The sequence below is a fragment of the Kogia breviceps genome, chromosome 13, assembly GCF_026419965.1.
Source record: "Kogia breviceps isolate mKogBre1 chromosome 13, mKogBre1 haplotype 1, whole genome shotgun sequence".
Lineage (NCBI taxonomy): Eukaryota > Metazoa > Chordata > Mammalia > Artiodactyla > Physeteridae > Kogia > Kogia breviceps.
The window spans coordinates 91,406,887-91,693,050 of record NC_081322.1 but is presented as its reverse complement, the minus strand read 5'-3'; the positions used below and the strand labels follow the sequence as shown (position 1 = coordinate 91,693,050).

Genomic DNA, 286,164 nt, shown 5'->3' with positions numbered 1-286,164 from the left:
GCGCTGATATTTGTTACAAAAATGAACATTAAAAACATTCTTAGTGAAAAAAGCCATACAGAAAAGGCCACCCAGATCCCATACTCATCTTGTCTGCTTCAAATCCATCAAGGTTGTCCAAATGAGGGGGAAACTCAGTAATGGTTCCAGAAAAAGAAAACTGGATCAGGATGGAAAAAGACATTTTCACACAGTTGGGACAGCAGGTGAAAGTTGACGTGGGGCTGAGTATTAAATTATACTGTGGACATCAGGATTTCTTCATTTAGGGGGTATATGCTGGTTCCTTGGGCGAAACACACTGAGCATTTTGTGTGAAGTGGCGGACGTGAGTACTTTTTGCCATCATTGCAACTTTTCTGTACATTTTAAATTACTGGAAAGTAAATTACTTTTCTAGACAACCATGTCAGTATCATGCCAGAAAATCAGAAAAGACAGACATCAATTTTGTTATAGAGGCCAACACTTACCCAGACCAAGTTCAACCACGGTTGTGATACTTATTTCCCTTGTAGGAGTCCGCATGGTATAAAGAGGCACCGTGGGAAGAGTATATTAGTAGCTACCATGTCTTGGGTCCTGCGGATTACCTGGGGTGCAGTAGAAACTGTGAGATTTTAGTATTGCAATTTTTCACATTACTTCAAACACTATGTTAAAAATAATTTCAGTAAAGTTGCAAACTATGCAATCAATATACACAAATCAGTTGTTTCTATACACTAATAATGAACCACCAGCAAGAAAAATTAAGAAAACAATCCCATTTACAATTCCATCAAAAAGTACGAACTATTTAGCAATAAATTTAACCACGGACATGAAAGACCTATACACAGAAAACTATAAAGCATTGATAAAGGAACCGAAGACACAATAGAAAACAATATTACATGCTCATGCATCAGAAAAATTACTATTATTAAAATGTTTATTCTACCTAAAGCCATCAACAAACAGTGCCAGGAAAACTAGACACCAGACTCCAAAGAACGACACTGGTCACCATCTACACTGCACGTAAAACTAACTAAAAGCGCACAGTATTCCACGAAAACCCTTTCTCTCCCGAGTCCCCTGAAGACGCACCCCACCCCCCCAGCAGTCAGCTGCACAGGAAGATTCTCCACACTTGCTCGTTTTTTCCTCTTGCGGAGTCTCCTCACCAGTGGTTCCCGAGAAAACCCAGCTCCTGTCAGTGTGGACAATGCCTCATGGTCCAGAAACCTAAGCCCTGACAGGAGACAAAGCTCCTGTCTGCTTGTCACGGAGCAAAGTCTGTGGGCAGGGTGCACCTGTGCCCCCAGGGGCAGACAGGTGGGTCCGGCGCCCCCTGTGGGACGTCAGAGAAGTGCCGGGAGCGCCGCACTCACAAACCCAGAGGCCTCATCCGGAAGGCTGTTCTGCTGTATATACTAAGTTTGGAAATCCAAACTGAAACGCAGCCAAGTATCTCACTGTATCTTCTCAAAAGATGGCTAAGGAGCAATTGATTACAAACCATATGTAATGAAATGAATGTAGACACAAACTTTACAACTTCAAACAAAATTCACTCAAAATTGCCCATAGACAAATTTAAATGACCAAACTATAAAAATCCTAGAAAAAAAGATAATCTACATGACTTTGAGTCTGGGGACCTTATTCAGAAAACTGGAAGACAAACCACAAACTGCAAGAAACTATTTCCCAAACACGTATCTGATAAAGGATCTGTACTCCAGTTATGCCAACAACGCCATTAAAACTTGGTAAAGATTGAAACACACACCTGGCTCAAGAAGATAAACAGGCAGTAAAGCATACAAGAATATACTCAGCATGCTGGTGGAATGCATGTACAACCAACTTCAGAAGACAGTTTGGCAGTTTTTTGCCAAATCTAAACAGTCTCACCTTAGGATCCAAGAAGTGTACCTCTTGTATTTAGACAACTGCTTTGAAAAACTGTGTTCAAACCAAAACTAGCATCAAGTAATGCACAGCAGCTCTATTCATAATGGGTAAAAACGTAAAGATGTCAGGATGGCCTTCCGTAGATGAATTCATAAGCAAATTAGGGCACATCCACGTCAAGGGGAGCAGAACACACCACCCCAAAATGGGCCCATTTGACAAAAGGACTATTGGGACTGATTAAGTTAAGAAACAGCAGACCCAGGAGAATCTTTCAAAACCAAGTAGAAAATGCCCCTTTAGGAGGTAAATTTACATTTATTAAGGATATCTCCATTTGTAAGCGTACGTCCCTCTCTGGACCAGGATTTGGTCTAACTATCAAGAAAAGCTTGTTGGTACTTCCCTGCTGGTCCAATGGTTAAGACTCCATGCTCCCAATGCAGGGGACCAGGGTTCAATCCCTGGCCAGGGAACTAGATCCCACATGCTGCAATTAAGAGCCCGCATGTCACAACTAAAGATTCACAGGCCACAACTAAGACCCGGTGCAGCCAAATAAATAAAAGTTTAAAAAAAATTTGTCAATGAAATAGGCCTGGATGTAAATCTGTGTAACAACCATACCCTTGTTTACTGGGCTTTGACCAATAACATCCCTTAAATGACTTCCTCCATTCCCTAACATCTTTCTTTCGTTCTCAGCAGAAGATAGCATTTAAGCTAATGGCTTGGGCCATTTCGGGGAATGACTCAGTTTTCCTGGGTGTCTTTCAAGTATACAGGAGGTATGCACGGTATATATTAAACTTCCGATTGTTTTCTCCAGTTCGTCTTTTTCATTACAAGAGAGATCTTAATAAAGAACATAGAAGTGTAGAGGGAAAATTATTTTTCCTCTCGTATACGTGCAATGCTATAGTATTCAGAGATATAAAGGAGTGGACCATCAACCTGTGCAAAAAAAAAAATAGATGCATCTAACACTTACATTGCTAAGTGAAAGAATCCAGTCTGAAGTGCTACACACTGTACGACCTCATCTATGTGACATTCTAGAAAAGGCAAAACTGACAACGGTAAACAGTTTACGGAATATGTGGTTGAAACGGTCCATATGATACTTTAGTGGTGAATAATTGTCACTATGCATTTGTCTACACCCACAGAGTTTTTACAACCCAACAAGTAATTTACAATCTATTCAAACTTAGCTACTTAGGATATGAGAGTGTCAAAGACTGGAATGCAGAATGTAACAAAGAATCTAACTGATTCAGAAATGTATGAAAAAACTCACTGTTGGTAGCGGGACAGATGGGCTGACCTGAGTTAACTTTGGAAATGTACACACTCTGTAGGCCAAAGACAAAGTGTGCCATACATACACAGGGGACTCCATGTTATTTCCCATGAGGGGTAGTAGCTAACGGTACTGAAACTATAATATCAGTAATCGAATGGAACAAGCGCTTAATTGAATAAATGACAAATGGTGGAAGCCAGGTTTCTTACCACTGCAGTGGGATGTTACAGTCAAACAAAGGGAGAAGGTTACAGTATCCATGTCATAACAGATCCGGTTGGAGATATCAGTATAAACTATCTTTAGCCTACACATAGTTCTACATGGAAATCTTTATAATTATGTGTATAGATATAGCCTGGGATACATGCATATATTTCTATGTACTGTCAGCTGAGCACATTTAGCTCCCACATGTAAGTTTTTAAAACCATTCTCTAATAAAAAGAACAAGGGCTCTTTGAAGAAAGGGCTGATGCTAGGACTGAGACGGTAAATATAAGAAACAGGATAACCTTAAAATATCAGAAAGTAAAGAGGTACCAAAAATTTTAAAAACCCACAAAAGAAAAATTATGTAAAATGAAAACAGGAGGAAATGGAAAAAGCTCTCAACAGCCAAAGCAAGAATTAACTAAGCAGTCTAAAAATGTAGTGCTGGATTATAACCCAAAGTTTACAATAATTATTCACGGGTCCAAACTGGTAAAAATAAATTACATCATTTTTGATGAATGGTGTTAAACAGAAATCTCCTATGCAGAAAGCTTCTCAACAATGTATATAGCCACTCAGCTGTCCATCAAGGATGTGAAGCTAACCCCTCTCTCCTCAAGCATGGGTTCTGCATTATGACTTCCTCCTAAATAAGGATGGACATGGGGAAAAAATTAACCGCACTGTGGGAAAACTTGACCAACACTACTTCAGCTGGGTGACCAAAGTTAAGAATATAAGTGAGACGTTTCCTGAAGAGCCTGTCCTCTTGATATACAGTGAAGAGGAGTCACTTCACCTCTGTGATCTGCTTTCTCAAAGCCAAGTCTAACCACGACAGAACCACCAAGCAAATCCCAGTGCAGGGCAGTCTACAAAATACCTGCCCAGTCCTCCTCCACACTGTCAAGGTCATGGAAACCAGGAGAGTCTGAGCAACTGTCAGAGCCCAGAAGAGACTAAACAGACATGATGACCCCATGGGTCATCATGAGATGAGACCCTCATGGGGTCTCATCCTATGAGACCCTGGAACAAGGAAAGGTATAACAAAGGCAACATGAATAGGAACTTCAGTTAATAGTAAAGTATCAATGTTTGTTCATTATTTGTCATGATTCTGTAGAAAATTAGACAGGAAAAATTAAACGTCAAATAAGAAAAACTTACTGTAACAAGCTGGAAATCTACAGGAAATGGGGTATTTCTTTGTAAAAAAAAAAAAAACAACCACATTACCAAAATGAACCCTAAATTAAGGAAAATACAAAAAGACCAATGAATCACCAAGGACCTCTCCCCCATACTGGTTATCCTATCACTGTTCCAGGGTTTCCCTCTCCCGGGACAGGGAAGGAGCAGGGACAGAGCTGTCTGGCAGCTCCCCTAGTATATGACCCCACCCGGGGTCTTCACCTCCCCCAGCCACACCTACCCAGTGAGGACACCTGAGGAAGGACCAGGGGTTATTGATTCAGATGTATCAACCAGGACTTTTTCTCTTCCCAGCCACTGGACACACTTACGGAAGTAAAATAAATGAGTATTTATCGTCAGGGTAGAAATGCATTAATACTTGCAAGTGGCAAGTTGAAGGATGGGACTGGACCTGGCAGGTCCCGTGGCTTACACTGTCTCAGTGTGACCTTGCTTCTCTCCACACCTTTGTCCTGCTCAGTGCCTTTGGGGGACCCCATTCACAGGCACAGGCTCTCTCACTGTCCTTGGACCAACAGCAGTTCTAGGCTGACAACCACTCACCATCCTTTTTCCGAGAAAGAGTTTCTCCTTTTCCTGGATTCCAAGAAAGTCATGGCTTTAAATGCCTTTGATCTGGCTTGGGTGGCATTCTCACCCTTGACCCATCATCAGAAGATGGAAAATGGGACTGGCTAGATGTGGGCTGTAAACCCATCTTCGAGCTGGTGCAACACGCGCTCATCCTTCTGGAACTGTCTGGACTGGAAGCAGGCGAGATGTAATTCCCAAAGGAAAACTGAGGCACTTGGGCGTGAGAACAGACGCTGGCTTGGAGAAAGCAGCAGATTCTAAGTCAATGACAGCTCACTGCACAGCACAGAATCTGACACAAAAGGAAGAAAGGGGTTCACTTAGGGTCAGCGCTGCAGCTACTCATCCAGTGCTCTTCCTGTCCTCCCAAGATGGCAAGAAGTTCTTTCACTTGCTGAAAAGTCAGGATCATTGGTGGTGGTAAACGCAAGTCTCTTTCCTTGGGCGTCAGATCCTCACATCTCAGCCCATGTGCCCTCAGAAGACACACAGACTTCATCCCTGCCCCTGAGAGGTGGGAGCCCTTGAGTTATGCCATCTCCCTGGCCATATTAACTACCCATCCCTGAAAAACAATACTGTTCCTTTTCCAGTTTCTTCTCTCTCCTTTACTAACAGGAAGAAACCAAATGCTAAGGTGGTAAGGAAACTCGCGTGCAATGAAGTAACGGGAGGCTCAAGAACTCTTCCATGCCATGGAACCCATAATTGGCAGGCTTTCCAGAGGCCACTTGGATGTATATGGCTCTCCAGGACAATGCAGTCTCAGTGTAAACCTCCCATTTGGAGGTCCAGTTGCTCCCATATCTTTGATTCCTAATGAATATGTATGTCAAAAGTTTCTAACGACTGAAAGGACAAAGGACTGCAGGGCCACGGTCTGCTGTATGGGTGTTGTGTCAGGGACACAATCCAATGTTTAGAGGATTATTACTTCTCTTGGCAGCCTATGAGGCTGTGAGCGGGAGGCCTTTTTCTCAACCACATGCACCTTGGTAGTTGCAACTTCTCATAGGAAGGTCTACACTGCCCAGGTAGCTCTTGAATCGCCTGGCATCATGGTCAGCTCCGTAACTGTCCATGAGGGCCTGACAATGCCCAGGCTGGACTGAACTAGAGGACCACAGATGCCCGCCTGGCGAGTCAGAGGTCAAGGGCTGTCCTGCCTGAGACTTGATCATCTCTCATGCCCACCCAGATGGGACAAAGGATGCCTCCAGTTCCAGGAGGGCCCCACCGGCCCTTAAGAAGGCAGCATCCGGGGGCTGGCAGGTCACTGCACCCGGTCCTGTATAAATCCACACATGTCCACTGAGCGCCCTCCTGTCTGGGCTGCGCTGGGCCCTGGGGCTGCCCAGGCAGAGTAGGGCCAGCATCACCCTCCCCAGGTAGGAGGGCCGAAGGAAACCATGCCTGACTTCTGACATGCTCCTCGATCCTTGACAGAGGTCGAGGTGGATAAGAAACAGTCCGAGACAAGAACAGACATTTCATTCTTCTCTCAGAGCGCAGGACTGGGGGGGAGGGAGGCCAGAAAAACAGTTATTGACCTCAGCTCCCTGACTCCTGTCTGACCCTGGGCAAGTCCTATCCATTCTGGAGGCTTCAGAGAGGAGGAGAGGGGCGGGCAATGAGGGCCGATTGTGCTGAAACCTAACTCTAACCTTTACCCTAAGAACCCTAACCTCTAACCGTAACCCCCTAACAACCCTAGCCCCAGACCCCTAGACCCTCACCCCTGACCCCTAAACTCTAATCCCTGACCCTTTAACCACAGCCCTCTACCATGACTCTCCAACAATGACCCATAACCCTAAACCGTGACCCCTGAACCCTCACACTGATTCAACCCCAGGCCTAAAGCCTGGCGTAGTGGGTACCGAGGGATGACTGTATGAACTCTCACAGAAACCAAGGAATTCAATCTTCCTGACCATGAATTTAGCAACGTTTTTTTAGATTTGACAGTAAAGCATAAGAAATGAAAGAAAAAATAGATAAATTGGGTTTCCTCAAACTTACAAACCTTTGTGCATCAAAAGAGGCTATCCAGAAAGTAAAAGACAGCCCACAGAATGGAAGACAATATTGACACATTATATATCTGATAAGACTCTCTACCTAGAATATACCCAGGACTTTTACAACTCATCAACAAAAAGACAAACAGTAACATTTTTGAAACAGACAAATGGCTTGCACGGACTGCTCTCCAGGCAAGACATACAAATGGTCAACAAGGACACGAGAAGCTGTCAAGCATCAGTAGTCATGATGGAAACGCAAATTAAAACCCCAGTGTGGTGCCCCTTCACACACGCTAGAGTAAAAATAAATTTTAATATAAATTTTAGAATATGTAAATAAAAACAACAAATGCTGGCAACAATGTAGAGAAATTGGAACCCTTAAAAGTTACTTGTGGAGACGTACAATGGTGCAGTCTATGTGTTCAAAACTTTAGCATTTACTCAAAAATATAAAATATAATTACCATGTGGTTCAACAACTCCACTCCTAGACATATACCCCCAAAATGGAAAACAGGCGTTCAAACAAAAACTTGTACACCAATTATTCATAGCAGCACTGTTCCCAATAGCCCAAGGTAGAAAGGATTTCAATGTCCATCAGCAGGTAAACGGATAAGCAAAATAAGGTGCATCCATAAGCTGCATTACTCTGTCATATAAAGGAATAAAGTAAAATTCTACAGCCGCTGTGGAAAACTGTATGATGGCTCCTCAGAAACATGGAAAACGTATGATCCCTTGATTCCGCTCCAGGGTGTACACCCAAAATATTAGAAAGCGAGGACTGGAACAGACATTTGTACCCCGTGTTCATAGCAACATTATTCACAACAGCCAAAAGGTGGAACACATCCTTCAGCAGATGAATGGACAAGTACAGTGTAGAATATACACAACGGAATATGATTCAACCTTGAAAACTAAGGTAATTCTCACACATGCTACAACGTGCATGAACCTTGAAGTCGTTATGCCAAGTGAAACCAGCCAGACACAGACAGGACACACGTTGTATGATTCCACTAGTATGAGGTATCCAGATAAGTCAACTTCAAAGACAAAGTAGAATAAGGTTGCCAGGGGTTGAGGTGAGTTAGGGTTTAATGGCTCCGGTTTCACATGGGGAAAATAAAGCTCTGGAGATGGAGGGTGAGGATATCTTTACAACAATGTGAATGTAATCAATGCCACAGAACTGGATACTTAAAAATGGTTTCAATGGGGCTTCCCTCGCGGCACAGCGGTTAAGAATCCGCCTGCCAATGCAGGGGACACGGGTTCAAGTACTGGTCCTGGAACATCCTGCATGCCGCAGAGCAACTAAGCCCGCGAGCCACAGCTACTGAGCCTTCGTGCCACAACTACTGAAACCCATGCACCTAGAGCCTGTGCTCCACAACAAGAGAAGCCACCGCAATGAGAAGCCTGCACACGGCAACAAAGAGTAGCCCCTGCTCGCCACAACTAGAGAAAGGCTGCATGCAGCAACAAAGACCCGACACAGCCAAAAAATAAAATAAAATAAGTTTTTAAAAGCTTTTAAAAATGGTTTAAATGGTAAACTGGAGTATTTTGTGAAAGTGGAAAACTTTATACTGCTATTTAAAGTTTTTTTATACACTTGAAATTTACTAGAAAATAAAGTACTTATCAAAACCACCATGTCATACCACGCCGGAAACACAGACATCAAACTCTGTTATAGAGGCCAAGCCCTACCCAGATCCAGTTCACCCGCAGTGGTGATGCTAATCAGCCCTGTAGCAGTCCACATACTACAAGAGGCACCGTGGGAAGGTTACATTGGGAGCCACTATGTCTCGGGTGCCGATTGCTGAATTCTAGTTTTCCACATTCAACCGCCAAAAAACTGTTACAACTAAAACATGAATTCAGTAAAGCTGCAGGACACAAAAAAAGAAAACTCAATGCACAAAGATCATTTGCGATTCTATACGCTGATAATGAACCATCAGAAAAAGAATTTTTAAAAAATCTCACTTACAACTGCATCCAAAAAGATAACGAGGAGTAGATTGAACCAAGGACGTGAAGGACCTGCACACTGAAAACTGGAAGACACTGATAAAGGAAACTGAACAGACAAAAATAAATGGAAAGGTACCCCGTGCTCATGAGTAAACAGAACACTGTGAAGATATGCATTCTAAGCTGGGACTTCCCTGGCCGCCCAGGGGTCGGGACCCTGCACTCCCGCTGCAGGGGCCGCGGGTTCCATCCCTGGTTGGGGAACTAAGATCCCGCATCCTTCATGCCACATGGTGTGGCCCCCAATCTTTTTTAATTAAAAAATATGCATCCTAGCCAAATTAATGTACACATTTAATGCAATCCCTACCAAAAGTCCAATGACATTTTCCATAGAAACAGAACAAACAATCTTAAGTTGTGTGTGGAGCCACGAAGGACCCAGAAGAGCCAGAGCGACCCCGAGGCAGGAGAACGAGCTGGAGGCATCTCGCTCCCAGACTTCACACTTCGTTACGAAGCTACAGTCCCAGCGAAGTGTGGCATTGGCACAGAAACAGGCACACGGGCCAGAGGAACAGAGCAGAGAGCCCAGGAGTCAACCTACAGGTATGCGATCAGTTAATTCACAAGAAAGGAGCCCAGAACATACGCCAGGGAAAGGACAGGCCCCTCAATAAACGGTGCTGGGAAAACCAGACGCCACTCGCCAAAGAACAACACTGAACTCTGTCTACACCCCACACAAAAGGGGCCAAACACCCAGTTTTCCACATCAAGCCCTTCCTCTCCCGGGTCCTCTGAAGACAGACACCCGCAGCGGTCAGCCACGCACAGGAACCTTCCCCCCACTTTTCCTCACCTTCTCCCTCAGCGGCATCACCTCCCGGCAGGTCCCGAGGAGACCAGGCTCCTCTCAGCATGAACTGGACCCCCCAGTGTCCCAGAGCTGAAGCCCCAGCGGGTCCTGAGGAGACCCGGCTTCCGTTAGTGTGGACTTGGCCCCGGGTTGTACCGAAGCCCGGCCATCAGCGTGGACTCAGCCCCGCGTGTTCCTGAAGCCAAAGCCCCAGCAGGTCCCGAGGAGACAGGGCTCCTCCCAGCATGAACATGAACAGCATGATCTGAACAGACATCCTGCCAAAAAAGATATAGATAGTAAAAGTCATACAGGAAAAAGCTCAACATCATATACCATTAGGGAACTACAAATTAAAATCATGAGACACCATAGCACACCAATTGGGACTGCTAAGCTCCAAAAATATGACAATACCAATTGCTAGAGGGTGAGGAACAGAAGGAACTCTCCCTATAGCTGGGAGGATGCCTGTGCAGCCACTTTGTAAGACAATTTGGCAGTTTTTCCCAAAGCTAAACAAGTCTCACGTTGGGACCCAACAATCATACTTCCAGTATTTAAGCAACTGCCTTGAAAATCTATGTCCAAATGCAAACAAGGATGCAGTTATGCACAGCAGCACGTCCATAATGGCTAAAAACTTGAAATCAGGATATCCTTCAAAAGATGAATGCATAAGCAAATTGGGGTCCATCCATGTCAAGGCGAGTAGAATATGCCACCCCAAAATATGTCTCTCTGGCATAAGGGTTATTGGTCTGCTTTAAAAAAATAGGGCTTCCCTTGTGGCTCAGTGGGTAAGAGTCCACCTGCCGATTCAGGGGACACAGGTTCAAACCCCGGTCCGGGAAGATCCCACATGCCGCAGAGCAACTAAGCCTGTGCGCCACAACTACTGAGCCTGTGCTCTAGAGCCCGCGAGCCACAATTACTGCGCCCGTGTGCCACAACTACTGAAGCCTGCATGCCTAGAGCCTGTGCTCCGTGACAAGAAAAGCCACCACAATGAGAAGCCCCTGCTCGCCAACACCCAGAGAAAAGACTGCACACAGCAACGAAGACCCAATGAAGCCAAAAATAAAATAATAAATTTATTTTTAAAAAAATCTCAGAAAACAGAGATTGCCGTTTTATGAAGGGCATTTACAATAGAGAAATCTCCATTTATAAGGGTATGTCCCTCTTTGCACCAAACATAGAAGGATAATTAAATCTTAAGTAACTCTTTTCAATGGGGAAGTCCTGACTTAAATGTGCACACAGCCATACCCTTGTTTACTGTGCTTTGCATGATAACCTTCCATAACTGGCCTTCCCCCCTTCCCCAGCATCTTTTCTGTTTTTAGCTGAAGACGGTATTGAAGGGGATGGTTTTGGTCACTTCAGGGAGTGACTCAGTTTTCCGTGGCATCCCCCCTCTATTCAGAAGGTATGCATGTTATTAAACTTCTGCTTTTCTCCTGGTAATCTGTCTTTTATTACAGGGGCGGGGGGGGCTCAACCAAGAACCTAGAAAAGTAGAGGGAAAGTTGTTTTTCCTCCCATACACATGCAGTGGAATACTACTCAGCAGAAAGGAATGCACCATCCACCTATGGAAAGACATGGATAAACCTTCAGCGTGTACTGCTAAGTGAAAAATCCAGCCTGAGCAGGCTGCACACAGTGTGACCCCATTGATGACATCCCGGGAAAGGCAAAGCTACATAGATGATAAGCAGATCATGGGGTGGGGGGTTTGAAGTAGTCCATGTGATACTCTAGGATGGATACCTGTCACTATGCATTTGTCTAAGCCCATAGATGTGTGTAGCCCAAGGGGCCAATCATAATCTACTCAAATTTAGTTATTTAGGGTGTAGGATGTTGCACGATGGAATACGTCATGTGACAGAATCTAACTGTATTAGAAATATATGGAAACAACTCACTGTAGGGGATGGGGTAAAAGCTGCTGACTTAAGTTACCTTTGGAAATGAATGGAATCTGTAGGCTAAAGGCAAAATGGCCTGTATATAAACAGTGGGCTTTATTTTACGAAGTTCTTTCCAGGGTATAACAGCTAACAATTCTGAAACCTCTGCACACGTAACCTGGAAAGGAGCAATGCACATATAAATGGCAGATGGTGGGAGCCAGGCTCCTTGCTGTGGGAGTGCGAAGTTACAGGTATGCTAGGGGAGAGCCTCTGCCCTTGTAATCCTGGATCTGGGCTTCCTGGGAGGATGCCGACTGGCCGGGAAGACCCTGCAGACATAGGAACTTCGCACCCCATCTTTCCACCCATACCTGCTGGAAACACTCAGCCCTCTGTAATCAGTCAATTGCACCGTTTAAGACATTCTCACCCCTAAGCAGATAAAAGAGAGTGAGGGTCTTGCTTACCCCTAAGCTGTCCCAGAATCTAGGCCCTGGGTGGAGCCAGTTTGGGGGTTCCTGGGCCTCTGAATCCAGGCCCTGGGGGTGGAGCCAGGTTGGGGGTTCCTGGGCCTCTGAATCCAGGCCCTGGGGGTAGAGCCAGGTTGGGGGTTCCTGGGCCTCTGAATCCAGGCCCTGGGGGTGGAACCAGGTTGGGGGTTCCTGAGCCTCTGAATCCAGGCCCTGGGGGTGGAACCAGGTTGGGGGTTCCTGGGCCTCTGAATCCAGGCCCTGGGGGTGGAGCCAGGTTGGGGGTTCCTGGGCCTCTGACCAGCAGGTGAGAGGAAGGAGGCAGACCAGTCCTGAGGACAGAGGTGCCCTGAAGTCTGTGAGCCCAGGAGCCCCGATGGGACTCATTCCCAGTGAGGACATGGGCGGGGCCTGCAGTGGTTCTCTGTTCCCCCTGGGCCCTTTGATGAAGCCATGGCAGCACTGGGCCCAGACGTCTCCTGGCGGCGTCTCAAACTCTGACACAGTGGTTTTACAAAGGAACAAGAGAATGGAGCTGAGCCCCTGACGGCCACTCCTTTCTGGCTCTGAGTTGCTTCCAACAAGACCGCAGTCACCTGCATTAGTCTGCTGTGACCCATCTGCCCCCACTTTGCCTTTCCTCTCCCTCCCTGCGATGATTCCAGGGACATTTCCAGCCCGGACCCCTCTCCCAGGCCAGACGCCTCCGTCCAGTCACTGCACACTCATCTCACCTTGGGGGCTAGCAGGCCCCTCAGAGGACTGGGATCCTGCAGCTCCCCACACCCAGGAGCAGCCCCACCTTCCCAGGTTGCTGAGCCCAGGCACCAGGTGTAACCGAGCAGGACCCTGTGGGGCCTTCCCAGGACAGACCCCTCCCCCACACCCTCTGCTGTAGCTCCTCTCTGAAATACCCGGATGACTGTCTGACGCATGCTTCCTCCACCACCAAGGGGAAGAAATTAACTACTTGATGATCAGGAACAGGTAGCCCCGGAGCTCCTGGTGCCTAAGAATTTATAACGTTAACCGCCCGTTACCTCACCATCAATCAGAGAATTGTGCACCAGCTGATCACATACCCTGCGACGCCACTCCTTCACTTGGCCTTGAAAATTGCTTTGCTGAAATCCTTCAGGGAGTTCGGCGTTTTAGAGCACAGGCCACCTGGCCTCCTTGTATTGGCACTTTGACAATTCAGGCTGCACCTTCCTGCACCACCCCAGGTGTCAGTAGACTGGCTCTGCTGCCCTCGGGCGAGCGGACCCACGCTCGGTTCGGTAACACTGGGGCCTCCCAGGCTCCCACTTGCCTTGGGCCCCAGTGACTGTCAGCTCCTCCTCCACCGTCTTGTTGCAGCAAAAACAGAAACGGGGCTTCCCTGGTGGCGCAGTGGTTGAGAATCCTCCTGCCAATGCAGGAAACACGGGTTCGTGCCCTGGTCCGGGAAGATCCCACATGCCGCGGAGCAACTAAGCACGTGAGCCATGGCCGCTGGGCCTGCGCGTCCGGAGCCTGTGCTCCGCAACGGGAGAGGCCACAACAGTGAGAGGCCCGCATACCGCAAAAAAAAAAAAAAAAAAAAAACAGAAACGAAGTTTCCCTGCCCCGAGAACAAGGGAAACAAGGGGACAGCGAACAGGCTAGAGAAGAAGCGTAACCTGGCCCGAAAGAGCTCATCACTCCTTGTTTCACTTTGTCACTCCTTTGTAGTAACTAGATTTGTACTTCACAAAGCTAACCTCACTCCCTGACACTATGGGATTTACACTCGGCACCCATCACCCCTCACCGTGTGTGTTACAGCCCCGGCCTCTCACTCCCTAACCTTATTATGTAACGCACTTACATTCTATACGCCCCTCACAACAAATCACCCCCTATAGTTTTTCATTTCAGAGACAAGGTCACCGGCCGATAAACCAGAGGCAAATGGACACAATTACCAGACTGCTGGACCCCAATTACCGGGCGGCCTGACGCCAACTATGACTGATTTGAAATAATGCAAAGGAAAAGAGGAATGCAAGACGTTCACTATTTTGATCCTATACTATATCCCGGACTGCGAGAGCCCCATATATAAAACCTTCCCTGATTCTCAAGGAGGGGTGCCCAGTTCTTGAGGTCTAGCCGGCTGTGTCTTCCCTGCTGCCTGGCAAAAAATAAAGCCATCTCTCTCTTCCTCCAAAACCCCTGTCTCCGTATTTCTGTTCGGCCTCGGTGCACTGGGAAGCCGATATTTCGACAACAGCCTGTGGCCAGTTCCCACACTAATTCCCCTCTACGCCCACAGCCCTGGCCCAAGCCCGATCTTGTGCCTGGTTCCTCCATCAGACCTGACAAACCTCCCTGCCCCACGGTGCGTCTCACACCCCACCCCAACATGTTCTTTCTGAAGCATAAACGAGACTGTGACTCTCTCCCACCTGTAATCCCCCAAAGTTTCCCCACTTTCGCTAGGGTATCTGCCGGGAGAGACATCTGCCAAGGCCCTGAGAGTCCCCGGCAGCCCCACTAGGCTGCTGGCTCCTGGGTTCCCAGACACTGAGCACCTCAGCAGGCCAGGAGACACGGCAGGAAACCCCAGAACTGCTCACCTCAGGAGGGGGCTGGCACTGCCACTGCCTGATCAAAGAGAGCAGAGAAGGGTTCCCCAGCTGGGACACAAACTGCACGAGTGGCCTCTCCTTGCGCCATTAGCTCACCTCGTCTGACTTGAGGGAAGGAAGGACCGAGGCACACTTGCTTCCTAAGGAGGATGCTATAGGCTCAGTCATGTCTCCCCAAATCCACGTGCTGAATCCCTAACCCCCAGGACGCCAGGACCTGGCTGTATTTGGAGATGGGATTTTTAAAGAGGTGATCAATGTTAAAATGACATTACTAGGGTGGATCCTAATCCAATAGGATTGATGTCCTACAAGAAGAGATTAGGACACAGATAGGCACAGGGGAAGACCATGTGAGGACCTGGGGAGAAGATGGCTGTCTAAGCACCAAGGAGAGAGACCTCAGAAGAAGCCATCCTGCAACACCTTGATGTCAGATGTCTGGTCTCCAGGACTGGGGGAGGATGAACTCCTGCTGTTTTAAACCACCCAGCTTGTGGTCGTTTGTTACAAAAGCCACAGAACAGTCACACAGACCCTGCTCTGTAGGGTCCTGGAAGTGTGGGACTCATTAAAGGCCAACAGAGTCTAAATTGCAGAACCCTTAGAGTCAGCACTGGGCCCCAGAAATTCTAAAGTAGTGGCTGGAAACCAGAACGTTGAGGGGTCAGTCAAAAGCCCATCCCTAAGGGTGCCGGCTGCACACGGCCTCCCCAGGGTTTTTTTTGTTTGTTTTTTGTTTTTTTTGTTGTTGTTGTTTTTTGCGGTACGCGGGCCTCTCACTGTTGTGGCCTCCCCCGTTGCGGAGCACAGGTTCCGGACGCGCAGGCCCAGCGGCCATGGCTCACGGGCCCAGCCGCTCCGCGGCACGTGGGATTCTCCCGGACCGGGGCACGAACCCATATCCCCTGCATCGGCAGGCGGACCCCCAACCACTGCGCCACCAGGAAAACCCCTCCTCAGGTGTTTATGCCTGTACAAGTTGGGGGTAAGTATTTCCATCCTGATTCAGGACCTCTGATATCACCATTCACGTTGCTAATTAAGAACGCACTAGTTACACAGAGGAAAACCCTATCGGGGCACTTGCTCCAGTGGGAAACAATCCTGACGTCGGTCAGAGGTGGGGAATCATCTCCCATGCAGCCAGCAGCCCCCCCGCAAGGCGCGTCATTGCAAAGCTGGGGGACCGGGCCGAGGCGTCCCTGAGTAAACGTGAGCTGACCCCCAGGCCAGCGGCTGCTGAACTGTTCCCACCCTTCCTGTAGAACACCTGAATGCGTGCAAGGACTTGAAAGCCTAAAGGAAGGGCCGTGGAGCCACACCAGCCACAGCACGCAGGCCGACTTGGGGCCTGCAAGCCAGCCAGGATGGTCCTGGCCCCGGGCGCTCTTCTGGAAGCTTTCCATCTCCCTGCCTGACATACCCCTCCTGTCCCGGCCTCCACTGCTTTTTTCCTTCCTCACCTCTGCCCGGGGAGAAATTCCAGCGGCAGGTATGGGTGACACATCCTCTTCTTTAGTAGGTGGCAGCCCGGCAACTCCTACAGAAAGTCCAGCAGAGCCCCACTCGCACCGGGCCACGCACAGAGCCGCGGGCCCTACTCCCTCCCAGCAGCCCAGCCCCGAGACTGCTGACAGGGCAGAGAATATGGCGTCAGGCACAGCTGCAGGGGCTCTTGCTGCCTGGAGCGGTGTTTATATTGACCTCCGCCCAGGCACACCTGGGGAGGACTGGCCGGCCGGGTCAGGCTGCGCAGGTCAGCCAATCCTCACCCCTCAAGGGCTCACAGTTGCAGAAAATGGGCCTTGCTGCACCGGCCAGGTCCAATAACAGGTATAGGTCCTGAGGGTCAGGATAGACAAGGGGCTGCAGCTCTGGCTTGTTTTCTAATCATTTTGTCTGGTCCATGGGTGGGAAACAACTTCAAGAAGACTCTCTCCTAATGAGAAGAACCCAGGAGTCAGGGAGAGGAGCGGTGATGGGTGAAAGCAGAGGCCTGGTGCCCCAGCTGCAGTGGAAGCCTCTGGAAGACCCAGTGGAAGGAGGCCGCACAGAGTGAAACCCAGGGTCACAGACCTGTCCTGGAGCTGCTGTTAGTTAGTTCAGGTCCTGCTCTGAGGTGTTCTGTGTCAGCTCTGACCAACGGGTGAGCTGGGGGTGGTCTGAAAGTAGGGCTATGTGCACAGTTCCTACGTGCCCAGCCTTGCTGGGGTACCTGCCCAGGTGACCTCCATAACCTGGGAGGGGCCTGACCACGAGAGCCCCGTGGGCTTCTGGGTACCTGTTCAGCTGAGCTCCATACCCTGGGAGGGGCCTGACCACGAGAGCCCCGTGGGCTTCTGGGTACCTGCTCAACTGAGCTCCATACCCTGGGAGGGGCCTGACCACGAGAGCCTCACATGCTGGGAGGGGTGTGTGTGTATGAGCGTCCTCTCTGTGCAGCCGGCACAGAGTTGCTTAGTAACTTCCCTGTGGGCAGTGCTGGGATGAAATGAGGACCAGGAGATGCCATGGACCCCCTGAATCCCTGTCCATCCCGAGTGATGAGGTGAGTAGGCGGGTGCTGGCCACTGGGCTGCGTGAGGGAGGCCCCACGGGTATCTCTTGTGTCTTCCACCTGACACCACGGAGGCCTCCCCAGGACAGAGCAGAGGGCCTGCCTGGGGCAGGTGGGAGCTCCTGGTGACCCTGCAGGGGACATGAGAGGGACGGACCAGGCAGGAGGGGGAGGGAGCCCAGGAAGGGCCATGGGACTCGGGGCCAAGGGGGCCTTTTTGGGTCTGAGCTGGGAGTGGACGTGCAGGTGGTGCGTGTGATCCAGGAAAGCTGCCCTGGTGACGTGAGGCTGAACCTGCTTCAGAGTGACAAGCCTGCCGGGTGATCCCAGAACAGGACAGTGAGACGGATCCTGTTAGAAGAAGGTGAGTGAGTCCCCCCAGGAGGATGCTCTGTGCGCTGGCCCCGGGAGGGGGTGAAGGGAACAGGCGTGGAACCTGCAGGGGGGTGGGCAGTCCCCCTGGGTGGGCGGCAGGTGCCGACCCCACTCCGTGGTCCCTCAGCTGTGCTTCCGGCTGGATTACTTGGCTTCTCGGAGCCTCAGCTTCCTGGTCTGCTCGTGGGGTGATGGTAGCACGGACTGACTAGTAATTGGCTCAGAACAGGATAGGAAGGGGTCTAGTGGAAATTCCACAGAACACCGTCAGCATGGGAATCGCAGGCCCTGCTTCCCGCAGGTCTGTCTTCAGGGCCAGGCGAGCAAATCCGAGCAGACTTGCAGCAGAGCCGGGGGAGGGGCTCCGTTTGGTGGGTCCCCCCGTTTCCTGAATCTCGGAAGGAGCAGCTCCAGCGGGCAGTGGCAGCTTCATCCCACACCTGGAAGCATCCAGACCTCAAGGCCCAGCAGCCCCCGAGCCCTGTGTCTGGGCCCCCGGGAGGCAGATGGGACAGGCCGGCGTCCTCCTTGCCCTCTTCCTGCCCAGAACATTCGAGGTCCAGGCCGTCACTGGGGAGAAGCAGGGATGGGGGTGTCCCATGTGGGAAGAGGACACGGAGCAGCGTGTGTGCGTGGACGTCCACACCGGGAATGTGGGTCGGTGGGGCGCGGGCTCTGGGAGGTGCAGACGGGGGGCCTGAGGGAGCAGGGCGGGGCCGGGGGTCCTGGTGGGGGCGAGCTGTGCCTGTGCCGGGCCTCAGACTCCGCGGGGCTTCCCTCCCCTGGTCACTGGGAGGAGGGGCCGAGCAGCGTGGATGGACGGACCCCTCGCGTCCCCAGGCCCTGGCAGCCTCGGCCCTTCAGGCTCGGGGTCGGGGAGCCCGAGGACTGCAGGTCCAGCTGTGCCCACAGGGAGGCCTGCAGGGGTCGAGCAGGAAGCACCGGGTGGTCTCGCCTGTGCGGAAGCTTCCGAGCTGGTGTCCGGGGGGAGCTCTCACCTCGCACGTGGGTTTTGAGTCCACAGCTCAGATCACCTTCTAGCCGCTTGCCTTATTTTCTAGACACAAAGTCCTAATATCTCCTGTGTCTCCTGCCCGTGAAAAGGCGCGTCTGATCTGGCACCAGGTGCTGCCTCTGGTCCCTCCTGACTGGACGCCTAGCAGCCAGTGTCATCGCGTCACGACTGTCAGGGGGTGTCAGGCGTGGGGGGACGAGAGCACAGGGTGCAGGCCCACGAGGGGCCGTGCCGTCCATGGAGCCGGTGCTGTGGCTGTACGTGTTCCCTCCCCGACCCCGCGGGCAGAGAGCACCGCCCCCTTCCAGACTGCTACCAAGTGAAGTCACGTGACCCCTGCTCGGCCACGGCCTGGCGAGGCGCTCTGCCTCAGCGGGGAAGTTTTCCTTTTTCCACGGGGGTGCAAGTAGGCAAATAACAAAACCAAAGCTGAGACCAGCACAGCACAGGCTCTGTTCAGTGGCCAAAGAATGCAGAAGCGGGAACTAAGTTCACAGATCACCTTCTCGCCCTCCTGGAGAGAGTGCTTTCATTTTAAAGAGTAAAGACAAAGGGAGGGGGAGTGAGGCTGATGACGGGGTGAAGAGGCCTTCCGGGGAAGGGGCGGGGCTTTTTTCAAGGGGGTGGGGCACCACCTCCTTTTACCCGTTTCTGGTCGTTCATGTCCAGTCATGGCCACCGGTGGCTGTGTCACTGAATATGCTGATATAGTAAATTCAACACGTGATGAGACTCAGGGTCTGTTGGAGGTCACATTCGTTGCCATCTTGGTCCAGCTGGTTCCATCTGTTTGTTTGTAGCTTCCTTTCTTATCTCTGGACCCCTTAACTTAAATACTTAGGTGAACTCCTGCTGAAGGTGGGGGGTGGAGGACAGCCCTGTGAAAGGTGGGAGCACGGGTTCTGAGCAGGGCCTGGAGCAGCTCTGACAAGAGGAGGAGCCTGAGACGGGCGGTCAGTCTGACATCTGCACTGGGGCCTGTGGTCGGCTTGCGGAGGTGGTCAGCCGGGGCACATGTCTGGGAAGGTTCTTGGTGTTAACGCAGAAGATGTGAACGTGGGCCCAGATGCAGAGCTGCCTGCGGACGCTGCTACAGAAACCCCTGATTCTTTCCTGAGAAAAGCGGTGGGGGGCATTCAGGCAACAGGGCAAACTGCTTGCTCTGGATGTTCCTGTGGGGAAGTGGGGAGATAGCAACAGGGGCTCAGGCTGCATAACCCCAGAAGCCCTCCCAGGACAGCTCCAGAACCGCTTCTGGAATGGCAAGGAGAAGTGGGTCTTCCACCCACTAGACATGGAGGAGAGGGCTGGGGTCTGCAGGGCCGCCCTCACCTTCAGGGACCAGCTGGGAGGCTCACAGGACTCGGCACATGCTCGTGGCTTGTGTGCTCACAGCTGAGATGGGTCACAGCACGCGGTAGCGATGCAGGGAGGGAGGGCCCCTGCTCCGGTCACCTCATGACCCTTCATGCCCCCTCCTTCCCTCGAGGGTCTCTAGGGTGTGTCTTCCGCCAGCCACAAAGGGCAGAACCATGACACTTACCCGCACCCCCGTGTCCCCAGGGAAGCTCATTAGAGGCTTGGCACCCGGCTGGGGGCTGGTCACGTGGTGTTCTCTGCCCTCACCCTCCAAAATGCCGGTGCCCAGGAGAGGAGCCGGGGTTCAGTATGAACCACATGGTTTGTGCACACAGCACAGGCGCAGGGGGCTGTCCCTAACGGGAGGCGGGAGGACTTAGATCAGGCCAGGGAGCTGCTCACCAGCTGCATTAGCTTCCCAGAGCAGCTGTGACAAACGACCACAAACGGAAGATCAGAGCAACAGAAACCTGTCCTCTCTCAGTCCTGGAGACCAGATGTCGGATGTCAAGGTATCCCAGGGCCGCGCTCCCTCCGGAGGCTCCAGGGGAGGGTCCTGCCTGCCTCTTCCAGCTCCTGGGGGCTCCAGGCGTCCCTGGGCTTGTGGCCGCCTCCCTCCCGTCTCTGCCTCCGTCTTCACATGCTGTCTCCTGTGTGTCTGTGTCTCTCCTCTGGTCTCTTAGAGGGACACTGTCACTGATTTAGGGCCACCCTGATCCAGGATGACCTCATCTTCAGATCTGTAACTAATTATACCTGCACAGACCCTACTTCCACATAAGGTTCCATTCTCAGATTCTGGGGGGCATGACATGGGCATAACTTTTGGGGGGACCCCCCCATTCAACCCACTGTAGCACCCAGTTCCCAGACGCCAGCCGACCTTCCTCAGGACAGCATCAGGCTGGTGCTGTTCTGTGTTTCCGCACGGAGTTGTCTCTTGTTTCTTGTGGTGACAGTGAGGTTGGGTGGGGGGCGCTTCTGGCCGACCTCCCGGTCACTCCAGGGACCACGCTGACGTGTCCTTCCCGGGAGGGTGCGAGCACGGCCACGGCTCCTTAGGAATGCTCCACACCGACCGCTCGGTGGTCAGACACCTGCATGGGCTGGACCGGGCCCCGGACCTCTGCACCTTCTACCACATCCACAGCCTGGTGGACTCTGTGCGGGCCTCGGACCAGGAGGTGTGGACCAGCAGGATCGGTGGGAGCCCTCCTGCCTGCCACCTGGCCTCCAGCTCACTACAGACCCTCCAGTCCTGCCATGGACACCCCCATCTCATTAGCCCCCAAGAGGGCTTCTGGGCGGGGTGAGAACTTGACCATGAAGAAGACAGGGCAGGCCCTAACTGCAGCAGGTGAAGGCGAGGGCTGGGGGTGCTTGGCTCTTTGTCCCCCAAAGACCCCGAATGTGGGCTCTGACTTGAGGGGTCCACCTCCACCTGGGCTCCCCTGGGGGGTCGCTGCAGGGAGAGCGCATCCTTGGGTGCGCTTTTCCAACTCTCCCCACATCAGCCTCACCCCCTGGGCCCCCCTGGCCCATTAATAGTCTTTAAAGAGTGTCTCTCACCCAACAGGCCTGCGTGGGAGATTTTAGTATTGTGTGGGAGTCGGCGACCAGCGCCCATGTGTCCTGGGTGTCTTGGGAGGGGCGGGAGCCTCGCTCTCACGTTCCTGCCCCAGGGCACCTGGGGTCAGGGCAGCAGACCCAGGCTCTGTTCTGGCAGAAGCTCCCTCTCTGTGAACAAGTCTTCCCCCGCCCCCGTTATCCTCACTGGAGGCTCGGGAGGCCACAGCATCGGGGCACCTCCAGCACCAGGACCCCACCCTAGGGAGCTTCTCAAGAGCAGGCACCAGGCCTGGGGGCGGAGGGGAGGAGGGGGCCGGCCTCTTCGGGATCCCTGGGGCTAGGATGCCTCCTACGCAGGAGGGCCTTGGACTCAGCTTAACTACCACCCGGGTCTCCTACCCCTCCCCTGGTAGGGGGGTCCTTCAGATTCCAGGGCCCCAAAATCCTCCCCACTGACCTCTGACCCCGACTGCAGAGTTGGGGACCCAGAGACCCCCTCCCCGTCTTTTTTCTTGGAGGCTCCCAGATTCCCTGAAGCTGTTATACCCAGGGTTTATTATGCTGAACATGCAAGTTAAAATCAGCGAGGACAGAGGGGATAAGCAGGGGTCAGCCTCCTCGGCTGTGGCAGCCCAGGGAAGCCCACCTGAGTCCTGAAGTGCAGGGTTTATTGGGGTCTGTCTCATCAATGTGGGGACTGCCATGTGCCTGACCTCGGCCTCCAGCCCCCGGGGGACTCAGGAAGCCCCACCGTGTATCACGCCGTCAGCACAGACAGGCCTGGAGCGAGGCCCACGGAGCACGGACACTCCCGTCAGACTCAAGGTGACCTCTGGAGCCAGGACAGAGCCCCGGCCTCTCTGTGGGCAGGTGAACCCACACCGCACGGGCCCTGGTGCGGTGCCCGTTCCGTGGGGTCAGCTGGGTGCACGCGGGTCAGCCAGTGTCTGTGTCTCAGCCTGTGACCGCTGACCACACTGTCCTGCTCTGCTCACAAGAGCGAGGCCAATGGAGGGACAGCGGGGGTGGGCACAAAGCCGGGTCGGGGTCAGGCTGGGTGAGAAAGGGTCCCAGGAGCGAGAACACGGCTGCCCCTGCCTGGTGAGCCGAGCGCCGACGTCCACCCTGTGGGCAGCCCCTCTCCCCAGGTCCCGAGGCAAGGCTGCCTTTCCTGCACCCTGGGGCAGGGTCATGCCTGTGTATACAACAGGACGCACAGCCGTGCACGCAGCAGGCCCGATGCCCGCCCTTGGCACGTACTTGGGGGCTTGGTGAGGGTGGAACATCCCGACAGGACCTGGGCCGAGCCCGGGGAGGATGGAGGGGAGAAGCGTTCGGGAGCCCCTACAGGGGCTCCTCACCTGTCTGCACAGGGGGCCTGAGGACACCGACCGGGGGTGGGCAGGCGGGGAGCCCAGTCCTGGGTCATCCCTGAGGCTGACGAGGGGTGTGGAGCTGGGCGTGATGGCGGTGGGGCAGAGGGGCTGATCGCAGGACCCTGTGGAGACAGGGCACCCGAGGCAGCGGGGAAGGTGGAGACCGTGCCCGACGCAGGACGGAGACAACAGCAAGCGGCGCTGCAGACGCGGGATCGGGGCTGCTCCCTGCAGGGCGGCCCCCGAGCCCCGCACCGCTGGAAGCCCCGCGGCGTCCGGACAGAACCCCAGAGGATGGGGGGCCGGAGGGGCGGGAAGTTTGGAAAAGTCACCCCATCTCCACATGTCCTGCGGGAGGGGTCCCCGCTCCAGCCTCGTTCCCCACCTGGGGAGTCCGCACACTCAACAGCCGGTCGTGCACGGCTTGGAATTTGTCCAGAGGATGAAGGGGAAGTGGGGAAAGGAATGAAAAACAAGCTCTACGTGCTTGGACAGCACATGCCACTCTAATTTCCAGTCAGGAAGAGGAATTTCCCAAAGGCTCAGGCCGCCCCTGTAACCAGAATGGGGCTTGAAGCAATCCTGCCACTTGGTGGCCGGTTCCAGAAACAAGTTGAAGACAGGTGCTCAGGGGCACCGCGATCCGCAACGCCTGCAGGGGTGTAAATGACAACTCTCGGGGAAAACGTCTCGGGGTCAGTAACTGAAAAGGACTTGAAAACAAGGCAGAATTGCAGGAACCGGATTGCAAGAGGTAGATTGGACTCGCCGTTAAAGCACATGAAAGCTGCTCAACATTGCCTACGATTCAGTTGGCCAAAAAGGGCATACAGGTTGAAACCCATACGCCCCTGTGCCAACCAAACATGCGGGAAATACAAATCAACACTACAAAGATGTATCGCTTTGCCCAGTCAGAATGGCCATCCTCACAAAGCGTAAAAACAAGAAATGGAGGAGAGGACGCGGAGAAAAGGGAACCCTGCTACGCTGAAGGTGGGAATGTCAATTGCTAACAGCCACGCTGGAGAAGGTATGATGTTTCCTAAAAATTCTAAAAAATAGAGCTATAGGGACTTCCCTGGTGGCGCATTGGTTAAGAATCCAACTGCCAATGCACAAGGCACGGGTTCGAGCCCTGGTCCGGAAAGATAACACATGCCACGGAGCAACTAAGCCCGTGTGCCACAACTACTGAGCCTGTGCCCTAGAGCCCGTGAGCCACAACTACTGAGCCCGTGTGCCACAACTACTGAAGCCCGACGCCTAGAGCCCGTGCTCCACAAGAAGAGAAGCCACTGCAATGAGAAGCCCATGCACTTCAAAGAAGAGTAGCCCCAACTTGCTGCAACTAGAGAAACCCCGCACACAATAACAAAGACACAACCCAGGCAAAAAAAAGTTAATTAATTAATTTTTAAAAAAATAGAGCTACAGAGCATACGGCACTTCCACTCCTGGGTGTATATCTCGGGATAACCATAAATCCATAGGACACAGGCACTTCAACTATTGGCGCAGCCCTTTGCAGGAGCCTCGACTTGGAAACAATGTCCCTGGAAGGAAAAACTGGATAAAGAAAATATGGTACTTGTGTACAATGGAATATTACTCAGCCATGAAACGAATGAAATAAGGCCAGTTGCAACAACTCAGGTGGACTTAGGTACGATCATTCTAAGTGACATAAGTCAGACGCAAAAAGACACTTAGCATAAGATATCTCTTTTAGGTGGAATCTAAAAATGGCTACACATGAACTAAATTACAAATCAGAAACAGAGTCACACATTTAGAAAACAAACTTATGTTTGCTAAAGGGGAAAGGTGGGGTGGGGTGAGGCATAAACCAGACGGTTGAAATTAGCACAGATACCTTCCAAAGACCAAAGAGGTAATCGACAAGACCTACTCTATAGCTCAAAGAACTGGACTCAGCACACTCTAGTCACCAGAAAAGAATATATACGACTGGTAAGAATCTGAAAAAGAATTTATGGATGTCTCTCTGTAAGTGAATCAAGTGGATGTGCAGCAGCAAGAAAGCATTGAAAATCAGCTACAGCCCATTATAAAAATAAATTACAAAAAAAGACACAGAGAGAAACTTACAAAATTCGTTCAGGGGCTGTGATGCAACCTGCATTGACCCCATCTAGATCCACAGCTAGAAGGGACATAAGGCTGGACACTCATGGGGCTGAGAGTTTTGGTGAGGATGGGACAGCAAATGCAGCCCTTTTCGAGTAATACTGCCTGGTCCCCAATCCATGGGTCTCAAATCTTCAGGTGCAGGGGACCCTTCGTACAGCTAAAACATGCATGGGACACACAGAGGATGGTACACCATCGGTTTGGGAAGAGTTTGGAAAAGGCACCTCATCTCCTCATCTCCTAGTGCTCAGGCTCTGCCCACCAGCCTCTTTCCTAACAATCTCCCCACTTGGGGAATCAGCACCTACAATATCCTGTTTCGAACAGTTTCAAATTTGTCCAGAGGATGAAGAGGAAGGGGGGTAACCAATGAGAGAGCAGCCCTAGGTGTTTGCACAGGCACATATCACTCTAATTTCCAAACAGGAGGATGAATTGACCAAAGGCTCAGCTTGCCTCCGGAACCAGAATAGGGCTTGAAGAAATCCTGCTGTTTTGTGTCCAGTTCCCCAAAAAGCAAGTTAAAAAATGGAGCTCAGGGGCACTGCAATTCACAAACCTGCGGGGCTGTAAATGATACCTATCGTCAAAAAATATCTTGAGGGAAGTCAACGAAAAGGATTTGAAAGCAAGGCAGAATTGCAGGAAAGGGATTTCAACAGGTAGATTGGCCTCGCCCTTAAAGCACATGAAAAGCGGCTGAACTTCGCCAAGGATGCACTTGGCCAAATAGGGCATATGCGTTTTTCCTGAATATATTCAGGAAAAACGCATATGCCCTTTTTTGCCAAACAAAAAAGCAGACAGGTCTTCCCTGGTGGCGCAGTGGTTGAGAATCTGCCTGCTAATGCAGGGGACGCGAGTGCGAGCCCTCGTCTGGGAGGATCCCACATGCTGTGGAGCAACTAGACCCGTGAGCCACAACTACTGAGCCTGCGCGTCTGGAGCTTGTGCTCCGCAACTAGAGAGGCCGCGATAGTGAGAGGCCCGCACACCGCGATGAAGAGTGGCCCCCACTCGCCGCAACTAGAGAAAGCCCTCGCACAGAAACGAAGACCCAACACAGCCAAAAATTAATTAATTAATTTTTAAAATATATATTAAAAAATTTTTTTTTAAAGTGGACAATGCAAATCAACACTACAGGGGTATCACATCGCAGCCATGAGAAGGACCATCCTCACAAAGGGTGAAAACCACAAATGCAAGACAGGGCGTGGAGAAAAGCGAGCCCTGTTACGCTGAGCAGGGGAATGTAAATTGCCAATGGCCACTCCGGAGAAGTGTATTGTGTTTCCTAAAACATCTAATAAACAGAGCTACAGAGCATAGGGCACTTCCACTCATGGGCGTGTGTTTTGGAAAAACCAAAAATCGACAGGACACAGGCACCCCAACGTGTACTGCTGCTCTGTTTACAAGAGCCTCGACCTGGGTACAACTTAAATGTCCTTGGAAGGAAAATATGGATAAAGAAGATTTAGTACTTATGTACAATGAAATATTGCTCAGCCCTAAAATCAATGAAATAAGGCCAGTTGCAGCAACTCGGGGGGACTTAACTATGGTCACTGAGAGTGAAATAAGTCAGACAAAATGAATATTATCATAAGATGTCACTTATAGGGGGAAGCTAAAAATCGCCACACATGAACTGAATTACAAAACAGAACACAGTCACACATTTACAAAACACACTTATGGTTGCTAAAGGGGAAAGGTGAAGTGGGGTGACGCATAAACCAGGAGGTTGAAATTGGCACAGATACCGTTCCATAAACCAATACTGGAATCAACAAGACCTACTCATTTCTCAAAGAACTGGACTCAGCACACTCTATTCACAGGAAAAGAATATATCTGACTAGGAGAAACTGAAAAAGAATTTATTGATATCTCTCTGTAAGTGCATCAAGTGGATGTATAGAAGCAAGAAACAGCAATGAAAATCAGCTACAACCCATTATAAAAATTCATTTTTAAAAAAAGGGGGACTCTGGGAAGATGGCGGAAGAGTCAGACGCGGAGATCACCTTTCTCCCCACAGATACACCAGAATACATCTACACGTGGAACTTCTCCTACAGAACACCCACTGAAAGCTGGCAGAAGACCTCAGACTTTCCATAAGGCAAGAAACTCCCCACGTACCTGGGTGGGGCAAAAGAAAAAAGAATAAACAGAGACAAAGAATAGGGACGGGACCTGCACCAGTGGGAGGGAGCCGGGAAGGAGGAAAGGTTCCCACACACTAGAAGCCTCATCGCGGGCGGAGACTGCGGGTGGCGGAGGGGGGAAGCTTCAGCGCCGCGGAGGAGGGCGCAGCAACAGGGTGCGGAGGGCAGAGCGGAGAGATTCCCGCACAGAGGGTTGGTGCCGACCTGCACGCACCAGCCGGAGAGGCTCGTCTGCTCACCCGCCGGGGCGGGCGGGGGTGGGGGGTGGGGCTGGGAGCTGAGGCTCGGGCTTTGGAGGTCAGATCCCTGGGAGAGGCCTGGGGTTGGAGGCCTGAACGCAGCCTGAAGGGGTTAGTGCACCACGGCTGGCCGGGAGGGAATCCGGGAAAGAGTCTGGAGCTGCCGAAGAGGCAAGAGACCTTTTCTTCCCTCTTTGCTTCCTGGGGCGCGAGGAGAGGGGATTAAGCGCGCCGATTAAAGGAGCTCCAGACACGGGCGCGGAGCTGCCGAAGAGACAGGAGGCTTTTTCTTGCCTCTTGTTTCCTGGTGTGCTAGGAGAAGGGATTAAACGTGCCGCTTAAATGAGCTCCAGAGACGGGCGCGAGCTGCGGCTGTCACCGTGGACACCAGAGATGGGCATGAGACGCTAAGGCCGCTGCTGCCGCCGCCACCAAGAAGCCTGTGTGCAAGCACAGGTCACTCTCCACACCGCCCCTCCCGGGAGCCTGTGCAGCTCGCCACTGCCAGGGTCCCATGATCCAGGGACAACTTCCCCGGGAGAACGCACGGCACGCCTCGGGCTGGTGCAACGTCACGCCGGCCTCTGCCGCCGCGGGCTCGCCCCACATCCGTACCCCTCCCCCCCCCGCCTGAGCCAGAGCCCCCAAATCAGCTGTTCCTTTAACCCCGTCCTGTATGAGCAAAGGGCAGACACCCTCCGGCGACCTACGCGCAGAGGCGGGGCCAAGTCCAAAACTGAACCCCAGCAGCTGTGCGAACAAAGAGGAGAGGGGGAGGTCTCTCCCAGCAGCCTCAGAAGCAGCGGATTAAATCTCCACCACCAACTTGAAGTGCCCTGCAGCTGTGGAAAACCTGAATAGACAGTGAATCATCCCAAGTTGAGGAGGTGGACTTTGGGAGAAAGATATATTATTATTTTCCCCTTTTTCTCTTTTTGTGAGTGTATATGTGTGTGCTGCTGTGTGAGATTTTGTCTGTATAGCTTTGCTTTCACCAATTGTCCTAGGGTTCTGACCGTCCCGAGTGTTTTTTACTTTAAAAATTTTTTCTTCTTAATATTTTTTTATTTTAATAACTTTATTTTATCCTACTTTACTTTATCTTCTTTCTTTCTACCTTTCTTCCTTCCTTTCCTCCTTCCTTCCTTTCTTCCTTCCTTCCTTGCTTCCTTCCTTCCTTTCTTCCTTCCTTCCTTCCTTTCCTCCTTCCTTCCTTCCTTTCCTCCTTCCTTCCTTCCTTCCTTTCTATTTTTTCTCTTTTTTATTCTAAACCGTGTGGATTAAAGGCTCTTGGTGCTCCAGCCAGGCATCAGGGCTGTGTCTCTGAGCTGGGAGAACCAACTTCAGGACACTGGTCCATAAGAGATCTCCCAGCTCCACGTAATATCAAATGGTGAAAATCTCCCAGAGATCTCCATCTCAACACCAAGACCAAGCTTCACTCAACGACCAGTAAGCTACAATGCTGGACAACCTATGCCCAACAACTAGCAAGACAGGACCACAGCACCATCCATTAGCAGAGAGGCTGCCTAAAACCATAATAAGGCTACAGACACCCCAAAACACACCACCAGACGTGGACCTGCCCACCAGTAAGACAAGATCCACCTTCATCCACCAGAACACAGGCACTAATCCCCTCAACCAGGAAACCTACTCAACCCACTGAACCAACCTTAGCCACTGGGGACAGACACCAAAAACAACGGGAACTACGAACCTGCAACCTGCAAAAAGGAGACCCCAAACACAGGAAGATAAGCAAAATGAAAAGACAGAAAAACACACAGCAGATGAAGGAGCAAGGTAAAAACCCACCAGACATAACAAATGAAGAGGAAATAGGCAGTCTACCTGAAAAAGTATTCAGAATAATGATAGTAAAGATGATCCCAAATCTTGGAAATACAATAGACAAAATGCAAGAAACATTTAACAAGGACCTAGAAGAACTAAAGATGAAGCAAGCAATGATGAACAACACAATAAATGAAATTAAAAATACTCTAGATGGGATCAATAGCAGAATAGCTGAGGCAGAAGGACGGATAAGTGACCTGGAAGATAAAATAATGGAAATAACTACTGAAGAGCAAAATATAGAAAAAATAATGAAAATAACTGAGGACAGTCTCAGAGACCTCTGGGACAATATTAAATGCACCAACATTCGAATTATAGGGGTCCCAGAAGAAGAAGAGAAAAAGAAAGGGACTGAGAAAATATTTGAAGAGATTATAGTTGAAAACTTCCCTAATATGGGAAAGGAAATAGTCATTCAAGTCCAGGAAGCACAGAGACTCCCATACAGGATAAATCCAAGGAGAAACACGCCAAGACACATATTAATCAAACTGTCAAAAATTAAATACAAAGAAAACATATTAAAAGCAGCAAGGGAAAAACAACAAATAACACACAAGGGAATCCACATAAGGTTAACAGCTGATCTTTCAGCAGAAACTCTGCAAGCCAGAAGGGAGTGGCAGGACATATTTAAAGTGATGAAGGAGAAAAACCTACAACCAAGATTACTCTACCCAGCAAGGATCTCATTCAGATTTGATGGAGAAATTAAAACCTCTACAGACAAGCAAAAGCTGAGAGAGTTCAGCACCACCAAACCAGCTTTACAACAAATGCTAAAGGAACTTCTCTAGGCAAGAAACACAAGAGAAGGAAAAGACCTACAAGAACAAACTTGAAACAATTAAGTAAATGGTAATAGGAACATACATATCGATAATTACCTTAAATGTAAATGGATTAAATGTTCCCACCAAAAGACACAGACTGGCTGAATGGATACAAAAACAAGACCCATATATATGCTGTCTACAAGAGACCCACTTCAGACCTAGGGACACATACAGACTGAAAGTGAGGGGATGGAAAAAGATATTCCATGCAAATGGAAATCAGAAGAAAGCTGGAGTAGCAATTCTCACATCAGACAAAATAGACTTTAAAATAAAGACCATAACAAGAGACAAAGAAGGACACTATATAATGATCAAGGGATCAATCCATGAAGAAGATATAACAATTGTAAATATTTATGCACCCAACATAGGAGCACCTCAATACATAAGGCAAATACTAACAGCCACAAAAGGGGAAATCGACAGTAACACAATCATAGTAGGGGATTTTAACACCCCACTTTCACCAATGGACAGATCATCCAAAATGAAAATAAATAAGGAAACACAAGTTTTAAAAGATACATTAAACAAGATGGACTTAATTGATATTTATAGGACATTCCATCCAAAATCAACAGGATACACATTTCCCTCAAGTGCTCATGGAACATTCTCCAGGATAGATCATATCTTGGGTCACAAATCTAGCCTTGGTAAATTTAAGAAAATTGAAATCATATCAAGTATCTTTTCTGACCACAACGCTATGAGATTAGGTATCAATTACAGGAAAAGATCTGTAAAAAATACAAACACATGGAGGCTAAACAATACACTACTTAATAACGAAGTGATCACTGAAGAAATCAAAGAGGAAATCAAAAAATACTTAGGAACAAATGACAATGGAGACATGACGACCCAAAACCTATGGGATGCAGCAAAAGCAGTCCTAAGAGGGAAGTTTATAGCAATACAATCCTACCTTAAGAAACAGGAAACATCTTGAATAAACAACCTAACCTTGCAACTAAAGCAATTAGAGAAAGAAGAACAAAAAACCCTCAAATTTAGCAGAAGGAAAGAAATCATAAAGATCAGATCAGAAATAAATGAAAAAGAAATGAAGGAAACGATAGCAAAGATCAATAAAACTAAAATCTGGTTCTTTGAGAAGATAAACAAAATTGATAAACCGTTAGCCAGACTCATCAAGAAAAAAGGGAGAAGACTCAAATCAATAGAATTAGAAATGAAAAAGGAAAAGTAACAACTGACACTGCAGAAATACAAAAGGTTATGAGAGATTACTACAAGCAACTCTATGCCAATAAAATGGACAATCTGGAAGAAATGGACAAATTCTTAGAAATGCACAACCTGCCGAGACTGAACCAGGAAGAAGTAGAAAATATGAACAGACCAATCACAAGCACTGAAATTGAAACTGTGATTAAAAATCTTCCAACAAACAAAAGCCCAGGACCAGATGGCTTCACAGGCGAATTCTATCAAACATTTAGAGAAGAGCTAACACCTATCCTTCTCAAACTCTTCCAAAAGATAGCAGAGGGAGGAACACTCCCAAACTCATTCTATGAGGCCACGATCACCCTGATACCAAAACCAGACAGAGACGTCACAAAGAAAGAAAACTACAGGCCAATATCACTGATGAACATAGATGCAAAAATCCTCAACAAAATACTAGCAAACAGAATCCAACAGCACATTAAAAGGATCATACACCATGATCAAGTGGGATTTATTCCAGGAATGCAAGGATTCATCAATATATGCAAATCAATCAATGTGATACACCATATCAACAAACTGAAGGAGAAAAACCATATGATCGTCTCAATAGATGCAGAGAAAGCTTTCTACAAAATTCAACACCCATTTATGATAAAAACCCTCCAGAAAGTAGGCATAGAGGAAACTTACCTCAACATAATGAACGCCATATATGACAAACCAACAGCCAACATCGTTCTCAATGGTGAAAAACTGAAACCATTTCCACTAAGATCAGGAACAAGACAAGGTTGCCCACTCTCACCACTCTTATTCAACATAGTTTTGGAAGTTCTAGCCACAGCAATCAGAGAATAAAAAGAAATAAAAGGAATCCAAATTGGAAAAGAAGAAGTAAAGCTGTCACTGTTTGCAGATGACATGATACTATACATAGAGAATCCTAAGGATGCTACCAGAAAACTACTAGAGCTAATCAATGAATTTGGTAAAGTAGCAGGATAGAAAATTAATGCACAGAAATCTCTGGCATTCTTACACACTAATGATGAAAAATCTGAGAGTGAAATTAAGAAAACACTCCCATTTACCACTGCAACAAAAAGAATAAAATATCTAGGAATAAACCTACCTAAGGAGACAAAAGACCTGTATGCAGAAAATTATAAGACACTGATGAAAGAAATTAAAGATGATACAAATAGATGGAGAGCTATACCATGTTCTTGGATTGGAAGAATCAACATTGTGAAAATGACTCTACTTCCCAAAGCAATCTACAGATTCAATGCAATCCCTATCAAACTACCATTGGCATTTTTTTACAGAACTAGAACAAAAAATTTCACAATTTGTATGGAAACACAAAAGGCCCCGAATAGCCAAAGCAATCTTGAGAATGAAAAATGGAGCTGGAGGAATCAGGCTCCCTGACTTCAGACTATACTACAAAGCTACAGTAATCAAGACAGTATGGTACTGGCACAGAAACAGAAATATAGATCAATGGAACAGGATAGAAAGCCCAGAGATAAACCCACACACATATGGTCACCTTATCTTTGATAAAGGAGGCAAGAATATACAGTGGAGAAAAGATAGCCTCTTCAATAAGTGGTTCTGGGAAAACTGGACAGGTACATGTAAAAGTATGACATTAGAACACTCCCTAACACCATACACAAAAATAAACTCAAAATGGGTTAAAGACCTAAATGTAAGGCCAGACACTATCAAACTCTTAGAGGAAAACATAGGCAGAACACTCTATGACATAAATCACAGCAAGATCCTTTTTGACCCACCTCCTAGAGAAATGGAAATAAAAACAAAAATAAACAAATGGGGCCTAATGAAACTTAAGAGCTTTTGCACAGCAAAGGATACCATAAACAAGACCAAAAGACAATCCTCAGAATGGGAGAAAATAGTTGCAAATGAAGCAACTGAAAAAGGATTAATCTCCAAAATTTATAAGCAACTCATGCAGCTCAATAACAAAAAAACAAACAACCCAATCCAAAAATGGCCAGAAGATCTAAATAGACATTTCTCCAAAGAAGATATACAGATTGCCAACAAACACATGAAAGAATGCTCAACATCATTAATCATTAGAGAAATGCAAATCAAAACTACAATGAGCTATCATCTCACACCGGTCAGAATGGCCATCATAAAAAAAATCTAGAAACAATAAATGCTGCACACTCTTCCACTGCTGGTGGGAATGTAAATTGATACAGCCACTATGAAGAACAGTATGGAGGTTCCTTAAAAAACTACAAATAGAACTACCATACGGCCCAGCAATCCCACTACTGGGCATGTACCCTGAGAAAACCATAATTCAAAAAGAGTCATGTACCAAAATGTTCACTGCAGCTCTATTTACAATAGACAGGACATGGAAGCAACCTAAATGTCCATCAACAGATGAATGGATAAAGAAGATGTGGCACATATATACAATGGAATATTACTCAGCCATAAAAAGAAATGAAACTGAGTTATTTGTAGTGAGGTGGATTGACATGGAGTCTGTCATACAGAGTGAAATAAGTCAGAAGGAGAAAAACAAATACCGTATGCTAACACATATATATGGAATCTAAGAAAAAGAAGAGACTAGGGGTAGGATGGGAATAAAACACAGACCTACTAGAGCATGGTCTTGAGGATATGGGGAGGGGAAAGGGGACGAAGTGAGAGAGTGGCATGGACATATATACACTACCAAACGTAGGGTGGATAGCTAGTGGGAAGCAGCCGCATAGCACAGGGAGATCAGCTGGGTGCTTTGTGACCACCTAGAGGGGTGCGATAGGGAGGGAGGGAGACGCAAGAGGGAAGAGATATGGGAACACATGTATATGTATAACTGATTCACTTTGTTGTAAAGCAGAAACTAACACACCATTGTAAAGCAATTATACTCCAATAAAGATGTTAAAAATAAATAAATAAATAAATAAATAAATAAATAAAATAAATATATATATATGTATATATATATATATATATATATACTGGAAAGAGCTGTTCTTTATATTGTGAGCATTTTTAAACCAATATAGACATCAAATAATTATTTGCATATGGAATTATAAAATTTTGACAATTGTAGATATGTAAATGTGCTGTGTTTCAGAAAGTATCTGAACAAATGCTAAACCCTTTAATATCTATTTGAAAAACACATGAGATTTGAAATAGTCCACCATTCATTCTTATGCTTAGGAAGGAGATGCCCTATTTTAAACTGATTTCAATGTATCTCTTAAACCAAGTGCTCCCGTAACCCAGATTCAAATACCGAGTGAGTTTGAAGGGAAGAGAACTCACAGGGCCCAGAAAGATCACAGGGAGGGTAACCTCACTCCATCCCCACTTATAAGAGCAGGGCTTCCCCACATGCACATTTTCCTGCAAGCTGTAGGGTAAAATCCACCCTTGGGCTGTGGGAGCTCACAGCTCTCTGCTCAGGCAGGGCTGAAGTCTCTGAGGAAGGCAGAGCTGTGGTCTAGAAGAAGATGCAGCTGTGGGGTCTTTTCCTCTGCCTGGTGACAGGTCCGCAAGGTGAGTGTCTCAGGTTCAGGGCACGGGTCTATGGGGATGTTTGTGGTTGCAGGTGACTAAGAGGGACTGATTCTCCTTTTTCCCAGGTGTAATGTCTGACCTGACACTGCAGGAGTCTGGCCCAGGACTGGTGAAACCCTCACAGACCCTGTCCCTCACCTGTGCTGTCTCCAGGGGCTCTGTAACCAGCAGTTACTACTGGAATTGGATCTGCCCGCGCCCTGGGAAAGGGTTGGAGTGGATGGGGTACTGGACAGGGAGTACAAGCTAAAACACTGCTTTCCAAGGCTGCATCTCCACCCCTGCTGACATGTCCAAGAGCCAGTTCTCCCTGCAGCTGAGCTCTGTGACCACCGAGGACACAGACGTGTATTACTGTGCAAGAGGCAGTGAGAGGAAGTCAGTGTGGGCCCGGACACAGACCTCCCTGCAGGGAGGCAGGAGGGGCTGGGCTGCATGGGGAGCTCAGAGACTAGGCCCAGGAGCCGGCGCACAGGGTGGCCGGGAAGGGGCTTTCGCTCGAGATCGAGAATTACCTCTCCACCGCGTTCAGTCGTCCCAAGGGACATTTCATGTTTTTCCTTTCTCTGAATTCTCATATTCTCAGTGCAGCCAACAAAGAAGAAAGTTACACTGTCTATTTGCAGATGGGATATCATCAGTCACTAGGGATCTGTCCATCAAGTTCCTATATCTTATTTATTTTTCTTGACAGAGAGAACATCTAGAGGACTCTCAGCTTCCCTGTGATTGGAAAACATTTCCACAAAGGGAGGTACCAGCACATTTCATCAACCCGGTGTCCAAACCCAACTTCGACCCCCTCACGCACAGGTGACCCACGTGTAGTCCCTCCTGTCAGACAGGCATATATGACCTCAGGGGGTTATGATCAGTGTACCCCCAAGACCTCTGTCCACAGGGTCTCTCTCCCCCCAGGATATGTTAACGTCCTGCTTCTGATTTACTGGGGTGGATGTTGAACCCACCCCAACATAACCCTCTGCCTCTACCTTTTAAATTCTCGCTCTTCCTGTCCTAGACCCTGAGCACCACGGGGTTAGGGTTAGGGTTTGGGTTAGGGTTACAGTTACGGTTACGGTTAGGGTTTAAAGAAAAGCACACAAGATCTCAGAAAACCAAGTAGCCTTTCCCTCTGTGAGGGGAATTTACGAGGTAAATCTCCATTTGAAAGGGTGTCTCCCTCTGTGTACCAAGAATAGGGTAACTGAAGCTCAAGAAACTTTTACCTATGGCGAAGGCCTGGACTTAAATCTACATAACAAACGTACCCTTGTTTACTATGCACTGCCCGATGACCTCCTTTAACTGGCTTCCCCCCTCTCCCAACACCTTTTATTTTTTAACTGAAGATGGTATATAAGGGGGATTAGGTCATTTCCTGAGTTAGTTTTCCTGGTGTTGACCTGAAACAAACAGACAGCCAGATATTTCTCCAGCAAATATGGGTTTATTCTCAGGATCAGGAGAAAATCACAACTTGGAGGTCTGCAACTACAGCAAGGCACATGAGCCTCCCCATGAGTCAAGGGAACGTAAACACCTCTGTAAAAAGGCACTGCAAAGGCTATAGCAAACAGAGTACACAACCTTTTATTGGCTAAGTCCTTGAGTCCTGGCTCAGTCCTTTCCTGAGGCCAGGAAATGAGTCTTTCTTCTTACTGTGGGGCTCCGCAATTGTGGTAACGCATGAGAGCTCTCCGTTCTGGTCTCCCAGTCCTATTTAATTGAGGTTTCTGCTTATTGATTTTTACAACACTAACCCCTAACTCTTAGCCCTTGGCCCAATCCCTAAACCCTAACCTAACTCCTAACCCTAACTCTAGGCCCTAACCCCTAAACTTATCCCTTCCCCACCATCCTAAACCCTCTCCCTAACTGCACCCTTCATGCCACCCTCCGTCCCTTTCCCGGACCAACTGGGCCAATGACATTTCTGAATGCTTCAGCATTTCCACCCTGCCTCTCCAGGCCACCCTACAGCCCCGCCTCCAAGGCTCAGGAGGCGACTGGGGTCGTTCGCCCCTAGGTGAACGGATGTGTGCTCCCAGACCTAGAGCGCTCAGCAGTGTCTGCAGGACGTGCCCAGGACGTCAGGAAGTCAGAGAGCCCGCGCTCCGCTGCACTTGGCTCACGTCAACGCCCTCCAAGACCTCCACGAGACCCCCGGCGATTCTAGCGGCTTCGCGCCCCTGCCCCAGCAACCAATCGGAAGTCAGGGACAACGAAGCGGGCCCACGCCGGGCCTCCCCATGGCCCCGCCCCCTCTCCACTGCCGTCCAATCGCTTCTGGCCCGCCCCTCCGCGCTTCCGCTCCGACTTCCGCTTTCGGCGCCGGGGCGGCAGTTTGAGGGACCTGCTACCTGCGCCCATGGCAGCCGCGAGCGTTGGGCTGGTTGAGCTGGGTTTCGTGGAGGCGGCGCCGGCGTGGCGGCTGCGCAGCGAGCAGTTCCCCAGCAAGGTGGGCGGCCGGCCGGCGTGGCTCGGCGCAGCCGGGCTGCCGGGGCCCGCAGGGCTGGCCTGCGCGCTGTGCGGCCGCCCACTGGCCTTCCTGCTGCAGCTGTACGCGCCGCTTCCGGGCCGCGCCGACGCCTTCCACCGCGGTCTCTTCCTTTTCTGCTGCCGAACGCCACCTTGCTGCGCCGGCCTACGCGGTGAGCGGCCCGGGCCCCGGGTAGCGCGTGCGCGGTAAGCAGCCTGCGGCCGCCATCACGCGTGCGCGGCCTTACTGGCGGTCAGGGCACAGAAACTGTGCAGCCTCCTCTGCGACCCCGCCGCGGGCCTCTCCCCTATACCCAGCGAGCGTTTCCCGGGGTCGGGGGGGCGTTCCAAGGGCTCGCGCCTTCTTCGCCCCCAGCTTTCTGTTAATCAGTAGGTAGGAGGTGTGGTACATTACGTTCAGATGATAGAACCTGTAATTTTTCGGAAACCTGGGTTCCAACACGTTTCTCATATGTATGTAGTCTGACTTAATGTTACTTTTGTTACTAACTTGAACAAACTCAAAGAGCCTACTTAGTTGTATGGACTTTTAAAAGTTTCTCGTTTTCACTCTTATTTTTTTCTTCCTTTCCAGAAAATAAGCTCTTTGAAAGCAAAATCTTTCTTCTATTTTTCTTTTTTTAAAAATGACTGTCTTTTCAGTCCTGTGTGGAGTGAAGGCTCAAATATTTGAATGGCTATGTTGTTTTACTTAAAACATGTATAACGTTTCTCCTTCTCTCTCCTTAGTTTTTAGAAATCAGTTGCCCAGGAGAAATGACTTCTACGCCTATGAGCCACCTTCTGAGGATCCTCCGCCAGAGACAGGAGAATCCGTGTGCCTGCAGCTCAAGTCTGGTGCTCATCTCTGCAGAGTTTGTGGCTGTTTAGGCCCCAAAACATGCTCCAGGTGTCACAAGGCACATTACTGCAGTAAGGAGCATCAGACTCTGGACTGGAGATTGGGACATAAGCAGGCTTGTACACAAGTAGGTCAGTCAATTCTGTTTTAATTTTTAAATCTCAGCTCAGTTTCATAGTGTCTGTCAGGCCAAATCTTTCATTTTGAGGATAAACGTTAACATTAGAAAAGGTGTAATACTTTTCAAAGTTTTGGTTAACTAGTGACCTAAACACCTTTATGAAGAAGGAGCTGTGAGGTCTTGCTCACTCACGTCCCAGCCTAGCTTTGGTGTAGTCATTTAATTTATGAGCCATAATCTAAAATGCTGGAGCTACACATGTTAATTACTAGGGAAAACTGTTATGACATGGAATACACTTCAGATATAGGAAATTATTTGACCTTCCAAACTAAATGATTACTAATGATGCTAGTTACCTTACTTTGTTTCAGGTGATTTGGACAGTACAGTTCCAGACCACAGCTTCCTTTTTCCAGAATTTGAAATTGTAATAGAAACGGAAGATGAGATTATGCCTGAAGTTGTGGAAAAAGATGATGAATCAGAGATTATAGGTAGCATGGGTAAGGAATCAGTTTCAAAACTCATTCATTAAATATACACTACTATGTATAAAATAGGTAACTAATGAGAACCTACTGTATAGCATAGGGAACTCTACTCAGTGCTCCGTGGTGATCTAAATAGGAAGGAAATCTTAAAAAGGGGATATATGTATAAGAAAAAAGGAAAAAGGTGGGGGGAAGAATAGTGAATCTACTTGAAGCAGAGAGAAAGTAGAGGGTCAAGTGTCCCAACATTCCAGCCTCAAGGGACATGTTCTCACCGATTTCAGGGGACACTGAGGACCTGCCATGGAAACCTAGGGGTTAGAGAACGAATTTGGAGACACCTGTCTTAGGTCATTGCTAAGACAAAAAACGTTTTTAACTAACATATGAGAAGATTCAGTGCCGGATGTTTAAAAGCACCTAGGGAGAGGGGTGCCCTGTTTGTTGGTGGGTAGTAGTGTTAGAGAGTGTGCTTTGGGGAAGAATTCACTGATGAAGGAGTCCGATAGAAAATCCAGTGCTTACTCTGCACCACGGGCTTCTGTGCACGATCTTACTAAAATCTTGACATCAGAACAGTATGTTAGAAACTCTGCCCCATTTTGCAGTGAGGTTCTGGGTATAACTTGTTTGGTTGTATAACTGACTAAAGTTGTTAAGTTCTAGAACTGAAGTTTGAGCTCACATCTTATTGACTCCAAAACTTCAGCTCTTCACCACCACAAAATGTAGATTTCAGAATGTAAATTAAATTTTAGATTAGAATGTCAGCTTACTGGCTTACAGTTCACATTCAGGGTATCAAGTATCTTCTGAGTTACAAAGACTCGATCCTGTTGGGGATGGCGGTGTCTCCGGTGGCTGAGATTCTAGAGATGAGTGTGAAGGAGTGAGCTGGCACGGTTAGGGCATGTGATAACTGAATGAGTGTAAGGGCAAGGAGAGATGAAACATGAAGAGATTTGAAATAAGAGTCCAGATGGGTGAAGGACACTAGTGATACGCCGGGCTCATGTTTTTGGGGTGCCCTTTCGTGTGCTGGGCACAGCAGTCCTCAGACTGGGACTTGGGGTCTGTTCTTCTAATGTGGAGTTTTAAAGAGAAGCTCTTACTAGGAGCCAGCATAGTAATAATTCTTCATGGATTACCTACAAAGTCAGATGGTCTTAAAGCACAAACATTAATGAATTAAAATAGGAAAGTCTGTGGAGACATCTGGCTTTCACTGTCTGATTTAACACGAAGTTGGTTGTTTAAAACTGGCCTCCCGCAGCATGTGTTTATTGTCAGAACATGGAGATTACTCCTGTTGCATAATAGTTATGTTGATAATTTTTTAGGTGAAGCACCTGAGGAAGAATTGGATTCCATGGCAAAACATGAATCTAGGGAAGATAGAATTTTCGAGGAGTTTAAAACCAAAATATCCCTTGAACCAGAACAGGTAAAATAGAATTCATATACATCTCCTTCTGTTCTTTTCAGGTGGTGTTGTAAGGGTATAAACCCTGAGTTAGGGAATTCCCTGGCAATCCAGTGGTTGGGACTCTGCACTTCCATTGCTGGGGGCCCAGGTTCCATCCCTGGTTGGGGAACTGAGAAACCAGCCTGCCACATTAGCACAAAGACCACTGTGGTTTTGTGAAAAGAATAATGGGTTTTGCTGTTATGAAGAATTCTGGCTTCTTGAATTACATATTGACCTTCTGATGTAATTGTATCTACAGTGTGGGGAAAAAAAGAGTGGTTTTGAGGATTAAGGTAGATCATAGACTCACAGTAAGTATTCAGCAAATGTTTCCCTTTGCCTCTTTTCTTCTATAAACTTTATTCCCCTTAACTTCCCTCACCATAAATATAAATCACTAAAGAAGACAGCTAAATTCCCATAAGCCAGTCGCTAGAGCAAATAAATATCCAGGGGCTTATAGGAAGAGTAAGTCAGTCTAGGTCCTAAATACTGAGAAGGTAGTTTTTAGCAATGTATATGCTTTTAACAAGAAATATTGAGGAAAGTCACTCATTTGTTATATAAGATGTTGTTATAACAAAATTTACTTGTTTTATTTATCTAAACACTGTGGCTCCTTTGGTATTTGTTCCTTTAAAGATTGTAAACTAAGGTTCCTTATATCTGTGAAGGTGAGAGCACAAACCCTGGGCTGCAGTTTAGATCGACAACCTGGTAACGGGGAAATAGGGTCACTGTTCGTCTCTTCACAAAATAGCCATAGGATTCAGATTCTGACCATACTGACACCTAAGAAAAATAATTTGGATATCCTGAATCAGATAAGCTGGAACAGTCCCTTTGATCGGGGTCCCCAGACCCTGGGCCGAGGCCGTACCGTGAAGCTTCATCTGCCACCCGCCATCGCTCGCAGTAACGCCAGAACCGCCCCCCTCCCCCCTCCCTGTCCGTGGAAAAATTGTCTTCTGTGAAACGAAGCCGGCCCCTGGTGCCAGAAGGTTGGGCACCGCTGCCTTCGATGACAACGAGAACGGTGTTGATGGTGCCCAGTGGAGGGGCGCAGGGGGACAGACAGTGCAGTGGTTTTCAGATGAGCGTTTCGAGCATGTGCAGAGCTTCTCCAGATGATCCCCAGGTCACAGGAGATGCTGGCGATTTAAGCTGATCCTGACTGATTTTAGATTCTCAGGTACGGCAGAGGAGTGGCCCCCATCTGGGTCTCTGGTGAAAAGGTCCCCCGAGAGACGGATATTCCAGATTGCCCCTGTGGAGCCAAGAGAGTATTTGAATTCCAGGTATGGCCTTTTACATAAGCACGACTTTAGTGTGTAATTACCCTGATTTATAATTTTAAGCGTTGAAAATCCTTGCCAAAGTGACATGGGTATGGGTCCCTGTGGTATTATGGAAGGTTCCCTATAATGAAGGTTATCAGTTTCCTGCCCCACCTTAGGGCTTGTTGCAAGGAGGGAATTATCTTTTACCGGTTATCTGGTAGTTACTTCTATCTTCAGATAGCATGCTTTTTCTGAGATTTCTCAGTCTACTCGTTTCTTAGACATTGTCTGTTGGCTGACTTCTGCAGTAGTGAGGATTTAAATGTAGTCACTCACACCATCTAGACCATCGCCCACTTAGCACTGTGGTTAGGGTCAGGGTCAATATTATTTTGGTGCCTCTACTGTTACCTTTATAATTTAAAATAATACACCTTTTTTATAATCTTTGACTCTGTCCTTTGTGAGAGTATTTCAGAACGCTTACTCTGTTGAGTCCTGGTTTGTAGATTTGTTAGAACAAATGAATGTAATCATTAAGGTAAAACTTTTTCCCCCCCCCGAAAGAAGTTAGCATCAAAATCCGTTTGGGTTGGGCGGAAATGCTCTTGAATTGTGGATTCACTAACCTTATAAAGTGATATTTGTTTCTTAGGATAAAAAAAGGATTTTTGAGGACTGATCCAAAACGGATTGGTTCTTACTGCCAGAGCTCTGACTGACGCCCAAGATGAGCTGACGGTGGTTGTATAAAGGAATTTGATAACAGTAGTGGCAGCGCTGGCTCATACTCTTTCCCATGAGACCATGGACTCCTAAGACCCATTTCTAGTCTATACAAATACATCAATAGATTTCCTTTTTGTATTCTACTAGGTGTTTCTTCAGAGTCATAGTAACAGCATCTGCTATTCAGGTTGTAAATAACCCAAAATAAAAGTTGCCCAAATAGAAGGCTTATCCCTACTTTGTGGCATATTATTAATGAAAAAAAAAATTAGGTTAACAACCAGGTCAAGTAGATCAGCTGATCTTATTATACATAGGAACTTCTTTCTCAGCTGAAAAAGACAGACACCAAATAGAGAGGGACTTTAAAGAAACACAGAGTTGCAAAGTAGTTTTCAGTTGTTAAGTATGTTGACGCCGTAGTGTCTGTGCTCTCGCTGTGGAATGTGGAGACGGAGAGCCCAGGGCCCCTGGTAGGTCGGGCCTGTCGGAATCAGACTGTGCCCCTCACCACCAAGGAGCGCTCTGACTGGGTCATCCTTCTCCCAGGTCATGCCTCATCTGCTCAACTACCTGAAGGCCGACAGACTGGGCAGGAGTGTCGACTGGGGTGTCCTGGCCATCTTCACCTGTGCTGAAAGCTGTGGCCTGGGCACTGGCTACACAGAGGAATTTGTCTGGAAGCAAGATATAACAGATGCCACCTAAAGACAATGGTGTAAAGCCTTAAAATATTCATCATCTCTTGGACCTTCCAATTCCATTTCTAGGACTTGATCCTAAGGAAATAATTATACCAGAGATACACAAAGATGTTGTTTTAGGTGTTGTTTACATTGTTGAAATATTAGACAGAAATGTCCAGTGGCAGGGAATTAAGTAAATTATGGTGTATCTGTCCAGCAGGAGGCTACACAGTCTTAATGATACAGACTTATATGCACATCAAGTAAGATAAAGATGCCAAGGTACCATTATAGATGGTATTCATAGTATACTATTTTTGTAAAAATACTTATACATGTGTAGTACACCAAAGATATCTGGAATGATATGCACTAGATGTGAACTGGTTAACTTAACAGTGACTAAGTGACGTGATCTTTTTACTTATATGTATATTTCTTTCTATAATAAAAATGGGTTATGTGCCTAATTAAGTCAAACCATCACTCAGAGCATTTCCCCCCTAAAATTTGCAAAGTTAAAACAAGGAGAAAAATATTTGGGTAAAACCCCAAGAGACTTCCTGAGTTCAAAGAGAAGCTCTACTTCAAAACTGACCTTGGATGTATAACTGATTTAGTTTGTTGTAGAGGGAAAACTAACACACTATTGTAAAACAATTATACTCCAATAAAGATGTTAAAAAAAACCCAAAAACAAACAAACAAAAAAAACTGACCTTGGGGGGCTTCCCTGGTGGTGCAGTGGTCAAGAATCCGCCTGCCAATGCAGGGGACACGGGTTCAATCCCTGGTCCGGGAAGATCCCATATGCCGCGGAGCAACTAAGCCCGTGCGCTGCAAGTACTGAGCCTGTGCTCTAGAACCCGCAAGCCGTAACCTGAGCCTGCGAGCTACAACTACTGAAGCCTGCGCGCCTAGACTCTGTTCCGCAATGAGAAGCCCGCACACTGCAACAAAGAGTAGCCCCCGGTCGCCACAACTAGAGAAAGCCCGCACACAGCAACGATGACCCAAGACAGTCAAAAATAAATAAATAAAATTCTAAAAAACAAAAATATTTTTAAAAAAAACAGAAACTGACCTGGGTCAGCCAGTGGCACTGCTTATAGACCAGAGACTGAAAGGTCTTCTCTCCATCTCCCCATCTCAGAGCACTGTCCACATGGCAAGTAAACCCAAATAAGGACTGGGAGTTAGCCACTGGAATTTCCCTGCGTCGGCCTGAGGGAAGGCCCTGAGGTAGCTTTCAAGTGAGGGATATTGTTTCCGATGCCCCTCTGTTTACACATACACAAGCCGTTCCTAAGTCAATGCCATCAACCGTGCTAAGGCTCCTTCCAGCCCCAGGTGATTTATACTTGTGATAATTCCCAATTCTCTTAGTGCTGGGCAGGCTTCACTGCTGCGAAGGCAAACCTAGAGACATTGCTGTTGATCACTGCTTGAATACCAACAGCTAGTTCTGGTAACATCGCTGCTAACCCTGAAATGCATTGCCACCATAAACACATCTTTTTGGAGGTAATATCACTTGCTGATACCACTGACTTGGCTATTTCACTATAGTTTTATATCTGGCCTTTTAGTCTATGTCACGTGTGTGAATATGTATGTAATTTATATAAAGATACATAAAATACGGGACTAGTGGGGCCTTCATAGCCCAAACTATAAATCAGAAGTTTGCCCAAGTAGGACAGCATCCTGACTGCTAAGGACTTTTTAAGCAAATTGATTAGGGTCTGTCTGTTTGGAGATATCCCCAGATTATGTAGACATTCTTGCAGGCATGTTGGTAACCCGCCAAGCTGTCCTTTAGGTGTGTATCCCTGCCAAGGTCTGGAGACGACAGCAAGTTCACAGGGCATTTCCATTTGGAGACAGACTTCCAGCACTGACTTGGCAACCATATCCAAAAAAAGCAACTGGTTGAAAATGAAACAAAAATAAAGAAAATTTAGATACTTAAAAAAGCAACTCAGTTGCCTCTAGATATGTCAAGACATTTAAAAACCTTCATGCCAACCACGAAATGATCGACACATTCTCACCCAGCCACTGCTCCTGCGGAGGACATCACTCATTACTGCCAACCCGTGCGTGCTGTCCCCCAAACCTCTGCTTGGCCCAGATGCTGCCTGACCAGGCAGCTCACCCTACTGTAGAGAGCAACGCGTTCACCTGTCTTTTATTTGATATATTGCATGCTGGTCTCATCATCCTTTGACAATTCAGAGATCATAGCAAAGAATGTTTCAGTGCTTTTGAGATTCATATTAGTGGTAGTGTTCCGTTATTCTAACTCACTCATCATCCCACGTGTCTTTAAAAATTAAGGGTTCTCAGCATTAAATATTTAATATAGAACTGATCACATAAAAGCCCTGTTGTCTGAATCTGGATTGGATATATTAGTATGAACTCATGAGGTATTTTATCTTGAAAACTTTTAAAGGGAAAGAAGCACGCACTTATCCTGCTATGTGAAAGAAGTATATCACTATATAAAAAAGTATTCTAACAAATCATGAAGAAAATAATTAGAATTTTATCTTTTGCAACCCACTAATGAATTAGTGGATCAATCAGAACACGACAATCAGACATTAAATTCCTAACAAACACTACTTACAGTCTTTACAAAGGGATCAAGCCTTTAGATGCAGTCACCCACCGGCAGGAAATGCAGAGAACAGAGGGATATGCTGGCTGCACCATTCTGAGTTTGCAAATAGCAAGACAGACTGTAAGAAATTACTAGACAAACAGCCTATAAATTTCCTTACACGAGATGGCAGGGGAACTTAAGGAATAAAACAGACATAAAAACATATCAGTTTATTAAAATGGAAATCTAACCTATATTACTGTTTAGGTAATTACTGTAAAAGGATAAAATGGTAATTTTATCCTTTGGGTGGTGTGGCTGGACTGGTGCATAAGGAGTAAGAATTCAGTGAAGTGACTGGAAATAAATCTGTCAACAGTAATTTTAAAGTCTTACGAAAAATGCCATTAATAACAAACTAAAATACTTTGGAATTAACTTTTATGTAATGTAAAGCCCTATATGAAAAAAATTACGAAATTACTGAAGAACCTAAGAGAAGACTCACACGGGGGGAAACAATTCTTTCTTGAATAGAAGGAGATCATATTGGACTGATGTCTTTCCAATTCATCCATACACTACTGACATCACTGATGATTGGAAAATGCAAGAAAAGGGCACTTCATACACCATGTTCTCTCTGGTCTGTAATCTGGTATGGATCTATCAAAACCTAGAATGTATAAATGCTCTTAATACAGTGACTCCTCGTCTAGACATGTTACTACAGAAATACCTGCACTTATCCACAAATACACAAAAGGATGTTCCCTGCAGCACCTGTGCATAACAGTAAAACACTACACATAGCGTAAATGACCGTAATTACAGAAATGGTTCAATACATAACTTGTGGCGCCACCAGATTCCATTTCATGGCAGTATGTTTGTCATGGAAAACTGTGTATATGATACAGTTACTAAAAACAGGAAGCTGTAAAATCAAACATATGCTTTACTATTTTCTCAATATGATAACAAAGGCACCCCCAAAAATAAAAATCTGAACAGAAGAGGACTGGGGAGGTACCCACCAATCTGATAGTTAACCTAGGGAAACAGAAGGGAAAGGAAGGAAGGAACTTTCTGGTTATATACCGCTGAGCCGTCTGAAAAAATATTTTTACAATTAAAAAGAAAAACACACACCCGAACAATGAACCCCAAGAACTTACACATGCTCACCTGATATTCATGAGAAAAACACACCTCACCAGTCGGTGGACAACCCCAGCTCTAACACTGAAGGCCTTTGGCTTAGAGCCCGTGTTCGCCACTGACGGGCTCTGTAACCTTGGGCGGACCCTCAGCTGGGGCCTACCTTGCCCTACTTGTGAAAGAGGAACAAAACCTAACTGCAGTTTTTGTGAGAAGGCAACGTATCTGGGAAACGGGCGGTGCTCAATGTATGGGACGTAAGAAACAGGTTTTGTGAGCAACTTAAAATTTTCAGACAATTCTTCCATTTTCACTGCAACATACAATGAAATGTTGATTGAAACAAACAACAAGCAAGCAAGCAAACACACTGAAATGGTTTCAGGCATTATATCTAAAATACCACTTTTTAAACAGTATGATCACATGAATCTTACAAAGTTTCATTTATAACAATCTAACACTTTTATAAACAGCATTTATTGTACAGAGTACTCTGAAGGAAGAAAAATATGTACAGCCATTTGTTTTCATTAATACATTTCTATTCTGTCCTGCAATACTGAAAAGGCGGAATGTGGCACAAAAATAACCCATAGGAGTTACAAATTAGAAAACAACACTTTTAAAAAAGATTTTTACTTTTCTGGTAGAAATATAAAAACTGTGGTTTATGGGGAAGAAATTAAACAAAATAAAGTCCAATCGATTGTTGAGGTGGCTTTAACACTTAAAGTTTTGTCCCTTAAACCAACTTGTCAACAGCAGTAGTAAGTGTTTAAAATCTAAATATAAATAAACGGGCAGTGCTGCCCAAATAGCAGCACAGTTCGAGCAACTTACAGTAACACTTCAGTGTTCTCTGTGCAGAATACCCCCTTCCTGGCATCCCTATGGGGTACACATGCAGGAGAACTTCACCTCGTGCTGCAACCTAAAACCGGACATCCATCCTCTCATCATATGGGGCCATCCACACCACCACTAAATGTACCAGAACTGATTTGTTTTAAAAAAACAAGTAGGTGGGGGAGGCAGGAGTACATGACAGCCATTACGTCGTCTTCCTGAAACCCTTTAGAATAGGGTAGATGTTCTCAAAGGCTTCATAAATTTCTGCTCTGACTTTAGCACCTATGAAGACAAGTTGGAGTAGAGAAGAGTCTGAAATGGCATTTCTTAACATAAAACCACAAGCACAATTCTCTCCACACCTGCTAAGACAGATGCATTAAAACATGAACGATGGACCCTTGTCATAATCCTATTTTTGTTTTCGAGGTGGCATTTTTTTAAGTTGGCTTTTCTAAACAATTACAAAAGCCGCGCCCCGGGTGACTGCAGCCTCCTCCCCCACAGTCCGCCCGCGTGACTGGTGTTGGTCTCCGGACGGTGTCAGAACCCAGCAGGGCAGCAGTGAAAGTGGCTGAATTTTACTCTCCCAATTGCTGCCTTCAAACAAGCTCTTTTGAATCTCCCTTTGTTGTCGCAAAATGATAATGGTGATGAACCCCAAAGTTTTAGACAACAGTACCCAACTTAAAGCGCCATCTGTTGTGCAATGTAATGCCCAGAAGCAGCAGGGCTGTGCTCTGACTTCCCTCGGCTCCCTCCCTCTGGTGGCTGTGTTTCCCATCAGAGTGTGAGGGTCAGGGGAAGAGAAAAAAGGGGCAAAGCTTCTTTACAAGTCACTAGTCAACTGTCCCGACACTGTGATATTACTTCCTAGCACTGAGAAAATGCCATTCTTCACACTTTCAAAACTTTGATCACTACTTCCTGTTGCAACTTACCTGTTAATACAACTTTTCCAGAAACAAAAATAAGGAGAACAATTCTCGGTTTGATCATTCTGTAGATTAAACCAGGAAATAACTCTGGCTCATAACTAGAAGGAAAATAGCAAAAACAGTTTAGAAATTAACAGCTGCTCATGCCTTTAGAAAAAATGGGGACCTGAACAAGGGAAAGTACTGGGTAAGCAGCAAACTAATGAGGAGGTGAAGCCCAATTCTTAAGTAGCATCACAGGAGAGAGTACTCAAGGCCAGTGAGGCCAACTTGTAACTGGCACTTGAAGACCAACTAACTCTATTTCTAATGAATCTGGATTTCCTGACATAAGAACAAAAGCTTCATAAATATGTTCTATAGTCTCTGACCTTTATCAAGTTTCATTCTGGACAAGTTTACACCGACTTACAAGAGCCCAATCATCATTTATTTATAAGATCTGACAGTCACACAGTTTACCTTCTAATCATTCACATCTCATCTCCTTAAACTGAAATATCTCTAGCTATTAACTTTGTTCAGGCAATTTAACCAAAGTGATAGAAAAGATACTAGTTGGAGACTGAATCTTTCCCTATGTTGTTTGACTAACTGCACTATTGGTATGTTTTATTCTAATCCTAGTAATCTCATTTTCTTAGTTAGAGAGATTGAAAACAGTTAGGATGTGTGACTGTGTTTAACCTAGTGGAAAATTCAAGATAAGCTTCTCTGAGGAAGAGATGCTGGGGTGGATATGTGAAATGCCAGTGGGACTTTCCTAGGTGAAAAGTGAAATAAGAGTGTGCCAGGTATAAAAGTGGGATGTGCAAGGGCCCTGGTGCAATAAGGGCATAATAAGCCTTGGTGGTGCTATGAGCAGAGAGGCTGGAGAGGTGGGCAGGGACCACCTGCCTTGTAAGTCTTCATCAGGAAGTAGCAGGGAAAATAAATGTTGACTAGCACAAAAGATTCAGACAACTGGGGAAAAAACTGATACAAGAGGTTGTGGACTTTGTTCATGCATTTAAAATGTATTTAGTGAGCAATAAAATGATAAAACATACAGAAAGGGAATCAATTTCATCCCAGTAAAGGGGAGTTTTGGGTGCTGTTAAGTGAAATGACAGGGAAGTAGGAGGCTGGTGAGATAATAGGTGTTAACAAAGACAACAGGAAGAAACTTCCACAATAAATATACCTGTAAGTATATCATTTGTTCTTACATACTAATTAGTTTGCACGTGTTTTACCATGAACAATGTTTAAATAGATTATAAATTAGTTGTTGCCAAAAGCAATCACAGTCCATTTCAGACTCACCTACTGAACTGTTGGTGGGTAAGCACGAGGCCTTCTAACCTTATAGGGAACTTCACGTCGCAGCTCCCCACCATGTTCTGAATCTTGAAGTCCAAGAACTTAGCTGGAAAACCCAACTTCTGTACAACCCTGGCATATTTTCTTGCTGCGAGTCTGGACTGTTCTTCACTAGGGAAAGAAAAAGTGAAATATTCATACTCAAAGTCAGCTAAAATAATTCTATAGATGAAAAACTTATAAAAAGTCCAAATTAGGAAAGATATAAAGTGTAAACTGGTCACCCCTTCCAATAAAGAAAAGCTCAACAGACGTTAACAGTTTTATGTACAAAGTATTCCCGTGTCCTTGACAGAAAACTTAGGCCTACCAAAATGAATCCCTTTCAATTCACCAAATTACTGATAGCCCTATATTTTTTTTAAAAAAATATTTATTTATTTGGCTGTGCTGGGTCTTAGTTGCAGCACACGGGATCTTCATTGTGGCATGCGGGATCTTTAGTTGCGGTATGTGGAATCTTTAGTTGTGGCATGCAAACTCTTAGCTGCTGCGTGTGGGATTTAATTCCCTGACCAGGGATCGAACCCGGGCCGCCTGCATTGGGAGCGCAGAGTCTTAAGCCACTGGACTACCGGAGAAGTCCCGACAGCCCTAGATTTTATACATATGAAACATAATATCATCATCACCGTTATCATTAATATTATTGTATTTTAGATCACAAATTTCTGCTGAGATGAAAACTAACAAGCTTCATTTGGATAGGAAAATGATGAGACTTATACTCAAACAAGGCATACACTAATTCCTCTTTTATGTCAAGTCTTTCTTTAGCCATTCCTAGAAGTCATCTCTTGGACAAAACTATGACTTGGCAGGGCTCACGTAACAAAATCATAATGAAAGCAGTATCATCGTCGACAAAAGGCTCTCAAGTGCAGGGTCATGAATGACAAAAATGAGGCATGCATACATGCTGAATTGTATGGGAATAAGGTGATAGCATACACCCTAAACTAATGCCTGATTTTAAGAAAATGAAGTTACTGCTGTCTAAAAGTGATGAGAATCAACTATTTTAATAAGAAAGCAACAATAACATTTTATTAAAGTAATAGCCTAACACCTAGAAACCATGATACAGCCACTTCTTTCGTAACATACAGACCAGGACAATGAACTCCTTTAAACCCACCTCTTGGCTCCTGTGCACACCATCTTCCCAGAACTGAATATCAGTGCGGTGGTCCGGGGCTCTCTTATTCTCATGATTACAGCAGCAAACCGCTAAAACAGCCAGAGACAACAGTTAATGATGTCATGCCAGACTGCTGACTTCTGTCAGGAGAACTAGACAATGAAAAAAAACACCCCAAATAGTAAGAAGGACCTGGTACTTAGACAGTTATCAAGGTCTCTGTCATGTGTTTCCATACAGGGCTCCCTTACATCACCATGTGCCACACGTCTTTTGCATACGGAGCAAACACACAAGCTGTGGACTGCTAAGGCGGTTGGACCGAGATTTCTGTGTTCTGTCATACACATCCCAACAACTGAAGACAAGGAATATTTGCAAAAATATTTTTCTTTAACTATAAATTTTGTTTTATTAATTTTTTTTAGGCAAATCTACTGATAAACCTTTTCCACCTCCAGAAGGAATTAATAAATCAGATTACAAGCATATCAACGCAAAGTGACGTTATGTCCTGTTTCCAATAGACTTTTAGAAACTGAATTGGTGGATTGGCATTTATATAAATGCAATGGCCTCAGTGACCAGGTTACATGATATAAAGCAAAAAATTAGTTTCAAAATAACTGAAATTTTAATACCTGCTATCTAATTACATGAAAAAAAATGAAAAATAATTCGTATTATTTCTAATCAAGATCACTCTGACAAATTAAATTGCTTTCACAATTTTAGCTTCAAAACTACTATATGTCTTCTCTCTGATTTTACCACCATGTAAAAATGCTAGCATTATCGTCTAGTTTATACAAGTCCCCGGAAATGCCTAATTATTTTGCATTTCCTAAATTCCCTCTATTGGTTTTACTGCTTAGATAACTAATATCATTTCATTAGAAAAAATTATGTAAAATCATGTATTCAACTTAACAAAATTATGACAAAAGATTCTTATAATGCTACACTCATATGGACTTGCCATATGCATTAGGCTGTATTTTTTTAAAATAAATTTATTTATTTTATTTATTTATTTTTGGCTGCGTTGGGTCTTTGCTGTGCACGGGCTTTCTCTAGTTGTGGCGAGCGGGGGCTACTCTTCGTTGTGGTGCGCGGGCTTCTCATTGTGGTGGCTTCTCTTGTTGTGGAGCATGGGCTCTAGGCATGTGGGCTTCAGTAGTTGTGGCCCACAACTACTAAGTTGTGGCTCACGGGCTCTAGAGCACAGGCTCAGTAGCTGTGGTGCATGGGCTTAGCTGCTCCACGGCATGTGGGATCTTCCCAGAGCATGGATCGAACCCGTGTCCCCTGCACTGGCAGGTGGATTCTCCACCACTGCGCCACCAGGGAATTCCTAGGCTGTTATCTTAAAATTGGAAAACTTGTAGGTATTTTTCCCTTAATCTTTTTATTATAAAACAATCAGCAGTTATACAAAGGTAGAAAATATAATTAACTTCTTGTACTTATTATCCGACTTTAACAATTACTAACTTTTGGCGAATCTTGTTTCATCCATTTGCCCCTTTCCCAATTCTCCAACGGGACTGTTCTGAAGTAAATTCCAGGTGGCAGGGCATTCTAGTCTATATAGTTTTCAAAACACAAATGGGATCATACTATATATTTTGTTCTGTAACTTCATATGATGCCCTCACAATGGATATGTCAAACTTTATCTTGTGGACTGCTGTATTCCTCGAGTCTCTTACTTGGCACCTATTCAATAAAAATGCTACATATTTTGCTTTAAATCCTTATATTGCTGGTGTCAACAAACTTAAACACAACATATTCTTTTTGATCTAGAGACCTTTGGAAGAAAATTCTGTATTATTATAGTCAGATATACATTAAAATTGTTCTGACCTTGGGATTATATTCAGCATTCCGGGCACGAAGTGCAATGGTCTTTAGGTCAAGTTTACAACCAAGATTCACTGTGGATACAATATTTCTGTAAGAAATTAGAAAAGCAAACATGATTATTTACTATTAGTGTTAGATGATTACTTAGAAATCGCATTCTTTCATTAAAACTAATTTAATGAAATTTAATTATTTAAACTATCTTAATTTTAATTAAAATTTTAAAAAATTGCTGACATTTATTGTTTAAACAAGTACCAAACACCATGCCAACGTTTTACAAAGATAATCTCACTTAATACTTACAATGCACTATGAAGTAATAACTATCAATACTGCCATTTTCAGATGAAGAAGCTGAGGCTTAAATGGGGGTTACTTGCTCTGTATACACATGGCTCCTAACTGAGGTATGACTTTCTCACTTCTCTCAAAATAAGTATCTTTTGGAAGAACAAAAGTTCAATTATCTTTGACACAGGAAGAAAACCATCTTTTTCCTCTGATTAACCCTCAGTAAGTCAAGAAAAACAAACATCGCCATTTATTATCTGGGTCCAATGAACACTTTTCATTTTTTAATATTCTTATATAATTCTATAAATAACTTATGAGTTGTAACATCACTCTCTAGTGAATACTGATCCCAGATTGCAAATACATCTCCAACTGTTCCAGCTCATGGCTGCTTCTGGGTCTTTTTTTCGCACTGTCAAAATGCAATACCTTTGAAAACTTGATGGCTCATAATCAGGTTGAAAAGAGGCTGGATGTCTTAATACACAACTGAAAGGCCAGTTAGGGCGATCAACTCAATGTTCTCATTTCTACATCACCTATCTCCTTCCAATCAATTTTACATACACAGGTTCACAGAACTTTCTTATAATCTATTTTTTTTTCTGTAGAATTGGTAGTAACATCCCCACTTCCTTTTCTGATTTTAGTAATTTGAGTCTTCCCTTTTTTTGTTAGTCTCACTAAATGTTTGTTGATTTTTTTCAAAGAACCAACCTTTTGTTTCGTTGATTTTCTCTACTGTTTTTCTTTTCTCTATTTCATTTATCTCTGCCCTAATCTTTACTATTTTCTTCCTTCTGCTAGCTTTGGGGTTAGTTTGTTCTTTTTTCATTTGTAATGTTAAGTTATTGATTTGAAATATTTGTTTTTTAATGTGATCATTTATAGGTATAAATTCACCCATAGCACCACATTTGCTGCATCCCATATGTTTTAATATGTTGTATTTTTGTTTTTATTTGTCTCTAAGTATTTTCTAACTGCCCCTGTGATCTTCAATCCATTGGCTGTTTAAAAGTGTGTTATTTGGACTTCCCTGGTGGCGCAGTGGTTAAGAATCCGCCTGCCAAGGCAGGGGACATGGGTTCGAGCCCTGGTTCAGGAAGATCCCACATGCCATGGAGCAACTAAGCCCATGAACCACAACTACTGAGCCTGCGCTCTAGAGCCCACAAGCCACAACTACTGAGCCCATGCACCACAACGAAGAGTAGCCCCTGCTCGCCGCAACTAGAGAAAGCGTGCGCGCGCAGCAACGAAGACCCCATGCGGCCAAAAATAAAAATAAATAAAAAATAAGTTCATAACAAAAATAAATTTTAAAAATAAAAGTATGTTATTTAATTTCTACAATCTTGTGACTTTTCTGGGACGCTTTGTGGAATACCAGAAATATTACGGTGTTGGCAAGAAACAAACACCCCATCTGAACTGGGTAGAATTTACGATTTAAACCAAAGGTGCAAACTTAAATGCACACAGGAGCCAGGTAAGTGTGCAAGACAATAGGGTATGGTCTTTATAGAGGTGAACTAACAAGTGCTTATCTTTCTAAAAATCATTAAGATTCAAATTATTTTGTTTTTTAAATTGTTTCAGATCAAACAAACACCCAAGGCAAGATTTAGGTCACTGGGTAACAGTCAGGATCCATGGTTAAACATTACTTAGTTCTAAAAATGATCAGGAATGACTTACAAGAAAACTGGGTAACATAGTTGTTACAAATAACCCCTGATGTGGCCTTAAACTTCCTAAAGGCAAAAGCTATATATACTTCTCAGTGACAGATATTTAAGAATATTTGTTTTTCAGGAAGGAGAAATTTTCCCTACCCGTCCCCTACCCCCCAGTTCTGTTACATACAGGACCTAATTCAATTAGATAGAAAAATACATTTAGGACAAGAACAGCCATCCTCAGCTTGTGGGAAGGGCACAGTTCTTCAAAAATTTACATGCAGCCCTTACAATAACCAATGAAGGAAAACAAGGACCACTATGAACTATAATGATTCTGTGACTAAGTGATTAATCTTTCCAAAGACTAAAATTATTACAAGGGAAGGAGACTACATAAAGCTTCATTTGGTAAATCAGCTACAGTGAAAGGTCTGCAACAACAGTAATGCAATCCAAATTGGACTTCACTGGCCCAAGCACATAAGCGCAGCTACTAGATTTCTGAAGATACTAGGAGAGCCTTTTACTGGGGGCATCGACTCACTAAGACAGCTTTCCTTTTCTTTTTAAAGCGAGTTTTGATGCATGATCACCATCAGCACCACATGAGTAAATCGATCCATCTGAGAGCACAGCTCCAGGGCAGGGAAAGGACATGCATGCAACAAGCACTCACTGCAGCTGCGGCACAATCCCGGAGCTCTCCGAGGCTGGCGTGGCAGGGGTAATGGGGGTCATGGGGGTCATGGGGGAGGGGTACAGGGGTGTGGCGCCCGGCAAGGGCGCGGTCGTAAGAGTCTGCGAGTGGAAAAGCTGTGGTGTCTGGCCGGGCGCCCCCTGGGCTGCTTGCTGGGGTGTCGGCTGCTGCACAGCCGCTGCTGCCGCCTGCTGCTGCTGCTGCTGCTGCTGCTGTTGCTGCTGCTGCTGCTGCTGTTGTTGTTGTTGCTGCTGCTGCTGCTGCTGCTGCTGCTGCCTTTGCTGCTCCTCCAAAACAGACAGGCTGTTGGTGCCCTGAACGGGCTGTGGGGTCAGTCCTGTGCCGTACGGCATCATCGGACTAAAGATAGGGATTCCAGGAGTCATGGCGCCCTGTGGGAAGTCAGGAGAACACTGGGTTAGGCTGGCTGGTGTGAGTGTCTGTAGGACTTGGCTTGTAGAACAGCAGGTGAGATTTGCAAAGACGGCCACCTTCCGGGTACAAACGGGTTATTTAGCAGTGATGGGGAGGAACGTGCTCTTACACGCATCACTTTCTTTTTCAGCGTAACACAGGAGGTAAGAGCTTAGGATGTGGAAGCAGACCTGGGTGTGAAATCCAACTCTGCTACTTACAACACGTGAGAATTTAAGGAAGCTCCTTAACCCTTCAGGCTCTAGAGGATAACAATGCTCTAAGACTTAGAAAAAATCGAGAACTTCTACTCTTTGAAAGATACCATTAAGAAAATTAAAACTTGGGACTTCCCTGGTGGTCCAGTGGTTAAGAACCTGTCTTAAAATACAGGGGACGCCAGTTCGATCCCTGGTCGGGGAACTAAGATCCCACAGGCTGCAGGACAACTAAGCCCATGTGCCACAACTAGAGAGCCCGAGTGCCGCAACTACAGAGCCCACGCCCTCTGGATCCTGTGCACCACAATTAGAGAGAAGTCCGTGCACCACAACTAGACAGAAGCCCACGTGCCGCAACAAAAGATCTCATGTGGCACAACTAAGACCCTACGCAGCCAAAATAATAAAATAAATACATTTTTTTAAAAAAGAAAATTAAAAATTAAGCCACAGACTATGAGAAACCATCTACCATACATATATCTGAGAAAGAACTTGTATCCAGACTACATAACAATCAAAATTCGATAAAAGATGGAAAAGTAGACCAATAAAGAATGGGCAAAAGATGTGAAGGACATTTTACAAATGAAGGTCTCTCAATAGCTAATAAACACTTGACAAGATGTTCAAGATCATAAGTTGACAGGAAAATGCTTGTACTTCTAGAATGGCTTAAGTAAAAACCCAAGGGCTGGTGAGGATGTGGAGCAACTAGACCTCTCACATGTCGCTGGCAGAACTCCAGAACATGCTTTCTTATACAGTTAAACATGCACTTACACAATGACCCAGCAATCCCACTCCTGAGTATTCACCCAAGAGAAACAAAAACATAGCAGACACGGGGAATGTACACAAACGTACAGCACCTTTATTCACAATGGCCGCAACTTGGAAACAACCCTAATGTCAGCAACTGGAAAATGGACAAACTGTGGTACACCCATACAACAGAGTGCTACTGGGTGATAAAAAGGAACCTGCTGATATACAAAGAAGACAGACACAAAAAAAGCATATACTGGTATGATGCCATTTGCATGATATTCTAGAGTAGGCAAAACTATCTCTAACTCTGGAAAGCACATCAGTAGTTGCCTGGAGCTAGGAGGGTGACTGCAAAGCGTCAGGAAAGGATTTTTAGGGTGACTGAAATGTTCTATAACTTCCACAGGTGCATACATTTACCAAAACACATACTTAAAATGGGTGTTTTTGGACTTCCCTGGTGGCACAGTTGGTAAGAATCCACCTGCCAATGCAGGGGAAACGGGTTCGATCCCTGGTCTGGGAAGATCCTCCATGCCACGGAGTAGTGAAGTCCGTGCGCCACAACTACTGAGCCTGTGCTCTAGGGCCCGCGTGCCACAACTACTGAAGCCCACACACTTAGAGCCCGTGCTCTGCAACAAGAGAAGCCACCACAAGAAGAAGCCCGCGCACTGCAACAAAGAGTAGCCCCCACTCGCCGCAACTAGAGAAAGCCCGCACACAGCAACGAAGACCCAACGCAGCCTGAAATAAATAAAACTAAATCTTAAAAACGAGTGTTTTTATTTAAGTATATAAACTACACTTCAACAGAAGTTATTTTAAAAATTTATAAATAGCTACATTATTTGCAACCTTAAACATAAAAATGAAAAGATAAAACTAGAAAATAATTTGGTTAGAGTTATCTCCAAAATCAAACACCCTATAATCACTCGGACCACTTTCATAAGTGCTTATCGAAAGATTAGGTTTTACAGACAAATACGCATATTAGCTCCCAAACAAACTCCCCAAATCAAACACTATCATGCCTAGTCAAAGCCTAATAGAACTTCTCAATGAAATAAAGGAGACTTAAAAAATATAAATCCATTTTCAACAACAGATGGTTAACTTCCCTTGCTTCCCTTTTACACTGTCTCTAACAATGCAGAGTCTGTCCTATGTGTACCCTCCCTCCAGCTGTATTACCTGAGGGGAGGCCAGGCCCTGGGCATAAGGTGGGAGGCTGTTGTTCTGATCCATGAGGTTCACTTTCTTCTTGGCAAATCAAAACCCTTTGGACTGGGAATCACCTCAGCACTCAGCCTCTTCCTAGAGCATCCCCAGCACACTCTCAGCGACGTCCTCAGCTCTCTGGGTTATCTTCAAGCACACCAAGAAACAGTGACGCTGCTTTGAAAAAAGTTTGAAGTTTAATGTAAAAATACAGGTAAGCTATACAGTCTTATAAACCAGTTTCACGGTTAAACAAACAAAGAATGGAAAAAACCAACTGAACTATTTTGGAATATATTTCTTTTTACCTTACAAAGCTGAAGTCTTATTCCTTCCACATTTCCTGTGACTGCATGCAAAATTGCCAACAGGACAAAAATTGGTTTTTTATGTGTTTAATTTATAGTCTTAGAATGTTAAAAATTAAGGTACATAATCAGCATTAAAAACTTTTGGGGAAAAACACCCAGGGAAAACAAATTCCTAAGGAACTTGTCATAGCTGAGTAGAAATATTTATTATGCACTGTATACACAGCGCTTTTAGGCTAAATTCAAGTTTTAAAATATTCCGTTCAGCATTCTATCCTCTACAATGTCTTGGGTATTAAGTTTAATAAATTTTGAATTGGATCCAATACACTTTAGTATGCTCATTTATTGAGCAACTACTTTAAATAAAACACTGTGATAGAAGCCATACAGACATAAAAATAAACATCATGTTTTAATATATGTAATAACTTTACTTCTTCAGAACACATGAATATAAACTATGCCTGTATCTGGCTTTCCTTAAATCATCTCTTTACTGGCTACACGTTTGAAATTTCTTTTAGTCAAAAGAACTGAGTGACTGATGAACTACCTTTTATTGTTTAGTTCAGATGGATTCCTACCGTGCTCAGCGTTGCTTTGAGAACTGACCGATTCAAACAGGACTGATTAACACCTCAAGAACAGCATCTAATTATCACACAGTAAGCACAGGATAAATGTTAGCTATTATTATTAGATTTCAGTTTAAACATTACCATCTAATAAGATATTCTCACACAGAACTTACAGATCTTAAAGTTACAAGTTATACGTCAAAGAGACACACGTAACTCAAGCATGTACTGGCACAAAATAAGCACTCAGAAATAATCTGATAATGACTTTGAAAGGACAAAGGACTCCAAAGACTATATATCCTACATATTCATCAATAGAAAACAGACCAAAAAAAAGAGAAAACTCTGCTTCAGAAAACATCAGACATATAAGAAAATTATGCTCTTTCAGACACTGTTATCCTCTTACAACAACAGAAGTGCTGCAAATATAAAAATGAAGAGGCATTTGATCCCTGGCATCAAAGAGTTCAATTTGAAGGGTTTGTAAATAATCACTGCAAAACTTAAGTGCTATAATAGCAGATATGCACTATGCTAAGCCCCGTGAGTGAAGAAATCACCAATATATGTCTTTGTAATCTCTGTATTTAGTACAGGGCCTGGCATATAGTATGTGATCATGAATGAATGCGTACATGCTATACAAAAGAAGACAATATGCCAAGTGTTCTGAAGAGTATGTTCATAAAGCAGGGACCATATGACTTGGGTCTAGCAAGGTGAGAAGGTATTTACATTCAGCATTTCAGGCAGAAGAAAGATCAATCAGAAAGAGACAAACATTGAAAGAGCATGCAGTACGCAAGCAACAAATTTAGCATGACTGCATGGAACGTTCCTGCAGGGGATGAGACAGCAAATATAAGTGGGGTCACATTATGAGGATTTTAAGTCATTATTACATAAGCAATACGAGCAGTGACAAGGTTTTGAAGTGCACCATGAGCAGATCTACTTTGGCAAGAGTGTGGATGAATTCCAAGAGATAAAACTGGAGGCTGGAAGTTCGGTTTAAGACTCACTGCTGTGGTTCAGGCAAGAGCTAATGAGGGCAGGATTTAAACAACTCATTAATATGACTAATATGAAGAAATCTGAGGAACTATGTTGAGGCCTCATGTTACCATTTTCAGAGCTCATCTCTCACTCCCAGTGATGGAACTGACCATGTTTCCTCCCCTGTGTCATTAAAACCGCACTATTATTACCGCACTACTTTATCCTCACAAAAGAGAGTTGTTTGCAGAATCTCCTCATTTTTTGATCAAATTCGGTTTTTGAAGATAATCACTGATAAGGGAAACGACTGAATTGATTCTGCATAGCCTTCTAGTGACTGCATATGTCAATCAAGCATAATCTTTTCAGAGACGCCTACCTGGAGTTTTAAACGAGAAAACCACACAGTCCAGGGCCTAGAGAGGGACACCTTGTAAGGAAAGTGGTGTGTATTTGTATTTTACGCTCTAGCGTGCCTGAACTCTCCGGCCTCTGACAAAACGTTAAAAAGTCTCAAGCGCAACTTTATTATAAAACCACCACTGCTGGTAGCAAAACAAGTGGGCACAGACCAGGCTGAATCTGCCTTTCAATATCGAGAAGAATTAACGGATGGCAGGACATAAAGACTCCGCGTCTTGGACGCGCGGGACTGTCCTGTCCCAGGCCCCTCCCAGAACCCTGCACCCCACGCTCGTACAATGGGAAGCCGCTTTCCAACCACGGCAGAGGAAGGCACCCGGTGGGATCGGCAGCCGGTACAGGCCGAAGCTGCGGCAGCACGAGCGGGAGTAACAGCCCCCGCGCGGTCTCCCCGTCCATTCTGCGCCTCCTCCCACCATCACCCCAGGGCCCCGCTGTAGCGGTCACCTCTACACGAAACCTCAGAGAAAAGCTAAAAGGGCTGTTACCTGGAGTCACTGCAGAGACAACTATCGGTCGGCGAAAGCGAAGTTCAGCCGCAAACGGCCAAGGCGCCCGCTACGGCGACCCTTCCCGACCCTACAGAACTCCCGGCGCGCGTTGTTAACGTCACTTCCGTCAGTTCCGCCCTCGGCTTCGGCCGGCTGCCCACCCTGGAGCGCGGGCCATGGGAAGTGTGGGCGTTGCGTCACTTCCTGTGATTTGCTGGGTATTCGGCTTAAGAGAAACAAGGGGCGGGGCGGGGCTCTTCTGACTTCCGGGCGAGGCCACCCTGCCTGAGTATTTTACGATTGGTTGTTGCTGGATGTAGTAGGGAAGACATTGATTTTTAAATATTGACCGTTTAAACCGACTAGTGGTGTGACATTTAGCAAGTTACCAGACCTCTCCGCCTCAGTTTCTTCGTCCGTAGGATGGAGTAATAATAGCACGTGTCCTCTAAGGATTGTGAGATGGATTAAGGAAATGCATGAACAGTGCCTAGCACATGGTAAGCATGTTAGCTATTCTCAAACATGCAGAATGATAAAAAAACAAACAAAAAAACACCTGGTTTACAAATTCGATTATATTTTAATTCTGCTGCTACCATCGTCTGCAATATTTTCACATTGGTTACAAAGAGACTATAGGTAGTTGGACCCCAGAGTACCTCTCCTATGGCTCATTTAGGCATAATTACATGTTATAATGCTTGTTAATTTGCTTCCTTTGTACTTCATATAATCAATGAGGTTGTGAGCTCCTTAAGGATAGGAAATGTTTTTACAGAATTTTTGTATCCAGGACAGTACCTGAATAAGTACAATACTTCTCTGTCCATAACCATCAAAGAAAATCCTTTGTTTACAGTAAAGTATGGGGAAAGTTTTAATTTAAAAAGTACTTTTCAAAAAGCTGTTTCCAGAATTGCATGTATATATCAGACAGTCCATTCTATATTAGCCAGCTGCTTGTTTGCTTTTTTACATAACATATTTTTAAATTGTAGAATATAATATTCATATAAAGAAGTACATACACCCATGTACAGATTAACAGACGGTATTAAATCAAGTAAAGACAACCATTACTTTCAGCACCACGACCCCTACCCGTCCCCAGCCACACAGGCCCTTCCTACTCACTGTGTACTCCTAACGTACATAGTATGTATTCTTTTGCTCAACGTGAGAAGACTCATCCATGTTGATGTGCCTTCGCTCTAGATGAAGTAGGTTAATTTTTTTGCTGTGACCCATCCCTCCGTTGCTTTATCCATTCTGCAGTTTATGGACATTTAGCTCATTTCCACTTTGGGGCCATTAAGAACAATGTTTTAAGAACATTCTTACACGTCTTTCTAGCTAGGGTACATACCTCGGCGTGAAACTGCTGGGTCATGACGCGTGTGTATTTTCAACTATGCCGAGTAATGCCAATCCCTGTTCGAAATATGGCTGTACCAATTTACGCTCCAATAGAGTCTTCGAGCTTCCGTTGCTCCATAGTTTTGCCAATTTCTTTGTAAGGTCAGACTTTAAAATTTTTATCCATCAAGAGTGATTTCGAATGTTTCCTTGGGAGACAAAACCTTTACCTCGCTGTCAGCTCTCTTGGAAGAGCGGGCGCCGGCTACTCACTGTAAGGCTACGGCGCTTACCTCTAAGACCAGTGACCGGCGTGAGACCGAGCGGCCGGAAGCAGCGCCGCGAAGCCGGAAATGGCGCCATTTCCGGTAGGGGCCGCCATCTTGTCGTGAGACAGCAGGAGCTGAGCCGCGAGGTGTTGGCCTCCTTAGCCGCGTACTCGGGTCCTATCAGAGACCCGACCATGGAGCCTCACAGCGCCGCGGGCCCTTTGCAGCTGCGCTTTTCGCCCTACGCTTTCAACGGAGGGTAAAGCCCGGATAGCCACCGCTTTCTCTTTCTCCCCCCATATCCCTGCCTAAGGCTGTCGGCATGGCTACCCGGCTTTGCCCAGCCAGCCGCAGGCCTCCCTCTCCGTGGTTGCTCGGTTCGGTCTTGTTCCTCAGGGCTTCACCTTATAGGCCGGTCACTGGGTCTCGATGTGGACGGGCAGGTTTGCGTGGACAGGAGGTAGAAATTGATATCTGGGCTTTGCTCTGGAAGAGCTTTAAAAATGGACCTATCCTTTCCTTACTATCTGAACGTGTTTCTCGCAGCAGGCATGGGGCAGGTTGAGCATCTGAGATGAAAGAGTTAGGATTGATTGGCCGTGTCGTTAGATGTAGTTGTGTCTGTAACTAAATCAAACTACTTCATCATTTTGTTATTTTAAATAGCGGGTAGGATTAGTTGGCCAGACTTAGTTTCATAGATAAGTGTTTATTTTTAAGGGTTAGCTTAAGTTCAGGAAAAAAAATTCTCAGAAGGGGGACCTTTGAATATTGTATTCTTGCGTGTTGCATTCAAGTTGTCTTTTTTTTTTAGTTATCTTAAATAATACTTTTCCTTGATAGTACACTAAAAGAATCAGAGTTTTGGAAAAACACTCTGTTTAGGACTCCTAACAATGAAGAGCTGTATATTTAAGCACTGATTATAGTTTACCAACCAAACTTTGTACTTTAAAATATCCCCGCCCAATTGGAACAGACAGATGGTCCTTTAAGGCAACCAGGTTAATTAATCAGGTCCTTATGGATTTGAAATTTTAAGGCAGATTTTTGTGGTATGTTGCAAACAGGGTGGGGTGGGAGGCTATGATTTTAGCCTTGTTTCTGCCAGTAAAGAGCGTTGTGGTCTTTGGGTACCCCTCAACTTCTTGAACCCAGATTTCCTTGTCTTTCTTAGCTACTCATATTTTGGCGGGGGGTGGGGGCGGAGAATCAAAAGAGAAGCATTTTGTAAATTGAAAGCAGTTATCTTTTTTAATCCTCATGATGACTGAGTGTTAGATGGTATATGTCTCAATTTTACAAATGAGCCTGGGCCCTTAGAAGTTAAATTTGTTTAGTCACAGAGCTAGTGTGAAGTTGAGCCACAGGATTTGAATCCATAGCTGTGTCGCCATGGAGTTTATGCTTTTATTATTGCACTTCTAAATATTTCCTGTGACAACTAATGAAGTAGTTATACCACAAAATGCGTTAATAAACCCATTTCATGAGGTAGTTGCAGATTCTGTATACGACTTATAAGGTATTCAGTGTTCATTACTCACTTTTTAACCTTTGTAGTCCAATTACTGCCCTAAAGTTAGTTGCTATGGCTTTCTCATTATTGAATTACCTTTTCTCAGTCTTCGTTCTTTTTCTTTAATATTTACTCCTGCTGGCTCTTGGGCAGCCTTTGCTTCTACAAAATAAAACTTAGTCCTATGTCTTTTTCTATTCTGACTAAATGTGGTTAAACTCCAATTGATCAGCCTTCACATTTGTCACTGAGTACTCTCATGTGTTTCATTTATGGGAAGATGTTCCCAAATCTGTTTCTCCAGTTTTACCTTTCATGAGCCTCTCGATTCTGGCTTCTTAAATACAACTTTCCACCCGAATTTTCTGCCCACACCATAACTTAAGATATTAAAACAAAAGCAAACTAATTATTCCTCTCAATCACTTCTCATTTATACTGCTTATAATTAGGCCATCATGCTGCTTGTCAGAGTTTAAAATCTTGGATGTCAAAATTGGCTCTTCCAGCTTCTAACACATTTTGGTAGTTACAAAAACCTGTGTAGTTGGTGTGTTTATGTTTTTGGATTTACCTGTTTCTTCCTGTTCACGTTGCTACCTTCCTACTGCATTAGTCTTATTGAAAGAGTTTCCATCCTATTTCACATATGGTGTTATTGTCACAGTAGTCTTCTTAAAACTCCACCTTGCAGAAGGAACTTTTCTCATTCTGCTCATATAACCTGTGGTTTCTCACAAAAATTCCGAGCTCTGTGCTTTTCTATGTGAGATTTTCTGCTGTTGGATCTGACCATCACATAAGCCTTACGCCACTCCACTTGTATACACAAAAAGGGACACCTGAATAAGTTGTTGGAATGTTTTATTTGAATTATACCAGTTTTCCTTTATTCACTGCTCATGTTATGTGCAATACCATCCTTTTCTACTTGAGAGTTTTAGTGCCATCCCACCTCAGTAAGAATAATGGCCTAAGTTTTCTGAGCGCTTATGTCCTGTGAGGCACAGTGCAGGTGTTCTATGTGGGTCATGCCGTCTAATTCTCACAGCCACCCTTTAACGCAGCAGCTGCTGATATCATCAGCTTGAACTTGGATGATTTGCCCAAGGTCTCAGAGCTGTTAAGTGGCAGGGACGGGGTTCGGGTAACTCCGGAGCCCAGGTTCTCAGTGATCATGCTCTGCTGCCTCATGCTGATGCCACAAGGATCATAGCCAACACTTACTGGAGGACCAGTTATGTGTCAGGCACTGGTATAAGGGGTTAACGATTATTAACTCATTTAATCCTCTAGCACCCAAATAAGGTAGCTACTGTTGTGATCTCTGAGACGCATATGAGGACATTGAGGCCTTGAGAAGTTAAGCAACTTACCCACCGTCTCATTACCTGCTAAGCGGGAGAGCCAGTTTTAGAACCCAGACAGTCTGCTTTTAGAGCTCATGCTCTAGGCCTCCACTAAACTGCTATCATGAGCCACACAGCCACAAAGGGAAAAGTTTGTTCTTTGTTGGTCCATTTTCCAACAGATATTTGGGTGTCTTCCTGAGTGCAAGACATTATATAAAGACTTGGATATAAAGAAATGAAAAACATTAAGCCTTTGGACTTCCCTGGAGGTCCAGTGGTTAAGACTGTGCACTTCCAACACAGGGGGCAGGGGTTCCATCCCGGGTGAGGGAACTATGATCCCACATGCTGCTTGGCGTAGCCAAAACATACAAAATACAAAAGTAATTTTACGGGGGTGGTGGTGGTGGTGTGATGAATTGGGAGATTGGGATTGACATGTATACACTGATGTGTATAGTTGACTAATAAGAACCTGCTGTATAAAAAAATAAATTAAAAAAATAAAAAGCGGGATAGGTTCTTAAAATGAGCAATATATATATATATTTATACATACGTGCTTATGACTTTCATGTGCAAGAGCATATAAATTTTTTAAAAACAGAAAAAAAATAAATTTAAAAAAAGAAAAGAAAAACACTAAGCCTCTCTTCCCTGAGCTCAGATAGCTTGTGTTGTAGCGCCACTATCTACACCTAACTGCCCTCCCACCCCCCGACGGGCAGGGCCATGGCCTTTGGCTGTTTTATAGTATCAGTAGATGTTAATTTTTTGATGATGGTGATAATCTAGTGATTTTTTTCTGTTACCTTCTCTAAGGAATCTTTGCTCTGATTTAGGCTTGTGTTTTTTATGGAGTAGTTACTGTTCTTTCCCCAGATGACTTGTAGGCAGGGATCCTTTCGCCTGATCTTTCCTCTTCTATCTGAATCCTGCACTTGCTGACGTCTAGTATATTTTATCCCAGTATATGCTGTGGAGCATTCTCATTTTGGGAAAGCTGTTATTACCATCCGGAATTCATTAATTTTCTTTTTTGTCTTTCTTTTCCCCTCAGTACTGTATTGGCTATTGCTGGAGAAGATTTTTCAATTGTTGCTTCTGACACCCGATTGAGTGAGGGGTTTTCAATTCACACACGGGACAGCCCCAAATGTTACAAATTGTAAGTAAATATTTGTAAGGACATGTTCTCAGCATCTTGTGATGATTTAATACTGCAGGAGATTTAACTTCTAAATGACTTGTTTCATGAATTTTTAAATTGTCTGTTTGGAGCTTAGCTTGCATTTTTGTTAGGAAATTGTTTTCTAATAATTCAGTATGTAGTCTTCATGATATTTGTCATATCTAGATACCAACAGTGTTTTTGGTAACTTAAATATTTTTTACCTCAACATCTTATGAAAAATTTCAAATATACAACAAAGGTAGGATAATTTTGTAGTGAACACTCATATACTATCACCTAGATCTTATCAGTATTTTATTATTATTTTATCATACATACTTTCATCCTTCTATGCATCTATTAATATGTTGAATTTTTTTTAAATCTGCACCTTAAAAAAGAAAATAACCTGAAACATTCAATTTAACCATATCGTAAGCAGTTATATCCATGGTTCACAGTTTTAATGGGGTGCTTATAATTTTTTCTAAAACATAAGAAAATAAAGTCGTGTACAGGGGAAGGAAGTTTGCATAAATTACCTAAATGCATCTTGCATGTTAGCAGTGGTTTGTATTTAACATTTTTAGGCACAGTTGAAAGTGGTGGTTACGCCTACGTTAGTCCACAAGATCATCTTAACCTTGAATTGTAGCAGGAATGGACTGATGAGGTTCGGGTCCTTTGGGTGGGCCTTGCGGTGCTGCAGGGCATGAGCTAGCCCACATCTTAACCTAAACAACAGTAAACTTGTCTTCATCTTCCCAGTTCCCTTTCTGTCCACTTCTGTTTTTTGATACCCCTTTCTCTTCTCCGATTTGCAGTGCACCCATGCTATAATTTTTTCTTCTAAGTTGTAACTTTTATAATTTGAAAGTAGTAATGTCATAAATAAAATTTAAATACGTAATCTTATATATGTTATCCTTGTGCAAGATTCTGCTCATCTTTGTAATGTTCTGTTTTAGTTTGTGTGCTGCCTAAGTGAATACCCTTTTTTTTTAAATGAAATTCTTCAGGTATATAGAGACAGAACATTAATGACTTCCTATGTTCCTGTCATGCATCTTTTGCACTAGACCATACATGCAGTTGAGTTGCCTGCGTGCCCCTGATCCCATACCCTTTGGGCTGACCTAGAGCCAAGTCTGCCTCTTCCCCACCTGTTTGAGACTTACATTTCCTCTTTATTCTTTGCATAAAAACGCCTCTTCATTTATGTACCTGGATATTTGGCAAAAGCATTTTGAAGCTCAGATTTTGTCCTACCCTCTTGGTACTTACTGTCAACTCTTCTTAGTCAGTGAAGCCTTATGATATACTGGGGGTCTTTGGCTCAGTGCAGTGAGGTTGGTTATAGGGGTAGATCAGGAAATGCTGGTGATGCCCCTGGAGGTGCCAGTGGTCTCCCCAGCTGGACAAGTATGTTTTGTATGAGTCATTCTTATATTTCTGAAAGGAAGGGTATCATGTGGCCTCTGCTGATTATTTCTTGATGAGATTGGTTTGTGTTTCCTTATACATGTCAAGACTTGGGAATTAATTTTTGAGACAGATGTACCAAAATTTTATCAATTTCCCTCTGGTGGGCATTTGGGTTGTTTGTTTTGTTTTGGAGAGCCATTAAAATAATATGTAGACTTACACACAAGCGAACCTAGAGTGTATCTTTGCAAACTTGCATAAGTATATTGACTGGATGAATTTCTAGCAGTGGAATTATTGAGTGAAAATGGTGTGCATTTAAATTTCTACTAGATACTGTCAAACGAGCCTTCTAAAAACTTGCATCAGTGTATACTCTTTGCCAGTATCTGAGAGTACACATTTCCCACAATGTCACCAGCATTAGGCATTATTAGTCTAATAGGTTGAAATCATCTCTTATTTAGATTTGAATTTCTGATTGGCATGGAGGTTCTTTTATATGTTTATGGTGACTTGTGTTTCTTTTTATGTGACTTTCATATAAGTTAGCCATCTTTCCATTGTGGTTTTTTTTAAAAATTGAGGTGTAATTGACGTAATAGTTTCAGGTATACAACATAATGATTCTGTATTGGTATATATTGCAAAATGATCACAATTCGTCTGGTTAATATCTGTTACCACACATAGTTATGACATTTGTTTCCTTGTGATGAGAACTTCTAACATCTACTCTCTTAGCAACTTTGCAACACAGGCTTATTAACTGTAGTCACCATGCTGTGTATTACATCTCCATGAGCCATGGAGCTGTTAATGCTTTTCATATTTTTAGGAGCCCTTTGTAGAATAAGGAAATTAAAATTAGACTTTAGTTGTATGTACTACAAATATATTTTCTTAGCTCTTTTTTTTTCTTTTTGGCTACGCTGAGTGGCTTATGGGGTCTCAGTTCCCCGACCAGGGATTGAACCTGGGCAACGGTGCTCTTGGTTCTTTTTTATTTATTTATTTTTTTTAACTTTGTTCACTGTATTTTTATAGAAGTTTAATTTTTTATGTAATCAAATTTATACAGGTTTTCTGTGTGGACATTGGGTTGTGTCATGTAAATTGGCTGCCCTCAACCTAAGGTTGTAAAAAAAATTCATATTTTCCTTAGTCCATTCATAGTTTCATTTATTCTTTTGAGTGAGATGTTGGGATACAGGACCTCCCCCTGCCCCGCCTCCCCCCAAAAGAGCTAGCTAAATAGTTGTCCCATTATCATTTGGTGAAAGATGGGAATAGGAGTTTTCAATTTAAAATTACCCAAGACATGTTTTCCTTTACTGTCAAACGAACTCAGTTTACTGAAATGTGGTTTTTTTTACAGAACAGACAAAACAGTCATCGGATGTAGCGGTTTTCATGGAGACTGTCTTACCCTGACAAAGATTATTGAAGCAAGACTAAAGGTAGATGCTTTTGTATATGTCTACACTATTGAAAGCTAATAACAGTTCTTTAGATTCTTTTAAGCATACATCATGACTTGCTCAGAATAGCTGGAGAAGAGCTAGTTTAGCAGATGAAACTATAACCTATCCTGGAAATGAAATGATACTGTTAATGCAGCATCATCGAAGTAGCATAATGTGAAACTACAGCAAGTTCCTTTTGTTAAAATATATGTATAGTATAAAGTAAAGGATTATCTACCTTTTTTGAGGCAGACTGGGAGGGGTTTCTTCTGAAGATACTCTTCCCTCAGAAATGAAACAAATCAATTTCTGCAGAGGAGGCAAGCTTTTAGACCGAGTCTTGGTCTGGAGTACCGTCAGCTGACATGCTCTCTTTGTAGCACTGCACTGTTAGCGGGAGAAGGAACAAACCAGCTGTTAGGACTAGAGACACAACCTACACCATTATCACCTACCCCTTAAGAGGCGTTAGCTGACAGCTAGCTGAGGAAGGAGATTGGACACAAGGTGGATGAGGGTGGAAGAGACACAAAGGGTGGTATTCGGAAGAAGTAAGAGAACGAGACAGACTAACCTGTTTTACAGTTTTTAAAGGCCTGCATGCCTTTTGTGGGAGCTGGGGAGGCATAAAGAACAAAGGAATGCCGACTTGATGAAAGCAGACGCCCGTCTGCATTTTGATTATCGCCTGTGTGTACTAGCAGTGTTTGCTACAAATAGTTTCAGGGAGAATAGGATAGGTGTAATTTGGACTGTATTAAATGGATTTTATCTGTAATAATAACCAGTAACTACTCTCTTAGTTGGTAACAGTATAGGGTTGGAGGAGGATTCTCAATCACCATATGTCAATATTCAGAAATGTAGCTCTGGGGCTTCCCTGGTGGCGCAGTGGTTGAGAGTCCGCCTGCCGATGCAGGAGATGCGGGTTTGTGCCCCGGTCCGGGAAGATCCCACGTGCCGCGGAGCGGCTGGGCCCGTGAGCCACGGCCACTGAGCCTGCGTGTCCTGAGCCTGTGCTCCGCAACGGGAGAGGCCACAGCAGTGAGAGGCCCGCGTACCGAAAAAAAAAAAAAGAAATGTAGCTCTGTTTCTTAATTAGTTATAGCCTGCTGACATTTTTTAAACTGCTGATATTTACAGTGTCAATATTATATGCTGTTAATTTTCTTACTTAATTTTGTAGGCTGTGTGTCGTAATTTTTAATTTAGTAGTTTAGTAAGTCCAGCTGGTACATGAAAAAGTGAGCAGCCGGCTTGGTCGTGTTCTGTTTTGCCTATTTGTGAATAACCCTTAAGATTATGAGTGATGTCACTGGAGTATGTAATGAATTTGTTTAACTGATACTTGCTTTTTGAATGTGTAGAAATTATTTCGTTCAGTATTTATCAGTTGTTAACATTTATTTAAAACCTAATTATATTGAAAGCTTTAGTGACTTGTATTTATTGATGTATTTGTATGATTCCTAATGCATATTTTATAAATGGCATTTAGAGGACAAAAATAAACATGACATGGAGAGCAGTGTTTTGTTAATAAAATAAAACAAGCAACAGTGAGTTCAACTCAATGTACAGTCCTTGAAATTTTTCTTTCATATATTATTGTGTAAATGGTGAGGTGAATAAATGTTGGTGCTTGGTTTTGAAATGAAATTAAGAATTTTCTTTATAACCGTGGAAAAAATGTTTCTGTACACCGATTTATCCAAGTAGCTCACGTCTCATCTTTCTTCAGTATTTGTCATTGTTTGATTTTATAGTACTTCTTAGGTTTCTCTTTAGAGATGTTCGCTATGTAGTTGACAAATTGGTGAACTTAAATTTATTTTATTGGATAATTTAGGATTCCTAAGGCTGTAGTAAATCTAAGATTGGAAATCACTGTGTAAGATGCTAGTTTGGATATTTCTGTTCTCCGTGGTAGATGCTCTAAGGATCAAGACCATTGTACTGTATTCACATACAGTAAGGGTGCTGCCCTCATATCTCACGGGTATCTAGTCTGCAAAGAGAGGGGCTTATATCTGAGTCTGATCAGGAGGTAGCATAGTAAATATCTTCAACTTTATGAGCCATTTGGTTTCTGTGGCAACTGTTCAACTCTGCCCTTGTGCAAAAGCAGACATAGACAATATGTAATGAATGAACGAGACTGTGTTCAAATAAAACTTTATAGAAACAAGCGGTGGGCTGAATTTGGCCCATGGACTTTCCTGACCACTGTCTATTTGCAGAGTAGAGAGCTGGATTTGGGACATCCTCTCCAGGTCGCCTCATATGCTCTGTTTGTGTATATTTGCTCTTGAGTTAGCAATGCCTGGGATAAGGATGGCATGGAAAGTAGTCTTTAAACCAAAGAGCTGAGGGCAAACTTAGCATTCTTTCCCAAAGAAGTGTTTGTAGCCCCCCAAAATGATAGGACATAATAAAGTATTATTTTGTTTTAGTAGTATTGCGTTGTTTGATCATGAAAGAAACAGGCATCCTTTCCCATTTTACCAAGATAGGCTTTCATTCTTTTCAATTTACTGTTCATTGTTCTACTCTTTAATATATTCTGCCTCTACATGCCAGTTATTTTTGTTAATAATTGCAGATGTATAAACATTCCAATAATAAGGCCATGACGACAGGGGCGATTGCTGCAATGCTGTCTACGATCCTGTATTCTAGGCGCTTTTTTCCCTACTATGTGTACAACATCATCGGGGGACTCGATGAAGAAGGTAGGATGTTTTCTTTCTGGATGATGAATGGGGTGGCATTTCTTAGATGTGTGTGTTTCCAACCAGAGTTGAAAAGAACCAGATACCCTCTTGCCCAGCAACTTCATTTCTCATAATTAAAGCAGTGAAGAACCTGAAGCTAAAAGGGAAATAAATGATTATCCAGAGACACACAGCAAGTGGTGTATTAAGTGAATGTCGGGCAGTCAGTTGTTTTACTGTTTTCTCAAGATCTTGCATGAATTTGATAGTATATTTAGCATTTTAATCTTACAGAAAGAAACCTGACTTGGAGAAACTTGACCTGAGTATGATTCTAAGTAAGACAAACATACTTGACTTCAAAAGGTTTTTTTGAAAGTAATGTGTTACTACCAAATGTAAATTAGATAGCTAGTGGGAAGCTGCCGCATAGCACAGGGAGTTCACCTCTGTGCTTTGTGACCACCTAGAGGGGTGGGAGGGAGGGTGACGCAAGAGGGAAGAGATATGGGAACATATGTATATGTATAACTGATTGACTTTGTTGTAAAGGAGAAACTAACACACTGTTGTAAAACAGTTATACTCAGATAAAGATGTTAAAAGAAAAAAAAAAGAAAGTAATGTGTTAAAGAAGTGCATTTCCACCAGTGTTTTTGGATCATTTTTAAAATCCCTCTTTGATTTTCTGTCAGAGTCGTACCAGGAGGGCCAGGGAAAATCAGCGTTGTTACTTGACCTGTCCATGCTGTTTTTGATCCAAAGCATGGATCAGAGGGCAGCAGTGTTTTTCACCAGGTCTGATTTGAATTGACTTTTAGTTGCTTCCAGAAATCAAGTACAATCTCCCAGGACAGATCTGTGCTGCCTTTTAGACTAGTCCATTGTAAAAAGAAGTTACAGAAATTGTCTTGGGTATCATTGAAACGAAGTCTGTCTTTCTGAGAGGGAAGGTTTCTGGGTAGGGTGGAGTCAGGCTCTTCTCACCTCCCCTCTAGTTTTTGCTCCTGCCCGTTTCTGTTCCGTGGGCTTTTTCCTTGTCCTCGCTCACTCGCTCGCTCACCTCTGCCCCTGCATGTGACCTCTGGGAGCGTTCTGATCATTTTACCTACCATGGTTTAAATGTAGACAAATCAGGTTGACACAGTGTTTTCAGGCTTTCACACTTGCTTGAAAACTAAGAGAAAATATAAAGCACAGAAATGGTACTTAGAAATTAATTACACTTAACTTGGGTAATTAAATTCTAGCCACAGGTTAGCTTGCCTAACCCAGCATGCTGGACACTTTTGGTGCCTTTTTTGACTTCAGTTATGTCTGACTTGAATGTCAGGTTAATAAATTCAGATTTTAGCGATATTAATGATAGCTACCATTGAATTTCAGCAGGCCAGATAATGTCCTTTGAGTTTTTCTGAGCATCAGACTGATTGGAGAAAACTCCTATGTACTGAATGGCAGAGCTGAGGTTTGGATCTGTTTGACTTCAGAGCCCTAGTCTTTGATTTCCTCGTGATTACACTCTTGCTTGTTTTGGTGGTGTTCTCAGGCATTTTCCCCTCTTTAATCTTGTCTGGTTTGATTTGATTTTTATTCCTTAGAGGAATTTATGTGTGTAGTAAAGCAGTCCTTTGCCTTCTTTCTCTGTGTCCCAGGACAGTGGACAGTCTCCAGCTCTTTCACCTGTGCTTTCCTCTTTCTTTCCCTGTTTGGTGGTGTGCATCTCTAGAGAAATTTCTGAAGAAAGGAATCAGGAGACCTTTTTGAGTCTTCGTTTTTTGAGTCTTTTCTTTATCCTAGTGTTCTGAAAGGTTACAGCGAGGCTCCTCGTCCAGAGTCTTTTCTCATTTATTTTGTCTCCTCTACCTTCTTCTTGCCTCTCCTCCTCCTCTCCTAACCCTGCCTTCTCCACAGCCACCTGGGTTATGAGCCCATAGTTTCTCATTTTTTCCGCTGCATGTTGTCCACCTGTTTATTTTTTTGTTCTGCTCTGAAGATTTCCTCAACTTCAGTGCCTCATTCTTTACTGAGCTTTCTAATTTTGACATCATTAATTTCCAAGAGCTTTTTCTTATTTGTTAGCTCCTTTTTTATTTTAAGTATCCTCTTACTGCTAGATTTTTTTTGTATTTCCTTTGAAGTTTTCCTGTGTTCTCTGCATTTTATCCAATTGCTTTTTTAATGCATAATTTGATAAGTTTGGAATATGTATACACCCACTGAGACAATTTATTCCTTTTTAAAATTTTTATTTATTTGTTTTTATTTTTGGCTGTGTTGGGTCTTCGTTGCTGTGCGCGGGCTTTCTCTAGTTGCAGCGAGCGGGGGCTACTCTTCATTGCAATGCGCGGGCTTCTCGTTGTCGTGGCTTCTCTTGTTGTGGATCACGGGCTCTAGGCGCGCAGGCTTCAGTAGCTCTAGCACTCGGGCTCAGTAGTTGTGGCTCGCGGGCTCTAGAGCGCAGGCTCAGTAGTTGCGACGCACGGGCTTAGTTGCCCCGCGGCATGTGGGATCTTCCCAGACCAGGGTTTGAACCCGTGTCCCCTGCATTGGCAGGCGGATTCTCAACCACTGAACCACCAGGGAAGTCCCTGTTTTGAGATTTTATTTTCTGTCTTTTGTGTTGGTGGAAGTGGGGCTCTGTTCCTATGGAGACCCTCAGGGCACTGGGTCAACAGCTGACTTTAGCACACAGTCGACAGCTATCTACTTTGACCACTGTGCCCTTACCTCTCCAGTTGCAATCATGCCCTCTTTTAAAAAGTTTTCCCCAAGTTAATGAGGGCTTTAGTTTTTCTGTAATGAAAACAATAATGCTTATAGAAGTCGAAGTCAAGTAGTACTGGAAGATACAAGGATAAAAGTAGTAATCCCCCAAAGCCTGTCCCTAGAGATAATTACTATTCAGCTTCTAGCGAACATGCTTTTAGATGTCTTGGTGTGCATATGTGCTTGTACACTACATAAGAAGGATGTAGTTTATACGTTTTTCTGGGACTATACAGTGGATGTATTATCACTGAGGTAGTTTTATACTGGTGGATAAAGACATGCAAAATGATTTCAGGCTGACATATGGGATGGAGCTGCACCATAGTTTCCCCACCAGTCCTCTGAAGGTCATTTAGGTTGTTTCCAGTTTTCTTAATGTAAACAATATGACAACTCCTGTACATACAATTTTGTGTATTTCTCCGACCCAGCTTATCTCCCTGGAAAAAATTCCTAGACGTCGAGCTTCTGGGTCAGAGAATATCTCTGTGTTTTTCATTCTACTGACACCATGGGCTTGCCCTTCAGAAAGAGTCCTCCTGCGGTCTACCAGCAGGGGTGTGAGTACCTTCTTTTGTTTGGGGTTTTTTTGGTTCTGTTTTTGCATCCTAACCAGTATCAGAATCTTAACACATTCTAGGTCTTCGCCTAGTAAATACTTGGTTGTTTTAATTTATATGTATTTTTTGTTTGTAGAGGTTGGGTGTCTTCGTGTTTATTGCCGTTTTCATTTCTTCTTTGGAGACTGACCCATGTGTTAATCTTTGCTCATTCCCTTATTCGCAGGTTAGTCTTTTCCTTACTGATTTGTAAGAACAACTGTGTTTAACCCTGTGTAATGTATGTGGTAGATGCCGTGCAAGAGTGTTCTTGGTCTCTGACCTTTGGGGATGTGTCTTTAGCTACACGGAAGTTCCTGAGTTTCATACCAATCTGTCAATCTTTTCTTTACGGTATTGAGTGTCTTACTTTGTTAGAAACACCTTCCCCATCAAAGGCTTACCTGTGTTTTTTTCTAGGACTTGTCTGGTTTTATTTTATATTTTACTTTGAAATCATCGCACTTTTTAAGAATTATTTTGATGAGGAAAATCACTTTATACCTACAGTCAAGATTCATGCCTTCTGCACTCATGTTACAGATGTCTCTTGCTTTTTCTAAGGGAGTCTCTGAAGCTGTGGTCTTGGGTATATTCCACTCTTTTGTTTTCCTCAAAGCTGTTGTGTGTGGTTTTCTGAGATTGGTTTACCCTTGGGTAAGTCTTTTGAGCCTCATTTTACTTGTGGCCTATTAGCCTCATGAGCAATACAGTTGTTCTTTTGGCTTTATACCTCATAGCGCTTCTTTATGTGTTGAAGTTGGTGGCCTTGCTCGCTGTGACCTTGTTCCTTGTTCTGAGCTTGCTCCCAGCAGAGCACTTCTCCAGGTCCTTTCAGGTGCTGCCTCCTCAGCCAGGTTAGGCTTACGGTTGTATCTCCATAATTCTGTGGTGGGAAAAATACACACAGCTAACGTTGCCAGTTGTCCATGGTAGTAAGAAGATTGTCCTTATCTTGCGTCTCCCGGGGTAACTACTGGAGTGTTTCAGTTATGGCATAATGTGTTTTAAAAATCAGCTGTGTCACTTTTAAGTCATACCTTATAAATGATCCGTGATTTCTCACACTCAGAACACAGTTGTTTTTAAAAGGCCTTTTTAAAAATTAGTGACATGTATTCTTTGTAATAAACTCACTACCAAAGCATATAAAGTGATTCCCTTCTTTTCTTGTCTGTAATCCTACAGAGATGAATAACTACAGTTTACTTATTAATCTTTCCATACGTTTTTGTGTGTGTATATAAGTGTGTGTACAGTTTACTTAATGCCTTTAAACAAAAATAGGACTGTACTCTACATACCACAGAGCTCTTTATTTTATATTGTCCTATGGATGTGTCCCACAGACCTGTCTTCCTCTTCCTAGTCTGCACATTGCTATGTTGACATACCATTTTCTGCTAATGGATTTGGTTGTTTGTAAGTTCTTGCTCTGTAAGAGATACAGAAATGATCTTGTACATATTGCTTTGTGTGTTTATGTTAGCATTACTTGTAGGTAAATCTTAATTCTGTAAGTGAAATTATTACGGGGTCATAGGGTACGTACTTTTTCTCTAGTTGTGGCGAGCGGGGGCTACTCTTCGTGGCGGTGCGCAGGCTTCTCATTGCGGTGGCTTTTGTTGCACAGCATGGGCTCTAGGCGCGTGGGCTTCGGTAGTTGCGGCTCGTGGGCTCAGTAGTTGTGGCTTGCGGGCTTAGAGTGCAGGCTCAGTAGTTGTGGCACTCAGGCTTAGTTGCTCCGTGGCATGTGGGATCTTCCCGGAGCAGGGATTGAACCCATGTCCCCTGAATTGGCAGGCGGATTCTTAACCGTTGCGCCAGGGAAGTCCCTGGAACTTCTTTTTAATTAAATTGATTTTTTTGTGGTGCTGATGCTAAAAGGGTGTGCTTACTATTAGTTTAAAAATACACAGTGAGTTTTTCATGCTTCTCACATTTAGCACCAGGTGAATTTTACACTTGTGTCTATACTGCAGCTACACCAGTTAGTTTTTTAGGAATGTTGTGAGGAGTTTGGTGCAGAACTTAGAGCAGGACCTGTGATTGTTAACTAGTGAACCTGTGAGACCACATACGTAGTGGGAGCCATGGCGTGGTGATCGGTGATGGTAGCTTGAAGAGAGCATGAAGCTCCTGGTGGCAAACGCCGCAGTGGACAGGAGTGGGCAGGTGGGCCTCCGATTGCATTCGGAGGGGAGGGGAGGGGAGGGGCAGACTGCACTTCTGAAATTTTAGCCAAGTTGATGGTCCATTTTGTATCACATTTTGATTAGATTTATTTTTACCACGATTTGGGAACGTGGTCAAGATGCATCCTTATGGAGACTGTTTTCTTCTTTAAGGGAAGGGAGCTGTGTACAGCTTTGATCCGGTGGGGTCCTACCAGAGAGACTCCTTCAAGGCTGGAGGCTCAGCCAGTGCCATGCTGCAGCCCCTGCTTGACAACCAGGTAATAAGACTGCGTCCAGGGGGTGGTGGCATTAACACGAAGTGCCTTCCTCTGCATTCTCTTCACTAGCTTATGGGAGCGCAGAAATCAACGCTTTCTTTTAATTCACCGCTGAGCTTGCTTGGCTGATTTGCCCCATCCAAGCTTCTTGTCTCTGTTCTACTGGGCCTCCCGCCGCCGCCGCTCACTTCCGCGGCTCCAGCTTCTTCCCTGTTCTCATGACTTTGAAGGCGCTTCGGTCTACAATGGTTTGTCCATGTGTTCGGTTCTCCTCTTGCCATTTTTACCTGAAGTCATGAAAACGCATTTCTCCCCCGATCTCACCATTTCTGTGTCACCTCATTTTGTATTCTAATTTCCAAGTATACTTTTAATTTGCCCCCTTTCCTGTTACTGCTGGCTACATTCAGGCTTGCATGGCATCTTGCCTGGATCATTGTGTTTATTTCCTAACATCCCTTTTGCCTCCAAGCTTACTTCCCTATTTCATCCTCCTTGCTCGTCTAAACTGTGTTATGTAGTATGTAGTTACTTCTGCTTATTGCTTATCTGCCTCACCTCCTGTCACTCTGTATTCCGCTCAGATCCTTGAAATGACGTGCCTTCCCATCTCCATCCCTTTGGAGATACCACAGCCTCCGTCTGGAATGTTACTCCATCCTTAACTCGTTTATCCTTTATCACTCCTCTTCTCAGATGTATTTTCTGCTGAAGCCTTTCTTTTCTTCTCCCAGGAGATTTAGTTATGACAGCTTGGGGCTCTCGTGGCTCTATTTTCTTCTTAGTTTCAGCAGATTCTGTAACGATAGTTTGCTTACATATGTTCACCCCTCTACTGTGTGCTTCTCAAGAGCAGGGGCTTTGTCTCAGTTGGTATTTGTCGGGTGTCAGGTATGTGTAATTCAGCCAGGTCTGGAAATACTTCAGTTGAGGGACATTTGAAGTTTGTGTGATGTATTCCTTTTGAACCCTGAGGCGTGTGAAAGCTTTGGGGGGGACTGGACTGCCTTTGTGTGGTCGCATGATACGCCTCATCCAAGTTTTCTGTCCCACCAGGTTGGTTTTAAGAACATGCAGAACGTGGAGCATGTCCCGCTGTCCTTGGACAGGGCTCTGCGGCTCGTGAAGGACGTCTTCATTTCTGCCGCCGAGCGGGATGTGTACACTGGCGACGCGCTCAGGGTCTGCGTCGTGACCAAGGAGGGCATCGGGGAGGAGACTGTGCCTCTGCGGAAGGACTGAGCTCCGTGCCGTTGTCCTCGATCAGTTCCACACTGCTTGAGTTCGTACCTTGGAACTGTTGGGCCGATCTGTTTTATTAAAGAATAAAACCCCAAGCACTTCCTTTGTTACGAATTGTTTTCTTCCAGGACAGAACTAGGAAGTAGACTTTCTTTTTCCTTTCGTTTTCTTCATTCTTCCTGTATTTTTCTGTCATCCAGAGCTACTGTTTTATTTTAAGGATACAAAACCTTTTAGCTTTCGTCTATCTGGAGAAGTTCACTGTTTTGATCAGCTTATCGTCTCATGGCAGTCAGCCCATCTTACGAAGAGAGTGTTTGGAATTTATTTAGTCCACCCAGCTTGCCTTGAAGGGCAGATTACGTGTAAACCATCTCAATTTTATTAAGACATTAATGGATATAAATAGAATATGTTAAGATTTATCATTCCTGGGATTGTTAAACAGTCTGGAATGGCTGTTTTGGAGGAAAATCTTTAAATCAACCAGAATAGAAGAAAATGGTAAAAGCAAATAGTCCTTTAAACGGGCTTTAGCCAGAAATCTGGAATAATTTTTATAAACACTTTGGGAATGTTAAAATTGATGCCTAGATTTCAATAGAGTTTTTGTTTTGGAGCTGTTAAGTGCGTTTCGACTCCATCAGAATGGGATGGAGTCGACGTTGGAAGCTGGAGTAACTTTCTTGATGTCGATCGAACAAGTCAAATTCTGTGCTACGTAGGGGTGTGGTTGTCCCGTGGCCAATTTTACTGTTGGCCTTGCATGAAGAATTTAAATGATCCAAACCCCGTAGAAGACACATATCTTAAGATTTGCTCGAGAAGTATTTGTTGAATACTGTGTCGCAGGCACCGAGGACGCGATGCGGCATCTCGTTCATTTCTCTTACGACATCACAGCTGGAAACCAGGCTGTCCCATTCAAAGTACACATTTGTCCTCTTTATTATACCAGTTATCCAGAGACACAGAATCGGTAGGGTACAGACGGAGATTTATTACTGGTAACGGGCTCACATGGTCATGGAGGCTGAGGAGTCCCGTTTCCTGTGGCCTGCAGCCTTGAGACCCAGGAGAGGGGGCCGTATGGGTTCCAGTTTGAGTCTGAAGGCCTGAGACCAGGAGAGCCGAAGGGGTGAGATCCTGTCCCCAAGGATGAGAGAAGATGGCGGTCCCAGCTCAACAGGGAGCTAGAACAATTGGGTGATGCCCACCCGAAGTGGGGAGGGCAACAAGCTCCTTACTCAGTCCAGTTCAAATGCTAATCTCACCTAGAAACCCTCACAGACGCCCAGAAATAATATTTAGCCGAATATCTCGGTACCCTGTCATCCAGCCAAGTTGACATTAAATCAACCGTTATATAAGCTACAGGTGTATTTTCGTGTCAAAGGATTTTCTGTTGATTTGGGATTCAGTTTTTCACTGCTTAAAATTATATCTATTGTGCCTAAAATGTTTCTATAAGGTGCTTTGCTTACCTCCCAAGGTTTCTAGGACCATTGTCCCCCCCACCCTCAGGCACAAATTATTCTAGCATGATATTCCTCTAGACCGAGAACGTGGTGTCATTTGAAGGTCTTGTGCAGAATGTGCTAGATATGGACCCTTCTGGAGCTCCCTGACTCTAGTTGTTTCGGTGGCTTTTCTAGGTCATTCAGTCACAAGTGCTCACCTTAAAAAGGCGGCAGCCTTTTAGCACTTTGATACGAGGTGCCAGCCTTTAAGGTCCTGATCAGAAAGCTGCCATTATGTTGTGACTTTGCTTTATAGATGAGTTACATTCCCGCCTGTAGCACAGAATTGAAAGAATCGGATAATGTTAGAAATTGTTGGGGGAAAGGAGCACTTACTCTTTGGAGGTATTAGCCATGGCTTTGATTTACACACACACTGAATTGGCATGCTGTGTAGATGTTTGTTTTTTCTTTAATTATCAGAGCAGAAATGCCTTTTTGCAGTCTGCTGGACAGGGCTGCCCAGTGGGGTAGCGCCAGCTCAGAGCTGAGCCTGTGACGGGCAGGGGCTACTCTTGCGCCTCTTGAGTTTCACACGCAGCCACGTTGCCTGATCTAACTGCAAAGACAAATCAGGCTGTGAGACGGTGACTTTGCAAGCCTACTTGAGAGGAACATGAACCACTTAGTAGGAAAATCATCTTTATTACTAAAATGTCTCAGCAATTACCCTGATGGGTTTTCCACTGCTTTTCTGTACCTGTTACCTAGGAGAGCCCTTCAGTAACGCTTTCTGACTCCAGGGTCTTCCATGCCCTCTGTGACTTCCACGGTGTGACTAGTGGGTCCCCTATATCAGAATTATGTAGAGCGCTTGTTAAAAATGAATTCCTGGGCCCACCCCAGATACTGTCCTGGTTTCTGGACTAGGCCGTGAAAATTTGCATTAGGAAACAAATACCCAATGTGAAACCTCCCTTAACTCTTCAGGCAGGCCCGATCAGAGGAGCAACCCTTAGGAGACATCTAACGAAAGGCTGATTACAGGTCTGCCCTTGTGCCACTAAGGGACCGGTTAGATGTGTGCGTGTGCTTGGTGCCGGAGCCTAGGCTGTTGGGAAGGGACAGTGGGTGTGAAGGGAACGCACGGCCAGTCAGGAAACTATGAACTGGGGCGTGAGGACATTCTCAGCAGCCACACTAGCCTGAGATGGCTACAAGGGGCTGAGCTAAACACTCACCCGGCACAGCAGTTGGGAGAAGCTCGAGGGAGGCTGGCACCACCACACCCACCAGATGGGCCCAAAAGGAAGACGGGTGCTGCCTCACCTCACCGGCCAGCTCTCTTCCTGAGTCGGCAGCAGCAGGCCACACCTGAACATGGGAAGGACATTGAGGTTCCCACCCCACAGAGGAGGCGGCAGCTATGTCCATGGGCAGTTTGGACTGCGGGCAGCCTGGGGGCGTGGAGAGCTGGGGTACAAGAACCTCCTCCTACCTTCTGCCGGTTAGGCCAGAGGGTATGAGAGAGCTGTGTGTTAACCTCCGGGGCTGGTTTACTCTCTTGGACGGGGAGGGGCTCACGGTGTGTCTGTAGTGACTCTGGGCACGTCCAGCCGAGGAAGCGGCCCTGACCACCACGGCCACCGTCACCCTCTCTGCAGGTGCCCAGCGCCTCTGTCCTGAAGGCGTCTGCTCTCCCCTCTCCTCTAGCATGAGATTAGCTGCCCATGTGGCTCTCCCTGGTCTGAGTGCCTCCTTGGAGTGTGTAATCATCTTTGAAAAATGTTTTTTCTGTAATAGGAAAATCTTTCCAAAAAAACAGCCTGGGAAAACAAAAAGCAACAAAAAACCAACATGGGGTATGAATTGATAGCCACAGGGCTGACTTAGAAAGTATAGGTGACCTGGAGTGTGGTCTCACACACTGTCCTCAAGCAGACCCACCACCTTTGCCTCTTCTGCAGTGAGATGCTGCTGGAGGGGCCCTGCTAGAAGCTGTGGGTTTGCAGGAGGAGTTGGCTGCGGTCCAGAGAGGCCATCGGACCCTCACTCTTAACGGACGTCCGATCTGTGGGCCACTCTCCCCGAGGCCGCTTGATGGCAGTGTTGTCTCATCCTGCTGGCCATCCTGCGGCGGGGGACCTGGTGTTCGGTAAGGAAGCACGTGGCTGGCCCAAGTCCTCCCAGTGCAGACTGCTGGGCTCCTGTGAGAGCCCTGAGCCTCGTGGTAAATCCTGTTTGGTAACCTGGAAGGAGGGTTGCCTTGCTATGCGCTGAACCCCCCTCATCTTCACATCAAAGTGGAAAGGACAGGAGATAAACGCAGAAAAATTGGTAGTAATCGATACTGGCAGAGATAAACCGAAAAGTTGGTAGGCAGTTATCTATACTGGAGGTCCTGGGTATGTGTATGGGTGGGAGGGGAGAGAGGGAGAAAGAGAAAGGAGAGGAGAAAAACATCACAACACAGAATTTCTTTGGAAATGGGGACATTTACAGGGTTTGCTCAGGTAGCTGACTGGTGGTAGCACTGAAATTAAGACTCGGTATTCGTTTTACGCTACTGGGCTCTCTCTCTGGGTTTTCTTCGTTTTCTGCTACCAGTAAATCCTTTGACTTCGTGTACTTCAGTGTGTTGCTTTCAGATGAACTGTGATGTTACGATGCTTTAAGGACCCAAGGCTACAGATGCCACTGAGATTCGTGGGTGCAGGTTTTGTGTAGGTGCTCGTGGTAGAAAATATCCACAAAGTCAGGAGCACAATCTCCATTTAATGAAGTTCTAAATCCCAGTGAGGGGGCTGCTTACTTCAAGTAGTAACTACACCCCCAAGAAAATGCAAGAAAAGACGTGCTTTTCTTGCATTTAACTTAATGCCTTTTGATTTAATAGGAGTTGGCCTCTACTGATTTCCTGTGCCACTGGCAAGGGGTACATGTGTTTTCCTTATATATATCACAGGTAATTTTGCCTTTCTTCTCTTTTACTCAGAAGAGAAATCTGGTAACTCCGAGGCTGACCTGCCCTAACTGCCCTAACTAAGCCAAAGGTTGCAACATGCTGTAATATACGGTCTGACTGAACATTCCAATTCGAGGCTGTCTTTCAAATATTAACACTTGTAATAGACTTGTTAAGAGCACCTATTTAGTTTTGGTTTTCTTTCCTAACATTTATTTTTAACTATTTCGAAACCTGCACCTGGATTCTGTTTTCTTCCCGTTCTGATAATCTCATTTACGTTTTGCATTGATTGTTGAGAACCATGAGGCTGGCCTAGAGGGTGAAGACACCGCTGGTCCGTTTGCGACCGACCGTGTTGCTGTTTTTCCTCTTCGTTTAGGACGCTAAGAACGTCCACCCACAGACCCTGAAATGCTGGCTAGCATCTCGGGAGGTCATCTCGGACTGTACGAACTCTGTTATCACTGCTTCCTGGGGGGGTGCTGTGTGCGCATCTCTGGCAGCTTGTCGGCTCGGGCAAGGCCTCCAGGAGAACTGCTGACCGTCCTGCTCCCAGACTCTGAGGCTCTGAGAGCCTTAAATGTCATAGAACGTTCCCCATTTGTAGGATCCTTGTGAAACTTCTCAGAGGGAAGGGGAAGGTGTGAACAGGGAGAGAGACACAGGGTCAGGGACAGGAGACCCTGGGTAATGTCAAAGAGCCAGGGTGGGGCTTCTCTGGTGGCGCAGCGGTTGCGAGTCCGCCTGCCGATGCAGGGGACGTGGGTTCATGCCCCGGTCCGGGAGGATCCCACGTGCTGCGGAGCGGCTGGGCCCGTGAGCCGTGGCCGCCGAGCCTGCGCGTCCAGAGCCTGTGCTCCGCAACGGGAGGGGCCACAACGGTGAGAGGCCCGCGTACCGCAAAAAAAAAAAAAAAGCCAGTGTTGTTGGTCATATTCCTTTCTGCAGGCTCTGAAAAGAGTATGAACCATGTGAGCTGGGACTTGAGAACAAAGAAAAGCCAGGGATTTGAGGATCTTGGGGATGAGTTTGCAAGGTTCATTTGTTCCCCCAAATACCAGCTGAGCAGCATCTCTGTGCCAGGCCTGGGGCGCAGCACTGAACAGACACCAGTCCTCTGGAGAAGCTCATCTTATGTTGGGGGAAGGGAGACAGTCAGCACAGAGGAATATAGGTTCCAGAGGGGGCAGAGAAGAAGGGAGACTGTGCTGGCGATTCTTCCTGAAAAAGAAGCCAAGCTCTACGTGACTCTCATGTTGTGGGAGGCTGGGATCCTAACACGAAGGTCATGTGTTGAAGCCTCAGCTTCTTCTTGTGCGCCGTTCCTTGTTCCCTTTGAGAAAAGCACTGAAACCCGGCCCGTGTGGGCTGTCGCTGGGGGGGGTCCGGGCCTGCAGCACATCTACATAAATAAACCTCATCCAGACGGTGTTTCTGTTTTAAGTTCCTTAAAAACCAACAACTGGGAATGATTGAGCAATTTATGAAATACTGACTACCTAGGAACTCTGCAGCCCTTAAAAGTAGTGCCCGTGAAGCCCTTGTGGTAACACTGCAGAATATTAGGGCAGAACGTTACATGAAATCCACAGAATGAAAATTGTCTGTGTGCCATGACCATAGGTACGTGAAAACAGGAATATAATGATGCAGAAGAAAAAAACATCCAAATTAATACAGTGGAGGGGCCAATATGGGTGGTTTTCCTTATTTTATAGACCTCCATAATGATATTTTGTCATTAAAAAAAAGTTCTAGGTAAAGTTTTGTAAATTTAGAATTCTACATTTAATAACTCCTCTTCCATTTTTGCCAACCTCCTCAAAATATTTTATTTTGAGTGTGGATGCAATCTAGTAATCAACTTAATGAGAAAAATCCAACGGGTAATTTGGTTTGAGTTGGTAAAAAATTAGGTTGTTTGACAGAGTATCTCACTTTTAACCAGCCATGTTGACATCAAGAGATATACCTGATCATTTCCTAATTATTAACTAATAAAAACTATTGTTTTCATGGTGCTATTTTCATAAGCCACAAATATTTGGGGGGTGGGTAGATGGGGCAAGGATGGGGCTAACTGCAGGGCGCGTGCCTGCTGTATCTCAGGACGGCTGGGCAGTTAGGCAGCGGCATGGCCAGAATACCAGTCTTGCTTATCTGTCCAATTATGAAACTGAAACCCTAGCCTTTTTAGAAAGAGGTGTACAGAGTCTCTGGGTTGTTTGGAGAAAATCACAGAGAATTCTATTTATTTTATTTTATTTTATTTTTTCGCGGTACGCGGGCCTCTCACTGTCGTGGCCTCTCCCGTTGAGGAGCACAGGCTCCGGACGCACAGGCTCAGCGGCCACGGCTCACGGGCCCGGCCGCTCCGTGGCACGTGGGATCCTCCCGGACCGGGGCACGAACCTGCGTCCCCTGCATCGGCAGGCGGACTCTCAACCACTGTGCCACCAGGGGAGCCCCTACAGAGAATTCTGACTTCCCTCAGGCTTCATGAAAGTGAAAGGCGTTTTAACCTTTAGCAAACATTACAAAATTCTAACAAAGAAAATAATATTGAAGGGTGTAGAGTTTCCCTCAAAAAGACATGCTAATAAATGCTTAGAGGCAATATGTCCCCCACGAAAAAATTAAAGAAAAACTCCAGGGAAAACCACCAATGCCTTTTTTATTCCATTGGAAGTTTGGAGTAATGTCAAATATCAACACTTCAAAAACAAGAACAAAAACATTCTTTCTTACAGTTTTCACAAACTGGAGGGAAACAATTACTGGTCAAAACTTATCAGGAAGTTTGGTGTAGTTTTGGGGAGCATTTTAACTTTCTCTTCTCCCCTTAATAAATTTGTATTGTCCCCTGTCCCTCGTAATTCTATGAGAAAAATACGTATGTGATTTTACACTGGAGAAAACTTTAATATGAGATCTTCATTTGCTCAAAATTTACAGCCAGTTTTGAGCCCTCCTGATACTTCAGTGCCTCCTGTTTTGTATCTTCTATTAAATAGAAGAAAGAAATCTTCCATTTGATTCTAAAGAATCTATTTGATGTGAAGAAATCAGATGAAATCCTATAACTTCATCTGTAAATATTCCAACCCTCTAAAAGATAATGATCCTATTTTAAAATATAATCACAATTTCATAATCATACTTTAAAAGATTAACTCTAGGGCTTACCTGGTGGCGCAGTGGTTGAGAGTCCGCCTGCCGATGCAGGGGACACGGGTTCGTGCCCCGGTCTGGGAGGATCCCACATGCCGCGAAGCGGCTGGGCCCGTGAGCCATGGCCGCTGAGCCTGCGCGTCCGGAGCCTGTGCTCCGCAACGGGAGAGGCCACAACAGTGAGAGGCCCGCGTATCAAAAAAAAAAAAAAAAAAAAAAAAAAAGATTAACTCTAATTTCTCAAAGAAATATACAGTCTGTGTTCAAATTTTCTCTATTGTCTCACAAATGTCTATTTACAGTTCATTCAAATCTGGAGCCAAATCAATCTCTCTCTTCAATCTCCCTCTCTCGCGCCAATCTCGCTCTCTCTGTATTAATCTCTTTCAATCTCTTGAAACTCAAAGATCAGAGAAGCCAGGTGCTTTGTACTGCAGTTTCCCACTTTCTGGATATTGCTGATTATATTCCTGTAGTTTCTGTACTTGTCTTTTCCTATAAATTGGTAGTTAGATTTAGAAGCTTGATCAGATTCAGTTCAAGTTTTCATCAACAGAGCAATCTAAGTTTACGTCTTACCATTGCTTAGATCGGCAAATTTGACCTGTTTCTATTAGTCAAACAATAATCCACTGTGATGTGACACATATCTAAGTACCATTGATTGTTCTAGTTTATGCCGTTGTAAGATAAACTTCAGTTTCTAAAAAAGCCACAGCGTTCTTTCAATCATAGGTTCCACACTCAGACAGGGCAGGGCTTCAAGCTTCCCGCTTGTGCACGTCCGATGTTCCTTTCCCCCTGCCCTGGGGTGGGGGCACCTGGCCTCTGCACGAGCATCTCCAGGGATGGGGGCTTGTCCACCCAGCCCATCCCCAGACCACGTAGGAAGCTCCCTGACAAGGTCACAGCTTCTCCTCCAGGGCAGTGCATTTCCTTCCAAGGTTTTTGGCTTTTAAACGGGGTTTCTATCGCGCTACCCTGCTCTGTGTGAATAATGTAAATATCACTTACTTTCTCAAATAACACACTTTCCAGACTCTGGCCCGCTGACTGAGGGAGCTCTGCTTGCTCTTGTGAACCCTCTTACAGTTCAGCCCCTGCATTCAACACTCTACCTCCTCCTAGGCCTGCTTGTGGCCAACACCTTTGTTCATAGTTTATTCTAGGGACAACAGTAAGGATGCCTTGCTATTAGTCTCGTCGTCACCTCTGCCTTTATTGCTCCTGCTGGGACTGGTTTTGGGAGAGGGACTCAGGGAACCTACCAGCCAAGTGTCTGTTCCAGCTCAGCTCAGCCCCAGCTGGCTCCTCTGGGCACCGGGGCAGAGGGTCTGTGTGACGGGCGCCTCTTCTGGGAGGCCCAGGTTGTCAGGTTCCCTTCTAGAAACTTCGCAGTCAAGCTATTCGCAGTGATGACCCCTCGTGCTCCAGCTGCCCTGCCTGCCGGGCTCAGATCCCTGATGGCCTTAAAAGGAGAGTCGGAGGGTGGGCTGCACAGGCGCAGCTTCTCTCTGAAAGCTCCGAGGGAACAGTCTGTGGGAGCGAGTGGCTGCCTCGCAGAGCTTGGCCTCAAGATAGCCTGGTCGTCCTGAGCTTCCCGTAACTGCCGGCCATGAATCAATCATCCACAATCTGTGTGAAGCCTCTGTAAACCTATTTGTATTTTATGTTTGTGCCAATCTGAAGAATTGAATCCAAACGATTATTCCTGAGCATATTCTCTCCTATTTTCCTTAAACTAAAGCTATCCTTAAGTTTCAAGGGTGTCGTCTTGCCTCTGTGACCTGGAAGCGGGTGACGTGTGACATGGCACATCCACCAGTGAATGTGCCGTGGGTCCAGCTGCGTCTATGATACCAATTCATTGGCACTGTCACCTTCAGATGGAATATACTGTTGCCCAAGTGACATCAGTTTCTGGGCGGAAACTAAGTGCCTTGCCTTTTGGAGTAGATTCCATCTCAAGGAATTGTTCAGAAAAGGAGACACTTATTTATCTCAGCTTCCCCCATGACTCCATTCCAAACTCAGCTTCTATAGGGACAGTATTCCTTGCAAATATGGCAGATGGTCAGGGCAAGATCACAGCTCTTCTCCTTCCTTTACAGCTGTGACAAATGTATGTGCCAGGAGGTTGAATTAAGGAAAGTTACACATAGGAAGCAAACTTAACGTGGATTTCCACCCGGAAGGAGTCGGGGCTGGGCTCACTCAGCAGCCGAGACAGACTTGGCTTCCAAGAGGAAGCCAGGCTGTGCCACGAGCCCCTGGGTGTTTACAGGATGCCAGCTTAGAGGGGGCGCCCAGGGACAGTATTTTGAAAAATCTAACATGAATTGGACATCAATGTGAAAGGAGGCCCAAGAAGAGGCCCCGCGTTTGCAGGGTGGCTGTGCAGCGGCGCAGTGGATGGCTCTGGGCTCGGGTCTGCACTGCACTCTGCCCCCTCCCCACCGGCACCGGAGCGGCCCTGCAGACCAATGTGGCGCAGCCGAGCCGCACCAGCGCCCTCAGGTCCTGGCCTGTCTTCCCTCGGCCCCTTTCCAGCGACGACAAGCTGCTCGCTGTGGCCAAAGACACTTGCAGAGTCGGTGGCTGTTGGCCCCGGGGCCCAATTCCCTTACTTCCCAGCCATGCGGCCTCAGACACCTTCACCTGTGAAACGTGTGCAGCGTTAGGAGGAGCGAATGACGTGACGCGTGTGAGTGCTCCGCCCTCACCCCGACACGCAGCAAGTCCTCAGTGAGTTGCAGTTATTTTCTTGAGGCCTCAGGCAGTTCCCGTTCCCTGCAGGGCCCACAACCGAACCCCCTTCTATCCGCCTGGAAAATTTTTTTTTTCTTTTTTTTCTTTTCGGCTGTGTCGGGTCTTCGTTGCTGCGCACAGGCTTTCTCTAGTTGTGGCGAGCGGGGTCTGCTCTCCGTTACAGTGTGCGGGCTTCTCGTTGTGGTGGCTTCTCTTGCTGTGGAGCATGGGCTGTAGTTGCACGGGCTTCAGTAGTTGTGGCTCGCGGGCTGTAGGAGTGTGGGCTCAGTAGTTGTAGCTCATGGGCTCAGTAATTGTGGCTCGTGGGTTCAGTAGTTGTGGCTCGCAGGCTCAGTAGTTGTGGCTCACGGGCTCAGTAATTGTGGCTCGTGGGTTCAGTAGTTGTGGCTCGCGGGCTCAGTAGTTGTGGCTCACGGGCTCTAGAGCGCAGGCTCAATAGTTGTGGCATGCGGGGTCAGTAGTTGTGGCTTGCGGGCTCTAGAGCGCAGGCTCAGGAGTTGTGGCGCACGGGCTTAGTTGGTCTGCGGCATGTGGGATCTTCCCAGACCAGGGCTCGAACCCGTGTCCCCTGCATTGGCAGGCGGATTCTTAAACCACTGAGCCACCAGGGAAGCCCTCCTTGGAAACTCTTATTTGTCCTTCTTATCCTCCAAGTCCCGGCTCAGGGGTGCCTCTGGGAAGCTGCCCCTGACCCACCTCTGCCTCCTCTTCCTTCCCTGCCTCGTCCCCGCTCCCCTCTCCTCCTGCACAGACGTCCTGCGGAGGGTCGCTCCTCACTGCATGGTGACTTCTGGCTGTTCCCCTAGAGGGCTCGACATCCATGTCTACCATTACTGATGAATAAATATTTGTTAAAATAATTAATTAAACAAACTCAGGGCTTTATTCAATAAAACTTTGGCTGGAAGCTATAAATATCTTTGATTCTTGAAGAATGCATTGTTACTAAATGCAATTTTGTAAGAAAAACCTTCCCGACACAGGGTGGGTCAACGGAGGCGGGGTGGAAAAGATAAAAAGAATTCTTGGTGGTAGGAAGTTTGAGGAACCGCTGTGCTAGCTTCTCCTCCCATCCCGGCGGGAGCTTGATCTCCAAATTAAGCATTTGTTTCTGAGCTTAGGAGGCAGCAGCTGCCACTGAAGGTAGGATACGGTGCTTTGCAGCTGTGACCAGTGCCTTTCCTGGGTCACTTCCCCTTCTGCCTGGCGTGCGCCCCTGTTGGCCTTCTGTGGGCTGGCCTCCAGTCCCTGGCCGCCCCCTAAGGTCCCCTGGGGTTAGTTTGATGCAAACAGTTGGATGGGACCAGCTCCTCTCACCTCCTGCCATTTTGCAGTTAAAACTCCATGCATGCAAAATTTTGTAAATGACCCAGCATGATATGGTGACTGTATTTTCAGACCCCAAAACTGAGTTTGTTAGCCAAAGGTTGATTTCAGACTTGTGACCTCTTTTATATGAGAAGTCTTATAAAGTTACAAATATTAAATCATATTTTATGATGTATTCTTTTTTAAAATAAAGTTATTTATTTATTTATTTTTGGCTGCATTGGGTCTTCGTTGCTGCGCGCAGGCTCTCTCTAGTTGCGGCGAGCAGGGGCTACTCTTTGTTGTGGTGCACGGGCTCCTCATTGTGGTGGCTTCTCTCGTTGCGGAGCACGGGCTCTAGGCACGCGGGCTTCAGTAGTTGTGGCACGCAGGCTCAGTAGTTGTGGCTTGCGGGCTCTAGAGCACCGGCTCAGGAGTTGTGGCGCACGGGCTTAGTTGCTCCGCAGCATGTGGGATCTTCCCGGACCAGGACTCGAACCTGTGTCCCCTGCATTGGCAAGCAGATTCCTAACCACTGCGCCACCAGGGAAGGGAAGCCCCTGATGTATTATACTCTCCTCCCAAATCTATACTCCTATCTGCACCTTTCTCTCTTTATTCCATCCAGATACAACTGGAGAAGGTCTTTCCTCCTAACACAGATCAGTTATTTCACAGGAATTTCTGATCCCATCCCCTCTCATTGTCTAGGTCTTCTTTCCTCCTCCTACGCCCTCCTGTGCTGTGAATTACTGATCTTTCTTTAGGACCTGTTCGTCCTCACAGGTAAACTGATGTGCTTAGGGTCTCCCACATAAAGAAACAAGAGAACCTCTCCGGCCTCCTAACCCCCCTCCAGCTACTGTTCCATTACTCTGACTCTCTTTAGAGTCAAATTCCTCAAAACACTTTCCGTGAACACTGCTTTGCGAGCCTTCCCTCCACGTGCCCTCCTGCACTCTGACACATCGAAGGGCTCTTGTCAAGACACCACGGATGTACTCAGGCCAAATCTAAGAAAGAATTCTCTTGCTTGGACTCCCTTCTGTCTGTCTCGGCTTTGTGACAGTGCATTCTCTGGAGCTTTCTCCTTTCTTATCCAAGTTCTGGCTGTGGGTGTTTCTTAGGGCTCTGGAGGCCACTCTTGAAGGAACATGGACACGCTTGGCTTTTGTTGTTTAAACTTTTGTTAGTATATTATGCTACATAACTATACCTTCTCATTAAAAACCCACAATTACATACAGAGTCAAAAACCCACTAACCACTCCCACCAGCCCTATTCTCTCGTCCACAGAACTAACCGCTCCCCGGGCCTGGGGCTCTGGAGCCTCGCCAGCCACTTCGGGCCTCCAGGCCACCGGCCACCTTGCCTTCTCCCCTCCCCAGACAGACGTCTTCACACCGTTAGGAAGGGCGTCCCTTGGCTCTTCAGGTGCCAGCCGTCCTCTCTCTCATCTACCCTGTCTGAGTACTTATTCTTTGGAAGAGCAAACTGATTATTTTGTTCCTAGTAATTAGCATAATCTGCAACTATTTGTTCACTTGTCCTGAGTTTACTCAGTCTCTCCCGTGAGAATAAAGCCTCTGGGAGCCGCAGCTCCGTGTCTCTCTGTGTTTCAGTCCCAGTGCTTGGAGCAAACAGGGCACACGAAGACGCACAGTACACGGATGGCAACTTCAGCGCAGCCTGTGTTTGGCGCCCACCTCACATGTACACACCCTGAGACTACACGTATGTGTACATACGTGTATACAGTCAATCCTCATTAGCCATGGATTTCATACTTGTGAATTTGGCTACTTGCTAAAAATTTCCAAGGCAGGAGAAGGTCGGAGATGCGCAGCCTCCCAGAAGGAAAGGCCAGTGAGCAACACGACACAGCACGACAAACACCACACAACAGTCGTCGGCACGCGAGACGTCGGAGCACGGGAGCCCTCCTCCCAGATGTTAGCTGTGCTCTACTTCCCAGCGTCGAGACGTCTCCCCGAAGCTGGTCCCAAATGAAGAAAGCTTCATTTCTTTTAGCCTCAGCAGGCCGTGTGTCCAGAGCTGTTTGTTGTCTTTCGTATTCTTTAATAGACTTACTTCGTTTAAAGGGGAAAAATTTGCCTGAGAACCTGGCTACTAGAGATCTGATCCAGTGCCCCGTTTCTCTGGAATCCAGATGTGCACAGATGTGGTAATGACAGCGAGGGAAGGCACAGAAAGGCTTGAGGATAAGAGGGGGTTACTGCTCTCTCCCCTTCTGGGGGTCCCCAGGGGCCGTGGGGAGTGGTGCTGAAACCCGGGAAGCTCTGTCCCCCAGACGCTTCTGGAAGCTGACACATTCCCACCCTGTGGTATGTAGGTCAAAGGGCTGTTTCCAGATATTCTCTTTTCTGCTGAGCTTTCTGCCCAGAGCATCTGCCGGTTGCCCAGCCCCTGCGCCCCACTCTGGGAGGAGCCTCACTCTTTCCCTGCTCTGTTGTAAACAGTAGGTGCTCAGAGATCCTGGGCCCGAAAGGCAGGGCAGAAGGCCACATGTAAGCTGGCGGGGAAGCAGGGCTCCTGAGAGCGGGCAGGAACCTGGCACTGCCCGCCCAGCCTGTGGGGCGCCCTGCGTGGGTGGCTCGCTCAGAAGATGGGGTTCCCTCGTCTCTTTCTGGAGCACCACGCCCTCCCCACCTCCGCCGTCGTTTCCTGCTGTGGCCCCTTGCGCAGTGTCTGTTGGTTATAATCTTGCCCCTATCGGCTGCGGCCAGGAGGGCAAAGCTTCACACGGCTTGCTCGCTTGGACGGGTGCCTGGCACTCGGGACACAGCACGTGGTTTGGTGAACGCGTGGATCCATCCCCTGCTTGACTGGTGAGCGTCTGTACTGCACAGCCTGCGACACGGGACAGACCACTTCAGCCCTCCGACCCTCCGCTCCTTCGAGAACACGGGTTTTGAGGGGACTCTGTGATTCTATGTCATGAACATGAAGCCACACTGGGAGCCAGCAGACACAAGCTGAGGAGTCACCCTGGACAGAAGAGCGTAGGCAGGAGGGCTGCCAGAACCGTCAGAAAGCGCCCCGTGGGGTAGAGGTAGGAGGGCGGCAACCGAGGGGACAAAGGAAAACTGCTGCCCAGGGAACAGTCCTCAGACTCCGCCCTCACCGGCCCCTCTCAGCCTGGAGGCTCGGCTCTGACCAGGGGGGCCGCGTCTTCTGTAACAGAACTCAGGCCATTTAATCCTGCAGGAGCCCTGCTTTGTCACACAGATGAGGAGCCTGGGACTCAGAGAGGTTCAATCCTTCCCCACCTTCACGGTAGCTGGAGAGGAGAAGAGATCGCATCTGACCCCAAAGCCCAAAGTGTTACAGATCTCTTAGCTTCCGACAGCTCCCTGAAAACCGCGAAGGACAGCGGTTGTTAGGAGTTCAGGCTCTGGAGTGAGAACGCAGGGTGAGACTCCTGGTGCTGCCCTGTCTGTGCCTCAGTTTCCACATCTGTAAAACGATGGGGATGATGGTAGTGTCTGAGCCACAGGGTTAAGTGACTTAAACTGAAAACACACCTGGCAAGTAATACGCGGCCAATAAGCATTAGCTATTACTATGGTTATTATTCGTAAAGAATTACTACAATGAGGAGAAAACCTGCTTTTCCAGGTTTATCTCCTGTTGCTTTTGAATCCCCTCCGACTCTGCTCTAGATGAGAAATCCGTGAGGAGAGAGTACTCAGATGGTCAATGCTGGTGGCCCAGACCTGTCTGAGGTCCCCACTTACCAGCCTTCTGGGCAGAGGAGAGGGAGAGCCATCATCTAGGTGACATCTGCCTGACTGCTTTCAATGGCGCCTCATTTCTTTCCGGTTTGGGGATTAGCTCGTCAAGCTAGTTCGTCGTGCGGCCACTTTGAAGGAGACGCGATCCTGGGAGAGCCAAGGACTGGGCAAGACGAGGAGGGTGGAGGCTCAGCGGGTCAGTGTGCGGCCGGGCCCCTCGAGGGCCTGGCTGAAGAGAAGACAAAGCCCCAGACGCGCAGGGGCCGTTGTGGCCGCGGCTCAGGCCGACCCTCCCCCTGGGCTGCAGGGGCTCACGTGGGTGCCAAGGGGGGATGCAGCCTTCGGACCAGGAGGGGTCAGGAGAGGGGAGGAAGACGGCCGGCCCGGGACACGCAGCCCCTCTTAGGGGGCCCCTTGCCGCCTGGCCCCTGCGCCGACTCCGCTTCTCGTGACCTGTCCTCTGTGTGTCTTCTGGCTCTGGCTTCAGCTGCCAGCTGCCTGTCTGTCTCAAGTTCCAACTCCTGCAGAGAAGCCGGCCGTCCCCTCCGTTTCCCGTCAGCCCCCTGGGCCTTCTGCCTCTCGGGCCAAGGGCAGGTTCAAACGCTACCCTGAACCAGGAGTGGCTCAAGAAGGGCACTGCAGGGGCTCCTATGTGCGTCTTCTGGACGTCCAGGGCTTAGCGTCGAGGCCAGGTAGCCGGGGCATGACTGCTGGGTGGGGGGGGAAGCAGAGACAGAGACAGACACAGACAGAGAGAGACAAGGAGACAGGGGCAGAGACGCACACAGAGAGGAAGCAGAGGCGTCCGGCACCTGCTGGAGGCGAGCACAGCCTCCTCTGGCTCCGCCACACCTCCTGGAAAGGACGCCCCCATTTTACGGACGAGGAAATTGAGGCTCAAGGAGATTCAGGGGCACCTGGGTTTTGCTCAGCTTGTCTGACCCCAACCCTCTGAGCCTCCTTACTCCCGGGGAAGCTACGGAGGAAACTTAAAAGGAAGAGATGGAGAAAGCAAAATTACTGTGTTAGCATTGGGCCTGAGGGCAGTTTGCCAAAGGTGGAGGGGGTCTCAGCCACCGGCAGAGACTGTCAGGCGACGGCGTCTCAACGGTCGTGCTCATGTGTGTTGCACACGAAGCCGTCTCACCTCTCGCTGTATTCGCAAAGCCACGCCGGGTGCCGCAACCAGCTATCGCTACGACAGCACCGTGCCCCAAGCTGTCACCCCAGCGCTCAGTGGCAGGGGGCGAGAAGCCCCCTTTCTCTCTCAGGGTGTGCGGGCCGCTGGGCTGTGGGCGGAAGGCCTGGCAGGTCCCCTCCTGGGAGAGGGGGAGCTCTCCGGGCCTGGCCCAGGGGTGGCACGCCCTCACTACCCTCTCGTGAAGGGAGCGGGGCTGGAGGTGAGGACTCACCGAGCAATAATAACTCAGTCGACCGGCTTGTTTTATAGCTAAGGAAGAACAAGGCCCAAGGGCTTGACTTGTTCATCAGTAGCATTCTTCACCTCCAGAAGGAGGGCAAGCGTAGGCCCCACTGGGGGCAAATACAGGATCTGGGGGTCGGAGAGTAGCTGCAGATACCCGCATCTATCTGAGCCGCTTCAAGCGGAGGAGGGCATAGCACTGGGGACAGGCACTTCCGGAATCTGGAGCCGAGGGGCGGGCTCTAGGTTGCACTTCCAGAAACAAGGCCTGCCCCACCCTCTCAGGACTAGCCCCGTGAGAGGGCTGGCGCTCCTGCTTCCAGGATTAGAATCCGGACGGTGAGATGCCCTGCAGGCACGCAGACCTCAGGAGAGGGTGCTGGTGGCTCTGTGGGCTCCCAGCCCCCACCTGCCTTGCTCTTTAAACAATAAAGAGCCATCCGTGGGGACTTAGGGCTTCTCTGCTAAGCGACACCAGCAGAGTCTGCACAAGGGGACTAGAACAGAGCTGCTCTTTTCCCAACCGCAAGCCTGACCCCGGACGCTCTGTGGCCGCTGTGCCTGCGTGAAGGTCCTTGGGCCTGGGCAGCCTCCTGTGCACGTGTGCGCCTGCGTGTGCGCGTGCCCGCCTACTTGAGTACACGCCTGGGTTTGGATTCGGGTTTGGAACCCCGGACCCACCACTTGTTAGCTGTATAATCTGGGGCAAAGGCACAGCTTCTCAGACCGCGGCTGCTCACCCGGGAAGAGGGCTACCAGCACCAGGCTGACTGCCCTGCCCGGGAGCCGGAGGGCGCTGCTGGGGTCTCCGAAAGGGCCCTGACAAGGTGCCCTCCTCCGCATCTGGGTCTCAAGCAAAATGACGCCCCCCGGCCCCGGGTCATGGTGCAGCTCCAGCCGGACCAGCGACTCCCTTCCGCGAGGAGACAGACCGCGTCCGCTGCAGACACCGCGACTGTGCTTTACAGTGGCGCTCGGGGCCTCACCCATAAACAGTCACTGCCCAGAGCCACCGCGGACAGCGAAGGACATCATAAAGTCAAATGCCAGATGAACGCGGCTGGTTTAGGGCTCACTGGCTTCCCTAGCGGGACTCGGGAGCATCTTTCCCGGGAAGAGAAGTGATGGCGGCGCCACGCCAGGCAGGAGTGCAGGCGGCCTGCCTGTCTCCAGACCACCTCCCTCCTCCACGCCCCACGGCTCGGCTCGCCGTGGCCCAGCGCCACCTTCACAACCGCAGCCCTGGGGACAAGCCCCGCCAGGTGGCCCCGGCAGCGGGGGGTCTCGCTCATCCTTGCTTCGGACGCGCCACTGACCTTGCTGCGGATCCCAGCTGAAGCCTGGGGCCGGGCGGTGGGCGGTGAGCCTGCGATTCCTGACCTTCCTTTCTGGCTGTCTGGAGTCTCCCGGAAGCCCCGCCTTGTCTGGTCACCACAGCAGCCTCCCCTGGACCTTTCTCGGTGCGACCAGGGACCAGGGGAAACAGTCCCCTTCCCTCTCCGCTGTCCCAGGCAACCGGTCACCGACCCGCAGCACGGCTGCAGCCTGGGCAGCGTCTGGCTGGTGGGGGAGGCTTGGGAGGGACTGACACACCTCGGAACTGCCCAGATCGTTCTGTCACCGGGGGTCACGGCGTGTATTTGGGCACGGTCACTTGAGCAAAGAAAAACAAAACAAGACAAAATCAATGAGCTAAAACAATGAAAAGGTAAAAGGAAAACCACCAAAGTTAATTATCTACTTTTCCTTCTCTTAGGTTGTCAAATAAAGCTCATTTCCCTACCATACAAAACCATGAAAAAGACTTCCCTGAATTAGGAGCATCGTGGCAAAACCCACTTTTAATATGTGAAGTGCCGCCCTGACTCAGTCGTCGCGGCGAGTGCGTCGTCACCATAACCAACGCGCGCGTCACGTTGAGGCTGTTCAGGGGCTTTTACGGAACTTTCCGTTGGCTTCCGTGGTAACGTCTGCAGTACCGGTTGTTGAAAGTATCGTTCAGCTTCTTAAAATGAGCAAGCTGAGAGGATTCATGACTTGTCAGGGCCTCTTTAAGGAGCTTCAGCACATCTGAGAGACCAGGAGTTCTTAGTGACAGGGCTGCGGCTGGGGGAGGGCACGGCTGGGCGCAGCGGAGGGAGGTGAGCTCCTGGCCGAGGGCCCGGTGGCAGCCGCTGCGCTCGCCGGGTCTCCGCCCCTGCCTGTCACCCTGCGGGAGGCACCCGTCCCCGCTCGGAAGAGGACCAGAGAGGCCAAGGAGTTCGTCCAAGGTCACACAGCCAGTACCTGCTCACGCCCAGCCCCTGTGCTTCCCCCCAGCTCCCCGGCCCCGCCCCCTGCCCGCCCTGCGCCGGGAAGGGCCCGAGTGTGAGTGGGGCCGTGAGCCCAGGAAGCTGGTAGAACTTGGGGCCGAGGGCCTTAGGGGTCATTCGGCCCCTCATCTTAGCCCTTTTCTCCTGGCTGCTGGGCTGGGAAGCGGGTCCCTGGACCCCTGTCCACATCTTGGCCTGGCCTGCCGGCCGGCACTAGCATCCAATCAGGCAGCTCCGGGCAGCGCCCCCCGGACAGCGGCGGACTCAGCGCCACGGGCTCTGCTTCTCCGCGTCTGCTCTGCGGTTCTCCTGCCCGGGAGGGAAGGCCAGAGGACGCGCCTGGAGACTCAAAGTCTCTATGCGTAACAAAGTTCTCCCCAGAAGAAGGAAGGGGGAATCGGATAGCTCTGGGAACCGGTAACAGGATAGGGAGTTTTTAACCTGTACACACCACCTGTTGGAATCTGGCCGGCCGGCCTGACAGCTGCCTGGTGAGGGGTGGTCTCATCTGGGTGGAGGGGCAGCTGTGCCCGGTCACCACCTACCCTTAGCCAGGACCTCTGCTGACAGAAGCAGTTGAGGACCGGGGTCTAGGGCGGCCACCCTTAACGCTCGTTCATCCTGTTCCTTCGTCACAGGAACAGTCAGCACCTAGGCGAGCAAAGCTCTGCTTCCTCGGGGCAGATGTGAGTGAGTACAGCCTGGGTTTGGGGCTCACCCGGGGCCCGTCCAGAGGGCGTCCCGTCCCCGGGGATGCAGGCAGGGGTGCCCCGAGTTTGGTGTGTGTTTAGGGAACGGCTCAGACAGACAGCTGTGCCATCACTGTTCCATCCACTGCTAAAGGGGGGCTTACTGAGAACTCTGTCGACTTGACTTTCAAACCACTAAGACCATCTCTGGTGAGCCAAGATCAGGGGTAAATTGTGTAGCCACGAGTCAGGCTTTAGAAAAACCGGCAGAAACCAACAGTCTTGTGTAGGTATTTGTTAGGTTGGCAAATTTTAAATAGAAAATTGTCTATTCTAGGAGGGATTTCTGTTGACAACTATCTCACTAGTTTATGGTGTACAGCAGCTTCGTGTAGACAAAAATTAAGTTCTTCCTGAAATAGTGTTTTCGTAGGATTTGGGCCACAGGGCTCAGGTACAGTCGCCTGCAGTTTGCTTGTTCTGGGAAAACTTCTTGGACAGCTGAAGTCTCCACGCACGTCCGAGCCACGGGGGCAAAACGCAGATGCTCAGACAATAGTGCTAAACAGTAACTGAAATGAACAGAAACAACGAACATACATCATTTGAAGAGTTTCGGGTAAATTATTGTTCCGTGACAGAGGCTAACCCTCAGGAAGCTTGTATCAAGCATCAAATCGTGTATCCAGCAAACATTCCTTGAGCATCGAGGGTGTGCCAGCTACCCTAAGAGAGCAGCCCCCCTGCGGGGACAAGCGCCCCAGCCCCGTGCTCCGGGCACCATTTTCGAGTCGTTTTTGAGTGAATGTGTCCATGCCACCAGGGCTACGGTGACACGCTCACGTGGCCAGTCCTTGGTTTCCCAGCTGAATGGGAGGAGTTCAGGGAAATCGGGTGTGTTAACGAGCTCAGGTGTATCCGCTCCAGCTACTAGGTTATGTTTTTATGCCTCCGTTTGGCCGAGGCGTCCACCGCCGTCCCTCCCAATGTGTCCTGACCTCGCTCTTTATCCTTCAAGTTCTGGCTCCTTCTGGCAAAGTCACATCGGGCAGCCCTCTGGACTCCAACACAGCTTGCGACTCTGTGCCTGGCTGGCGAGGGACACGGTTTGTGGAAAGCAGGATTAGAGGCCTCAAGCCAAGGCCCTGTGAAGAGGGTCCGCTGCAATGCAGACCCCACAAACCACCTTCTGTGGTGGAGCAAGGTCACCCTTTCATCTTGTTGTCCCTGAGGGGCTGCCGCAGGGCACCTTTTGAAAGTTCAAACTCATGCACCTTTGCAGGCGATGCCTCACTCGGGGCCAGCCCCAGGCAGGTGTGAATTGGCATCTGGGGGCCGCCGTGGGAGGGAGCCGGAGCCGGAGACACGCCTGGCTCCTTTGATCTCAGACACTCTTCAGGGTCATTTGTGCGCCGAGATGGAGCGGCCTCACTTCTCAGCCTGGTGTTGATGGCTTAGTTCCCAGAGGCGTGCCGGGCAGGCAGCGGCCCTGGAAGCTGAGAGCTGCGGGCCCTGGTGTCAGCTCTCACAGGGAGGGGAGGGGGAAAGCCAAAGCTTCCATTTGACTCTTTTATATTCACGGTTGCTTTATGCTTTTAACCTTTCACGGGCTCCAGTGAACAGACTTTAGGGGCTTGTGAGGGAAGGAACCTCAAAAGCTCATTTGATCCAGCCCTCTGCCTCAGGTGGGACCACACCCGGAAGCCCCAGGGTGGTGGGGGGGGACACAGATGGCAGCCGCCCACCCGCTGGAGGGGCAGCCCTGCTTGGCCTCCAGCCCCTGCCGGAGGGGGTGGGCTGGGTGGGGGCTCCAGGCTCCTGCTGGCCCCTCTGTGTGCAGACCTGGGCCGGTGACAAACAAGCCCAGACTAGCTGGGCCCTGGTGACAGCTTTGGGCCTGTAAGCAAAACCATCGGACAACATCTGCTTGCCTCTCACAGGTTTAAAAATAAATTATGCGCTGCGGGAAAGGTCCCCTTTCCCTCCTGCTCTGCACCCTTGTCCCCAGAGCCCGTGTCAAGTGCTCTCTGATACCACTGCCTGCCCTCGTCGCCCCTCTGTGACCACGTTTCCCGCAAGGGCAACCCCCCAGCAGATTCTTTCTTTTTTTAAAAAAGAAGTTTTAGCTGTAGAACAATATAATTTGACATCTGTACACACTACAGCGTGATCACCACAAGTGTGGTTTCCATCTCACACAATATAGCTGAGTATCTATGAGCTTGTTTTTGTTTTGTTTGTTTCTCAGATTCCACAGATGAGTAAAATTGCACTATCCGTCTTTCTCCATCTGACTTATTTCACTTGGCATAATACTTGCAAGGTCCATCCATGTCGCAAATGGCAGGATTTCATTCTTTTTTATGGCTGAGTAATATTCCATTGTATATACGTACCACACCTTCTTTATCCGTTCGTCTTGTCGATGGACACTTGGGTTGCTTCCACGTCTTGGCTGTAAAGACACTTATAAATAGTGCTGCGATGAACATTGGGGTGCATATAAATTTTTGAATTACTTTTTGTTTTCTTCAGATAAATGCCCAGAACCAGAATTGCTAGATTGTATGGTAGCTCTACTCTTAGTTTTTCGAGGAACTTTCATTCTGTTGTCCACAGTGGCTGCACTGATTTATTGTACATCTCTGCCAACAACACACGAGGGTTCCTCTTCCTCCAACATCTGTTATTTCTTGCCTTCTTGATGGCTCCCAGCCTGATTCTTAGCTTGCTTCCACTTCTGTAACAACGTGGGGTGCAGGGGAAGTATTGTTTGACTGACACCTGTCCCAGCCCCCTTTTCCCTGCACCTTTCTCCCAGTTCGGCTGGGAAGCGGGGGGGATGCCAATGTCTGCTCCCCTCCAGGCCACGCTGATTCACCAAGGCTGTCTCTCCCTGGGAGCCGAGTTTCTCCTCCAACCAGAGAGGACCCGTGTGCACCAGTGCTGAGGTGCCACCCCCATCAGCAGCCAGGGAAAGCCACTATGAGCCTAAGTAACATTTTGCGAAGCTGGTCACCTCTTCCCAGGCCGTTCCTTTTCAGCCCTCCTCTTACAATGCCCTGGCCGATAGCGTTGGGGGCCGCCTCTGCCCACGGGCCAGGTGCCCCGCTCCCTTCGCCAGGCCCTTGCGCGATCGACCCCAACACTGCCGCCGGTCCAGGCAGTGGGGGCCTCGGGTTAGCGGTACACAGAGAGAAGTTTCCGCTACCGGTGGTGACCCTCGCGCTCAGTGCCGCCTGCGGTGGTGGCGTGGGCCCTGAGCTTCATCCATTGCTGGCCTTGGAGGGCACCTGTCTCTTCACCTCCCCCCCCGCGCCCGGCCCAACTCTGCACAACACCAGAGCTTGACGCTTAGGAGGTGCTCAACGCTAATTCAAAAAGATACATGCACCCCAGTGTTCAGTGCAGCACTGTTTACAACAGCAAACACATGGAAGCAGCCTAAGTGTCCATCGACAGATGAATGGGTAAAGATGTGGTACATGTATGCAATGGAATACTACTCAGCCACTACAAAGGAACGAAATTTTGCCATTGGCAGCAACATGGATGGACTTCTTAGAGATTATTATGCTAAGTGAAAGAAGTCAGACAGAGTAAGGCAAAGACTATATTACTTATATGTGGAATATAAAAAATACAGCAAACTAGTGAATAAAACATGAAAGAAACAGACTCACAGATATAGAGAACAAACTAGCGGTTACCAGTGGGGAAAGGGAAGGGGGGAGGGGCAATCTAGGGGCAGGAGGTTAAGAGAAACTGTTATATATAAAATAAGCTACAGGGTTCATTGTACAGCACAGGGAATATAGCCAATATCTTATAATAACTATAATTGGAGTATAACCTTTAAAAATTGTGAATCACTATATTGTATACCTGAAACTTATAATATTGTACATCAGCTACACTTCAATTAAAAGAAAAGTCTGCTAGTATTGTTAAACCTGTGAGTATTTTCTGTTTATGTTACTTATTTGACACATAAAACACAGGTCAGGAATATCAGTACTTGTCTGCATTACACAAGCTGTGTGGTGGTGAAAGCTTGGGGACGCCTGACAGGGGCCAGACGTGGAGCTTGTGGAAAAAAGCAGCTGAGGGTCTGAAGAGGGCTCCACGGCATCGGATCTCTATTTTATTTGGATTTGTATTTTATTAGGAGCATCTCACAAGCAGAGAGGGGATGCTGAATTTCATCCAATGTTTGTCAGCATCTTTAAAGACAATATTTTTATCTTTTGCTCTACTAAATGGTGGTTTATATCAAAAGACCTAGTATCGACCCGTTCCTACTTCACTGGAAAACAAACACTTTGCCTGGAGAGGCCGCGCTGCCCACCCTCTGACACGAGGTGGGGGGCCCTGACTCTGCCCCCGCAGGGGATGCGCTGTGTGTGGGCACGCACGAGCGCGCGTCTCGGGCCGGGGTGCGGGGGTCCTGCAGGGCCGTGACAAGTGTAGGGGTGGTTGGTGTCTCCCCACGTCCCCACCCATGGTGGCACCGTTTGTGGCTTCTCGCAGATTTGCTAGTGACACTGGCACACAGGTCATTTAAAGTTCCTTATGTTTGTGGGAGGTAGTTTCTTTGCTCATTTATATTTTCCTATGTCTATCTTTCAGTAAAAAGTGTGGTTAGCCTTCTGGGGTGCTGAGGCGTACGGTAACAATAGGGAACAATTGGTCGCTTTGGGACCGACACGGGGCAGGCGCTGGACAGACGTGAAACCCAGGCTGAACACGGGATGGGGAAGAGGCCACAGGCTCTGTGGCTTGGCGGCACTGCTGTGAATTTTGGATTTCTTTGATTACGCAGTGATAAAAGTTACACCAAAATGCAAGTGTTCCATCGCTCATCAAATCCTTCAACAAATATTTATGTCGTCCCTACTGTGTGCTAGGCATTTTGTATGTTATATTATGCATTGTTTTTCTTGGAAAATAATTTAGCATTTCTTAGGCCACGCCCTGGGCCTGGCTGTTGAACCCGCAGGCAGGCCCGGATGTTTGCTTTAGGTCATTTGGCCAGATCCCCAGAGACCCTCATCTCAGGGGCCTCTGATGTGCAGCCTCCTCCCATTTTGTGGTTAAAGCAGCTGGGTGGCAGCCCCTCCGTCTGACGAAGTCATGCAAACTTCATGGATTGAATTGTGCGGCAACACTGCCAGCTTCTCATCATTGCCATTTGATGGGAGGGATTTGCAGTATTTAATAGTTTTATATATTTAATAGCTATTTGTCTAAGCAGCTTAACACAATACACACTGCCAGCCACATGGGCCCCGTGTGCTGGTGTGAGCAGAGGCTTCCGTTCCCCTTGGATTTGCAAGTCCAGGCACCACCCGTGATCGCAGTCGGCCTCTGGGAACCCTCAGGAGGGGGTCAGGAGCCCGGGTCAGGAGACGCGGGGATTCCTCAGTGCTTCTATGCTAACTTGCTCATTTTTGCGAAAGCAGGAAAAAAAGAAAAATGGAAACCAGCCTCAGCAGTAGACAGCACCGATTTGGACCCGGCAAAGTGAACGCTTCTCTGGGGCCCTAAATCCCATACACAGTAGGGACTGTAAAATGTGACTTTCCCAGGTTCCGGGCATGGCAAGTCCTTGCCACTCAGCTCAGGAAACAGGAGGGGTCTGTCAGAGAGCTTCTCGGCCTGTTTCAGCCTCCAGAGAAGCCCACGACTCAGGGCCGCTCCCCCTGTCTTCCCCCGTCCTGCCGAGGGCCAGCAGCCTGGAAAGCCCACCGCTGACACGGAGACGGCGCCCAGTGCTGAGGCACCCCTTCCCACTGCGGCCCCGAGGGCGGCAGAGGCTCAGCTCTGGTGGCCCCGTGGCTCCCGGCACACGGCAGTGATGAGAGGGACGGCCCTCCTCAGCACACTGGAAATGTGGCACCGTCACCAGTCCCCGAGCCTCTAGGAAGGCGGCCCGGCGGCGGGCTGTGTCCGTGCGGTGCCCCCGCGGCCCGGGCACCGAGCGGCATCCCGAGCAGCCTACACAGGACCCTCGTGTCTCACCTGGGTTTCCAGACGACTGTGGCGCTGTGTCTCCCTCATCTCTGGACCAGGGCTCCCGGCTGCCGCTGCGTCCTGCAGGGTCTGTCTGAGAAAGCACGAGGCCCGGGCGCTGGCCACACCGCGGCGGGAGGCTGCCTCTGTCTCGCACTGCTGCCCGGTGCATGGGCGTCACCAACGTGCAGCAGCTCCACTGAGCGAGCGCCGTGTGCGGGCGCCGTCCCGGGTGCACAGCCGAGATACCCCTCATTCAGAGGACCAGGGCGTGGTCCTGGCATTGGATGTGTTTCTGGGAGCCATTCCGGCCTCGCTGATCTTGGCTGGGCTGGTGATGCTCTACAGGAGGAGACAGGACGGGACGGGCTGGGCTCCGAGACAGCAGACGGCGTGGCCTACTGTCACTTAGGCGGTCTTCAGATTGGCCAGGAACAGGGAGTGGCGGGTCGCACAGGCCTCATGGAGTGACCCCCCTACTCCCCGCCTGCTTCTGAAGAGTTCAGCTACTCGTGTGATGGTTCAAGGTCCATGTTCCATTCTTCTTGCTTCAGGCAAATAGTGCAGAAGTTCACCTCTTTCCGTCTCCGCTTTGCTACCCATGAAACTGGTCTGGCACGTCCCATTGTTGCCTTCTCCTTGGATGGGTCGACGTGCTCCCACAGCTCTGCTGGCCAGATAGGGAGACTCTGGGCTCTCAGTGGCTGGGAAAAGCTGTCACTTTCCTGCCAAGATTCTTCTATGCTAACTCCCGCTAGCTGGATGTTTTCTTTTCTTTTTCTTTCTTTCTTTTCTTTCTTCTTCTTCTTCTTTTTTTTAATAAAAGCGATACTACCATTTTGCTGTCCCTGTTATGGGACACTTTGCACACATTATGTTATTTATTTATTAATTAGGTGGATGTTTTCTTACCCACTCCTTTCCCTGTGGCTTTGTGTAAGCACGTTGCACTTACAGCTGTGCAGCCATGTTGTGACCATGAGGATATGCTCACCCAGGGCCCTGGTATCAGCGAGCGCTGAAATAGCCCTGAGCTCCCCACCTCAAGACTCCTTGTTTTGTGAGAAACACAGCCTGTTTGCTGAAGCCACTGTTATTCCAGGAGTCCGCTACTTGCAGCTGAAAGCATTCCTTTTGACGCAGGGAGGATTTGGACAGACCACTGAGTAGAAAGAGGGCTCCAGGGATGTGCTGGGGATCGGCCAGTTGCCGGCCTGCTTCTGATGACACAGAGGGTGGGCTTTTCTAGAACACTGCTCAGCCAGCCCTCGCAGGGCCAGAGTCACCAGGCAGCATCAGGGCAGCGGGCATGGAAAATCAGTGAGGCCGGGAGCCCTGGCACTCACGGCTAGTGTGGCCGGGCCCATCAGAGGCGCCACGAGTGTGTCCCGGAGGGGTCGGCCCAGGCACCTCAGCCCAGCCTTTCTGACGGTGTGGCCTGGCCTGAGCCTGCGCCAACGCCTGCTCCCTGCGGCTTTACCCCAGGCTGCATGGAGGCTCGGACACGCGGCCCCGTATGCCTGTCCAGCCGAAGCCACCTCCCTCCCTCCTGTGCCCCTGCCACCTTCCCCAGGATTTACTGTGTGTCTGCTCCACACCTGTCCCACCCACCGGCTCTCCCCACCCTCACTGAGACAAGGTTTGCTGCCCTGATTGGGGGACCCCGTTTCCCAGAGTCTGACTGAAACCTTGGCGCAGGCCTGAGCGTGGCCCGAATCCCGCCCCTGCAGTGCTGGCTGCCCCGGCCCCTCGGGCCCCTGTGCGCCCTCACTTCCGCTTCCTTCGACACCCACGTCTGCTGCTCTCAGTACGTCACGGGGTGTGCAGGCGCCCAGGGGCTGTGGCCCCTCCTGTCTCCTGAGGAGTCGGAGCCCTGGGGGCCTGTGGCTAGGTGCTGGCAAGGGGCTTTCCTGGCTCGGATGTGGCCTCCGTCGCCCCCGACAGGGAGGGGCTGTGGCCGTGGGACGGGAGCAGAGTGCTGGGCCCCCTGGAAGCCAGCAGAGCCGGGTCGCGGTGACCTGGGTGGGTGCCTTGTCTCCCAGAGCCTCAATTCCCTGATCTGTCAAGTGGGTTAGAGGCACGCAGCTCCCCGGCCAGGGACCGGGGCCATGACGGGGAGCAGGAAGCCTGGGGGACGTCGGCCCCGCGCCAGCAGGTTCAGGCTGCACCCCGCCTCAGCCCTCACCCCATCAAGTCCCCGGGGCCACACGGCTCCATTGCCTTAACTGGCTCAGTAAAGCCCGTGTTCCGAGGGACAGCTCTGCGGGTCTGGCCTGTGATCCAAGGGCAAAGGCTGATGTAATCCTGGCTTTGGGGGTTCAGACCCCGGAACTTGCTCCCCACCCGCTTCCCAGCAGCGGAAGTGTCTCTGCAGCGATTCCCACGGGGAACAGCCCAAGCCCGCCCAGGTGGCACCTGGAACTCCACGCCATTGCTGGGGTTAGGTCTGCGGCCTGGGGGACCCACAGCTGACCTTTCTCATCTGCCAGCTGCCCTGCGCTGCCACCCCGCCCCTCCTCTGGGTTATGCAGATCTGTGACTCCCTCGGAGGAGGCCCCGGGCAACCCTGGAACCGGCAGGAAGGTGTGATACCCTCTGCTGGCCGAGGTGCAGGCGTGGCTACGTCAAAGCCCAGGCAGGGAGGCCGGCGTCCTGAGCGCCCCCTGCCGGCCCCTCGCAGGTGGGAAGTCCCAGCGTGAAGCGGTGCGCGGCGGCCCGTTCCTCTGCGGCGGCCCAGGCACGCTCCCCCTGCGCCCGTGCCGTCGGTTGGAGGGGCGGGCGTGGTCGTCCAGCTCGTCCGGGAGTCTCCCCAGCTCAGAAACACTGTGATCTGTGACACTGGTGTGGTGCCAGCACAAGGGCAGGAGGACACCGTCCGCCCGAGAGAGGGGCCTGGCGTGAACATGGCGGGTCGGTCGGTGGAAGGGTTGCCTGTCCCATGTCCCCAGATAAGAGCCAGAGGTGGGCGCACTTTTCTTTATCACGTGTCACGTCTGCATGGGGGGCTGGGAGGGAGAACTTCAGAGGAGGAAGCCTGGGCTGGGAGCGCAGCGCGGGGGCAGCAGGGGGAACTCTTCTGCCCAAGTCCCCACCCCCACCCCCGCACCGAGGGCGGAGTGTGAGGCGGGGGTGGGGGTCGGGGGAGGGACGTCGCCCTCGGGCGAGTCAGCGGCTGGTCCCCGGCCGGGTGGTGTGTGGTGGGTCCCGGTACCGGCACCGGGTGGGTAAGCCTGGAGCCTGGGTGGGGCACGACCCGCCGGCCCTCTAACCAGGTCCTCGTCAGCAGGTGAGAGCCGGCAGGACAGAGATTTTAAGCTGTCTGGAGTTCCGGCCGCCGGGTCGGGCAGGAGCTCTGAGCCCCCCGGAGCAGGCTCCCATGGCTCAGGCAGAGCGCTCCGGTCGAGAAGGGGGCATATGTGGAGCACAGCGCGGCCGCGGATGTCGGGGCCTGGTCCCCAGCACCGAGAAGAAGGTGGCCCCCGGGATGGTCTGGTCTCTGCTCACAAGGGGGACCAGGCCTCCTGAACCAGGATCCCCAGGAAATTTACACCCAAGTCCAGGTTTGAGCAGCAGGACGTACCTCTTAACCGGGGCCTTCCTGCCTCCTGGGGCCCTGTGCGCCTTCCGTTGAGCCCTGGAGTTGAAGCTGAATGTCAGCCTGGTTCCCCAAGTCTGGTTCCCGGGCCGGGGCACCAGCAGCTCCTCAGAAATGTCAGAAATGCAGGTTCCTGTGCCCGCCTGGTCCTGAACTCTGGGTGGTTCTGGCCACAAAGTCTGAGATCCATTCAGTCCGCTACAGGAGCCTGAGGAACTGTGGCCTAAGGGGCTGGTTCAGCGGTTAGCGAGCACCTGACCCAACGTCTGGGTCGTCTGGGTCGCACCTAACAGCCACTCCAAGCGCAGGTGCGTGCCCCCTCTTGTTTAAAGAAAGCAGATTCCTGCGTCTGGGGGTCAGAGCCAGAGCCCCGCCCCCTCGGGGCCGAGGCAAGTCTCTGTTCCGTTCCAAATTTACAAGAAAAGTGGAGGGCCCACCCTGGTCCCCCGAGGACCCACGGATGGCAGTGCCGACACGGCCCCAGGACTCCAGGGCTGGTGGGACGCCCCGCTCGCTCGGAGGTGAGGACCGTGCCTGGCCGCACCCTCGTCTGTCTCTGCCACGCGCTGAGGCGGGTGGCGATGAGCCTGCCCCACTGCCCTCTCTGCCTGCTCCCCAGCCCAGGGTCGTACGGCTCCCTCGCAGAAGAGGGCAGGGGCGCTGCCTCCCCCAAAGTCAAGGGGACTCCTTCGGCGGGGGTGGTCGCTGTGGCCCAGAGAGCTCCAGCTCTCTGTGCTGGGGAGAGGCGAGGTGGTGGCCGGCTGAGCAGTGACCCCAGCCCTGCCTGGGAAGCTGCTAGTGGACACTCCACAAACCCCTGCTGAGTCGGGTAAGGCCACTTCTCCTGGGGGGAAGAGGAGAAAGAAAAGCTGGCTGGTCTTGCACGGGCAGCAGCTGCCGAGAGATTTAATTCACACACACACACCCTCCTACCTGTAGGTGGGGCAACACACACACACACACACACACACACACACACACACACACACACACACACACACACTGCAGCTGCCGAGAGATTTAATTCACACACACACACCCTCCTACCTGTAGGTGGGGCAACACACACACACACACACACACACACACACACACACTGCAGCTGCCGAGAGATTTAATTCACACACACACACCCTCCTACCTGTAGGTGGGGCAACACACACACACACACACACACACACACACACACACACACACACACACACACACACACACACACACACACTGTAGGTGGGGCAACACAGCACCATTCTCACCAGGAGGGCGAGGCCACCGGGACAGAGGATTTAGAGGTGCCTGTTGTCAAAGCGACCACCCGAGTATCCCATCCACATACTGTCAGGTTCTGCGGTGAAACATGGGCTTTGGACACAAACACAGCAACGGCACTGCCGCCTGGGTCCCAGGCAGATGGGGCTGCACGTCTGTGGCCCCCAGGCCCCACCTCCTCCTGCCCTGCCCCCATCCCCACTGCTGAGGAACCCACGGGGCGGGCACGGCACATCCGCTGAGAAGCAAGAACCACGGCTCAAGGGTGACTCCCACCGACATGGAGCTTTGGGCCCACGTCCCCCCGGGGGCGGAGGGGGGAGGAAAGCGGCGACTGTTCAGACCTCGCGTGCGCTGGGCACTGCCTGCCGCTCCGTACAGGATACCCAGTGTTGTCGTGCTTTCCGAGCTGAGGGAACTGAGGCTCAGAGAGGGTAAGTAACTTGCTGAAAGTCACACAGCCAGTCTCCCAACCACCTTGGCCACATGGCCCCGGCCCCTCATGCTGGCCACAGTTTCTTATGGAAATCAGGGTCGGCTTGTGCCTTGCTGGGGCCCTGGGGGAAAACAGGACTGGCTCAGAGAACCACGTGTGGGGCTGGGGAGTGGGGTCCGGCCCCCGTGAGCTGGACGTGCCGCAGGGAGTGTTTGTGATGGGAAAACCAGCCCCTCCCATCTTCTCCACCTCCTCTGCAGTCCACCCTACGTGGGGCTGAGGGGGTCTCCTGGCCCCTGGAACAAAGAGCAGCCAACAGGACCGCTGGGCGAGTGGCTGAGGCCACTTACAGTCACAGTGCAGGGTCTCTGTGTGCTCAGCAAAGACGCTTACAGAGACGCATCAGTCTCATTTAGCCCAGACATTTAAAGTACCCATCAACACAGTCACACAGCCAACACAGAACAGCTACCTCTGTGGGCAAAACTAAAACGGAGCTGGGCAATCAGACCTGGCTTTGCGGCCCGACTACATGTAGAGGCCGCAGCTGCAGCTTCTATAAAGCAGATGCTGTTCTCCCCACGAGAAACAGGCACAGAGGGAAGAAGTCAACGAGGCTCGTTTGGGAGATTGTTTTCCCACCTGTTACAGATACTCCGGAATGAAAAAGGCTCTTCGGCTGCTGTGCAAACCCTACTTTCTTCTCAGATGCGTGGGAACAGCTGGAAACTGGAGCCGGGCTCCAGGGGGAGATGTTCAGCTCGGGGAGGAGGACAGCGTCTGGACAGTGGGCAGGTGCCGCAGAGCTACAGACCCCGGACAAGGGGACAGCCTCCCGCCAGCCCGGTCGAGCCCCCGAGCTGGGCCCACCTGGTGCCAGCTTGTATCTGGGATGGGACTCACGTCCCCGGGAGAGGGGCAGGATCACAGACTTGGAGACCTCAACCTTAAACCCGGGTCCCTAGTTCCAAGGCTTTTCAATTCTGTTCAGCTGGAGTTTATTCCACAACATATATATGTCCAGCTTCCTCGTCTTTTCCGGGTGACTTCATCCCATACGATCACTGCTTTGTTCGTGTGACATGGGTTGTGTTGGGAGAAGGGGTCCGTCTTCAGGGCAGAAAGGCAAGGCTCCGGCTCTCCGTGGGGTCAAAGTCCCTCGGCTCCACTGACCTCCAGGAGCAAGGGTCCTGCTCAGACAGCTATGAATTTGAATAAGTGATCAGAAAAGGCAGTTCCAGCGTTTCTGTGCCTTTTCAATTTGTACACGTTTCTGAATTGCAGTGTTTTCTCTGCAAATTAACCCACAGGGAGAAAAGCCTCGCCCAGACACACGCTAAAATGTAGATAAGGAAACTTGAACACACCTCGTGGTTTCAGTGAACACCCAGCTGGTAGCTCCTCGGCCCCGTGGATGCGCCGCCCCAAGCCCAGGCTGCTCCGGGCCCTGGTGAAGTCTCCCACGACAGTGAGGGTACGGGCGTGAGGGGCAGGGACTCTGGAGGGCCAAGGGCCCTCAGGATGGCCTGTGACCTGCAGGGACTTGGGCCCCATGACTCGGGGCTCACAAAGCCACCGAGGGCTCTGGGGGTCACACCTGTCCCAATCCGGCCCTTCATATCGGGGTCCTAATGGGAAACAACGGGGTCCATGGGTCCGATTCTCAGGTGAGGATTTTGGTGGCTGCAACGCCGGGCTCCGAGTTCCGCTCTGCAGGGCCAGCGCTCAGCAGGCAGGTGACGTGCAACAGCATCTGCGGATGAGGGTGGACCCACGGGCAACAGGGCCACGGGCAACAGGGCCACGAACAACCGCACACGTGTCACTGCACACACGTGTGACTGTGCCTGCGGAACACATTCACGGAAAGAGTTCTGGTGGACGTGCCAAACCTTCGTCCCTTGAGGAGGGAGGGGTTTCGTACTGCCTGCTCAGCCTGACTCAAGTGGATGGAACACAGCCGCTCGGGGAGTTTTATGAGAAAAGCTGGGCATCTTTTCGTTTAAGGGCGACTTCTACTTCCTTCTCGTGAGCTGTCTGTCACGTCATTTGCCTCCTTTTCCTCAGTGACCTATTGGTCTCTTTATTATTGACTTAAATAACAAAGAAACTCCTCTCTGTTTCTGATATGAGTTACAAATATTTTTTACAGCATATCTTTATCTTCTGACTGGCTTATGGTGATGGTTTAGTTCCACGCAGAGTGTTTTTATTCTTATGTCATCTTTTCATAGCGTTATGGCTTCTCAGTTTTGTGCTATATTTAGGCCTTCCATACAACATAAAAAACCCTCCTGTGGTTTCTTTCAGTTCAAATCTGTTTCTCTTCTTTAGCATTTAGATCATGGATCTGTCTGGAATTCACTTTGATGAAGTATAGGGCCAGCTTTATAGTTTTCCAAGATGTTTGTCTACATAACACCACTACAGGAAAATCATGTTCCCCCAATGATTTAAACACTTTTATCATAAATTACATGTATTTTGGGTCTGTTTCTGGACTTCCTAATTATCCATTTGCCAGTAACATAGAGTTTAAAATATAACTTCAAAATGTGTTTTAATATCTGATAGAGCTAATTCCTCTATTCTTTTTTTCTCTTAATTTGTCCTATTTTTATTTTTTCACACAAATTTAGATTTAACCTGTCTAGTTAAAAAGTTAACATTTTAGTTGGGGTTGCACTATGTGTACAGATTAACTTTGCAGAAACTGGCATCTTTATGATACGTCCTCTAACCCAAGTGCACGCATTCCTCAGAGGTGCTGTACGGTTTTCTTGCTGTAGAACTTTCATATTTCTTCCTAACCATATTGTTATATAGTTTTATCTTTTTTTTGATGCTGTGATAAATGAAGACTTTTCTTCTATCATATCTCCTAGTGGTTCTTGTTTCCAGACAGGAAGCCTGTTGATTACTTTGCCAAATTCTTTTTTTTTTTTTTTTTTTTTTGCGGGCCTCTCACTGTCGTGGCCTCTCCCGCTGCGGAGCACAGGCTCCGGACGCACAGGCCCAGCGGCCATGGCTCACGGGCCCAGCCGCTCCGCGGCATGTGGGATCTTCCCGGACCGGGGCACGAACCCGCGTCCCCTGCATCGGCAGGCGGACTCTCAACCACTGCGCCGCCAGGGAAGCCCGATAGTTTTCGTTTTTGCTGATCTCTTCGGTGTCAATGTTACGTTCGCTTTCTTTCTACATTTGTGATGGCTTAAATAATGTTGGAACACACAGGGTAAATGGCACAGAGGGAAATCAGCATTTTCCACCCTTTACCCAAGTAACCTGGAAATGGGTCTGTTATGTGCATCTGTTGGAAACTAAAGATACTTGAGATACTATGAAGAAATTCCTATTTTTAAAAAAGCCGTTGAGATAATAAAGTCTAATAGGAGTTTTGCTTTCGGTAAAATTCCAAGTTTGACTTGCTCTTAAGGCCATTTGGTGCCCAGCAACGTTTGTTGGTTAATTTGGAAGCTGAAGGCCAGATTTTATTTAAATAACACTATTTTATGCTCACCGGTGCAATGGTGAAAGGCCAGGAAAATGTAACTTAACAAGCAGCCAAGCACCTGCTTTCTTGTTTCCAGGAAGTGAGGAGGACCTGCCTGCGGTCGGGCACCGGGCGGGTGACTGCAGATGGAAGGGAGCCTGGCCGGATGTGGCTGCGGGGCCCGGCTAGGGTGCCGACGGTTAACTAACTCTGGTGGACAGTGCGATGCGGAAGGCGGAGGCCACTGCTGAGCTTGGGGGGCCGCGCTGATGCAGTGACCGCGGGGACCAAGACCCTCGTGGTGACACCCAGCCCCTGGGTCTGAGGGAAGTCACTTCCTCGAGCCACAAATGAACCTTTACAGATTTTGTGAAATTCTGGGGGCGCTGCCACCACGGCAGCCGGGGGCTCTGTGCGGGGCGGGCATCTCAGGAGAGGCTTGGGTGGGTGAGTCTGGCCACGAGAGGCTGACTCCGCCCCAGAGGTGGCTTCCTATACCGCATGGAATCCCTTGGGTCCCTGGCTTCCCAGTGACTCCCGGGAGACTACGAGATGCCTCAGGTCTCGCCTGGGCATCCACTCCTGCCCACGCCCAGGGTCTGGCTGACAAAGCACTGAGGGGGCCCCAGAAACCCTGGAGTAGGTCCCGTGCTGCCCTCCTGCCTGGTCCCAGCTCTGGGTGGTTCCACCAACTTGGAGAATACGGAGGGCAGCCTGGCGCCCTTGTTTCTGGGAGGAACTGCCATGCTCTGCCCTCTCCCGATAAACCTGGGGGTGGGCCCTGCAGGTGCAGCTCACCAGCCTGTGAGGCCTCCTCGTGCAGGTCTGTGTGGTGCCCGGTGGAAGCGCCTCGGACACACACGCCCGTCCTGACGGAGAGAAGCAGCCCAAGGTCACGGCCAGACAAGAACCAGTGGGAGAAACAGAATCTCTGTATCCCTCAGTTCTCAAAAAAGAAAGTAACTGTAAGCAGACAGGGTAGGGGGTCCCTGGAGAAAGAAGCAGGCACGGCTGTCTTGGCGTAAGAAGCCATTTTTGGCCTCAGCCGTTTGTGATCTGAACCTGGCACAGTGCTTTGCCTTTGAACAGGTCTCAGCAGTTAATGATCTTAACGGAGGTGCGGAGCGCAGGGACAGAGGAAAAGCAGTCAAGAAGCAACAGATCGGCGATAAAACAGAGCCCCAGTTCCTCCCCGAGGGACGTACACCACAGTCTGAGTTATTCTGCAGGAACGAAGCCCCCACCCGGGAGGACGAAGAGTGATGACGCTGAGCCTCCCAACTTCAATCAACTAAAGCTCGGGCTGCGTCCACCTTTGCCCAATTCTATGTTGAATTCTCTCTGCTCAAGCGCCCTCGTGAAGATGCAGGTACCCTTGGCTTAAAACATCCCCAGTTTTGCTGCTTTGGGAAATATCCCCGGTGCTCTCCTTACTTGCTGCAAGCAATCAATCCTTCCTTCTCTCGCACTGGGCTTGGCTGTGTCTTCTGGCTCAACGCTCACCAAGAGGGGGACCCAGTTTGGGGGTAACATAGCAAAGGTCTGGCTTTGCCCTAGACCCCTCCTAGCCTCCCGATGGGGGGCTCCAGTCTCACCACCTGACACCTCGGTGGAGAGGAGGCTGCGACCTGCCCGCTCCCTTCAGCAGCTCTCAACCCCAGTTGAAACCACGGACCCTCCAGGAGGCTCCGCAGCTGCGCCCCCTGCAAGGAGCCCCCTGGTGCTGCCCGCAGGGACGTGGATCCCACAACAGGGCCCACGAAGCGGTCCTGCTAACAGCTGACGAAAGCCCACCCATCTGTCCCATTAAGCCAGCTCCCCAAACTGCGTGGGTGGACAGACGTTCCCTGTGGCCGAGGGACAGTGTCCCAGCCAGCCGGAGCTCCCGTGCGGGCAGAGACTCAGCCCTCAGGCACCAGCCTGAAATCTCGGGAAGGGTCCGTTCCAGAGTCAGGCGCCAGGCAAACAGAAATACACGGCCACCCAGCTCTCAGACTGGCCAGCTCTACCTCCAACAGTACGTGCTCCGAACTGGGGGACAGGGCCAGGCCAGAGGTGGAGGGAGCGCGGAGGGAGGGGCAGGAGGGCCCGGAGGAAGGAAGACCCGACCCCTCCCCAGCCCCATTCCAGAACACAGATAAAAGTGAAACCTGACCAGGGAGTGTTTGTGTTGCCACGGTAACGGGGACACTTCAGCAACTCGGAGCAGATGGTCAGTGAGCGACAGGCAGCATATGCTCCCGTAAGCCCTGCCGTGGGCACAGATGGAGGGTGGGCAGGGCGCTCGCCCTGGTACCCTGACATTTCCTTCCCTGCCCTCCCCTTGGTGCTGCGTCACGGAGATTAGCGCCGTGTGTGCAGCTGGGCTTCAGTTAGCCGGGTGGGACGTGACGACCAGGGGCCCGGAGCCTAGTGGGCAGCCCTGCCAGCCCTGGGCTGTGCCTGTGGCTTTTACAGGAGCAGCACACCTCCCTGTGGGATGGAGGAGAATTAAACGTCCCCTTCAGTGTCTTCAGGGACGGGGTGGGGCAGAGACAGGTCCTCGTGGGGACTTCTGGGACTCAAGGGGGGGAAGCATGTGGTCACGCTGCCTGGCCACTGGCCAGCGTGTGACCCTGCGATTCTGCGTCTTGTGCTGTTTGTAAATATTCACCGCATTTGGTTTGACCCCCTTTGTGGGAGGTTTAAGTATCAGCCTCCAGCCCGGCCGACGGGAGAAGACCCCTGCACACACCACACTTTCCTCTGTTCCAGTTGCGTTTGAATGTGTCCTGTGGCCCCTGTAAGTCGGACACTCCCTTTTCCTCGGGCTGCCCGACTCAGAATGAGCTTTGTATGGACAGGACGAGAGTAAATTCCTATCTGGACCCTGGGGACAGAGTCTCCCACACAAATGTCACGCCAGTACATCTGCCCACGGAACAGCTGCGTCAGCCTATGTGGCTTCCCCGCTGTCCCCCGGCTCCCACGCCTCCATCCACGCCTCCTCCAGGCTGTCCTGCATTAGCTTTTGGCCATGTTGTTTCTGATGCCTTTTTTAATGCATTAAATTCTAACCCGTATCTCTTCCCATATTCCCTTTTCAGAGGTGCTGAGGTTGTCATTTCAGGGAAAACAACACAAAAACAGTTTTGTTGCCAATGATGAAATCTGAAATTTCAAGCAAAAATTAGAGTTGGGAGCCCTTGTGTGAGCCACAGCCGCTGGAGGGTGTCCACACGAAAGAGCTCTCAGATGGGGCTGCGGGCGATGGCAGCAAGGAAACATGCCAGCGTTTGGGAGACTGCAGAACTCAGAGAGCCAGTATTTTGCACATGACCGAGCAGGGTACACAACTGCGCGCCCGGAGTGCAGGGCAGACCAATGGCTGTCACACACGCTGGGCCGGAGTTACTGAAGCGGTTTCAGATTCCACTGCAGTTGCCTTCAGAGAACTCCTGCCTGTGGAGTTTGGGATGGTGTCCAGGAAGCCTGTCCATCTCTGAAGAGGCCACCAAAGGCCTCCTGCTCTTGAGCCCCAGGCCTGGGGCTGCTCCTCCCTCCCTCTCAGACAAAAGGCGCACTGCTGCAGACGGTCCGCTGTCTTTCCTAAAACCGGACACTAAATGGATTTGCAAACGTGCAAAAGAATGCTGCTCTTCCACTAATTTTTTGGGGGGAAATATGTTATTTTTAAATGAATTAATAAATACACATTTAAGGGTTTTTAAAATCATTTTTAACTTTCAATGCAGTAACCTAGAGTCCTCAATAGTTTCTAGGTATAAAAGGGGTCTAAGACCAGTAAGAATGAGAACTGTTCCTAAGAGGATGAAAAGCACATTTTCTACGATCTCTGTGTACTTGCTAGCGTCCACCAAAGCCTGGGAGTCTACTGTGATGATCTGGTGCTCCCTATGAAAGAGAACCCTTCAGTATCCAACATAACAAGGTGATTTTCCTGACATCTGTCCACACAAGCTCAGAAATATTCAGTTTGACAATCAGCTCATTATAATGTGCTGTGAACGTTTTTATGAGGGCCAGGGACTGAACCTCGCTACATACCATCCGGGATTAAAACGATTTTAATCCAGATTTAAGACTTGGAAAGGTCCAACTGTTAGAAGGAAATATGCTGAAACCCAGAATATCAGAAAAGAGCAAAGGAAGAGGAGGATTTCTAAGGGGGGGAAAAAAAAAGAGCATGACTCTTGGGGAAAACCTTTTCAGAAAAATAAAATTCTGTAACCTTAAATTGGTGACTCATGCTGAGTCACGATCCCTTCAGCCACTGCACTACTGTCTTCTCAGAAGTGGATTGCTCGAGACCAACGCCAAAGGTATTAGACGATTTCCTCCTTTCGAGTTGACTGCATCCCCCTCACCCGGGCACACGGTGACCTGTCACTGCCCTGCTGCCTGGGACAGGAAGGCTGGGGTGACACCAGATGCGTATCAGTGGCTCAGACTATTTCAATATCTCTTCACACGTGACAGGCTTTTATCTTGGTCTGGATCTGAAGTTAAGGGCTCTGGCTTGAACATTTGATTCAATAGACAGGCTGGTGGCTTAATTTAATCGAATTATCTGCTTTTCCTGAATTTTAACAGGTACATGGATCAAGAAAAGGGCAAGTGTATCTCACGCCATTTTACATAAACTTATGAGTTAGCTGCTAACGCAAAGGCCTGACAGGCTGGAGAGGCTGAATCAAACCACAAAACAGACCTTGGACAGTGTTTTACTACTCTTGGTGCCAGATTTGCCTCAAAGAAAATGGGTTTGGGAGACGACAAAACTGTAAAACAGCCAGTGAGAAAACCTACAGTCCATTGAACCTTCCTGGAAGAGGTTTCCCCCAGATGCTCAGCTTTACTAACATTCAGTGGCTCTAGTGGAGACCAGTGTCCAGGTGTGAAGCCGTGACCTGTGGGCCTCGCTCCCTCCTGCCCTCAAGTCACCGCCTGCCGGACCCCCTTGCCCTCCAGCTCTGACCTCCGGGCAGAGGTGGGCGCTGACCTGGGTGTCCGCGGGGGCCTGGTCGTCGGCACCAGCACACGTTTCCCCTGCAACTCCCTGCGTGTCCTGTGGGCGCTGACCTGGCTCCCCAGGAGAGAGGCTTTACGGAAAACCACACAGACGCGAAGACCGGTCTGGTTTGGAGAGGCTGCTGCTTCTCCTTCTTTTTAGTTCAGACAACTTGCCGAAAAGAGAAGGTTGAAGTCAACTTCAGTCTTTACCCGACCTCCAAGAAAGCCGGCTTTCGCCATCCACCTCCCCGTTCACAACTGTAACCACCCTACAGAGCCGCGCTGCTTCCGCAGAAGGCGGGCTCAGTTGGCCGGGGACAGTGAGGGGGAGACACGAGCCATGGCCTTGGGTGCCACCGGAGACCGCGAAGGAGTAGCTTTTCTAACCACACAGGACCTCGACGTGAGGGAACGTTTGCCAACTGTTGGCTGGTTCACCTCCATGGATGGGGTCTCACGGTCAGTCTGCAGAGCCAGCGCCAGCCCTTCTTAATGCTTCACAAGGAGCTCCCAGAACAACTGGGAGACGGGAGCCACGGAAGAAGCCACGAGTCAGCTTCTGCTACACTAACAGGGAGGCAGCCGGCTCGGCCGTGGGTCACGCTGGCATCAAACAGGAGGAAGTTACGAGCATCAGGCCCTGCGGAGCCCCCGAACACAGCACCTGCGAGCGGGCCAGGTCCCCTCTCTGTGCCGGAACTGCGGCTTCCCCAGAGCATGGCATTCAGGGTCCCGCTTTCCACCAAGGGACACAGTTCATGGTCTGACAACACCATGGTCTGCAAGCCCGCTCTGCCCCAAGCCGGCAGGACAGCGGGGTGAGGAATTCACTGGGCACTAAGCCAGGCCGATGCTGAAGACCGGCGAGGACGTCCAGTCACCTATGTGTCGCCAGCCGAAGCTTCAACACCACGTACAAAACACAGACCTGCCTCACACATGCGCTTCGTTTCCCTTTTGCAAAATTTTTTTTTTCTTTTTTGTGAGTCAGGAAATAGTGGTGCCTGCTTATTTATTTTTCTTCCTAAGTTGTGGCAGGTGCCTGAAAGAGCTTGAAATTTTAAACAAGAAGTTCAAAGGATGGAAAAAAATGAACATAACCAAATTCTGGGTGTTGAAACCTGAAAAAAAATCAGATGTATAAAATCCAACTAATTAGTACTTTAAAAAAGTGCGCTTTATGTCAGAGGGAAACGGCATCGCTGCCGTGCTGTGTTCCTCCACGGATCACACACACATTGCTGCTTCAGAAATGCCCACAGCACAGTTCAGGAAGGGGCCTTCCTGAAACCCAGTCCCCCAGAAGCTCTACCAGTTCAAGGGAGCAGCGAACGGGGTGACTCCCAGCCTGGTACCAAGCGGCGCGGGGCACGGGAAGGACCCACCGCACCGCAGCTGCAGGCGTGGCTGGGCACCGGGGCGGGGGCGCCCCAAGCCTAGCCCCCCTCAAGGCTCTGCTCACCCGCGTGCCGTCACTGTCCCGGCAAAGCCCTCCTCCAGCACACGCTACGGCAGCCCACGGAGAGCTACTGGGGTTGTGATGCTGACACTCTCTGCTTCATAATTTAGCTTCCTTTCACCTACATAATGTCTTAGATTGAAGGCTGTAGTAAGGAAGAGCTGTGAGCATATAAGGAAGGTCTAATGCGTGTCTGCACGAATTTAAATAACGTGAGAAGAACAACAAATCAGCACAGAAATCACCTTTTTCCTTTTAGGGAGTACGTGTGACTTACACTTGAAGATGAGGACAGCAGGGCCACAATGTAGGAGGAGGCCAGGCAGAGCCAGGGCCAGACCTGCTGTTGCCACGGTAACCTCGTGGGAGCCGTCTGCTCCCTGAGAGGCCTGGGTTAGAGCCCCAAGGCCTTTCCAACTCTAGAACTTTAACTACAGGTCCAATTGAAAAACAGAAGCAAAGAAGTCAGTCATGTTTTCTCATTAGTAACAGACTAATCATTTATATTTGGCATAAACCACAAACTCGTATCACGGATCACCGTTACGACACGACGAGAGATGGCAGACCCGACCAGACCACCTATACGGCTGCAGGTTTCCCTGTGGGCCTTGTGGACGGTGCCGAGGAACACAGCACAGGGAATGCGGCCCTGGTGCCCCCCTCCTGGGTGGGTCACAGCTTTTCCCTGCTTCTTGCATGGGTCTCCTTTAGTGATGAGGTCTGGCTAATCCCTAGGAGCAAAACGGTCACCACAAACCAGTTTTCCAGTGGAAAACTCTAACTCCTGACAAAACGGCCTTTCTGACACATTTAAACAAGGAATCAAAACCTAAAAGCTGTACCGTGGACACATCCATGCATTTTACAAGGATCCTTGTATGTCAGAGGCCTGGGCCCACCACTGTGAGAAAGTAACTTTCTGTGAAATCGTGTTTTTAACCCAAGGACAGCTGTATGAAAACGCGCGTGCACTGGGCCCTGTGGAAATGAAGCAGGAGCTATAACCACGCGCTCTGGACAGACATCAAGGCCTCTGTTGTGCGGCTGACCAGAGGACTCCTGCAGTGTGGCTGAGTTCCCCACTCCCTGTTCTCTCCCAAGAGTGTCTCTGCATTTACATTCACCGTTAGGACGATACTTGTATTCGGGGTGAAGCTGCAGGGATGCTTCTGGGCGACATGTCGCAGGTGGTTTTCCGTGAGTGTCTTCAGTTCTGCCTTGTCTTCCTGGCTCCTTTCTCTACCCGCTGCCTGTGAAATGCACAAGGGGAACGGAGTTTAAAACACACACCACATCCCATGTACGTCTTAGACCGGGTGCCAGTAACGTGTGAAACACAGTGTATTTTATGATGTGTCTTGACTGTAGATAAGCCAGAGGCGCTATGTTCAATGTCCAAGTTTTAAAACAATTCTCTCTCCGACGGTGATAGGGTTCTGTCCCACCCAGCAGGCAGGCGTTGGCCAGACTGCCTGGAACACGAGTGACTGCGTGAGTCTCCGTGGCAACCGCCTCTTCCGAGCCAGCCCGCTCTTCCTGCCAGGACAGGACAGCTTCCTAAGCTGGAGGGCCTGGATGCGCGGGGGGGTGAGCAGGAAAGGAGGGGTGTGTCGGCTGCAGTTCCCTCCACAGGGAGCCTCACACCTGAGGCCGTGTGTGTCTGCATGGGTGCTATGCTGTCTGGACGTGAAGGAGGGTCTAGGAGAAGCTGAAGGACCCCCCTGCCCCTGGGGTGCCCCCTCACTGAGTGTGGCCTTGGAGGCCCACGATGGGTCTCCTGATCTGACACCACCAACCATGTGCTTCTTCCGTGTGAGCCCTGCTGTCCTCAGGGCTCAACATCATCCTTATTTTGTGGGTCACTCCTGCCTCAGGGATGCTGGAAGGTGCCAGCCCCTCCCCTCTGCAACGATCCTCCCTGCGACCCAGGGCACTTGCACCCAACTCCTCCTGCCCCCTCAGGCAGCTCTCTCTCAACCTCCCCTTTCTCCATGGTCTGTGGGCGCTGTTCCTAGCTCTCTACCAACGTGCTCGCCGTGCGTGCCTGCATCTGTGTGCGTGTGCGGCACCGGCGTCTCAAGGGCAACACACCCACAGGTTACCGCTGTCCTCCCCACGCTTTCAAGTCAATGGTACTGAAATCTTAACCCAATACAAGTCAGAAAGCTGGGGGTTACTCCAAGGCCCCTCACCCTGTTTCCAAAGGTCATGCAGAGCTTCAGAGTTTCTCAACTACATCATCCCTTCTGTGTCTCCAGAAGAAACTAGAGGTCTCTGCTCTAAGGAAACTGACCGACGCGAGGGAAGAGCGCGAAGGGTTCCAGTGTCAGGGCTTTTTCACAAGCGTCCCGTGACGGAGGAGACGACGGGCGGAAGCCCCGCCAGGCACAGGCTTCCAATCCCCTTTCAAATGCCTGACTCTTCAACAAGAGCGGACACTCAAGAATCACCTGGCATCTGAGAAAAAAAAACTAAAGGAAAAACAAGAGACCAAAACAAACATACAGAAAAAGAAACTTGGAAGGACAGTCTATGAAGGAAGAGAAACAAAATAAAACAAACTTACAGGTGTAATTAATCTCATATGTGAGAGAAAATGTGCAGTCTTGACACAAAGAAGAAAATGTGATAAAAATTAAGTAAGTTGAGCTCTCAGAACTTAAAAACAGCAAAATTTAAAAATTAATAGAAAGGATGGAAAATAAAGTTTAGGAAATTTCCCACAAAGGAGAGTAAAAAGACAAAAAGATATTAGGAGGAAAATATAAGATAATTATAGGACTCAGAATACAGTGTCTAACCTCTGAGACAAATAATTGAGAGCAGAGAAAATGAAAGGAAAATCATCACGGAATCATCTGAGAAAAGTTTTCCGGATCTGAAAGATGCGAATCAGCTTCATGTCACCGTCCGCTCGGCAGGCGGGGCGCACTGGAGATGGACTGGCTCCCCCCACCGCTCTGAGCAGGGGCTCCTTGGAAGCTCTTGCTGGTGGTCAGGTGTGTGCCAAGAAGCCGGGCTGGGTGCTGGACCTCCCCGACCTGGGGCCCATCAGGAGGGCCAGGCCTACGGCCTTTCCTTAGAAGCTCACCCACGCCGACCTCCTTAGAGAGTAAAGGCCACAACCTCCCCACCACAGGCCAGACACAGACCCCGTGCGTAGAGGTGGTTAAAGTAAACAGAGGCCATCAGCCTGACTTGGCTCCAAGGCCTCAGCAGCCTTAAGTAAGCAAACCCAAACTGTAACCCTCAAATGCCTTGAAATTCAGGAATCGAAACCTAAGGGCAACCCATCACAAGCAGCCAGAGAGGCTATGAGCTTCAGCCAGTCAGGAACCTCCTGGCCTTGCTTCACCTCCTCTCTGGACAAGGTTCCCCTCGGCTCTTATTGGTGACGCCTCCAAACAGATTCTGCTTTGGTGCAGCCCGATTTGAATTGATTTTTTTCCTCAAATAAACTCTTAAAAATTTAATATGCTTTAGTTTGTCTTTCAGCAGAGTGAAAGAGAGTTAAGTTAGCAAAGAAAAGACATGGAAAGTTGAAGCAAATGCGGCAAAAGCTTGATAATGAAGAATTTGGAACATCCATTCTGAAGCTGAAGCTTCCATTACTGCAAAACAATGGAAAGAATGGCACCTGCTAATCAGACCATAAATGTGGATTAAAAGAGGGAGGTGAAGAGGTGAGGACAGGCTGGGGGCCATGGAAGGAAAGGAGGAGGACGTAACCAAGTCACTCACGAAGGAGGCAAACGCCTTCAGACCCAGCTTCTTTCCTCTGAAAGCCTCGGAGATAGAAAACAAACCCTCAGCAACGCGTGAGTGGCACTTTAGAAGCTTGAGAGCAGCCTCCACAATAAAGCTAAATGTCAGAGATGAACTGATGCCATCACACTGCTGTCTGTTGAGGCCAGTTTTAGCTGCCAGACACGTCTTCCTATTTCTTTGTATGCCTTGTGATTTTCTGCTGAAAACTGGACGTTTATACTGTGGTAGGTAGTTCTGGAAATCAGATCCTCCTCATCTCCTGGTGATGCTGTTTGTTGTTGCCGTCTCTGTGCTGGGGACCAGCCTGAGGGGGACACGTAAGGCCTGCTCACATCTTTTCTGAGCCTGCACCCTTCCCTGGCCATGTGTGGTGGCTTTCTAAATTCCCCCGTATATATGCTTGCTTTTGAATGTCCTAACCCTTAAATGTCTGGCTTCCAAAAGAGCACAGAGGGAAAGAAGAGGAAACAAAAGCTCCACAGGGGTTGCTCCTTTAAATACCGCGGGGTTGAGACAGTGGCGGCCAGCGTCTGTCCCTCAGCAATCAAGAAGCCTGATGCGTGGCCCAGGCCCTCACCGCCCATTCTGGCTCCAGCAAGCTGCACTGGGAACGTGGGCATGGCTGTCAGCCGAGGGCCTGGAGGACGAGGACGGGCAGCCAGAAAGGATGGATGGAAATTAATCACAAGTAACCAGCCAAGCCTTCCCCTGGAAGCAGCAAGCCTTCAGACTCCAGAGTTCCAGAACAGCTCCTTCAGACAGTTTCTGCCGGTACAACTGCTGTCCAGGTAGATGGATTCCTGGAGCCTCCTACTCCACCGTCTTCCCTGACATCACTCTCCTCCCATGAATTTTTGAATGTAGTACTTTTATTTTTTTTTTTTAAAGTGATTTTGATTTCCTCAGTCAAAATTCAGAATGGTGGATTAATTTCCAAGTGGGACGATTTCTGCTTTTTATCCTCCTGTTGTTGATTTCTTAAGTTATTTTCTTGTGGACAGAAAATATGTCTTATGTGATTTCTGCTTTTCACTAAATTGGTTGAGATTTACTTTGGAACCTGTAATATCCAGTTAGATCTTTTAACTGTCCATTTATTTTTGAAAATAATATAAAGAGAGCATATATTGTTCTGTATATTTCTATTACAGTAAACTTGTTAATGAAGTTATTCAAATGTATATCATACTTTTGTCTACCTGATCTGTTTACCTCTGAGAGAGAGATGTATTAAATATACTCTTATTGGGTCTATTTCTCCTTGTATGTTGCTTATAATTTTGACTTATATCAGGTGCATAAAGGGTATGACAGATTTTCCTCTATCATCTTCTTTCTTCCCCCCTTTCCTTCTTTCCTCTAGAGTGTACCCCTACATTTTACAAACAAACATAAACTTACATTTTTCTAAAACCAGCTAGATTTATTCAAAACCTATTCTCTAAGCAAGATAAAAAATTTAGGCTGCCTTTACTTTTCACCTTTTTAAAAAAAAATAAATTTATTTATTTGTTTATTTATTTACTTTTGGCTGTGTTGGGTCTTCGTTGCTGGGCGTGGGCTTTCTCTAGCTGTGGCGAGCGGGGGCTACTCTTCATTGCGGTGGCTTCTCTTGTTGCAGAGCACGGGCTCTAGGTGCATGGGCTTCAGTAGTTGTAGCACGCGGGCTCAGTCATTGTGGCTCGCGGGCTCTAGAGAGCAGGCTCAGTAGTTGTGGCGCATGGGCTCAGCTGCTCCGCGGCATGTGGGAATCTTCCCAGACCAGGGCTCGAACCCGTGTCCCCTGCATTGGCAGGCTGATTCTTAACCCCTGCGCCACCAGGGAAGTCCCTACTTTTCATCTTATGCCCCAGAAACACTCATAACTTTCCTTATAATACTCTGAGATTTTAGTCTCCAATTGTTTTTGCTTATTCATTTTTTACAGTTAGTAATTATATAGCAATAACTATACATTTTACTGATTTAGTTGTTCAACACTTTCCTATATCCCATACATTCCTGTTAGCTTAAGTGCTCATTTTGCTAGAGCATACCCACTTTCTTTTGGAAAAGATCTGTTGGTCAAAATTTTACAGTTCCTGAAAGTGTACTAATTTTTTGCTCTGATGTTACAATGCTAATTTGGCTGACTATACGAGTCTGGGCTCAAAATTATTTTTCTCCAAAGGAAAGCAAAGAAGTGACGTGACTGTTGGAGAGAAAGTAGGCTACAAAGGGTTTCTGCAAAATGGGAGGAATAACCAGGGCATGTAGCTGATGCTTCGGGAGCCAGGCGGTGGGGGGAGGCTGCGGTGGAGCAATGCCACTGACCAGGTGTTGGGGACTTGAGAGCACAGCTGAAGAGACTCGTGGGCATTTCATCCACAGGAGGAGATGAAAAAGTAGATATTCTCTCTGTTGTTCTGGATTTGTCTATTTCTCCTGGCATTTGCTTATACAATTTAGATTTGATAATGCGCTGATGCTTGAAAGAGGGCAAACGTGGCTGTATGAATGTACAGAAAGCAGAGCTGTCAGCTGTGACCGAGGTCGGGGAGAGTGCTGGAAAACTGAGCAGGGAGGAGAGGTGAAACGTGTGGATGGTGGGACAGAGTGGAGGCTGACTTCCCTGAGGTCGGCGAGTGTGAATGTAAGGTGGGGCTGGTAAGGGTGACCGTGGGTTTTTCTCTAGACACAATACAAATGCAAAGGATTGGATTTAACCGAAGTTTGCAGCTTTACCATATAAACCTAGTACAATGAGAGCGGCAAAGCAGTCAAGAATAGATACAAGAAAGTCACTTTGATTACTGACCATGGAAGGTAAACGGGGGGGGGGGGGGATACAGCAGAGAAGGAGCGTGAGGACCAATGAAGGGGGCTGGACCAGTGGACTGGGGTCCTGATCTGACCAAAGGATCACCCAGATCTAGAGGCAGGAAGCTGTGTGGCTGGACAGCAGGTGTTTAAAACTGAAGCTATTTTTTTAGTGACCACAAAGGGACCCAGAGCAAACTTCTCTCCTTCCCCTGAACTCTACGAGGCACTGGAACTTTGTACTACCGGAGGCCTCTTGTGCCTGTCTGCCTCCTCAGAGAGTCCAGATAAATCGGGGAGATTGGTTCAAGATGGCAGAATAGAAGGAGGAGCACTTACTCCCTCTTGCGAGACCACCAGAATCACAACTAACTGCTCAACAGTCATCGACAGGAAGACACTGGAACTCACCAAAAAAGATGCCCCACATCCAAAGACAAAGGAGAAGCCGCAGTGAGACGGTAGGAGGGGCACAATCACAATAAAATCAAATCCCATAATCGCTGGGTGGGTGACTCACAAACTGGAGAACACTTATACCACAGAAGTCCACACACTGGAGAGAAGGTTCTGAGCCCCACGTCAGGCTTCCCAACCTGGGGGTCCGGCAAGAGGAGGAGGAATTCCTAGAGAATCAGACTCTGAGGGCTAGTGGGATTTGATTGCAGGACTTCGACAGGACTGGGGGAAACAGAGACTCCACTCTTGGAGGGCACACACAAAGGAGCGTGCTCATCGGGACCCAGGGGAAGGAGCAGTGACCCCAGGGGAGACTGAACCAGACCTACCTGCTAGTGTTGGAGGGTCTCCTGCAGAGGTGGGGAGAGGCTGTGGCTCACCACGGGGACAAGGACCTTGGTATCAGAAGTTCTGGGAAGTACTCCTTGGCGAGAACCCTCCCAAAGTCTGCCATTAGCCCCACCAAAGAGCCTGGTAGGCTCCAGTGTTGGGTCGCCTCAGGCCAAACAACCAACAGGGAAGGAACCTGGCCCCACACATCAGCAGACAAGCGGATTAAAGTTTTACTGAGCTCTGCCCACCAGAGCAACACCCAGCTCTACCCACGACCAGTCCCTCCCATCAGGAAACTTGCACAAGCCTCTTAGATAGCCTCATCTACCAGAGGGCAGACAGCAGAAGCAAGAAGAACTACAATTCTGCAGCCTGTGGAACGAAAACCACATTCACAGAAAGACAGACAAAATGAAAAGGCAGAGGACTATGTACCAGATGAAGGAACAAGATAAAACCCCAGAAAAACAACTAAATGAAGTGGAGATAGGCAACCTTCCAGAAAAAGAATTCAGAATAATGATAGTGAAGATGATCCAGGACCTTAGAAAAAGAATGGAGGCAAAGATTGAGAAGATGCAAGAAATGTTCAACAAAGATCTAGAAGAATTAAAGAAAAACACCTAGAAGAATTAAAGAACAAACAAACAGAGGTGAACAATACAACAACTGAAATGAAAAATACACTAGAAGGAATCAACAGCAGAATAACTGAGGCAGAAGAACAGATAAGAGAACTGGAAGACAGAATGGTGGAATTAACTACCATGGAACAGAATAAAGAAAAAAGAATGAAAAGAAATGAGGACAGTTTAAGAGACTGTTGGGACAACATTAAATGCAGCAACATTCGCATTACAGGGGTCCCAGAAGGAGAAGAGAGAAAGGAAGGACCCGAGAAAATATTTGAAGAGATGATAATCAAAAACTTCCCTAACATGGCAAAGGAAACAGCCACCCAAGTCCAGGAAGCACAGAGTCGCAGGCAGGATAAACCCAAGGAGAAACACACCAAGACACATAGTAATCAAACTGACAAAAATTAAAGACAAAGAAAAACTATTAAAAGCAACAAGGGATAAAGGACAAATAACATACAAGGGACACCCATAAGGTTCACAGCTGATTCCTCAGCAGAAACTCTACAAGCCAGAAGGGAGTGACACAATATATTTAAATGATGAAAGGAAGAACATACAACCAAGGATTACTCTACCTGGCAAGGATCTCATTCAGATTCAACGGAGAAATCAAAAGCTTTACAGACAAGCAAAAGCTAAGAGAATTCAGCACCACCAAAGCAGCTCTACAACAAATGCTGAAGGAACTTCTCTAAGTGGGAAACACAAGAGAAGAAAAGGACCTACAAAAACAAAGCCAAAACAATTTAGAAAATGGAAATAGAAACCTACATATTGATAATTACCTTAAATGTGAAAGGATTAAATGCTCCAACCAAAAGACACAGGCTTGCTGAATGGATATAAAAACAAGACCCATATACATGCTGTCTACAAGAGACCCACTTCAGACCTAGGGACACATACAGACTGAAAGTGAGGGGAAGGAAAAAGATATTCCATGCAAATGGAAATCAAAAGAAAGCTGGAGCAGCAATACTCATATCAGATTAAATAGACTTTAAAATAAAGAATGTTACAAGAGACAAGGAAGGACACTACATAATGATCAAGGGTTCAATCCAAGAAGAAGATATAACAATTATAAATATATATGCACCCAACACAGGAGCACCTCAATACATAAGGCAAATGCTAACAGCTATAAAAGAGGAAATCGACTGTAACACAATAATAGTGGGGGACTTCAACACTTCACTTACACCAATGGACAGATCCTCCAGAGAGAAAATTAATAAGGAAACACAAGCTTTAAATGACACAACAGACCAGATAGATTTAATTGATATTTATAGGACATTCCATCCGAAAACAGATTACACTTTCTTCTCAAGTGCACATGGAACATTCTCCAGGATAGATCACATCTTGGGTCACAAATCAAGCCTGGTAAATTTAAGAAAATTGAAATCATACCAGGCATCTTTTCTAACCAACAATGCTGTGAGATTAGAAATCAATTACAGGGAAAAATATGTAAAAAACACAAACACATGGAGGCTAAACAATATGTTACTAAATAACCAAGAGATCACTGAAGAAATCGAGGAGGAAATCAAAAAATACCTAGAGACAAATGACAACGAAAACATGACAATCCAAAACCTATGGGATGCAGCAAAAGCAGTTCCAAGAGGGAAGTTTATAGCAATACAATCCTACCTCAAGAAACAAGAAAAATCTCAAATATACAACCTAACCTTACACATAAGGCAATTAGAGAAAGAAGAAGAACAACAACAAAAAACTCCTGCAAAGTTAGCAGAAGGAAAGAAATCATAAAGATCAGAGCAGAAATAAATGATATAGAAACAAAGAAAACAACAGCAAAGATCAATAAAACTAAAATCTGGTTCTTTGAGAAGATAAACAAAATTGATAAACCTTTAGCCAGACTCATCAAGAAAAAGAGGTAGAAGACTCAAATTAATAAAACTGGAAATGAAAAAGGAGAAGTTACAATGGACACCGGAGAAATAAAAAGCATCCTAAGAGACTACTACAAGCAACTCTATGCCAATAAAATGGACAACCTGGAAGAAATGGACAAATTCTTAGAAAGGTATAACCTTCCAAGACTGAACCAGGAAGAAATGGAAAATATGAACAGACCAATCACAAGTAATGAAATTGAAACTGTGATTTAAAATCTTCCAACAAACAGAAGTCCAGGACCACATGGCTTCACAGGTGAATTCCATCAAACATCTAGAGAAGAGGTAACACCCATCCTTCTCAAACTCTTCCAAAACATTGCAGAGGAAGGAACACTCCCAAACTCATTCTACAAAGCCACCATCACCTTGATACCAGAACCAGACAGAGATACTACAAAAAAAGAAAATTACAGACCAATATCACTGATGAATGTAGATGCAAAAATCCTTAACAAAATACTAGCAAACAGAATCCAATAACACAATAAAAGGATCATACACCATGATCAAGTGGGATTTATCCTAGGGATGCAAGGACTCTTCAATATATGCAAATCAATCAGTGTGATACACCATATTAACAAATTGAAGGATAAAAACCAAACAATCATCTCAATAGATGCAGAAAAAGCTTTTGACAAAATTCAACACCCATTTATGATAAAAACTCTCCAGAAAGTGGGCACAGAGGGAACCTACCTCAACATAATAAAGGCCATAAACGACAAACCCACAGCAAACATCACTCTCAATGGTGAAAAACTGAAAGCATTTCCTCTAAGATCAGGAACAAGACAAGCATGTCCACTCTCACCACTATTATTCAACATAGTTTTGGAAGTCCTAGCCACGGCAGTCAGAGAAGAAAAATAAATAAAAGAAATCCAAATTGGAAAAGAAGGAGTAAAAATGTCATTGTTTGCAGATGATATGATACTATACATAGAGAACCCTAAAGATGCTACCAGAAAACTACTAGAGCTAATCAATGAATTTGGTAAAGTTGCAGGATACAAAATTAATGCACAGAAATCTCTTGAATTCCTATACACTAACAATGAAAGATCAGAAAGAGAAATTAAGGAAACGATCCCATTCACCATGGCAACAAAAAGAATAAAATACCTAGGAATAAAACTACCTAAGGAGGTAAAAGACTTGTACTCAGAAAACTGTAAGACACTGATGAAAGAAATCAAAGATGACACAAACAGTTGGAGATATATACCATGTTCTTCAACTGGAGAATCAATATTGTGAAAATGACTATACTACCCAAAGCAATCTATAGATCCAATGCAATCCAGATCAAATTACCAATGGCATTTTTTATAGAACTAGAAGAAAAAAATCTTAAAATTTGTATGCAGACACAAAAGACCCCGAATAGCCAAAGCAATCTTGAGGGAAAAAAATGGAGCTGGAGGAATCAGACTCCCTGACTTCAGACTCTACTACAAAGATACAGTAATCAAGACAATATGGTACTGGCACAAAAACAGAAAAATAGATGAATAGAACAGGAGAGAAAGCCCAGAGATAAACCCATGCACCTATGGTCAACTAATCTATGACAAAGGAAGCAGGGATATACAATGGAGAAAAGACAGTCTCTTCAATAAGTGGTGCTGGGAAAACTGGACAACTACATGTAAAATAATGGAATCAGAACACTCCCTAACACCATACACAAAAATAAACTCAAAATGGATTAAAGACCTAAATGTAAGACCGGACACTATAAAACTCTTAGAGGAAAACATAGGAAGAACACTCTTTGACATAAATCACAGCAAGATCTTTTTTGACCCACCTCCTAGAGTAATGGAAATAAAAACAAAAATAAACAAATGGGACCTAATAAAACTTAAAAGCTTTCGCACAGCAAAGGAAACTATAAACAAGATGAAAAGACAACCCTCAGAATGGGAAAAAATATTTGCAAATAAATCAACGGACAAAGGATTAATCTCCAAAATATATAAAGAGCTCATGCAGCTCTATATTAAAAAAACACAACCCAATCAAAAAATGGGCAGAACACCTAAACAGACATCTCTCTAAAGAAGACATATAGATGGTCGAGAAGCACATGAAAAGCTGCTCAACATCACTAATTATTAGAGAAATGCAAATCAGAACTACAATGAGGTGTCACCTCACACCCGTTAGAATGGGCATCATCAGAAAATCTACAAACAACAAATGCTGGAGAGGGTGTGGAGAAAAGGGAACCCTCTTGCACTGTTGGTGGGGATGTAAACTGATACAGCCACTATGGAGAACAGTATGGAGGTTCCTTATAAAACTAAAAATAGAACCACCATATGATTCAGCAATCCCACTACTGGGCATATACCCAGAGAAAACCATAATTCAAAAAGACACATGTACCCCAATGTTCACTGCAGCACTATTTACAATAGCCAGGACATGGAAGCAACCTAAATGCCCATCGACAGACGAACGGATAAAGAAGATTCAGCCATAAAAAGGAATGAAATTGAGTCATTTGTGTAGACGTGGATGGATCTAGACACTGTCATACAGAGTGAAGTAAGTCAGAAAGAGATAAATAAATATCGTATATTAACACATATATGTGGAATCTAGAAAAATGGTACAGATGAACTGGTTTGCAAGGCAGGAACAGAGACACAGATGTAGAGAACAAACGTGTGGACACCAAGGGGGGAAAGTGGTGGGGTGGTGGTGGTGGTGGGAGGAATTGGGAGATTGGGATTGACATGTATACAGCAGTACGTATAAAATGGACAACTAATGAGAATCTGCTGTATAAAAAATAAATAAAAATAAAATAAAATAAAACTGAAGTTATGAAGGGGTTGAGCTGTTGGTAATGAGAAGGCCAAGGTGGAAGACAAGACCACTGAAAGTGACGTCAAGGGACTAACATTAGGCTATTGGAAGGACTATCAAGTCCAAGGCTGTTCAAATTATTCCAAGAGTCATGCTGGAAAGAGTGAGCTGGGAGCCCAAATCTTGAAGAGTGTGAAGAAGTACAACAGGAAGCGTGGTAGTGGGGTGGATGACATGAGATTTAAAGTTCATTGTTTTTATGGAGAAGGGAAATGGTCTGTGTGGGAGATTCTATTTTCCAAAAATGGCTACAGCACTACTTCTGGTCTATGCTCTTCCAGAACCCTACTCCTTTCCCATCAAGAGGAAAGTCTACTTCATCTCCACCTGAATTTGTACAGGCCCTTCTGGTTACCTTTTTGGACAGAATATGGCAGAAGAGCTGACGCATGACTTGTGAGGTTAGGTTATAAAAGTCGACATGGCTTCTGCCTGGTTCTCTAGCTCTTGGGGAACTTGTCTTTGGTAGGTAATTGCCATGCTGGGAAGAAGCCCAAACCAGCCCCCATGGACCAGTGGAGAGGCTCATGTGGAGAGAAACTGAGGCCCCTAGTCAAGAGCCGGCTTCAGCAGGACATGTGAGTGAATGAGCTTCTGATTAATGTCATGTCTTCAGCTGAGGTCACAGACACGGTGGAGCTGAGACAAGCTGCCTGAATTCCTGACTCGGAGCCTGTGAACATTTGCCATGGACGTTCCATACCACTAAGTGTTGGGATAATTTGTTATGTATAAAAATAAAAGACAAATTTTTCATTTTCACCAAAAACTTCATTGAACAATATATTCACCCTTTAGTTCCACTACCTTCTGCCATTTTTCAGGCAACTTCATAATTCCATCTTCCCAAAACTTTTTATCTTTTTGAGCAAAGAACTGTTCCAAGTGTCTTTCACAGTCTTCCAGGGAATGGGAAATTTTTCCATTAAGAAAATTTGGTAAAGACCAAAATAAATGGAAATCCGAAAGTGCAATGTCTGGTGAATACAGCAGATGAATCAGAACTTACCAGCCAAACTGTAACAGTTTTTGCCTGGTCATTAAAGAAACATGTGGTCTTGCATCATCCTGATGGAAGATTATGCATTTTCTGTTGACTAATTCTGGACGCTTTTCGTCGAGTACTGCTTTCAGTTGGTGTAACTGGGAGCAGTACTTGTTGGAATTAATTGTTTGGTTTTCCAGAAGGAGCTCATTACAGAGGACTCCCTTCCAGTCCCACCATATACACAACACCACCTTCTTTGGATGAAGACTGGCCTTTGGTGTGGTTGGTGGTGGTTCATTTCGCTTGCCCCACGATCTCTGCTGTTCCACATTATTGTACAGTATCCACTTTTCATCGCCTGTCAAAATTTGTTTTAAAAACAGAACGTTTTCATTACATTTCAGTAGAGAATCACATGTGGAAATATGGTCAAGAAGGTTTTTTTTCGCTTATCTTATGTGGGACCCAAACATCAAAGCAATTCACATAACTAAGGTGGTGCAAATGATTTTCAACACTTGAGTTGGATATTTTGAGTATGTCGGCTATCTCCTGCATGGAGTAACATTGTTTTCAATGAATGCCTCGATTTGATCGCTATCAACTTCAACGGGTCTACATGACTGTGGAGCATCATCCAGGAAGAAATCTCCAGCACAAAACTTCGCAAACCACTTTTGACACGTTCTATCAATCAATTACAGCACCTTCTTCATACACTGCACACAAATCTTTTTTTGCGTTTCAGTTGCGTTTTTTGGGGTTTTTTTTTGCAGTACACGGGTCTCTCACTGTTGTGGCCTCTCTTGTTGCAGAGCACAGGCTCTGGACGCACAGGCTCAGCAGCCATGGCTCATGGGCCCAGCCACTCCGCGGCATGTGGGATCTTCCCGGACTGGGGCACGAACCCGTGGTCCCCTGAATCAGCAGGCGGATTCTCAACCACTGCACCATCAGGGAAGCCCTCAGTTGCGTTTTTACCTTTCTTGAAATAATAAAGCATAATATGCCGAAAATGTTGTTTTTCTTTTCCTTCCATCTTCAATATTAAAAGGGCTACATAAAAATTCACCAATTTGGATAAGTTTTTTAAAGAATGCATGCTGATATGACAGCTGTCATAATACAATCTAACAAAGTTGTTTTGAATGAAGTTAAAGACAACTAAGCGCTACTAGAGCCATCTTATGGAAAAAACCGAAGGAACTTTTTGGCCAACACAATAGTTCTAGTCACTACCAGAGCAGTCTGGAAGCAGGCATGAGGACCACAAAGGTACAGGGGAAACAGCTACCTTAAGGGAATGCCAGGTTTTCTATTAGAGCAGGAGGGGAAGGCACAGCCAGAGAAGAGGCTGTTGCAGGTCAAGGGATTTTGCTGTTTATTTATGTGGAGTTTCAGAAGCCATGGTGAGGTAAAAGCATGGAGAGGGGATGGAGGCTTGGACTATGGTGGCAGCAGTGGGCACCATGTAGAATAGTGTAAATCCAGGACATGTCTCTTCCTGAAGGACTGGCTGTGAGGACGCAGGGAAATGGAAAAATCAAGGATGACTCCTAGGTATGCAGGTGACTGAGGATTTCCAACATAAGGAAGCCAGGAATAAGGACAGGGAAAAAATATTCGCCACATATTCTTCAGCAATGGTTTAATACCCATAATATATAAATGGGTCCTACAAATCAATACTAAAAATTCAGCCAAGAAAAATCTGGCCAAGGATCCTATTTATTCTGTGAATAAGTTGTTCACAAAAATAAATACTAAGGGCAGTAAGTGTATGAAAATAATAAGTGTTGTAAAAATACTCACTAATATTCAGAGAAATGCAAACTAAATCAATGAAATACCCTTTTTGACCATGTGTAAAAATTAAAAAGACTGAAGATCAATGAGAGGTGTGGTTGTCAACATACTCATATACCAGCAGGAACAGATCCATGAGAGGCAGGTGGAAGTGGTGCCACAGTTTCAGAGGGCAATTGGACAATATCCAGCAATTCTACTTCTACCAGTTTCTGCAAGTCGGTGGTTCAAATCCTATATACTATATATGTATCCAATGAGGAGTTCTAGCCAATAGAACAATGAATAAAGAAAAAATTTCTGTATCTTTGGGTCCCTTTCAAATTAATATTTTCCCTGATTATAAAAACATTTTTTCAAACAATAGAGAAATACATGAAATGAAAAGTCTCTTGTAATTTCATCCCCACTCAAAGATAACCACTGTTAAGCAGTCTGATGCTTATACATGACTGTTTTACATACATCTGCATTGTAAACCATATATATATATATAATTTGATAAACTATACCTTGTGTAATGATTACCACAGTCAATCCAACTAACATTAGCATTTCACATAGTTATCATTTGTATGTGTGTGGTGGGGTGTGTGAGAACTCTTAGGACCTATTACCAAATTTCAAGTATATATTATGTTATTATTAACATGGTTACCATGCTATACATTAGATCTCTAGAACTTATTCACCTTATAACTGAAAGTTTGTACATTTTGATGTACATCTCCCCATTTCCCCAACTCTCCAGCCTCTGGCAACCACCATTCTACTCTCTTAAGTTCAACTTTTTTAGATTTCACATAGAAGTGATATCATGCAACATTTGCCTTCTTGTGTCTGGCTTATTTCACTTAGCATAATGGCCTACAAGTTCATTCACATCACCACAAATGACAGAACCTCCTTCTTTTTTATGGCTGAATAGTATTCCTTTTGTATATATACCATAATTTCTTTATCCATTCATTCGTCAATGGACACTTACGTTGTTTCCATAGCTTGGCTCTTGTGAATAACGCTGAAATGAAAGATGTCTCTTTGAGATACTCATTTAGTTTCCTTTGGAAATAGATACCAGAACTGCTGGATCACATGGTAGTTCTATTTTTAATGTTTTGAGAAACCTCTACACTGTTTTCCACAGTGGCTGCACCATTTTACATTCCCACCAGCAGTGCACAAGGATTCCCTTTTCTCCACATCTTCACCGACACGTGTTGTCTCTTGTCTTTTTGATGACAGCCATTCTGATAGTTGTAAGGTGATAATCTGATTGTGGTTTTGATCTGCATTTTCCTGATGATCAGTGATATTGAGCATCTTTTCATGTACCTGTTGCCCATTTGTATGTCTTCTTTGAAGAAATGTCTATTCAGTTCCTTTGCCCATTTTTCAATTGCGTTATCTGCTTTGTTGCTATTGAGTTATAAGTGTTCCTTATATATTTTGCATATTAACCCCTTATTATACATGGTTTGCAAATAGTTTCTCCTACTCTGTTGCCTTTTCATTTTTTCCATTATTGCCTCTGCTGTGCAGAAGCTTTTGTTTGATGTACTCCCACTTGTTTATTCTCACTTTTGTTGCCTGTGCTTTTGGTGTCATATGCAAAAATAATCACTGCCAAGATGAATGTCAAGATTATTCCCTACATTTTCTTCTAAGAGTTTTAAAATTTTAGGTCTTATATTTAAGTACTTAATCCATTTTGAGTTTATTTTTGTGTACGGTGTAAGATAAGGGTCCAATTTCATTATTTTGCACGTGGATAGCCAGTTTTCCCAACATCATTTATTAAAGAGACTATTTTTTTCCTTTGTGTATTCTTGGAGCCCTTGTCAAATATTAGTTGATCACGTACGAGGGTTTATTTCTGGGCTTCTCTATTCTGTTCTATTGACCTATATGTCTGCTTTTACACTGAAACTGTAGTTTTGGCTACTTTAGCTTTGTAATATAGTTTGAAATCAGGAAATGTGATTCTCCAAGCTTTATTCTTCTTTCTCAATACTGCTTTGGCAATTTGGGGTATCTTGTGGTTCCATGCAAATTTTAGGATTGTTTGTTCTAGTTTTGTAAAAATGCCATTGGAATTTTGGTAGGGACTGAACTGAATCTGTAAATCACTTTGGGTAGAATGGACATTTTAACAATATTAATTCTTCTAGTCCATGAACATGGGATATCTTTCCATTTATTTGTGTCCTCTTCAACTTCTTTCATCATTGTTTTAGTTTTCAGTAAACAGATCTTCCACCTCCTGGTTAAATTTATCTCTAAGTACTTTATTCTTTTTGATGCTATTATAAATAGGATTGTTTTCTTAACTTCTTTTTTGGATACTCTGTTGTTAGTGTACAGAAATGCAACTGATTTTTGTATGCTGATTTTATAACCTACAACTTTACTAAATTCATTTATTAGTTATAACAGTTTTTTGGCAGAGTCTAAGATTTTCTATATAAGAGATCATGACATCTGCAAACAGATTTTACCTCTTCCTTTCCGATGTAGATGTCTTTTATTTCTTTTTCTTGCCTAATTGCTCTGGCTAGAATTTCCAGCACTACGCTGAACAGAAGTAGTGAGAGTGGGCACCCTCGTCTTGTTCCTGGTCTTAGAGGAGCTTTCAACCTTTCACCATTCATTATGTATGACATTAGCTGTAGGTCTGTCATATGTGGCCTTTATTATGTTGAGGTACATTCCTTCTATACTTAATTTATTGAATGTTTTTATCAGGAAAGGATGTTAAAATATACATATGTAAATAAATATAAATGTATAAATGTAAATATATAAAGAAAATATTAACAAAACTAAAGGGAAAAACAGACAGCAATATAATCATAGTATAGGACTTCAATGCCCTGCTTTCAACAATGGGTAGATCATCCAGAAAGAAAATCAGTAACACTGAACTTGAACTACACTTTAGATCAGATGGACCTGACAGACATATAAAGAACAGTCCATCCAACAGCAGAATACACAGTATGCTCAGGTATAAACAGAACATTCTCCAGGACAGATCATATGTTAGTCCACAAAACAAGTCTTAAAAATTTAAGAAGACTGATATTACATCAAGTATATTTTCTGATAACAATGGTATGAAACTAGAAATCAATAAGAGGAGGAAAACTGAAAAATTCACAGATCTGTGGAAATTAACATATTCTTGAACAACCAGTAGATCAAGGAAGAAATCAAAAAGAAAATCAAAAGGTATCTTCAGGCAAACAAAAATGAAAATGCAACATACAAAAACTTATGGGGGGCTTCCCTGGTGGCGCAGTGGTTGAGAGTCCACCTGCCAATGCAGGGGACACGGGTCCGTGCCCTGGTCCGGGAAGATCCCACGTGCCGCGGAGCAGCTGGGCCCGTGAGCCATGGCCGCTGAGCCTGCATGTCCGGAGCCTGTGCTCCACAACGGGAGAGGCCACAACAGTGAGAGGCCCACGTACCACAAAAAAACAAAAAACAAAAAAACTTATGGGATGCAATAAAAGCAGTTCTAAGAGTGAAGTTTATAGCAATAAATCCCTACAGAAAAGTCTCAAATAAACAACATAACTTTACACTTAAAGGAACCAGGAAAAGAACACACTAAGCCCAAAGATAGGAAAAGGAAAGAAATAACAAAAGATTGGAGCAGAAATAAATGAAATAGAGGTGAGAAATTCAATAAAAAAGATCTACAAAACTACATTGGTTTTTTGAAAAGATAAACAAAATGGACAGACCTTCAGGTAGACTAACCAAGAGAAAAAGAGAGATGACTCAAAGAAAATTACAAACAAGAGATGAGATATAACTGATACTACAGATATACAAAGAATTGTAAGTGACTACTAGGAACAATTATATGATTAGATAACCTGGAAAAAAATGGATACATTCTTAGAAACCTACAACTTACCAAGACTGTATCACGATGAAACAGAGAATCTAAACAGACAAATGTGAGATGAGACTGTGAGTCAGTAATCAAAAACATCCCAACAAAAGCTTGGGACCAGATGGCTTCACTGGTGAATTCTACTAAACATTTAAAAAAGAATTAATGCCAACCCTTCTCAAACTCTTTCAAAAAACTGAAGGGAAAGGAACACTTCCAAACTCATTTTACAAGGACAGCATCACCCTAATACTGAAACCAGACAAGGACACCACAAGAAAAGAAAATCACAGGCCAATATCCCTGATGAATACTGATGCAAAAAACTTCAACAAAGTATTAGCAAACTGAATTCAACAAAACATTAAAAAGGTCGTATACCTTGATAAACTGGGATTTATTCCAGGGATGGAAGGATGGTTCAACATTCCCAAATCAATGTGATATAACACATTAACAAAATGAAGACTAAAAATCATATGATTATCTCAATAGATGCAGAAAAAGCATCTGACAAAATTCAATATCCTTTTTCTTCACAAAGATCCCAATATGTTGGATAGTAAAATGTCTTCCAAATAATGAAAGAAATGTGAAATTATATTTCATTATGAGTAATAAACACATTGTTTTATTTTCATTTTTAAACTGATGTATGGAACTTTCATCAGAAGACTTAACTGCAGAAATCATTTATATAACAACATCAAGATTACAAAAAAATCACTGCACTACTTTTTCAAATTATACCAGCTCAATGGCTTACTTAAGCTTGCTAAAGGAACACAAATATTTTACTGACAAGTTACAATTTACTTATTATGAAGGGGGAAAATGACATTCATGGAAGTCTACTATTTTAGTCTAAGGAAGGAGAAATTTATTACAAAGTTATGCAACTAAGCAGCAAAGAAACAAAACTTCTAGAAGCAGCAGTGGTCTCAAATTAGCAAAAATGAAAGGAATAGAATGTTAAAATTTAGATAGGAAACAGTCACATGAAAAAAAAGATCTATTTCCAAAGCTGGGAAATAAGGTTGTAGGTCCTACAGACTGAATGAAAAGTGACTAGACATGCAGATGTCCTTAAGAAGGACCAGCAGGAAGTGGTGAGGGTATTTCAAATGTAAGAGATATAAATGTATTAAAACAGCGGGAGACTATATCCCTTTTTGGTAAATACCAGATGGGATTCTAAAATAAGACAAAGTCAGGAGCTATGCACACAGAGCTGTCAGTCAGGGTGAAGCATCAAGTGCAAAGATACAAACTGGACTGTGATTCGTTTAGGGTTTATTTTGTTTTTAATGACGTCAACTGAAGGACACGTCTTATGAGCGCCGGTGAGCACATCTGAGAGTGCTGGGGCTCTCCCGAGTCGTGGTTGTGGCCCAGAAGGGGACTTGGTAGTCACAGCAGCTCCAGCTGCCAATGAAGGGCCTGTCTTCTAACCTCTAATCCAGATTTTTTCTATTATCAAAATCTCAGGGGTTGATTTCAGAACAATCTGGGGCTTAATATTTCAATTTTGGGATTATCTGAAAATTCCTCCATGAAAAGAATTTCTCTGAACTTGGATTCATTTAAGATATTTTTTAACAACAAGAGCCCTGCAGGGCTCAAAGATAAAGCGCAACAAATGTACCACTCATTAGCGGCATCATAAATTAGGCTTCCTGCTTGATGTCTCATGTCTGCTGAGAACCCAGGTGTGTCTTCACATGCTATGTGAAGGCTCTGGTCTTGAGCCTAACAAATGCAAAATGAAAAGGATGACACAACAGAAGCAGATCCATGAGTCTCACGCTGTGTCAAGACTACGCAGTTACCTCTCCCACCAGGAAGGTGAGAAGGAAGCTGGTACCTCTTTTGCTATACAAACACTTCTGAGGACCAACAGAAGATATGGTTGGAAACTTTACTTTTGGTTAGAATTTATAATTAGAAAATGACATAGCTAGTAGACATCATGTCTTCAAAGACAAGATCATCTGGGAAACATCCTCACTATCTAGTGTTAAAGTTAGAAAAAGTGGGATATAATGAGATTCCCACTCATTAAAAGAAACCAACCATACCCACATCACAGATGAAGACACTGGAATGAATGAAGATGTTAACAATGACCGTCTGGGGCCAGGCAATCTGTTTGGGGCCATGGAATCAGGCACAATGTCTAAAAATAAGCCAACAAAGGCTTTTTTCATATGATTCGAGGGAGAAGACTGATAAGGATGTTTTTCCTCTTTACGTGATGCTGGGTCTAGAAGCCACAGGTCAGCCTCTCCTCAGAGAAGACAGGCACTGTCTGATTATTTCACTCTGAAGGAGGGTGCTGGGTTTTATGGCCAGACTCTGCATCTTTTTCTGTGCACACTTTTTCTGAAGGAAGCCAACTCATCTTGAAACCAAGTTAACTTAGGTCCTTGTTGGGAGGTTTTAACATCTGAATTCTTTTAAAGTTTGGCACTTGATATGAAAAATGTATGTATGTTATAAAGACAGATGTTTTACTTTAATCTTTGATAAAACTGATTTGTTCTGAAGATATAAGTGGTGGACTTACCCAGATGATGATTAATATCTTCTCCATTGGTCAGGGTCGTACTGTCTACTTCCTGCACCAAATAAATATGAAAACAAAAAATAAGAATCAAATTTCTCTAAAATTCAAACAGAAAAAATGGCACATTTCTCAGTATGTATAAAAACAACACCTGAGTTATATTTGGGGCCAGAACTTTATTCTCCTTTCAGTTCTGGCCACCATAGTTATTCCATTAAAGTGGGAAGCAGTTAATTAAGAGGCAGCCCTGTAAGTGGAAGGAAGCAGTGTCAAACCTGCTCCCCTCAACTCCAGTTCCAACCGTCTGCACAGTCGCTGCTGCCAGTGAAGTCTGGAAATGGCCTTTCACGTGGAGACGGCTCGTGGGACATTCTGCTGAGTGCGGAAAAGTACGAGCGTGGTTCCCTCCGCAGCAGAGCCCAGGGCTTCCTTGCCCCGGCCCACGGGGCTCCTGCCCACTTTCCACCGTGCTCACGGATGATGGGCCGTATTGTCACCCACACCCCCAGGAGGGTAGCAGGAGATCACAGCAGTGGCCAGAATGAGGTTTCCAGGCCCCACCCTTGTTATCACAGATGATCGGAGGCAGCTTTACAACAGCCCAGGCCTCCTACAGAATTACCACAGAGAAGTGAAAATCTGAAGAATTCACAGGCAAATTTGTGGCTACTGACTGTGGAATTTAACACATCATTTCTCACCAACAGCATGGAAGAGGTTAAACCTTTCTCACTTTAGCTGCCGGCTAGCATTTTAAAAGTTCTGAAAGCTTTGATGTTCACCCCCTTAGCGAGTGGAGGTTCACACCTCTGCTGGTCCAGGGTCCCCACCCCTAGTTCACTGGATCTCAGCCCAGAAAGGTCTCACAGGCTTGTGATTCTCACCTCTCTTGGCTGGCCGGGCCCAAATGGAATGGCTCGCCTCTCATCAGGCCAGGGGGCGGCCGTGGGAAACCTCCCAACTTCTGGGCAGTAACTGAACACTCTCATTTTGAGGCATTCTTAGTTCTTCACCAACAGGAAGAATTTTGCCTGTTAACTCTGCCCTGGAAATAGTGACAACTTTCTGCTTGGACTACCTTAGTATCTCCAAAAAATACTAAAACAGGAGTTCAAAAGTAGACAACACCCAGCAAAAAATGTGCTGGCCAAGTGAAGATGACATAATTCAATCATAGCATAAAAATGAAAAAGTGGATTACCTAACCTGAAAAAACATATTCCTGTCCCAATAGAAGACTTTATGTATAAATATGTGTGTATGTGTGTGTGTACGAAACACATTCTATATGGAAACATCTGCAATTAGGAAACGTACGTGCACTGCAGTAACGTTTTCTGAGCGCTCTCCACATCAGGCAACGTGCAAGTGCACACACTCCGGCTGTTTGTGTGTGTCCTGTCGGAACTTCCACCATCCCATTCAATTCCGAAGTCTGACACAAACTCAGCGCTCACCACCTCAATTTGCCTCTGACCTGAGGCCTCCCAGAGGAAGTTTTTCAGTCCCAGCTCTCTGGCACTAGCACCCCTTGACTTTGGTGTGACTGCTGTGGTCCCAAAAGAGCAGGGGTTTCCTTCAAAGACCCCTTATCAGACGTATGCGCTGGGTCTACAGGGAAAACACCCCCAAGGCACCGGGCACCAGCTCGGGAACCACCGACACCTGAAAGAGGAGTCGCAGCCGCACCTCTGGCCTCATTCCCTGAGTCGATAGTTCCTTAAGTGCATGTATCGACCTGGGTCCTGTGACCTGCACTTGAGGTTTGGTAGTGAGACCTGCGGGGCCCAGAGCTCAGGTCACTGGCAGAGGGGGAAGACGGGGAGAGACAGCATGCTTCCCCAGGGGCCTCTGCTCTGCCAACGTGCCCGAAGCCCGAGACCAGGCAGGAAGACTCAGCAGACATGCACAGGCCTTGCTGGCGTGAGTCCTCGAGCCCTCTCATCAGCCCAAGGTGGTGGCAACACCTGGCCTTGCACTCCTGCAGGTGACAACTTTTCACCTTCCTTCCCCCAGACCCAACCAACTTCCTTGAATCATTCCTCCCAGCACCTTAAACCCCGCCAGACCAACAAGGAGTCCCTCGGTCTCCAGTCACCAGCTGCCTGCTAGTGCTCTGGTGCAGTCCCACTGGGACACTGCCGCCCCCAGCCTCCCAAAGGCCCCCAGAGTCCGGGTGTCCCCGTCCTTCTGCACTGACCGGCCTGCTCACTCTCAGGCCTGCGTCTGTCCACTGCTCTCTTCAGCGATGGCACGCAGCCTGAGCTCAGCCTCCACAGGGCCCAGTCCACACACGTAGGGTACGTGAACACGGGCAGCACCTGGGCCTCCGCGCGACCAGCAGGGCTCCAGCCTCTCCCCAGGGGGCCAGCTGTCAAGTTACGTGGTGTCTCAAGAGGAAGATTCCTCCCCAGCAGGGAACCAGGGCTGATGGTGAGTATCTACGCTTCCACCCTAAGGAAAGTCACTCTGGTTTTTCTAATTTGCACGAGGAGAAACTGCCAGACACTACTCCTGTCTGCCAACAGAATTTGAAGAAACTTCTTTGTTTACTGTAGATCCAAGGAAAACTGTTTCTCCTTCTTCAATGTTAACATGCGCCTGAAATTTTTGCCATCACAAGGAAGTAAGGACGAAGCCAACATTCATGACCTTTTCTCCTTGGTCCTTGACCGGCAGCCAGAGGAAACTTTGACCAGGTTGAGGGCAATGCCCTGGATAGGACTTGGTGTTTAAAGCAATGGCTTCTGGTCTTGTGATCAAGTGATGGCTGAACTCATACAGGCCAAGCCTGCACAGTCAAGCTTTGCTTTGCTTCCTTCCTTAATTTTATTTTTAAAATACAGCTTTAACTGAGGAATAGTTGACTTTGTCTGCTTTTTAATAGAAAAACAACTCTAATAAAACAGATCAACGTAAAAATATTAAGAGAAACACTAGAGTTAACACCAGGAGAGGAACAAGATCTAAGAAAGGACAACGGTAAGGGCCACCAGAGGCCGAATCCGTCGATACTTTCTCTCCAGCCCTCACCACAGCCTGCAGGAAGAGCCCGGGCCCAGGTCAGACGTCAGGGAACAGCCCCAGGGGATCAGTGATCTGCTCAGGCTAGGCCTCTGGCAGGTGGTGGACCCAGGTTTCGAGACAGCTTCTGCCTGTCTGGACCCAAGTGAAGTTAAGAAAAGAAAGTGTGTAGCATGTACTATTCTACAGGCTTCAAATTCAAGGACGCACCAGGCCCAACACCACCCAGCGTGGGGCAACACGAGGCCCGCACCTGATGGTGCGTCCCAAGGACGCAGATCTGCTTCTTACGCACTCTGCAGGGCCACTGTCCCAGCGTGAAAAAGCAGCAGCAAAGGACCTCGGGGCTCAGAGCTGGAAGGACACTAGGGGTACCTGGGCTGGACACCCGACGATGAGGCCCAGGGGTGGTGGAGGAGCCGTTTGAGATGACACGCCCTCTAGAGGACGGCCTGGCGTTGGCCAAGTGCTCCCCCGCAGGCACCTGAGGTCACGGCCTCTTCCACCTGGTGCCCGCCTCAACCTGCAGCCTCCAACCCTGGCTCTCCTGACCCCTGAGGCCCAGCAGGAGGGAGAGGGCACAGGACAGGGAGCGCAGACTGGTGGGGGGAAGGGAGACGGCTGGAGAAGCGCTGGCAGAGGCCTGACTCCTGGCTTTGGGAGCGGACTCTGGAGGGAGGGCTGACCCTGGCCACGCCGGGCCAGGCAGCTAAAGATGGCGCCCAGCTCCCCCGCCCTTCGCACTCTCCTGGGGGTCTGACTCCAGGGGGACCAGCATCGCACTCGTGTCTGGAATGGGGGATCCGGGCCCCCACCCGGCTCCAAGCCCACCACACAAGGCCTTGAGCCCCCAGGGCCAGCACCGAGACCCAAACCCAGTTAGAACCGCACGACGTTTCCTCCCTGCTCCGCACTGAAGGCCGCGGGCTCTGGGCACGTGGATGACAGTCTGCTGACCGACTGCCGCCCCTCCCGGCATCACTGCTCAGGACACCAAGGGCGTCTCGCTTGGCGCGCACGCTTGGCGCGCACGAGGGGAGGGCGCGGCCGGGGAAGGGCCACTCCTGCCCCGCCACGGCTGCGGGCCCTGCTGTGGCCTCCAGCGCACATCCTTGTCCCTCTCCTCGGGTCCCTCCTCCTCGGACCCCTCGTGTAACCCAGCAGGTGTGTGGGGGGCTGAGCCCTGCCTCTCTCCTTCCAGGCCTCCGCATATCCGTCCAGGTTCCTCCTTCCCTCAGAAACGCCCTCCCCCTGGTCCCCCTGAGGAAGGCCCATCGCTGTCAACAGTGAGAAGCTGAAACACTGCCCAGCGAGAGGGGACGGGGCTGACGGGCGAGTGCCATCGGCAGCGTGTCCCTGTGCACTGCGCAGGTGTGACGGACGGACAGCCCCACAGCCCGGTGTCTGACGCGCTGCGCCCTCGGCCGTGAGTCCACAGCACTGCTATCACCTTCTGACTCCAGGGCGCACGCAGACCTGCCTATGGTTTTCCGGGTGCCCTGTCTGCGATTCAGTCAACCTCAGCACCTTCTCGCCGTGAAGTCACGGAGAGGAGGCATTTTCCCCGCTCGGTGACACGGCGCCGCGCGACCGTTCAGACGACACAGCTGGCACTAGGAGGAGGTAACCCCGTCCCAACAACAGAGCAGGGGTTCTAAGAAGATGGGACGTTACTCACGTTGTTCCACCAGCCCACCTGGAAGTTTCAGGTGACAGTGGGTGGCGTCACTTGTGAGGGCAGAGACTGCAGGTGAAGTGAGCTCAAAGGAACAGCTGCAGCAACTGCGAGTCTAGCTCTGGGAAGCTCTCCTGTCCCCCCAGGGATGGGCATTTCAGAAACAGTCATCATGAACTTTGGCCTCGCGGAACCGTACAACGGACTCCTAACATTAGGTAAGTGCAGATTCTACCAAGAACCAGCGGGAAGGACTCAGCCCCCACAGGCCACCGCGGACGAGCAGTCCACACACAGCCTGACTTGGAGTCCACGGCCACAACGTAGTACTAAATTCATCTTTATGCGTTCAAACCAGGTATCTGTATTACACACAGAAGCAGCAAAGGATTCATCTTACTTCCCAGATCACACCATTAAGGCTCTTATGTATAAAAACCGAGTCATAGAACATAAGAAAATGCTTCTACTGGTAGAATGCTACTGCTTGTGTTCTTATTTTATTAGAAGGATGTATGTATATGTAGCCTTTATAAGAGCCTTCCTTTGAGTAAATTACAAAAAACTGGGTCTTGAACAGATGAATAAATTGATAGAAAATGAATAAAGCGGTGAGCAGAGCCAGGCTAGCACTGAGCATGGCAATTACGTCTCCACTTCACTAGGCAAAGCAATTAGATCTATCGGTACATTTATCTGTTTATTTACTTGTAAACATACAACCTATTTCCAAAACAGCTGCGAGGCAGTCTCTGGAACACTGCCGCCACCCCACCAGCCTCTTACCTGGCCCCTGGTCCCTCCAGTGCTGTCCTTGGCCAGACCGGCTGTACCCAGAGCTCGTCCTGTGGGCGCTGGATCCCTGTTGGCCCCTCCGCCCTGTGGGGACACGTGATCAGCACGTCAGCAGCTACCAGACGCTGAACTCCAAATGGCAGTCGTGTTTAAGAGTAGAGCAAGGTGACCCTGGGCTGGCAGCTGCCAAACTTCTGACGTCCTTACCATCACAGGGAAAGCCCCTGAAAAATGCAGATGCTGGGGCCACGGCACCACGGCCGGGTTGGGTCAGGGCTGCACTTAAACCTGTTCCCAGGAGAGTCTGCATGGGGGACGAGCAGGCTATCTTGTCAGGTCCCTCAAAGCAGGGCAGTAAGTTCTCCTTTCTGCCTCCTCGGGCAGCTGCCCTGGGCAGTGGCCACAGGCCCAGGCCCGCACTGCTGGCCACCAGCACGTGGGACTCTGGGACACGGTGGGCCTGACCAGGCCGCCCTCTCCTCCCAATTCCCCACAAACTTCATCGGCATGCAATTGGCTCACTCTAAATTCTTCTCCTATGTTCCTAAACCCTGACGCCTTCTTCTGTCCGTCTCCACTAGAATTCAGTACTAGCAAGTCTAAGTACATATTTAAATGTGATTCTAAACACCACCTTGGCACCTCACACTATTCCATACAGAAAGGAGGCCAAGCCTGCCTGGCAGCAGCCACAGGGGCAAACCAGCGCTCTGAGGACACGGGCAGGCGGCTCCGTGCTGGTTCAGCCCCGCAACCCCTGCCCTCCACGCACACTCTTGCCAGCTGAGGACAGGGAGCAGCCTGAAAGGCACTGGGGCGAGTATCAACGGCACCAGCTCATCCCAGGAGGAGGAGACAGAGGCTGGGTGCAGGGGACCGAAGGACGCTGGGCTGGGGCCAAGGGGCTGGGCTCTGCCACCGAGAACCTGCGCGGTGTTGGCAAGCCACCGGGGCCCAGGGGAGTGAACCACAGACTATCAGGATGTATTTGTGAAGAAAATGATGACATCGAGGACAGAAAAAAGGAGCAGTTTCCAAATCACGTAAATTGACTCATGATATCTGTCGAAACCGTTTCTTCCATGATCTGGAGTAACTCAACAGGATCACCCAGGTCTGCCATCTTACGGACACTTCACCGGAAAGAGGTCACCGAGTTTTCTGTCTGTATTGGGAGTGACTGTACTGCAGCGTTAAACTCTGTGAAACCACAGGCTGTCTTAGGGCTTTCAAGAAAACCTGTCACGTGTACAGTCCTCTTAAGCCTGAGTGTCGGACTCTGAAATGCAGAAAGAGGTTCAGGCATCCAAATCCCAGTGACTACTGCGGCTGACAAAGCCTGCATCCGGCCATCTGCCATGTCTGCAGCCAGCCTGTCGCTGCCCTGCTAACCATCTCACTAGTGACGGGAATCCTGGTGCGGTGCTCACAGGGCCGACGGCCTGAGTGACGTGCTGCCAACAGATGTGGGGAACAGGGTGCCTCTTTCCTCTGCAAGGAATAAACTTTTACTTTGGGGTCTCAAACGCTGCCTACCTCCACGCAGCTGGAGAAAGGTAAAGGATGGAGAGGGGGCGAGGCCAGGAGGGACTCCGTCACTCTTAGGAGTAGGGAGGGGCCAGAAGCCCCTTTACACAGCGCTGACCAGCAGGAGCTGGACGCGACCTGAGGCCTCACTGACCTCACGGCACAAAGTCTCTCGGAGTGAAACGTGCAGGGCTGGTGTGAGCAGAACCCAAGACAGTCTGGGGGAGCAAGAATTTGGGGTAATTCATTCTCTATTCCATCAAGAAACAATGGGGCTGCTACAGTCACAGGTATAGATGCTACCCAAACGAGGACATGAGAACGTGATTAAAATGAACTCAACACAATAAGCTACTGAACAAGATGTCCGACTTTAATGATAAACAAAGAAGCACCCAATCAAGGAGACAGGCTTTTTCATCTGTCAAATTAGTCAGAAAAACAAACTTTTAAGTGGTGTCAAGAATGCCTGAAACAGAAACTCTTAATCCCACTGGTGAAGGTGTGAAGTGACCATGTGTTTTTAGAAAACAAGTTGGCAACATTCACCTAAAATCCAATTACGTTTGGATCTATAATTCTGTGAACAACGGAACTCTATCCTAAGGAAACAACACACAGAAAAGCATCAAGTATAACGAGAAAAAACGGAAGCTCGAGGAGGGGGGCTACGGCACAAAGGCAGTGCGTGCGGTGGTGGGGATTCCGTTTAAGGGGAGCCTGACCACCGCGACCACGATCGCGCTGGAAGTCAAGTGCCGAGGAGAACAGGGCACACAAGCATGCAGAGTATAATCATAATGAGACAAAAATACAGGAAAACATCTGTCAACATCTGTTACCTTCAGGAGACAGAATTAAAGGCTATTTGGGTTTCACTTTTAATTATTTTCTTTATATTCTAAGTGTTTCTCACGTACTTCTATCATGAGAAAAAATAAGTCCAAACCTCTGTCAAATAAAGGCCCACCAGCCCAGCGGCGTGTGTACTTCAGGGCCTCCTGGAAAGGAGGCTGAGCCCCAGAGGAGGGTCCTTAAATCTCAGCACATGAACCCTTTGAAAACTCCCTCCTAAGGGGACCAGAACTTAAACCGCTCAGCAGCACACTATCATCTTAATTTTGTTTCTTCTTCCAATTCTTTCAGCCTCTCCTTGCAAGCTGCACGTGGCAGTGGGGACCCTCCCGGGACCAAGAGGCTGGGGCCCACCTGAGTGGTGTGAACGCCAGTGCCGCCTGCTGACGATGGGTCTGTTCTCCTTCATGCAGGCCTTGCACACGACTGACTTCAGGGCATGGAATCTGGTGAGCCGGGACCTCTGCAAACAGACCAGATGCAGCGGAGCAGCGTCAGACACAGGCAGGCACCGGGGAGACGCAACTACATGAGTGAAACTACACGGTACACTGTGCCCAAGGACACGGCAGCGGTGTGGACGAGCATGGCTGCAGCTTCCCTTCCACACTGCAGCTCAGCAAGATGTTCTTAGAAGCTGATCTTCTGCATGCCCTGGAAAGGCAACAGTGGCAGCTACACCTTCTCTGTCCCCTGTAGGTTATACAAGCATTTCCAAAAGGGCCTTCAAGTTCTACTGTGACATCTATGGCCCTAACACACAATCGTACCTAAAACATCCATGCCGGTAATGTGTTATCATCTCAGTTCCTCTCGGTTGTTAAGACAGTAAGTGGAAAGAGCAAGGCCACAGACAACGAATTAACACGCGACCTTCCCTTCCAGCCTCATCTGTACTATTGAATATTCGATCCTATCTGCCCTAACTTCTTTTAAAGCAGTGAGTGTGAACCTGTAATCATTTTGTACTTGGTCAAGACATTAGGAAGGAAAGGAGGGAGGGGTCCGTGATGGGTTATGTGCAGGCCATGAGCCTGGCCTACTGTTACCTTTCACTGATTCGGTACTAAAGCCACACTTACAGGACATTTTTGTCAGTACTCTGCTTTTGTTGACTGTACATAACTTTGGCTGCTTCTAAATTCTGAACACTTCCATTCCTATGACAGCCTGGATTGTGTCTGTGTGTGAAGCAGCACTGCCGACACATCAATAATGTCTTCCATCTGATGTGAAGGCGTGGAGCGCTGACCTGTCACAGGCCAGTCAGCTCTCGCTGATCACAGGGTCCTGTGGGTATTAACACACGTTCCAAATGAGCTTGGCCGAGGCCCCGACTTGGAAATCTTCCAGGAACCGTGTAGCAGTTGTATTTACAAAGCCAGAACAGCAGCCAATGACCCCAACTAAACTGTCAGCCTTCAGGGAATATTTTCAAGTAACAAATCACCACCGCTCCTATCGAATTAGTCTGATGTCTGCAGAGGCAGCTCTGCAGGGAAGGAACGTGCATTCTTAATTCAAAAAGGGGAAAAGGAGTGAAAGCACTTGAAAATGTAAAATGTGTAAGACTGGGTGGGATGCTGCTCGCCCGCCTCCTCACAGGTTCTGGCAGAAGCTTCAGCAACGCTGACCCTGAGGCCCGAGGCCCGACCACAACAGAGGAGGCCACCGGCACCAGCAGCCTCACTGTCTTCTGGGTCAATTTCAAAGCCTGGGATCTGCGGCTGCTCAGAGCGGACTTCTGGGGTCTGTTCCTAAAGTAAAGTGACCGTGAGGACAGACAGTGCTGCAGACCCTTTTGACCTCCAGCCGAGGACTCTGAGTTTTCGTGATGCATTTGAGCAACTGATTTCAAACCTACTTTTTCTAAACGTAAAGAAAACTGTGAACTCACGTGTTGTTCCACAAGCGCCTCTGCTGTGTACCCTTTCTCAGACTGCAGGTACTTCTGATGAAACAGCTTCCCATCGAACAAATTCCAGGGCATGAAGTCTGACGTCTTCCAGGGGAAGCCACAGGCACTGTTGACCAGCACCAGGGTGGTGAGGCCGCGGACCAGGAGGGTACCCAGCTGCACGGCCCTGGGGTCGACGTGGTCGAGCTGTGGAGACAAGATGCACAGAGGTGGTGAGGAGGCGCCACCCGTGCAGAGAACCAGAGCCGCTGCGCCCTCGGGGTGCGACCTGCTCTGCACACACAGACACCCTTGGAGCTGCAAAGGCCAAAGCTCTGACCTGCCAGGGAGGTGACAGGATCGCAGCCTCGGGCCTACTGGAAAACTTTCTTTAAATGCAAAGGCAAAGGAGGAGAAGCCAAGACAGGGTCATTTTAGACACTGATGAGTCACCTCATTTTTAAACATCACACTGAGTTCTGTGAACATTATTAGATATGTTTTACACGAATGTCTATCACTTAAGAATACGATGGCTTATTACTACATAGGGTTGATGGTCTGTTACTTCTTACAAATTAAGGTCACACCCATACAAAGTATTTATTCTGTTGTCAAACCTCCTCCTTCCTGTTCTTGGACGCAGCAGGGGCTCCTTTGGTGAGAACCTGCAGAGACACCCTTCACCTTCAATCGCTTGTGTTTGTGTTTCTGGAATTCGTGGCCTGTGCTGACCACACACAGTGAACTGACAGCCAGCAACTGTCCATGCGGTTTTGTTAACAAGGGAAGTTCAACTCAGTCTGTCGGCATCGGGTGGATCTGTGTTGCTCAAAGTAAACAGCAGCGATTTTAAATGTCATTATGTATCTCGCACAATTTATAAAACTGAAGTAAACCAGGAGAAGGGACAGATGTCCGTGCCCTTTCTGGGCCAGGTCTCACCTCCCTGACTGAGAGGGGCCGGGCCGCGACCCTCAGGTCTCTCTGCCACGCCTCACCAGGCTACCTGCCCCTCGCTGTCATCAGCACCTTCCACCGTCTCCCCGATTTCAGTCGTCGAGCCCTGTCTAGAGCCTGTCTGTCTAGAGCCGCACTGTCCACACCAGCAGCTGGGGCCCTGGGTGAGGTCTGAATTTAAGTGCAGTAAGATCAAATGCTCCCTTTCTCTGATGCACCACCCCACTTCAAGTGCTCGGGGGCCCCGGTGGCAGCGGCAGTCAGCACCTTCCCACCTGCCCACTGCTGGACCTTCTCCACCTCCCGCATTCCCCTCTTTGCAAAGCGCCCAGCCCCGAGGCTGCACTGCAGGCCGCACAGGTCAGTGCACCCACCATGGCTGCTCAAGATCAGGTGAACTGATGCAGAGGCTGCATATTTTCTGAGTATTGGGGGCAATTCTCTCATGAAGCACATTTTCCCGTAATGGAGTCAGTTTCTGTTCATTTCTTCGACACCTGTCTGTTTTAAAGTAAATTTTAAATGAAGTATATACCACGCCGCAAAGCACAGATCCTACGTGTGCCACTTGAATTCTCAAACAAACCAGGCAACCAACACCTGGGCCACGAAGCAAATGTCACCAGGAGCACGGAAGCCCCTCTGCGCCTCCCTGTCACACCCACTGTCCCCAGAGGGAGCGCTAAGCGACTCCTCCAAGGAGGAACGGGCTTGCTCACCAGTGAGCTGATGGAACCCGCTCCAGAGGTGAAATGCACACACGGGCTCAGCCTCCCCGGGCTGATGCTGCTGGGGTCTCCCCAGGCCGTTCACCCCTCCGTGCTGTCACACGCCACTGTGCGCAGGGCTGGCTGGGGATGCTGGGCCTAGTAGCCACTCTGCGGACCACGGGCATCTTTAGACAGGGAGCCTTTTCCAGCCCAGGAGCCGCGCGTCCTGTCGGCAAAGCTTCGTGGCTGCCCGTGTGGAGACTTGGCCAGCTGTTGACTTTCCCTAAGTATTTCATATTTTTTCTTTGGTGTTAGTGTAAACACAGAAAATGCGGGGGTTATTTTGACTTGTTATTGTTTCTGTAGAATATACCTGGACTGTGTATGTTGATTCTGCAGCAGCCCCTGTTAAATTTGCTTAGTAATTCTAATGGTTGCCCTGTAGATCTGGATTTTCCATATACACCATCACACTACCTGTCAATAATGATAGTTTCATTCTTTCCTTCCAGTGCAAGGGAAGTGGTGAAAGAAGGCACCCCTGACTAACAGAGTAGAAAAACTTCCACTGTTTTACCATCAGGTCTGAGTTCTGTTGTAGATACTCTTTACTGGATTAAGGAAATTCCCTTCCAGTCCTGGTCTGCTGAGATTTTTTATGACAAACTACCGAATTCAACCGAATACTTTCTCTGCATCATGCGTGGTACTAACGAAGTGAATCACAACGGTTTTCAAACGTTAATGCAAGTCTGTATTCCAAAAATAAACAGCTGATTGTGTTGAAAGAGCAGAAGATTTTCACAGGTTGCAGAATCCAAATCTGAGGTTATCTTCCAGCAACAGAGAAAGTCACATAGCAACTCTTCTTCTTCCCCCAAAGAACTGGAATTTAGGGAACAAGGCAGTGTGGCAGAAGGCTGACCCTGAATCCGGACTCAGAGTCGCTGGTGAGCATGGACTAATTCCATGTGGCTAAACTTAGGTGTGGCCTTACCAATAAAAGTCATAAATAAAAGCGGCCCGTATTTTGGAAACAGGATTTAAGGCGCTTTGGAATGAAGACAAGGAGTGAGCCCTGAGCGCTTCCTGCTGAGGTGACGGAGCATCTAATGGGGACACAGAAACCAGAAAAACCAGTTCTAACGCTGCAAAGCCTCACAGTAAATATTTAGCAGTAAACAGCTCAACTGTGTGGTGTTTATATGCTAAGGTATTAGCAGGTATGTATACATGGAGGCCAAAACCCCCAAGTCAGCTGATGCTCCGTTTCAGGCATTGCTTCACCAGAGCAACTGTCCTAAAACTAGGTGGAAATCCAGACACGGCGAGGAGAGCACTGCAGACTCACCAGAAAACAAAACAAAAGCAAACTTTGAGTTTCTCTGGTCTGAAAGGCCAGCTGGACTCGGGAGGTTCTGCACCTATGTCCTCTGCGGCTACAGGCAGGCACAACTGTACAACACAAGCCCAAGGAGGCCGCCGGAACCTTGCCGGGCAGGCGCTCGAGGAACAGAGGGGCTGGTCCGGCTTTTCCTAACATCCGGCTGTTCCTCAGCCCTCCTGAGTCAGACAGGGGTCCCGCGGCTTCCGCGAGAGCTTGTTAAAGATGGCTCCTGAGAGCAGAGACCACCGAAAATGGGGCCAACCGTCTGCTGAGATCCTCCCCTGGAGGCTTCTCATGTTGCACTGAGTAACTTACCTGTCCCTTCTCTTAATACTTTTCATTCTCAAAAAAGACCTTTTATTTGCTGCAGGACGCTGTCAGGGACACCCACCTAAGCGAGTCATACTGCGACCCCCCGACTCTCCGTCTCCAACAGGGGTGGCACAGGGCTCGAATCCAATACTAACACTCCCCCGTGGCCTAGCAGCTTCCCCAACTTCCCCTTCCAAACCTCCCATCTCTGTCCAGTGTTCCCTCCTGCCGTGAAACCGGAAGTGACGCTGCTCAGGGGCAGGAGGCCGCCTGAGGCAGCGCGGCCGGTGGCTGGCACCTACATATCAACCACACAACCATGGGCCAGGTACCAGAGTCAGCTCAAACCCCCAGGACGGGGAGAGACGCGAGCCAAAAGGCAGGTGTGTGAACACGCAGGAGACGGGGAGTCAAGCAGGTGACTCGTGTGAGTGTCGGGGAGAAGAGGGGAACCACAGGAGCAGGGCTCTGCGTCCGTCTGTACGGAGGACGCAGACACTCCCGGCTAGGCCTGGAGAGCCGCTCATCTTTAAGTGGAGGATAACACGACCGCATCTATCTGACACACAGATAAGCCTGTGAGAACACAGAAGGGGTAAGCGTGCCAGGTGGGTCACTGCAGGAGGGCTGTCCGCACAGTGGGTACTTTAAAAATAGCTGCTGGATTTACATGTAAGTAAGTGACATGTGAAGGCTGCGTGGGGAAACCGACCATCTTCCTATCCTACCTTGGAGGGAAAAAGAAATCAGAGGCAGGGTACCGTTCAACAAGACGCCCAGCAGTAGTGCATCCAGAAACCTCTTCTTTCTCATGACGCACAGGGGCAGGGCTGGGTTCTGGAGAACACAGGGTCACCACGAGAGACAACAGGTGCTGCCCCAAGGGTAACATCAAGGCCTGCATGGGCAGTCATTACACGGCCCCTGCCCTCAGCAAGCGAGATAAAAATTCCAGTTCTCCTGTACACGGTCTTATCCAATGTCGTTCTTACATCACATCTTTAATCCAGGCAAAAGTAAACTGTTGAGGTGCACTTCTAGAATTTAAATGGACACTTGCAAGGAACAAAAGGGGAAGAGAGTAAAATGAAGTAAGTGAGAAACTAGCAAGGGCCACCCGTCATAGGATTGGGCCAGCTGCAGCACCCTGTAACATCACTAAAATACCCATACTACCCAGTGGAACAACTGCAGGTTTTCTGAACTCCCCACACATAGAAACAAAATCTCTACCCGGCCAAAGTCAGTGGCTTTCTTGGGCGTGCTGGGTCCGGCAGGACTGATAGGCCTGCCAACCGCAACTTTCTGACCTGCAGCCCGCGAGGGTGCAGGGCATGAGGAGACAGCCTCTGAATACACAGGTAACCTCCAACTTCATCCTGACCTACACCTAAGGTTCAGAGTGGATGACCACAGATAACAAACAGGAAAAACAATTTCTACTAGAGTGCTTTCTGGCTCACAGAAAGCACCCAAGAACAGAGGAAAGAAGAGAACATGCAGCTTGGTCTGAAATCAAGTTTTCCTTCACGAACAACCATGTGACAGAGGAAATACCTATGGGAGCAGCACAGCCCACGTGCAGCCGGCAGGATAAAGCCTGCTACTCCCACAGTGCTACCACCTGCAATGTCCACTCCAGACGGTCTCCTTGGTCCTGACCCCTCTCCAGACTCAGAGCCACCTGACACATGCAGACGTCCTATGGCTTCAAAGCTGCACTCATCTCCCCCGCCCCGTCACCCCATCTCAGGCAGCTCTTGCAGCCTCGAGTGATCCAGTCAGAAGGAAGGTGGCTCCAGGGTCCATGACCACCATGAGGTCTGCCATTATGTTTAGAAGCACAAAACCGCAGAAAGGGCCCAGAACTGAAAGAATGGTAAAAGGCAATCTTTACACAAAATGTAGTAAGGTAATTCTAACCATAATTCCACCCTTCTTCCCATTCTTCCTTAAGGCCTTCAGTTACCTAAGACTTTGTGCCATTAATACATGGGGACAGGAAAGGGTAAAACTGCCAAGTCCCGACCTCTGACTTTCAAAAGCCTCACCCCCGGAGAACCTGAAAGACCTCCGATGTGCCCCAGGTGTGAAGAGTCTGAGCAAAAAGAAGGGGCAGGCGCAGGGAGGGGCCTCGGGCGAGTGGAGCTCAGAGCCTGCAGCGGGACCGCCAGGCAGCCAGCGAGCTCCGCCGCCGGCAGGTGGGGTCCAGGGAAGAAACTCTGTGCACGGTGTCTGAGCTTTGCTGCCCGGCTGATGTGGGAGGTGAGCAGGCATGGGGGCAGCGGGGCCACAGAGCCCGGCCCCCAACGGTAGAGCGAGCGGGCACAGTGTCTCAGGGGTGCCCACCTGCTCAACCCCAGGATACATACCACAACCAACGGGATGGGGTTTGTAAAAGAAATCACACTGCTGTAGAAAAAGAAAGGTGAAACTTAAATTATGTCTGAGGTCCGTTTCTGCTGTAGAAAAGCACATTTTATGTGAAAGGCTCTTATTCGTGAAGATAAAAAGGACATGTACCAACACCACAGTGGTTTATACAAACATTAAGCAAACTGACAATTATTTGAGTATACACGATGCACGGCGGGGGGGCTCCGTGGACGTTATAAACACTTGGCCTGCCCCCTACTCTGCCCCAGGAAGGATGTATTTCAATTCATTTGAACAAATACTAGCTGAGTACCTGCTAAGTTACTCAGAAGCATAGGTACCAGAGAATACACAAAGATGAATAAAGCGGAGTCCCCACTCTTGAAGAAGCCACAAGCCAAGGAGTTTAAGAACAGTCTGAACGACATGAGAAAGGGGACACGTATCCAAGAGCAGCGTTACAGTAAGAGACCCTAGCTGAGAAAAGGAAGAACATGGTTCTGAAGCAGATCCTGTAACACTGGAAAAGGGATCACACAGCACCTGTGTAATTGCCAAAAACAGGTAACCAGGAGTAACTATAGGTATTTGCAGAAGGAAAGAAGTCATCTTGGTGGTGATGCTGGGTCTTGGTGGTCATGGAAAGCTGGGGTCTGTGGAGGGCCTGCTTCACGGGGGCTGGACTGCAAGACAGGCACCAGGTCAGACAGAATCAGAGGGCCTGGGAGGCCAGCCTACTTGGAAAAGTGCAGATTCTGAGCATCAGAATCTTTAATCTACCCTGGGGTATGAGTGGCCTGGAAAGGGGAGAACAGAGGCTAGAGACAGCTTCAAAGCCAGCGTGGGGAAGTCTTAATACCTGAACGTTTGTAGTAAGAAGCAGTAAGACGTTGTAACATCTGCTTATGATTCCAGACAACAACAGGAGAGGGACGAAAACCCCAATGTGAATGCAGCTCAGATTCTGAAGTTGGGCAGCTACGAAGGCTGCCAGGCCTGCACACGTGGACCCTTCCTCTGACCCTGAGCGTCCGTGCCCACCAACCGGCTCTCAGGTTCACGCCCAGGGCTGCTGGCCAGCTGTCTGGGAAGGGCAGACAGCATCTACGGCAACCGCCCGGTTTTGCGGCTGTGACGTGAACGCGTCCACAGACAACGTGTGAGCGACCGAGCGTGGCTGTGTCCGGGGCAGGGGCGGGCGCGGGGGTGGGGGGGGTGGGGGCTGGCTTTGGCCCTCCCTCGCTCTCTCCTGCCCGAGCGCACACCCCGGGTGTCTGGTGGGGGAGAGATCGATCCTTCTGAAGGGTTCCGGGCCCGGGAGGGTGGGCCGAGATCTCTCCCGACTCCAAAGGAGGCGACCCGCCTGCTCGGTCCTGCACTCACACCCACACGCGTTCACTTAACAAGGGCCCCCAGCCCCCTCCTGGGGGCGTGGCCATTCTCTCCGGGCTGCGGGCTGCTGTCACCGGAGACCGGAGACCCTGTCTGAGCACTGCGCATGGCCCGAGGGAGGGGCCGTGGCCAGCCCTCTCGGCCAGTTCCCTCAAGGGCTCGCCAGCCGTGCTCCCCCCGTCCGCCTTATGGTCTCTCCACAACACGCGTGCTCACCTGGAGAGACCGCCTCTTCTGCACCGAGTACCAGGGCCTCTACTGTGATACAGACCACGTGAAACTGGGACTGCTGGGCACCGGGCCTTCTGGACTCTGGGTTCCAGGCCCCCTGAGCCCTCTCGCTACCTCTCTTCCCTCCCGAAGTCACTCAACAATACTCTGCCTGAGAAAAGCATTTGAAAGTCATAAGCATGCCAGAGAGAATAAAAATGAGGAAAATATGGAAACCAGGTTTCCTACCCATTCATTGAATTTAATCTGTCTGCAGCACTCATCTCCTATGTTTACATATCAACTTTAAAAAGTCTACTAAAACTTTCAATAGATTCTATTTCTACTATTCACTCATTCATCCAATATTGAGCTGCCTAATAATGAAAGCATTTTTCTAAATCTCTGAATGTACTTTTACACAATCCTGTGTTTCTGTAGCTGTTTCAGTGATTTAATCAGCAAAGCATACTATTCTGATGTGCTGTAAGAATGTGATCTCAATCCGTCCTCAAAGCATTTTGATTTTTGCCTGTGGGATTTAAAGTGATTCAGAGAGTGAGGATTGACCAGCCAGGGCAATATTAGGTACAGATCTCTTGATGAAGACGTCTACACCCGCTTTTCACACACGCTGCGTCTGCTCCCCACTTGAGAGGTGCATGGCTGCTGGGGGGATGGCACGGCGCTGGGGAACCCATGTGGAAAAGGGGCTGTGGCCTCCTAATGTGGCTCCAACACAATCCGGAGTCTAAGCCCAGGATGCAGGGCTCTGACTGAACCGCCTGTGGTCCCGTGCACTCAGCGCCAAGGCACAGCCCTGTCTTCAATACGAAATGTGCTGAGCACTGGACCTTCGACCAGCACCCAACAGGAGGCAGACAGGGTCCAGCCGTGGACCAGCCCCAATCGTCACGTGCCCAGTAGATCTTGAAACATCCTCACCGGGGCGATGAGATGCTATGCTCACAGCAGACCCCTTGCTGCTAATGTGGTACAGCTCGAATTTCAGAACAGAATTTTCCTTTCCACTAACTCTTTATTTCTTTTCCTTTTAATTCCCCTATCAAAAATGACCAAGAACTTTCCAAGGAGCCCTGGTAATGCCAGGAAAGGTGCCGGCCACCTCCTGTAAGCTAGGCTTCGGGGTGGCTCAGATAGGTCTCCCCGAGCGTCGGGGGTGGGAGAGGTGAGCCTGGATGTTCCAGCAGTTGGGGGCCTTGCCCTGGAAGGAGACGGTTTATGGTTTTGTTGGTTCCCGGGAGCCAATGCAGCAGGGAGGAACTGACAGGCAAAGAAAGCCCCGGTGTCTCTTTGGCTCACTCCAGAAGAAGGGAGTGAGAGCAGATCTCAGCCATGGAGCGCCCTGGTGCGGAGCAAGGAGGCTCTGAGGGCGCGCAGTCTGGCTGGGACGCCAGGCCCGGGCTCGGCATGGCTCAGTGACAGTAAGCATCATAGAGGGCTCTACACAACACTCTGGGCACGCGCCCAAGTCTGACAAAACCCTGGGGGTGAGCAAGGCAGCTACGTGCACCCATTTCACATTCCTGGACAGGCACAAGGGGCGCCCAAGTTAGAGGTACTGCTCACAGGCACAGCAGGATCCAGGGTTCCTGAGGCCCAGGGCTCCTCCCACCACCGCCCGATGGGCAGGAACCAGGAAAGGACAGGGGCAAGTGACCACAGGAACACACGCATCATGACATGTGATACCTTACCTGTGATTATTCTCTGGCTGAGGCATCCCTGTCTTAAATGATACAGACAGAAGAATCTAAGAATCCACCCTCCCCCTTTCAAGTCGCTGAAGGCAGGGGACTTCACGAGTTACTTATTTGCTATACAGGTAACTGACTCTCCCTGCTAGCCATGCACCTGCATCTCTAACTATACGCGTGCACGTGTGTTCACATGGGCCGTACAAACCAAGTATGAAAGGACCACGTGAGCAGACCCCGTCCTCTAGAGCCGTAGGCTGAACACACATGTGGACAGTTACGACGCTGCCAGGAAAACTAGCGAGTCCATACCCCGCATTCAGAGAGGACAGAGTAGCGACTGGAGGCTGACTGACAGACGGACGGCCTGGCCCCACCGTGCTCTCAGCACCCAGGAGACCGGCGTCCTTGGTCACCGCCTTCCCTGCTTTATAAAAAAGCCTGCCTTTCTTTTTTATGATGCCAAGTAATACTGTTTTTCTTCTTTTCTTTTTTTATATCACTGCAGATTAAGGGTTCCTGTATTCTTTGATTTCATATATAGCAGACTTCTATGTCTGTAAATGAATGTGCGTACAGTATATATATAAAAAATGTGATATCATCTTTACAAATATAATCACCTGGATTTTTAATAAACATGTAAATATGCACATCATTTAAAAGCTATAGGCTGCTGGGGCAAGGAAAATAATGCTGGGTAAAAAACTAAGAGTATTTTAAACTTCCCCATGAGCAACGGCAAGCAGGAAGGCCAGGCCCAGCAGCGCGCGGCCCTTTGCTCCCACGGAGCCCAGTTGGAACCTCTGGGCGGGTTAAAAGCCCCTGCCCCCTGGGAACACTTCCCACAGCGGCTCTGGCGTCACATGTGGAGAGCACATGCCACCCAGTCACAGGACTCGGAGGAACTGGTGGGGAATGATGGCCGCGCAGGCCCTTTGTGCTGGAAACAGCCGGGACGGGGCGGTGCCTGGTGTGTCTGGACGCAGCAGTCGAGCACGGCGCTCCTGCAGGGCCCTTTCCCGAAGGCCTCCCTCCTCCTAGGAATGGGCATTTCTCACAAAAAAGGGCAAGACAAGAACAGAGCTGGGTGTCAGGAGCCCTGATTCCGCCTTGGCTCCACCAGTAACAGATGGGTGGGACCGCACATCGTGCTGACAAAGACCCCACAGCCCTGCGCCCTGAGCTGGCAGCAAGCAGTGTGGAGTCGCCTTTGTTTCACAGAAGAGGCTAGTCAGGCCCTGCTGTGCATTCATGAGAACGTGTCCCAGGCCACGAGCTCACCAGGGACACAGCCCGGCTCACTCCGCTGCCCACAGGGCCTCAGTTTCCCCAGCTGAACAACAAACCAGGAGCCAGCATGACCTCCAGCTTCCTGTCTCCCACTGCCTGGCTGTTTGGTTTTCTTAGGAGGGAAGAGGATAGCAGGTCAGGGCCCAGCTCTGGTGCGAGTGGCCAAGCAGCTGCTGAGGGGACGGGCAGGCTGAGAGCAGCAAGAGAGGAGACCAGAAGGAAGGCCATGTGGCTGTGGCTACAGCCTTGTATTAAGAATTAGTACTAATAACTCAACATTAACTCTTTAAAATTTTATTTTGCAAACAGAGGAACAGCTAACAGCTACTCATACTCAAGAGTAAAAGGTTGAAAGCATTTCCTCCAAGGTCAGGAACAAGGCCGCTTTTATTCAACACAGTCCTGGAAGTCTTAAAGCAATTAGGCAGAAAAAGAAATACAAGGCATCCAGACCAGAAAGGAAGCAGTCAAGCTGTCACCATTTGTGATATAATATCACATGATATTATATGTAGAAAACGCTAAAGACCCCACCAAAAAACCGTTACAACTAACTGAATTCAGTGAGGTTGCAGGATACAAAATCAACATATAGAAAACTGCTGCATTTCTATACAGTAACAGCAAACTATCAGAAAGAGAAATTAAGAAAACAATCCCATTTACACTTGCATCAAAAAGAATAAAATACCTAGGAATAAATTTAACCAAGGACGTGAAAGCCCTGCATAATAAAAACTATAACACACTAATGAAAGAAATTAAAGATAACACAAATGGAAAGATATACCATGCTCATGGATTGGAAGAATGAATATTGTTAAAATGACCATACTACCCAAGGCAATCTACAGATTCCATGCAATCCAATCAAAATACCAATGGCATTTTTCACAGAAATAGGACAATCCTAAAATCTGTATGGAACAAAAGACCCCAAATAGCCAAAGTCATCTTTGGCTGGAGGCATAACACTCCCTGACTTCAGACTGTTATCTCAAAGCTACAGTAAACAAAACAGTTAGTACTGGCACAAAAACAGACACAAAGATCAACAGAACGGAAAAGAGAGCCCAGAAAAAAATCCATGCATAAGTGGTCAACAAAGGAGCCAAGGATATAACATGGGGAAAGGACAGTCTCTACAAGTGATATTGGGAAATCTGGACAGTCACATACAAAACAATGAAACTGTATCTACACCATACACAAAGATCAACTCAAAATGGATTAAAGACTTGAACATAAGAGCAGAAACAATAAAACTCCTAGAAAAAAACATAGGCAGTAAGCTCCTTGACATCAGTCTTGGCAATGACTTTTTTGGATTTGACACCCAAAGCACAGGCAGCAAAGGCAAAAATAAACAAGTGAGAATACAGCAAACTAAAATGCTTCTGCAGATTAAAAGATATAAACTACTATGTATAAAATAAATAAGCTACACAGATATATTACAACACAGGGAATAAAGCCAATATTTTATAATAACTATAAAAACTATAAATGGAGTATAACCTTTAAAACTGTGAATCACTGTGCTGTATACCTGTAACATATTCTATTGTACATCAACTATACCAAAAAAAAAGGAAAAAAAGCTTCTGCACAGCAAAGGAAACCATCAACAAAATGAAAAGGTAACCTACTGAATGGGAGAAATTATTTGCAAATCATATATCTGACAAGGGGTTAATATCAAAATACATAAATAACTCATATAACTCAATAGCAAAAAAAAAAAACAACAATCTGATTAAAAAATGGGAGGAAGATCTGAATAGACATTTTTCCAAAGAACACACCCAGATGGCCAACAGGGACATGAAAAGGTGCTCAACATCACTAATCATCAGGGAAATGCAAATCAAAACCACAATGAGATATCACCTCATAATTGTTAGAATGGCCATCATCAAAAAGACCTGAAATAACAAATGTTGGAGAGGGTGTGGAGAAAAGGGAACCTTTATGCACCATTGGTGGGAACGTAAATTGGTGCAGCCACTCTGAAAAACAGCATGGAGGCTCTTAACAATTAAAAACAGAACTACTATATGATCCAGCAATTCCTCTTCTGGGTATTTATCAGAAAAAAATAAAAATACTATCTCGAGGAGATCTGCACCCCTATGTTCACTGCAGCACTATTTATAACAGCCAAGACATGCAAACAACCTAAGTGTCCACCGATGAGCGCAATGGATAAAGAAACTGTTACATACACACACACAATGGAATATTATTCAGCCGTAAAAACGAATGAAATCTCGTCATTTGTGACAACATGGACTGAGGGCATGACGCTAAGTGAAATAAATCAGAGGAAGACAAATGACATATGATTTCACTTTTATGTGGAATCTTAAAACAAAACAAAACAAAAACAAAAACAAACTGATAGGCACAGAGAACAGATTGTTGGTTGGCAGAGGCAGGGTAGGAGGTAGGCCAAATGGGCCAAGGGGTTCAGAAGGTAAAAATTTCCAGTCACAAAATAAATAAGTCATGGGGATGTTCCTGTGAAACACCGACCAAATGTAAAGAAGGCTGGCACATGTGCCACACCTTTGGTCAGGCGGGCCATCCTCAGAGGTGTGACAGTCAGTACCTGCAAGTCTGCAAGCTCCATGGTGGCCTTTCCTTCGAGGCACAGGGCCTGCGCAATGAAGGCGTGCAGATCCTCCAGACAGAGGGTGTCCACCTGTGTGGGAGAGAGAGCCAGCGTCAACCCCAGGAAAACCAGCTCTGACCAAATACAGGCATGGGACACATGCATGTGCACATACACACATACACTCGTATACACGCCAGTGGAGGTGAGCAGGGTCTTTTCTCCCACCACCCACAGTCCCTGGTGTGAAAATCTCCAAGACACCTAGGGCCAAACTAGACAGGGGAGCCTGTTACTCACTAGGCAAGGCAGAATGCTCCAGAATGCCTGGGGAAAGCCTGAGCTATGATCAAGTCTAAGTCATGGAGCAACACAGGTCATCAAGTTTTGACACAAACTTCCAGAACTGACAATTCAGGGGTTTGCAGACGGAGAGCACCCACAGCTGGCCTGAGCCAGAGTGATCAGAGCTGGGATAAACACCCACCCTTGCAAGCCCCAGACATCAACTGTGTCCTCGGATCCCAGCTTAAAGGAAACCAGGATTCTCCAGATATGAGTCCCCTCCCATCCTTTGTGGAATCAAAGAGTCTAACCAAAGTGTGAGTGAGAAGCAAGGAGAGACAGAGACATGGAGAAAGAGACGGATCCCGGAAAAGAGGAGGGGATGAAGATCAAAGACGGCGCCAGGCCCGGCCATCGGCAACACCTCTGCACCCTCCTCACACGGTCATGAGGCTCAGCCACCAAATGCCACACTGGTCCCATCACTATCCATTTCCATGTTTACTCCAAAATAGTTGTTGCCTTTGTATAAATGACAGCTGTAATTATTTCAGGGAAAAACCAAGAAATCTAGAAATGTGCAGCACTCGTGACCAAGAAAGAAGATCCCAATCCACAGAAGCAAGACCAAGCAGAAAGTGTTTTTCTTTAAATCCATAAACCCTCACCTCTCTCTGCTTAGATAGGTTTGTTGGCCATACAGTTAGTTCTACTTCTCGCCATTAGTAACTTTTGCAGAAGGCTGATTTTAAAAGACACAACCTATGAGAAAGGAATAACTCTTTCATGTCCTATTTTTTTCAGTTAACCTGTTTCATACTCTGCCACCACCTTTGTAATTAACAAATCTATAACATATCAGAGGAGGCAAGAGTCTTAGTAATACCAATTTTTTTGAATTTTGCATAATGGATATTATTAAGTATTTGCTCCAGTATAGATTATAAAAAATATGTAAACTTTCTATGATGCAAACTAACACTTCCAGAAAAGCTGCTCAGATAAGCCTCTGATAAAAAATGCTGCTCACTTGGAGGTACGACTCCAAGTGAACAAAAGAGAGGGTTTTGTTTCTCTACAGGTTCTGTACACTGAACAGTATGTAGTTAACCCGTACGGTGCATCAAAACATCTAATTTAAGCTTAACTATATAAAAGTGCAGTATTTTTTTAAATTACCTTTTTAGTCTTATTAATCCTGAGAGAACAGTTATCCCCATGAATAATAACACAGTACACTACCTTCTGATCTGAGGGACAGCGCTGATGTGTCGATTTGTTTTCTGGTTTTAAAATGTTCCAATTTGAATGTGTCCTTGCAAGTCAAACCAGTGCTGAGTCTATCTCATGCTGACTTACTGACACTAAAGAGATTTTCACTGAAAAGGTAGTTACTAGCAGAAAGAAGGTAAAAGTAGAAGTTTTCCTCCTGATGCTTGTCTTGCTTCAGGTTTATATAAATATGAGATGCAAAGTGACTGTTCTGTGATTTGGGACTTTTTTCCTGTTGGAAGTGGATTTTCATAACTAACGATCACTTGCACAGTTGATAAGAAAGCATAGCTGTATCGGGTGACTGTGAATGGGTTCAAGGACCTATCTCTACTGCTGGAAAAAATAATGCAAAACGTAGTCCTAGGAGTGCTAACCCATGGCATCACTCTCCGTATGTTCACAAGGAGTATTGAGAAGAAAACCACTGATCTTTCTGGAGGAGAAAACTCAGCTATTAGTCATGTACCACGTCCCAATTCCCTCTATGCGTCCACCTCAGCCACCTGTAGATTCATAAACAATGGACAAGAAAATATTAACCGATAATACATCATGTACACTTAGTAAAAATATAAAAAGAAATATATTGTTACGTTTATATACGAAATAATCCTGCCATCATTTATTGATTTACACTTTGCTGAGTCTGGTGCAAATAAAGGAAAGTTCTACTCAAAACTAAAGTTGATACTGGTGCATGTGAAACCAATAAAGAAGCAATAAAATCTCTAAGGGTGATTTAACTATATATACCATGTTTGTACAAAATGCAAGATACAGGACTAGCTATAAAATGGCAGAGGACTTTTAGAAAGGAAAAATCAGTACATGATTCCCCTGAAATGTAATTCTACCATAAGTTTCTTAAAAACAATCAATAATTCCTAAAGTGAATTCAGGTTTGAAAAACAGAAACGTAATTTTCTATTCCAGACAAATGAAAACTTGATGGTTATGGCAAAGCAGACGCAGACCTACCACCTACGGAGACCAGAGCAGGGGACAGCTGCTGGGGATCAGGAAAGCTGGTGAGAAGGTCTACATGGCTAAAGAAACAGACACTTGATGGCAAAGGACTTTTACAAATAGTTCAGACGGGGAAGGGAAGGGGAGATGGCAGGTGTTTAAGCCCTTCTTTCGTTGAGGCGTCCCAACGTTACCATGCACGTGGAAACTAATAAATGGTGAATGTTTTCAGCGGCCCTTGTAAGCTCCCTGCATAAACTAACGAACCGCACGAACGAGGACCTGGCGGTACCTCCCCGTGTGTGGCTGTGGCCTTCCCCACCCCACGCGTGGCCCAGCTCCGCGACAACCACCCTGGTGGGCTTTTCTCTGGGCACCTGCGCAGGACACTTCTCACCCTCTACAGAATGCCTGGCCAGTAGCCTCAGGAAGGAGGTGTGACCCTGTTCGCAGGTTGAAAAGTGAACATTTGTTAGATGACTTAGGAGAGTTCAAGTAGTCTCCCTTGGTAGCTCTGTGCTTCTGGGAAGAGCTGTGACTAGCCAGGTCAGGCGGACTGCAGCGCTGGACCTTCTCACCATTACCTGAAACCCCACCAACAAGAACCACCACCCACATAGGGACACAGGAACAGGCCAGAGCCCAAAAAGCTTGGCAAGCGTGAGCAAAGTGCAACAGGGTTCCTGCATGGGTCAGGAGGCCTCAAGCCTCGATCACACTTAGGTGCAGGGCCCACCTCCAAGTCCGGCAGCAGACGGGGCTTCTCAAATGTACGCCCACACAGAACGCGCACTTGAGTCCGAGCATTTCGAAGGACTGGAGTTTATGGAACAGACACTGGGCAGAGATGGTGCAGGGGACCAGCCCACGGCTACATCCCAGAGCACCACACCCCATGAAAGGCGAGGGCCAGGAGTGAGGGGTGACAGCAGCAGCTTCGACAGGAAAGGAGGTTACCTGCACAAAGAGGTAGATCAGGAGGCAGCACAACGCTTGAAAGGGGCTCTCGACCACCTGCAGCTCTTCCCGCGAGTAGGAAAGGTCAAAACAGGCCAGGAGTGTGTCCAAGCGCTGGGCCTGGACTCCTGCCTCTTGGCTCAGCCACAGTAGCTTCAAACTAGGTGCTCCCCCTAGTTAGAGGAAAGTCCATTTACCGTTATTCTTTGCACTAGCAGGTTATAACACGCGTCTGCAGAAATACAATAAAGGAATAAAGGGCACTAACCTCTTCCCCTCCCGATATCCGTGGGCTTTAAAGTGTAAAGCAACTGGAAATAAACATGAACAGAACTTCCTGGTTTAAACAAGCAGAAACCCTAAAAGGTCAGCATATATGTATTTCACTGAAACCAGTCTTCTTTTTTTAAATGGCTACATTGTGGGGGAAGAGGGCTTTTTCCTAACTGTGCTGCTCACTGTACTGTCTTAGGGCATGAGACACAGCACAGCTGCGATGGGGTGCTTGGTGGAAACACCACCAATTTGCTGTTAGTTTGCTGTTATTTCCCCAGACTAGTGGTTTTCAAACTTCAGTGTGCAAAAGAGCCAGCTGCCAAAATTGTAAAAAACACATTTCCTGGGGTCTGTACGCAGAAATTCTGCTTTGCTAGGTAAAGTACCTGGGAGTCTGCACTGAACAAACTAGAGACTGGGATAAGCAGGGCACCTGCGAGCCCCATGCTTTGGAAAGCACACCCCTAGAACTATTAAACAGAAGTTCCTAAAATGTTAAAATTCTACTAAATTTGTGTCTTATTCCTACATTTCATATATATATGTTTAAATTATTAAAATCCAAGAAAAAAACTTCTCCCGCATTTACCCAAGTCCCCATCAAGGGCAGCGCGAGCCTGGAGGGCGACGCGGCAGCCCTGCTCCTTCTGTCCGGGGCAGTCAGGCCTGGGCTGGGCCAGGTCCTGCCAAGAGCAGCAGCTGTGACTTTCTGTAGGTCCCGTGGCTGTAAGGCACCGTCAAGTGCAAGGACGGCTGGACCTAACCATGCCACAGCTTCACTAAGAAAACAAAACTCACTAACCAAATGGTATCAGAATTAAGTGACTCAAAAAAGGAAGTTCGGGCTTCCCTGGTGGTGCAGTGGTTTGGAGTCCGCCTGCCGATGCAGGGGATGCAGGTTCGTGCCCAGGTCCGGGAAGATCCCAAATGCCGCGGAGCGGCTGGGCCCGTAAGCCGTGGCCGCTGAGCCTGCACGTCCGGAGCCTGTGCTCCGCAGCGGGAGAGGCCACAGCAGTGAGAGGCCCGCGTCCCGCCAAAAAAAAAGAAAAGAAAAAAAAGCACCACCCCTGGCCAAAAAAAGACAAAATAAAAAACGCTGACTACTCACATGCAAACTGAATCTTTATTCTGGCTGGATAAGCTTCCGTAGCCTATTTACAATACTTAACAAACTCATTCAGATACAAATGGACTAGAACGAGCTGACTCCTCAGTCTATAAAACCCTCAATTGCCACGGGTGAGCTGATCTCATGCTTGCAGAATAACAGTGTTATGCTGCTTCTACCTAAGACATTCAAAATATAGTGAATTCGGTATAAAAAGCAGTCAGGGCAAAATCCAACCACTGGCTTGTGACTCATACGTGTATTTATAACATTCGGTTGACAAAGCTTCCAATTATCTTTACAAATGGAAGAAAAACACAACTGAGGTCTTAAATCCATTTATTCTAATCCACAACATCAGGGAGGTGGCTTCAGAGGCTGGGGCCCTGACAGCATCTCCTCACGAGGAGTACGTTCTCTCACCCACAGAGCAGGTTGGTGACCTCCAGTTACCACCCACAGAAACCTCCAAGACTTGACAACACTTTTTTCACCTGTATTAACAAGTGTCAAGATGGAAACCTTCAACAGTACATGTTAAGAGGAGCTGAAACAAGAAAACTTCACTACAGTTGTTTAGCAAATGATGGAAGCAGTCAAATATAGCCCCTTCTTGTCATAAAATATACCGCTCCGCCTCATTTCATTTTATAAAATAGTCTTCTAAGATGATCTGCAAGATTCTAGTGAGTCAAACATCTTTATATAGCCAAGAAATACTAAGTTTACTCACTGATTCTTGAACACTTTAAAAAATCATTTTATTGGGTTGGCCAAAAACTGCCCTCAGTTTTTAAGTAAAAATAAAAGGCACATTGTTCATTTTCACCAAGAACTTTATTGAACAATGTATTCACCCTTTTGTTCCACTACCTTCTGCTATCTTTCAGGCAACTTCGTAATTCCATCTTCTCAAAACTTTTTATCTTTTTGAGCAAAGAACTGTTCCAGGTGCCTCTTACGGTCTTCCAGGGAATGGAAATTTTTTCCATTAAGAGAATTTTGTAAAGACCAGAATAAACGGAAATCCAAAGCTGCAATGTCTGGTGAATACAGCAGATGAATCAGAACTTCCCAGCCAAGCTGTAACAGTTTTTGCCTGGTCATCAAAGAAACATGTGGCCTTGTGTCATCCTGATGAAAGATTATGCATTTTCTGTTGACTAATTCTGGATGCTCTTCATTGAGTGCTGCTTTCAGTTGGTTTAATTGGGAGCAGCACTTGTTGGAATTAATTGTTTGGTTTTCCGGAAGAAGCTCATAATACAGGGCTCCCTTCCAATCCCACCATATACACAACATCACCTTCTTTGGATGAAGACCGGCCTTTGGCATGGTTGGTGGTAGTTCATTTCGCTTGCCCCATGATCTCTTCCGTTCCACATTATTGTACAGTAACCACTTTTCATCACCTGTCACAATTTGTTCTAAAAACGGAATGTTTTCATTACATTTCAGTAGAGAATTACATGCAGAAATACGGTCAAGAAGGGTTTTTGGGCTTCCCTGGTGGCGCAGTGGTTGAGAGTCTGCCTGCCGATGCAGGGGACGCGGGTTCGTGCCCTGATCCGGGAAGATCCCACATGCCGCAGAGCGGCTGGGCCCGTGAGCCATGGCCAGTGAGCCTCCTGCGCTCCGCAATGGGAGAGGCCACAACAATGAGAGGCCCGCGTACCACCAAAAAAAAAAAAAAAAAAAGAAGGGTTTTTTTCACTTAACTTATGTGGAACCCAAACATCCACATAACCAGCTGGTGCAAATGATTTTCTGCTCTTGAGTTGGATATTTTGAGTATGTCAGCTATCTCCTGCATGGAATAACATTGATTGTTCTCAATGAATGTCTCGATTTTATGGCTACCAACTTCAACTGGTCTACCCGACTGTGGAGCATCATCCAGTGAGAAATCTCCAGCACGAAACTTCGCAAACCACTTTTGACACATTCGATCAGTCACAGCACCTTCTCCATACACTGCACAAATCTTTTCTGGCATTTCAGTTACACTTTTACCTTTCTTGAAATAATAAAGCAAAATATTCCAAAAATGTTGCTTTTTTCCTTCCATATTCAATGTTAAAATGGCTACACAAAAATTCACCAATTTTGGTTAAGTCTTTTATTAAATGCACGCTGATATGACAGCTGTCACATACAATCTAACAAAATTGTCTTGAATGAAGTTGAAGACAACGAAGTGCTACCAGAGCCACCTTATGGAAAAAACGAATGAACTTTTGGCCACCCCAACAGACAGACAAATTACCAATCAGATATGTGCAACCAGCTTTCCTAGGTTTGTAAAATAAGGATATGCTTATTATGACTAAAAAATGGCTCTGCGAAGAAAAAAAACATCACCTACACTTTGTCTAAAGAAGAATCTCCAGTTCTAGAGCTAGAAAGCTATTTCAAACGCTTGTCTGTTATGCGGTCCAAGACTCACGCCACAAAACGCAGAACATCCGTAAGTGAAGTGTGAAGAATGAACAAACACGTGTGGACGCAAGGATCCTGTAAGGGTCGTCTGGGGAACCGAAGCTAAATTTCAAGGTACACCCTTCTTGTGTTACCAAGAACATCATTTTTCATGACATATTGTACAATAAGTGGAATGCAATATCTCTACAATTATAAACGTAATACAGCTCGTACATCTACATGTGTGTATATGTACACACACGTAAAGGTGGGGATGTGGATGGAACATATGCATGTAAACCAGTAATGAAATTTATTTTTCTGCTCCCTGGCTGGCCATTTATAATTCTTTCCCCTTTTTAATTCTTACCTAATTTTTAGGTAATCTTTATAATGTTTCTGCTCCCCTTCTGTCTCCTTTCCACTCTGTTAAAAAACATGATTTATTTTTTATTTCCACCATTTAAGAAAGCAAGTGTTAAATCATGTGTGCCGTTAGAGGACGAAGTCCTTTCTTCTACCTTGGCCACTACATTGGGAGACTCACTGAAAATGTAACGTTCATGACATCGACCTAACTGAACCATCTCAGGAGGACAAGAAGGATCAGACACGGTCCCCTAAGCAACAGCTCTAGCAGTGCGGCTGGCCCTGCTGGAAAGGATGGCTTTCATCAGGCAGCAAGGACACCTTGCACCTGTGCACAGAGGGCCTGCCAAGGTGAGGATCAAGCAGCAGGAGCCCACTGTTTTTAATCCCACATTGTCAGGGTGATGGAAAACACCCGGGACAGGAATTGGACAGTCCATTTTCCAATTTAGTCTAAAACCACTTGGCATTTTTCCTCATGGATATAGAAAGTTACTGATATATAAAAATCTTGTCATCCTGTATCATTAGTAACCTAAGCATGAACAGAGTCATTCATCTAAACCACCTGCAACAAAAGTTCAAGACCCCATTTCCAGTTTCCTAGTGAGGCAGACGTGCCGCCCCCAGCTCCTTCTGGAAGCAGAGTCCCAACTGCAGTCCGGGTGTGCCCCACGCACAAACCTGTGGTTCACAAGACCCAGAAGCAGTCTCTCTGATAAATGAATGACTTTTAGAGCTTATTAAAACCTTATATGGAGTGGACTCTAAAATTAACTCATAATAATGAATAACCAAATATTCTCCATAATTCAAATGAGGAAAAGAACTATCATAATCACTTTCCACATTAGTTTTGCAAAGATCCTACAAAATGAAAATTACATATATAACAGAACATTTCTGGGAAACAATTTTGGCTATCCTTTAAAAATACCTCTTGCTGTAAAACCAAATGTCAATTCATCTTAATTTGTTTTTGTGATAAGCACCTTTTTAGGTTTGAGTATATCACTCACCAACTGAGAGAGTAAGGAAATATTCCTTCAACTTCTCTCCCTATACAATTCCACTTATAAGAAAAATGTTTTGCAGTGCTCAAATCCTTATCTGGTAAATTATAGGCTTGAGTGATGGAAAACAATAGTGACTTGAGACAATTTAATACATACAAAAACGGAATATAAAAGTTTTAGGAAAGTATTTGTTTTCTGAAACAATAACAAGGGCCACTAAAATAAACCCTAAACCCCCTCTTCTTCAGCTGTCTGTATGTAAAACACTATCTCCTACAAACATGCTTGACTTTTTTCAGATACTAAGAACTCACAGGAAGGAGGGATTTACTTCAACTAAGTTTTAGGAGAACTTTGTTTTTTCCTCCCCTCCCATTATGTGTTTTAAGATACCTCCCTTGAAAAAACTTTGTTTCCAGTTAAAATAACTTTTCTTTGCCTCCCCTCCCCAGTTCCTCAAGCCCACCTTCGGTGGTGGGAACAAGACGAGAACCGACTCAAACAGAGTGGCAAGAACCCACCCTGTCGGTTGTGTGGGTCTCACTGGTGACGGCCAGGCGTCAGGCGCTGGGGCCTGCCCCGGAACGACCTTCCTTTCTCTCCTAGCGGTGGCGTGGGCCTTGAGCAGTGGGAGGAGAGCGAGGCAGTACGATCGGCCGGCAGACTGGCCCCGGGGCAATCGGTGTAACACCCTTCCCTCAGCTGTTTTAGAACTGTATTAGATACACTGCTCTGGGGCCCGTGGTAGAAATGAAAATTAGTACGTGCACAGTTCTGGAAAAGTATGTTTCCACAGAGATCAGTATTGGACTTGCATCACATGGTGAACCAATCAGTGATTTACTTCAATCAGGGCTGTCTGTACCTGGAATGTTCATCTGCAGAGGCCTGACGAGGTCCGGCTGCCTCAGTGGGTTCCCAGAGTACACAAACCACTCCTTGACAGTGGGGCAGGTGCTGGCACCACCTGAGTAAAGACAGCTGCATCAGTGGACATGCGTGAGTGCCAATTCATCACCAGGCTAACACTGCACCAGACCCACGTCAGCCAGGAGCAGCTCCACGCTGGTGAGCCCAGTGAGTTCTCACATCCAAGGCCACTGAGAGGCCTTGGGCTTCCAGCAGTGGGTCCCCTACCCTCTGCTCTGGCGGCCATCCGTTCGTTCCAACAAGAATGATAACCTTGTCGGGGGGTGGCAGGACCGCGTGGGGAGGTGATTACCAGGCAGAGAGGCAGCCACGGAGATGACTCCTGCAGCATTCGGCCTCCCTTCCTCGCCACCCTCCCACCATTCCAGAAAACATTTACGGAGAACTGGAGGAATAGGACAGTCCTTTCTGTTCTTAAATTCACTACTTTATGTAACTATCAAGACTACTGTTATGTCAGACAATTCAGAAAGCTGATAATCTAGAATTAAAGGCCTTTCTGTCTGTTGCTGGATTATTAATTGCCACAGAAGTTCAGCTGGCTTCCATTCTTCTACCGTCCTCAGCAAAGTGGAGGTGGCGGAAGCCTGTCCCACTCAGTGTTCTCACTCAGCCTCTCGAAGCCATCCACGCCTGGCTCCCCCGCGGCCACCAGACCCCGTCCGCCCCCAGGTCTCTCACCACACCAGCCCTGGCCTGGGGTCCACAAGGGGAACTCTTGGCCTCCCCCCTTCACGCCGGTACTGCCCTGGTGAGAGCAGGCTCCTCTCCAGTCTCACCCCCTTTCAAGCCACTCTCCATGTCAATGGGGGCTTCTGGGGTTTTGCTTTTTTAAAAATGAAAATCTGACCAGGTTGGTCGCTCTTTCTAATTAAGATCCCCCAATAGCTGCCCAGGGACCAGAAGGAAGTGCGGACCTCGGAGCGCAGCAATCGCCCAGGGCCCCTGAGCTGCTCGGGGGGTGGTGACCGGTTCCCGGGGCGGCTGACGCTGCTGGTCTGGGGACCGCGGAGAACCACGGCTCCAGCTCATGTGCCGTGCTCCACTCACTGCAGCCCCCCAGGTCCCCACGCTCACCTTGTCTTTTCTTACCTCTGCATTTGGTCCGCACTCTCTTCTCTGCCCACCCCCAACCTCACCCCCCGCCCCGCAGAGGCCCGCTTCCCTTGACGGGCACTTGGTGAACTCCCCCTTTTTCCCTCACTCCCAGCTTAGGCGTCAGTCCCTCTAGTGCGGGGCCGACGCCCCCCCCGAACCCCCCAGCACCCCATGCCTCCCTCCCCTAGTTCTCTGGCCAGAGTCCCGCATAGGCCTGCGTATTTCCCGCGGCTGCCCACCCTAACTGTGAGCTCCCCAGAGCAAGAACTGTGTCTTCTTCATATAAAACAAGGCCCAGAGCAAATATTCATTAACTGTTAAGTTTAATGAGCAAATTCATCTTAGTCTAAATTTCACACATACCAAAAATTTTTTAAAAGAAAATCTGAGAAGTACTCTTGATGTCGTTAAAAACAAAACAATCCACTTTCTATTTTCTAAACAAACCTCTTGGCCTAGGTTTCCATTACATTAAAAAATAGCCAACTGAGTGAATACTGTCCTACTCATGCCAAGAGACAAACCGTCGTAGGTTTAGTAACTCACACTCAACCGCTGCCATTACTGAACCTAGCCTGCCAACTGACTCCTCGGGAATCACTAAAACATTCACAAAACCACACTTCACACCACGTGGAAGTGACCATCTTTCATCTAAAACTGTTCACAGCACAGAGGTTCAGAGCTGACATCTCAAAGTTTTAATTCTAAATAACACACAAAGAAAGTAAAGATAGGTTCACGATGGGCACTGGTATCCTTTATTTAAAAACACCTGATAGGGGCTTCCCTGGTGGCACAGTGGTTAAGAATCCGCCCGCCAATGCTAGGGGACACGGGTTCGAGCCCTGGTCTGGGAAGATCACACATGTCGCAGAGCAACTAAGCCCGTGCACCACAACTACTGAGCCTCCGCTCTAGAGCCCACGAGCCACAACTACTGAAGCCCGTGCTCTGCAACAAGAGAAGCCACCACAATGAGGAGCCTACGCATCGCAATGAAGAGTAGCCCCCGCTCGCCGCAACTGGAGAAAGCCCACGCACAGCAACGAAGACCCAGTGCAGCCAAAAAATAAATAAATGAATAAAAATTAAAGAAATAAAATAAAAACACCTGATAGACCTTCTGTTATTTCCTTTCTCGTTAAGACCTAGGGAAGTCACCTTTTGGAGAGATATTCCAAGAGAAATGCCACGCAGTATCAGTCGCTGAGCTGCAATCCAGGAGGAAACAGCTGTCCATCGAGACGAGTCCAGTAGGAGCTGTGAACCCACGTCTGCATCAGGCCCGGCAGAGAAAACAGGCCCAAGGCCAGCACCAATACCAAGATGTCTCTTCCCTCAAAATTTAGACCACCACTGATGCCCAATCCCCTCTTTCCTCATTATTTAGACCAGCACTGACACCAAATTCCCTCTTTTCTCCATAATTTAGACCACTGAGGGTTAAGTGAATATTAATTACAAAGTATTTCTTAATTAACAAAAGAAGGGAAGCTTTTGCTTTTACAATAAAATGGTTAACTGACATCTGATGAGTTTAACTGTCTAGGTCTCAGAACAACAAACTGTGTTGCTTAAAATGCAGTACTTACAGAGCCTTGAATAGGAAACTCTTAATTTTCAAATAAAATTAACTAGCCAGAGGATAAAAGTTCAATCAGAACTGCTGATCTGAATTTTCATTCCTAAACAACATTTTATAAATTGAGGGCAAGGATACAGGAAAAGAGGGATAAAAACAAGCATCTTCTCCGAAGTGGAGGGCAGGTGTCTGCAGGTTCTTCTGCGTCCTGCCCATCCTCACCTGGTGAGCTGCCCAGTGACAGAGACCCTCAACACGCCTTCGTTTCCTCCTTCCGCCTGAAGAGGCTAAAAGGCAGTGCAGAGCAGCTAGAAAATGCTATCAACCTGGCAGAGCAAGCCTGCAGTCTGGATAAGGTCTCTGTCCAGACCTAAACATTCATTTGGAAGCATTTTCACTGTCTATGCATACCACAGACACAGTTACAGCTCCCCACTCCTTCTAAAAGCCACAGCCGGATGCAAAGTGTTACCTGAAATCTTCTTAAGATAAAAATAAATTTTGCTTGAAAATCCTATAGTTTAGCACATTCTCTGGGGTACCACATAATTTCTGAGGTTTTAATCTGGTATGCACTTTGAAACAACAGCAGAAATGTTTGCAATAATTTGGTTTGTCTGAATTAAAATAATCTTCTTAAATGCCTACACATAAAGAAAAAGAGAAGAGGAAGTTGAATTTGGTAATTCCTAAAAGAAAAGGTTGATTTTCTCATTTGAACTTTCAATCTGCTAGGCTCTGAGTTCAAAAGAGCAAAGTAAAAACTCAAGTAAAATGTCTTTGCTAGTTTTAATGTCTATTCACGCGATAGCATTTTATATGGAAAACAGAGAAGCAGCATAATCAAACTCATTCTTCTGCTATTCCCAAAGGACAGACACATGACACTGCTTTATAAAAGCTTCTAGCATAACTAAGCCATTTTCCCCTGGGACCGAACTGTGCGACTGTGTACACGGCCGACCGCCCGCTCTCCCAGACAGACTCTTGATTATGCCAACGCACGCCGGCAACAGCGCTGCTGCTCTCGCGCACCCCGGAGGGGAGGGAAGGAGCAGACGCGATGCCGACTGCAGCCGCCCACACCCCGGGCTTTCCAAGTGTGGTAACAGCCCCCCGGGCCTTGAAAACTATGTCTGTGTCCTTATGATCCTGTAGTATTTTTTATGTTGCTGGTTTAATCTATAATTACGTGTGGCTTTAGTCCTTAAAGAAACAGAAAAACTCCCCATTCTCTTTTGTATACATTTGAAAAACAGTCACCTTTTAGGTCAACCTCTAGGACTTGGGTGAGCTGACGGCCTACGGGCGCTTTGTAAAGGCGCCACACGGATGACATGACTCCCTAACCGCCCATCGCAAGACCATCATTCTCCTGCAACTCCCATGGATTCCTAGAATGTCTGCTAAGTGAAAACGAGGAGAGAATGACAAGGAAAAAGGGCAGTTAACCTTAATTGTTAAAGACTGCCATAGGCGTGGGCTCTTCTCCAGAGCTGCAAACCAGCGAGACAAGAGGAGGCGAGCACAACAGAAGCTGCCTTCTTGCATCTTTCTGAGTTCCTTCTATTTCTATTTCCTAAAATATATCAAGCTTTACAGTGATTTAACCTAATCTTATCATTAGGGAGACTAAAAAACGGAGACAGAATTAAAATCAGTGGTAAGAATGGGTATGAAGCCAAGGACGGGCTAAGGTCTGAGTTGATTTCAGGGTTTCTCCCTACTTTTGGCCATGATGCCATTGAGCTGTCTAAATACCATATATTCAACTATATAAAATACATGTAAGAGTGACGGCGACCAACCACTCCCTAAAGAGGCACCCTCCAACACTCCAGAGGAACTGGAGTACCCAACAGATCCATTACCCAAATCTTGCCCATAATTAGGAACTCTGAAGTATGAAGCCATCAGTTCGGTGCTGTGCTTTGGCTCACACCTCCAGGGTCCACAACTGTGCACCTGCAGGAGCCCTAGTGCTGAGAGTCGACGACCGTGCAGTTAAAAGCAACTTTGATTCTAAACCTCACTCCAAAAGAGTGGGCTCCTGCCTGCCAGTCAGACGGGGCTCAGAGACAGCTGCTTACCTAGCTGGATTTGAGAGACCATCGCCCTCCCTCCCCCGTCTGAAATTCAATCATATGGGTAATCCTTTTCGAAGGAACGCTTTGCTAAATGCAAGTACTCCTGAAAAGGTAACATTTTAAACACACACTCGACACACATAATATCGGTCACCTAATTCACCTGAGAGATCTGCCAGGTGTGGCAAAATGCCCCCTGAACAGTCCCTGCTCTCTCAGCCTAGTGGGGAGAAGGGCCACTGGAGAACACCCATGCGAACAGGGTGCAAGTACAAGCTGTAACAAGCTTAAGAATGAAAAGCACAAAGCATCTTCACAGAGAAAATCAATTTTGATGACGGCATAAGGGAGGAATCTGGGGGAGCTCGTGTTCAAGGGCATGAGGGATAAAGAGAACTGATCAGAAGGATGGGTCATTTGTAAACATGTGGACGGACCTAGAGTCTGTCATACAGAGAGAGGTAAGTCATAGAGAGAAAAATATCGTAGATTAACGCATAGATGTGGAATCTAGAAAAATGGTACTGACGAACCTATTTCCAGGGCAGGAATAGAGACGGAGACGTAGAGAATGGACATGTGGACACAGGGGTGGAAGGGGAGGGTGGGACGAATCGGGAGATTAGGACTGACATATATACACTACCGTGTGTAAAAGAGACGGCTGGTGGGAACCTGCTGTACGGCGCAGGGAGCTCCGCTCGGTGCTCTGGGACAGCCTAGATGGGTGGGACGCGGGGCAGGAGGTCCAAGAGGGAGGGGAATATAGGTACACGTATAGCTCATTCACTTCGTTGTACAGCAGAAACCAACACAACATTGTGAAGCAATTACACTCCAGTTAATTAAAAAAAAAAGATTGTCTGAGCCAGAAAAATAAATTTTTGGTTTTTAAAGCAACGCAAGTGAATGAAATCACCTATGGATAAAGGGGGCAAACCCAGCTTTGATGGCCTCCCACCAACAGAGCCACAGAGAACAGGAGCCAGGCCAGCAACCTGAGGCTTCCAGCAGGAATTCGACGGTCCAGGAGGAGCTTCAGGAGGGAGAAGAGAAAGGCCCTGATGGAGAGAGGAAGGAGAGAGGGACACTTCTCCAAAAAAGCTGAGGTTGAAGTGGTGAAATGTTCCCCAAATGCAGGAAAAACAAACCAGGAAGTAGAAGATGAAGAAACAGAACATCAGACCAGGAAGTGCAACATCTCTTAGCAGTTCCAATAAAGGAAAACGGACTTATGGATGGGAGAAAAATGTATAAACATGCAGGACAAAACTCTCCAAGGGGAAAACAGTCACAAAAAAAGGAACAAGAACCACACTAGCGCTCAACTCCGTCAGCACCCAGAACACTAGAGGAGGGTGGGGTCGGCTGAGACAGGGCAGTCGTGCTGACGACTCTTCCCTCTCCAACAACTCTAGAAGCCACCGCATTCTCGAGTGGACACTTTTTACCCTGAGGCACCGTGCAGACAGCAGCCTAGGGCGGGAGAGCCCGGCAGAACAAGCCACTCTCTGAGAGGACGAGGCTGTTGTGACAGCAGGGGCTGCAGGCAGAACCAGGAGCTGGTGCCGTGCAGAGAGGGCTCCAGAAGTCTGCAGTGGAGCACGCTCGAGGTCCTGGTGGGTCCAGGGCAAAGCTCAGTGAAGCCAGACAAGACAACCACGGGGAGCCCTGCTGACCGACCCGGGAGCTGCACAGGGCTCTGCGACACGGGGCCCCCCGAGGCCAGCGTGCAGAGACGTTGTCCAACACTGGCACTAGGTAGTGACAGCCCAGGAAGGCCCAGCCTCAGGAGCAGGGCCACTCTCCCTCCTGAAATTCCCTATGAGGCAAGCCCTGGAAGGATTAGGTAAATGAACTGCCTGACAGGACAGAAATCCAGACCCTTCACAGATCCAAAATCTTCTAGAATACAATAAAAAATACGGGACATCAGAACAAGCAGAAATATGTGGTCCCATTGTAAGGAGGAAAAGTCAATAAACAGACACAGGCCCAGCCATGACAGGGATGATGGAATTAGTAGACAAGGACTTGAAAACAGCTACTGTGAACAAGTTTAGGATTTAAAGGAAAACATGAAGACAGGGAAGAAAGAAATAGAAGACTGCTTTAAAAAGCTGAAAAACACAATATCTGAAATGACAATTTCACCGGACGGGTTACCAGCAGATTAAACATTGCAGAGGAAAGACGCTGTAAGTGCGAAAACAACAAGAGTGACCCAAACTGAAGCACAGAGAGGAGGCATAAAAACGAGCCTTGGTGCCTGAGGGACGCTGTGAGGTGTGAACCAGGCACGTAACTGAAGGCCCAGAGTGACAGGTGAGAGAGAGAGAGAAAAAGTTGAGCGCCGTTTCATGAAATGTTGTTTTCTAAGTCAATACGGAATAGAAATGGACCCAAAGAGCTCAAGAGTTGCAAGCAGAATAAACAGACAGGAAACAACTCCAAAGCTCAAACAGTGGCTGAAAACCAGCAATCAAGAAGAAACCCTGGGGCTTCCCTGGTGGCGCAGTGGTTGAGAGTCCGCCTGCCGATGCAGGGGACACGGGTTCGTGCCCCGGTCTGGGAAGATCCCACATGCCGCTGAGCAGCTGGGCCCATGAGCCATGGCCACTGAGCCTGCGCGTCCGGAGCCTGTGCTCCGCAGCGGGAGAGGCCACAACAGTGAGAGGCCAGCGTACCACAAAAAAAAAAAAAAAAAAAAAAGACAACTGACTGGGACTTCCCTGGAGGCACAGTGGATAAGAAGCCGCCTGCCAATGCAGGGGACACAGGTTCAATCCCTGGTCTGGGAAGATCACACATGCCGAGAAGCAACTAAGCCCGTGTGCCACGACTACTGAGCCTGTGCTCTAGGCCTGCGAGCCACAACTACTGAGCTTGTGAGCCACAACTACTGAGCCCACGTGCCACAACTACTGAAGCCCACATGGCCTAGAGCCCGTGCTCCGCAACAAAAGAAGCCACCGCGATGCAATAAGAAGCCTGCACACTGCAAAGAAGAGTAGCCCCAGCTCGCCACAACTACAGAAAGCCTGCACGCAGCAACAAAGACCCAATGCAGCCAAAAAAATAAATAATTCTTAAAAAAAAAAAAAAAAAAAAAAAAGACAACTGACTGTTCAAAGGAAGGGTTGGAAAACTTGGCTCATAGGCCAAATCTGGTTTGTTTACTTTTATACAGTCTGAAAGCTACTAATGCTTTTCATATTGTTTCAAATGACTGGAAAATTGTCAAAAGAAGAATTTTCTGTGACACAGACTGATGACATAAAATTCAAACTCTGTGACATGGGAAAACTAGATAAAGCTTCACTGGCATAGCCACGCCCTTCTAGACGTAGGTCCATGGCACTTGGCTCAGCAGTTGTTACAGACTGTGGGGCCCTCAAAGCCTAAAATATTTATTATCATCTGGTCCTTCACAAAAAAGTTTGCCAACCCATGGTTTAAAGTAAAAATAAGAATCGTGTGTTATGGGGTTTAAAACATATGCATAATCTCAAAAGGTTACCTACTATGTTTCCATTTATGTGACATTCTCAAAATGACCAAAATGTTGACTTGGAGGACAGACTAGTGGTCACCAGGGGACAGGGACAGAGGGCAGGGTACAAAGGGGTAGCATGAGAGAGTTCCCCTGTGGTGATGGACCATTCCTGTACCTTGACATGCAATAAAACTGCATAGAACTATACACATACAAAATGAATGGGTGGACAAAATGCTGAAAAGTGAATAATGTCTATAATCTAGTTAATAGTACTGTACCAATGTCAAACTCCTGGCTTTGATATTGTACTTTATTATATAAGATGTCATCTTTGGGGAAGCTGGGTGAAGGATACATGAAACCCTATGAGCTATTTTTTGCAACTCCCTTGAGTATATAATCATTTAAAAAGTTTTAAAAATATACAGAATAGCAGGGAGAATGCAAGTACACCGTTGTAAGGTTTTTACAATACACATTACGTGGTATGATACTGAAGTCAAATTGTGACACGTTAAAGACATATATTATAAACCTTAGAAAGACTGCTAAAAAAACAAGCAAACAAAAACAGGTAAATCTAATAATCCAAGTCCAATAATAAGCCAATATAAAACAAAATACTGAAAATTATTCAATTAATCCAAAAGAAGTCAGAAAAGGAGAAAATAAGGGAAAAAAGAACAGAACAAAGAGCAAAATGAAGACTTAAACCCATGAAGACATTACATGTACTGTCAATAAGTACATTAAGTGTAAATCGCCTAAACAGTCCAATTAAAAGACAGAGATTGAAAGACTGTATATGCTGCTTAAAAGAGACATACTTTAAACATAAAAAAATAGTTTAAAAGCAAAAGGACAGAAAGAAGATACACCATAATCATAAGAAAAGTGGGGTGTGTATACTAGTATCAGACAAAGCCAGCTTCAACATAATTTTCTAAAAAAGGGAAATCTCATCATGTTAAAGGAGCCAATTCACTAAGAAACATACAATCCTCTATGTACATTCACTAACAACAGAACCTCAAAAACATCTGAAGTAAAAACTAACAGAACTGAAGGGAATAAATAAAAACATCCACAACAGTATCTGGAGATTTCAACACTCTTTTCTTAAAAACTATGAACAAGCTGACAGAAAGTCGGCGGAAGACTCTCATAGCCCTCTTCGCAATACTGGCATTTATAGAACACCATGCTCAACTGTAGAAAAGACATCTCTTTTGGGTGCATGTGCAATAGTAAGCCAAGCCAAGCAAACAGCATAGAATACGCTTTATTATACTCATCATTAATAAACCTGCAACAGCAGCTTTTTATGCTTACATCCTAACAATGTAGACTTCAAGTAGAAAGCCAAAAAGTTGAGAAAGTAAAAAGGAAAGTGAGGGTCAGTTGTGAAGATAAGTTCAATCTGAGTAATTTTCCTGTTACTGTGGTTATCTAGTAAAGTTATCTCTATGGCTGTCAATAAGTTGCACTAACAAAGTATGAAATTTAAGTTATGAAGTTTATATATTTTAACCCCATTTAACAAAATACTCTAAAAATAATTCTAGGCAAATATTATTCTGTAACATGAAATTTCATGATGAAGATACCTTTTCTTTAATCATCGGAGTCAATGTGCCATCATTCATGTTAAGAAAGAGTATGGGCAGAGAACCACATAAGAAAAATAGAAAAATTATTTCAATAATATTTGGTTTCCAAGTTTACATAGGTTCTTCTGTTTCTGTCTTCAAATCAGCATAAACACCTTTCTCATGTCCTCCTTAGGCCACATCAGTGTCTGAACTCTCACAGCACCTATGGGAGAAGGCAGCACATGCCTGGTGGTGCTGGGAACCTAATAAAATCCGGGCGCAAAGAACCTGCCACTCCCTCTGCCCCCAAAAGAACAGTCACAGCACTTCAATCTGATGATTTTATCACCACGTTTAGATTATGTAAATGGCTCCTTTCTGGAATAATATTAATAGTAATGTTGGTAGGTTTGGAGATAATGGAGTTTAGGCAAAAGGGCCACAGACATTCTTTCACCAGGACTTCTCTGCTTCAATCCTTGCCCTGACAGTAGTGTGCTAGATAGACTCTGTTTCTCATCCCAGCACCGTTCGATCAGACCATGATGCTCCAGCAGCCTGCCTCAGCTCAGCAAGGCCTTGCACAGAGGTAACTGCACACATTAAGCATCACTAGTCTGTGCTACAGAGTGCTCTCCGACACCCCCAATTCCCCCAGACTGTTCCTAACAGAGGGTTACAGGGTTGGATTAATTTTATTCCTGGTGTTAAAGGTCCTCCCAATTTTACTGGCCTAGCCATGGACAGCCCTCTCCTTATATTCCTGTTCCTACTGTGAAATTGAAATACAGATGGAAAAACAAACTTAATTACAAAAACTCCAAAGGAAAATTTTCTTTATATTTTAAAATATGATGTACTAGATTATATACAATCATTTTATGAAACTCACATTTTGAGGGAGAGTAACTAGACGCTGTCTTCTAATAATAAACACACCCTACGCTCCTACAGGAGGAAAGGGTTTTCACATTTTTAAAAAAGTACAAATCCTTTTAAGGCATAAAAATACAACATTTGAGGGACTTCCCTGGTGGTCCAGTGGCTAAGACTCTGTACTTCTAATGCAGGGGGTGTGGGTTCGATTGCTGGTTGGGGAAATAAGATCCCATATGCTGTGTGGCAAAAAAAAAAAAAAACCCTTGACATTTTACAGAAACAATGCACTTCTCTTTTAATGAATACTGGTCAACTGCTTGCTAATTAGATATAGTCGTCCCAAGGCATTTACCCTTTATTCTGCACAGATGTGAGGGGCATTCTCCATTACAGATTTCACAGAGAAACAAACCCCAAGTCCTGAAAGAATGCACTCTACTTTGTCTGGCCAGTTCTCAGAATTCAGCTCCATGAGCACAGTCACTGCGAGACCACGACTCACCTTCGCCATCCCCCAGCAAGAGGGAGTACACCCGCTGCCGCACTGGGCGGTAGACGAAGGCCTGGCTGGGCAGAGCTTGGTCCATCGCATCCTCCAGGCTGTTGCTGCATTCGACCTCTCCGCTGTTCATGACATTGTACACCAGGTAGCTCTCTGCCTGGACGTGATGTGCTCTGGCGACCTGCCGGAAATTTAAATGCAACTGGTTTCTCACTGAAAACAAAACAGTGACCTTTAAAGGAAATCCAACGCCTCTGAGGGCTCACATATAGAGTAGCTGTACCTCGAACTCATGAGGTCAAGCTGGCCTCTGTGCTTCCTTTCCTTTGGGCTTGCAGCTCAAAACTTTCTATAACTCCTCTTCCTCCTCCTCCAATTTCCAACCACCTACCAGACTTGTCATACTTCCTTCTGCCATCATTCATCATCCTGTCCACCTGATGGAGAGATGCCACCCAGGGCTCCAGCCGCCCCCACCAGTCTCTCCTTTCTCCAACCCACCCTTCATCCCAGCCATACTCTGCCTTCCTGGAAACAGAGGCCCAATCAATACCTCCTTAAAGCATCTGGCCGGCTACCACAGATTCTTCAGACTGAGAGTCAAGGGAGGCCCCGCGAAGGCCTCCATCTCCTTTCCCGTGTACACCATTGCCCCTTGTGGACTCTCTGGGGCCCAACCTCCACAGTTCTGCAAGAACCCTCCCTGTGCTCCGGGAAACTGACCTCTTTCAGCCCCTCCCCACCAGCCACTTCCCAGTCTCTGCCCCTTTGAGGGTCCCCTAAAGCGTCATCTCCCCATAACCCTGTCATCCTCTTTGAGCAGGAACTCACCTACCCCTGGCCTGATGGGCTCAACTCACATTTACCCTACACTGGTTACCTGGCCTTACATCTCCTATTAAACCATAAACTCCTTGGGATTAGAAACTGCATGACGTTTATTCAACTGTTCAGGAATTTTTTATTGAGCAGAAACTATGCACTGGGCACTCATTTCTTTCTACTTCGAATGCAGCACATGGTAGGTGATGAGACGGATGATTTAAATGGCTACCACTTTCTCATTCAATGAGGAGTTAAGATCAGATGGCCTATAATATCCTCCATACAGGTTTCATGTTCCTGCAAAAACATTCTTATTACTGCAGGAATAAATTCATCTAGATTACTCTTCAGAATTTAAGTCCAGCCTACCACTAATGGTCCTTAAAATGTGCTGCCAATAACCTGGAACATCAAAACCTCTGTGTGTCCGTGTCCCATGATTCATACACATGAAGCAGCTCAGTCACACCCATTCATTATAGTAGACTGGAGTCCTAATCCCTTTAACTCCTCGCTTCCTTCATATGTAAAATAGGTTTACCAAAGGGGCTGACCTCACAGAACTATTGTGAGGATTAAATGTGTTAATACAGGAGGCTGGCACACCGTGCACGGCCAACAGGTGATAACTACTGCTCTCAGGCTGGACACACTGGAGTGTCTCACGGCTAAACTGTCTCTGAATCAGGATGGCCGACAAGCTAGCAACTTTAAGGTCAGCAGGGATTCCAAGAGAGTTATTACTTGATGCTCTAACCAATCAAAGATCATTAGAAGTAATCTATTTCTCTGTAACGCCCCTTTTGATACAGAATCTATCAGAAACAATATGGTTAGATATCTCATGATCCTTTTAAGGCAGAATACCTTCTAATTTATTCTCCTGTTCCCTCTTCCATTTCTTACTCTTTTTTTATTTCAAAAGAGTTAGTATTCTGACAAATTTATGTATATAGCTATAATAAATGATATTCACTCTACCAAGAAATCTTCAATTTTGGCAACTCTATAAATTTGAGATGTAACATTCTTTTCTGGGTACACACAGGGTTTTCAGAGAAGTTCTCTATAAGCATAATATTAATTCATTAATTAGCTCATCACCTCAGCATCTTTCTATCTCTGCCCTTCACTGTAGATATTATATAGCATTCCACACTTGGAAAAATTTTAACATATGCACCTAATCTGAAAATTCTAAAACAAGAGTTCAGTTTATCCAACAGTGTGTAACTCTGGAGGAAACAGCAATGGTTGTGGGTGTGTACTCAGGTAATTGCTGCATTCAGCAACTTTGCACCTAAGGATTTCTAGGGTGACTATGTGTGGTCAAAATGCACACATTTGAATTTGGGTTACCTATTGACAAGGCTGGAAGACTCCACTGCAAAAAATTTTTTAAGGAAAGATTAAGAAACTTCAAAATTGTTTTCAAAGGTATCGCTAAGCTCAATAAATGCGAGTGTCACTGGAACAGCACACTATCTGCCCCTACCCTCCCCCCACAACCAGCAGACAGGCCTACCAGATTCTCCCGGCCTCTTCCCATCCCAGGCTCTTTCTGCCAAACTTCCCGAAAGAGCAACCCCATCCCCAGCTCCTGCCTTTTTTGCCTCCAAATTGCTCCCCAAATCCCTGTAATCTGAACTCCCGCAGGCCCCTGGGTGACCACAGCTCTCTGAGGCCACCCAACCCTCCTATGTGCCAAAAGCCATTCTCTGTCGTGTACCCAATGTTTCAAAAAACAAAGATCTGATCTCACCACGCCTCTGCTTGATAGCCAATGCCACCTTAATGAGTGTAAGAACTAAGTCTTGAACTCTTTCAGCACACACGTGCTACCCTTGGCAGTCAGACCCAACCTGTCCGCACTCCCCTTGCAGGAGACTGGGTGAGATGTCCAGGACGCCCATGAGCACAGCGGAAGCCCAGGTGGGTACCCTTACAGTTGTACAGGAGGGAGGGAAGAAGTCACTAGAGAAAACCTAAAGATACAAGAGACAGAGAACATCCCTTCTGAGACTAAATTAGCAGCCCCTACCAGACAGACAGCAGGACAGGACAAGGGGCCTGGCAGTGACAAGAACAAGTAAGGTCCTGCCCTCCCAGAACCGCCCCATCTAGCAGGAGAGACAGGAACCAAGCATGACATTCCAGGGGCATGTGCTGCAAATGTCAGGCACACACCCAGGGTGGGCAGTCAGGGGGCTTCTCTGCGTGTGTGCTGGAAAAGTCGGGCAGGCATTGACTAGCAGAAGAGGCAGGAGAGCCGTCCAGGAGGGCGAAGAGCACGTGCAAGGCTGCAAGCAGCCGAGGGGCAGACAAAGGTGGAGCTGCAGGTAGCGGCTGGGTGATGGCTGCCAGCCTCGTTCCGGCTACTCTTTCCCTCCTAAGAGCTATGGAATGCAGAAGAGGGTTTTATTTCTGTGTGCAGCATGACAAATGGACTGAAAGGGGCAGAAGTCTGTTTAAGAAGAGTGCTCAAGAGATGACTGCAGTCATTCACACAAGCGATATTTTGGCCTAGGGTGGTAAGAGCCACCCTAGACTTGGGAGAGACTGGTTATGAAAAATGGGAGAGATGGTTCCCAGGTTTTTAACTTGTGCAAGATGGTGACAGTCAATGCCAGAACAATGAAAGGTTGTGGTCGTGTTTGGTTCTGCACTTGCTGAGGTGCCTCGGGGCACTCGTGTGGACATGCACCTTCTCTGTAACCCAAGGAGAACAAGAGGATTCAATGAGATAAAATATACGCACTGCACGCAGACAGAAGCTACACGCAGCAGTTAATAAACAGTGGCTCTCCTTCAAAAACTATCCAGGCTCTATATTACCTTCAGGACTACGTCCAAATTCCTAGCATGGCATGCACCAAAATCCACAATCTGGCTTCAGTCTATCTTTTCCAACTGTTTTCTCCTTACTTAGCCCTTCAAACCCCATGCCTCAGCTACCGGTCCCAGAACTGTGCCTGAGGGGACGGATTCTACACGCCACCCCTCCGGCACTCCCACAGACCCCATCTTCACCTGTTCACAACAAATCTCAGGCCCCATAAAGGCCTGGCTTCAGTTATCCCTCCTCTGGGAGCTTCTCTCTGTACTTAACCCGCAATGATTACTCTCTTTCAAATTTTGAGCACTCTCTCTGTAACAGTGACATAACAACGTGAGACAGAGTTTATAATGTGGGTTCTCACATACATTGTATCTTACTTCCTAGCTAAACTCCAAGGGTTCTATTCTGTGCCCGCCACACACACACACACCGCCCCAGTGTCTTAACCACTGCAGGCAGCCAATAAATATTCACTGTCAAATCTATCAATGGGTACACTTTCAATCATAACATATTAGATTTGGGTGGGCACATCTACATACCTTTAAGATTTCAGGATCCGAAACCATAGTTATTTGTTGCTTGACTTCAGACCCCATACTTACAGGATCCTCTTGTTTAGTTTCAGGGTTTGTATACAGGGGTGCTTCTAGGTTAAATTCAGGGTCCATACCTACAGGTAATTTCTGCTTGGATTCGGGGTGTGTGCATAAGAGAACTTCTTGCCTGGATTCAGGGTGTGTACATAAGGGAACTTCTTGCTTGGGTTCAGGGTCTGTGTACATGGGAACTTCTTGCTTGGATTCAGGATCTGTACACATGGGAACCTCTTGCTTGGATTCAGGGTGTATACACATGGGAACCTCTTGTTTGGATTCAGGGTATGTACACAAAGGAACTTCTTGCTTGGATTCAGAGTCTGTACACGTGGTAACTTCTTGCTTGGATTCAGGGTGTGTGCACACGGGAACTTCTTGCTTGGATTTAGGATCTGAACTCATGGATAGTACCTGCTTGTCCAAAGTTACTACACCTTTAGGTTTTTGAAAAAACCATGGAGATTTCTGTCCTGGCAAAAGATATGATGCCACTCCTTTATTAAAAAGAGCTTTGTTAGGCCCCAAAGGTAACATCTCTTCCAGCTTCTTCTCACCTTGATGCAACCGAAGCACTTTAGATATGTGGTCTGCCACAGCTAAGATAATGTTACCTTTTTTGTCAAAGTTCTCTTTCACAGAGGTATAAGAAGACAAGCACTTGTAACGAAAGCTTTCGAACATGCCTTCTGGGATGATGTCGTTGCCAAGCAGGCAGGCCAGCAGAGGAAGGTCAGACAGGCTGAGACCAAGGCTCTGACAGAGCTTCTCTCGGCACAGCATGATGGTGTCCAGACTGTCCAGGGAGAGCTCACTGATGGAAAAGTAGGGACAGGTGTCGTAAATTAAATAGTCAGTGTCTTCTCCAAGAATCCCAAGACAGTTGTTCTGGAGGCCATAGGAAGCCACCTCATAGTCGGCCTCCTGTAACGAACACAGAGTTTCCTGACCCAGGGCCTTCAAAGCAAACTGCGTAAATATGGGCAGCCCCGAGGGGATGAAGAACATGTTTCTGCCAGGCTGCTCCCTGTGAGACTTGATATAATGGAAGATCTTGGCTATCTCCCTGTTGTTCTTGAGTCTTCGTTTCACCCACTCATCTCTCTTGGACTGCTCCACCATGCCATCAAAGAAGAATACCAACTTGATGCCAACAGCTGTAAAAGTTTTCACAAATTCTCGCAAAGAAGAAAAGTATTCCCGCCACTGGCCACCACAGACCCACGATTCCGGCGTGTACCAGTATCTGAGGCAACACATGGCGTCGACCACAATGGTAGGGGTGCCTCCAGGATGCCTGCTTCGGTGCTGCTCCGCCAGCTCTTTGAAATTTACTACCATACATACATGTGGGCAGCTACTCTTCACAAATCCCTGTAAGCCTCTCACACCCATAACTGACCTCCTGGAAAGGATCTGGAAAGGAAAAGAAATGAGTACTTATGGTATTATCACCAGACACATAGTGCCTTTCAGAGCAAACACAGACACTATTTAACATTCACTCTCTGTCACCAGCATGACACAGAGCACGTCACGCTGGTCAAGAGCCTGAAGAGGCTTCCCCGGACACACCCATGGGGCTGCACCTGCGAATGAGGTGCTGAGTCAGACTTCCACCAGGGCAGCACAGGGCAGCACTCTTTTAAGATTGTCACTAACACTATTATTCAAGAGATTTCTCAACAAAGTTCGAAAGCAGGTTAACGATTTCAAAGAAGTAATACTGCCCATCTAGGAGCTCAAATAGAAGTTAATTTTGAAAACCTAAAACGTAAAATTGATACGTGCAACACTGATGTTTCTCAAAATAATTTTGCTGAGTGAAAGCTGGACCAAGGAGCGCACACTGCATGATCCCACTTACGTAAAAGCCTAGCCCACTGAGAACTGAGCTGCCCGCAGTGGCGAGAGCCCTGTGGTCGTCTGCAGTGGGGCAGGAGGAGACAGGGACTGACAAAGCGGAGACAGGGTGATGGACACATTCACCACCTCGGCTGTGGGGATGGTGTCACGGGTGAACGCATGCTCACCCTCTCGAATCACGCACTGTACATACGTGCAGTTTCCTATGCATCAAGTGCATCTCAATAAAGGTGTTAAAAAGAAAACTACAGGAAAATTCACTAGGCCAAATGCAGCAACATTTGAGGTGGTGACTGACTGACTTTGGATGGAAAACCGCCCATTCTAAAATGTAAAAATACACAAAATAGTTCAAAGGATCAGAATTCACAATCTGGAAAAAATCTAAGCAGAGTCCTTTATGTAATAAGTATGATGTCCTTACGCATAATAAAAGATGTAATATAGCCAGTAACAACCATCAGTGGTCAGACATCTTTTATCTTAACGGCCTATTCTTTTCATCAGGGCTTCCCCGTCCTCTGATAAAACAAAACCAAAAAGTCCTTATTATGCAAACAGCAGCACAAGAGCAAATGGTGCCTCTCCCAGGCTGGGGACCGAGGGCAGGAGCCCCAAGCTGCCCACGCACAGCAGTAACAGCTCCTGTCTGTGCCCACTTCCTGCCAGACAGCGCCGGGCACTCAAAGCACACGTCTCCACTCTTCAAAACAACCCGGGCGGGTAAAAAACTATAAGACCTATTTCAGTAAATAAATTACTAGGCTGGGAAAAGGCCCCCTCGTGGATTATCTTTTAAGAATGTGCTGCCTGTTAATGGACCCTTGCCCCTAAGAGAATTTGCAGTTATCTGTTTAATAGCCATTAATAACAAAGAATATCTAAACACTGAGTGGACACAAATAGCACACATTTAAGTTGAAATTGAGTGAGGCCTTGCTCATTAAGTTGTTACACATAATGGATCCATATACCCCAAACCACTGTAGACCTATAACTAGCATTGGGTTCATCTTGGGAAGGTGTGTTTCCAAAGCAGAAGATGGACTTCATGTTTATCTCAGCCATAAGGTAGTTAGTTCTCCAGTTGGGCCCTCTGGGCCTGGTGTGGAAAGGGGATATGTTTCAGAACACAATGTCAGACTGTACAAAGTACCAAAATGGATTTTAAAAAAAAAAAAAAAGGCAAGGTCTGTGGACGACGAGTGGATCCAAGGTAGATCTTACCCAGTGGGAGGCTGACTCTTTCTATACTGTGAGGGGAGACCTGCCTCTTTCCCCGGGATCCTCGCGCCCAGCCCACGTGGAGATGGAGCCAGGAGGGCAAGCACCAGCACCGCCTTCACTCCCGCCCCACACAGACGCGGGCCCGTTTGTGCAGCAGCTCTGCCACATTTGCGTTGGCTGCCTTCCCTCACCGATAAAAAGACATTTTTGTTTCAAGCATTTTTCTACTAAAACTGCAAGTGACAACACTGAGTTTCTTGAAACACTCTCCTCTTTATTTTGCAAGAAGTCCGGCTCAGCCTCTGCTTTGATTTTATTCAAATGTTTTTCCTCCTTGCTAACCCCAGTAGTGAAAAGCTCACTATTTTTTAAACATGTACTGGTTTTTCCTGTCTTTCACACTGCCAATTTCTCACAGTTTGAATCACAAATTACCTCAGGAATGCTATGTTACAATGTGCTCTTCTATGGCATTCACAAAGACAATTTTGGATAGGCAAAGGTTTGGGGACTTGGGCATTAGAGGATGCCTTCCGGCACTTCGGCTCTTCAAAGCGTTAAAGCAGTGTTAGCCCGCCATCAATGCAGTCAGTGTGGTGTGAAAGGAGATGCTTAAAAAGAGAAATCTGTGGATATTACCTTTTTATATAACTTTCTTCTGTTTTTTTAAGCCTTTTATTGCTAACAGCTTATACTCTAAAGGTAGTTTTTAAGATGATTGCAAATACATATAATATGATCATACAACATACATACTGCAAAATTATACATCTATATATATACACACACATATATAAAATTTCATTTACTCTACCTGCAGATTATGCAGGAAATTGTCATTATCTAGATCACTGTGTCTGGAAAACAGAAGTTATGTCTCACTAGGTAGGACTCCCACTCTGCCCAAACTACAGTCTGGGAGTCACGTGCATGAATGGGGGCCTCAGGGCAGAAGTCACCCTGTCAGACCCCTAACACCCAGCAAAGTACCAGGCACATGAGGGCCTGGCAAGCACTTGTGAACGAATAAACAGATACAGGCATCAAAGGGCAAGTGTACACAGAGAAATCAGGAATCAACAAGTTTATAGACTCCAACTGTGGGCAAATGAGGAGTACAGAGTAGAGTCTGCCCTTGAGTAGCTGACAAACTGGTTTGGGAAACAAAGCATCAGTGCAGGAGATTTTAGGAAGAAGCAGCAGGCGCACAAGTACAGCTAGAGTGTGTGACACGGGAGGAGGCCTCGCTCCTAGCAATGGCTCTGTTCTCCTTACATCCAGACCAATCCCAATGTACTGAGTTACCAGTAAATGATGCCTGGAGAGAAGAGGAAAGAGAAGCCCAGAAGCTCCTTTATTCACAGTCTTTCAACTGACAAACGCTTAGAGAAATGAAGAGAGAGGCAGCAAAACACATATGCACCCTATCTGCCACTGAGAGAACGGGGTCAAAAGCTACACATGGAGAGTCACTCTGGACACAGGGACAGTGGACCCATGGACAGCCCAGGGCACACCCACCCATGGAGCAGTGTTCGTAGGCAACCGGCACCAGCAGTTGTGGCCACCCTGAGCCACATCCAGCATCCCAAAGGTGTCAAGGCATGATGTTCACAGGTGAAAAGACATATAACCCATGCAAATATAAATTAATGAAAGAGACTGTAAGACAGGAAGCCAGTTCCAAGCACATCTGAAGAGCTGGCCGACCAAAGTGAGCTTTTTAAAGTTGGAGATAAGTTGGATTAATGTCCTACAGAAATAGAACCATAACCTTTGGAGAGATCTTTATCAGACAGAAATAATGTCTCTACAAGACAAAAATCTACAAGTTAACATGTAACATCACAGTGTTTGAGCTCTCATGAAGAGTAAACAACAAAGTAAAACAGAGAGGGACCTTCTGTTAGAAAACTGAATAATATTGGAAGAATCTCTTGGACAATGTCCCAGGATTCAGTGAAGAAAATACAGTCCTCTTTTTCCGTTGCTTCGTGTCTGACTCTTGGACAACTGTTCTCTCAGCGGTAACCTGCTGCTTGGGCCTGGGCCTTCTCATGAGGCCCCTCGCACCTTGAGGTGGAGGATCTGAAGTCTGCTCTCTCCTCTCCTCCCCATTAGCCCCAGCTACAAAGAGGAACTTACAGGGACCCTTTCAACACAGCAAGGTAAGAACAGGGACTGAAAATTCAGGGATGAAAATGTGTCCCAGGCCAGCACATGAGACACAGCAACTACCCAGTGTTTTTACTGGAATTCACGAAGGCACATCCAGGGCAGTGGTTCACCGAGGGTGGTCCCGGGCGGCTGCACCCAGGCTGCTCTCCCTGCATCAGAGGCCTCCACACGGGACTCACGGAACTACTGGCCAACACGCTTTCCTTGAGCAAACTTAGGCTCCTGGGCCCTCTTCTCGACAGGCCTCCACCTTGAGCTGCAAGTTCATCCTCACCGATTTTAGCCAGATTCCTGCTGAGTCAGCTTGAGTAACCCCATCCTTGACGCGGGACCCTCCTCAAGTCCTGGCCTAACTGCCCCCCACCCTTGACGTGTGACCCTCCTCAGACCTGGTTTAACTGCCCCCGCCGCCATCCCACTGACCCTCCCTCTGCTGCAGGCTCTCAACATCCACCCCCCACCCCCACCGTCTGTGTTGTGTTCCAACTTGGGCCAACCTCTCTCCCCACTCAAGTCTTGAAGAGAGTCCTTCTCACTGTCTTAACAAGTGTCAGAGGGATATTTTAACACTAACTTCAACCGCAATCAAGTTTATTCAAAGTAGAAGTGGAAAGCCTTCAGCTGTCACGACTCCAGACCCGGGGCGCCCTCCCTGGAGGACCCTCCGGACCACAGTCTGGCCACGACCACGACGCCAACAGTCAGAAAACCGTGCGTGGCAGATGGAGTTGGGCGCCCAAACCCCGGCCGCGCCCCAGGGAAGAAGACAGGGCGCTGGGCAGCACAGCCCTGCGGGCAGAAGGGAAGGCTCTACGACAGGACTGAGCTGAGGTGAAATTCTAACCTCCACCAACTGGCAGTGAATCTTGGAGCAAGTTACTCCATTCTTCTTATATGCAAAATGAGGTTTATAAGACTCAATTGTTGTGATGCAATTTTATTTATATTATAAATTTGGTCATCAAACATTTTTCATTAGTTGCTAAAGTTTAGTGAAATAAGCCCAGCACAAGTCAAAATGATTAAATTATCTCAAAATTTAAAACAAAGCCATATAAATTTTAGTCAGGCTTTACTGTATTTACGATTTTTACAACCTATATTACTTTTTAATATCAGGAACATACTTATTTATAAAAATTTTTTTCTGATTAGAAAAGTAGCCATGAAAAAAAAGTAGCCATGTTCTTTGCAGAAAATTCAGGACAGCACAAAAAGAAAACAAACTACTCATAATCTCATCTTCCAAGGATGACTACAACAAACATTTGAATACGTATTTCTAGTTTTTTTAATTATTCAGTTACTAAAAATTGAGATCATGCTTTTCTATAATCTATTTCTGTGTCTTAGTTTATTATGAATATATTCCCAAGTCCTAATGTTAACCTTCTCCTGCAGCGTCACTTTTAATGGATGCACCATGTAGACACAAATAGGAGTTATTTAACCCTACTGTTGAACATTCATTTCCAATGCTGCATGCCATAAATAAGAATGTCAATCACATCGGTGAATACACATCTCTGAACACACCATCTCTAATCATTTCCTTGGGATTAATCTTAGATGTGAAACTGCTGAGTCAACGCAAAAGCACATATTGGTCATTTTTCCCCAACTGTAGCTGTAACTCATTCACACTTACTTCTCCTCAATGACACCAGGTAACTTTATTTACCCATAAATCGGGTTTACTCATTCAGCAACTACCTTTGTCATCGCTACAGCAGACGTGGAGCTATAACTAAGACAGATAGGGTCCCTGCCTTCCGGCAGCTTATGCTCCAGAAGGAAAACCTCCAACAAGCAATGATCACTTGGGCATTACTACAGGGCAGAGAAAAGCAGAGAGCATGCCGAATATTCAGCAGGAAGACCCAGCCCAGACCTGGGATCCACCACGGCCATCCTGAGGAAGGGCATTCCAAGCGGCCCGGCAGGCACAGCCAGAGGGGGAGCGGGGAGCGGGGAGCAGGCGGATGGGGGCGTGAGCAAAGAGATAAAGGACGAATCTTTTCTAAGTCCGTAAGGTGTCATTTTTATTATTAAATCAGTGTTTCTAAGGTGCTTAAAATATCTGTTCCATTAGGTAGTTTAACCTGCAACTTTATTTACAGTGTTATAAATGTGTTCTTCAACATGGAAAACAGAGGGGAAAAAAAACAAACGCAAACCCCTCAGTCTGGCCAGAACCTCTGCAGCGAGGCAAGAAGAGTCTGGAAAGATGAAGAGGCGCAGCGAGCAGAGTTCCCACAGCCGCACACCCGCGTACACTTCATCCTAAGGGAAAGCAGATGTTGCTCAGGGCTCCTCCTAAGCAACCGCATTTTAGAAGCACTGCCCTGCCTGTGCCGTGGAGGAGAGAGGCAGGCCAGACTGGAGCAAACCAGCTCTGCCAGGCACCGCCCAGCACCCTCCCTCACGTGGGTGTGAAAGAACCCCAGCACTGCAGGGAGGCAGAGCGCTGTTTCCCGCTGCAGAAGACAAAGGAGGGCACAGAGAGGTTCTTCTGCACCCCCGCCCTCCCCGATATACCAAGGATCTAGCAGCTGTGGGCACAGCAACGAGCGAGACAAAGTCCCTGAGACATGCACCTTGGAAGAGGGAGCGAAGGCTGGGGGTCCATCAGGAAAGAAGCAAGCCTGGGGGTGCGCAAACACATGTCACAACGCACCAAGCCGTACACTTTAAATATGTGTGGCTTATCCTACAAGCCCCACGGCAGACACCCCTCTCGTCCCACTGGCACACTATCAAGTTTTGTTCAGACTCCACCGCGAGGCACGCCTGCCAGCAACGAGGGCAGGAATGGCTGGCTGCTGGGCAGCAGCCAGCAGCGTGTGCTGCTCAGTCACCTGCCTGAGGTCACAGACAGCAAGGGCAAAACCGGGATTTGAATCCACCTGCCTCCGAAGCCCGTTCCTCTCACTAGGGGAGCCCCCACCCCAACACTGCTCTTCAGAGTGACCTGGCTGCCGGCACGCGCGGAACACCGACTCGCACGGCAGAGTCAGCCTGCGGGGCACGCGCTTAGCCCAGAGCGCTCCTTTCTGAAGGTCCCCGCAGTCCCAGGGGCCCAACAGAACAGCTGGATGGAAGCAGCAAACCAGAAGGCTGGACCCTGGGCCTTTCCCCACCCGACTGCAGCGCTACAAAACCGCTTCAAGTCAATGAACATAGAAAAGGAAAACGTCTGCCACCTACAAAAACTTATGCCTCATGCATCCAGAATTCAGAATAAGACTCCAGTATAAATTTTAAAATTCACAAGTAAAACTGAAATAATTTATTCATAAACAACTTCTCAGGCTCTGACTTATCATCTATAAATTCTTCTTCTACACAGTTCTAACACTGAGCTCCTGAGTCCACAGTAAAGAGAAGTACGGAAAGGGCATTTGAGGCAGGCATGCACATACTGACAAGGGTCAGAACCTCTCACAGCTGACCTGGGGAAAGCAAAGGGACAGAAAAACGGAAAGAGGCCGAAAGACATAAAAACTCCAAACAAATAACAGGGAAAACAGTTATATGTGCCTCACCGGGCCCTAAGACTATCTGCATCACAAATTTTATGTTTAAAATGTTTACTTGAGATCATATCACAGGGATTAGGGAAAGTTCATATCCCATTTAGCACACTCTATTAAGAAAGCGGGGAATGGCTCCAGTGGTTAGGACTCTGCACCTCCAGTGCAGGGGGCCTGGGCTAAGATCCCGCTAGCTAATGTGGTGTGGCCCAAAATATATATATATGTATATATTTTAGTTTAAAAATTTTTTTAATTTAAAAAATGTTTTTAAAAATTAAAACAAATTTAAAAAGAAAGCAGGGAAATACTCTATTTTACAAAGATTTCCATCCTTAATGTGAAATTTTGGTGCTTAATGGGCAAAAATCCAAAACTGAACTATCCAGCAAACTCTGCTGGTCAAAGTGTTACTGTCCCCTTGTCCTGGTTGCCGACCATTTTATTATAAATGATTTACAGTAACTTACACAAATCTGTACTGAGTTAATTCTTCGGGCTCAAGGACTGATGGGGAAAGCATCCATCTCTGCTGTGTACTTTCTACAGCCTAGCATGCACAAGGGCGTGCAGCTGAACAGGGATGTGGAAGTATAAACTCGGTCCATGCTATAGTAAGCACTGGACAATAAGAACTGACTTAAATGGACTCCTCCTTCTCTGAACCATACTTGTTTATAAGGAAAAGAGTGCTTAGGACCTGGCTTTTTTAGCTAGCAATGGCCCTGATTTACTGGCTGACTGAAGACAAATCACTGACTCTCTTTGTACATCACTGATTTCCTTATTTGTAAAAATAAGATAATGATTTACCTCTCAATTTGGCAGATTTTAAACTACTACTATAAAATCCTTTAGAAATAATCTTATTATATTTATGTAAGTAATTTAAACCTTAAATAACATGTTTTAACTCTGAAGACTTTTCCAACAGAACACCTTATAAAGAAACAGAAATTTGCTTCTAAAAGCAAATGAAAATGTAAAAGTTATTCACACTTATTATAAAGCTCTATAAAAGTAACTGATAGCATAAGGGTTACCTCAGTTTCAAACTAATAAAATAAGGATGCAATTAATTCCTCTGAATGAATTTCCAGTGTATGATTCTAGTTTCCACAGAGATAAGAGTTGCTTTCATGATCTCAATTAAGTGAACTTCCCTTCTTACTTTCCACCTTTTCTTGAAGGAGATGGCAACCCAGCAGACAAGCAAATCAAATACATGCACTGCTGTAAAGATTCTGCCCACTGTGCTAAGTTGCCAATCTCTGACACCTCTCTTCCTGACCCAACAGCAAACCAAAGCAAGGTTACAGCAGGAGTCTGACCAGCTCCATTCATTCATATTTTCTCTCTAAGCCTCAATAAGAGGCACACACAAGGAGGGGTAGGAGGTGGGGAGGGGCAAGTCTGAAGGACAAGAACACAAAAACCAAGACAGAAGGATATGACTAATGGCCAGTTTCATAGGGATACAAGTACTGTAGGACCTGAAACTTATATAATTTGAGATCCCTCTTCTAAAAAAGAATACACTATTATGGGACTTCCCTGGTGGCGCAGTGGTTAAGAATCCGCCTGCCAATGCAGGGGACACAGGTTTGATCCCTGGGTCGCGGAAGATCCCACATGCTGCAGAGCAACAAAGCCCATGAGCCACAACTATTGAGCCTGCGCTCTAGAGCCCGCGAGCCACAACTACTGAAGCCCACGCGCCTAGAGCCCGTGCTGCGCAACAAGAGACGCCACTGCAGTGAGAAGCCCGCGCACCGCAACGAAGAGCAGCCCCGGCTCACTGCAACTGGAGAAAGCCCGCGTGCAGCAACGAAGACCCAACGCAGCCCAAAATAAATTTTTTAAAATAAATAACTAAAAAACACACAATTATAAACACAAGACCACTGAGGTCCTTTCCAGTGCCTTGGAAGGGGCCTGTGACAGCGAGGACCCTGAAGCGTGAACTTCATGAGCTTTACAGTAAACCTGCCCCATAAATGACACCGATTCAGGCTCAGGGAGTAGGGAGAACCTCAGAATAGTAAAAACTGTAAGTGACCTCAACCAACACCTACTGCGGTCTTCTCAGTTCACAGATGAGAAAACAGAGGGCCAGAAGTGATTAGAGATTTCCACGTCTGGAAAATAGACATGTCTGTTCGAAATTACACAAAGAAACTGGGAGGTAAGGTGGTCAGGAAACGGTATGTGTGGAGATGAGTAGTGTGCGACCTGACACAGCCAAGGTGTTCTCACTGCTTTCCTTGAACACAACCTATAAGGAATGCACCACTGCAGTCCTGTGACAGAAGAATGGCAAGGCTGGGGAAAACCCCGACGGCAGAGCTTAGAGATGGCAGAGATGGGGTGATGGGGAAATCGACACACAGAGAATGTGTGAAGGCTGTGGTGGTGCACGAGTGGTAACTCCTAACAGAAAGGTCCAAACGTGGGCAGGCCAAAGAGCACATGAAGATGGGAGGCCACGATTCTGAAATGACAGAGATGGAGGACAAAACTGGAGGACACCAGACACGGAGGAACCAGAGTGTAATACATTTGGGAGGCGACAGGTGAGGAACCTGATGCCGCAGACCTGTCCCCATTCTGTGGTTCTCATTCTCTGCATTACCTACTCAAGCGCTCAAGCCAAAAATGTGGAAGTCACTGGAAATAACCACGACCTCACTTTTTCCCCATCAAACTCACCTCCAAGTTCTCCCCACTACCGTTTCCAGATTTTCAGTCCTAAAACTTCTTCCCTAAACGGCTGCAAAAGCCCCCTTATCACACGCAGTCACCCAGCACCACCATCCCTACGCCTGCCAGAGGACTCTGAACACTCGGATCCGATCACCTCACTTCCCTGTTCCCAATTCCCGAGTGTCCCGCCATCCCCAGCTCTAGCATCCTGTCCCTCCCAGAATATGTCAGGCAGTCTCAAACCTGCAGGTCTTGAACATGCTGTTCCCTCTGAAGGAATGAATGGCCTCTTGCCCCTCAGCACCTCCCAACTCCCACTTATTCGAAACTCAGTTGGAATTCCCCCCCTCCTCTATAGAAACTTCTTGGCCGACATGGACAAATCATCCTCTCAGCCACCTAGGCGTCATCCCCCGGAGGGCATGGTGCTTGCTGGGTGCTGGGGCCCCCGCTCAGGACAGCCGGGTCACCGGAGAAGGCGCCCAAGTTCGGAGACGCCAAGTGCAAAGGTCAGAGGACGCATCCCTGGGGTACGGCCCACAGGTACCACACGGCGACCCGGAACTGCACACCTCTTTCCGGGGAGGGGTCGGGCCAAGGCGGCACCGGGAGGGGCAAGCAGGGCGCACCGCTGTGGGAACATGCGGTGAGGGAGACGCGGCCCAGGGACCGCGACAGCGCAGAACCACGAGCGCAGCCGCCGCGCCCAGGCGACGACCGAGAGCGGCCCAGACGCGCTGGCCCCGCAGGCCCGGCCCTACCTAGAGTTGCGCCAGCACAGCCAGAGACACGCCCGCGCAGCCCTCGTCCCGCCGCAGCCGCCGCGCACTTCCGCTTCCGCTCGGGCGTTTCCGCTCGAGAGACCGCCCCGCCCGCTCGGTGGGCGGGGCCTGCGCGGCCGGGCGCAGGAGGCGCCGGGGAGCGAGATGCGCAGGCGCAGCGCCCGTTGCCTCGGAAACCGCGCGGTGCGTGGAGGTCGGGGTCACGCCTCGCTCGGCTCCCCCTGGCTCACCCGCCGGCACTGTGGGCCGCTGGTGGTGCGGACACGCGAACCCGGGCCCTGACGCCGCAGTTTGGCGGAAGAGCGCAGGGAGGGCGGTGCGGGCTGCTAGGAGACGTTAGGCTGGCCCTGAGCCTGGGCCCCGCAGGAGGCAGGCGGCCGGGGCTCCAGAACGGGTGGATTTTCGAGCCAAGGGACCTTCGCGCGCTGTCCACCTCGACCATGGGCCTCGGTGTCTGTCCTGTCTGGAGGAGGGCGGCGCTTCCCAGCCCGGGCTGACCAAGGACATGGCAGGGCACAGCAAGCAGTAGGTAGAGAGGAGCCTTGCTAGCATCGCTGTGACGGCGGCGGCCACCCGAACTATTCTGGAACCCGCAGTTTTAGTGGGCAAGCTTGCGGTCTGGAGCGGGGCATAAGAGCTCCGGGGCGGGCAGCCACGGCAGTGGACGAGGGGAGGAAGCGAGGACGCGCTTGCCTGGTCGTGCGGTGTCTGCGTCTCACGTTAGAGAGTTTGGACTCTGGAAGCCACCTCCTTGACTTTGTTTCTGCAGCTGCTTTAAGGCCACTGAGGTTCCCATTAAGGACATGCTCCCCTGGGCTGGGAGATAGGCAGGCTTCAGGTTATACACGCTTCCCATTCCTCTAGTCACGACGCCACCCTTTTCTCTACAACCAAGAGAACATTTTGGTAGCCAAGTGTTATGACAGAAGAATAACTTTGAAACCAGGCTAACTTATTTTGTAAGTAAATACTTGACAGACTTCAATTAATAATATCAAGTTATTGAAGATGCATCTCAAAACCTATCTTTACACATGACATATCTCAGGAGGGCTGCTGCAAGCCCCAGGGAGCTGGAGGCTTCCATCAGGGAAATAAGATGGTCAAATATTGTTCCTGCAGAGTCTCTTGCAGATCAAGCACTCAAAAAGTATTACCAAATTGATGGGAATTCCCTGGTGGTCCAGTGGTTAGGACTCAGCTTTCACTTCAGGGGGCATGGATTCAATCCCTGGTCAGGGAACTAAGATCTACTCGCCCACCCCCACCAAAAAAAAAAAAAGCATTACCAAATTGAAGTGACACCATATGTATGTATCAAATAATTTGGGAAGCAATCTCTTCATTCGGCATACAAGGCTTTCATTTCCTGTTGATATTTTTTTCTAAACTCAATGAAGAGCGCTCAGCACCTAATACTTGTTGGGTGCCATAGGGCCACACCAACAGTATGAGAAATGGTCTTGAGCCTTGAGTGCACCGGTGGTTGGGGAGACAAACACACACTTCAGGTATCAGGGAACAAGTGACACGTAAAGTCTTAGAACACATGGATGAAGAAGGCAGCAAGGAGACAATGCTAGGGCTGAGCCTGGAAGCGCGTTGGGCCTGAGGCAGGATTAGAAGAAGAACTTGTAGGCAGAAGGGGCGAAGGGAGGAAAGCGCTGGAGGTAGGGATTCAGGCGGTGTGAGGGAGAAGCCAGGCGCCCCGGACTGTAGGGGCAGGAGCCTCACACTGACAGACAGTGCACACCCCTGGGGCCAGACCGTGGAGGCAGACGAGGCAGGCCTAGCACAGCCCCGCTCACGGCCCTGGATGAGCCCTGCCACTCGGCGGCACTTGGCTCTGCCCCTCCTAAATACGCACAGATGACCAAGGCCAACAGACGTCTGAGGAAGACAGCAAAAAAGGGAACAAACAAACTAGGAAGAGGAAAAATTTATAAAAACCTTCATGATTTGCAGTCCCTGAAGATCATATACCAGGGAAAGGAAAAAAAGTATATAAAAAAATTCAGAAAATGTGCTCTTGAAAATTTAAAAAGCAGTAATTTAAACTTAAAAACTGATAAAAAGAGAAGATAAATTTGCTATCTCTCAGATAACAGAACAAAGAGAAAAAGATGGAGAAAGAGAAAGACATAAGAAAATTAGAAGATTAAGAAGTTTGACATCTGAAAACTAGGAGTTACAGGAAAGAGGACAGAAAAATAAAGTAGAGGACATTATTCAAGCAATACTTCAATAAAAGTTCCCAGATCTAAAAGACATGTTCTCATATGGAAAAGACCCACCAAACGCCCAGCACAACAAACCTATGAAGATCCCCATGAAGGCACATCATGTCAGGACAAACGTCAGGACACCGGGGGCAGAGAAAGGACCTTAAAGATTTTCCATAAGGAAAAACAGAAAGGTCACATTTAGGGGTTGGAAACCAGGATGGGTTGGAAGCCAGGATGGCATGGAAAGTCTCAATAGAATTACAGGAAACTGAAATTCAGTGGAGCACTAACTTTCAAAATTCTGAAGAAAATAATTCTAACGTGGAATTATACTCAAAATCAAAATATTAGTTATAATTGTAAGGGTAGAATATTTTCAGATATGCAGCTCAAAAATATTTTTTACCAAATACTTTATCTCAGATACCTGCTGGAGGATATTCTCCAAAACTAAGAGGCCAAGAAAAAGGAATATTTAGGACCCAGACAGTAGGGAATCCAAGTGAAGAGAGAGGTGGGAAATCCCAGGAGAAACCTAGAGACACATCTCCAGGAAAAAGCCAGTCCATGGAATGCCTGAGGTGTTTGAGTGTTTGTTTGTTTGTTTTAATTTATTTAATTTATTTATTTTTGTGGCTGCGTTGGGTCTTCGTTGCTGTGCACGGGCTTTCTCTAGTTGTGGCGAGAGGGGGCTACTCTTCGTTGCGGTGCGCGGGCTTTTCATTGCGGTGGCTTCTCTCATTGCGGAGCACGGGCTCTAGGCGCATAGGCTTCAGTAGTTGTGGCTCACAGGCTCAGTAGTTGTGGCTCGTGGGCTTAGTTGCTCCACGGCATGTGGGATCTTCCCGGACCAGGGCTCGAACCCATGTCCCCTGCATTGGCAAGTGGATTCTTAACCACTGTGCCACCAGGGAAGCCCTGTTTGAGTGTTTTAAAAGGAGATCTTCAGAGTTTGGTGACAATATGTAATAGGTACATGGAAAAGTCAATAAGCAAATAAATTCGGCAATTGTTGAATCCGGTAAAGACAAAATTGTACAAAAAAGAAAACGTAATTGTAGAATATGCCTCAGCTGTGAATAATGATTCCATAATTTTAATGAGGTAAATGCTGAATGGTAATTTAATCAAAAGGGTGCTATAATTATATATGTGTATATATATATATATATATTTTTTTTTTGGTATGCAGGCCGCTCACTGTGTGGCCTCTCCCATTGTGGAGCACAGGCTCTGGACGTGCAGGGTCAGCGGCCGTGGCTTACGGGCCTAGCCGCTCCGTGGCATGTGGGATCTTCCCGGACCGGGGCACGAACCCATGTCCGCTGCATCGGCAGGCGGACTCTCAACCACTGAGCCACCAGGGAAGCCCTATAGTTATTTTTGAAAAAATGGGAGGTGGTCTTCTATGCGTTCATAAGCATGCGTGTGTCTAGGAAATCAGATGGAAGTGTTAAACTTTCATCTTCTAGAGTTAGGAAGTCCATAGACAATGTACACAACTGAAAAAGACATAGCATTAGAAAGCTTTTAAAAAATACAAGTAAACTTCAAAAGAAGTAGCTACGAGTTAGAAAGGAAAGAATTGGGAGTGGGAATGCATGGTGTAGGAAATTGCTATTTTTTTGTAAATCTAGAAGTACTATTTGAATTTTAAAATCTGTAAGTATATTACTTTGATAAAAGGAAAATATTATAAGTTTTAAAAAGCGATTAAGTAACTAGTACAATGGTAGTAAGTGGCACAATTATTACTCAAACTCGAATCTTTGTGAATTCTAATGGCTTCTTAACATTTTTTACGACTACCATACACTACAGTGAAGGAAAGGAAGAGCCAAAGATTACGTCCAGGTCTCTTTCCTAGGATGCGAAAAGAAAAGTTGTACATAGAAATCGGTGTCCAAGGAGCACGAAGATTTACGTGCGACTCTCACATCCTTTTCGCCACCTGCCTCGTACCACCTATAGCCACTTTGCCGTGCCCTGCTGTGCACGTCGGATTTATCAGTTTGTGAGAGAATCTAAAAACAGGGGATGGAGGATTTACATAAGAGAGAAAAACAGGGACAAAAAGAAAGGAAGAAAAAAAGAAAACTGTAGGTTGAAAGTCGGGAGCAGTTGGGAATTAAGGGAGAGTAAAATGTTTCCCAAAAACCGGGAAAGAAAAAAAGCTACAACCGTTAAAACACGCTGACTTCTGCATGGCTGATCCACAGTAAGTATCACAGAAGTGTTTTATCACTGAAAAAAGAGCGCCACATAGAAGGAAATTGTCCTCTTCCTCTACTGGCCGTCCTCGTGTCTGTCGGTGACTCCTTGGATCCCTGCAGGCTTCGTGCAGTCACGAGAGAGAGCTAACCCATGTCGGAAGCCAGCAAGACAGGAGAGGTGGGGCAGAAAGATGGAGGGCGCTTTGTGCCTTGACGACATGGTTGAGCCAGAAGTTAACTAAAACCACTCTAGCTCCTCATTGTATGAGATGACGTCTTTTCTTACAGTTACGAACATTAAATGAGGGTTTTCTGCTATTTGCAGCATCAGTATCATAACTGTTTCAGCTTCTGCCATGAAGGAATAATTCCTACAGAACTTGTCCTTCCACTGTAAACAACTAGAAAACTAGATAAAATATATGAAATTACTATTTTTAGACATTAGGCAACAGGAAGTGAAGGATGGAGATTCTGAAAGAAGACTGTTCTTTGATAAGATCAATTAAGCTGATAAACGCATAGCTGTATTGATCATGATGGAAGGATAGGAGACACGGATTACCCATAATAAGGATGGAGGATGGTATCACGGATTTTACTAACACCAAAGGGTAAAAAATAGACTATTTGAACATCTTTAGAAGAGATGAAGAAATTCCTTGAACCTTACGAATTACCAAACCTGACCAAAGAAAAAATAGAAAATCTGAGTAACCCTATATTTCTTAAACCCTTTATTAAGTTGAATTTGTAAGTAAAAATCTTCCAAAAAAGAAAATTCCAGACCCAGGTGGTCTCACTGGTGAGTTGTATTCAAACATTGAAGGAAGACACATTAACCCTACAAAAACTCTTTCCGAAAATAAAAGACCAAGCGACGCTTCTCTACTTGTACCACTCATCTAGCGGCAGGAAGCAGGTCTGATTTCACTCTGGACCTCCAGCCCCTTGAGCAGTGAGTGGATGCATGAATAAATGACTAAGTGAATTGGCCTTCTCGTTGGCATGTGCTTCAGGTCTGACAGTAGCCACAGCTGTGAACTGTGATGGAGATAAGCCAGTCGTGGTTCTCCCATTTCCCTTGACTGCTTTTGGGTAGGTGGTGGCCTGTGACTTCGTTCTAGCCCCTGAGAAACGCAGGTGGTGGTGGTGGTGGGTCATTCCCTAATGTACTCAAGCTGGCCCCTTGACCTGAAAACAGCTTTGTTTCTTGCTTCAGTTAACCTACCTATGTTAGTCAGAACAGTTTCAACTCCCACGAAGACAATTCATAGTTCGTGATTGTTCCTTAAATATCCAGACTCACCGACCCTTCCCCTACTTACCTAGCAACACATCCAGGCATCCATTTTGAGAGCAGTTTGCAATCCTTAGTTATTAGCGGTGATGATTGATAAAACAGCCCCGTGCCGCATTCTACTTTCCTGAGACAAAGCAGCATTTGGAAACAGATCTCAACGGTGAGCCGGTGCTGTTCCCACTCTGCGTCTCCTAGGAGGTGTGCGGGGTCGGGGGTGGGGGGGAGTAAGAATTACAGTGACAAGAAGGAGGGAAACTGCTGGAAAGTATGTCTTACGTTTTGAGATTAGGAAAGGTGTTGATGCGAAGGTGGAAGAACATTTGCCTAAACTTGTCCCCCTTTTTTCTCCAATACTTAGGCTGTTTATTGGGGTCCCTTTCTCTCCAGCCCATTTACTGGAGTAGGGCTTTGCAAAGCCGTCTCCTAGCAGCCGAATGCAGAAGGCCCATTCATAGTACAATGGACGGAAAGGAAAGAAAGAGCTTGGTTTGTTTAAACTGCCTCTGTCTTCATTCACAGCCCGATGTCCGTCTGCATTGTGACACCCACAATGGCACTAAGGGACTCATTGTGACCGAAAACAAACCAAAACAGAATACGGGATGCTAAGATAAAAGAGTCACGCAACAAAATCGCTAAAAAAAAATCTAAGTCGTACATCTGAGATTTATGTTACCTTTTGGCTGTGTGGCCTATTGCCCAGTGTTTATAATGACCATCAGAGTTTAATAAACAAAAAGATAAATGGGAACTTGTACATTTTCAAGGCGCTTCCACAGAGAGGATGGGTATGCTGGGCTGCTCTGGAAGCTGTTTAATAATCATCGCTCTTTGTTTGCACAACAGTCGGCAGCCACCCTCGCACGTTGCGCTTGTTTTCCTGCTGGTGCACAGGCCCTGGCGGTGCCCATGTGGCCAGGCAGCATCCTCCGCCGTCGCCCCCGCGCGCCCCCAATCCCACCTCCACCCCCTGCCCCGACCGACATCAGATGCCGCAGGAACCCACGCCCAGTTCAGCAGGCAACAGGTGGAAGGTTGAATAGCTTCACACGTTTTTCGGGAGGGGGTGGGGAGAAAGAGGAAAAAAAGGAGGGCGGGCGGGCAGGCTTGGGGAGCCGATTTAAGGATTAGATCAGATGTTATTGCTAGTGAAAAATTAAACAGCCCGGTGCTCGGGGAGTGCAGATTAATATATTTAGTGACTGCGCACAAAGGCCGCTCATTGTCGCCACGTCTGAATGCCTGTGAATAGGATGGAACATATGCGGCCTGTCACCGCAGGTGCCCACATCTGTTCCTCCGCGGGCAGATGCTCGCAGAAAGGACGTGGGAGGCGGGGAAGGACGGCGCAGTCGCGCAGGGCAGCTCGGCTCCGGCTGGGACAAGCGGGCGGGGCGGCCTCCTCGCGGTTCCGGCCCGGCCCGCGCCCCGCCCCGCGGGCCGGGTGATTGACGGACGCCGGGGCCGGCGACAGGTGCCCGCGACCTCCGGATGGGGCGCGTCCCGGCGCTAGGCCTCGGGAGGGCCCGGGTCGCTCTCGCCGCCCTTTCTTTCCCACCCTCATTGTCTGACACGGTCACGGGCCGGCGACTCCCAGGTGGGGCCGCGCCTCGGTGCAGGTGACCGGGTGCCCCCGCCCCCCCGCCGCACGCCCGGTGGCCGGGGGTGACCCGCTGACCCGGCCCTCTCAACCCGGCGCTCATGCCCCTGCGGCGAGTGCCCGGCCCGCCGCCGCCACCCACTCCAGGCAGCCCTCCGGAGCGCCCACTGGCGCCGCACCCCCTCCAGGCAGCCCTCCAGAGCGCCCGGCCCGGCGCGTTCAGTCGGGGGCCGCTCGGGCGGGCGAGCGGAGCAGCTGCGCGGTCATCAGATCGGGACAAAGGCGCCCGGAGCCGCGCCAGGTAAACAGCGCTTTGTCATGGAGATGAGCGCGGACCGCCGGGCAGATGATCCCGGGGTCGGAGAAGCGGACTCCGCGCCGCCAGCTGAGCCACGCGACCGCCTTTCTCATGCAAACCAGCGCATGCCTCCGCAACCCCGGCCCGCGCTGAGCCCCAGGGCGCGGGGTCCCCGCTCCGGACCACGTGGCCGGGCCGTCCTGCCTCCCTAGCCGCGGGTGTCTGCGCTTGGCGGGTGGAAGGGAGGGCGGAGGGGAGGCGTCAGGCCCACGGGGTCTTCCCGGGGCTCTGCCCTCCGGTCCCGGCACCCTCCGCCCCGCGCCAACCTGCCGACCACCAGGAGTGACCCTGGGTGTCTGCGGGCCGCCCCTCCTCCGAGGGAAATGTCCCAGGGAGGGCAGGGGAGGCCAAGCTGTGGGGCCTCCCTTGGTGTGCCGCTAGCGTTTATCCTTAGCGAGAGGGAAGCCTCGGAGCCTGAATATAAAAGCTAGATCTGCCCCTCTTTCCCGCCGTGGACAAATGGATGGCTTGGGTTAGGACCTATCCTCAATAGAGCGATCCGGAAGGAAGTTGATCAGGTGCAAACACACCGTGTGTACGTTCGGGTCAGTGCTTCTTGTAAATGTTCACGTGTCTCTGGGGTTCGGTCCTTAAGAAGAAGTAAGGAACTATCCAGCATAGCTACCCGGCACGGGTGCGGTTTTACCCAAAGCTATATCTGTAGGAGCTTTTTCCTACGTGCAGAGCAAGCAGGCCAGTCCCTCTGCTGTTTTACCCGCTGAAGGATTCCAGACCTGTGACTGATGGAGAATGGGCAGAGGGTGTGCTGGTGGGAGATGTGATACTAATACCAATTAATAAACTTGCTTTAGGTTCCCTTCATCATCTTCTTCTTTTTCAAGTAAGCTGGCATGTTTGATCAACACCAGATTTGCTGCCTGGAAGTTTTTCATTTTCTTGTTCTGAACAAGGACCCTAATTCTTCTTAGGAATAAGAGAACCTCTCTGTTGGGTATACAGTATTCAGTTGGTCTAAGAAAACACAAACCCCACTCAAGTCTCCAGACTTGTTTACACAGAAAACTGAACCTGGGGCTGGCTTGGAGTCTGGAGCCTATTCTGGGCATTGTTTATTGCAATCTGCCCAAGCCCTCCTCCCCCGCCACACACATACCTCAGGGATAGAACCTTTTTTGGGGCAAAGGGGGACGGAAGCAGGATTGGGCTGGCCACAGGATGAGTCACACTCACTGCGGAGGATGGGCATATTTAATCTGATAAGATGATGGTCATGAGCTTTTATTCCCAAGTGGCCTAATGAAATGATGGGTAAAATGATCAGGGTCGCCAACAAACAGAGAACTCAGCTGTAGTTGATGTGGCTGTGGTTCTGATTATGCAGCTGAGCCTACCCTGGTCATTGGGGTCATGCAGGCTATAAGCTCTGAATGCCTGGCAAAAATAAAACACCAACACCAGGCGGTAAATCCCTCTCTCCACTCCTGTGTCTGATATAGTGGGTGCCTTCGAAGCCCTAATGAGCCTCACTTTGTACAGTAAATTTGCTGAGACATCAAAAAGTATTTAAAAGAAAGTTTCCTGCTTTTTCCTAATGAGCAAGGTGAGGATTTATGGTGTGTGTAGGAGGGAATCTGGCTGCTGAAGCCAACACGGGGGCAACTCTATTAACATAGTCGAGCTTAAGCTCCCTCCTGCATTTAGGGGTTCAGAGCGATTAGTTGCAGGAGTATACAGACATGCAGTTAGGGAGTGAAAAAACGCCATTTGGTTTGGAGCAGATGGCTGGCTAGGGGGCTGATGGCGTCTAAAGGCGTGTCATCCCCCTTCAGCCTGAATCCCTAAGGGCTCCCCTTGTCTTCCCAATCAATGAAAATTAAAGTGCAAAGAAAGGATGAATAGTTGGACCTCGAGTCTCTCCTTTGTTCATCTCAGCTACTGGTGTGCAGGAGTTAAACTACAACAGACTCCTATAGAAACACTGAAGTTAAACAGTCTCCCGTTAGCCCAGCTTTGAAAGGGAGAGGGGGAGAGGGCCCAACGTGGGGTGGGGGGAAAGAGAGAGAGAGAGAAGGAGAAGAAGATGGAGAGAGAAGAGGAGGAAGAAAGTAGAGGAAAGGAGAGCCAGAGGAGGAGGAAGGGCAAGAAAAGGGCTTTCTGCTTGATTTCCCCAATACAGAATTGCGTGGCATAAATTAAGTTGGAAAAGAATGAACGCTTTGGGCAGGATTCTGATGGATTTTACGATGCCTTTCAGTTCCGCTTTGCCGCTGTAATCGAGAAATCTGTGCCATGTCAATTTAACAAATACTTGATACTGAGGCGGGTTTGTTAAAGATTTGGGGCAAGTTGTCTCCCCCCTCAAGGTTTAAGCCCTTGGGCGTGGAACTTTTTATTTCCAGTTTTCTAAACAGGCATTCAGATGAGCCTGTTTCCCACTTCCATTTTCTAATTAAAAGGTTCCCGATATTTCATTTCTTACTGAAATCTACTCTCAGTCTGGAAGCACAGAGGATTTAGAGTTCACATTCCTTTCTTCTTTTGCCCTCTCCTGCTCCTGGGACCCTCTTACCTCTCTCCCCACCACTCTCTCTCTCTCTCTCTCTCTCTCTCTCTCTCTCTCTCTCTCTCTCTCTCTCTCTCTCTCACACACACACACACACACACACACACACACACACCAGCTTCCATGCAGTAGGGAGCAGAGTTCTCAGAAATTAGCTTTCAGAGGAAACATGGATGTAGTGAGAAAAGGATGCTGACACTAGGTGGCAAGATTAAATTAGGATTCGCACTGGCCCAGCCCTGTGGTGATGCAGCGAGTCCTCGAAAAGTCCCCAGAGGGCGGCCACGCTGGGACTGCCACCGTCATGGGGGCACAGTCTCCATTGAAGTCTCCGTTTGTTCTGAACCAAACCGTAGGGGGTTCTGGTGGGGTCCAAGCCTGCTTTCTCACCTCAGCCTTAAACATTACATGCACGTTACTTTCGATTAATTCTTTGCTTCTCTGGCATCAGTGGAAAACCTAAAATCTGTCCTGAAGGTATTTGGGAGCCTGTTGCCTAACAGCTGGAGGGACGGCCATGAATGACTGCAACTGATTACTTGGTATTTGAGAATTTTCCCTCTTCCCGTGCATTGTATGGTACACTGTGATCTCAACATCTGCCTCAATGAAGGTCACACTTTGACAGGACAGTGCACGTTCCCACTAAACAAGGCAACTGTAGCACACCTAGAGCAAGGCCCTTGTGGCCAGGCGCCCTGGGGCTGTGCCGCCATCAAAGTGACATGTACTCCAACGCTCACACCGCTTGTCCTGGATGAAGCTGCCCTAGGTGTTGGGGGAGGGGGGAATAAAGGAGGAGCAGATAGGGGTGGGAGAGAGACCTCGAAGTGCGCCCAGCACGAAGCTGGATGCCGGAGCAGGAGTCCCTGCCCCACCTTAACTCTGCATTGCGCCCGCAAGCATGAGAGCAATTTAGATAGCTCATTGTGTGATAACGTGTGTTCTCGGCCCTCCCAATAAACTCATTTCCCTTAAAAAAAAAATGAAAACAAAAGTTCTAGTGTCTGATGGACGTGTAAACCCTAATAAGGTGATGGTTGTGCGAAGGTTGCGGGTTGAGGCGGCCAGGCTAGAGGGTCTTTAGAACATGTGCCGGACATTGTTGCAGAGGCCGCGGCGCGCGCGGAGGGGAGCTCTTTCTCTCCGCATTGTGCGGGGAGCAGGTGCGGTCTGCATTACCATACAGCTGAGCGCACAAAGAGCCACTGATTCAGCCTCGCACAATAACAGACTGCCTTAATGACAGCCACGCGAACGACACACACCAAACTCACTTTTTACCAAAGCAGAGGGAGGCCAAGGGGGGAAGACAGGAGAAAAAGGGGCCGCAGACCCAGGAAAGGTGTCGGAGGCCGAGAATAGCGCCCGGAAGGGTGCGTGTGTGTTTTGGGGGCGGAGGGGCGGGGGTGGTTTAAGGCGTCAGGATCCCGGGCGCTAGCCGGACCCCGCCCCCCAGCGGCCGCCGACCAGCGCGGGGACACCCCGAGCTCGCGGCAACAGGGTCCCCGGGGGCGCCGCGCTCGCCCCTGTGTTCCCAGACGCAGAGTCGCCGTCCTTGCCCGGAGACGTCTGGGTGTCGGACCTTCCCAAACTTCCCGAAACTGCCGCTGCCCTCTCGCCACCCTCTGCCCGCCGCTCGAGCCTGCTCCCTCCCTCTCGTGCCCGGTCCCCCGCCCCGGAGACTCCTCCTTAGGAAGAGGCTGCCCGGGAGAAGGGGCGGCCCACCGGGAACTGGGCCTCCGACCTCGCCCCCGCCGCCAGACCCCGGCCGCGGCGCGCAACAGGGACGAAGGCGGGCGCCGCGGCGACCGGAGAGTTCCCGAGGCCGGACGCGGCCTCACCCGCCGGGTGGCTCTCGGCAGGGCAGGGGCGCAGCGCCACCCCCGCGGGTCCCGGGGCCTCTGCGAGCCTGTGGCCGGGAGGGCAGCGCCGAGGAGCCCGGGCGGCGGCACCAGCCCCGGGCGCAGAGGGGATTCTTGCGGTGAACGTTTTGCAGGAATGTAAATGAGTGCGTTTCGTGCGGTGGGGGGCTGGGGGCGGGGGCAGGGGAGGGCCGGGGGCGGGGAGGGTGGGGGCGGGGAGGAGGGTTGCACATTTTACAGCTCACTGACCATTTGGCGATCCATTGAGAGGAGGGTTTGGAAAAGTGGCTCCTTTGTGACAGCTCTCGCCAGATTGGGGGGCTGCTCATTTGCATCTCATTAGCCATGCGGGCGGCCGGCGGGATATAAGGCGGCGGCGCGGGGCGAGCCCGAGCCCCTGCGCGCCCGCGGAGCCCCGGCCGGCGCCGCACCGGACGCACTGCCTGGCGCGCAGCCTCCGCCGGGACCCGGTCCGGGACCCCGGGTGTTGACCTGGATGGCACTGGCTGGGTCCCTGGGAAAAACTCGGGTCCAGGGCGCTCCCCGGGCCGCGGCCGCCGAGTGAGCCGGCCGGGCCGCACCCGCGGGCGCTCCGCCGGCGCCGGATTACCGCCTCGCGCGTGGGATTTCCAGACCCCGGCTCGCTAATCGGACTCGCGGGGAGCCCTGCAGCTTGTTGGGAATTGGGCTGAATATCTGGACGCTTTCTCTCCTCTCTTTTTTTCTTTCTTTCTTTCTTCCTTTTTTTTTTTTTTTTTTTCCCTGCGAAGAATCTTGAGACAAAACCAGGAAGCAGACGACCCCTACCTACTCGTGGATTGGAAGAAAGAGGGGAAAACCGAAAGTTGCTGCGCCAGAAGCAATATCTCCGGGGAGCCCCCCCCCTTTTTTTTCCCCCTCGTGCATCCCCGGAGCCGCAGTCGCCTCCGCAGGGAGGCTCTAAGGAACCTCGGCCTCCGAAAGAGCCGGAGACAGACCCTTGAGGAAAGAAGTCCGGATAATCCCAGCCCGAGGCAAAGCGGCGGCGCTTTCCTGCCCGCGCTCCTGGAGACACCTTCCTCCCCGAGCATTCCCTGGCGGTTTCAGAAGAGAAGGGGGACGCGAGGAGAGCGAGCGCGGCCGGCGGTGCACCATGGGCCGGCGGTGCGCCCTGGCCCTCGCCGTGCTCTCGACCCTGCTGTGCCAGGTAAGTTGCCAGGCGGGGTCCTAAGGGCCGCGTCGTCAGGTAGGCTGTCAGCGGGGCCCTCCGGCTCCCTGTGGCGTCAGGTGGGGGGAACCGGGCCGCGGGCCGCGCGGGGGGCAGGGCCCGGGGCAGGACGAGGCCGGGCGGGCTCCCCGCGCCCGGAGCCCCACGCCCTAGCCTCGCCCGCAGGTCTGGAGCTCCGGGGTGTTCGAGCTGAAGCTGCAGGAGTTCGTCAACAAGAAGGGGCTGCTGGGGAACCGCAACTGCTGCCGCGGGGGCGCGGGGCCGCCGCCGTGCGCCTGCAGGACTTTCTTCCGCGTGTGCCTCAAGCACTACCAGGCCAGCGTGTCCCCCGAGCCTCCCTGCACCTACGGCAGCGCCGTCACGCCGGTGCTGGGCGTCGACTCCTTCAGCCTCCCGGACGGCGCGGGCGCGGACTCCGCCTTCAGCAACCCCATCCGCTTCCCCTTTGGCTTCACCTGGCCGGTGAGCGCCGCACCTGCGGGCGCGGGGCGGGAGGGCGGGGCGGGCGGCAGGTGGGCCCTGCTCCGGGGCGCGGCGGGGGCGCGCGGCTGGGCCTGGGCAGGTGGGCGCCGCGGTCCGCGGGGGGCTGGGGCATTGACTCCACGCCCGGGGGATCTGCAGGCGGCGGCGGCGGGGGGTAGTGTGGGAGGTGACAGCCGGGGTAGAGTGAGGCAGAGAGGCTGAGGACCCGGGACATTTCCGTATCCGGTCTCTGCGCCTAGCCCCCGAGTTGAACGGGCCCCTTCTCTTGGGAAAGTTCTAGTTCCCCGGCTCGTGGACCGGCTGGTTGTTGAGTCGCCCTCGCAGCCTGACAGCCCCCAGCCCCCTCTGCTTGGGTCCTTCCCCAGAAGACTGCAGACAGGCCCCTCCAGCCCCACCTGCTCCGCGCAATCGTTTTTCCTTTTCTTTTTCTTCTTTTCTCTTCTTTTTTTTTACCGCGATATCCTGTTATTAACAGGCTGAAAAATCACGTCAGGAAACCACTCTTTAAACAGTTCTTCCATTTCCTTAAGGAAAGTGAAATCAGACAAGAGATGTACAGAGACCCTCCCCACGACCCACTGCACACAGATCTGCGACGACTTGGTGGCCCCGAAAGCTTGGATTCTTTTTTGAACATTTCTGGCTTATCTTCTGTCTCTTCCCCCTTCCTCCAGGGAACCTTCTCTCTGATCATTGAAGCTCTCCACACTGATTCTCCTGATGACCTCGCAACAGGTAAAAACAAACCCCAAAACTCCCAAACTGTGCAAACTGCGTCTCCAGTTATTATGTATTTGAGTTCAAATCTCCCCAGAAGCAAACGTCTACATCTTTCACTCTGCAAGTCACTCCGGAAGGCTGCGGAGAAGGGTCTTCAGCCTCCTTGCCTGGCACCCTTTACGCCTCCCTCGCTCCCCAAGCCTCTGGGTCCCCAGTCAGAACCAACAGAGCATCCTCTTCCCGCAGAGAACCCAGAAAGGCTCATCAGCCGCCTGGCCACGCAGAGGCACCTGACGGTGGGCGGGGAGTGGTCCCAGGACCTGCACAGCAGCGGCCGCACGGACCTCAAGTACTCCTACCGCTTCGTGTGCGACGAGCATTACTACGGGGAAGGCTGCTCTGTCTTCTGTCGGCCCCGCGACGACGCCTTCGGCCACTTCGCCTGCGGGGAGAGAGGGGACAAAGTCTGCAGGCCCGGCTGGAGAGGCCACTACTGCGCCGAGCGTGAGTGCGTGGGAGGCCGCCGCCCTCTCAGCCTGCCCCTCCCCGGCCGGCACTCCCCGGCGAGATGCTGGCATCTGGGGGTTTTAGACCCGGAGAGATGTTCTGCTGGGGAGACCGGGCCGGGGCCAGAGAGGTGCTGAGACCCCACGGTTAGCCAGTGGCAGGCTGCGGTCGATCGACTGAGACGCGTTAACTTCCGCGACGGGAAGCTGCCTTTCTTAATCGGGGAGCATTTTGGACCCGGGGCCAGGGGTCAGGAAGTAAGCCTGAGGGAAGGGAGGGGGCGAGGGGGGGAGGAACAGGGGGAGGCTGTGGGCGGGGCGTGCTTTTACCAAAGGAGTTCCCTTTGCCCAGACAGCTTCTGGGGGGGCGGGGGGAGTGCTTCATTTGCTCTCCGGAGTGGGTGCGCTCGGCCTGTTTAAAACCATTCCACCGTTCATGACATTTTCACTCGCAGGGTCTGTGGACGTGGGTGGGTGTGATTTGAGGCCTGGCCCTGCGGCCCTGCTTAGGTCTGCTTGTCCTGCGTGCGGGATGCTCGCGTAGCACCCGGCCTGGGAGGGGGACATACCGGTACCAAAGTGACTTAGGCCCTGCCTGCCTGTAGTTCCGTATCCTCCGGGCAGGCAGGTCAGCTGCACAGGTGCGGGGGCAGCAGGAGGCTTGTGAGGACCGGTTGGCTCCTGGGCCTGTTCAGCGGGGCCCCACTTGCCTCGCTGCCGCCTCGCATGCTAGGTGTCAGGTGGGGTGGGTCCTAGAGCTTCCCCAGAAACCCCAGGGGACTTCCCTTCTGCCCCCAGCCTGGGAACCTTCCCTGGCAGGACAGAACCTCACGCCCGGGGGTGCAGTTTCTCAGTTTGGATTGGCGCGTACCTGCAGCGTCCTTGTCGCTCAGCCCGCTCGGCTTTCCACAGCTCCTTTGAGCTCGCCTTGGCCTGAGCTGGCTCTGTTGTCTTAAAAACTTGTGGAGCGGCTTGTTAATGAGTTTCATAACCAGGAGAAGGAAGCCAGCTGAAACCTCAGCCTCCAGCCTCCCCACCCCCTCCGGGACCTCTGGCCGGCCTGCCGCCTCCCTCCTGGCTACCCTCCCTCTCCTTCACCGTGGGGTTGCCATAAACTTAAACTTTTTTTCTTCTTATTCAAACACTGGAGTCTGTCCCCGCCCCCAGCTCGCGCGTGCCATCGATTAGATCTCTCCGGGGATAGGCGGCTGGGACGCATGCCTGTTCCCATTGGTGGAAAGGGTGCACGTGTGTGTGTGTGTGTGTGTGTGTGTGTGTGTGTGTGTGTGTGCGCGCGCGCGTGCGTGTGTGTGTGTGTGTGTGTGTGTGCGCGCGCGGTGTACACGCTGGGGTGTGTGTGAAGGGTGGGGGCATGGGGGGCGAGGGGGAGGCCGGTATTGTTGCACTGGGGCAGCTGCTGGGAGAGAACAGACAATAGAGCAGCTGTCTTGCCCTGGTACTCTGCATACCAGCTGTCCACCCTTATCTACACACACACTTTCTGGGTATTAAGAGGTGGAGCTTTGTGCATAGAATTGGGAAGTGGGGGAGGAGGAGGGGGAAGGACTTCTGACCCTCTCTTAGAAGAAAAGGGGCCGGGTGGGGGTGGGCTTCCGTGCTCTTTTGTCCTGGAGCTGCTGTGTTAAGAAGAATGCTCCTCCCGGGCTGAGTAAAGTCCGCCCTGGTTACCGGGCAGGACGGTCGATGCCCGGGGCTCGGCGAGGCTCTGTGGCGGAGCTGGGCACGGTCTGTAGCCCTGCTGTGCTGGGGGCCACTCTGGTGGGCTTGACCCTGTGCCTTTTCTTCCTGCAGCCATCTGCTTGCCGGGGTGTGATGAGCAGCACGGGTTTTGTGACAAGCCAGGGGAATGCAAGTAAGTTTGCAAAAGTTGCTTTCTTCTTTCTCATGCTGTCCTTTTACACCGAGCGTATTAGTAAAGCATCTCTAGATGCTCTTTTGAAAACCGCAGGTAAGGTTAGCTGGTTGGAGGCGGCTGTTTTTCTGTGTTTCTACTAAATAAATACATGGCCGGGCATGGGGTCAAGGCTTGTTTGTCATCCATCCAAGCTCCTCAATGGTTGTGGAACTTACAGGTGGAGATTTAAAAAGAATTGGCACAGAAGAGGGGAGAGAGTTTAGTTGGTTCTCAAACTTTGCAGCATGTTAGAATTCCCTAGAGATGCTGCCCTGGTTGGCCCTTGTACCCAGAGTCAGACCCTCTGACGCGGGATGAAGGCATCCGTGTGGTAAAGCTCCTGCCTCGCTTGAGAACCAGCGGTGTTGGTGCTGTTGGAGGACAGTCTCTCGTGAGTGGGAAAGGTGTTGCTAGGAGCCCGGGAGCGCCAGCGTCCACTGACTCTGTCCTCTCCTCGAAGGTGCAGAGTGGGCTGGCAGGGCCGGTACTGTGGCCAGTGCATCCGCTACCCCGGCTGTCTCCACGGCACCTGCCAGCAGCCCTGGCAGTGCAACTGCCAGGAAGGCTGGGGGGGCCTTTTCTGCAACCAGGGTAAGCCTCCCGTCCCCCACCAGGCAGCCTGGCTTCCCTGGCGCTGTCACGGGCAAGTACCATCTCCCGAATTTAACCGTGGGCCTCCCTTCTCCTCCTCTTCCCGTCTCCACCCTCACAGACCTGAACTACTGCACACACCACAAGCCCTGCAAGAACGGGGCCACCTGCACCAACACGGGCCAGGGAAGCTACACTTGCTCTTGCCGGCCTGGGTACACGGGGGCCAACTGCGAGACGGAGGTGGACGAGTGCAGTGCCAGCCCCTGCAGGAATGGAGGGAGCTGCACGGTGAGTCTGGCCACCGTGGGCTCTCCTGCCGAACTGGGAGCCCTGGTTTGAGACGGACCGTGTGGGTCCCTCGGAACGACGTAGGAAAGCTTTCTTCATCTTCTCCATTACTCAGGACCTCGAGAACAGCTACTCCTGCACCTGCCCGCCTGGCTTCTACGGCAGGATCTGCGAGCTGAGTGCCATGGTGTGTGCTGACGGCCCCTGCTTCAACGGGGGACGGTGCTCGGACAACCCCAAGGGAGGGTACACCTGCCGCTGCCCTGGGGGCTTCTCTGGCTTTAACTGTGAGAAGAAAATGGATTCCTGCAGTTCCTCACCCTGTTCCAATGGTAAGGGGGCCGCCTGCCCCATCCGGGACTTCGTCCAGTGGTCCACTCTGGTGAGAACGCGTCAGAAGCACAGAGTTTAGTTTCAGGCTGAGTTCATCACTTTGTGAGTTGCCTTGAGTTTCAGAAGCCCTTTTGTCTGAACAGTGAGAAAGTGTTCATAGAAATCTTGTCCTCGAGTCTGGAAGCACCCAGGGAGCGAGGAAGGCAGGCAGGAGCGTTCCTTCTCCGCAGGGCCTGGCTCAGGTGGAGATGCAATGACTTGCTCATGGCCCTGCGGCACCTCGGCTGCCCGAGACTCCGAACATCAGCGGGTCAGCCCCAGCGCCAGCCCAGCCACTGCGCTTTTGGAGGGAAGCCCAGCTCTGCTCCGTCGCCAAGCAGAGCCGTCTGCTGCGAGGATGTATGGTCTCCACGAGTGGGTGGGATGCCCCAAGCAAACTCACAGAGGGGGAAGCTGGGCCCCAGACAGGCTGGACCATTCGGGCAGCTTCTGGAGCTTCTGCGTTGGGTGTGGTAATCGATGGAGAGGAATCAGCTTGCTTTGCTCTCCGTATTCTGTACAGAAGGTGTGGCAGTCCCGGGGTCAAGCTCTTTCTCCTGTTGGTTTCCAGCCACTGAGCCAATAGAGCAGTGGATGCTTCGTGTTTAGAGAGGAAGCATAGGGAGGTTTAGCAGGCTTGGCTCCGGAAGGACAAAGACCGAACCCCAGCCTCCTCCCTCCCTTCCTTTCTTCTTTTCTTTCTTTCGGTTTCGAGTCTTACTTGTCACTAACCGCGTCACTGTGGGCAAGCACGTCATCCTCTTTAAGCCTTGGTTTCCTCATCTGTAAACCGGGTCCTTTGTGGGCTTGCTGTGAAGGTGAACGCGGTGCTGCGGCAAAGCGTTTTGCACGGTGCACGTCAGGAGGTATTAGCCTGGATCTTTTAGGTAATTTAGGGAGCTCGGCCAGAAACCCCACCCCGGGCCTCGCCGTGGGCTCGTGTTTGACGTATGTTGTCTTAAGCGGTGGCCTCTGTCCGCTCTGCCCGTGTCTCTGCTCTGGCGTGCGATGCAGCGGCCGGGGCAGCACGTGCTTGAGGGCATTTTCTGGGTGACAAGCCGCTGCCCTTGTCCGTGTCCCAGGTGCACAGTGCGTAGACCTTGGCGATGCTTACGTCTGCCGCTGCCAGGCCGGCTTCTCCGGGAGGCACTGCGAGGACAACGTGGACGACTGTGCCTCTTCCCCGTGCGCCAACGGCGGCACCTGCCGGGACGGCGTGAACGAGCACTCCTGCACCTGCCCCCCCGGCTACACGGGCAGGAACTGCAGCGCCCCCGTCAGCAGGTGTGAGCACGCGCCCTGCCACAACGGGGCCACCTGCCACGAGCGGGCCCTCCGCTACCTGTGCGAGTGCGCCCGAGGCTACGGGGGCCCCAACTGCCAGTTCCTGCTTCCCGAGCTGCCCCCGGGCCCCGTGGTGGTGGACCTCACCGAGAAGTACGTGGAGGGCCAAGCCGGCCCGTTCCCCTGGGTGGCCGTCGGCGCGGGCGTGGTCCTCGTCCTCACGTTGCTCCTGGGCTGCGCTGCCGCCGTGGTCTGCGTTCGGCTGAGGCTGCAGAAGCGCCGGCCCCCCGCCGAGCCCTGCCCGGGGGAGGCGGAGACCATGAATAACCTGGCCAACCGCCAGCGGGAGAAGGACATCTCTGTCAGCGTCATCGGGGCCACGCAGATCAAGAACACCAACAAGAAGGTGGACCTCCACGCGGAGCCCGGCACCGAGAAGAACAGCCTCAAGGCTTGCGACCCCGCCGTGGGCTATAACCTGCTGCAGGACCTCAAGGGTGCCGCTGCCCCCGGGGAACCCCACAGCAAGCGTGATGCCAAGTGCCAGCCCCAGCCCCAGGGCTCCGCGGGGGAGGAGAAGAGTGCCCCGAGCCTCCGGGGGTGCGTGCCGTGGGCCAGAGGGGACGGGCGGGAAGGCCAGCGGGGGAGGGTGCCCGGCCCTCGGGGGGTGCCTCGGGCCAGGATGGCAAGGGGGGACCGGCTGGCCGTGTTCCTCCAAGCTCTGGTCATTGTCCCGTTCCAAAATGTTTTCGCGTGTTGACTGTGCTTCTCTTTCATTTCCCTTCTAGCGGAGAAGCAGCTGAGAGAAAAAGGCCGGACTCTGCGTACTCCACTTCGAAAGACACAAAGTACCAGTCGGTGTACGTCATATCCGAGGAGAAGGACGAGTGTGTCATCGCAACTGAGGTCAGCGCGCGGCTGCCCGACCCACCCTCGGCCGGGCTGGGTGGGAACTGGGCCTCTGACTCGCGCCAACCTCCCCTCTGTCTCGTGGCCCCTCTAGGTGTAAAGTGGAGGTGATGTGGCGAATTCCCGGTTCTCTTAGAATGAGTGAACTTCCAAGGATATCTGCCCCGACGATGCTGCTGAGCGGAGCGGAGGTGCTCGTGACTGCTGCTGGCAAGCCAGGCCGTCTTCCTGCCGAGGGGGCGGCCGGCAGGCGTTCCAGGCGCCTGTCGCACTGCCGTTTAGGACGTTTCCATTGCACTATGGACAGTTGCTTTTAAAAAATATATATTTAAATGAATGGACTTGATCACTACATAAGAAGCACGCACTGCTTGAAGTGTATATTTTGGATTCTTATGAGCCAGTCTTTTCTTGAATTAGAATCACAAACACTGCCTTTATTGTCCTTTTTGATACTAAAATGTGTTTTTTCTAGGTGGAAAAAAATGTGCGTTATTTTTTGGATTTGTAAAAATATTTTTCATGATATCTGTAAAGCTTGAGTATTTTGTGATGTTCATTTTTATAATTTAAATTCTTGGTAAATATGTACAAAGGCACTTCGGGTCTATGTGACTATATTTTTTTGTATATAAATGTATTTATGGAATATTGTGCAAATGTTATTTGAGGTTTTTTTTTTTTTTTACTGTTTTGTTAATGAAGAAATTCCTTTTTAAAATATTTTTCCAAAATAAATATTATGAACGACATCCAGAGGTGTACTGACTCACCCCTCGTCAGAGCAGACTTTCACGCACACTCGTCCGAGGCCGTGAGGAGAGAAACGGCCTCTGCTTTTCTGTTTCTCAGCTCTTTGCACAGCTTCATTGGATTTTGATGAAAAGCAGCTTTCCTCGCTCCTCCTCCCGCCTCAGGGAACCCTCCGAGGGTCACCATCAGGGAAATCTGAGGGCACAGACACCCACACCTCACGTCTGGCCGGGGCCTGGTCGCCTCCCAGCCGAGCCTGATTTTTATCAGGACGGGAACAAAGCGTCATTTTGGATTAAATACCCACGACACGCTTTAATCAGTCCTAGAGTAATACTTACTAACTCATTGGTTTGTGTGCTTATTTCTAGCTAATTCAAAAGAGTTAGTTGCCTCCTAATTCAACCAGAGTTGCCGTGGACAGACAACAGCAATGATACAAACACTCTTCTTGAGTGGTTACTACCGGCCAGGCCGTCCCTCCACGTGAATTATCTCATGAATCCTCCGAGACGGTAGCTTCCTTCCTCCCATTTTACAGCTGAGGAGACTGAGGCTTGGGGAGGTGAAGGTACTTGCTTGGGGTTGGTAAGTGGCAAAGTCAGCATTCAAATCTGGGCAGTCTGGCTCCAGAGCCTGGTTTGATCCTTATCTGTCAGAAACTCAGCTTCTTATTGAGAACAAGACAGGGATTTAACAGACCGCATCACTGGTGCCATTCAGTGGTTCCAAAGGATCCGTGCAGATGGTCAGCTCTCGAAGACAAGTCAGTGTCGGGGAAAAGTGGTTTATTCCTGGGGTCAGAGGGGAACAGGCAGAGGGCTTAACTAATTAGAGGGAAGAGGTTGCCTTTGTCCCAGTGACTGTGATGAATTTATTCCATTGGTCGTTATTGTACAGTCAGAAATTCTGGACTCTTCCTGTGGAGGAGACACAAAGCAAGTTGTGTGTTAACCAGTCCTCATGACCATCCTTGTGCGTGTAAGGATGGAGGTGCATGTGCAGTGGACTGGAGACCAAGAGAACAGCATCGGGGGCCAGACGGCACCCAGGAGCCACCCGGCTGGGGCTTCTGCATCTGAAACACAACCCCATCCATTCCCCACCCCTCTGGCTTGTTATTTTGGAATAACTGCTCACGGGCAGAAATACCAGTGGAGAGATTGCATCCACGGAAAGAAGTCAGAGTCAGGGCCAAGTAGGCTGAGGGAGATTTAGGCTTCTAAACCTGCTCCACATTCAAACTGTTCCCTGCTGACTTTAAGGGTTAGCAGCATATTCTAGAATAACTGAGGGGGTCACCAAGGTTTCTTTCAAGAGTCTACAGAGTCTGGTGAGAGAGTGGGGTGAACTCAATCCAGTTTATGCCCGTTAACCCAGAGTCGTTCATAGCTCCTCCCTCTCACTTTCGGCAGTGGCCTGGCTTGGATAATAAATTAAATGGCTTATCTGTTTCCAAGAATATGGAATATTCTGGGATATTCTTGCAAAGCCCATTCCATGAAGGAACCTCAGTGCACTCATAGATAAGCCCACTTTCATCCTTCCCAGCCTTCTAGTAAAATCAGGGAATAACTTCATCTTCCATGTAGGTGAGCAAGTAACACGGCAAACTGAGACCTGAAAGGTGCAGCTGTGGAATTGCCAGCCAACTGGCAACTGGTGCACGTGGTTCCCTGGGTCCCTCCTGAGACTTACGTTTTAATTGGACATTTAACCAGACGGTCCCTCAGCTTTCAGGGTTTATGTCATTTGCAGGGGGAAATTCAGGGACATCGACCAAAAACGTCCACAGAAGCACGTGGGTGTTTACAGACAAATGCCCACGGTTCACCGCCCGAGCGACACCCAGCATGATTAGCCAGGAACCAGGCGGGAAGGGGCGCCAGCGACAAGGACGAGGAGGTGAAAAGGCAGATCCCTTCAGCAGGGGTGCAGCTGGTGCCGGTCCTGTGCTCCCAGGTTCTGAGGAGCACCCCGGCGAGGGTGCTGCCTGCCCAGGGGCCCGGCCTGCGGGCCTCAGCCCCGCGCGCCGGGCACCGCCTTCTGGGACTTTGGTGAGAGCCTAAGGAAGGCAGGGCACCCATACTTTTCCCTAGGCCTTTGCCCCTTAACTTTTCATAGGGACGTCATTTTGGACTTCCAGAAATTCTGCAAAGAATTCTCGTCCTGACGATGGCTGTCACGTCCGTCCTCCTTCCATCCTGACTGGTTGGCCCTCTGCGGTCAGGACGAGCGCTCCCTTCTCGTCCACAGCAGCGTTACTCAGCGGATCACAGCCTGCTGCCGCCCCCGAGTGGGGCGGCCCCCACCCTCCGGGGTGCGCCTTACCTTCAGGCTCACACGCCCTCCTGGCCCAGCTCTGGGACTGGCCCCTCTCGGTAACCCTGGTTCCATCAGCGGAGGAGGGAGACAACGTGTTTCTCATTTCGTGCCTTTGTGAGCCTGACAGCGGCCGGCAGTTGCCGAGACGTAAATGGCGTGGCCCGCACGCCAGCCGCAGACAGGCCGCGAGCGAGCGTGACTCAGGTGCACGCGCTCTGCGCCGTGAGTGGACGGCCAGCAACACCGTGGAGGAAGCATTTTTGCCAAGAAAACTGAACTTGAATCTGGTCAGACGCCTTGATCGAGTGACCCGTTGACAGGAGTCCAGGGGGCTGAGGACACAGTCCGGACACCAGGAGGATCTGCTTGGCCGGGTCCAGGGCAGAGGAGAGGCATGAGGGGACCTACGGATTAGAAGCGACTTGTTAGAAAACAGTTTAAAAATGCACAAGCTGACTGGCGAGATGTCAAGCCCGACTGGATGTTTAGTGATGTTAAGCAGTACTTGTAAATTTTTTAGATGTGAGAGGTTATTACTGTTAAGTTGAACAAAAAAGAGTACTTAACTTTTATTTTTAAATTTTTTTTCTTTTTTTAACATCTTTATTTGAGTATAACTATTTTACAATAGTGTGTTAGTTTCTGCTTTACAACAAAGTGAATCAGTTATACATATACATATGTTCCCATATCTCTTCCCTCTTGCGTCACCCTCCCTCCCACCCTCCCTATCCCACCCCTCTAGGTGGTCACAGAGCACCGAGCTGATCTCCCTGTGCTGTGCGGCTGCTTCCCACTAGCTGTCTAATTTACGTTTGGTAGTGTGTATATGTCCCTGCCACTCTCTCACGTCGTCACCGCTTACCCTTCCCCCTCCCCATATCTTCAAGTCCATGCTCTAGTAGGTCTGTGTTTTATTCCTGTCCTACCACTAATCTCTTCATGACATTTTTTTTTCTTAGATTCCATATATATGTGTTAGCATACGGTATTTGTTTTTCTCCTTCTGACTTACTTCGCTCTGTATGACAGACTCCAGGTCCATCCACCTCACTACAAATAACTCAGTTTCATTTCTTTCTATGGCTGAGTAATATTGCATTGTATATATGTGCCACATCTTCCTTATCCATTCATCTGTTGATGGACACTTAGGTTGCTTCCATGTCCTGGCTATCGTAAATAGAGCTGCAATAAACATTTTGGTACATGACTCTTACAAAAAAGAGTACTTAACTTTTAGAGCAAAATTCGGAAATATTATGGATGAGACAACATTATGTCTGGGATTTGCCTAAACGTAACGAGACGGGGTGCTGGCAGCTGGCGGGGTGCGGGTGAAACACGAGGGCTGCTCGCGGACCGTCGCGGGGTGGCTGTGGGTGCACAGCGGAGCTGGCCGCACCCTTCTCGCCCCTTGTGTGTGTGTGTTGGAAACGTTCCGTAACTGAAAGCATTAAGACGACTTACACAGTGAGTGCACGCACCCAGGTGACACAGTCACTGGTGCGCGTGTAACGCTGTGTCTCGTAGATGTGCGAGCACAGTGGGTTTTAGCGAGGTTTCCGGGCTTCGCACGTTCTGATGAGAAATCTCGTGAGACCAAACCAAGCCAATCCGACGGCTCGAGACGCAGCGGGGTTTGTTCAGGGCTTTGGTGCCAGATCCGGGCCCTGCCCCCGCTGGCCGGGCTCAGTGACTGTCAAGTCTGCTGAAAAATGATGGTCTTTCCTGAGCAGATTTGCAAGGACCCCGCCCTCCACGTGGCTCCAGAGGCTCCCAGAGCACAAACCCGAGAGTGTCGTTCCTGCTAAAACCAGCTAACATCTGCTTTTGGCATAAAGTTCAACATCCTCACTTGGTCTGCCAGGCCTTGGTGTAAGCCGCCTCCAGACTGCCGCCTTTCCGCCTCAGCCTGTGTCACTCCCCCACCGTCCCCTCAGCGCTCAGCTCCAGCCACACCGGCCGGCCGTGGGCATGCGGCTCCGTACCCCTCCCGGTTCCAAGACTCGGCTGTCACCTCCCGCCCGCTGGGCCGCGCTGCGCAGCTCCTCCCCGAGCACCTGCAGACAGGGCAGACCCCTCTGGCCTCCAGCTGGGGCCCCTGGCCTGTCGCAGCTCTGTCCTCTGGCCGGCCTGTGGCTGAGTGTGTGCCGGGGGCGGGCGGGGCTCTCGCCACCTCCAGGCCCAGCTTGGAGCCTGAGCGAGAGCTTCCCCTGTGCACGCTCACCGCACAGGAGGGAGACTGCGTACAAGTGTGTGAGGACTTGGTCATGACAGAAGTTTTAGTCCTCCCAGTGTCACTGGTACTTTGGGACCATAGCATGAAGCCAAACATAGATGTGATCTGAGTGGGAGACCACACTGCTTTGTTTTTATTCTAATAAGTAAAAGGTCACCTAGACACAGAGTGTGCTGGGAGGATGTGTGCTTGGTATACAACCAACGAAGCCATATGCAGTTAGTAATTTCTTAGGCTGTGAATTCTGTAGAAAAACTGTAGGGAAATTAAACGATTTTCCTGAAGGGCAGCTGCTGGATGTCTGTAGAAACACTGAGAAGAAGAGTGGGACTTGGAACTTGGCTGAGCTGGGCCCCGACCGTGTGGGTGTGTGTCTGTGGGACGTCAAGCCTCACGCAACAGGTGTGCGCGCACCACGGTACCCTCGACCGTGTCAGGCAGTTGTCATCTGGAAGTCATTCGGAGACAAACTTTTTAAAGATGCTGCGTGTCCATGCAGGATATCAGCATTTCCCCCCGGAACAACCTTGCATTACATTCATTTGCTCAAATAAACCAATATTTCCATTTTGGAGAAACCTATCTGACCTGCGTCACCCTGGGAGGTGGGGCGGTGTCGTCCTTGCCTTTTCTTGCTAGCAAGACTTGAAAAACAACCACACTCTCTTTCTCATCTTTCTTGTTTCTTAAGAAAACATCCACTGCTCCACATCTGGCATTTGCTGATTCCGCATTACGGAGATTATAATCTTAAAAGAAACGGGGGTGGTGTCCCTGAAGGTGCCAGTATGAAGCGGCCTTTTAAAAGGTACCGCAACACAAGGATCAGGGTCTCCTTCTTTTCTGAAGCACACGAATGAACAGCGATGATGTCACGAGCAGCACTCCTCAAAAGGGAACCGGGTTCAGGGTAAAAGGAGAGACTCCAAAACAGTAGGGAGAGGGTGCACGTGGGACCAGGGCATGGCCCGCAGCCTCGGGAGGCCGGCTGGGCTGGTGGGGGGTCGCTGTGGTGACTGAGTGTCCTTGGGATGTGGCCTCTGAAAACCACGTAAACGTACAGCGGGAACAAGCGTGGAGACCTAGAAAGCTGCGGGCCCGCTCAGGTTCGAATTCTCCGCCAGCAGTGTCCGCGGTCTACGTCTGTGCTACACACGCACTGGCTTCTACCTCTCACGTGCTCAAAATCAATATCAACAAAAAGTTAATAAATCCTTAAGTTAACTTGAACTTTATTTTATTTTATTTTTGCGGTACGCGGGCCTCTCACTGTTGTGGCCTCTACTGTTGCGGAGCACAGGCTCCGGACGCGCAGGCTCAGCGGCCATGGCTCACGGGCCCAGCCGCTCCACGGCACGTGGGATCTTCCCGGACCGGAGCACGAACCCGTGTCCCCTGCATCGGCAGGTGGACTCTCAACCACTGCGCCACCAGGGAAGCCCTAACTTGAACTTTAAAATGACTGGACCAGAAGGGAGGGTGTCAGTCCTGGGCACTTGACCAGAACCTTTGTGGCTTGTGAGCTCGCATTGTTGGAGATGGAATTGGAAGCTGAGACTTTCTGCCATTTTCAGGGCCCAGAGGTGCCACGCAGGGCTTTTACGGGAGTGACCCGCGACGCGCTTCTGTAGCACCAGTGATGTTTCCACGGTCCCCTCGGGCTGCTCTCGCTGCGGCTCTGGAGGCAGGGACGGCACCCACGACCTCCTCCAGGGTTAGACTGGATTCCCGGGACTCTGTGAATTTCATCCCTTTCTGAGAAGCTTGGAAACAACTTGGGAATAAAAAGTCAAGTTAAATGCCGCACTAAGAAGGGCGTGTTCGTAAGGGGAAAACATCCTAAATTTAGGAGGAGTTTAAGATGGGAGAGCCAGGCGCACCCCCTTTCTGCTCCTTTTGACCCAGGAGAGGGAAGGAGGCTGGTCACTGCCGGCAGAGCAAAAGGCCCCGCACGTGCGGTCCTGACCCAGCAGGGCTGCGGGCGCTGGGCTGCTGGAGGTGGTCTGACCAGCGCGCACGAGCGACGGGCGCAGGGTCAGTGAGGCTCCAGAGGCGCGGGTCCCTCTCGGCCGGCGGCCCCTTCCAGGAGGAGGCGCTGCCCTTGGTCCCGGTTCTCAGGCCTCTCTGCTGGCCCCACCCTATTCCCGTGGCATACACTCGCCTCTCATTGCCAAGAGGGCCCTACAGAAAGGAGGACTCTTCCACACCGCTGAGGAAGGGAGGTGGACTCAGCCCTCCATGGTGCACGGTGGGGACTACCTCGTGAGACCGTCCTGGTGGCCGGGCGCCCCCGGGATGCACTTGGCGTGTCCCCCATCAGACACACTGACGTTCACAAACTGACCCAGACAGAACTTGGAAGGCGACCGCTTTGCAGTCCCCCTTTCCCCACTTCCTGCGGTGCAGCTCATTCCAAAGCCAAGGATCCTATTTCTATTCATCTGCTATTTTGAGTGATCTTCGGGTGGATCCCGTTGACAGCCCAGGAGGTGTCCCTTTGGGTGTGAGGCAGCCCGGACCCTCCTGGGCTCCGAGGGCCCCTCCCGTCCTCAGCACGGGGGGAGCCCGGCCTGAGGCAGCAGAATTCTCGGTTGGAGGAGGGCTGCTCTGCTCTGCAGCTGTGCCTCACACATTTGATCTTCTCCGTTTTTAGACATATGGATGGTTGTCAGTCTAAGCAATGTTTCATTGAACAACTTTGTACATAAATCATTGCGATGATGTCTCATGTTTTCATTATGCTAAACTTCTAGAAGTGGAATTAGTTTGTCAAAGGGAATAAACATGATAAAAGCACTTACTATTTTTAAGTTCCCCCTAGAAAATTTGTACCGATTTGTAATCCTGCCCGTTCTTCACCAACAAAATGAATCCTGATTAAGAAGTTCATTTTCCAATTTGATTACTGAAAAGAGTGATCAGAATTATTCCACTTTAACCTGTTTAGAGGTGGCTTGAGTCCTGGAGGCCTTACTCTTCCCACGGCACCTGCTGTCCACCAGTGCGGACCTACTGTGCATTGGGCATTTCATAGACATTTTCAAGGTGAGTTCATAACACATCTGGGTGGAGATAATTATTTCCTTTTCCTGAGGCACAGAAAGGTCACAGGTTCGGTGAAGGGCCCAGCAGGCCAGCCTCTGACTGGTGAGGGCTGGCATCCCTGGGAGAACGTCACAGACACCCCCGAAGTGTGTTTGCAGCCAGCACGCTGCGTGGCTTGGGTTTTCTTCACGGGTGGGTGTACTGTTTGTCTTAATGTTTCTAAACAACTACATCTGCAGTATAATTCACACGTGGAAAGAGGCACCCACATTAAACCCACAGCTGGATGAATGTTGAGAAACCTGTACACTCATGCGATCAGCTCCCCAGTCAACATGGAGGACTCCCACCCCCATCGCCCCAAAAGCCCTGTGCCTCGGCCTCAGCCCCCGCCACGGGCCGGATGACTCCAGTAATGGAGGTGCTAGGAGCTCACGCACGCGGACCCTATTCACCCCGCCGGCCCTGTCTCTGCTTACACGTATCACACGTCTCTTTTCCTTGCTTAGGAATTTTGTAAGAACTGTTGCACCCAAGCCCCCTGCCCGAGGGAGGTAGAGGGACCCCCGCCTTACCTCTGCCCACGGGGAAATTGGCCGCTGCACAGTCTGTCCTCTGCTGACCTCGTCCCTGATTCAGTCTTGGCTCAGAGAACCCACCCCCGGCATGGACGCTGGTCCCCGGCCTGAAGGCTGATCCCTGCTCTAGAGGATGGCGGACTTTTTCAGCTTTCCTTTTCCCATGTCTGCCCACCCCTGGAGCCTCCCTGGGGCTGCCGTCAGTGCCTCGCCTGCTTCACCCCTTCTGCTTCTGGAGACCGCGCCCTCTCTGTCGAGGGCCAGGCGTCTGGTGGGCGTGGGGCTCTGGCGCTGGGGGAGAACAGGGTGGCAGTGGCGGAGCGGGCGGCCTCTGCCCGGCGGCCTCACAGAGGGGTTAGGAAGCGGCCGCGGCGCGCCTGCTCTTCCCCGTGCCGTTCCTTGCGGCGTCTGCATACGCTTTCATCCGTCGCCACCAAGACCAGGGTCACGGGGTGGTGGGCTGGGACCAGGTGGGGAGGCAGGACGGGGGATCAGGCTGAGGGGTCAGGGGCAGCGAGAGGCCCAGAGGGCAGCCTTGCTCGAGTGGAACAAATGAAATTCTCCAAGTCAGCCAGCAGGGATGCAAAGGGCCGTACTCCTCCCTACCTGCTTCCACGCCACCGCCCCGCTCCTGGCTGCCGGCAGAGAAACTATAAAGCCACGCGCTGCAGCACCAACCGGCAGGAGTTCTGGGCGACCCGCCTACCGTGTTTCTCCTGACAATGCTGCCTCAGCCTCCCACGCCTTGCTCCGTGCGCCTCATGCCCCCCGTAACTTGAAAAGCTTTTGAGACCTAAAGACACCTTTTCAGACAGACCGTCTGCTGAAAGCAAGGAGCTCCGCCTTGGTTCACTTCACCTGAATTCAGTTTACATCAGAGCGCTTGGGCTCCAATGCCCCTCCCTCTGGGGCCTGAAGCTCCTAACACCTCACCGTGAGCATCGGGGGTCCTGGCTCTGCGGTTTGCTGACACCGTGGGAATCCCAGAGGACACGCCCCATGACACCGTGGCGGTGTTCCTGACATCGGGGACACAGCGCTGGGTCTTCTGTGCTGGAGGGTCAGCCGCAGGAGAGCTTGGGAACACTCGCTGGACAGAGAGACAAGTGGGGTTTGCTGGCCTGTCGTCCTGCCTGAGCCCAGACGGCAGTCAGATGGTAGTTCTGTCTTCTGGTCGCAGCTGGAGACAAGCTGGAGGCCAGAAGTCCTGCCCCTGCGGCGCTGGCCACCCGGTTACTCTTTCTGCAGCCCTCCCCGCCGGGGGAGAAGGGAGGCAGTGTCCCTGCAGCCAGGGCACGGGCCGGGCACCGAGCCCACAGCCCGAGGGCCCCAGCGGAGCGGTCGGGCGGGAGCTCGGGCCCACGTCGGCCACGGCGTCAGCTCCACGCGAGGTGGGATCTCTGTATCGCCACTCTGCAGGCAGGGACACAGGTCACTGTCACAGGAGGCCGGCTTGAGTTCCTGTATGCTGAACACCTGCCCCCAGGCTCTTGGCATCTGACACAGCGAGATGGCTTTGGAGCAACTCTCCACTCAACATTAGGGTTCAAGTGATCTGATCACACTGATTAAATCAGGCTGTCATCACAAACCACCTTCTGGCGCTGCGCTGCGGAGTCTGGCGTCGGTAAAGCGTTACTCTGCAAATATAGAAGATTCAGGAGCGAGACGCTGAAAATTGCACGGTACTCTAATTGTGAGTTGACGGGTGTCCGGGGCCAGAGGGAAACAGTTTCAGAACGACAGTGACGGCCAGCGTGTGGTCCCGCCAGGACCGGAAGTGAAAACGGCAGGCGTCAGTGCTGCCGAGGCGGCTTCCGTGCCCGCCGTGCCAGCCACTCGGATGGCTGCGCAGAGGGTGGTACCAGAGGGGCCCTGCCTGGGCCCAGATGCCGGCCAGAGGCCAGGCCTCCCTCCTGCCCTTTAGGGTCAAGCCTCTAATCTGCTCCTCAAACGTCCACCCAGAACCGGGGTCCCTGCTCTGCACCAAGTGCATTTCATTTAATCCTTATTTTCAGATGTGGAGGTCGAAGCTCAAGGTCACAGCACCAACAGAGAGACCAAATCCCAGAGGTTTCTGAGCTTCCCCCACCGCACGGCTTCCCGGTGGCCAGTGGCAACATTTAAACACTTTTTTTTTTTTTTTTTTGGGGGTACGCGGGCCTCTCACTGCTGTGGCCTCTCCCGTTGCGGAGCACAGGCTCCGGACGCGCAGGCTCAGCGGCCACGGCTCACGGGCCCAGCCACTCCGCGGCACGTGGGATCCTCCCGGACGGGGACACGAACCCGCGTCCCCCGCATCCACAGGCGGACTCTCAACCACTGCGCCACCAGGGAAGCCCTTAAACACCTTTTGAAAAGGATTTTTAACGTGCTGCCATAGTTCTCGGATTCTAAGTGGAGGCACAATTTCTACCCTATCAGCAGGGAACGGAGGCCGGGGCTGCCCGTCTCCGGTGCACAGGGCCTCTCCCCGCGTCCTCGTATGTTCCCACTCATCTGCAGACCCAGCCCTTCTGGGGGAGGTGCCGCGCTCTGCATCATGGCCCAGAAGGCCTGTTCATCTGTGTCTCATAAAGCTGGCATCCCCTCCCTATGCCTGGCCTCTCTGTGGATAAGGGCTCTCTGGTTGCTTTTGTATCTCTGGTGCCCATCATCTCCGAGGTCCCAGTAATCATGGAAGAGAGGAAGGAGAAGCCTGGGAATACGGCCAAGACACGGAGCTGATGGGGAACTCCTTTTCTCTCCTTGCGACACGGGGCCTCTGTGTGGCTTTATCAGTAGTGAGGAGTCACTGCTGGCCCTCTGCCTATCCACCCGTTAGGTGTGCTGAGCTCAGTGCCACCAGCTCCAAACACTTACAGGCTAATCTTCTCAGCAAGGTCTTCCTTCCAGCATCAAAGCCCCTCAGGTCCTGGATTAGCCTCCTGGAAATGACCAGAATTTACCTGGGATACTAATAGCCCTCACCCAGAGCTTGCTGGCACTCGGCCCCGGGTTAAGGACTTTGGAGATGGAAAAATGGAGGCAAACAGACGTTCAATCACTAGGTCCCACAGCTCGCAAGGGGTCAGGTGGCCGTGAGACCCAGGCCACCCAAGCTTGACTCAGAACAACAGACGTGGATGCTGAGACACTGTGATGATCCCAGTTTTCCTGGGTCGCCAGCTCTACTCAGTGCTGACAGCCTGCCCTCTCCGCAGGAAGTCTAAGGACCTTGAGAATTTCGGGAAGTTCTAGCAAGTAGGTCTTGACCTCTTGCTATACTTTCACTTTCTTTCTTTGGTCTACTGAGGAAGTGAAAGTTCCAAGTTAGCATGTGACGCTCATTCCCATCAATGGGATTTGTGTTGTTTGTGCATTTTCCCCACAGCTGGCAAGAAAGCACAACCGGAGGGAGCCTTTGTTGAGCCGGCTTTGCTTCCGGAGGACGGACATGCCCACCGGGAAGCCCTGTCCCTGCGGCTGGACTATACACAGCACGCGGGTCTCCCGATGGCCACTCGGGACTGTGTCCTGTCCACCTGCGGCCTCCTCGCGGCCCTGGTCACCCTGAGCCCGGCCTCTTCCACGGCAGGTGCTCATCCGCACTTGTTGAACCAATTATTGGCAGAAAGATGTAGGTGGAGGAACCCCTTCTCAGCTGTCCTTCTACATCCCAGCGTCCTAGAAACTGAACCCAGTGAATGGTTGGGTGAAGGGCGTCAGTGGCGTGGATGACAGAAACTGATCCAATTCAAAGAGGCCATCGAAAAACTACATGGATCAAGGATGTGGTGGACGGAAGGCCCAGAGCTGCCCACCTCCTGGGCTCCCAAGCCAGTGAATGTGTTGCGTCATGTGGCAACAGGACCTGCCTTGGTGATCAGTTAAGGCCGTGGGGACGGGAGGTTACGCTGGGTTACCGGGTGGCCGGACGTAATCGAAGGGTCCTCGTACAGGGAAGAGGGCGGCAGGAGGGTCAGGCAGGAAGGAGGGGTGATGGTGGAAGCAGAGGTTAGGACAAGAGAGATGGCAAGATGGAGGAAGGGGCCAGGGGCCAAGCCACGTGGTGTCCTCGAGCAGCTGGGTGAGGCAGGGAACGAAATCCACCTGGAGCCCCCAGAAGGGTCAGCCCTGCTGACACTTGTACTTAAGCCCGGTGGGGCCGTCTCAGACTTCTGCCCTTCAAAACTGTAAGATGATACACTTGTACTGGTTTTTGTTTGTTTTTTTGTTTTTTGCGGTACGCGGGCGTCTCACCTCTGCGGCCTCTCCCGCTGCGGAGCACAGGCTCCGGACGCGCAGGCGCAGCGGCCACGGCTCACGGGCCCAGCCGCTCCGCGGCACGTGGGATCTTCCCGGACCTGGGCACGAACCCGCGATCCCTGCATCGGCAGGCGGACCCTCAACCACTGCGCCACCAGGGAAGCCCACTTGTACTGTTTTGCGCCACCAAGTTTGTGGCCGTTTGTTACCGCAGCAAGAGGAAGCGAGTCTGCGTTTAGCTCCTCAGGGGGACTGCGGACTGATGCAGGGAGAAGTGAACCTGGCTCCAGCAGCGGCCGGTGTCTGAGGGTGGATCCTTAGAGCGTCTCCAGGGCCCTGAAGACCCTCGCTCCAGATATTTATTCTATGAGAGCGAAAACTACAGATAGTCCTTACAGAGACAGCCCAGGGAGGGGGCGGGGAAGCAGGGGAGGGGCCAGGAGGGCTGGGATGGCTCGGGGCCGCCCCTCTTGTGCGGCCTGGGGGAGGCTGCTTCTGCCTGCGGTGAACCTCATAGGCCCCCTGTCCCCACAGCAGTTGGGTGCAGTCAACTGTGTGCTCCAGAACCCGGGGCGTTTCTTCAGGGAAACACTCAGTTCCTTCCAAAATGCCATGAGAGCTGTAACGATGGGAATAAATAACAGGTGCTGGGGCAGCTGCTACTGGTTCCCGGCGTTTCTTCTTTAAATGTGTTTTCTGTGGGGGACCCAAGGGCTTGCAGAAGCATTTTGCTCTGAAATATTCCAGGAATGTTTCTTGCTTTTTCTTATTACAGCAACAGCTTTAGTATTTATAAGCTGATTCCTGAGAGCTGCAGCAGAGCTGGAGAAGTGACAGGTTGGGGAGAGTCTGAAGTGCAGCCCCCTGCAGTTGCTTTGAAATGGCATTTGGCTCTTCATGGAGTCGTTCTGAGATGATGGTTGTCTCCCAGGCTGAAACCGCCCCGCAGGGCTGTGCAGGCAGTCTGGGCGTGCGCACAGGCGCGGTGGGTGAGGCTCGCGGGCGGCGTGTCTGCTGCCTGGGCCGCCCCTCCAGCTCGCACATTTCTGGTGGGCTCTGTCCTGAAGGTGGGTGGGTCGCAGACAGCACCCTCCCCCTCACCACCAGCGGCAGCGCTTTGTGCTGGGCCCGCGTGAGCAGAGGAGCAAACTCCCGGGATCCTGGCGCTGCGGGCAGAGGGTTTACGGCCGTGAGACAGCTGCGAAGTGTCCTGCGCTCCATGCACAAAAGACAGAACAGGTCACAGCGTCTGCTGAGCTGGGTCTCTGTTATTAGCTGGGTTCTGGGCTCTTAGACTCTGAGATACCAAATGCCAAGAATTTCTGCGTGATTTTCTCACTCGGTCTTTTTTTTTTTTTTTTTGCAGTACGCGGGCCTCTCACTGCTGTGGCCTCTCCTGTTGCGGAGCACAGGCTCCGGACGCGCAGGCTCAGCGGCCATGGCTCACGGGCCCAGCCGCTCCGCGGCACGTGGGATCTTTCCAGACCGGGGCACGAACCCGCGTCCCCTGCATCGGCAGGCGGACTCTCAATCACTGCGCCACCAGGGAAGCCCTCTCACTCGCTTTTTGTGTGCCTCCTGGAAGTCACTTTAGCTGTTTCTTTGGCTTGATGACTGCGAACTCCCCTCCCGTCGCCTCGGCCCCGACGCCGGCTGCGCTCAGGGTGAGGGCCGCAAACACTCTTCCTGCCGACTTCTAGGGCTGCTCTCCAGTGTTTGCGATAACAGGGCTGCCTGTTTCCCGCGGGTTCTAACCTGTTCAGTGCCACGGGGTTGAATGTTTGAGAGGAAGAGCCAGGAGCGTGCTCTCCCTGTCAGAGTTCAAGTGCCAGGCAGCCCCGGGCGTCACATTCAGGGCAGGACTTGGGCTCCATGCTGTGTCGTGTGGATGATAACAAGCAGCCACATCCTTGACTTTGAGTTAAAATCTCTGGGCTTCTTTGGTGTGGGAGAGTGAGCGTCTAGTCTTTTGCCTTTGTCTGCTATCGATCAGCTCAAAATGAGATGGGAAAGTCGCCAATCAGTTCAAGCCACAAACTCCGAGGCTTCTACTGAGGACACGTCCCTTTGGGGTCCTGGGCAGTCCTGTGGCCTCCCCCCTCACTGAGCCTGCTGGGTGTGGTGCCTGAGTTCACCCCCCAGGGCAGCCCCCCAGGGCTGCACCGTCCTGGGGGTCCTTGTAGCTGCAGTGGTTCCTGAGGGGCGGGGGTGGCCGGAGGGCCGTTCTGGATGCGACTCTGAGTCACTGGTGGGTTTGCAGGCTCTTCCCTTGGGGGCAGCGGCTTCCCTTAGAACCAGCTGTAACTTGCTATGCTTCCTGGGTACCTGGTTAGCTCCTGGGGCTGCCATAACACGGTACCTCAAGCCGGGTGGGTTTAAACGACAGCAGTGTGGACTCCCCCAGTTCTGAGGCCAGAATCTGATGTGGGTGGGGCAGGTCCCCTCTGGAGGCTCGGGGGGGGGGGGGGGCGGCCACCTTGCTGTTCTTGGCTTGGGCGGCATCACCACAGTCTCCATCTTCTCGGGGCCATTCCCTGTGCATCTCTCCGCCTCTTATTATAAGGACACTAGTCACTGGATCTAGGGCCACCCCACTCCGGTATGAGCTCACCTCCATCCTGAGTTACCTGCAAAGACCCCATTTGCAAACAAGATCACGCTCTGAGGTGCTGGGTTTGGAGGGATATCATTTAACCTACTACAGAACAGTCATTATAATAGGTGAAATGGCTTCTAAAAAGGCGTTATCTGCTTTAAATTTTCCTCAGTGAGTATTTTCTGAGGACCTACTTGTTCAAAGCACCCAGGGAGTAGAAATGAAATAGAAAACACAAGAAAAGACAAGACGTAGAAGCTGTACATGAAACTAGGAGAACACCCCAAGACAGTCTATGTGAGTAGACGCATGATAGAATGTTCTAGACTGGACACCAACATACACCGCAGGAATGACCGGGAGCTTCTAAATTGTAAGGAGATTGGTCTTATGCCTACAAAATCCCGGGACAGAACAGGCTGCAACAGTGGCCCTCATTTCTGGTTCTGCTGAAAGACCTGCCGGCGGATGTGGGATTCACATCCAGGGGATGCTCCCGGGAGCAGGCGGGAGGCTGGAGCAGCCCACTGGTCTCTCGGGACCACGTCTAGGCAGCAGGGAAGAAAGTCACCTTTCTCTTGGCCTAGAAAAATCCATTCCACAGTTTTCACCATCCCTTACTGACAAATAGGATTTTAAATCCTTTTATCTGGAGACAGAAAGTGTGTGCTCGTGGCGAATAATTTGAGCTGATATTCTTGCCAGCTGTTAAGGGACACATGCAAAAAAAAAAAAAAAAAAACCAGTGACATCTGGTCAGCATTGATATTTTGTGACAGAAGTATTTTTTCCTGGGGGGTGTTTTCTAAGAAACCACATCTCAGAATCGGCAGTCTCTCCAGCCCTCAGCCCCTGACCTTTGACCTCTTTGAAAAACAAAGAAGAAAGTGATCATGTTGACGGAAGCCCCTGGGCCCAACCTGGGCGCTAGCTGGGGACACCGGGTCAGCGGAGAGCGGGCCCAGCACTTGCTTCCAGGTCCCGCTGCAGCCCTGCCCTGGGGGGCGGGAGGGGCAGGCAAAGCCCCCGTGTCCTGCCTGCTGGCGTTTCTCCCAACTCCAGAGGCCACTCCTCCTCCTCTGCCTTCCTAACCACTTGCGTTCTGGGGGATTTACACTTTAACTTCTTTAAGTAAATAATGTCCAGTAAACGCACTAATGAACACTGATTTTTTTTCCTGTGGAATCGTCAAGCCTTCTTTGCCTGATCTTCCCAAGAGTGCCGAGGAAACAGGCCAGTTTTGAAAGGGAAGCTGAAAAGAATGCGCTGTTTCCAGACTGGTGAGCCCCCTCCCCCAGGAGCTGGGGCTGCTGGGATGTCCCTCGGAGGGGCCCCTGGGGGTACGGGGTGTGAGCTTGGTGACCTGTTGAGGGCAGCTCTGGGCAGGGGCTGGGCCCACTCCCCGTGTGTTCAGAGAGCCGCCCCCACGCACGAGGACTGGGGGTCCCCTTGCGGGGGACCACACCCCCAAGCCTCCCATTTCACAGACGGGGAGACTGAGGCCAACTCCTGCCGCTCTGAGATCCTCTGTCAGCCCTGCAGCCCCACAGCCTCCAGGGCGAGCCCCAGGGCACAGCGTCAGGGGGTGATCTTGCACCCGCCCAGCTGGGTCTTTGCGCAGAAGTGCACACGGCCGGTTTGGCAGATGATAGAAGCCTCGGAATGGCAACGTGTGGGTGAGAAGCTCTTTTCTGGGGTCAGCACAGGACAGGAAAAGACGTGGCAATTACTTCAGCGACAGAGTTCAGAGACACACAAACCTCTGTACACAGCAAGTTTCCGAGTCCTGGTCTCGGGGGCCAGGGGAGAGTTAATAAACCCCCCAGCATCTTCTACCTTTGTCACCTGGGGGCGGCTGGGCTGCGGAGCGGCTGCTAACATGAGGTCGCTTAGAAGGCGGCAACGGCCCTGTAGCCCTGCCAGCTCTGCTGCAGGTGATGGGCCCCCTCCTCCGTCACCCGGCCGCCAGCTCTGTCCCCGGTGAGAGCGCGTCATCTTCTCCTTTTGAAATTGCACAGACGCCCGAGACGCCCCAACTGAGCTCAGAGAAGTGAAGCTTGTTCTGTGTGGGACACCCTAAGAACGGATGTTGCACGATGAGGTTCAGGTTACGGAAGAAGGCCCCACTCTTCCTCAGGATTGACTCCAGAGAACGGAGTCGACGGAGGGGCCTCGGCGCCCGTGGAGGAGCAGGCCCGGTGGGAGGTGACCGCTCAGGGCGTGAGGCAGTGGGTGCCGTGGCGGCTCGGACTCAGGTTTGTAACTGTCCGCCCAGTAAGCGTCCTCCGTGTTTTGAACGAACGGACGATACAGCTGATAAACAAGTTGGAATAAGAGCTCCCACTCCGTCGGGCACGGGTGCACCGGAGCGCCAGTCTGGGCTGATGAGGTCCCACCGCAGGGGCGTGGGGACCGTGTGTGCCAGGAGGGCTCTCGCGGCTGTGATGTGCCGTTGACTTAAAGCTTCTCGGAAGATGTGACTCCGTGTTGCTGGCACTGCAGTGCGGCCGACGGACGTGAGGGAGAGGGCGCAGGCCTCCACGGTAGACCGAGAACTTTCTTCCTTTTACGGAGATGCTCAGGCGAGACTCCACTCCGGCGCACGGAAGGTTCTGGACCCAGCCCACGGCCTCGTCCCTGAGAAGCTTTGTGTGACAGCGTGAGTTGGGGTCTTCAAGCGTCGTTCTGAGGGTTCACAGGGAGCGACGCTCGGTCTGGAGTTTCTAACCCACAACCCTCACTGCACGTGCTGCACAGCTGGACGCCAAGACTCGGACCGGCGACCGGGCGCCTCGAGGTCACGAAACCTCTCACGCGAGAGGCCGTGGCCGCTCACACGCGGGCAAGGGAAGCGCAAGTGTGGAATCCTCACCTGCCTCCCGGGCACGTCTGGGCGTGGGTGGGAATCCTCAGCACCAGCCCCTCTTCCTTCCTCGCCCAGATCTCGAGGATCCCACAGACCGGTGAGGCCCCTTCCCGGCTGAGAGCCGGCCACGCCTCCCCTCCCCTGGGGGCAAGTTTCCGATGTTTTCCAAGGAACAAGGAACGGCGTGTTTCCGCACTGATCTCTGGTCGTCCTTTAATTGGCTTTTCTCCAGGCTTTGCCCAGTCTTTAGCTGAGACAAGTGACTTATTCCTGCTTGTGGAGTCTCGTTCATCCTAGCCCCACAGCCTCCAGGACGCAGGCAGCTGGGCTGAGCACCTGTGGATCCCACGTGGGGTCTGTCTGTGGGGTTCAGGATGGCCCAGTATCCCTGGGACTTGACTGTCCAACCGTAGTGACAGAGGTACGCGTTATGATGGCCAGAGTCATAGCTTTGCCTTGTTTTACCTCTTACGAATCATTTATGCGTATTTTATCTCATTCATCTCAGGAAAAGCAGGGCCTTCGAGTTTGGAAAGAGCCACGTAGGGGAGGCAGAGGGATATATAAGCACGGAAAAAATATTTTTAAGGACATTTGAGTTGGTGAATTTTTGGAAGAAGGTACAGAAAAAGGTTTTTCCTTATTTTATGCTTGTAACTGTGAAAAGAAATGTTTTATGGAGTGAAATAGATGTGAAAAAATGGTTATGTTTAAGAAGATAAACACAGGTCCGAATTACACATCAAATGTTATTCTGCCTGGTGGACTGTGTGGGCAGTTTTCCAACAAGGTAATTTCAACCTTTAAGTTGTAGGTCAAATGAATCAATTTTATAATGGCTTTTGCTAGGTGCTGTGTTTGTATTATGCAATGTTTATTTTCTGTTGTCATGTTGTTTTTGAAAGTCTTGCTTGGGCTTCCCTGGTGGCACAGTGGTTAAGAATCCACCTGCCAATACAGGGGACTCGGGTTCAATCCCTGATCCGGGAAGATCTCACATGCCGCGGAGCAACAAAGCCCGTGCACCACAACTACTGAGCCCACGTTCCACATCTACTGAAGCCCGTGCACCTAGAGCCCGTGCTCCGCAACAAGAGAGGCCACCACAATGAGAGGCCCGCGCACCGCAACAAAGAGCAGCCCCCGCTGGCCGCAACTAGAGAAAGCCCGTGCGCAGCGACAAAGACCCAACGCAGCCAAAATTTAAAAACTGAAAAAAAAAGTCTTGCTTATTTCCGGTCCTCAAGCAGAGTAGGTGTCCTCTGCGGGGGGTTCCCAGTGTCTCCGAAGCTGCGCCTTGATGGGCTGCCCAGCACACCTGCCGTAGCACTCAACCGGGCGCCACCTGGAGTTCTCACCAGGCGCTGGTGTGGCTCCCCCATGAGCCTGTGTGCGGTTCTGGCTTGGAGCCATCTCTTAACACTACCAAAGGGAAAAACCCAAACTCTCTTTTGTTGGAAAAAGTAATTATAGTTTGAAATTCTAAATTGATTAAGCCGTGTTACAGAGAGTTTGGAAAAACATAACCGAATCCTAGCTTTCTTACCCTGGCGTTCATGTCATTTGCTATGTTTTCTTGCATCTCTCTCCTAGTGTACTTTATGTAAAGTTGTAATCATACTCTGTGAGCCATTTTATATCCTGCTATTTTTAAGCAGTATTATATTATCAGCAATTTCTGTGTCACTACATGGTCTTCAAAACCATCCTTTTAAAAGGATACTTAATACTCCATAAAGGGTTTATTTAGAAAATTCTCGCTACTGTAATGACACTGGCCAACAGCCCCTGCCACCTGCCACACCGATTACTGAGTCAAAGGACCTGAGCTGATTCTGTTCTCGGCACTCATCGCCAAATGTCAAATCTCTTCCCCCGCAGACGGAACCAACTTCTGTGCCCCTGACGTATGGGATGCCTGTTTTACGACAATATACGCATCAAGGACATTTTATACCGTAATGGGTAAGCAATCCTTTTAATTACACTACTTGATCATGAGCGAGTTGGGCTGTTCTCTCATTGAGTTATAATTTTCTTTCACCTTCATCTGGTAGAATAGTAATGGTTTTCCGATCAGTTTGGTTGACCTCGTTACGTGATGAGTGATCCCTTTTTCAATGTTGCTCTAACTCCTCAGCCTCTCTCGTGTTATCAGAACTTATCAAGGATGGTGATATTCTCAATCTTTTCATCATCAAACCCCCTCTTTATTGTCTTCCCCATAGAGCCTGTGTTCATTTTTATGTTTGTGTGTTTCACCATTTTGTCGATCAAAGGCATATTTCATGGCCAAAGAGAGCAGCTGGTGAGTGTTGGATGACCTGTGTACCAACCCGATTTGATGTAATTCCACCAAAAGTAAAGACGCTGTTTTAGCACATCTGAGCAGTTTGGGTGGTAGGTTGGGGTCCCCGTGACAACTCCCACCTCTCGGATGGTCAACTTGGGTGGGTGGAGCCTGTGCCACCCTCTTCTTGGATTCGTTGGGGGCTCAGTTCCTGCTGGTGTGTCAGCTTCCTGGGGGTTGGGGGTGTGCAAAGGAGGTGTCTGTTTGTCCATCCTGCCCCCTGGAGCCTCAGGCGCCCCAAATTCACCCACTTTTACAAAGTCACGTTAGGACTCAGAGCTTTGGGAAACTCACGGAAATTCCCCAAATAATGCTTCTGCCCCAACGTAGGACGAGATGGGTGTGGGATCACAGGCGGTTTCCTGTGGGTGGCGGCCAGTTCTCCACGTGGCGGGAGGTGCCTGGGAGCAAGAAAGCTCTTTGGTTTGTGATATTCACTGAGGCCCGGCTCTTGGCAGCTGTTTTATTTCCCTTAGGTCTTGGGCCTAGACCCACAAGAGCCAGCATTTAACGACAGCGGTAGCAGGTAGGCCCGACTGGCACGTGTGCCGACGGCCTGCCCGCAGCAGGGGCCCTGGACCAGGCAGACCTGCTCTGGGCATGGCCTCACCTCGGCCGGGGTGTTTGACTGCAGTTTCCCCATCTGAGGAAGAGGGTGAGAGTCCTCTCTTTAGAGTTGCTGTGAGGTTAAATGAATAAACACATATAAAATGCTCCATAGAAGCGTGCTGAGTATTAATTCTCATCACTTTCATTTCTGCCATCCAGAAAAAAGAGCTCTCTACTGAGTCCAATTTTATATATTTCTCAAGGCTCAGACCAAATCCCAAGTGGTAAAAAGCTTACAGGGAAGCTTGCTGACATCCCGGGTAGAAACCCTCTCTGACTAAAATCCTTCAGCAATTACATCCGGCCTCGTGCTGCCGTGTGCAGGTCTGCGTCTGCGCCTGCCAGCAATTCCAGGGCAGTGACTGAGTGTCAGCCGTCCGGGAGGTTCACGGCATTTGGCACAGGGGCTGGTCCTCTGTGCCGGTGCTTCAGGAGGTGGACCGACACACGTGCTGTCCCCCGTCCCACCTCAATTCTCAGGGGCGGGAACGGGGCAGGACCAGGTGTTCAAGCACTTGTGTCAGCTGATTCTGGAGATAGGTCTCGGTGTGGCAGCGGTGAACCAAGAAAAGAACTTCTATTTTGATTTGGCCACTTACTGTCACATGGGGTTTTATTTTTGCCGCGTTGTGGTGATCCAGACCACCCCTCTGTGCTCGCCAGGGGCACTGAAGCCCCACCATGGCCGGGATCCGGGACAGACGGGAGCAGCTGGCCGCGTGGAGCCCGGACCTGGTTTCCAGTTGGACGAGGTCACCACAAGCAAGCAGAGCATCGCCCACTGTTTGCACCGGACGTACAGTGGCGATAAGGGAAGGACAGAGGCAGCAGCGAGGGCCTGGCGGGCTGTGTCGGCACCTTGCGCACATCTTTACACGAAGAGAAACGAGGGAGAAGGAAGAAGCAAAAGGAGGAGGAGAGGGCTCAGGGATGAAGGAAGGAGTGGCGACCCTGCCTCTAATTTTCTCTTCTTCAAAACCAGTGCTCCCGGGGCTGCTGGCTCCTCGGGGGCCAGGGCTTTAGTGAGTGGGACCTAGCAGTTCTAGAATACAGTAGATTTCACGGGCATAACCTACCTCTGTCTCTCCTCCGACACGTCTGAAGTATGCAAAAGATTATATCCACCAACCTTCACACTGTTCAGGAGACACAGTCAGGAAATAGGTGCTCTTCTTCTCAGCGTCTTTGCGGGGGGTGAGTGTGGCCAGAGGGGGGACGCCCTGCAGGGACCGATCTTCGCACGGACTCTGGATCTGTGTCTCAGCAGCTCCCAAGGCTCCGGCCTCTTCCTGTCGGCGGGAGCCCCCTACTCTTCCTGCCGAGTCAGGGCAGGTGCCAGGGCAGCTGTCCTTACCTGACGAGCTAGAAGCGGGGCTTTCTGTCTCTCAGGAGGTCTGGGAACCTTGTCTCCTTGTAGCCTGTGGGTGGATTAAATTCAGGGCCAGAGCAGGGATCTTACCTGAGGTCGCGCTGTGCACTCTGGTGGCCTAGCTCAGCAGCTCCTGGGGCAGCAGATCTTCACCACCTCGGCCACCTGTCCCCGGCCCCACACTGGCGCCAGACATGTTGCCAGCGAGAGTGTCTGACGTAGACGAGCAAACCTTGTCTTGACGGGGACAGAGATGCCGTCTCCACCGCAGGGCAGGCGGGAGAGGAAGCCCCCAGCACCTGCCACGCTTGGCGTGTCCTCCGTGTGGAAGCGGTGGGGGGAGGGTTCTCAGCTGATCAGTGCAGGATTCAGGAAACGATGTTCTTTCTGTTGAAATTACCTTCTTCCTCTAATTATGCCAGAGCAGGCATCCTAGAATAGAATAGTGAAAGTGAAAAGGGTGGCGGTCACTCAGAGGGGCTTCCTGAGGTGACACTGCCCAGCAGACAGTCCTTGTGGGCCCTGGGGACAAAGGCCCAGCCCGCGTCTGGTTCACAGTCACTCCAGGGAAGCGCCCCCCCCCACGGACGCCGAGTCACCCCCTGCCCAACAGGGTCTGGTAAACAAGTGTCTTATCGGGCAGCAGTGGGGTCCACGCGTCACGGCACAGCGTGACCCAGGCAGACGCTGGATGGCGTGGCACACACACTGGCCTGGGGGCCCGGGGCGGTTCAGCCTGCAAACCCACGGCATTCCGCTGTGCTGGGAGGGAGGCCGACAGGCAGCCGGCTGGGCCCACAGAGGACAGGGCTGCAGGTGGGGAGCCCCTCTCCAGCCCCAAGGGCCTCTGCGGCAGGGTCCTCAGTGCTCTGTGGTCTCGGTTCCACTCCTGGAGCTGGCCTCCTCCAGTCCGGAAACAAAGTGCTGGGTGTGTGGCCTTTGCTCAGTCAGATGTCACTTGTTCAGTGGGCCACCCCACACCGGGACCTCACTTCCTGGCCTGTGTCACGCCAAATTAGACAACAGACCTTCCTGGCCTGAGCTGTGCTGTTCTCTACAAGCTGTGCAGTTTAATGTTTGCTAAAAGAAAAGGAACTGCAATGTCTTAGGGATCCGGGGGCCTCGTGAGATCATTACGTTCACCTCCACCTGGAGGTGGGACCCCACCAGACCGATGAGAATCTGTTTGTAAAGGCCTCATAGGGCAGGGCTGCCAGATAAAAATAGGAGGCTCAGTTAAACTTGAATTTCAGATGAACTAGAAATTTTTTTACTATTAAGTGTGACCCCAATATTGCATGGGACAAAGTTAAGCTAAAAAAAAATTGTTTATCCTAAACTCAAAATTTAATTGTATGTTCTGCATTTTTATTTGCTAAATCTGGCCATGATCCCGAGGACCTTCTCTGAAGCTTCATTTCGGGAGAAAATGGCCCAGAGCAGCAAGCTGACCCCCGTGGCCGCAGGGAGGGGTGACAGGTGACAGAAGTGGCGGGTGCAGCTCCAGCAGGGCTGAGGCACTGATTTATAGTAACACAAGGTGAGATATTTTAGGCGTCTGCTACTGGCTGGGCTTAACTTGGCCTTCAGAAGTTTCTCTCTGAAGCAGCTGGTCTATTTCTAGGGAGCGACTTTCCTGCACCGTGAGTCTGCCTGTTGCTTTTAAGGGGCATTTGGCAGACACAAGGGCCAGTGGTGGTCAGAATTCATTTCTGGCAAATAATTGAAAGAGAGGCGTCAGCTGTGCTGGGCAGCCCCGATCCCATTCGTGCTTAAGGTCGGCCTCTCCAGGGCACGGCTTTAATTAACCTGAAGAGCACCTTTTATTAGTCTTCCAGGATTAGAAGGCCGAGTGCTGTCACTTCTCGAGGTGATGGAGAGCCCTGCTGAGTTTTGGGAAACTTCCATTCTGACCCTATCCTACAAAGAGCAGCTTCAGAAGAGAGATGCTGAACAATAATGATGATCATAAATGCTACATTTGTTGGGCAAAGCATTTAAATATGCCGACGTATTCATCCTCAAAGCAGACTTACAAGGAAGGTAGGATTTCACAGATAAGAAAATAACAGGTCAAGGACTGCCCAGGACGCACGGCTGAGCCACGACAACTGCACAGGCTCCTCGCGCCCCTGTCGGGGGCCCTTCCCATCGCCCTCAGCTTGGAGCCACTGGGCTCGCTTCCCAAAACTTCGCAGGCGCAGACCTCCCCGGCCTTGTCTTTACAGCCCACTCCGCAGGGCCTCGGAGGCTCAACCCCCAGGAAGGCGCCCAGTTCAGACCACCACGAGCTCTTGGTCCATCTGTCCCGAGTGACTGGCGGGTCCACAGTCGCTTAGGCACCCTGTGGTCCACCCACCTCATCTTGAAGGACGAGGTTCTCCCGGCCCTGGAGTTGCTGCCCTGTGAGATGATGATTCCTTGGTGGGGGGCTTATTTTATTTCTTAACGTTTAATCTCGAGTGTTCACTGCAGTGCTGGCATATAGTAGGTGCTTAATAAATGCTGATGGACTGACTGCCCTCCTTGGAGAAAAGCATAGTGGTGGCACCCTCCTGCTAGGCTGTGTAAATGCGTAATTTAAAAATGTAACTGCTGTTTCTTTGTTTTTTTTTTTAAATTGGAATACAGTTGCTTTACAATGTCGTGTTAGTTTCTGCTGTACAGCAAAGTGAATCAGACACACATGTACATACATCCCTCCTTTTTGGATTTCCTTCCCATTTAGGTCACCAGAGAGCACTGAGTAGAGTTCCCTGTGCTGTACAGCGGGTTCTCATTCATTGTCTGTTTTATACATAGTAGCGTGTATATGTCAGTCCCAATCTCCCAATTCACCCCTCCCCCTTCCCCTCCTGAACACAGACACAGAGAGCAAATGCGTAAGTGCTGTCTCTGTGACGGCATATCTAGACGTCGTTTCTCCTGACGGGATTGCGGGGTGTTCTCACCTCTGCGGGAAGAGGCCAGCTCCTAGTGCCCAGGCACCGGCAGGTCTCAGGCGGAAGCCAGCGCTGAGCCGACAACAGCCTTAGGGAGCGAGAGGGCTGGAGCGACTTCCGCAGCTTTCCCAGAGCAGCTCTGGGAGGGAGGTGGTCCCTGGGCCTCTTGTGAGCAGCCGGGGGACCTCTACTTCTCTGCCACACATGCTCCCCTCCCATCCGGTGTCTGGGTCCCTGGCTGGGGGGGTGGACCTGCAGGTCTACCTCCACCACGTGGGCACGAAGGGTCCATTTTGAAGGGCGAATTTAGCCAAATCTCAGTGTTTCTGTTCAGTAGGAGGGAGGCTGTGGAAGTGAAAAGCTAAAAAGCTTTTGACATAAAATATACTTTAAAAAACGCAGTTTACTATTTTAGGTATAGTAGAAGGAAGGAAGAGAAAATTTTAAGAACATTAATGAGGTTTCGAAAGAAACAGCAGGTGATAATTAGAGTATCTCTTAGAGGCACATTGGTACTTCTGCAGCTGATTTTCCTGGAATGGTTACACCACTGCTGTGCTTTTCCTCGGGGAAATCCAAGTAAAGGTCAACCTGCCACTCTGGGCGGGTCATCTCCCGTCAGGTGCTTCAGTGATCTCATTGGCTGCAGGATAAAATCACGTTCACCTGGTCTGTCCCCTCCTCTCACTCTACCTGCAGTGATACTCAATGCAGCTCGCTCCTCATGGAAAACTCCTATTCATCCTTCAGGGCCCAGCTCACAGCACCTCCTCCTGGAAGATGTTACTCCATCCTCTGGTGTCAGTCTCCTCTCCAGTCTGCAAACTTCTCTGGGGTTGACGTGTCTTTCCTCTGCTTCTAGCACATTCCGGGCACATATTAGGCACTTACTGAATTTGTATGTGATCAATAAGTCTAGAAGGTGAAAAGTACTGAATTTGTATTTGTATCAGGTTTTCTCTGTATCAGATTAATAAGATTCATGACCTTGGCCATGCACAGCAAAAAAAATAACTTGCTTTGTAAGACATGCCCCAGGCTTGCTCAACTTGTGGTCTGCGAGGGGCCGTGTGGTCACGCTGTTTCCACCCGTGCTTCTTTCCCAGCGGCATCATCCTGGCTTCTCTGCTGCACCTGGCTGGCAGGGCATCTGTCCTCCACTACAGACGACGGCTGTCCCCGGCTGTCCTCACCACAGTCACAGTTCTGTGTCCCGGAGCTCAGGCTGAGCCCCAGGGTAGGGGAGGTTGGAAGCTGGCAGTTATGTGGTTTCCTTGCATAAGGATTTGGGTGCAGCAAACAGGTGAGATGACACTTTGGTTCTCTTGGAAATTGGAACGAAGAATCTGGCAGTGTCTTACAAGAACATACTGGGCAGAGGATTTAAATCTGCACTTTGGGTTTACATAACAGAGTGACACTTCTTAGGGTCACAAAGAGAACCTGAATTCCTGGTGCCTACTGTATCAAAGGCCACTAGCCACGTAGGTATCACCTCTGCATTTCCTCAGTGCCTTCATCACCTCCATGAGAACAGGAGATCAGAAGGTATCATGCCATCTCTGTGGATTGTCCTGTCAGTGTCAAGAGAGATTTATATCCTGATGGATCTTAGGATTGGGCTGACTTGTTTCTGTCCCTGTGTCGGGGCCTGTGGATCTGATTTCCAGAGAGCCAGGCTGAGGGTGCTCTGTGCAAGGTGAGGTCTCACTCAGCACTTAAACCTGGGGGAGGGGTGCATGTGAGTTTCAGCATCTGGGGTCTGATCCAAGGCTGGGTGTGAATCCACCCGACCTCCCTTCTCTCCTTTATCCAAATCTTCCTTCGTTGAAGCTTGAACTTGCCCCTCGACGAGCAGGTGGACCTGGGGCTGCGGATCCAGGTTTCCAGGAAGCTGGTTTAGGGTCAAGTGGCCATTTTAACAGAGACTCTGATACACACACTAAACTGATCAATGCAGCCGATGAATGATTAAGATGCCAACGCTGCCCTACTGGACAAAGGCTGGAGAAAGGCCATCTTAAAAATGTGTTTGTTCACCTGCTGTTATCGCCTGGGGGCTGGGCTGCAGCTCGGCACAGAGTGGACCCCAGCGCGGCTCTGCCTCTGCCAGGGCGTCCACTCTCCTGGTCTGAACGGGGACGGAGAGGCTCCTCGGATCAAAGGACAGGACGGGTGCTCATGAGGGCGGCAGTAGGTGCTCCTGGCTACGAACATCTGCCCCGCCAGTGGGATCCAGCTTCGGGGTGACCTTTGCTCTCCGAGGCCCCAGGGTCAGATCTGAAAGCCTGTTGGCTGCGACACAGACTCCCGACATGCAGAGGCTGCCTGGGGGCTGTCTCACGGTGAGGGGACGGCTCGGCCTGCTGTGGGCTGCCTCCAGCCTCTCCGAGGCTTCCTGAGCATCCGGCCCTGGGTTGGGGCCTTTCTCGCATGGTGGGCCGGCCCGTCCCTGGAGACACGCACGTCATTCCTCGGGGCTGTCCAGGCCACTGAGCTTGGGGCCGACACGCCACAGCACTGGGAGGCCTCACGCGTGGCAAGTAGCGCCGTGTGCTTGCCGAGGGCTTCCCCATACAGACGCGCTCAACGGACGACGGGGCGCGAGTTCCAAGTAGCACAGCAAGGACACTGGGCACGTCTCCGGGGAAGGCAGTGGCAGGGTGTCTGGTGTCTCCTGGTTCTTCGGGCTGCAGCCGTCCCGCCGCTGACCCAGCTTCCGACGCGCGAGTTCCCTGCGGCTCACACGCTCGCCCTCTGCCTGGAGGGTCACCTGGCGGGGACCAGAGCCAGAGCCGCGGGAGCTCTTGGGCTCTCTCGGATGTGGCCTAAACGGAGGGCCTGTGCGTCCTGTGGAGGGTGCAGGGAGCACGTCCCCTCCTGCGTGGATGGCAGTGGGGCCCTGGACTCGCGTGAAGTGATGCTCTCCTGCTGGACACTCGTCTTACCCACAAGGGCCACGGTTACACCGACCTGCGGAGGGCTGTGTGTCAGACAGGCGGTACTCATCGTGCTCTACCCCAGACACATAGTTGTATATCTTAGTTCCATCATGTTGTTTTCCAGGTGAAAGGCGTCCACAGTAACGCAGGAGCGACGCAGCCCCGCGTGCAGGAAGCCAGGGAAAGATACAGAAACAGCATCTGGACCTGCAGACCCCGGCTCCACTGTAGGAACGAGCTGTTATCTGGTCCCGATCCAGGTAGGGTCTGCTGGCTTCAGCGTCATCTTAATTTTATTCTAAACAAAGCGCAATCCTTGATGACTGTCAGCCTGAGAACCTCCCTCTGCGTCCCTTCCCTGGGGCCGTGCCTGCACCAGTACCCACCCGCTTCCTTTCTTTCCCCTTTCACCTCGGACGTCTGAACCTGGACATCTGCACAGCTCTTAGAAAGAGTGTCAGAGCACAGGCCTCACTGTCATGGGAGAAGCTATGAGGCTTTTAATTAAAAAAGAAATCGGACATAGAAAGGAAGGCCCCAGGGTCTCATGGAAACCAAAGGTTTTCTTCCAGACTCAGTTAAGTGGCTCTGAACACAGTCTGGGGAGATTTACCCATTCTCTGTGCCTCACTTTCTCCCGCTCAACATTGGTCTTATGAAATAATTCCCCTTCACACCTTGGAAGGCCCTGGGCTGGATGAAGCCATTTCTACACACAGTACAAAGTCCAGCCAAGAGTAGGAGGCTGATCTGTACACCCCTCAGGGGAGGCCACCTGGCCCTGCCCGGCGTCCTGGACCTTCCGCAGTTCAGGGCAGGCAGTGGGCCTGCCTTTTCTGCCCACCGCCTGACGGCCCCGCATTCCTGGGACTGGTCTCTGAGCCTTTGGAGTTAAGACTCTGAACTCTTTTCTCAAAAGTAAAGTGTGCCCAACAGGAACATTTAAAAAGTTAGGTAAACAAGAATTAGTTTTCTTCAGATAAGTTCTAAGAACCCTTAAGGAAAGTGGGAAAGCTCCGTGGCCCACAGACCAGGTCTCGGGGTGAATGGCTTTTCAGGGTCCTCTGTGGAGCCGTGTCCAGGCCCTTCCGCCTGTGGTGGGCAGGTGTGCTCCTGCCCAGGGGAGGGTGTGACACGGGCTGTGGGTTCTGCGTGGCTCGGGAATGTCTGTGGCAAAGCTGCTTCTCCATCACGAGATGGAGTCTTGGAAAAGCAAGGATGAGCAGAATCTGCCTTAACAAAAACCAGGATGGGTAGCTCTCAAAGTAGAAAAGTGAAGCAGCGAGAAGTGCACCAAAATTCCAAAGCAGAGAGCAAAGGGCACCTGCCACATCCTCCCCACAAACAGGCACCTCCAGGTCATCACAGGGCACCCACATCAGGCTGCCCCTGTGTGCGTGGACATCTGCGAGCGGCGTCCTCCACTGGGGGCTGTAAAGAGTGGCCCCTGCCTCAGTTTCCCCACCTGGTAGCCTCTTCAAGAGCCACCCCCATAGGCCACGCCCATGACTAAATCACTCCCAACTCTAAGGGATGGTTCTGTCTTTCAGGTGAGAAACAAAGCTTGAGTCAGAGGCCAGATTTTGGCCTGGGTTCTGGGTTTGGTCTGTATCTTCCTAGGCCCGAGCGTGAAAGGGCATCCGGATCTTGGGTCGGGGCAGTCGGCTTCCCACCCTGGCTCCAGCCGATGGTGTTCAATGGCCAGTGGAGGGTGGGAGACGAGCAGAGGCAGCCCAGGGCCTCTGGGTGGGCGGAGGGGTCCCTCTGGTCCCCCATTAGTGTGACAAGAGGCTATTTTACCGCGTCAGCTCTGAGCATCTCCTCCGCTCCCAGCGTAGAGGCTGACGGCCCAGGTCCCCAGCCTGTGTCCCCAGCCAACGTGCCCACCGCTAGGATGGACAGCAGGGGAGTGGGGACTCCTGAGGGGCTGTGCAGCTGAGCCCCTCCCTGTGCCAGGGTCACCTGCGCCGGCCTGGCTTTGGGGACGCTGGTGGCCAGAGTGGGCAGGTGGTGGAGTAGAACCTCCCGCTCTCTCTGTCTCATCCCCCGCCCCGAGCCGTTCCCTCGGGGGCAGAAGAGGGAGATACCTGTACCTGTGCAACGAGACGCGAGCAGGAGGGACGCTGGCAGCCTGCAGCCCAGCACCAACACTAGAGAACGGGTGCGTGCTAGTGCGCCTGCGTGTGCGTGCGAGTGCGCCTGCGTGTGCGTGCGAGTGCGCCTGCGTGTGCGTGGGGTGGGGCCCTGGGGGCGTCGAGAGCTGAGAAGTCTGGCAGAAATCTGTTCAGAGGGTTAAGAGCCCTGAGGGAGACCCCCGGCAGGCAGGGCCTCAGGGCCGGGCAGGGTAGGGTCTGACCCCTGAGGGGAGGGAGACAGCCCTCCCCTCCCAGCTCCCCATCCCCGTGGTTGTCTCGTTTGCTGTTGGCCGTGGGGACCTCGACTTGACTTGGGGTGAAACTTGTGCTCCCTGTTCTCCAGGGCTGCTGTGCACCTGCGTGTGCAGCCAGTATTCACAGAGAGGACTTTTGGCCCCTTCAGTCGGGGTTAAGGCAGCGTGGCCTTACAGACGGACCAGCAGCTATGTGCTGCCCTGCAGAGCCGCGACAGCCGCAGCACCGTCTCCTGGTCGGTCACCCAGACAAAGCCCGCGAGCCACACCCTGGCATCTGCTCCCATATTCTGCCGGCCTGGCCCCTCGATGCCTGCTGTGTGCCCAGGGCAGCTGGAGGCTTGCCGACGGCTCTCCCAGCGCCGCTGAGAGCGACTGAGCCGTCGTTTCTGCCCCGAGCTTACCGTCCAGGGTCAGGGGTGTCCCGTTGCTCCTGGGCGGCGACGAGACGAGGACTCAGGCGCACACACTGCCAACGAGTGACAGGCCGCGTGGCCTCAAGCACTGCCTTTCCTGCCGGCTCAGATACGCCGGGAAGGCCACGCCTTTCCTGTTCTTTTCTGTCCAGCAGACACGCGGTGTCATCCCAGACTGGAAAGAGGTTGACAGGGAGCATAGGGTCTGAGTGCCCGCAGGCCGCGGGGAGCTTCCTTCCCAAAGACGAAATGCTCCGGGCGAGAAAAGCCATCATCAGCATCGTGGGCAGAGATCCTGGGCGCTCCTCTGCCTTTTACGTGGTGATGAAATGCTGACTGGGACTGGACACTTTGTAATCAATAACGAGAATGGAGGATCACAGAATGGCTTTGTGAGGTAAGCGACCAACTTGTAAAAGGTGGCTTCCCAGGCTCTCATGTGGGGAGGGCACACCCGTCACGCAAACAGTTTCCTTTCGGCCTTCTGTGCACCCCAGGGGCAGGCTGGGGGCTCCCATGGAGCCTGGGCTGGGCCCACAGACAGCAGCCGCTCCTGGAAATGGAACCACGCAGGGCGACACAGCAAAGGCCGTGCGAGGGGCTGGGCTGTGTTACAAGTTGTGGTTCCCAGACCCTCGAACGGCACCTCTTCAGTCTAGCCTGTCTGTAAGAGCGCTTGAGGACATCCAAGTTGCTTTGTCAGAACCGAGTTACTTTCTTAATTACCTCTGAGTGTGACCTAACCTAGTGCAATTTCCCTGAATTTCGTGGGTTTATGTTTTTCATCCGTGTTCTCAATAACAAAGGAGGAGTGTGCTTGGGCCGGACGCGGTTCCGGACCACACTCCACCAGTAGGTGCCCACACTGGGCTTGCCCACAGCTCCTCCGGAGACATCTCTCACCCGCGGAGGGGGACACCCACGGTACCTCCTAGGGCTCAGCACCAGCAGAAACCCGATACTGCAGATGCACACAGTAGGCGCCCTACAGACGCGCCCCCTCTTTACAAATCGCCAATTATTTACAAATTTAGAATATCCAGAATCGCTGAGCTGACACTCCGCGTGGTAGTATGAATACTTAGGAACATTAAAAGTGCCTCAATTGAAGAAAATCTTTTCCGGCTCAGTACTTATTTTCCAAATCTGGCCGTACTCTGACCTCTTATGGGGCCCTGCAGCCTGAAAGAAAGCCCCACACGGACGGGAGCGAGAGGGCCTGTGTGGTGGCCGCGGCCTCTCCTGATGGACGGAGCGCACAGCTTGAGCAGCTCTCGCCATCCCGGGGAGGAGGGACAGAGCAGAGAGCCGCAGAGTGGAGGCCACCTGAAGCCACGCCCGTGGATGCCCAGCTCTCCTTCTGTCTTTCCCCTCTGCCTGGTACCCCAGGGAGAAATAGCTTCCGGAGGAAGGACCGTTCCCCATAGAAGCCCTTGACGTGCTCGGGTTTGACAGAAGGACACGAGGGATGACAGCGTGGGAGCTGCAAGATCAGGCTGCACCCCATTAACGGGAGGTGTTCAAAGAGCAGACACCTAAATACTAGCATCCGCACACACATTTTATTACAGGGCTTAACAGCTGCCTCAGAAATCCGGAGAAAAATGAAGCATCCTTTCACAGCATTTTCAATTAAAAAAAGTGAGAGAGGAGAAAGCTGCCTGTCAGCGCCTCTGGTTCTCTGCAAGGAAGTGCTGTTTTGACAGTGCTCGCTGGCTGCTGTCATCGTTACCCGTGTCAACTTTCTAGCTTCCCTCCCACCAGACGGCCCTCCCCCTCAATCTGCTCCTCCTGCCGGGCCTAATTGAATGTCCTGATGCGTACGAGAAGGGTTAATGGCATAACCCAATCACACAATATCTTGGATTACAGACAGCCAGCGAGCAAAGGCCGGCAGCACGGTAACGAGGCCGGCACCGTGGGAACGCGGGGCGGACAATGATGGGATTGACAGTGAGCGTGGAAAGGCCACCTTTGGGAGAAACCGTATCCCACAGCGATCGGGGAAAGTGAGAAATAGCAGATGCTGCGGGGCTATGAGCAACAGATGCCTTCTGGCCGGGGCTCCGCCCGCCAGCCAGCTCGCGCCGCCCCGAGCAGGGACCGGCCCTCCCGCCCCCGCCTTTGTCGGAAGAGGCAGCAAATACAAATATTGCGGAGGAATTAAAAACAGCAGATGGTGGCAGCAGGATTTGATGAGATCGGGGTCAGGTACGGGCATACATTTGGTGGCAGCATTAATCACCCGCCCCTCTGGGGAGCGGGAAGTTCAGGCCTCCAGCACCGCGTGAAGCCACCTTGGGCTGCGTTTACTCACTCGGCCCCTCCCCTTGCCTCCCCCCTTTCCGCAGGCTGACCCCGGATCGGCTCTGGATGTCCCATCAGATTTAGCAGAGTTTAAAGAGAACATATGTTGAATATTTTGTTAATTCAATTTGTGTTTAAATAATTAATGTCAGCCAATTCCAAACGTGGAAATTTAAAAGCCGCATGTGTTTGGTTTGATACATTATCTACCACCCTATTGTGTGAAGTCGGTTGTTTTCATTATAAGACAAATGTTTGCCCCTTTGTCCTCTGGCCACTGTGAGGGGCCTGCAGCTCTGCATCCCCGCACCTGCCTTCTCTCGGGCATCGGAGGAGGGTCTTGTGAGTCCTGGACCCCTCGCAGAAGGTCTAGGCAGGGGGAAGGTGTGGCTCTCAGGACCCGCGGGGTGGGCGCCCACCTTGGTGGCTTCCTCGGGGGCGCTGCTCTCACCCCATGAGGATGTGGCTTGGCAGGGGCACCGCAGCCACCCCAGAGGGACCCCGCTGGCGTGCCGGCCTGAGCTGCTGGCATGTGCGTGTGCCTTCCTTGCGTGAGGACGTGTGGACACGTCACGACGCGCCGCAGGAAGCCCAGGTTTGAAAAGCTTTCAGAGGTGAGTCGAAAGACCCTTTGAGGTTGACCTCATATCCAGGGCCCACACAGCCGGCGGTTCTCTCACGAGGTTTGTTCTAGTGTTTTCTTGCCACGGGGGACCCTGGTGGAGGCCGGTCCTTGGGCCTTCGTCCTCGATGGTGGAGAGGGTGGGCAGAGGCCGACGTCTTGGCTCATAGAGAAAACGTTCTCCCCTTGAGGAAGGGAATCTAGATGTGCTTTTTACACTTAAACATAAAATGTATCGTTTGTTCCAGTTCAAAAGTAATAGCTGCTCACTTAGAAACAGAGACAAGTAGAAAATAAAATCGTTGTTCACCATCCACAGGCAGTACTAGTCACACCCTGGCGTCTGTTCCTCCCTCCTTTTTTCCATGCACATTTATTGCTTATAGATTATGCATCACTTTTAGATATTTATCGGATTATGATTTTATATCTTGATATTTTGCTTTATATTACCATGTAAGCGCTTCTCTGCCCTTCGAGCATTATCTTGTCTATATAATACTCCATTGACTTGATAGATTCTTAAACATTTTCTTTTACAAAATATTGATTTGAATATTTGAAGTAGTAAAATTCTTTACTCTTATAGATAATGCTGGCATGAACTTGTTTTAAAAATAATCTTTTCTAGAGCTCAATTTATTTCCTTAGGCTAATTTTCCGGGAGTAGAAAAATGGGGGTAGAGGTAGGAACATGAAAAAACTAGTTTCCCTTTATTCCTGTTCATAAAGGCAACACATGTTCATGGGAAAGAAGAGAGGCTTTAGATCAATGGAAAAAGGAAAGTGCGAAGCAAGCGGGGCCCATTCATGTTACGTAAGCTTTCATCACAATAGGGGTTGTCCACCTTTGTGGCCAGCTTTTTAAAAAACTGTGGCAAAAAAACCCCCCACATAACATAAAATTCACCCTCCCAATAACTTCCAAGTTATGGTACAATATTGTCACCCTACACACTGCAATGCAGTGAGCCTTTTAAGTTACTGTAGGCACTTCCTATGTCATTAGCTCTTTCCTAAATTAGGATTTTATAATGTCTATATTCTTTATATAGATGTTCTAAAATCTATTTAACTAATCCCCTTTTGTTGGTTATTAATGTCAGGTCTATTTATTATTATTGCTAAATAAAACTGTAAAGAATGTCCTGGTATAAAAATTGTTGTGTAAACTTATTATTTCTTTAAGATAAATTTCAGGAAGCAGAATTAGTGGTTAAAATAGCATAAACCTTTTCAAGGTTCTTGGTTACATTGCTTCATTGTCCTCCAAAAATTTGAACTCGGGTGTCCCAGCAGCGTTTGACAATGTGTATGTCCTATATCCTTGCTAGCAATAAATATAGATACTTAAAATTTTTTGCAAATTTGATACATATTAATTTTTATTACTTGTGAAGTTGGACTAGGAAAATATATGTTTGTTATTCACTTACATTTCCTACTTGTGAACTGGCTGCTCTAGAACCCACTTAAGACTCTTAATCCCTAGTGATGCGGTGCCTTCTCCAGAGGGTGGCCTGTTGTGTCCCGACACGGTGTGCAGGTCTGGGGAGCAGGCTCTGCTTGGGTTGTGTCTCAGGTAGGACTGTCTTCTTCTAACGGCGCCAGGGGCTTCTTCCCGCGGACACAGGCCTGGACTCCCCGTGACACCACTCACTCCCCCGGGGCTGGAGTGGCTGTTCGTCTGCTCTTCACTTATTGGAAGAACTTGAGAGTCCAGTGGAAAATGCTTGTGGAGGGAAGGCTATCCTAGTTCTGGGGCCAGAGAATCAACGGGATGGACAGTTCTTCCTCCTGAGCCTAAGGGTCTGGTGGGACCTGAGTTCTGGGTTTGGGGGCTCCTCTTGTGTTGACATTAGCAGACGAGGGGATGGGGAAGCATGTGGGTCTGAACGGACTGGACACCCCTGGCTGACACCTGCGTGTCCCCACAGAGCCAGAGGCTGTGGGGACCCAGGGCTCGGGCTTCCCTGCTGCCGTGGAACTCTTCAAACCGTGGGCAAAGTAGCAGGTTCTTGCGAGTTTTTCTAGGGAGACAGTCGGTTTCTTTCCTCAGCTTGTCAAAGCAATCATGTCTCTCAAAAAATTAAGCTCTTTGGCCTAAAAGGGAGACTAGTCCGAGAGTTTAGAAGTGGTCCAGGCCCTCGGCCGGGCCAGGCACCAGGCTGGATGGCTGCTTATGCTGGTTTGGAATTTCCTTTGAACAGAGTCTTCTGTCACTCGGAAGTTCTACATTTATTTATCCAGTCCACTTTTGTTGGACATTTCTGTTCTAGGTCTATTTTGGTGTTGTAAGTACATTTGTTATGACTGAGTCCTCTTTCTGCTACCTGTGACTTTTGTCACTTTTCTCGTTAGGGAGCTTCCTCTGCTGTCGCACACCTGTCGCACACCAGTCTTTGCCCCCAGAGGCCCACGGACGCCTCCCCCCCAGGCCTCCGCCATACTCCTGCCACTGCGGTGGCCAAGGATGCTGTAGGCATTGGGGCTGGTGAAACCCCATGGGCCCGGGCAGGGCTCCCTAGAAACACATTCAGCCTAGAAGAAAACCGGCCAGTTCTGACTCTCTCGTCTTTAGCATCTGCTGTCCTATTTCCTTGCTGGAGGCCCCTGTCCTGGGGCTTCTTCAGAGGGATGTGCGTCACCGTAGAGCCTGTGCAGAGTTTGCTTCTCTGTTCTCCTTTGATTGTTTAACGATCCCAGTGAAGTGCAGACACATTAGAGCAGAAGGACCCCCCAGACCTGCCGGGTGCTGTCCCCTCAACGGGCCCTGCTTCTGTGAGATGCCGGGACAATGGGAACTCTGCTCCGAGTCCCTCGCGACCTGGGGCTTGGCGCTTTCGCTGTTACTAGTCAAGAGGCGAGCACGAGCTGGTCCTGGGGCCGCAGCCCTCCCTCCCAGAGCAGGACAGGCCAGGCAGTGGCCGTGAGCCTAGTCTGAGGTTGGGGCTGGTCATGGGCACGGCCCTGAGAGGATGATGCGTGGGCCAAGGCCTGAGGGGGGTGGAGCCGACCAACCAAGAGTCCGGAGCAGCCTTCCGGGCAATTTCCCCTCCAGGGCCAGGTGTGCTGTTTGAGCAGCTCTGAATTCCTGGTCTTCAGCCGGAGGCCACACCCACCCCTCAGCTGTCTCTAGCAGGACAGGAGGCCGATTCCTGGCAGTGCCCGCCCCTTAGGAGGGAGGCCTGGGGCTGCCTGTCTCTGGGGGTGGGTCTGAGCAGTCCCGTGGGTAAGCTGATCGCGTTCCCCGGATGGACGGAACCTAAGAGCCAGCAAACACGGTGTGGCACGAACTCGCCTGGGCCAGGCCCCAAGGCTGAGCTGCCGCGCTGGGCGCCGTCGCCATCCTGTGCTTGACAACGTGCAACGTGCAACGGGACCCACGCAAGCGCCCCTGTGTGTTCTCCCGCCCCTTTGAAGCGGACGAGACCTCTCCTGCGGTTCTTTCAGAGGCAAGGCAGGCTTGTCTGTCCTCCAGCAGCTCCTGATGACCTGCACACGGGGCTGCAGACCCCGCTCTCCACCCGCCATAGACGGGCTGTGCTGCCAGCCGCCTTTCCCACACCTGATCGAGCCCAGGCACTGTTTCCTTCTCACCGCTGCGTCTCATTGGGCCGAACTAGGTTCAGGCAACTGCATGGCGCCTGCACGTCACTCACTGAAGTCTGGGGGTTGGGGGAGGGGGCAGAACACACACTGGTTTCAACCGTCTTTCCTAGTTAGCAAGAAGTGAAAGATTTAAATTATTTAATTCAATTAATCTATTAATTGAATTCTGTAAACTCCCAAATGTACTCTTCATCTAATTTTAGCAGAACGCATGCTCCATGTTGAGAGGGCGTCTCTACTCGGTGGGGCGCGCGGTTAGGTTTCCGGCCCCGCGGCGAGGCTCTGACTGTGCCTGCATAGCTGGCGGTGCTCAGGGCGTGCATTTTGGCCGTCAGGATTTGACAGCCAGAACCTGAATCTGTGCTCCGTCTTCGGTCTGTCAGGCTGCTTTCCGTGCAGGGTGCTGAGTAACGGGAAGTGGTTATGGGCACGCTTGTGGGGGGGGCGGTCCACGGCTCTCGACGGCAGATGGGAGCTGCCCAGCTTCTCCTGCTGCCCCGGGTCCCGCGTTGCCCTCCTGGAGCCCTGTCATCTTCAGGGAACCCGACCTGCTCCTGCTTCCTGATGCCCTGCCGAGCCTGCCCGTGAACGTGGGAGCTGGGACGGTCCCAACTGCCAGTGCCAAGGCCCGGCTTGGGGCCGCATCAGCCACTTTGTTGGGTGGCTTTGCGGCTGAGGCAGAAGGAATGGATGTGTTTTCTTTCCATCAAGTCTGGCCCGTGGTGTGGACAGTGTGAGGGTCAGAGGAAGGGCAGGAGGGGCGCCGAGCCCCGGCCCGCGTGGACCGCAGGAGAGGGGGATCCGGGCTCTGGGGAAGAGCCTCTGTCCACCGGTCACTCCTGTGCCCCCAGGTCTCCTGGCTTGTCAGTCGCTCTTGGTTTCCTGTCTACACTCGATACTCCTCTTGTCGGGTACAGTGGGTTATGTGTAGATGCCCTGATGGGCTCAGAGTCGCTTTCCCGCATAAGGATCCCTGAGAACCTTTAAAGGTGGCAACGTGATTGTTTGTCTAAGGTCCTTAACTGACAGAAGAGAAGACGGCCATGCATTAATTATTTATGTAAATCATCAGGTTTAGTTCTCAGCATCCAATAGGAAGTTTCTTTGTTTTACTTTCCCCGTCAAGGGGCCAATTAATCCAGACCCCCGGAGCACGCAGATCCAGCTGTCATCAGCCCCATTGCTGAAAGGAGTCCTTTCCACCCGCCCAGGCTGCCGTGAATGGGAAATTAATCAGCAGCATCAGAGAGCAAACTCCCACTTGAACGGCTGGGTCCTTTCTTTCCTGACCTCTGATTGTGATTTCACACCTTTCTGTAAAGCAGCTTCAGAGCCTTCACCTATTTAAGGAATTTTTCAATTAACATTTCTTTTCCTTGAGAGAGACCAGAGCCTTTGGTTCTCCACAAAAGGTCGGCTTTACTTTTCCTACAACAAATGTGCTCGTTCAGTCTGTCAGGCCTATTATCTGGCATTGATGATTTAGGTCAGCAACCCTCCCCTAATCAATAGCCGATCAGGCACAGCAGGGAGGAATTTCTGCTTTAAATCCGCTCCTCCTCAAACTAAAATGGTCTCTTTTGAATAAAAAAAAATGCCTTGGTTGAATTTTAAATCCATCTAATTGGCTGTGTTTAAAAAGAAAACGAAAGAAAATATATAAGGAAAAGACAACAACAGAAATCTAGTGGGTTCTGAAGCTTCTTTTACTTTTGGTGGAATCTTACGTTTTCTTCAAAATATACTTTTTCTTTGGCCAAAATTTTTTCTTGAACGTTTTATTAATTGATTAAATATTTTAATGGAGTCGCCATCTCTGCAAATAAACCATCATCTGACGTCCTTTACAGATTTTAAAGTTTTCTATCAGAGTACATTGAAAGCAAAGGTTTAATAACAATAATATCTAGTCTGGATGAACAAAATTTACTGGAGAATTCAACTAATTTCACCGAAATTTTTATGTTTGGTGCTAAGGATCTTTGCAGACAGTCCTGTAATCTTTAAAACCCAGTTGGAAGTAGCAGAACAATGACGGGAAAACACAACACGGAGACGAATGATCTGGCTGACAGAGGTGGAAACCGAGAAAAGGGCTGTGACCCTCATAGCAGACGATGGCGTGGACTTGTGGGGCAAAGGTGCAGGAGCTGAGCTTCCCGAGCTTGGGGAAAGCAAGTCTGCAGTTAAGATGCAGGTATTTTCTTGCATTCATGACTTGGTCTTTGTTTTTTTTTTTTAAAAACCAAAAAGCCAACTTTATTTATGAATAATCTAATGAACAATAAGCTTCCTGCACTCGGAAACGTGATCAATTTTAGTGGCTCTTGTGTATAAGATTACCTCCTACGTTTGAAATAAATACATTATACGTTTGCTGTTAGTTGGAAGGGGCCTATTTTTTAAGTCACCTTGGAGTTCACTTACTATGAAGGGAAAAGTACTCTGCGAAGAGCCTTCTATCTCTCTTGTTCTGTTTCTACAGCGCATGTTGCTGTGACGCAAGTGTTTTTGTAAAGCTGCTATTTTTCAGCAGGACACAGTGAAAATGAGGGAAAACGATGCTCCTTGTGACAAAAGAAAATGCACAGAAAACCCCAAGTGGCTGATGAAATAAAGGACTTTAATTCATAAACTTGGCAGTGCTTCTGGAGCCTGATGCGACCCCTGGGGGCCCTTCCTGCACTGCACTGCGGACGGCCCCAAGTTCATCTCGGTGTAGCCCCGGAAGGTGGGCTCGCGGTAGCGAGCGCCCCAGCCGGCCTGTCGCTCTCCAGACGTCTGACTGTTGAACGTGGTGCCTCCCTTGCACAAAATACCGTTATCTGGGGGCTGGGACCTAATACTAAGCCCACAGATGGTGTTTGGAAAGAAACCAGGGTTTTCACGGTCACCTAAAAGCTGCATCTCCTGCGTGGCTGCGCCTCCCGGTACCCAGGGGGCCCCGCAAAGGGGGCCCCACGAGGGTGTCGACCGTCCTGGGTGGGGAGACGGTCAGGACGTTTGGGCTGAAGAGACTCCAGAAGGTGGTGAACACAAGAGCTGACTCATACGTTAGGGAGTCAGATATGTACACGTGGGTCAGAACCCTAAAGAAGCAGTAAATCAGCTGGCTAGGTGACCCAATTACTGTGCAGGACGGAGACTTTGCCTGTGTAGTAGGGACAACAGCACGGACCATGGGGCCTCCAGCCGCCGGCGACATCTCGGAAGCCGGGACCAGGCCTCGGTGCGGTGTGACTCCTGGGGCGGAAGGGCTGGCAACTGACCTGGCGTTTTTCTTCTCAGACGTGTTTTTTGTGACCGTGGCTTAATAACACCTTTGGGTGCTTCCTTCACGTGAGGATCTAAAGAACGCCTCTCCCGTGAACTGAGCAGTCCATCCTGCCTGGGCTTGACTCGTGGCCGCTACAAGCCACCAAGGGTTGAGCAGCCGGCTCCAGCACGGAGCCCGGCCTTGACACGGCCTTGCTGGGCAGGGCGTGCCCCTGGCTCCGCCTGCCTTTTTCTGCTGAGCTGGGGCCCCCATGGCCCGACTTCGGTCCCAGGGCCATCTCAGCATCCGAGCGTCCTCACAGGTTCAGCCAGCGCCCCCTCCAGAGGAAGGACGCCGCCAACCCGGGTGTCAAGCAGAACTGCTGAGCTTACCTGGCCTCAGCATTTCCTTGGTCTGCACGCTCACTTTCCAAACCCTACCCGCACATCTGGGTGTTTCAGCGTCTAGAAATGCAGAGGCCACCGGAGGAAAGTGATTCCAAGCAGACAGAGTCACCTGAGCTGTCCTCAGAGTCCTCAGGACCAGCCTTCACCACAGGTGCCGGGAGGCCGTGTGGGTGGCCATCGGCTCAGCGAGAGCCCCAGCCAGACCCACCCCACTCCTGTGGCTGAGAGCAGGGCGCTGGCTCCGGGGGCGGTGCCGCGGGGGTCACCGTGAGGGAGCGGCCCAGCAGGAAGCCGCTGCGGAGGCGAGGCGGGGCGTCCACTCACCAGGTGCGCTGGCCAGGTGGGTCCGAGTGCCTGGGGACATGCTGGATGGAGGGTTCGTGGCCAGACATTTGGCCTCGGTCGACATGGAGAGAAAACAGACGAGCAAAGGTGAGCGGGGGAGAGAGGCAGGCAGAGGGGCTGGCGCGGATGAGCTTGGCCTGAGTCGCAGCGTTCGCGGCTTCACATCAAACCTCTCCTCCAGGAGGAGGGAGCTCTGCCCTGGAACCCGGGCACCTCAGAGTGGAGCCCGAGAGCCTCTGGCAGATGGGCTGAGCCGGGAGGCCCCGCCGGCCCGCTCCTGACTGTCGCATCTCTGGGTGAGCAGGGACGAGGGCCCACGGCTGGTGTCCTGGGTTCAGACAACCGGGCAGCCCTGGGTCCACCAGATCCTGGGACCTGCAGTTTGCTCAGCACGTCAGAATCAGGTGGTTGGTGCAGCAGGTCTGTGTCTTCCCATAGCATCCGGTTTCTGACCCCTGATGTGTGTGGGGCTGCAAAGCCCCTGGCCAGGTACCGGAATATTCTGTCTTCTTGATTCATCTCAGGCTCTGGCTGTGGGAAAGCTCAGCCGGGCAGCGAAGGCGTGGAGCTGCGAAGCACTCACAGGCCTCTAGACCTAATCACAAATCAGCGTGGGTTTCTGACCCGCAATGAAGCGGCGTGTGACGTGGATGTGACGCGCCATCCGTCTGTCGCTTTGGCCTCCCTCATCTCACGTTAACTCCTTGAATCTTAGGACTTTGATTTAAAGACCATCGCGAGTAAACTCTGTGTCCTTGTGCTGATTCACCACCCATCTCAGCTCTCATGGCCCCTCGGCCTGTCCTCAGGGTGCAGCCCGTCTCCATCTCCCCTGCAGGGCTTTCTTGAACCCACCCGATCGATGTAGCACTTCGGCGGTGAGAGGGGGCCTGCGAACTGGGCCGACTCGCTGGGGCATGGGCGTCTGTAGGGTTGTAGGGCCCAGGTCGGAACCCCACGGGGGCCAGCAGTGAACAGCCGCTCTGCGGTTAGACGGCTCCCCAGACGCGGTGGCAGGCCGAGGTCAGGGGAGACCCGGGCCGAGCTCCACAGGCCGGCTCCCCGTCCTCCCAAAGGGAGGAGACCGGCGTCAGAATTACTCAGGGAGTCTCGTAGCTGCAGGAAAAAATAAAAAGGATTTACACCAACAGTCATAAGTATTTTCCCCTGAAAACTGTGCTCTTGGTGGTGGTTTCTGCTGTCAGACACGCAGGGCTGGACTTGCCTCGGGGAAGGCTCTGTGGTCTCGGTGGCCAGCAGCGGTGGATGGGTCATGGGATCCCAGGACTCGGACATGCGTGCCCTCCACCCTCTGCTCCTCTGTGAGGTCAGGGCGCTGCCAGCCTCAGGCTGGGGAGGAGCCGCGGCTTCCGTAAGTGTCCACACACTTGGTCCCCCACGTCCAGCCCGGGGGTTTGCAAACATCCCTGCCGCCCCAGCTCAGCTGTGTGATGGCCGGCCGGACGTTTGCGTCTCTGCTTCTCAGAAACACTCACGAGGTCACTCAGAACTCAAGGCTCTGCTGGGAAAACGTGTCTGAGAACCACGTGTGCAGTGCATCTCAGACACCCACCATCTTACTGCGGATAAAAGAGTTTTGACTCCTAGGCTGATTTGCAGGCCGATCAACAGTGCGGTCCCCAGGCAGGCCTGCCTCGGCCCTGCACTAGGATTTCAATTTTGAGGAGGGCTTGCCTGAGGCCAGTCTGCGCAAGCCTGTGTGGGATATCAGTTAGCCCCGAAGAAGCCGGTTTAGTGAGTCGGCTTTTCAGAAGTGCTTCATCTGTGCGCAGAGCCTCCCGTCCAGCCCCGGCGGCCCCGAAGCCCACGCGGCAGGTGCAGGGTCCCGTCTGGAGCTGAGACAGGATCTTGGCACCGAGAGCGCCTTGCTCTGCAGGATCCGCAGAGGCACACCCGTGCACACACTCGCACCACGCCCACCACAAAGCCGGGGGACTCCACACACCCCCAGCCATCGATCCTGCCGCCGCCAGGGACCACCGGCTCCAGGGCTCAAGTTACGTCCTCGTGTGGGGTGACTTTGCGTCAGATGCCACCTCACCCCCAAGATCACGTGCCTCCCTGCTGGACCCTGTGCCCCGGGTGCTTTAGCCACCTGAGCCTGGGGAGGGGCCTCCCTTTCTGTCCCTCTGCTGCCCGCAGAAGGGGGCAGGTGCCGGCACATCCCACCTCTCGTCACAGCAACGAGCAGCCCTGGACGGCTTTGCCGCCGCTGCCCTCGGCCTCTGAGAGCTTCCGGAAGGGACTCGGCAGGAGAGCGAGCAGGGCCCACGTTTCTGAGGAGCTGCAGCCAGGTATTTAGCCCCCAACCAGAACTCGTTGGAAGATGAGCAAGGCCAGCTGGAACTTCGTCTGTGTCTAGTTTCAAACCCTCCCCCGTTGTGAGAGCGATGACGTGGCGCGATGTGAAAGTGCAGAAACCTGTTCCCGCGAGAGCGCCGTGCGGTGACTGCGAGAGCGCGGCGGCCCTAGTTCCCGCGAGTCTGCGGGGCAGACCCAACGAGTCAAGAAGCCAGTAAAATGGGGTTTTCCTGCTTTTCTCTTTTTCAGTTCCCTCTGGACTAGAAGTTTTGAAAGGCAAAAGGTCCTCTTCTTGCAGGATTTCCAGCTTCTCCCTGACTGGGGTAAATTTTTCAGATTTGAGCCTGTTTGTGAGAATTTGAAGCCGTGTCAGGGCCGTTCCTGCTGAGGCTGGTTCCTGTGGCTCCTGTGACTTCTCTGTCCTCAGCCAGGAAAGTGGGGAGTCTGAGTGAGCAAACGGCCCAAGAGAACTATGTAAATGTTATACACACACACGTATGCACACACAGACACACAACACACGGGTATGCACATACACACGATGCACAGATGCATGCACACACACACCACACACGTACGCACACACAACACAGATACATGCACGCACACACAGACACACAACACACAGATGCATGTATGCCCATACATGCAGACATACAACACACACACATACATACATACACACACGCATACATAGACGTGCACACACACATACACACACGTATATAAATAAACAATTTCCAGAGAATTTACCCAGCAAACTCACTGCCCCTGACTAGGCTTTCTTCTGGTGAGTCATCGGATACCCAGGGATGCAAGTGGCCTCCTCACATCACAGGCATGAGGGTGGATGCTAAAAGGCCTTCTTAGAGGAGCTCGTTACGGTCATCTGGCACTCTGTGTTGTGATGTCACAGCTGTGGCATGGGCACCAGACGAGCAATGCAAGGACCGGGGGCGGGGTGGGGGGGTTGCTGCCATTTCTTTCCCTACTTCAACTGTCAAGGCTCTGCAATCAGACACTTTTATTTTTCATTTTTTTTTCCTGAAAAAGCATGGCAATGAGCGTTTGCTTTGAACTCTCTCTCCGCCTCTTGGGAGGGGTGTATTTTCCCCACACGGAGAGGGTGGCTTCATGGCATTTCTCTCTGTACAGCGCGGCCGGCACACTGTGTAAACCCCGCTGCGAGATGGTGGATCAGACAGGCCCACGTAGGCAGTGGCCAAGGCTGATGTGCTCCAGGCGGGGGCCCCTTGGGGACGGAGGGGCAGGACGGCTGCAAGTCAGAGGTCTCCCTGGGCAGAGGCGAGGGCGAGGGTCAGATAACGCAGGGCGCGTGCCTGCAGAATGGCGGCCGCTCGAGCCCTGTGTTGCGGCACCCATTTCAGAAAAGGCAACTTTCCCTCAACAGCTTCGTCCTTCCCGCTCTGGAGTGTGAGGCGACTTTGGCCCCGAGCTCTTGGCGAGTGCATGACACCAACATGTTGCAAACAAACGAGAGAACGCTCCAGAAGGGGCGCAGCACGGGGGAGCCTTGCGGTGGGTCCCGCCTGGCGCATGGGGCAGTGCAGGTGCGGGTCCGGCGCGGGGCTGCCCCATCCTTCCTGCCCGTCTCTCGTCCTCATTTGTCTGACCGCCTCCTCGCACCGTCCGCCCTTCTTTTTCCCTCCTCTTTGCACAGGTTTTCTTGGCTCTCGCCCTCGGAGACCTCGTCTTCCAACTCCTCTGGGCCATGCTCTTCGGGTGGAGCCGAAGTCATGTGCCCGTCTGCACGCCTCCTCGGACGGTCGGTGCCGTGTGTGAGAGTGGCACACGTGTGCACACGGATGCACGTGAGGACACTTTGCCTCGGTCTTTTCTGTCCCCTCTCTGTCCAAGGCCAGGGCAGACGTGGGAGTGAATTTGTGCCAGACCCTCCCTGGGGCTCTGCCCCAGGCCCCGGCTCCTGACAAGAGAGGACAGCAGCCACGTGGGCAACAGCTCGCCCAGCGGCCAGATGGCCGCGCTCCCTCGGGCAGCGCCAGGCGTGGCTGAGGTCCCACCCCGGAAACTGGCCCAGCACCCTCCGGGGAGGAAGCGACATGGCACCCTCGGTGTCCCCCTGCCCTCTGTGCTGCCGCTGGACCACCGGCCCTGCCGGTGGATTGGGGTGTAATCCAGCCCCAGGAAGGGCCTCGCATGGCTCTCCCGCACTGGGGAGTGGGCCAAAACCAAGGGCACTGCAGCCCCGGGAGGAGAGCTATAGGGTAACAAAGAGACAATTAGTGGTGATGTTTATGCATGAACAGGCGGCCGCCCCGTGACCTGCTGCCATTTCGCTGAGAAAGCCCGGATGATGCCCCGCTGGTTACATCATAGGCATCTGAGAAGGAGCAACCTGTTGGATCCTGGACTTTCTCTCCCTGATGAATGTGCAGCCACACTGAATGTAAATAAAAACAACAGCAGTTCTTGCAGAGGAAGGAGGAGCTTCAGAGCTTTTGCAGAAAAAGACCCTCGATTCCAATCCTCTCGCCACCGTTTCATCAGAGGTCGAGAGCACATTCCCCAGCTCTTCCCCCCATTTCCCCCATCACTACAAACTCCAACTGAGGGACCTCCCTGGCGGTGCAGTGGTTAGGACTCTGCCCTTCCAACGCGGGGGGTGCAGGTTTGATCCCTGGTCAGGGAACTAAGATCCCACATGCTGGGCAGCCAAAAAAGTAATAAAATAAAATAAAATAAAAATTCCACTTGAACTTTAAGAAAAAGTTTTTGGTGTAAAAATCTGCTTGACGTAAGACAAAGCAGCCCTGATTTTAGGCAGTCAGAGGGAGACCAGCATCCTGGGTTTCAGGGGCTAAGGCTTTTCCCAGGACATGGGACTTTCAGTGCTCAAAGCAGGACGGTTGGTGACCACAGATGCGGACGTAGTTCTGTTCTACCTGAGAGTTGGGTGGGAAACAACACGACAGGACGCACCGCGCACTCTGGGGCAGCGACGTTGGGCCTGTACCGAGGACCTTTAGAGAAGGTGCCCCTTACAAGTTGAAAACAAATGAAGCCCCCTTTGGGGATGTTCTTGAAAAACAAACTGCACGCTGAACGATGAAGGCAGTGGAACCCAGTACCCGGCACCGGTGGGCATGCGGTCAGAGAAAGGAACTGTGCCCAAGCGATCCCAGGACCCAGGTGTTGAACATGGCAACTCCGTCTTTCATGAATTTACCAAGCATGTCTTAGGCTTATTTGTATTTTTATCTGTGGCGATTAAAGACTGCAAATGTGTTTAGTGTGGTGCAGGCGTCTCTTGGAGAAGAGCTGCTCCTCCAAGCCCTTGGCCTGTGCCCCACGGAGAGCGGGGCTGGGGGTCGTGGGGATGTTGTGGACGCCGGAGCAGGGCAGGTCCAAGCGGGTTCAGGGCTCAGAAGCAAGCCCTACGAGATGGTCGTGACTCTTTCCGCGGTGTTACTGCTGGTGGGCGCTGGCTGCTCCTCGGACAACCCCCCAGGGGCTCAGCGCGGGGAGGGGAGCAAAGAGCACCGGATGGCTTGGACTCCAGGTGGCCGGCCTGCGGCTTGGGCAGGCCAGGAACACTCCTTGTTTCCTCACGTGCAAAAAGAGGGTGCTGGCCCCAGTGGTCCGAAAGATCCTGCGTTTCTAATGGGGGTTTGACAAGAGCCGCCCGTAGATATTTATCATGTGCCGATCCTGGGCCTGACTTTCTGGTAAAGGGCGGCTGGTTGGGAGAAATCTGACCTAGGACGGTTCTAGGAGACCCACCCCCCTATTTGTAAAAAACTGATAAGACTAAAATAAAACTGTTTCTAAAGTCCGTTCACTTAAGGAGACAAAAAACTGTGTACAAGATCCATTTAACCTCAGCAGTGTTCTCCGTGGGGTGAGCCCCGGGTGCCGCGAGGGCCCCCCGGCCCCGAGCAGCCTGGCTCGGGACGCCTCGCGGCAAGGCTCGGCTGGCCGGGGCCGGCCTCTCACCAGGGTACACGGGGCCTCTCGCGAACCAGGCCGCACCGTCCGTGAGCCTGAAGGGAGGGTGTGGCTGCGCGCTAAGGACCTGCTCGTGGCAACGGCTCTTGTTTTAGCTGCCGGTTCCTTCTGAACCAGTTAATTTTGGAGGTGGTTCTTCCGCATGGCCAGGTTGCTTCACGTAATCTTGAGCCCCTCCCAGCCGATAACATTCCTGAGGCCACCGGCAGGCACTCCTCAGCCTCTAGGCCCAAACACCTGGAGGAGGAGAGCTCCAGGCAGTGGACCCCCCCCCCACCACCACCCACACCGCAAATCAGTGTCCACGTCCCCCCAGCACCGTGGACCATCTCTCTTCAGAAGCCTGGCGTGCAGGAAACTCATTACCCCTGTCTGACGTCCACAGAGGGCTGCCACCGGCCTCCTGGGCGTGGGGCGTGGGGTCCAGGACCTCCCCTGCCCTGAGTCACCGCCTCCCAGCCTCCACGGGGGAGCAGACGGGACTTGTGTGAGCCCGCGGGCCAGGGGCTCAGGCCGTGACAGGCCAGGTGAGAGGGTGAATTCCTAAGCTAGGTACCTTCGCGGAGAACACCCCGCCTCCAGCACGGCAGGAATTTGGGGCTGCGGGCGGGCGAGGGCCAGGAATGCAGGGCAGAGGGCGGCAGGCAGGATCTGAGGTGGGGTGGACGCCTGCCCGGAAGCAGGCGCGGGCTTGTGTGAGCCCCGCGCCGGCACCCGGAGGGTGGAGCGGTCAGCACAGCGGCCCGAGAGACGAGCGTTGGCCTGCCCGCGCTCGTGCCGGGCAACAGTCCGGGGCAGAGCTGCCTGGGGTCCCTCTGCTTGGAGGCCTTCTCTGAGCGGGGGCAGCTGGCGGGAGGCCCGGAGCTGGGGGCGGGGAAGCTCTGCTGTTCCCGTACCCCACGCCACGCAGGGCAGCCCGAGACAGGCCCTGGGAGGACGAGTGGCCCACTGCTGACCCGAACCCTTGCACGGCTGCAGATGCCGGCCCTCCCCCGTCAGAAACCTCAGAGAGGACACAGGATACTGGCTGCATTGGAAAAAGACAAGTGGGTCAACATCACTCCACCCGAAGCCTGCCTTCCGCTCTTAACCTGGGTCCCTAAAAGTACCGAGGATGCCAGGTCCTGCCCTGGCCTCATGAAGGGCGTGGGCGGGTCAGGAGTGGCAGGCCCCCCGTCCTAGGGCACCTCACCCTCTGTGGCCCGCCCCACCCCGCCCTGTCTCTAGACGGACCACTTGCCCCGCCCTGTCTCTAGACGGACCACTTGGAGCCCTCACAGCCTTCGTCCGGGGCCCCTCCCAGGTGTGGTGGCAGCAGCAAAGGCCTGAGCAGGTGTGCAAGTGGTGACCCAAGACTGGGGCCACCTGAGACCCCACCTGGGAGGGAGGGTCTTCAAGGCCCCCCCCTCGTCCACTTTATCCAGACGGGGGCACCCCCCTCCCGGGGACGGCGTGAGAGGTCAGGTGGGCCCATCGGCCATCGGCACAGGGGCAGGTCGAGGTGGTGAAGGTGTGAGGAACGCCACCCGGCGTTACCTGCTGATGGCAGAGGCTGGGCCGGGTGGCAGCCGTCTCTGAAGGGCTGGTAAGGACGCAGGCACGGTGCCTCGAAGGACCCCAGCACGGCTCCATTAGGTACAGTTTCTGCCCCAGAACATTAATCCGTTTTAATTAGGGGCCCACAGTCCGAAGGGATTCCACAGGGAGGTCTGGGCAGGTGGGGCACAGGCAGGTGGCTGGGCTGGGCGGGGTGGCAGGAGGAGGGGAAGGGGCAGCCATGGTGCCGGGAGCCCCTCAGGTTCCAGTCCTCGTGCACCAGCGCTGGCGCCGGCAGCTGGGCGGGGGGTCCCGGCCCCCGGGGCTCAGAGCTGTGTTTGCAGCGAGCCCAGCCCGCTGCGGCCCCTCACTTGTGAGTCTGTGTTGATACAGAGACGAGGGTGGGTCAGAGGGCCTCAGCCTCTCTCCTGTGCCTTCGGGGGCCCCTGCCCGCCGAGCTCAGAGCCAGAGGGTCACAGAGGGTTTGCAGATCACGTTTCAGAGGCAGCCCAGGCACTGTTTCTCACGTCCCCACCATCCCTGCTCTTCTAACAAGTGTTCAGGCTGCCGGTTGGGGCCTCTGTTCACAGGACGGTCCAACGAACCCATCACCATGCGCTGCTCTGCAGGGTGTGACTGGCGAGTTTCAGGTGTAGACCCTGCCTGGTGGTCCTGGGCTGCATCCTCCTCAGGAGCGCCACCCACCCACTGGACTCCTTTCTGTTCCTGACCTGCAAGTCCAAATGCTACGATTCTCAAAGTTGTGTTTTTCTGAAAACCTACAGAGAATGCTTACAAGTGAGGAGGAGATTATTATACAGATTATTATACGGGAGGCATCTCGTTTTGAAACAAAATAACAAATCCTGTATGGGAGCTCAGGAGTGGGCTCCGCCCCATCCCGTGTCCTTGGATTTCTTGACGCTGAATATCCTGCTGTCTCCTGCCTCTGTGACATCCCTTCTGTCTCCCAGGGTCCAGCCATTCGACCCTCTGCCGGACTGGACTGCTGTGTCCTCCTCACCGGTGGCCCCCAGCCTGGCCTCTTCCCACCGGCCCCTCCCTTACGTGGCTGTGTCTCCAGTCTTCCCTCCTTTTGGGAGTCCACGTACAACCTCCATGGTGACGTCCCCCAGGGACGTCTCAGCTGCACCTCTTTCTTGAGCTTGTGCCGCTCGGAGGGCATTTTCACCTGTGTTGCCCCAGACCCAACTGGTCTGAAGCCAAGATCAGCCTCCTTCCCTCCCAAGCAGTGAGTTTCCAACCAACGGAGCCACCACTGCCTCCATCCCCTGAACCGCAAGGCCTTTATCTACAAGCGTTTATTAAGTACTTAACCCTGCGAGCCACTGCTGTGCAGGGGGCAGCAAACGCAGACACAGCCTCCGCTGAGTGGGGGCTATACTCTACCGGGAGAGGCAGATACCCGTCAAATAATCACTTAAGAATATGCAAAGTAAACTGTGGGAAATGCTCCAAAGAGAGGCTCGTGACCCTGCGATGACCCTGCTATGACCCTGCTAGGAGGCCAGTGAAGGCTTCCCCATGGAGGTGAGGCTGGAGCTGAGTGAAGGGTGAGGCCCGACCAGGCAGGAGGCGCTGGTGCACCCGGCGGCGGTGCACGCCCCGCAGAGGAAGGTAGGGCAGAGGACTGTGGCGGGGCGTGTGAAGGAGGGTCGGGGGGCGAGGTAGGAGCTGGGACCTCACTGACGCTCAATAGTCTGGCCGCAGAGAGGGCCCCGTTTGTGGCGTGCTAGGTGCGGCCCGGCACCAGGCTCTGCCGTGGTGCCAGGCAGCTTACATCCACCTCTGGTGTGTGCACCGACTCATCAAGCTCATCCTCCCTTCAGTCAAGATGCTCTTGGTTGGGCCCTTTCCCAACATGGAGCCGTGTGGTCAGCCGTGTGGGCAGAGCCACGCTGCAGGACCAGCTCACCTGTTCTGTTTATTGGCCTGGAGACTTTGGGCACACAGGTGCCAAGCTGCAGGCCTCAACAGCAGTAGAGGCAATATTGTTGACTCGTTGTGAGGTCGAAGGTCACAGCTCACATGAGCTCGGGGCGGTGATGGAGGCTCAGTGTCTGAGGGACCGTGGTGACTCGTACAAAGAGAGATTGGGTTTGTGTCTCGTCTTAGCCTTGCAAAGGAAATTTCACGTTGATTTTAAAACGTTAGCGCAGTCAGAAGCCCCTGAGGTGGGGGACAGAGGACACAGTCGTGGGAGGGCCGGAGGGCCACAGGGGAGGAGATGCCCCCGAGAGCCTGTGAATTCTATCCCCAGCAGCTCCCCGAGGGCCCTCCTGCCCGGGCCGGGCTGCCTGTTTCCAGAGTGCACGCCCTCAGCACAGGCCCGTCCAGCATCCAGCAAGTGCCAGGAACCGTCTGTCACAGCACCCCCCGGGGCTGCTGTCGCTCTGCTTCCAGGAACCGCTGGTTGTGCGACTGCAGACTGTGGTGTCGGCAAGCTGGCGTCCTCAGAAAGGCGAGCAGACGGACAACCCGTGCAGCCAGCCTCCTGCTGTCCGGGCCCGAGAGCGCTAACAGGAGCCTGACGCTCGCCCCGGGGCTCGGCGGTCCTGTGTGCCCTGTTCAGGAGTGCCGGGCCCTGAGGTCCCACCGAAAAGCCCTCGGGCTGAAACAACACAGCTGGCATCACAGCTTCCCACCTCTCCCCAAGCAGCCCCCAGATCGCTGCTGGAGCCTGTGGAAGATTTTAGGCCTCTGGAGGTTCACCCTCCCGCCCCCCAGGACCCTGCTCAGGGAGCCCGAGGGAGCCGTGATAAGGTGTCCCCGTCCGCCTGCAGGAACGCCACCTGCGCTGAGCCTCCCCAGCCACAGGGGTTGCCACACGGCCCCCCTTCCCTGCCCACACACCGCCCACAGCTAGCTCCCTAAGAGGAAGGGCCTCACAGCGTCTTGATTCAAAGGACGGAAATTCTAAGGGAGCCCGCGGGCGCCCGCTCATCCTTGGGGAGCACATGCCCCTCCAGGCCCTTTGCAGACAGCGCTCGTTCAGTCTTCACAGCAACTCCACGAAGGAGGAACCGATACATCCATCTGGAGAGGAGTAACCAAGGCTCGAAAAGGCTAAATAAATTCTCTCAGTCACCCAGCTTATGAGCAGCAGATCTGGGATTCAAACCCAGACGATCTGGCTCTAGAACCCGAGCACTGAGCCCTCCATGGTCCTCGTGGGCCCAGAGTCTGTTCTAAACATCATGCCCCGAGCTCTTTCCCTAAGATTACAGGCTTCAAGATTTCGTGAGAGCAAGAACATTTCAGTGAAAATCACTTTCTTTAGCACTGAGCCTCCTGGTAGAATGAAGACGATTACAGGCCTGAAACAAAGTAATGGCAGGACAGGTAACTGAGCCAGCGGCTAGGAGAACACAGCTCTGCTCCGTGTCCTGCATCCCTGGGCAGAATTGTCCCTGTTCCCCCGCCCACACCGGGCACCCAGGACACCTTGGCATCCTTGGCGAGTGGGTCACACACTTGGAGCTTTCCTGCTCAGGCGCAAATCTACCCTTAGGCTATAACACAGACCTGCGCGGTGCCTGAACCCTGAGGCCAGGACGCTGCAGGCCCTGCAGTGAGGAGTGGCTCTCACACAGGATTCGAAGGGCCATCCGATCCATGGAGTCTCTGAGGGGGCACAAGGTCAGGACTCTCCCCCAGGGTCCAGGCTCTTCACACCCACGACCCCGCGAGGGGTGTGCAGGAGCTCAGCCCCTTCCCTGGGTCACAGGGACCGGCTCTCGCCCGCCCTCTGGGGACCCGATGCCTGGAGTGGTCAGGTCGCTAGCGCTGGCCCCTCTCTCACTTTTCCCCAAACGCTAACGAAATCCCGCATCTCCAGGGGAGAGACCGAATTTCAGTGTTTCCACATTCCTACCATGAACAAAAGCCAAAGGAAACCCAGATGGAGGATGATGTGGGTTTATTTTGCTTTGTTTTCATTGGGGCCCAAGATTCTCTGGAAAAAGTGATCTGTCTGATTCCGATGTCGGTAACAACTGAGCTCCTGTTACAGAAGCGAGGACCAGATCTGCCACCAGGGACTGGTGTGTGGACCAGACATCCCCGGGGGAAGGGCGCACACGGGGAAAGCTGAACCCTCCCCTGCCCCGACACAAGAGAGGGAGGCCGGCAGATGAAACTGGAGAACGGGGTCTGGGAAGGAGACCGGGAGCTACCTCTATAGAGTCTACCTGAAAATATGTAGGTCAGGAACGCTAGTCTCCTGACCCCGGAGGGAATCAAGGGGAGACTTAGGGAGAGGCATGCATTAGGGGTTATCTGAGTCCATCTCCCAATTCCAAGCTCTCCCAGGAGAGCCGCTGCTCCCAAGAAGGGAGACTTGCCAACCTGTCTCATTAGCTGAGAGCTCGGCCACACAAAAAAGCCAAATAAATAGGCAGTGACTTTCTTTGGTTGAAATTTTAAAAATCCCAGATGAGTTTGTGTCTCAGAGCTGCCGGGTCACCAATTCTGACTCCACTGCCGGATGTTTACAGCCTGCGATGAGGATCTTCTCAACATCACGATTCACTTCCCTTGTTGTAGAATCAGGCTGCTGCCACCAGCGGTCCCAGAGCCAGCTCACAGAGCTGTGCTGCATGACACGCGGCCTACGCCACAGGTGCACGCTCGCAGGACGCGCTCCCGCCAGGTGCCCGCCGCCTCCGCAGTCTGTGAGTGCCCCCAACCCCCCGTGAGCCCAGCCCGGGCCTCAGCGCCCCGCAGGCAGCCTGGCCTCTATTCCTTGCACTTTGCCTCGTGAGGCCACTCAGCCCAGGGCTCCCCGGGCAGCCCCAGGCCAGGGGATGGGGTTTTCCTCTGGACCTGGGTGCAGGAAGGCAGGATGGGGAGCCCTGCCGTCCCATCAACTTATCTCCAAAATCATAAAACCCACAGCAAGTGCCGTCAGCCACCCGTGCAGAGGCCATGCGAATGGCATCGCTGCAGCCCTTCACCGGCCTCCCAGCTCTGGCCCTGGCCGCACGGCTGTTCACAGGGACAGTGCAGACCCAGACCTCAGGGTGGAAGAAGAAAAGACTGTTACCGCAGCCAGCGAAGGGGGCGGACAGAGGACCCACCTGGCACAATTAGGTCTCCCGTTAGAGCACACGCATGTCTCCTCACTCCCAACCTGCTCACACACAGGTGCTCACACACACACCCGCTCACACACGGAGACTTACGTGAGTTTAGGGCTAAATCGTCCGTATCTTCACTTTGTGATTTGTGGGGCGCCAGGCAGCTTCCAGCGGTTGGATTTTGCGGGTTGTGAAATCTAACCGCTGTGCAAGAAGTAAATCTTTACAAATGAGACTTAAAGAGAAACGGTTCCTTCTCTTGCTGCTTGACTGGTGCTAAGGGAAAATTTGTCAATCAAAAGATGGTGATTGTTAAAACTCTGATGGCATTTAAAAATGCAAAAGATTATACCTAAGAGTGTGACCTACTCATCCTGGGGCGTTTCTTCGAGTCGTCATCCCTGAATCCGAAGTAAAAGCGGGCGGGCTGCTGCCGGCCCTCCCCAGGCGGACTCTGCCTGCGGCCCTCTCATTTCCCCGGGCGGCCCGTTTCCCAGCGCTCCCTCCGCCTAGTGCCTCCAGTTGAGGGACCCTGCCCGCGCCTGAGAACGGCCCTCCGGCGCGTGGGGAGGAGCTGGTCTGAGCGCGACCGGACACCGAGTCACCGACTTCACGTTCTGTGGGACAACGTGAACCTATACCACCGCTTCCCCAGCGGTGGGGGAGGACTCGGGCGTGAGAGGCCTGCGTGCGTGCGCGGGAGCGTGCGTGCGCGGGAGCGTGCGTGCGCGGGAGCGTGCGTGCGCGCGCCTGTAAGGGCGAGGGAGGCCCTGGGCAGCCGACAACGTTGTGTTCTACCCCTGCTCGTGCTGAGGCTGGCCTTGTCCGGTAGAAATCTCTAGACTGTCCAACGCAGTAGCCACTGGTCGCCTGTGACACTGGGCATTTGAACTGTGGCTAGTGAGGATGGGGAACTGGTTTTTAAAATCTTATTTAATTTTAATGAATTCAAATGTGAACCCATATATGGCTAGTGGCTGCCATCTGAGATGACGCAAGTCTGCACAGCTGAGCCAAGTGGAGCTTAGAGTTGGTTTTGTCGTGCCCTAAGCTGGTGGAAAGAGCCATACATAGTTTAAACCATCTCCCCGGTCTCTTTCTTTGGTCTAAGAGACGGCTTTGAGAGACGCTTTTGCCCTTCCTCTGTTTGAGGACGCCTGCCTGCCGGTGCTTCATCCGTCTTCACAAGTAGGACAGTGCTCTTCTGAATTGGGGGCCTCCTGGCTTCAGGAGGCTCAGGCGGAGGCCGCCCTTCCGGGCGCTGCAGGAGGAAATTCGGCAACACTGTAACGTCTTTTAGAGAGATGCTGGCGAAGGAGAGCGCGCGGGTCAAAGAGGGCTTTGAAGGTGCCGGGAGAGAAGCTGCAGAGCCCAGGGAGAGAAGAGGTAAAGGATGCCTCCAGGACCAGGCGTCTTCCTTGTCCATAGCTCGGAAGAGGGCAGGGTGAGGTGAGCGGGGCCAGGGGTGGCTGAAGACCGGGTCATAGAACGGCCTGGGCTGAAGCCAGGAAAGGAGGTAGAGGAGGTCACTGCCCTGGGCCTCACGGGAGGGCTCAGCACACACTCCAGGCCCCCAGCCGCTCCCACAGGGGCTTCAGGAAGGCGATGGCCACGCCTATAACCCCTGCCGAGCAGCTTGGCTTGACCAGCCCACCCTTGCGATCTGTGTGGCTCCTCGTGAACTGGGTCTTGGGTTGTTCCGTCCTTTCGTTGGTACCATTGTCATCTGTCTCGGAGGTCACATTGGGTGAGTGTGATATTAGACTCTAGTGCACCAGGGAGAAAGCTTCGAAGTCCGTGAAGGACATTCCCATCCGCCAGATGTGTGTTCAGCAGTGTGTTGGTTCTGCTAGCCATCCGCGTGCCTGCGGCTCCACAGCAGGCTGAGCGAGCTTCTGGGTTCCAACCCGCTGCCGCTGGGACTTTCTCTGAGGTGGTGGCTGGTCATCCAGGCTCTACCCTAGCATGAGTCCACATCGGCAGCCCAAACCTTTCCCCCGGGAGCTGGCATCTGCTCTGTGCTTTGCCTTCGGGGGCACGGATGCCAGGAACACAGAGCAGTTACCACCGTGGCAGCAAAACCTGACTGAGGCTTTCTCCAAGTTTGCAGAAATACAGTTAGGTAATCAGCACCGTGAGCAGCCTGTGTGACGTGGCCCCAGGAGAGTGTGAAGGCTGTGAACAAAAAGATTCCCACGCTCCTGCCTTGTGTTCAGATCAGCCTGCATCAGACGGTGCATTCGGGGTCAGTGTTGATGGGCAAGACAGGGCCACTGAGGGTCTTTGCACGTGTGTTGTGGGTCGGGCACAGCTACAGGAAGATGATGGCCCCTTCGTCAGCTTCCATTCATGTAGTACATTTTCCAGTTGAAAACAGGGGAATGATAAGTGTCTTGGAAACTTCTGGCAAAGGTAGACTTTTGAATGAATTTTTATTTGGTTTAATGATTATAGGTTCACTTAGCTTTTGATTTCATCTTGGTTTAATTTTTGACAGTCTATATTGCTAAAATTACTATTGATTTTATAGAGGTTTTAAAATTTATCAGTATGCAGTTGTTCATAGGATTCTCTTACAATTTGAAAAGTGTCTTCTATATTATAATTATCCTCCCCTTTTCATTCCAAGTATGTAATCTGTGTCTTTTTTTTCTTGGCCTAGTCTTGCTAGGCTCTTATCTGTAGTTCTGCGAAGAACAACTTAATGTCTTTTTTGTCTTACCGATCACTTATTTTCAATTTTGTTACTTTATGTTCTTTAATATTTCCTTCCTTCTACTTTCTTTAGGTTCACTCTATTCTCTTTCTATCTTCTTAAATCAAAAACGTAACTAGTTCCTTTTAGCCTTTATCTTTCTGATGAATTTATTTATAGAAATTTATTCAGTATGTCTCTCCTTTTCTCCCAAATAACAAGTTGTAATTATCACTGATCCCTCCTTCCAAATTGTTATTATTTGGGCATTTATTTTTTGAAGCAAAAAAGATATTTTATAAAATATTTTTTAAAAACTTAAATAAATGACTTAAAAATCAATCTCTTGCACTTAGTTTTTTCTTAGATCCTGTGTGTTCCAAGTTTAGTTATCATTTGGCTGAGGAACTCCTTTAACTTCTTTTTAGTGAGGATCTGTGGTTGCTCAGTTCCTTGTCTTTGAAGGTCTAAAATGCCTTTATTTTGCCCTGATTCTTATGTGATAGGTATAAATCTTTTAGCCGACCGATATTTTCTCTAAGCATGTTTTAGATGTTATTCCATTACCATTTCTCATTTATTCTGGCTTATGAGAAGTCTGGTATAAGTAGTTCCTCTGTGGTAATATGCCTTTCTCTTTGGAAGATTTTAAGATGTTCTTTTTATCTTTGATGTTATAGTTACCTTATATTGTGTTTCGGTGTGGATTATCACTAATTACCCTGTTCAGTGTATGAAGTGCACATTTGTTCCGAGGACAAATATCTTTCTTCTGTTCTAGAAGATTCTTTTCAAATGCTGTCTCTCTGTTACTCTTATAACTTTTTTCCTTTAAAATGTCTATGAGACATTAAAATTTATCCTTATCTTTGAATTGTTTTTTTTTTTTTTTTTTTTTTTTTTTTTTTTTTTTTTTTTTTTTTGCGGTACGCGGGCCTCTCACTGTTGTGGCCTCTCCCGTTGCGGAGCACAGGCTCCGGACGCGCAGGCTCAGCGGCCATGGCTCACGGGCCCAGCCGCTCCGCTGCATGTGGGATCTTCCCAGACCGGGGCATGAACCCATATCCCCTGCATCGGCAGGCGGACTCTCTACCATTGCGCCACCAGGGAAGCCCTGAATTGTTCTTTTATATAAAAGACTGTCACTCAGTGTTGAGTTTTGGGTGAATGCTTCAATGATATCTTCCAAATATCAAATATTCTCTTTGACTGCATTCAAATTAGAGTTTTATTTGGTCTAGTGACTTTTTCAAAGATTGCATTTTTGAGTTATTAATTTTGATTTTTTCTTGTTTAACTAAATTTCACCATTAAGTAGATTTTTCAGTCTCCTGAAAATCTTCTGAATCCCCTGAATTAATACAGACTTGAGAATGTATGACCTTGCTGGGGCTAAGCCTATGGCATTAAACTTCACACTTTATTTCCCTCAGAATTTTAAGGCATTGCTCCACTGTGTGCTGCACTATTTCTTTTACTAAAACTTTCCTTGTGCGTTTTTTCTGTGTGTGTGGTAAGAACACTTAACATGAGATCTATCCTCTTAACATATTTTGAAGTGCACAAACTACATTATTAACTTAGATACTATGTTTAGAGCAGATCCCTAGAACATATTCATCTTGCATGACAGAGATGTTATACCCATTGAGCAACAGCAACAAAAATATTTTTCTAAGGGTGGTAGGACTTTATTGCACCTGGATGGTGTTATTTCACTGAAAGAATGTGTTCGCTACATGTGCTGTATTTAACGTTCTCTGTAAAAGAACAGGTGCAAAAGATGTTTCTAAGAATACTAGTTGTACATATGAGTAAATACAGTGTTATTTCACTAAAAGACTGTGTTTTCAGAGGATTCTGGGAAGATGGCAGAGTAGGACACAGCAGAAATCTTCTGTCTTCCCACCCGGGTAACAGTGGCACTGGCAGAGTCTGTCTGATGTAACCGTCTTGGAACTCTGGGGTCTGTTGAAAGCTTGGATCGTAAATTGTGGTCCATTTTGGTCAATGTCAGCTCTTACCACAGGAGCAGACACCTACCAGCCACCCCCAGCCCCTGACAGACACCTGTGCACATAGACTGTGGGAGCCGGGGTGGGCAAAAAGGACCCTGTCCTACAAATACTGGGATTTGTGCTCTGATCACTGATACTGCTTCTGGTCACAGAGGTGCAGACAAGGAGGAGCACATCTATGGTCGTAGCACCTCCCTCATTATTGCAACCCCTCCCCCTCAGGCTGAAGTGACTGCCAGGGGATTTAAAAGGCCCACTCCTGTTTTCCCCCTTTATTTTTTGCTTTTCCCTCTTTTCCCTAGTCATTAGGGACTAGGACATTAAAAAATGACTGCATATACAGGGAAAAATAGAAAGTGCCCATAAATACCTGGGGAAAGGTTCAGAAGAAACATAAGAAGGCATTAAGTTTATGCCTTAGGCTGGTTCTTAGCACAGAGACAGCATACAACAATCGGAGAAGCAAAAACAATAAACAAAAACAGTAACAAAATCCAGCAAACTTTGGGGAAAGGGGAAAGCCTGATTTCCAGAGTTACCACATTATTATTATTATTATTTTTGGCTGTGTTGGGTCTTTGTTGCTGTGCATGGGCTTTCTCTAGTTGCAGTGAGCGGTGGCTACTCTTCCTTGCTGTGTACAGGCTTCTCATTGCAGTGGCTTCTCTTGTTGCAGAGCACAGGCTCTAGGCATGTGGACTTCAGTGGTTGTGCTGTGTGGACTCAGTAGTTGTGGCTCACGGGCTCTAGAGCACAGGCTCAGTAGTTGTGGTGCATGGGCTTAGTTGCTCTGCGGCATGTGGGATCTTCCTGGACCAGGGCTCGAACCCGTGTCCCCTGCATTGGCAGGTGGATTCTTAACCACTGTGCCACCAGGGAAGCCCCAGAGTTACCACATTGTTAAATTGAAATGTCGTCCAGTGTTCAATTAAAAAACAAAAGGCATACAAATAAAAAGAAAACTATGGTCCATTCAAAGAAAAATAATTCAGCAGAAACTGTCCCTGAAAAAGACCTAATAGCAGATATATTAGACAAAGACTTTAAAACAACTGTTAAATATGCTCAAAGAACTAAAAAAAGATGTGGATAAAGTCAAGAAAACACTGTGTTAACAAAATGGAAATATCAATAAAGAGAGGAACAGAAAGAAAAAAGATGGAAGAAAAGCTAACAGGCCTAAGGGACTTGTGGGAGAAAGAAAGGGGCAGAGAGAAATAATGGCTAAGTTCCCAAATTTGATGAAAGACATGAATATAAGCATCCAAGAAGGTCAATGAATTTCAAGTAAGATGAACTCAAAGAGACCCACACTGAGACATCTTATAATGAAACTTTCAAAAGACAAAGACAAAGCCAGAATCTAGGAGACAGCAGGAGAGAAGTGAGTCATCACACACAAGGGATCCTCAATAAGATAATCCTTCCCAAAGTAAGGAAAAGGAAGGAAATAATCAGAAAGTAATAAAATTGAAAACAGAAAAACAATAGAGAAAATCAACAAAATTAAAAGTTGCTTTTATAGAAAGTTCAATAAAATTGGCAAACTGCTAGCAAGACTGAAAAAGAAAGAAGAATAGAAGACACAAATTATCAATATCTGTAATAAAATATCAGAGAGGATATCACTACATGATTTCAAATGAGAAATATGCTATTATTCCAACTTTTTTTCCCCTAAAGGTAGGATGTCAGTTTTTCTCTGGCAGACATCAGGACTTTTTTTCCCTGTGTCTTTAGTTTTCAGAAGTGTAATTATGAGGTGTTTTGATATGGATTTTAAATTTATCCTGTTTGGGTTTGCTCATCTTCAGAATCTGTAGGTTTATGTCTCTTGCTAAATTTGAGAGGTTTTCAACTCTCATTTCTTTGATTAGTGTTTCTTTTCCTCCTCTTTCTCCTCCTCTGCATTCCTGGTTTGTTCTCTCTGCAGAACACGGGCCAGCAGAGAGACGCTTCCCGCTCTGTGTTGTCTGTGAGGACACCCTAGAGAGATTCCTGACCACAGTGGGGCCGAGGCCCTAAAGAGGGACTTGAAGAGGCTTCTTGTGTGAAGGAGTTATGTAAATGCAGTTGAGAACAACCAAATCATCTACTAACAAGTTGTGTACAGATCACTCAATAACTGAAGCGCAGGTATACACACATCACACACTTGCAAGGAACGAGTCCATGTGTGGCTCTGTGTTAACACCATCTCTTTTCACCAGGGCCTGGGTGTGGCAAATGTCTGGCCAGGACTTGCCCAGGTCAGCTGGCTCTGTGATGTTGACCCCCAGCCCCATACGCCGGTTCATGGTCTACAATGGCCACTGACATCATAACTGATATTAAAATCCCGGAGACTGCAGTCCACACAGTTGCTGAGTTCAGGTAGGGCACACACGGCCTGTCAGCCTGGCTCTGCAGCTCCCTGCCCTGCTGCACAGCCGACGCGTGAACCTGTCGTGGGCCGGAACCTGGAGCAGCTGCCCGGAACACCTGCGCTGGGTCTCGCCGTGCCACGGTTGGGAAGAGGGGTGGGGTACAGCTCTCTGAGACTGTCGGTGAGAAAATGTCTGCAATCAGTGTCATTGGACATGACTTCCTCTTTCTTCACACTCACGGTTTGTGGGT

General features: G+C 49.4%; 5 protein-coding genes across 39 annotated transcripts; 3 read left to right on the top strand and 2 right to left on the bottom strand.

Annotated features, from left to right (window-relative positions):
- The first annotated feature begins 37,741 nt into the window (after positions 1-37,741).
- On the top strand, positions 37,742-44,020 carry PDCD2 (programmed cell death 2). The gene is made up of 6 exons (XM_059083364.2): positions 37,742-38,083; positions 38,661-38,903; positions 39,268-39,399; positions 40,728-40,831; positions 42,040-42,153; positions 43,414-44,020. Exons 1-6 carry the CDS (start codon positions 37,801-37,803, stop codon positions 43,570-43,572), a joined length of 1,035 nt encoding a protein of 344 aa, XP_058939347.1. The 5' UTR covers positions 37,742-37,800; the 3' UTR covers positions 43,573-44,020.
- Positions 44,021-47,101: 3,081 nt separating this feature from the next.
- Positions 47,102-63,321, bottom strand: TBP (TATA-box binding protein). 22 transcript variants are annotated; one of them, XM_067011180.1, is made up of 11 exons: positions 62,974-63,276; positions 61,602-62,052; positions 59,692-59,758; positions 59,102-59,142; positions 58,767-58,970; positions 56,143-56,555; positions 53,485-53,572; positions 51,613-51,704; positions 50,418-50,585; positions 49,116-49,210; positions 47,102-48,456 (listed from the first exon to the last, which is right to left on the bottom strand). In XM_067011180.1, the coding sequence occupies exons 5-11, from the start codon at positions 58,818-58,820 to the stop codon at positions 48,377-48,379; spliced, it is 990 nt and encodes a 329-aa protein (XP_066867281.1). In that variant the 5' UTR covers positions 58,821-58,970; positions 59,102-59,142; positions 59,692-59,758; positions 61,602-62,052; positions 62,974-63,276; the 3' UTR covers positions 47,102-48,376. The 22 variants fall into 22 exon arrangements, with proteins under 22 accessions (XP_066867281.1, XP_066867286.1, XP_066867276.1 ...); XM_067011185.1 differs by having other exon boundaries at positions 59,661-59,758; positions 61,602-61,830; positions 62,974-63,269; XM_067011175.1 differs by lacking the exon at positions 59,102-59,142 and having other exon boundaries at positions 59,661-59,758; positions 62,974-63,270.
- A 4-nt stretch (positions 63,322-63,325) lies between these two features.
- Positions 63,326-80,051, top strand: PSMB1 (proteasome 20S subunit beta 1). The gene is made up of 6 exons (XM_059083376.2): positions 63,326-63,491; positions 67,164-67,271; positions 70,081-70,162; positions 72,771-72,900; positions 78,602-78,708; positions 79,765-80,051. The coding sequence occupies exons 1-6, from the start codon at positions 63,427-63,429 to the stop codon at positions 79,948-79,950; spliced, it is 678 nt and encodes a 225-aa protein (XP_058939359.1). The 5' UTR covers positions 63,326-63,426; the 3' UTR covers positions 79,951-80,051.
- Positions 80,052-121,557: 41,506 nt separating this feature from the next.
- FAM120B (family with sequence similarity 120 member B) lies at positions 121,558-203,399 on the bottom strand. Of its 12 annotated transcripts, XR_010836140.1 has the most exons (13): positions 203,286-203,366; positions 190,964-192,433; positions 189,445-189,567; positions 186,758-186,938; positions 175,451-175,552; positions 169,396-169,568; positions 165,910-166,002; positions 152,941-153,147; positions 151,398-151,506; positions 148,653-148,745; positions 143,168-143,219; positions 122,211-122,336; positions 121,558-121,817 (listed from the first exon to the last, which is right to left on the bottom strand). XR_010836140.1 is itself a non-coding variant. In XM_067011165.1 (12 exons), the coding sequence occupies exons 2-11, from the start codon at positions 192,410-192,412 to the stop codon at positions 143,179-143,181; spliced, it is 2,571 nt and encodes an 856-aa protein (XP_066867266.1). In that variant the 5' UTR covers positions 192,413-192,433; positions 203,286-203,366; the 3' UTR covers positions 121,558-122,336; positions 143,168-143,178. The 12 variants fall into 12 exon arrangements, 10 of the variants coding, with proteins under 10 accessions (XP_066867266.1, XP_066867269.1, XP_058939325.1 ...); XR_010836141.1 differs by lacking the exon at positions 189,445-189,567 and having other exon boundaries at positions 203,286-203,367; XM_067011165.1 differs by having other exon boundaries at positions 121,558-122,336.
- Positions 203,400-214,800: 11,401 nt separating this feature from the next.
- DLL1 (delta like canonical Notch ligand 1) lies at positions 214,801-224,423 on the top strand. Of its 3 annotated transcripts, none has more exons than XM_067011174.1 (12): positions 214,801-214,905; positions 216,165-216,580; positions 216,767-217,063; positions 217,759-217,819; positions 218,051-218,308; positions 220,123-220,183; positions 220,686-220,816; positions 220,938-221,107; positions 221,223-221,439; positions 222,562-223,363; positions 223,552-223,669; positions 223,767-224,423. In XM_067011174.1, the coding sequence occupies exons 2-12, from the start codon at positions 216,527-216,529 to the stop codon at positions 223,770-223,772; spliced, it is 2,175 nt and encodes a 724-aa protein (XP_066867275.1). In that variant the 5' UTR covers positions 214,801-214,905; positions 216,165-216,526; the 3' UTR covers positions 223,773-224,423. The 3 variants fall into 3 exon arrangements, with proteins under 3 accessions (XP_066867275.1, XP_058939331.1, XP_058939330.1); XM_059083348.2 differs by lacking the exon at positions 214,801-214,905 and adding an exon at positions 215,452-215,540; XM_059083347.2 differs by lacking the exon at positions 214,801-214,905 and having other exon boundaries at positions 216,357-216,580; positions 217,759-218,308.
- Positions 224,424-286,164: the final 61,741 nt, after the last annotated feature.

Bases quoted from the DNA above. Each gene is read 5' to 3' on its own strand.
- PDCD2 (XM_059083364.2), top strand. From the start codon at position 37,801: ATGGCAGCCGCGAGCGTTGGGCTGGTTGAGCTGGGTTTCGTGGAGGCG. The intron at 38,084-38,660 runs GTGAGCGGCCCG...CTCTCTCCTTAG, and splicing joins TTGCTGCGCCGGCCTACGCG to TTTTTAGAAATCAGTTGCCC. The intron at 42,154-43,413 runs GTATGGCCTTTT...TCCTTCTCCCAG, and splicing joins AGAGAGTATTTGAATTCCAG to GTCATGCCTCATCTGCTCAA.
- TBP (XM_067011191.1), bottom strand. From the start codon at position 58,820: ATGGATCAGAACAACAGCCTCCCACCTTATGCCCAGGGCCTGGCCTCC. The intron at 51,705-53,484 runs GTCAGAACAATT...TGGCTGTTTTAG, and splicing joins ATGCTGAATATAATCCCAAG to CGGTTTGCTGCTGTAATCAT. The intron at 48,457-49,115 runs GTAAGTTGCAAC...TTGTCTTCATAG, and splicing joins TGGAAAAGTTGTATTAACAG to GTGCTAAAGTCAGAGCAGAA.
- PSMB1 (XM_059083376.2), top strand. From the start codon at position 63,427: ATGGAGCCTCACAGCGCCGCGGGCCCTTTGCAGCTGCGCTTTTCGCCC. The intron at 63,492-67,163 runs GTAAAGCCCGGA...TTTTCCCCTCAG, and splicing joins CCCTACGCTTTCAACGGAGG to TACTGTATTGGCTATTGCTG. The intron at 78,709-79,764 runs GTAATAAGACTG...CTGTCCCACCAG, and splicing joins AGCCCCTGCTTGACAACCAG to GTTGGTTTTAAGAACATGCA.
- FAM120B (XM_067011165.1), bottom strand. From the start codon at position 192,412: ATGGGTGTGAGAGGCTTACAGGGATTTGTGAAGAGTAGCTGCCCACAT. The intron at 166,003-169,395 runs GTAACCTCCTTT...TCTCCCACACAG, and splicing joins TGATCTACCTCTTTGTGCAG to GTGGACACCCTCTGTCTGGA. The intron at 151,507-152,940 runs GTGAGTTCACAG...GTCTGTTTGCAG, and splicing joins AGGCGCTTGTGGAACAACAC to AGGTCCCGGCTCACCAGATT.
- DLL1 (XM_059083347.2), top strand. From the start codon at position 216,527: ATGGGCCGGCGGTGCGCCCTGGCCCTCGCCGTGCTCTCGACCCTGCTG. The intron at 216,581-216,766 runs GTAAGTTGCCAG...CCTCGCCCGCAG, and splicing joins TCTCGACCCTGCTGTGCCAG to GTCTGGAGCTCCGGGGTGTT. The intron at 223,364-223,551 runs GTGCGTGCCGTG...TTTCCCTTCTAG, and splicing joins AGTGCCCCGAGCCTCCGGGG to CGGAGAAGCAGCTGAGAGAA.